Consider the following 288358-nt stretch of genomic DNA (forward strand, 5'->3'; position numbering starts at 1 on the left):
GTACCAGATGATCCTTGAGGTTCCTTCCAACCTATGATTTTATGGTTGAAAATGAAGATGGTGGCAGCCAGGATCTCTTGCAGTAATACTGAAGTACTTTGTCCACACCAGTGAAAAAATGGTGGCTTATGTGCCAGGGGCCTTCCCATGACCCCAGGGCCCACCTGGCTGCCCATGCTCTGGACCAGACCTTCAGGCTCACTCCTGACCAGACCTCAGTCCACCCCATCACTGCGGTCTTGCCAGCAAGTTGTGGGCTCTGGGCTGGCCCAAGTCACTGTCCCCAACCTGGTCCTGCTCCCTTACTGGATACTGTGGGATGGGTCCCTGCTTCGTGAGGGCATGGCGCTGCCAGCCTCATGGCCACCCTCAGCTTCCTCCCATGGGGCAACTGACCCTCGATGGTCGGCTCCAGTCTGTCTGTAAGAACTTGATGCATTTTTGTGAACTAAAGAGCAGGTTGCATCTTTGAAGACCTCATTGCCTTTCAAAGAATGTAGTCATTTTTCTGCTTTCTGGTGCTTTAGCAGAAAAGTGTGAGGAAAAATCAAACACAATTATTCTTGTATCCCTAACATGTACTTTTCTATTCTTTGCTTCTAACCTTGTTTGAAGACTATGGATTTTTGTCTTCACGCGTGTTCCACCTCACTATGAGATCATGAGATCTTTACCAGACTATAGGTGCAGCTGTTGTCTTCTTCAATGAATCACAATTTCAACAACTCAGTTAAAAGAAAAATGTTGAAAATCCGCTAGTTCTGTCTGTAACTTATCTCTTTTGTATTGAGTAAGACAGGCTTCTAGGAAAAACAGAAATTTGAAAAACTAAAAAATAGGTATAAAATCTAGTAATTCTCACATAAAAAAAGGAAAAACTTTGAATACTTGACTTCATGACTAGCAGCTATAACTTTTTTTTTAGCTTTGCTTTGTGTTCTTGCAAATATGTGAGCAAATTTATCTTAACATGGAATGGAAACTTATGAGCAAGTTGTTTACTTTTCCTTATTTCTTTCAGTCATTGGCTTGAATCTTCCCCAAGGGCTGACTTGATTGAAGTCTTCACATTATTTTCTGATGGCTTGAACTCTTTGTGTTACTGCTGCACAGTGAGATGAGTAGAGGTCAAGGGTAAATCAAAGGGGGTAGACATTTACTTCAGAAGCGCTCATATCACTGTTGAGTCTCTGAAAACATTCTGTTCGTGTTTGGAAAGTTTCCTCCACATTTATTATATCAGCTAGAAGCCCTTTAGTTTAGTTTAGTTCAGTTTAGTTCAGTTTTTAATTAAATCTTAGGTTCTTTAAAAGGAGTTCATTATCACATATATTGTATGAATCATGAATATTTTCATTCACCACCGCACTTTTTAATGCATCTGCTCTCTGGTCTCATAATATCTATTGTCTTAATGTATTTGTAAAGAACCCTTGGGCAGCTTTAATTTATGTTCATTTATTTTTTGCTTGTCTTCACATTTTTTTTTGAACTGACTGTGAGATACCAGATTAATCTCAGATGTTTGAACAGCTATTATTATGCTATTGGTTGATTCTGGGCACCATAGGTAAGATTTCATTAAGAAATAATTCATAAGGCTTTAGAGGTAGCTTTGTTCTTGTGTTCTCTAGGTGGGATTTACCAGAATAAATGTAAAACTCAAGTTCTATCACTTACTTAGCTAAGTGGTTCAAGTAGGAACTTCCAGGTCATGATTAAACTTACTAATTAGCTAAAATAGATCAGATGAATAGAAGTCTAAAAATGCCTCCTTTTCTTCATTGACGATAGAAGTAGCCAATGAGAGTCAGTTCAACTTTAGATATTCATATGATGGGCAGCTAAATGAGGGTTAGAAGAAGATGGGTTAAATAAAAATTGCTTGGAAGCAATGGAGTCTGTGTGGGTGTTTTGTCTTATTTTTGATTCTATTTGGATTTAGCGGGAAATTATTTAAATTAAGAATATTTTGTGAAGCGCCAGAAAAGAGTGTTTAAGACATGTTGTATAATCCCAGTTACTGAAGGATTAAATGACAGGGTAGTTAAATATTTTTTTCCAGAATAAATTGAGGGACAGAGAAAGCAAAAGCCTCTTATAATTCAGGTAAAATATACTTGGAAAAGATGAGAAAAATATGTGGGTACATGTGGACACTCTTGCATTGGTATCAGGGACCCACTGCATTGATTTCTGATATTCTTTCCTCGTAACATGAGACTAAAAGGTCTAGGAAAAGAGTGCTTATCTATTTGTACATTGGATAATATGAAAGAATTTTTCTTATACTGGATATGAAGAACACCACATCATTTTCTACATCCCTGAGTAGGTCTTTCTTTCTAATACGCTTCCAATTAGAGTTCCTCAGGGAGCCAATATGTTGAACAAGTAAAAACACCTTGCAAGTGGAGACAACGTGAATCTTATAACCTACTCACCATCCTACACTCTTCTGGGATGAGGAAAATGTTTAATTTTATCCCTCAGGAAACTAGGACATCCTGAAACCTGCACCTATTATGATCTCAAAGCTGTGGGGTGGGGGTGGGAAAGGAAGAAATTAATCAGGATTTAGACAAGAATCTGAAACAGGCAGGATGACCTGGGGTGTCAGGTTGCCGTGATGGGGGGTCCGATGACAAACTGGTCTATACTGCAGTTTCTGTCTAATCATTCTGCCAAAACGCTTATAAGGAAGATGAAAACCTAAGGAAAAGGAAGGAAGCAGAGGGAGGGATAATTCGTAAAGGAGTATAAATTGGTTTCTGTTTGCCAGTTTAAGGTCTCCACTTTGGGATTACAAATAGAGAATGATTTTTCTTAGCCCTGGCTTAACAATTTTTGAAGTGGTGACAGGGTGGCAGGAAAGGGATAAGGTAAAGTTTGTGAGATAATAAGTGCTACAAGGACTTTGGGAAGAAAGGACAGAAAAGAACTTTTAAATGTGAATGTTCCAGTGAGCACTAGAAAAAGAGATAAAAGATATTACCCCCCAGTCTTTCCAGATGAAGGTTTGAAGAGAGAGAAAAATATTTTCTTCACACTATTTCTTGGTTGTGTCTGTGAGTTTATAGGAACTTGTCACACATCCCGATATATAATGCCAAGATTCACAGATATTTCTTTGTGCTCGCATAAAGTAGTTGTCTTCTGTAGAGAATAATCCAATTTTTCACTTTCAGAGCTACTTTGCTAAAATTTGCTGCCTGCAGCTGCCAGGTATCTCCTGAGAAGTTATTTTAAGCAAACAATGGCAACGGACAAAATATCAACAAAAATAGAACCAGTAAAAGCAAACTCTGCATGCTCCTCAAAATAAGTGTCCTTTTAGGTAATAAAAGAACCCCAGTCTTCAATTCCTCTGGTTCCAATTCCTTTCTAAGTTGCCTTTTGCTTTTGTATGCTTCTTTTCCTTCCCCCGTGATTGTTCCCTACGTGCAGCTGTTAAAGATATTTTTAGGTACAGACAGAGATTGCCTGTAGCACCGACTAAATGAGACTGTCACATAGGAAGGCTGTAAATGCACACAAATAATAAAGCAAAATCTAGGACTTTGGCTACAGCCACCTGTTCCTAATATTCTCTCATGGCCCCTGGCAAAGAAAGAAACTGAAGATGAAACAATACTTTCAGTTGCATAAGGGGGTTGTTTGGCCTGGGTGGCACTATGCAAAAGGTGTGTCGCAGGAATCGTTGTGGGGCTGGGCATAGAAAAGACAAAATGGGAATGCTGGCCAGTGTGAATGCTCCCAGATAAAGCTTGTAGAAAGCTGTGCAGCACCCTCCAGCAAGAAGCGCTAGCATTTGGCCTGTTTAAAGTTGAACGATGCAGTTTCCTGGTACATCGCCAGAAGGAAGAACCGGGCACTTGTAGGAGCATGGATGGGGCCAGAATGACTTTACTCCTTCTGCTCCAGAGGATCAGTGTGTGATGCCATGGGCATGGCTCAGTAAGAAGGGCCATAAGAGGCCATGGCCTCTTGGTATAAGGGTATGTTGTTTGCTCATGAGGAAAGGAAAGGCCACTTACTTAAGAACAAAAAAAAAGACGACATGTAAATTGTTACTGTTGGTCAGTCCTTACAGGGCCGTCTTCTCCGAACAGCTAGTGGCTGCTCTGCCCCACTGGCCGCTATCAGGTCTCCAGGACATTTCCACAGCTCTGCCCTACTCACGCTGTACCAGGCGCAGATGTTTTTCCCCTGCCCACAGTCGTCTGGTCCAGAGTTTACATCTAACTCTATCTTAAGGGAACACATTCATTTAGTGCTCTGTCAGCTTGATATTGCTTTTGTCAGTCAGAGTTCTTTAACTGGGGGCATTTATGGTGGTTAACAAACCTATACATAGCATTGTGATGAAACAGCACAAAATTGGATCTCCTTGGTCAGCAGTCAAATATAAATAATTGGGACTACAATTCCTCTTCACACAAGTAAGCAGTCCTTTATGCAGTACGCTATTCATTTCACATTGGTTGTCATATTCTAACACACATTTTCTGATTAGTTAATTATACGGTTTGTATGCTGAGTATGTGCATAAGCTACAGACGTTAGTAGCACATTATTCAGTACACATTGTATGTCTCTTAATGACACATTTGAACATTTTCCTCCATAAAGCACCATAAGAATCTTGTGTAGAGCTTTGCCAGTCTTTTGATAAATTACAACAACCTGCTCATTAGATTGCTCTCCAGCTATTTGATAGTCACATTTTCAAAGTACTTAGCTATCATATTTTTCAGACCTTAGCACTTTGGTTTAGCACAGTTACTAAATGAAGGCAACAGGCATTTATTAGTCACAAACCACTCTTATCAGAAATGTCTGGCTGAGGACTGCAGCAGTATCTGAAAAAATGTTTATATGCTCTGTCTTGGCTCTTGAGTCTTGACTTGTCCTAAATCGAAATACCTGAAACTGATATCAGAAAACTGTGTTGCCTTGTTAAGCTTCCTACCCGTCAGGGCTTCCGCCAAAAGAAGCATAGTTACATCCAAAAATGCAAGGGTGGGCCTAACCACCCCAGCCAGCTGTGGGCTACCATAGATGAACATCTGTCCAGCTCCAGATGTGTGTCTCCTGAGGGGCAGCACATGTCTATGTTTGAACTCAAGTGGGCAACACCTTGAGTGAGGGAGTCTGAAACCTGCCCTCACTACAACAGAGGCATACCCTGCCAGAAGCTGTGCAGAGAACTGCTGGGCTCCTTCCACTCCTGTGGAAAAAAAGTAAATAAAGTACACTTCCCAAACCCATAAATTCATGTCACGAAAAGGAGCTGCCACTCACATTTGATTGAGCACCTCTTCAATGAACAAAACTCTCTCTTTTCTGACATGCTTTGATGAACAGTGAAATAGTTAACAGACTTGACATTTATAGATTCCCAAGAACAAGTACACTCGCTGGAGCACACTGCCTCATGGTGGACCAAATCAAGCCTTCATTCTCGTTCTACTTACAAGCCTATAATAAGTCTGCATGCGAAGATTTTTATGAAATTAAAGAGAAGAACAAATAATAATTTTAAATGCCTCTGGCAGAAAGATTTTATACATTTAAATGTATACGCAGTGGTTTTTTTTTATATCTTTCCCAGAGATGAACTCTCTTCGATCAGAACTATTCTGTAATCACATGAAAATATGAGACATTAAGATTCAGCGAGCTCATCTAAACAGAAGATCGAATTCCCATGTTTCATAATCTTAAACATCTGCTGGGGCAAGAGCAAAACAAATAGCTTTGTGAAATAGAAGTAATTAGTACCTAAACTGAAAACGTGTGTATGTGTGTGTGAGCAAAAGAGAGACAGAAATCTTTAACAAACCCACATCTGTTCATTCCTCGACCAACAGTTAATTCTGCCCCTAAATCTCAGGATCAATATTGTTCTTTCCAGTGTGAACCCAGTAATTCTGTTCCTCCCTTGACTGTGTTTCTCACGTAGCTTCTGGGATTCTTTAACATCATTCCTAAGGTAGGGATGCTGGTCTGTGCCTCAGTCCTCTTTCTGCTTTTGCAGAGTCTCTGTATATGAGCATTTATTCGGGATCTGGGTAGTTAAGGATCTCTCTTGTTGCTGTCAGACAGATTGATGATGGAGGAACGAGTTGCACAGTCCTGGTTTCTGCTTTATTTTTTCCCCTTTTCCTGTCAATGGAACAAGTGATGGGAGCTCATTTTACTCTTCATAATGTCCCAGATTAGTTGTCCTTCTCCAGAGATGTGGTTTAAAAAAATAAAAATAAAAAACTTGTCCAACTAGAGAGAAAGCATCTGGCTTCATCAGATGACACTACATGTATGCATAATCTCCAGAAAGGAGGATCACATTGTAAGGACTGGGTTCTTTTGTGTGTGGCTCATAAGCACTGAAAATAATCAGTACATTTGTGTGTATGTTCAGGCAGTTATCCACTAACTTGAATTTCTGTTTTCAGAGCGCTATTATCAGAGCTTTTGTAAAACATGTTAATTTTCAAGCTTGACCATTCAGCAAGATATAGTGGCTTGCTGATTCTTTAAAATAATCTGGGATGATAATTTAATCCTCTGTAGCTGCATGGCTTGTGGTGATACTGACCATTAACATCTGGAAAAATGGACACCTGATAATGCTGTTCTTCATAGCCTATTTGTGAAAGACGAATAAAGTGGGTCCACCATTGCAGTGAAAACAATTTTCACCTGACCAGATACTGACACTGATTAAAGCTGATGATTAAGTAGATGTCCATTCTCTAGGCTCCTCCTAGAACCTGCATGAGAGCTCGATAGCCTGTCAGGTCTTTTCCAAACATAATTTTAGAGTAAAACCAATGTAATTGAGAAACAGAGAAGAAATACATCAGAGTATTAGGTTTGTCCTGTGTCCACTGTAAGAGATAGACAGGAAAACATCTGGAATATGCCAACTGGGTATTACATATACAGATCAGGTCAATTAGACTAGGTCTAATTTATGTTAGACAGTTCATGAGGCCATGTGAAATATTCAAACAGAAAACAGCTTACAATTTTTAAGCATATTTTCAGGCAGGATGCTGGGAAGAAAACTGAAAGTCTGAAGTGAAAATGACTGAGGTAGGTTTATTCACACCATACAAGATACATGGAAAAAATGTCATCCACCCAGCTCCATATTTAGGAAACATTCACAAATTTCTAGCAAGGCAGAAACTTTCTTGATACTGCCACAGCCATCCTCTAAAATGGATGTTGTTTTCCACTAATTCCACTTGTAGATTTGACAAGGCCATCAATAGCACTTAGCAGCTGACAGGGGCTCCCCAACCCACTGCTCCCAGCCAGAAGTGCCAATAGTCCCAGTGAGTGACCCTCCTTTGCAGCTCTGCCTTAAAAACAGAGAAGGTTCTCTGAACCCAAGACCTTTTTTTTTTTTTTTCTTTTATTTTAACATTTTGAGCTCAATAAATGCATGCTTTTTTCTGCAACTTTGCTTTTGTGAGAGTTTTGGGGTTTACTCTGGTGACAATTTACAGCTCTCTTGCTGATTTGGCAGCTGTGAAGAGGAAGGAGGTAGGGATACGCCTGTTGTAGGGTAGGTACTCCAGCAGGAAACAAGAGAAGGCATCTGATAAAAAAAGTAAGTGGACACTAATAATTAAGGGAGTATGAGTAGAAAAGGGAAATGAAGCAAAGGTAACACAAGAATATGAGGTGTCTACTGCAAATAAAGGTTCTTAAAAACAATTAAACAATCAAAGTTGGGGACAGAATTTGATTATCACTCATAACTGTGAAAAACTTAATAACTTCACGTCTCTCAACTGCTAGAAAACTAGCTAATATTCTAGTTCGATGATTTAAGATGTGTTGCAATACAAAGTGGAAAGTTTTTATTTAAATGACCGTGTAACCACATTGCAATCAAATGTACAAATAAACCTTTAAGCATTGCATAAAATACCTTCTAACTGATCTTATTCATATGTTCCCACTGAAATCTGTGGAAGTTTAGACCACAATTAAAAAGCTCCTTTTCCTTGTTCATTAAATATTCCCAGTGACATAGCACTTCAGAGGGATAAACCATATCAAAATAGTTTTGGATGCTTCAAAACTATATTGCAAAATCTGTCTATTAGCTGTTTTGTCATCACAGACTAATGTGGATAGCCTTAGTCATAAACAAAAATGTCTAGTAGCTGTTCAGATTTATTTTGAAAAGTCATGAAGATTTTCATCTGAGCACTAAAAGTGAAACATGAACTGCATTTTGAGGCTTGTGTTTTGAAAGCACATTCTGTATTAATATTTAATTTCTAATATAACAGTTTTATCATCTGTATTTATACAAAGCAGTAAGATGTTATAGTATAATAAAGAACTATGACATATTTGTAATATAGGCTATTTTTATGCATTAAGTTGTGGGTATACTTAAGGGATCACAATGCATGTACATTTTCACGCCTTCAAAAGATGGACAGTGTTTTGTTTAAAAGGGGCAGAGAAGTATATGTGGATCATTGCCTGAATTTCTGAAAATATGTTCAAACATTTCTGAGCTTATATTTCATCACAACACTGCACAAAAAAGTACAAGAATACAAAAAAAGTATGGAAAGAAAAAGTATGGAAAAATACAGTTTTTATCATCAGTAAGAAAAGACAATAATCAGACTAAAAGATGGGTGAATGTGCAAATAAAATTGTTTCTGAGTTTAATTTAACTATTGCTCTGCAAAGTCTTTCAATTGCTTTACACAGAATTTTTCCCTTGCCTTCAATATTCCTTGTATTTACTAATATGAAATATAAAGTATACCAATTACAGGAACTAAATTATGTATCAAATGCCATTTATTACATAAATATTTGTTTTACTTTGTTATCAATAATGTTAATTTCCTTAACTGAGTTAACTCCATGATATCAAAGCACTAAAAGGATTAAAGGTGACTCTGAGTTACATAGAAAATAATTTTTTGGCTGAATATATTTTCCTAAGGCTCTTACAGACTTTTCCCTTCAAAAATGATTTTTAAATAAAAAGCTCCTACATTTTCTGCAATTGAAATCCTACAGTTTCCATAATATTGTGCAAGATATGTATTGCAAACATTCAAAAAATTACTACAACTTTTTAAAATTGAAAAATTCGTCTAAAATTTAATCATGAATCATGGAATACTCATAATTCTTGAGATGCCCTTTAGACACTCTCTCAACAGTAACAAACTCACCAAAGCTTTGAGGGAGAGTACAAAAGGACATATCTGTATATATTTTATTTCCTGAAGTAGCTGATCTGCAAGTTGGGATTCATCTTATCTATGACACCTACGTTTAAGTGTCTGCTTGTGGATATTTCCATTTTTTAAAAATCTGAAAAAAGTCTATATATAGAAATCAAGATGTTTGAGGGGAAAGGATAGGCTTAGATAATTCTTTTCAGTTTTAAAAAGTGTCAGAGGAAATCCTTTAGATATTTTACAAGTAGCAGAGAGAGCTGATGATCTTCTGAGCTCTTTTCCAGCTTTGTATTTATAGACTGAGAAAAGTTGTAATTTTTTTCCAACAATGGCAGCCTAAGAAAATGTCATGATAAACTCAAGTGACTGAACTATGACTGACATGTGAGAAGATTCCAGGTCTACCTAAAATCTGACCTGTCCCTTCTGTCCATAGCAAAAGAGGGTGGATGACAAAATTTTATTCTTTCTCCTCCAGCTGCACTGGAGGTGAGGAGACGAGATCTTGGCAGAGGAGGTCTGGATGTATTAATGTCCTTAGACACAGATTATGTGTTAAGAATATCTGGCTACTCTGCATCACCTTGGAGTATTTTCCTCCAAATTTCAGTGGGGGAAAGGTCAATACAGAAGGAAGAGTGATTAGCTCAGTAAGTCAGTAATAAAATGATTAGGCATATAGGGTGTAGTGGATGCTTCACTTCCCAGCATCAAGAAATGCTTGACCTCAGTAGCCTTAGAGTGATCGGATAAGGAAACCTGTCCAAGAGAGGAAGAGTAACTTCACTAGCCACCTATCTAGAGGCCAACCTGACACAGCACTGCAGTGAACCCCTGCTCTGGGTGACCACAAAGAAGAGGACACTGGCTGACCTTCTTTCTTGTCAGCTGTAGTTTGGGCACTGTGATCTTGCTCAAGTGGAAAGAGGGTCTTGCCCTTCTGCACCATCATCATGAATCTCAAAAATTATGTAGGCTGGGGTTGGAGCACATGCCAATGCCCAGTCTAATGCCCTGGAAACCAGGAAAGTAGACTGCTCACTGATACATTTTCTTAATAAATAAGGATCTTTTCACAAGCTGTAGTATTCTCTGTGTGTTTCTAAGATATCTTATTTTACATCTACAAAGGATTCCTTGAAAATCAATTCTTCTATAAAAGTGTTTGAAATTGCAATGTATCATTTTATGTTGGTAGAGTAGGGTTTGCTGGGTTTTTGTTGGCTTTTCTGGCAGGGATTTTAGAAATGATTCAGAGATTATAAAGCAACATAGCGATAAAGACCAGCTTTGAAAGATAGGATATACAGCTCACTATGATTTGTATGAACTAATCTCTAATGCCTCTCTGGGAAAAAACATCAACTGAAGCTTATAGTCCATTGCATACATTAGCGATGACTACTTATTAATCTTATAACCTTTTCTAATTAACAGAATAAATTCTAAAATGAATACAAATTGAATGTATCCAAGGGTAAAATATATTCAGCTGTGAAATGTGCCCTTACATTTGCTGAAATATCTATGAAGTAAGTGGTGTGTCACAGAAATAATCTGTTTTATTTCTTTTTCGTTTGCTTATAGTCAACAAGAAAAGAAGTGCCAGCAGCTGGCACTTTGCAAGTAACACATCTGTGTCAATCTTATAGATTATTATAGGCATGGCTAGTAAAATTGCATTGTTGTTGTTGCCACTGTTGCCATTGCAGCTGTTGCTGTTTACTATGTGCTACAGTTCATTCTTCTAAATGCATGACCAACGAAAAGTAGAAGAGAAATCTGTAAGGGTAAATATAGAACAAACATCTCAAAGTCATAACGTGCAATATACTACAAATTAATCCCTGGCATGAGTGATGTTTATGAAAAAGATATAAGTATAAATTGACACTTTATGGAAATTCAGCTGGTGCGTGTTTCGACCAACAGTTTGTTCCATAAAATCCAGCACAGACAAAAGCTAGTGCACACAGGAACCATTACTATAGAGATCAGGACATGGCAAGATGCAGAAAAAATGGCTATGGTTATTTCCTAGCAGGAATCTAACTGTTATAGTCACATGTACATGAGGCAAAAAAATATACAGAGATAGGATCTAGTGGTAAAGAAAATTTTATGGTTTTGGTATCTCAAAGAAGAGAAAGAATTTATGTGCAGTCTTTTAGAGGCACCTGACTCTCATTCCACTATTTACACAAGGAATACAGAAGCTGCATTAAACAATCTAGCTTGAATTGTTCTTTCTTATCCAGGAATCAAACAGAGGTCCTAAAGCAGAGGTGATGCATCTCTTCAGCTGGCACCTATTTAGGCAAACTGAACTCTACAATAGCAGTATATATCTTTTACATTTGGGGCGAAACAACTCAAATTCCAGGGCACACCTGCAGAACCAGAATCAATGTCATATTGGAAAAAATTACTTAGAGAAAATGGGAAACATGAAGCACATAAGAATAAAATCAGAACCGTTTTTTATTTACACTTGCCATAACAAAACCTCTAAAATATCCAGTTAAGACCACTGTATCAATTACAGTGATACGCCAAACGAAATACGTAGCAAGAGGCATAAGTCTGAGAATAATAATTCTGGATAGATGTGTGTCTTTAAAAGTACATTTGCGTGTGTAAGAATATATGTGTATAGGCAGATAGGAGCCAGGCCCATTTCAGTGGTGTCCAGTGACAGAACCAGAGGCAACAGGCGCAAACTGAAACACAGGCTCTGTCTGAGCAGCAGAAAACACTTTTTTCCTGTGAGGGTGACCGAGGACTGGCACAGGTTGCCCGGAAGGTTGTGGAGTCTCCCTCCTTGGAGATATTCAAAAGCCATCTGGACATGGTCCTGAGCAACCAGATCTACGTAGCCCTGCTTGAGCAAGGGTTTGGACCAGATGACCTCTAGAGGCCCCTTCCCACCTCAACCAGTCTGTGATTCTGTGATAGCATCATCAAATCATATATGATCAAAATAAAAATCTATGAAGTTTTCTCTTTACTTGGGATACATCACTTCCATAGTAATGCCATAAAGCAAAATTATGACTCCTTTGCAGTTGAGTAAATTTATCCCAGAGACATTTTATAGGTGTTAATCTGTGTGGATGAATGTAGATATTAAATATGTTGAGTCTCTTCGAGCCATATCCCCAAAGGCATTTAGATGCTAAAGTTCCATGGTCTGCAATTGATGAAATTATGATTAAATTGAAATTAACTGATTTTTCAGTGCCTAAACCTCTCTGAGATATTTGGTCCTCTGTCTTCAACAGGAAACATGTCAAACAGGAAAATTCCATCACTACATAGTTGCCTTGGTATAGCTCTTTTTTTTCTTGAACTGTATGACTGACTTTGCATTCTGTAAAACTACCAAAATTAAAACTGGTTTTTGAATTGATTTTTTCTTCTTACTACCCCTCCAAAATATATACAAATACTAACAAAAGGATAACTTAAAATCAAATCAATTCAGCCAATGTACACACAGTTTTATATTCATATTTTCTTTCAAATAAGGCAGCTTGCTTATAACTTTCTTTGAATGATGCAAAGACAAAACCAGAGCTGTGATACTAGAAAAAATATTACATAAGCACAAAAACAAGAAAGAGCAGTGAAAAGTGTCAGCTAAAAATGTAGTACAACACACTTTTTCTTCAATTTTTACTGTATCTGGGTCCAAAAGACCACAGGATTCTGGGACACTTTTTCTGTCTTGTAAGGATTGCATTGTATGTGTATGTAATCATGTATTACCATGATTAGATGAGCATGTCCATGCAGACCAACATTAATATCTATTTAACAATTCATAAGAAAGATTTAATCTGTTTTTAATTTGCAGTCAATATTCATTCATCAGAAGAATACTTTGAGTTTTTATTTTAAGTTAGTATCCTGTATCCTACCACCTAGTTTGAGAATATTGGATATAGCTGACATAATTAAAGGAAGATTCTCACATCAAGTTTATTTGAGTTACATACATCTAAGTAAAGGATTTGGTATTAATTTGCCATATGGGATAAGAAAGGAGACAGAGCTTTGGACGGTATGGAAAAGCTGTCAGACATCTCAAAATATCAGTTTTGTAATTTGAAATCCAAGCACACAGGCAAAAATCATATTATTGCAGATGGGTGCTCCCTCGACTGAAAAGCAGCAACAACAAACAAACAAACACACACCCAGAAAACCCACATTTTGCATACAGAATAGAATATCTGCTGGAGGGAAATCAAAATATGTTAAGTATTATTTTGAGCAATACTAAACCCAGGGTTTTGTCACTCTTTTTAAAATAGAGTGATAGACAAACATGAACTAGAACTATGATAGACAAACAGAGCTATGGCAGGGAACACCACATGGCACCAATTCTTTTGTTTTATCATTCAAACCAGTCTTCACTATTAGAAAGATCTGTGTTCTCATTTGGAGATTCTTACAAGGTTTTTTTTGGTAAAAAAGAAACTGATTTTGCACTGAGAAGGAAATGCGGCAATGCAGAAAAGTCAGGTCTCCCCTCAGACAGCTGGAAAATTATTCTTCTCTGCCTGGCATCTTTTATCAGAAAATCCAGATTCCCCCCATGTTAAGCTTACCACCAGTGCAATTACGACTGTCACAACACAGTTGTCCCAGTGTAACGCGCTGAGTGCATCCCACTGAAATAAGAAAGAATTACTAATTAAAGTTCTCATTCTCACAGATTCTATTCCACACTGTCCTTTTGAGGAAAGGGGAGTTAAACACAACACCTAGCTGCTGTATAGGGTTCCTGACCCACCACAGGCCTGGGGTCGATACCCTTACTGTCTGAATTCATTCTGCTCCTTTGGAAAGAAATTCCAGCCGGCATTTTATACTCTTATGTTTCTTGTCTTCCTCAGCAAGTACTCTTTCTTTATTCCCTCTTGGTTATATTTAAGTCATTTCCTACTTTTCCTTTACTCATTTTCATGTTTCTTTTGTACTTTGGTTAACTTGGTTGATCTCCCTTCAAATATAGGATCAAAGTTTTATAAAGCAACACAAATACCCTCTAGAATATATACCAGGTCTGCTTGGTATAACACGGCACTTCATAGTCACCAGTTCTTGGGGGGTGATTACAAGGAATAATTCAATTTGGCTATCTTCTGCTGGCCTGCTCCATGTGATGGGAAAAATTCAGCCTCCGGTACTTTAGGAACCTGAGAGTGAGAAATATTTTGGTCTCTCTGCAGTATGTAGGCAATACATACCCAATGAAAGACCTTCTCCTTCCCTACCCTACCTCTTAACCACATGAAAGAGATGGCAATTCCACTTGTCCCAGAGCCAGCTGTTTGTTTTTAGTTTGTTTTTTTTTTTTTTTAATTAAAAAAAGAAAAGGAAAAAAAAAGAGAGAGAAAAAAAAGACCTATAACTTTCTCTTATTTGTTTGTTTTTTAAGCCTTTAAGGCTGGGCTGGGAAAGGAGAGGTTTCTCTCCTTTTGGGGAAACCAGGTGCTGGGGTTGGCAGTTCTAGATTTACTGCTGCTGCATTTATAAGGGGTGCCTACCCTGTGCATCAGGTCTGAAGTAATGGAAAAATATAAGTAATATGTCATGATGATTTGATTGATGGCAAACAAGCTTGCAGTGAGGGGGCAGGAGAGTCAGAGCTCTTGCAAGACAATGCATAAGATTAATGCTAAGTTTATCAGTATTGATGTGGGCAGTAGATTACACATAATAAACTGTTTTAAACTATATCAACAACCAAAATATGAAAAGCAGAATGAAATGGATGCAAGGAACTCACACGGACTGATAAACAATTGAATTTCAGGTCTTTGCAAGATCACATGTATCATAGTAATGCAGAATAGTTACAGTTCAATTAGGAACTTCATCTTTATTGTTTCAGCATTGTAGCCAAAAGACTTGCATTCCAACATCAGAATGCATGGGAAAAAACATCAGAAACCTAAGAAAAAACTTCCCCCACAGTCCCTTCTTTCTCATCATTAGGAATCAGTACTATATCTGATGAACTTCTCCAGGATGAAGAATACAGTCGGTTGTTATCTTGTACCTTTTATGTGAGAGGCTGTTGCACACCCTATAAATTCAACGATATGGATGTGGTAAAAGTACTACATATGATAGAGACTAATTTCTTAGCCATATGGTTTTGCTCTGCTTCTGTAATCTTGTTCAAGAATCTGTTATCTAACACTGAGCTGAATGGGACCTATCTGTGCTCTGGCGGTAACAGAGTGCCCTACTGAAGTGTTGACTGAAATGATAACGTGTCTTGAGCACTGAAATAATGTACACTTCAAAGACCACAATATGCTTCTAGAAGTGATGGGCAGAGAGCAGGGAATACTCGCAGAGCAGTAAAAAAAATCACAAAAAAACCCTCACCCTTTAGTTGAGACAAAACTTTGTATTCCCTGGAGAAGAAAAATCTAAACTGGCTGAGAAACAACATTTGCAATCACAACAAAATGTTATATCTGGTAGCAAAACATATCATATCTAGCTCTCAGAGTTAAATCACAGATAGCTGGGACTACTTAGTATTTGAAAAATTATCTCCTTCTATTTATGAGTTGATATATGGATTTATATCCCTGATTGTAGACATCAGATGTGCATCCTTCCTTTTAACTTGCAATAATGCTTTCAGGGCATACACAAGAGCAGTGCCTTACAGAAAATAAGGGAATGACAACAGTGACTTACCAGCAAAATTGTTCTTATATTTTCCAGTAATGGATGATAACTTCTTTGTCAAAACATAGTCTTCATTAAAATATGTTCATGTTTGTCTCAAAAAAGGAAAGAGAAGAAAAAAAAAGCCTACATTTGCATAACCTTTAAAAAAAATCTCTCAACAAAAAAAAAAGGAGAAGGGAAAAGGAAGAAAAATGGGAAGGAATAGCTTGAGAAAGAAAAATAAGTTTGTCAAAATATTTAATTTAAGATTAAAAAAAGTGCGACCAGTTCTATTTAATCTTGTTTTCCTCTATAATTACACAACCAAATGTTTCATAATAAAAATAAAATTCACTAAGTCAGCCCCCTAGTACCATATTCATATCTTGCCCACCTTCAGATGAATATTCTGTTTCAGTACAGATAGTTCTTTGAAAATATTGTGATTGCTGGGAAATATTTGCCACCATGAATACATATCTCACAGTTTGAATCTCAACTAGTGTGATAAACATTTGAAAAATAATTTAAAATGAATATTCTATAACTAGCAATCATGACTTTACAAGTACCACACGACATTGCAAAGCTTTCAATCACCTCCTGCAGCTCCAGCCTTTCATAGAAAAATGTTTTTCTGCTACATTTTAAATTCCCTTTTTTTTCTGTGAAGAAAAACTGCTTACATTAAGAACCCATTTATGTTCCTAGATTCCTAACTCATAACATACATTTTCATTTTATGTTGTATTTTGTTTAAGATATTCCAAAGAGCACTTCATTCTTTGTGACACTGGTATGCACTTTACCATTCTTATCTTTTACAGGAAGATAGGTGCAATATTTTCTTAGAGGATCATAATTATTGGCGAAGACTTATTAGAATCATTTTTACCCATTGATACCATGGGTAAAATAAAGAACATATTGTCAATGTCACCTGTTCTGGCACTTTGCAGGAAGCAATTTAACGGCAACTGTGGAAAATGAGATCATAAAGGTTAACAGGGTAGAGATCATAACAATCATTTTAATGGAGTTTTAGAGATTCAAGTTATATCCTTTTTCTTTTTTTTTTTCTTTTTTTTTTTTCCCCAAAGAATATTCTGAAGGTTTATAAAGGAAACTTAATGATGTGCATGATTGTGCATGAAGAGAGTTTGTGCACCAGCACTGCAGAACTGAAAGCACAGCCAAGGAGACCTTTTTGCAGTATGTTAGTTGTTGGTGTGCCTTTAGGGTAAAATACTTACTTTGTTTTATCTGGGCGCCATGGCAACGTAGAGGTGCAAGATCAAGTACAGATTGAGTTCAAAGGATCAGGTTGTCAAGCAACATCTCTAAATGAACTCAAGTCTGGCATGGATTTCCAGATACATCTATGCAAGTTAAACCAAGGCTTTTTAACTGTCAGTATTATTTAATCTTACTGATTCAAGGACACTGAGGAAAAGATGAGAATAGACAATGTAGTTGAATAGGCAGCATCACACAATGGATTCAGTACCTGCTTTCAAAGGGCTCCAAATAGTAAATTAGTTTAACTAAATTAGACAATCCTTATTGTATGGAAAGCTCTAGAGCCTTTCCTCCAAATTTTTTCATGTTTAGTGTCTCTCATTGAATACAGTCATCATGAACCACTACATATTTTCATCATATGCCCTTGAATGATATACCCCTGAATGTAGCCAGGGAAACCATGTAGTCCAAGTCTATTAATAAAAAGTGTCATTCAAAGGACTGACAGAAATATTCACTTTACTTTTTAGGACTGAGATACTACTCTGCTTTCTCATTTGGTGAAAAGAGTATCTTTGTTGATACTATGGCTTTGTTTCTCTGGTGCATTTGCTATTTTGTTATGGTGCTTTGATCATACCTTCAAGTCTTTCTTCCCCTCACCTTCAACACTTTATCTGGTAGGTCTTCTCCTCACTCAGCTTGTATGCTGCCTCTCTAGTGATGGCTATCCAGCCCCCTCCTCTGCACTTACGCCCTTTGCCACTTCCACCTTAGCTTTCTTACTTTCCTTCTCTTAGGTCTGAGAGATATTTGTAGAGGAATGACAGTGTAGTGGAAGATTTAAAATCAATCAATATCACTGCACAGCTGTGAGCTTGGCAGTACTTCACCTGATTAAAGTTTACTTGGAAAAAAAAGAGAAAATGAGGAGAGGAGAGGAGAGGAGAGGAGAGGAGAGGAGAGGAGAGGAGAGGAGAGGAGAGGAGAGGAGAGGAGAGGAGAGGAGAGGAGAGGAGAGGAGAGGAGAGGAGAGGAGAGGAGAGGAGAGGAGAGGAGAGGAGAGGAGAGGAGAGGAGAGGAGAGGAGAGGAGAGGAGAGGAGAGGAGAGGAGAGGAGAGACCTGCAAATTCACTTAATTGCATGGGTGTATTTTTTAAAGCAGTAATTAAACCTTACTCCTGAACCTCATTCCCCCACTTCCCTGAATTTCCACTCTGAATACCCCCTGTTAATCACTTAAAGTTGGTAACTGTGTTCATATCTTCTTTAGAAAATGCTGCTTCTCATTGATGATAAAAATGAACAAAATCGCAATGGCATAAAGAGGACAAAAACTTGATGGATATTTTTTACATGGAAAACTTTTCTGTCACACCATTCTTACACTTTCCTACACTTCCCTTTGAGGACTGAGAGTCCTTTCATATACTGCACTTAAGAATCATTTCTGGCCAATCAAAGTGACAATGACAAAAAAGCTCTTCACTTCAAGATATATCAATCATCTGCATTGTTCGTGTCCGGGTAAGAATCTGAACATGGAAGATACGAACTTGAAAACTGCTTCTGGATTAGTGTTGGTCCTTAGAACTTTAGGATTCTGGGGAAAACAAAAAAAAAAAAAAAGGAGAGGAGAAAAAAAGAACAGAACGATCTCAACACCAAAATCAAATAATTACTAATTTAAACAATCAGGTTTGCAGAAGTGACCAAGTACATTGAAAGCAGCACTGCTGGGACTGAATGTTTCTGCCAGCTGCTTCACTAACTTTTAGAGTGCTGCTGACTGTACTACAGGAGGAGGGAAATTGCTAAACAGTACCATAATCCCTGTACAGTGCTGTCCTTTGCATCAGCCTGTGCATGTTTCACCACTGGTTATTATTCATTGCAGAAATAAGTGGTATTAGATATTGCATTATGTCCCCAAATAAAAATGAATTGTTGGAGTTTTGGGACACTTATCCGAAGTGCTTTCTTGTGTGTGAATTAGCAACCAGACAGAGATACTCAGAAATCCTATAGGTCATGTGGTGTGTGGTGAACTAGCAAAGTGCTTTCTGTAAATATCATGGCCACCTTTCAAATGACAGCATCTTCATAGAATCATAGAATCGCCTAGGTTGGAAGGGACCTTTCAGATCATCTAGTCCAACCATTAACCTAACTCTGACAAAAACCATCACTAAACCATATCTCTAAGCACCGTGTCTACCTGTCTTTTATATACCTGTAGGGATGGTGCCTCAACCATTTCCCTGGGCAGCCTGTTCCAATGCTTAATACATGCCATCTAATGTACGGGCAATGGTATGTGTCCATGAACTGGTCAGCTATGAATCATTTACATCTTAATAAGTATTATGTTAATCCCTTTTGTTATTTTAACACAAAATTTGAACAAATAGTCTATTTGATGTATTCTAGGCTTTCACAATGATGGTTTATGAGAAGATGATGGCTGTCATATGCTGTAAAATGAGATCACAGGACAAAAATAGAAGAAAAATACAGACAGACATTTCTGTGAAACTGAAATTAATCTTTCTCCTGAAATCAGGTTACTGACTTCTTAACTATTTGACACACATTTATTCCAATTTATTTCAATTACGCAAAAATAAATGCAAATGAATATTCAAACATGGATAAAGGAACCATACTCATTGTCTAGGCATGATTTTCATCTAAGGTGATTAGTGGAACTTGCAGACAGTCCACTAAAAATTGCAAATTATCTCCCCTAAACAATCAGTTACATTGGGTAGGCTTCATAATATGACAGTCCCTAAATAGATTAAAATGCTTTGAATTTTCTAATGAATGTTGACATGTACATGCTACTTTTGTTAAGACAATTAATAATGCATAAGGATGGAGAGTCTGCTGCTTCAACTCTGAACTCTCTATTTTTTACTACTTTATGTTCCAGAAAATTTCACACAGTAGAATCTTCAGATATATCTCTTTCTCTTATTGTTTTCTGGAGGATGCCGTGCTAATTTCTGTATTGTGTTCTTCTGTGAATTAGGAATTGTTAGAAACAGAAACGAACAATCTGGATTGTAGCCCATTGAGACAGTTATCTGTCCTTTCCATCAGAGGAAATCTGCATCATCCTTTGGATATATTATTTCTTGGATATATTTTATCTTACTACATTGTCTGTTCTCTGTAGTAGAGACAGTGCCAATAACTCATAAAAATATGAGGGAAAATGTATGCTTATAATATTCACGCAAAGAGAAAAGTGTGTGCTATAGGTCTGTGGTGGTGTGCTCTCCCCTTTTCCCCCGCCGGCTCCTGCTCAAGCCATGGCCATCAGCGGGAGCTGTTGTGACTTGCACTTGAACTGTGGGAGATGGCTGGCAACATAACCAAAACACTGTCTGGAGTGGGGACCTAGGTATCTTGCTCCCATGAGAATATGACTATAGGTCAATTATCGTACTCCATAAATGGTGGACAGCCCAAGAGCCCTTTGAGCTCTCCTGCACGGCAGCGGCCTGCACGACAGGATCTCCCCTTGAGTGGGGACGCTCGCTTAATGTTCTTCTCCTCGAGGTTGAGAGATTCCTTGCCACAACAGATTCTCGGTAAGTGACTAATAGCATGCTAAACTTTGAAATCTTAGCTACGTGATCTAAGGATTGATTGCGCATATATAATCCTTTAGGCATAAACCGTTGACCAAGTCTGGGGCTAGGACTGGATCCAGCCGCACCGAGACTCCTTTCTGAGAAGGAGTTTAGAAAGCAAGGGGGTCCTTTCTGAACATCGTGACTCAACGGGAGGGTCTCCCTGACAGCTTGTCTGACCCTGGCCTCTATGCAGTAAATAATCAAGTACCCTGGCATTGAATCTCGTAAAACACTGTCGCATTCACTACTAACTTTGTTAAATCACCGGTTTATGTTAATAAACATTTCACTACCCTCTTACAAGTGAAGTTATTCACTCCGTCCGCGACAAGGTCTGAATCAGATATTTTGCTAACATCAAATTACTTCAGTTTGGGATATGGCTGTACTTCAGATTTCACTGTAGCTAATGTAGACAGAAAGCATTTTTACTGAGCTTACCCAGCTGCTGGTTAGCAGTTTAACCTTGTCAGCAGAGAACTAAGCAAGGGTTAATTTGTGCTGCTAAGCAATGTTATTCACTGTTCCTTTTGGAAGGTACATTTTAAGAGGCTTTAGAATTTTATTTACTAGTAGTAGTACTGGTAATAGTTCTAGTAATAGTAATTATTTGTATTTGTATTTTCTTTGGCATTATACTGACATGTCATTTGGCCATACTTAGGATCATGATGTTACATTGTCATGGAAGCAGGTAAAAAGCACAGTTAAAGTGGGGGAGAGAAAGGAGAATGCAGAATTAATGACTTAGTGATTCATACCGAAACAAACTTACATGTCCCTAAACATAGATATGTTTTAAACAAAATTGAAAATACATGTATATATTAAATTTTCAGATCAGAGCATTTAGTCCAACAAATCTGAGTTGGTTCCCGTTTGTGGAATAATTACTAAAATGATCAAAAATACAGCATTGTTCACAAATTAAGGAAAGGTATAAAATCAAAAAGCTTCTAGGGTAGAATACAGCCGCAGCTGGTATGTGAAGAATCCACTACATCTGCGAATCCCTGTACAATATTGCTTGCAAAGCAACACGGGGAGGGGAGTGGGATGGAAAATCCACGGCCCAGCCCTGTGATAATACAGCAGATATAAGAATGAGATGGTACTATGGAAATGATAAGCTGCATACTTACTACCCTGAGCCAACAGTTTGTTAAATTTTGACAAAATGCTGTCCTTTGTGTGAACTTTGCTCATTATAATGTCTTTATAATACCAAAACACACCTCCATCCCAAAGGCTACCTGCCTCCAAGGTGCGACCACTCCTCTTGAGTCTGCATCCTGAATTTTTCGTAAACTATACCTTTAAATGTCAAGTGAGAGAATTTTACACCAATCATAATAATGGTGTTTATGACTAAAGTCACTCAAACTCCACCTTGAAGGTAAAAAATAGTATAAAAATATCCCAAGAAAGGGGGGATATCAGGGAAGACACCATCGTGAACAAGTCAAGGAGAACTCCATCACACACTGCCTTTGACTTCCGGGACCAGTAGAGGGGCTGAGCCTTTCTTCCCCTCCATAGGGATGCCTTTGTGTAAGACTTAGACTATACCGAGTGCTTCCTCGGGAAACTTAGAAATCTCTCTAGAGAGTCTCTTTCCTGCATTTATAGCCAGGCCGTATTGTTTATGACTTTGTTGCGCATTTTGTATATTTAACAGTACTTTTTTTGCACGTGCTTTGCAGACAGTGTATTTATCACTGGCAATCATAAGAACCTGTATATCTGTTGTTTAAATAAACTGCACTGTTTAAGTCGCTAGTTGTTCCGGTTTCTCACTGAACGTGACCAAAGACTCAAGAATGGCCGTGCTAGTTCAGGAGCACGACTAGACTGAAGGTGCAGTCCACTATTAGTGTATCCAAATCATAACAGTTAAGTACATATTAAACGTGACTGGACCGATGGTGGTGAATTGGGCATCACTCAGAATTTAAACCTAGCTGCACCTAGCCTCCCACCTCGGTGAGGAGTGTTAGAACGCAAGGGGGTTTATCTTCTGCCAAAACTACTTTGCCTATTAATACAACATCGTTAAGGTCTTTCATTCAGAAAAGATAGAAACAAATGAAAATAAGAGACTTGTCCAAACGAAAAATATTTTGAACACAGATGAAGTAAAGAATAATTTCTTCATCTCCCCAGACAGTCATCATGTTTCTTAAATTAACATGTTTTATCTGCCCCAATATTTATTTTGTCTGTCTAATTATTTGGCCTATTATAACCTTGACCAAAATACTCTGGTGAAATCACACCTAAATGTTTATTTCATTTTATTCAGGGAATAAAAAAAGACTAACCATTAATGCTATTGGTGGCACTGGAAGATATCCTCTGTTCCAGATCTCCAACAACTTCAAAACCACTACTTCTGGATTGCTTTTTACTCTAAAATTAGCCTTGAAAACTTCTATTTCTGTGCTTCTGGAGGGGGAACCTGTGTGTTTAATTTCGTTGCTTACAATTAACACAAATATGGCCTTCCTCTAGAAACATTCAAAGGTTCTAGCACATTTCTGCACTAAATATATGTCTGAAAAGTATGCATTTAGAGGGACTTCCTCCACTCTGCACCCAATAACTGCTTCATAGGTGTCTAAATTCAACAGATCTTTTCCCATCCAAGTATAAGATTACAGGATAAGCCAGGCATCTGTCTTTCCCTACTCATTTCAATGAGAAATGTTTCTCCCTAATGTAGCACCCACAGCAATAATTGTAAACATGCTTTCTTATTCTGGTCTAGATTTTTTAATTTCATGTTTTCCTCTCTGTTCTGCTTATGAAGGTCAGTGGAGCGGCGTACATTTTTTTTTTTTTTTTATATCTTTCTCTGGTTACTTGTCTAGTTCACATACTTCATGCTGAATCCAGTTTTTCTGTCTTTCAATTTATTTCCTGTCCTGCCAACAGCGTTTTATTTCTATACAGCCATAAGCCAATGTGATGGTAGTTAACGCTGGGCTTAGCTCGTTTCTAGCTCTGTGTGAAAAACGCTTCTTTCATCTCTCATTTAAATATTTTTTTGTCCTCTGTTTTTAACAGTGGAATCTAACAGATTCAGCGTTGCTTCTTGTGACCCATGTAAAAAGGCACATTTTATAGCTGGATAGTAGTTGACCCTCAGTGCCTTTGGATTTATCCCCTCTGAAAGCTTTTCATTGTTCTGTTAGTTTTTTATTATTTTTTTAGCCAGTACATTCTACATCATGATCTTTATGGTAAACAGTATCCTAGTAACAGAAGTAATTGGCTGTTGAACTAAAAAAAAATATTAGCTTGCATTGTATTTCTAACAAAAAGCAAGGCTGGAGGCAAGCTTAAAAATATCTGATGGACACAGCCTGAAATCATGGAATAGGAAAGGCTGGAAACACCCGGCATTTAAAACACATACAACATTTTTGGTTTAGAGTAAATTAAAAATATTGACAGTGAGAGTGAAATATTGCACATGACTCAGTCAGTGAGACCGATCTGGTGAAGAATCTCACTCAGCAAAGTTCCTGAACATAGTGGGATGATGAAGATAGCTAAATTGCAAGCCTGTATTCAAATGCCTTGCTGAACTAGGATCTTTCTGCTCGTATTCTTATTAGATATGTAGTTAGTCATGTGATAATACAGAATATTAAGAAATAAAATCCATTAAGGTGCTGCAACTAGTTTTGTACCAATGTAATGCATGGTAAACATTTTTAACTTAAGAAACAAACTAAACAATACTTAGCAGATGGAGCCCCGAAATAATTCTTCATGCATAATTCAGAGCAGTTTATTTGTTTGCTTGGCTAGGAAGTATTTCTGAAGATACAAGAAGATGGAAAATGTACAGTATGCATATAACAATGGAAACTTTTTAGCATGGCAAATAAACATTCACTAAAGTAGAGATTGACAGTTGTATATTAAATGTCATGACTTTTTTCCAGACGTTGAACAGTATTCTATGAGTTGAGTTCTTTCAACACAATCATAATTGATGTTAACAGAAAATGTAAATTGGAAAAGATCTTAATTTACTGTTGCAAAGCTCTATTTTAATTGAAATATCTTACCCTAGTAGAATAATTAAAATGTTGGCATACGAAATGATTAATATGACCTTAAAAACAAATTGCTTGACCTGTGTAACGATGATACTTCTTTTAAATATTTTCAATAGGATATTTCTTCACTGATTTGCAAAGCATGGTAGAGACAAGAAGACCTGAAAGTCAGAGCCAAAACCCAAGCAAATAAACAAGCAAACAAAGAAGGTTAGCCTTTAAAAAAGTGCTTTAAGGCATTTAGTTGCAAAATTCTGATTGTGAAAATCTCTGTTTGGGTACTGCTGAAAATTTCATACATGCCTCCCTTTTTAAAAAAGATTTTAAAGATTCCAGGAGACAGGAGTGGGATTCAACTCTCTAAACACAGATGTCTTGAGATTTATGCTGTTTATACTGGTTATCCTGACTTTTTTTTCATCTATGAAAAAGCAAAAAAAGAATATTCTTAGGCATGACTGCTATAATCTTCACCTAGCCATACAAGCTAGGCTAGACACATCTTGTTTTACTCTCCCCTAGGTAGAAATGGAGGCAAGCTCAGGTGTAGATATCTTCATTGTAAGTGTATGAACTTAAATTACATAAATCTCAGACCTACAACTACGCTTCTACCTACAGTGATTTCTAAATCCTTCTGGAGCCAGGGAATACATCTTCCCTTTGACATCTAAGGACTCTGATCCTACTTTCAGAGGACTCCAGGCAATGCAAGAATGAGGTTCTTCCTGCACAAGCACTGTTTTCTTTCAAACCCTGGGATCAAAGAAGACAGATAATTCTTTCAAGCCTTCCCTCCTCGATATTTTTCTAGATGGGAAATGCAGTTAAAACAAAGCATTCCTAAGCAGCTGGCTGGGTGTGAGAAGAGGGTGGGCAAGGAGAAACACGAAACGCTTTCTGCCCTTCCTGTACAAGCTTTGCCGCTCTTCAGGAAAGACTCCTGGACTCACTGGGTCAGGGAGCGAGTAACAGTGACAGAAAGTGACTTCATAGCCATAAGGTATGTCCCTCTCTGCTCCAGAGGCAATCTATGTACCTCATGTGACTAAAAATACTTAATCAGTCTTGAAGTTCCATAGCAAAGCTGTCATCACAACCCAGGTGAGTGCCCTTACCGCTAGGGAATATTACCCTCTTCCTGATTCCTTGGATTTAAAATTGTTTACTACTCAGTGCCACAGTTTCAACCAGAAGATGAAGAGTGATTTTTTTCATTCCCAGCCTGTACACTTTCCTAGATCTTGATTTCATCCCTCACCCTCCTGATAACATTCTTGCCTCCTCTAAACTGGCTTGTAGATGCATGCTGTGATGAACTTCACAGTCTTCTTTTAAAAAAAAAAAATAAAAAAAAAATAAATTAGGCACTATGTGGGTTTGCCTATGTCCATTTGGTCCACGGACTGTGTACCTTCTCTGCTAGCAGAGCAAGGCCAGTCAGTACGGAATGAGATCATGGCTGGGGCCTATAGCCAGCGTCAGAAGATGGAAAGCATGCCCAAAGTCCCATTCTGCAAACATACTCTGCGTCTCTTGAAAAGCTTCCTTACTCTACCTCTTTCCTGATTATGTATTCCTTTGGCTTTGTCAGGCTTCTTTCAGGAAAGCTGAAGCTTCAGTGCTCTGAGAATCAATTGGATAAAAGTTTAAGCCACAGCTTGTATTAGAGAGTTGGTGCCTTAAGAGTCTCTGATCAGAAGAGATTTACTGGTGGCAAGATTTCAATGAATAGCAAAAATTCTGCTCCAGTTTGCATTGCTTTCAAGACATAACAGGAGCCTTGGCTTAATGACATACAATTCCTCAAGAGGCTCCTACAACATTGCTGCCTTTGTATGGGTTTACCTAAGACAGTTTTATGGATGCAAACCGTTTCTTTGCATGAAAAGAGGTTGTTATACCATTAGATCAAGGTGATCGTTTATTAAGATGTGGACCTTGGCTTTAATCTGTGAAGGGCAGCGTCTGGATCTCAATGGATGATCACCTTGATTCATATTATGGTGTAAGAATCTTTCATGCTAAGAAAGGATTTACACTTTCATAAAGCAGTCAGGTAAATCTGCCAAGCCAACTTTTTAAAGAGAAACTGCATTCCCCAATATGAGTTTGGAGAGCAAAAAGGAGAAACACAGGAGATACCTGAAACTGAGCATGGGTTTAAAATGCGAAGATGACATCCCTCTACACAGTCTGGTACTGAGTGCTTAAAAACTGACATGCCTGCACATCTGTGTCTGCAGCATTCATTTATTGTACATTAATGCAGCTGCCTGAGCTCTGGCAAAAGACTTTTATCATTGTCATTAATTTCCAGAACAGGCAGAATACGATCTAGCTTCTAGGGATGGCCTCTTCTGACCTAATTTTGTTGAAAGGTAATCAAAGAGGGTTGTCATTCAGTAGCATAAATCTTAGTTTCAGAGAGGATTTCCCTTTATTTTTAGTAAGTATCATAGAGGAGAAGGATGGGGCATGAAGCAGCTCTTTTTGCAGAATAATATGCTTTTTAAAAGCTTGGTGAGTGATGACATCCCACTGGATGACTGTGCTTTTCATGTGTATCACACTGGAAGGTGTTAGGATCTAAAATTCCTATTCTAACAATCTCCCTGGAGCTTAAACAATTATCTGAACAGTGGTATTAATCAGTTACTTCCCAATGCATTACATATGACAGTGTAAGGATGACAATTACAAACCAATCAGTACATTTTCCTAAACCTGAATATTTTGCCTTTTAGCAGGAGGAGATATACCATAAGAGATAAAATAAGAAAAAAAATCAAAGAAGTTCTCACACATGGTACAAACTTCTAGTATTCTTTTTATCACTATCAGGACAGGCAAACCATTTTTAAAGTTGGGATTTTTTTCCTTCATAGCTTCGTTTTTCATTTGTAAGCAACGAAGAGCACATTAAACCAAAGTTATTCTCTTGCAGCCCAACTTGAGTCCAGAAGGCTTTTGAGATGCTTTGTTCTAATCTTTTGTAACAAATATTGCTACCCAAAGCAAATTCATATCAAATTCTCTTAAAATAAGTGTCACAATGAAGAGCTCTGCCTTATAATTTCAACTACTTCACAGTATTTTTACATACATCAGGTACAATAAAATACTATTCGGATAAAATGTTTTATTATTTGGTAACTGTAGAATAAATGATGTTGGAGGGTGGTTTTTTTTGTAACTGATCTGACCATACATGGTGAATCTGTTCTCTTCAAAAATAGTTTTCTTTCTCAAGGAGAATACCTGTGGCACCGTTCTTTTATAAAAAAGACTAACATTAATCTACTAGGGAATCTACATAGGGAATCTAGCATGATTTATATTAAAGGAATGCTTTTTAAGTATTCAGGAGCTGCTTTATAAGCATTGCAGGGCTTATAGTCCACATCTTGCAAGGTCTGCAATGTTTCCTAACTTTGACAGTACTATTAGAGACGTGAGGATAATCAAGCCAGTTTTTATCTTACTAGCCAGCATACTGCAAACTTCAGTGGGATTCTGGAGTTCAGCACCTTTTCATATGCACAAGAAACCTTCAGTCAACGAACCTTTTGTTGGCACGAGCTCACTGCTCTCAGTACTGAACCAGCAAGTTAAAACTATTGGGTGTAGTTTTGAGAACAATTTGCAGCATCCTTTGTTTACTCTACACATGAAGTTTTAGGCAGATTTTTATTGGTTTTGATGTAAATAAAAGCTATCAAGAACACCAAAGTGTTTTGGAAAAGGATATGATCTATCAGGACTCCATGAATTATTTGCAGTTTCAGCAGCCTGTAAAACTGAGAGTCCCTAGAGCCTGGCTCAGGTCTTCTGGTCCACAGCTCAGTCAAATGCATGACTGTTGCTGTCTTAGACCCAGAGCTCCGGATTAAGATCTGTCACCTCCTGAATAATGATTCAGGAGTAGCCTGCTTGGGGTGTTTACTGAGAGGCAAAGGGTCCTCCATCTTGTGGGCCCCCAGCAAATTTCCATCTGACAATCTGACACTGAAGGATGCTGCTGCAGAATACACTGCAGTTTGGTCGGCTGCAGAGGTGTCCTCATTCCTCCTGGTCACCTGCAGTCCCTGACAGACCCAGAGGAACCAGCAATTCGAAGGCCTCTGTCTTCAGGTTGGAGATAACCCCCAGAAACCGTTTGCTCCCTGGAGGTTCCCAGGGCAGAGGTTTCTATGCCAGCCTTTCCTCTTGCCCACACGGCCGGCCACTCTGCTCGTAGTGTACTCGGGCAGGGTGTATTCCGCTTGAAAGTGAGATCCTCAGAACATATTTCAGATGCTGCGCAGGCAATGCCAGATGAAAGGGAAATGACAGAAAAGATGAAAAGGTCTGTGTTATGCACAGAACTATCATGTCCTAATGTGTTGGGGGATACGGCGGGCCCGTAGACCCCTTGTCAGAAGAGATAGAGATTGCAGTGTACCCATAAGAAGGCCGCGAGTTGCATCATATAAGGACAATGTAACAAAAAGGAGAAAGAAGAAGATCGCTTCAGAGAACAAGGAGAGTTAGGCTGTGAGAAAGCCAGATTTTGAGCAATCTGAACAGGATTTCAATAACCAATCGTATTGTAGCTACGAGCGCGTGTGCTATGTAACCTATACAATTGAAAGTATAGAATGAACGCGTGAACGGAGCGTGAACAAAAGATTAGATATATAAGAAAGCCAAGTTTGTAATAAAGAGAGAGCTTAACTTAACCCTTCAAGGAGAGTCTTGTCGTTTGTCCGTCCCGACTGAAACGACACTAATGTAAGCCAAAACCCCCTATGTTTTAATATATGTACTCTATTAGAACATAGGATTTTTGTAGCTATGCTTGCCCTCTTTTTCTTTCTTTTTCCATTTCTTCCTATATCAGGTGAAATCTCATGTGAACTTTTCTACATTGTCCACACATCTGAACACCCAGATCTCACATTACTACAATGTGAAATAAACTATTGCTGGCAAGTGATGATTCTTACTGAGCTGTGAAGGAATATGGACCATATTCACTTAGTTCTTTGCAAACTTTCAGTTGGATTTCAGTGAGCTGACACCTATCTCCAAAGGCTCATATTTCCCTTTTTTTTTTTGTTCCCTTTTTTTTTTTTCCCTTTTCTGACACAGCAATTTGAGGCAAGTCAGGACATCTCCATTTTTAAGAGCCAGGTACCTGTGACACCCAGTCGACAAGGGGGAAATATTATTTAAATAATTCCATGTAGTCTCCTATGTCTGCTAAAAGAGAGAATAAATATAATTAGAAAAATCTGACTAGTGTCTTTCTCTGAATCCCCAGTGTGCATCTTTTTTAGCCATCTATTCTCTCTCCTCCAGGCCCTGATCCCACACGTGCTAAACAGTAAGCACAGGACCTATCTGCAAACCTGAAGCTAAGGGTATCTTATACCTCCTAGTATAGGGACATCTGGATCCTAGTTTTCCAGCACTTTTTAGTGCCTTAGGGACTAGAAAGTGCACCTTTGCCAGATTACCACTTTCAGTATTTTTTATTCTTTCAGCATTTGCAACGGTTAGAGAAATACTGTATCCTTCTCTGGGCACAGAGAAGGAACTGAGAAACAGAGCTGAATGACTTGCTCTGAGCCATACAGGGACTCTGCGACAAACTAAGATGTGATACTGTTGAATAATACTGTAGAGGAGGACACTTCCCTCTGAAGCTCAACTCCCAGTTTACACTGACATATTCTACAACCAGGCACCATGTTACAATACCAATGCTCGTTAAATGATAGATTGAAAGTCAGTCTCAAAGTACCAGTGCAGCACATCCTCCTTGAGCCTTCATTCTTAATAAATTGTGAATCACGTATATCCCATCAATAACCTGTTGTGAAAAAACAAAACTTTTCCTTGTTAGATCAGACAGTGCCATTACAAAAAAGGTATATTGTGCTTCTTGTTTTATTTTGCAAACAAACAAGACTACTTTAATTACCATGATCTGACACGCCGTCTCCAGAACAGAAGGTACAGTACTGAAAGGCATAATACATTTGCAATACAGCGATGGTTTATTTTAGACATTAAATGAAATGGCATTAACATAGAGTATGAAAAATACTGCCCTATTCTTAATAGAATCTTTCTTGAAGGAACAATTGTAAAAATGGATTTCAGATTTTACTGCTTAAGTCAAAATATTAAATGTTGTACTAAATTATATTTTGAAAAATACAAAGCTTGTGCCACAAACAAGAAATAACTTTTATTATTCAGGGTGTCTTAGGTGTGTTTTAATTTCTTAGATTTCATGACACAAAGTTAGTCCTTGTTAGACCTTAAATAAGTAGGAGGTTAGCAGAGGCAAGGAGACCTAAAAGTCAAATCTTTTCACAAAGATGACTTTTAATTTTCTGATTGATTAGAGCAAAATAGCCACCACAATCAATATGACAAGCAAATGGGAGGACTGAGTGGCAAACAAATAGGTGGAAAAGTATTTGAGGGGTGTGAATGCTTTAAGAAAGGAGGGTATAAAATGAAGGCCATATTCAGCCAAGAAGAAATCAGAGCAGTAGAAAAATTATAATTTTTAATACCTGTCAGGCAGCACAGCACATCTGCTATGCCTAACAGAACAAACAATTCTTGCACCTGCAGAAAGAAAAGAAATAATAGCCACATAGCATCTTCCCAATGAAAAGAAGTAGACCTGGATGTCCTTAAGAATATAAATTGAGATCCCTGTTAAGGTCACAGCCCAGCAATCGTGGGAACAAAACAGATCCAATGACATCAAACACCTTGTCTGCATTACTGCTGTATACCTCACATACAACATTTTCTCCCACACGCTTCAGTAGGCATATTTGCTTGAAAAGTTTTGTGTGAGCTGCAGCAGAGTGGCAAGAGCTGGAGAGAGCATCCCCCCACAGCCAGGCTGCCCACCCACTGCAGGGGGAGGCACGCAGGCACCAGCGCTGAGCCCCAAGGGGTTCTTGGGCCACATGGTGAGGACCAAAAATTTGGGATGTATGCATCCTGCCATGGTGTTGAGAGACAGCCACTGATCAGTGCAGAACAGTATTTGTATTCAAACTGCAGGCATCTTCCTTCCTAAATTCATGTAGTACATTCAGTGATTAAATAAAGCAAACTGGGAATTACGCCACACGAATGGCCATCTGGCGACTTTCCAGGTACAATATAAACAGTCCTGAGGGGAAATACCTGAACAGACTAACTGTATCAGCATACACAGGACTTTGCTACCTACAGAGAACTTGCAGAGCACATATTTAAGATACACAATCACGAACACAAAGTGAAATATCAAAAATAGGACTTCAAGGGAAATGTACAACATTTCCCGGGACAGGCATCTGGATATTGTGGAGAATGAAATTTTGAAGGAAACTGCATCAGAAAAATCAAATAAAGCCTAGGTTTTACAGACAGAGAAATATACCATATATCACAACACATTTTTATAGGACAGGCTTCAACAGCTCCCAAGAACCAGGTCACAACCTTAATGTTGGCTGACTGAAGCTATTGCATTACTATCATCACAGATCACTTTTGCATTAGTGATGTGCTAATACCACCAAACGGATTTTAATACATTATAATGTTGGAATTAACCGGTGTTTTCTGATAAGAAGCAAGTCACCTTCTATTATCAGACATCAAATCACTTTAGTATTTTGCTGATATGTTCTCCTCTGGTACAATCTGCCAAAGAAAATAGTTTGCCTGCCTGTAGAGTGGAAAGAAAATGTGCCTGAATAAGATGCAGATAAAAATGGATACAGAAATTAGCCCTGGAGCACCGTAGATTTCCCAAGGCCTTGCTAAAAACTCAGAGACAATAATATTTGGCTTTAAGTGCTCAAGCCCAAGTTTCTCCTCAGAAAATGATAGATCCTATTCAGAGAGCTTAAACGACAGCAAAGATATTTAAAGGAAGACCAAATTTTATTTATTTGCTGGTGCACACTACGTTCATCAAGAACAGGTGTAAGAATAGGTAATGGTAGATAGTGAAAGATATCTTTGTAGTATCATGTGAATTTGTAACTCAGTTATCAAGTATGGACCAAGTCTTTCATTTTAGCAATTGGGCTATGACCATAAGCGTGTGTCTATATCAGGGACTGAAGGATTTGGGAGGGTTTTGGGGGTTACGAATTTGGCTTGCATATATAGAGAGAGAATTATGGTACACACTCAAGCACACAACTGGTGCACTTGAAGTGTTTTCCTTTTGAAACTAAGGTTGCTGCCATGCAACAGAACACTAGCTAGGGAGCACAATTTTGATGTGGACACAAGGTCTTCCGCTACATCACTCTCTACATTTTTATGGCACGTGCAATGTTAGATTGCTGGCAATCTGTTTATTTCATATCTGTGATGCTTGTTGATGGTGACGCTGTTACAGGTCTACTCTTTACCTGTGTATCAGTTATCAAATTATAGTCACGGGTGGACCTCTCCACAATTATCTCTCTATTTTTAATTACTCGGTGCTATGTTCTAGTAATGGTTGATAATACTTAGTAAAAAGGACAGGGAAGTGTGCACTTAGTGGTTGTAATTCACAGAAACTATAGGTAAATTCCTTGCTGTGTAAGAAAAAAGCTGAAGCTGAAGATCTAGAAAATGATCTCATCTGGAAGATGCCTACAGCCTACCCATTTGTAGATGAGGATGGCAACATGTGCTTCATACTGATTCTTGTATCATAAAGACAGAAAAGGTTATGTCTTGCCCTCCTTCTCTTGGCACATTTTATTGACTGAAATTCCCTTCTACTGCAATGATGTATTTAAAGACAGGTCCTTTTGCACAACAAAACCTTCTGAAGGATACTACCCCAGTGGTGGAAGTCAGCTACCCACACTTCAGTTTCTGAAAGGGAATTGCAGCTTGTTTACCCTGAATGCACCTCCGGCAGGCTCCCTTCTGAGTCATAGTCACAGTAGCAAGACTGAAAGAGAGAGGAGCAGCACGGCTGGAGCCATGGCTTCCAGAAAAGGTTGTCCCATGACAGCTGGTCAGGGACAGCATGCAGGGATCTGGTGTGGTTGTCTGCTGCTACGTGTATGACTCTGAGAATTTCGTAGAAACGGCTCTCCGTTTCTGGAGTCAGTGGGACTTTCTCTTCAGGGTCTCTGGAAAGATCGAAGAGCAGTGGGGGATCATGCCGTGTGATGAATCCTCCATGGCAGAAGCAAACATGGGAATCGTAGCAACCATTGGAGTCTTCAGGACTAAAGTTTGGAGTGAAGAAGAAGACTTTCCAGACAGATTCACCTGCAATTTACAGACACAAAACAGCTGGTGGTAAAATGACAAACTAAAAGTTCCCTACTCTTACAAAACTCTAATTTTCACCACAGTAAATCAGTCTTTTGGTATAATCTCACTCTGTACAGGAACTGCAATATAATGAAAGAGTAAAACAAAATTGAGCAAAACAAAAATAAGCAAAACATGGCAATTTTCATGCTACACATATTTATGGAAAAATTATGATCATTTCATTCCCTTGGAAGAATTCTGATTAACTAAATCATAGAAGACTTAAAAGAACTTTACGTTTTTACATAAACAGTTCTAAGAAGATTTGCATAAATATTTACTAAGCCATTGTACTGTCTTCTTCAAGACTTATTAAAATGTACCTTTGCTCCTTGACCATAACCAGACACTGTTGGGCCATGCCTGCTTCTCATTTTGCTACTCAAAATAATTTCATTTTTACTTTTTTCTCTCTTCCTCTCTTTGTTGCATTAACCCATTACCCTCTGCCACATGCTTTCACTGCAAACACCTGGAGACAGCGTTTCTCATTTTATTAAATGGGATGACATGAAAAAGTATAATGGATGCTACATTCCTGTCTTAGGCCTCTAGATTTTTTTTTTTTCCAGAAATAAGTAACTGTTACGGCAGTGCAATTTTTACATGACATTCTGCTTTGTAAAATGGGAACCAAAGGTCTTAATTTATAGGTGGGTCATTCTCTCTCAACTTAATCTGCTGTGTACAGAAACTGAACTGTCTGCACTAGTGTAACTTCAGTCAGTATGTTCACTGTTTAGAAATACTAATTATTTCATCAATTAAGAATAAGCAGATATCAGTTGGTTCCTTCAAGAAGCACTCTTGATCAGAAGGTACACTGGAAAATCTGTAAATACTTACAGGAAAGGAGTAAACAAAAAATGGCTCCTGTTTTCCACAAGTATCACAGATGAGACAGGTAGGGTAGGAACAGACAGGCACTTCCAGGGAAGCACACTGTCTTCCCACAGCCAGGGAAGATTACAGTTCTCCAGAAATGGACAAGAGAATAATTAATTAGAGTAAAAAATCTGTACTCTGTTCTTAACAACAGTAGGATACTAAACAGCTGAGGTCTGTGATGTCAGACTACCTACCCGTTTGAGTGTATACAGACATCAGAAATACATATTCATCAGTAATTTACATTACTCAGCACCCTATTATGAAAAACATTTTTTGTATCAACTCATTTTTTTAAATACTTGGGGAAAAACTCTTTTTGGTATTTTGTTGAATTTTGTTAAGTTCACAGAAAGCTTGTTAATCTAGTAACAGATTGTCACAGATTTATGTGTGCTACGGTGGTTAATATTCATTAATCAATTCATCAATTCAATAAAATCGAAAACACTAAAAATTGTGGGAAGGGCAGAGATGGGCTGCTACATGCTATGCTGTAACTACATCACACTCAATTTTTAAAGATAAAAACAGGCTTAAAGAAAGAAATGTTTCAGTGGACTAAAGAGTCACAGGCTGCAGTTCTAGTCTATATCATGAATTTAAAGGACAGTAGGTGACCTTAAGATCCTTTACAGCTTCTTCTATCCCACAGTATTTTTCACCTTATAAGAGATTTTACCTTTAGGAACCAATTCAATGACAGAGCCTGGAGACTTCCAGTTCACTTAGTCTGCACTTAAATCAGGGTCGGAGGGGTGGTGGTTGTTACACACATTAGACTGGGAGAACCTTCTGAACGCTGCTTGGAAGTCAGCAAAGGGGAAGGAGCTCTAAAGGCCGAGAGTGACTTGCTGGCACAGACAATAGGACTTGGCAGGCTTTAAAAGGCTCTGGCTGTGACAGCAGCCGTGGCACAGTCTTGCTGGGGAAAAGGGAAGGGAAAGGGAAGGCAAGGCAGCATTCCTCCATCTATGTTTCCAATAACATTTTGAAAGGTTGGTTTGGTACTTGAACTTTTTGCTCTTTCCTCAGAATTAAAATAAACAAACAAAATCTAAGACACCCCCTTTAAAATTCTTTGAACTTATGCATGGAAAATTTCCCAGAGCAGAAACATGCCTCTCATTTACTGAGATTTAGAATTTACACTCTGGGGAGGTATGTAATTCTATACTAAGCATTCCTTCGGGATGTTTGAAAGTGTTTAATTGGCACGTTGGACAATGAAGAACAGAAAAAGCCAAAAGGTGTTATTAATCAGTGCACCATGTCCTCTGTAGACCATGCAACATTTGCCCCACCTGAGAATTTGATTCGGGGCATTCAACACCTTGATAGAAGAAGAGCAGAAAAAATTTATATAGCTATTAAAATGTGAACTAAAAGAAGCTCCAGTAAAGCCATGCATACGAGAACTTTGTGGCCAGGCTGTCTTACCATGCATCTATCTTTGTGCTGAATTATGTTGAAAAGAAATTTTAGCCAGCCTTTTTTGGTGTTGGGCACTGTAGCACCAGGCCAGTTCAAGGACTTGCAGATAGCAATATAAAGTTGGGGATTCTGAATTAATGCAAGTCAGTACAAGCAGCTCTGATAGGTAAGACATGGGGAAAAGAAAGGAAGTTATACCGGGATTTATTTTCCCCACAGAATAAGGAACCGTTCAGGTTTGCCTATTTACAGAGCATACGGCATGTTGCAAAATCACGTGTGGGGTCAGGGACAGCGCGTGTGTGACGCCACATCACGTCTGAATCACCTCGCTAGTATTTTGAAGAGCTGATGCTACTTTATGAGCTATGCAGCTATATAATGTCATGGCCATACTGCGCATAACACTCCGCTCTGGGAGCGCAAAGCCTGTTATTGTGCAATGTTTGTCTGTTGGACTGCAGGGATGTTTCAGCGAGGATCTGGAACTTCATGTGGTGCTGGAGGAGCAGCAGCACAGGCTTTAACCACCGATTTCCTAAGCATTATAAAAACAACAGCATATCTGTCAGTGTCTGTGACTGTGGAGCAGCCAGTGTAATATACTAGGAGACACAAAGAGCTGTCAGACCTGTAAAGCTGATGAACTGTATAAGGCTCGGTATTAGAAAGAGAGAGCTCTCTCCCAGTCTCTCCTGGCTGACATAAAACCTCATTTTGTCAGAGGGTTAACTACAAGGATCAAATTAATCTCTGAGTAATTAACGATACCTTTGTTCTGCGAAGCATCTGGATAGTAAACTCTCTTTATATAAAAAGATAACTATATATCTCTTCCTCAGTGAAGTGAGTAGCAAAATTGTCAGGGCTCCCCCACAGTCAAGTATATCAAGTCCTTTCTAAAACAGCAGGCAAGCCCCAAGCCTGCAGGACCCTTCAAGATCCTGTCCCAACACTTCACAGCTACTTCATTTGGCGTCCATTTTTTCTGCAATTCTCCAGCTCTCTGAATTGTCCAACAGTTTCACCTATTCAGCTCTCAGAATAACTCTTTCCTTTGAGAAAAACAAAAGCTAGTTGTACATATAAATAGTCTCAAATTAAAATAGGTTGCAATTAGTTCAAGGAAATCTGCTCTGAACATAATTGTTCAGAGTTCGGTCTCCCTAACAGACTCCTCTTCTGTTTTATTATCCTTCACCCGCATGTTTATCCTCTCATACAGTCAACCGTAGCTCCCACAGACAGGTAGCAACTGTGAGATTAAATAAAAGTGTCTCAGTAAGTTATATTAATATTTCCAAGATGAAGTGACACACTGGATATGGATGTCATTTCTCCTATAATAGCACTGTTCTTAATCACGGATGGCTAAATGGTGTTTTCTGATAAACGGTTCTTGAAGTGAATAGAAGCTATTGCTGTGTTATTGCCTGGACTTCATTTTTGCTGCATTTAATCTATGACATTATCTTTATAGGTTTGCTGCTACTGCCTTCTCTTTTGTTTATATTATTTTGCTTCTTCTTTCTGTAGAAGAACAAGTTAAACAAGTCTGTTCTTCACTGTAAACTGAGGAGCTGGTCTCTCCTTCACTTCAGATGCCTTTGAGCATAACCAGTGGGGTGTAGTGTACCAGTGCAAACTGCCCACAGGCTTTTCCTGAATCCTGAGTGTGCTCTGTAGCCATTGTCAGCTCCCACGCTCTAACTCTCGCCAGCTCTTCTTCATTTATACAGAGAAGCAGACTAAAGCTGCAAGTCACTTGAAAATGACATTTTTCAAGATAACTCTTGTTATTGTTTGACTGAATCCTTTCTTCCCGCTTCCCTATTCATTTAGAATTGTTAGGTTCTCTGGTAATGTTATATAAAGTTGGTATCACTTATATGTATATATTCAGCTCTTCAATAATGTAACAATTTAGAAAAGGTTTCAGTAGCTAAATTCTTGTAGAACTATATATAGCACATAGAGAACACTATTTGGTTACAATAAAGAAAACATACATATTATTTTCATGACTTCGTGCATTCCTCAAACAGCTAATAAAAATTTGCTATTTGAGTTTTAAAATTTGTAACTTTATTGCTCTTTCAGTGAAAATTTGTATTTTTTTAGATACTTCTTTTAAGTATCTGTGTCTCTTACGATGTTGTATTGTTACATCAGTCAGAAGACAGCACATTATGTCCCAGTGTAGGTGGAGAATAACTGAGTGATATTCAAAGACATAATGTTAGTTTATGAGAACCAGTTGTTGCTAGAAGAGGCTTGCATAAAGAACTGTGCAGAACATGCGGTATTTGAGGTAAAACCATGAAAAAAGACAGTAGTAGCAGGGATTTTAAAATCTTAAGGATAGAAACTGTGACAAGGAACTGTTCAGGTTTGCCTATATACAGAGCACATGGCACGTTGCATGTTAAGTGAAAACAGAAAGGATTGCATGTTGGTGGACAACTGGTAATAACTGAACAACTGCTGGAGGAAAAATATAAGATATAGTGAAATCACGCTCAGGCTGCTGGAGTCAAGACCGAAATCTCATGACTTATTATCTAAAGTGCTGTGGTACAAGAAATTCCACTGAATTCTGTTCAAAAGTCAAGATTATCTGCTGAACGGTAGCAGCTAACAAAGAATTATTTTCCTGAATTTTTCATCATCATCTTCAAAAAGAATTGATTGATCATTTACAGTGTTCTCCTTTCTTCTTGAAGAAAGTCCCATATGGGAAGAATCTGTGGGTATAGAAACTATGCTGCTAAAACAGGAAGTGCTATAATGCAATGTTATGCCTCATATTTGGAAGTCTTAATTAACAGCAACATGGAAGAATACAAGTTGCCCTGGAAAAAAATTCCATCCGCAGTAATGTGATGCACATAATCCAGACACTTGTTAAAGATCTATTTGAAGACTCTATTTACTTGCTGAATGGTCCATGTAATTTTCGGTTCGTCCAAGCAGCAGTCGATGCCATGCTGAAGACAGAAGATAATGTTGGCACACAAAAAAATTACCGGTCATTTCCAACCTATATTCAAAAGTCCTTGAAAACAGAAAAGCCTTACTTTATTGCTTGTGAGAGAAATAGTATTAATTTGCATGTACTGGTTTTCCGTTGGAGTCATTAAGAGATACAGTTAAGAACCAAGAGAGCAACACACTTAAAAAACAAAGATGGCAAAAAACAAAGAGAAACCTATTCGAAATTGTGTTTTGCCTTTTGTTCTTTCTGTCCTTCAAAAATGCATTTTATTAAGAGAAAATAAATTGAGGGCAATCATTACGCTCTTACATAGAGTGGATGCAATCATTCTGAGTGAAATGAACAGATCTGCAAGATTCAGACAGCAATTTTCCTGATACTGAGCAAACGTACGAGACAAAGATGCAAAGAAGTCCAAAGAAACTTCTGCAAATATTTTCAGACAAGTTTGAAACAACCAAAACCATCCCCAGGAATTTGTTTGTAAGTTATTTTCTCCAGACCTTTTTCAAAATTTGGATGTCAAAAAATCCTTTGATGCACAAAATGCTGATGAAGTATTTCAAATCATTAATCTGAAAACTGACAGTGGGTTTAACCTTTAAATAGCAAGAAGAATATCTAAAACCAAAGAAATAACCATGCAAAGTCACTTTAAAAGTTAAAAGTAGAAATAGTAGCCTAGAATTTTGTGCTCTGCCAAAGAATACTGAATACTTATTTGTCTTGTTTTAAAAAGTTGAGGACAAAGGTGAATTATGCTTCCTTACAGCTATTTCAGGTATTTGAGCTAAATACTTATTTATTTTTACTTTTAGAAAGCTACTAGGATACTTGGGAAATCTTCTAGGAAAATATTTTTTGTTTTATTTTGAAAATTGCATCAGTTAAGCATAAATTACATAAAAAGGGGTTCCCTTTGTCAGAGTAAAAAAAAATGAGTTAAAGAAAGCAACCATTTCTAAGTGATATGGTGCAAAAATCTCAGTATAAGTGAGCCCTAAGCATAAAAAATAAAAGACTGTGAATGACTGAATTTTCGTTTTATTGTAAAGACTATAGTATGTGTAGTTTAGTATCTGAAATATGTGACAATAGTTTCTGTCCCACTGTTAGAAAATGCACGTGTTTGCCAGAATCTAAAACCAGCAAAACATTACAAATGGTGTTAAACTTTGGGGAGAACAGCTGAAAGTAAATAGGAATTTGCGTCCTTAGAAAGAAAAGCTGGAAAAATTGTGCAGGTATTAAGACAAATAGAACTAAAAAAGGGTATTACCTGATAGCTTGGGGATGTTATAATACCAGTGTTTCAGCTGGAAATTGAGTCTTGAGGGATATTGAGAAGTTTAAACCTATTTCATTAAGGTTCTTATGAGCCTATAATTTGGAACTAACACATTTGAAGAAATGGAAAGTACAAGTTTTCTGAAGGTCTGTGATGCAGATTAATGTGACTAATGAGCATATGTTCAAACAATGTAAAAATCCCTCAAAATCCTGAATTAAACCTAAACACCAAAAGTACATATCACAGGATGTTCTCTCAAAGATGATCTGCAGGGATTCTTATATAAGTTTATTCCTAAGAAAATTTCTAGAAGTCTATTTTTATTTTCTGTTTTCCGACCTGCTCAAGGTTAAGGTATTTCAGAGAAATACAGTAATTTGTCAGTGTGGACCTCTATGCAAAAAACAAACTTCATTTCACAGTTCTCCAGTCAGCACGAATGCTTGAGTTTGAAGAGAAGAGTTTTAGGAAAGCAATGGGAATATTTTCTCATCTTGGTGGTATGGGAGATGGATGCAGAGATCTTCAGATGACCTCCAGATGACAGTAAGTGATGGAAAAGGGAAAGAACCTTGACTCTCCTCCCAATTTCCAGACTTAAGGAATGCATTTGTGCAGCATAGTGAAAAACAGGCTTTATCCTTCTGAAGTGCTATAACCTGCTAAAATCTCTTTCCTACTTAAAACGAGAACAGAGAAGGGTCTCCTGGGGCTCCAGATGAGATGAATACATTTTAACTGTTCCTTATATAGGACTTAAATGGAGAGGTCAGAATTGTTTTGATGAAAGGTTACTTCAGAACTGTCACTCAATACAAAATAACTTTGGCTTGTGAACTCTGTTCAGTCATGCACGAAGTAAACAAAATAATCAAAGGGTTTTTTGGGTTTTGTTTGATTGGAGTTTTTTGGTTTATTTGGTTTTTTAATGGTTCATTGCATTGGTGTATAGGAGGTTTGGCTTGTGCCTTCCATGCTGCAGCCGTTCCTGCCCTTTAGTTTGCGATCTAAACCAGGAACAAGGGAAGTGCAAATAAGGGGGAAAAAAAAACCAAACCAAACCAAACCACAAAAACAAAACAGAAAGAAGGTCTCTTATTTCATCTTATTTCATTTCAGTTTAACCAACTGGACTGGGAAGCTGGGTTTATGTTCTTACTATGATTAGGAATAGCGTAAATATTTAAAAAAACAGGTGGGGATTTAATTTTTTTTTTCCCCTTTGTCTGTGTCTGTCTCCCAGAGCAAGTAGGGGCGTGCTGGTGCGGAGTGGAGCACTGCAAATCCCAAGGTACAAATAGCTCTGCCTGAGCCTAACAATAAGTCTGCTGCCACTGTCACAGAGCAGAGCAGAGGCAAGAAAATGCTGTAACAGTATTTGTCATGATTGTCAGGAGAAGCACTTTCCTACCTAAAATATTGTTAGCAGAAATGTGTATCGGTTGATTGGGTCAATTTTCTTGAGCTTGATATAAACAGTTTTGTGATGTCTGTTCAAGCTAGAAATGCTCTTCTTCCCTTCGGCCGTTCCATTATTTCACACTTACCAAATGATATACCCATACTGTGTCACCCAAATTCAGCTGCAACTGCGCTGATATGAGGATCAAGATAGCAAATTAAAATACTTAATGAGATGGTTTAGGTAAATGACACTTGATGCTTGTTCTGCTTTTTCCAACTGTTGTGGTTGAAACACTGAACACAAACTAGGGATTTGGGAGACCATTTGGGATGCCTCCATGAAATGGGCAAGATCAGGTAGACAGAGGAAAAGAAAAACCAACCAAGGGTGCAAATGAAGAGTGAAGATGATGCTCACAAAGCAAGTTAGGAAGCAGGCAAAACAAAATATGTTCAATAATCAAGTAGATGAAAAGATCATAATGGACTTCATCGAAAAACAGTAATGAGCGATTCAGATGTTTGATACGGTGCAAAAAGGTATGCCTTCTTTACATTATCAAAGAAGAAAACCATGAGCAAAGAAAGAAGGCAAAAAGAACTTAACCCCCCCAAAAAAATAAACAAGCAAAAAACCAAAAAAAACACTTGTAAGATAACACACTTCTCTAGAGAACAGTGGAAGTGAGGGAACTTATGAGACTGAAAAACAGAAAAGGCAAATGACAGGAAAAGCCTCATGAGGGTCAGTGTTTATTACAGCTTCTGCAGTTGCAGAAGGGAAAGATTCACACAAGGGTGTGATCAATTACGAGGATCACAAGGAGTTTCACTACCAGTGAGAATGGAAGCTCAGAAATGGGGACAGAAAGGGGAATAAACAGATGGGGAAAGGATGAAAACAGGGTAAAAGGACATAGTTCAGAGGGGAGAAAAGGGCTGCTCTTTATCCAACAAAAATGTGATGTAAGTAACTTGAAGACTCATGGGTTATTACTGAAGGAAAAGTAAGTTTTCTACCATCAATTAGATAATTGATGTCATTTAACTCTTTCATGGGATTGTGCAGCTGAACCAGTGGAGAACAGACATAAATCCACATCACACTGACACTTCATGATGACCCTCAAAACTAGAAAAGTGGTCTGCACCACTTGCCTTCGACTGTTGAGGAAATCTCAAGGAAAAGTTTTGCTCATCGAGTCCAACCGTTAACCTAGCATTAACAAGTCCACCACTAAACCATGTCCCCAAGCACCACCACATCTATACTTCTTTTAAATACCTCCAGGGATGGCGATTCAACCTCTTCCCTGGGCAGCCTGTTCCAATGCTTGATAACCCTTTCAGTGAAGACATTTTTCCTAATATCCAATCTAAACCTCCCCTGTGCAACCTGAGGCTATTTCTGCTTGTGACCTGGGAGAAGAGACTGACCCCTACTTCTCTACAACCTCCTTTTGGGTAGCTGTAGAGATAATGTCCCTACATTAGAGCTCCTTTTCTCCAGGCTAAACAACCCCAGCTCCCTCAGCCCCTCCTCATAAGCTCTGTGCTCGAGACCCCTCACCAGCTTCATTTCCCTTCTTTGGACATGCTCCAGCACCTCAATGTCTTCCTTGTAGTGAGGGGCCCAAAACTGAACACAGTATTCCAGGTGTTACAAGTTTCTGTACGATTTCGCTGATAGAGTACATTACATTGCCACTGAATGTTGCTATTAAGACAAAGACTGGTGACAAGGAATGAGGTTTAATGAGACTTAATGGAGTTTATAAAGTCATTAGGGGGAAGGACATCTATGGCTCCACATTAAGAGCTGCCCCAATAACCAACAACATTTACCTGTAAGAAAGAATAAAAAGCTTCTCAGAGAGCTGATAGCTGACAGACAAGGTAAATGACTGGTTTAGTCTTGTGTTAAAAGGAAAGCAAGTGGCACTTTCTTAATTAGATTTTAAAGATCTTTATGTCACTGTAACTCAAATCAGGATCTGTATCTCATCCATATTTTTCTTTTCTGGCCATTCTTTTCACTTCTTTCACAACACTGATGCATGGATAAAATGCCATTCTCTACTATAATTCACTCTTTGTGTTTTACTACACAGTCTAACTTGGCTATCTTATGTATTGCGTATTTGTAGACAGGCCCTTATTTGAACCTCTGCTAATTTAAAAGAAAAATTACATTAATTAAATGAGACGATCTTAAAATTCCCAGTCAATCTCAAGAGACTCCCATAATGCCATTCCTGACACTTAGCAAAATATTAACGTCTTTCACATTGTGCAAAAGGTGGCAAGGCATTTCTAATTTTAAATTCAAGGTACTGAGTAGGATTTATTGCTCATCACCATGCTGTTTCTTAGTATGCAATCTGACAACCTGGTCACCTCACCTAATTTTGGATCACTGCAAAGTGGAGGTCTTTACGTAAGCTAGTTACCAGCCTATACTGATCTACTTCTTACCTTTGTTAGAGGCCTGCTTCAGGCTGAGAAGCAGCTTGTGAGAGAAGCTTGTTTTTCTTTTGATGAGACTGATCAGCTCAGGTTAGCTCAGCTGTAGGTGTTTACACTGTAGACATCTACATGTTGTCATTGCCAACCTCATTATTTGCCAAAACTCTGAGGTGTCAAGAGCCTTGAGGGCACTAAAGAGCCTCACTGGCCCTGACCAGCCCTAGGGTGGACCCCCATCCACGCACCCTGCCCATGGACCAGGATTCCCATTTCAGCTCAGCCTGAGGCCATCAGTCCCTGCCTGAGTGGTGCTGCAGGAGTGCCAGTTCCCAGCCCTGTCTCTGGATGGCCCTAGGTAGTAGCCTTTCTTCCAGCTCTGTGATGCTCCCATCTCCTCCTGTTCCTGACTGGACTCCCTGGATAGACCTTGAACCCGAATCACCACTTTGCCTAGGTTGGAGACTAGTGATGGACTCTGGTATCAGCACTCAGCTCTGCTCGCTCTGCTTGGGTGCTGGAAGTCGTTGCTTTTTCAGTAAAAGCACTACAAGTGCTGGGGTCACTTACAGTTTTGTTGGAGTCACTTTTAGAGTGAAGCATCACCCCAAGTTAGAAAGTTGAACTTCTTATCTCTCCAGCATTCTCCAGTCCATCTTTAATTTTGCTAAGATCAAATATCTATCTACAAGGTGCAGCTGCTTATGAAAGATCACACAGTGTCCATAGATAGTGGGTTAAACATCTCCTCTCAAGTATGTGGAAAACCTACATATTTAGCTGATGTGGCCAGAGGTTTTGCCTTCCTTGTTCATATATGTTACTTCTGTATACTTTTTTTTAATGTCTTACTGATCATTAACAATCAGTCAATGACCTTTGATATACGATCACTAGCTACAGTACATCTGCATTGACTCCGCTTACGCGATGTCTGTATCTTTATCATATCAATGTATGCAGTTTCATCTGTTCCAGTTGTAGCAAATAAGAACAAAAGCTTATTTCTGATATTTCAAATGAATTTTCTTTTTGTCATCTAATTCACCCCCCTGCCACTGCACAATTGTTCCCTACAATGTATTTTTTAAGAGCTCTCTTGATGGATGGTGTCTTCTATTGTAACTTTTGTGCTACTATCATTCATTTCCTTTATTGCGGAAGACAAAGACATTTTATTGGCACACTCTTTTCACTTAGTGTTCTATTTACTAACTTTTTCAAATACAAATCCTTCACAAACTTTTGCTGGAGTTTAAATAAAGGTTTTGGTGCAGGTGATTGTCTCAGACTTCATAGAATCACAGAATCATAGAATGGTTAGACTTGGAAAGGACCTTAAAGATCATCTAGTTCTAAGCCCCCTGCCATGGGCAGGGACACCTCCCACTAGACCAGGCTGCTCAAAGCCCCATCCAGCCTGGCCTGAAACAATGCCAGGGATGGGGCATCCACCAAGTTCTTTCAGGTTGCCCCATCCCTCAATTACCTGTTGCATTGTCTATTGTAGATTTCATTTCTACACCTTTTATAGAGTTGTGCTGCACTGAAATGAATGATAAAATCCCTGTGAATTTACTGAGAGGATGATTTCATCTTGTTTGCCTTCAGTTCAACAGAGTATTTCTATCTTAACTTAAAAATACAAATAATAACCTCATGCTTAAATTCAGCAAAGTACAATGTAATCTGTGACTGAAGCTGCTGTGTGCTCAACTAATTCTTTAAGCAAGGATCTACATATGCTCCTCAACTCCCATCAAATCTCCTACTTCAAACTATTTGAGAAAAAAATAATTGAGTAAATTATTTTTTCAGCTACCTGTGTTGTTGCTTAATAAAACAGTTAATAAAAACTGTTTTATTTCTTTGCTACCCTGATACTGATGGATACACCGTGAGTGATTTACTTAATATTGCCCCAAGGCCTACAGGAAGAAGAAACCTGAATCGAGTTTTACCAAGTGTCTTGTTCACTAGACAACTTAGCTTGTAGAAAAATCAGTGTTCAGCATTTAGATCCTAGCTCCCTGAAGATTAAATTCATGTCTGCTTAGCAACATCCTCTAACTCCAGACATAAATTCCTCAGTTACTCAAGTTCCCATTGGTAAAATCTGGTTGCCTTTTCTTCTTCTGGCACGTACATGAATATGCATATATGACATATTACCTGGTATGTCCAGGTAAGTCCAGGTGGTTCTGAGCTGTGTGGTGCATGGACCTGCGTGCAGTATTTGAACAACGTCCTTCCCACCTCAAGCCTGCTGGAGAGATTCAGCAGCATAGAACAGTCCTACACAATGTCCAACGTGCTCAACTGAGATGTCATCAGCCCTGGAGTGAGTTCATCTCAAGCTAGAAGAAAGCAGCAATGGAGCTGGGAAACTCCAGTTATTGTCTTTCACTCTCTGCATCATATCTCTTTACACTTTTATGTGTAAAAAAAAGACAAAATTGCTAGGATTTAAGGCAGTGTTTGATTTCTCTCCTAAAAATGACTATAAACCAGATTCTAACTTAAAAATTCTAGCCAGTCATTTTCATGGATCACAAAGGGTGGGCTTTTTTTGTTTACTTCCCATAATACACGAGTGGCAAAATTAATTCTCTTTTTTTTTTTCCCCCTCCAATCTCTGAAGCACAGTTGAAGGAGGGTATGTAGACCATTGCTGTGAATGAGGTGGCAGAGACAATGTTCGTTCCCTTTGGCTTGATCTCTTATTTTTAACTAACTGCATAATTCAATGTAGTAATTCTAGCATGCCTCAATATATCTTTGAAGAGGGCATTTATGTCACAAACTTAATCCAACATTTATTATATTTTATTGTGGCACCATTACAGATCTGTTATGCAAGACAGTTACAAAGATGAGTTAAACAAAGCCTCATCCTTGAGCATGAAATCCTACACCTTTAACCAGCCTAAGAGTATATTCCCATAGATTACTGTTTAGTTTAATGGCTTTGACCCAATATTTTAGGAAGTAATATAAATAAATATAAACCAGCTTGCAACCTAAAGTCACTCAGTGACACATTGTACTTCCTCAAAACTACTGAAAGTGCTTTTGGCATTACATGACAAGATATAAATTTTATATATGTCCTCCCTCCTCACTGCAGTTAAGAGTGATGACAGCACTCAAAGGATATTGTGAAATACAAACATCTGCATACTGGTAGTTGTTTTTTGGCTTTTGAATCTTACATTCAATTTTTAATTCACAGTTCTGCAAACTCAGCCTTCATCTGTAAATTTTAGCTGGTTTATTTGTCAAAATACTCTGTAAAGATCTGTGACAATAGTAGTGGTAGCAGGAAACACCAGGAAATGTTTTCCTATTGTATTCGCTACTGTGGCTCCTTCTATGCATTTTTATGCTATTCTCCACAAGGCATGTAACCATACACACATTCCTCATCTGTTGCAATGGAAAAGAAAATTAACTACATACATGATTTTCAGCAGTAAAACAGGTTTACTTCAGCTTTCAGCAGTAATCCATTCTGCTTCATACTTTAGTGCATTGCACACTGACAGACGTTTATCAAAACCTCAGTCTAGTCATTACTTGAAACACAAATTCAGGCAATGTTTACACAGGTGCTTAACTTTCTCTTACACTACCAAAGATGTCTCTAAGTGTCTGGCATTCATACTGAGCGTGTCCAAGCTTAAACTCTGTTTCTTTACTGATACTGAGTCAGTATTCCTAACCGAGGTCCTGGCACTTAGGCTGTGTAGACGTAAAAAGGAACCTGAAATTCAGTTAGGATTAGAGATTAGGAAATCTCCCAATAAAAGTGCATTCAAATGGAGATAAAGCCAGGTGAATGGACTCGGTAAACAATTTTCCTGTCACCCATATCCTCACCTTCACTTTGAAAGATTTTCCTGTCTTGATGAATCTCAAAGGTCTGCCTAGTTTTAACTTCATAAGTTTGGATCACTACTTTCTTCTTGTCTATCTAAATAAAAATACCAAAAACTTAAATGTAAAAAAGGCTGTCTGCCTCCACAACCATCTCCCCACAAACAGATCAAAATTTATCAGAGAAATAAGATGCCCCTACACAGCCATGTAGATCCTCGTATGACCAAACAACAAAGGTGATTCTAGCCTTCCTAAAGGTGCTCTTCCTGCCTGAGACACAATGTGTTCTCATACACTTTGCCAGAATATGTAGCAATTGAAATACAAAATCTAACAACGAATAGTGGTAAAGATATATCTGAGGTCAGTTTGGTCCACAAAGTGAAAAAATAGCTTGAAATTGGTTAGGAAAGACCAAGTATAATTGCCATGGGAACTTCTTCTTGTGTGTCAAGCCAGAGGCTTCTCTGCTGGGCTCAGCCAAGCACTGAGGTTCACATGTTGATGAGGTACAAACCTGTTGCTGGCTCTTTCATGCCACAGCAATAACCCTTCTGTATGAAATAATTAGTATTTATATATCAAGCTTGACAACACAAAGAAATACTTATCAGGGAATACTCAAGTCAGTTTTGCATGTAGACACTATCCTTGCTAGTTGTAATCATTCGCCAGCATCCTAAGTTTGAGGACTACCTACTAATGGAATAATCATTTGCAGCATTCAAATAATTTATACTTAAATTTTTCATTTGATTACAAGATAACAATTTATAAGGTTTTTCATGTTAAACTATGTTAAAGAGACACAGGAATATGTTGGCTTTTGCATATTTTTCGATCTTCAAAATATGAACACTTCTCATAGTTACTTAAAATTGGATTAAATGCTTTGAAAACATGTACTCAAAAATATTCTGTCAAATATGAGTGGTATATTTACTTTTCTTTAGTTCAACCTGCCAGTTGCTAAACATTCAGATATACTTCTCAGAACTTCTTCCTATTTATTTTTTTTTTGCCAAAACTCAGTATACCGTAAGTATTTAAAAGCACTGGCAGAAATTAAAACACTTCCTAACTATAGACCTGAAAAATTTTGACATATGAAAGGGGAAAAAAAAAAGGACTTTGATAATACTCAGGAGCTACAGGCATTGTATCTATTATCAAGTTCCAAAATCCAGTTAAAGCCTTTCTCAGCACTTTTTCTTGATTATTACAGCCTCATTGTGAACACCACCATTGTTTTCTAAGACGGCCTTTTCTTGTCACTACAAGTCCAAGATGTTTGCAGCTATTTGGCATTCTTGAGATCCACAGAACTTCTAAATGACCTAGAAGCTCTGCTAGGGCAGAGCTGAATGAACTGAAGCAGATGAACGAACAACCTGTATTCTTGTACAATTGTTTGCAATTCCCAGTTGCTTTTCTATCCACCGACTGATTATGTTACCGTTGCCCGTGAAACTAAACTCAGACATTTGTGTTCAGTACTTACTCTTGTGCTAAGATAAGGCCATTACTGGACTTTGCAAGATTTTCAGAAGGATAAACCTGCAAACTGTCAAAGTATGATATTCAATAGAATAATTTTAGTTGTAAAAAAACCTGTAAATGTTGCTGATTTAGATAAACTCAAATGTCATAATCCAAGTATTTCAAGCATCATAATCCATTTTTCATCATGTATTTCATTTTACTATAATCCATGTTTTAAGTATTGTAATGCATTTTCTACAACTAAAGATAAACTAAAGATTACTAACCTTTTTTCCAAACTAAAAAGATAAAACTTGAGAATGAAAATCAAAACAATGCATGAAGTCTCAAAGTTTTCCTTTGAAGTTTAAAAGTGACCATTGCAAACAGGACTCCAAACAGAATTCTATGTGCTTTCTATATTTGTTTAAAAAAAGAAAAAAGATCAGCTATTCAAACCCTCAATTTCAGCATGACACAACAGCTACATTTTCTTCTCTCCCTCATTCTCTTGATTCTAACCTTAGTCGTCTTACGTTGACCAGCTCTGTTAGGATGAATTCTTGCAGATAATTTTTTTTTAGGAAATTCCAAGCCTTTATGGTAAAACGTCCCTCTCTCAGCACAATCCAAACCATCTTCACTTCTGTGAAACATGTTTCTCCACATCCTCATGCATAAGCCCATGCCTTCATGGCAGACATACAAATAGTCCTTACTGATGAAACTGATTTTCTCTGGAAAAAAAAGTTTTGTTTATCTTTGGCCGCCTTCTAAGTTGCTTTTTGAAAACTGACCTGAACACACATGGGCTACAGTTGTTTCTGAATCATAAAGGTAGATGCTCTTAGAGCCTTTGGCTACAGCTGAAAATTGGCTTTAGTAGCAACTGCATTGTTTTCACTATCCAAAAATCATTGTCAACTATAAATATGACATGCAATTTACCACTCAGTATTATAAAACTGTCAGTATCATCCTCTACAGGTGTAACTCATAACTTTAAACTTTTATACAATACTTCTGGATCAAAATTAAGTTTGGGGATTAGGCTTTGAGTAATCAGACAATAAAAACATGTTATTGCATAGTACACCTAATGCAAATAAAAAAATGGGAGGAGCTTTCACGCAAAAAGCATTGTTTTAGCTTCTAAGTTGGGGATGCTGCATAACACAGACAGGGAAATGGTACAGCAAATTCCATTTTTATATAAATGCCTTAATATCCACAGTCTACATACTGTAGGCAGGAATTGCATTTTCCCTTAATACAACATAACCATGTCTGTGGCAAAAAAGTAACAGCTGCTAAGCTGAATGTTGGGATAATTTGAGAGATGGAGAAGTAAAGAAAGGGCATGAAAGCGCCTCCATGGACAGCTGTAGGAAAAACAATGGACCTAGACCCCAGTTGGACTAAAGCATGTTCAGTTCTAAGACACCGTGGCCATGAGGAACTAATGAGTCCTAATTTTGTTTTCCAGAGCCTTGTAGAATTGGAGAAAAAAAGTATTCAAAAAAACCTCCACGGAGTGTTGCGAGAAAAAGTAATTTTTAGAGAAAAGTAATTCTTCACACAGGTAGATTTATTTAATCACAATGTCTTGTTTAGCATTTCTACCTCATACTTTTGTAGAGCTAGGCTCAAAATCTTCATCAGACTATTTTAGTTAGAACAATTGTCTGATAATCTTTTTATCTATTTATAAAATTGGCAGTAGCAAAATCTTCATGAGACCATACTTTGCTGTTCCCTCTCTCTACTTAACTTTGTGTATATGTATCATGGTAGTGTTTTAGAATGTCCACCAAATGGTTAATTAACTGTGTGGCTTTTGGAAGATATAAAGTATTTAAAGTTTGGAATTAGGGGTGGCACTGTTTCTGTTCTGTGTTTCTGTTCAGAAAAAGAAGAAAAAGGTGTGAATCAACTCAAACCTTCTAAAATTACAATTCTATAAGGAAAGGCTAGAGTAGAGAATTACATTTGGTTTGGAATCATCAGCAGCACAGTAGATCAAGACATTGTTGAGCCCAAACTATAAAGCTTGGCTGGCTAAGTAGTTTTGCTATGAGGATATGCACTGTTGCTAAGGTAACTACAATGCTTTTAGGACTGAGATTCAGCCTCCACTTGCCACTGAACAGGACCATATGGATGAATCTGAGCTACAGAGTGATACTCTGGTACATCATACGATGTCACTGAAGAAAGCCTAGATAATATAATTAAGTTAATCTTGAAGACTCTATTGAGTATTAAAGACTTTACTCTTCTCACTAGCAAGTGAGATGATTGAGAAGTTTGCTTCCGTGATATCATACCATTTAAAAATTAAGGTATAACAGACAGGTAACAGGTTGTACATGAAAAATTAGCACACCCTTGGTAATGTTAAAATTATCTTATGGAGGACTAACATTTCCTAATGCTAAAAGGGTCAGCCTTTCTTTATTACCCTAGTGCTAATTCGAAGTATCATGATCTTTATGGGTTTTTTTATGGTCTTGTTGACTTTTAATGTTGTGACTGCACCATTATTTCTAACTTCCCCCTCCTACTATGAATGCTGGAAACCTATTTTGCTTTAAAATGCCAATGATGTTGAAAAGAAGTGAGTGAGTGAGTGAGTGAGTCTCATACACGTTTGCATTAGAGTTCCCCATCTAGGAGACAATGGAGTCAACGAGATTTTACACAAATCCATCCACAAAATTTCTCTACTAAGAACAACAAAACTAGAAACAAATTTAAAAAACTGTGGGTTTTTCTGCCTTTCAGTTTTAAGAAAGTCTGGATGTTTTAACAAAAGTTACTTGAATATTGTAATGCATTATGTGTCCTCTAATAGTTTGAGACCAAATAAAAATTGGTCTGAAATCAACAGGGAAGTCACTGTTTGTACTGAGACACGAGCTTTTCTCAGACAGAGGACATTTAGAATCCTAGAATCATAGAATTGTCTAGGTTGGAAGGGACTTTGAGTCCCTTCCCATTGAGTTCAACCATTAACCTAACACTGCCAAAACCACCACTAAACAATGTCCCCAAGCACCATGTCTACCTGTCTTTTAAATAGCTCCAGGGATGGTGACTCAACCACCTCCCTGGGCAGCCTACTCCAATGTCTGATAACCCCTTCTGTGAAGAAATTTTTCCCAAAACTGATCCCAAACCTCCCCGGTGCAACTTGAGGGCATTTCCTCCTGTCCCATTGCCCATCACTTACAATTCAATATTTCTGGTTGTGTTGGTTTTCCAAAGTACTGATGAGGACTTACATTCAGAAGGACCTACACAGTAGAGAGTGCACATCATCCACAGATGCACACTGGCCTCCAGCATAATACTGTCCAAGTGCACCCACCCTCCAAACCCCCACTGTTTTCTTCTATAATTATTTCTAGTGCCTTTCATGTCACGATCTTTTATAGCATACTGAGAAGTCATCTTGCTCTTGATAATCAGGTTTCCAGGGAATTTCTCTAACAAACAAACACTTTGCTTTATTTTCTAGGAGTAACAGGATGTCAGAGGCTGTGGCACTCAAAATACCCTATGTGGGTTTGTGCATGCATTAACTACTTCCCTTGAAGAACATTGCCTAAGACAACATATGCCATTTGAATCCGATTTTAAAATTAGGATGAATCAGCGCTATGTTCTGAATGTAACATGCAGAATGCTGCAGGCTCAAGTCCAACAGTGAACTGGAGATATTTTTGGAAGTGTAATGCTCCAGAAATTGTTAAAGATCCACTTTTTATGTTACTTGTCTGAGCTTAAATTCATCTTTGAAAGTTGCAGTGCATTTTTATCTATTCTTTTACATAGTTGCTATTTATATTTGCTTTGACTACTGATAACTATAAATAGATAAAAAATTATTAGACAATTGTTCTAACTCAGATTTTTTTTCTATTTAACTGTTAGCAGTGGAGTATATAGAAAAAAAAAAATCTATAAGATTTTTCTTTTGTACTCTCACAAGTGCATGACACAATACCTGACAGCAAGCCATTCAAGCTGAAGTTTAAATAATACTGAATTAGGTACTTCAAATGCCTTTGCCTTTATATGATCACTGAAACCTGTCAACTTTTCTCTGTTCACTAAGAACATTACCAATTTAGGTCAGGATGTCTTGGATTCAATAGACTAGTATGTTATGGTTGCTATTTTTATATGAAAAAAAAGCACTATGATATGATCGCTGAAAATCTGTGTGTATGTCAATGCCAAAGGACATTTACCACGGTCTTTCACTAGGGGAATGGCTCTCTGAGACAAAAGTATTAATGCATCAATTTTACTATGACTAAATAAGTCTGTTCTTTCTAGCTAGAAAGCAAAAATTTTTGTGACAATAGGAAAATCTTACTCCTTCAAATGTTTATTTTTTCTTTCTTATCCTTTCCCATCTGTTCTTTTCTGAAAAAAAGGGATGAGGTTGGTGCAAGAAGATTTGATTAAAAAAAGATATTTCTTTGTAAGAAAACAAAATGTTTCCTTGACAGCAGTTATAGTTACATGGTAGTATTATCTGTCTTTTGCAAAAGAAGATGATCTTGGATCCAACTTCTATTAAATTTGCCTTCCTTTGTATTACTAAGGAATGCAAGCAAGTAACTATAATTGCTGGCATTCTCAGGGTCAATGTGAATGCTTCCTAATCTGTAACAGCATCCTCTATGTACTTTGCTCACCTCAGAGAAAGCAAGTAAACCGTAAATGGAAAAAGCTCCTCAGGGACGCAAGCAAAAGAAAAGGAAAAAACTAGGTAAGAGCATGGGTTCTGCCAATGGGTCTACTGGGTATGACAAGCACATCCCACAGATTACATACGAAGTTACCATAGCATTCATTCACCGTATGGCAAAGAATACAATGAAGAAATTGCTCTCCTATTACTAAGAAAGTAACGAGAAGGAGGGTGGGAAACCCACTTACGAGGCTTCAGAGAACGTGTGAATTGAAATTTCTTTTTTATATTAGAGAAAGTAGAAGAAATATTAAGAGATATTTCTAACATACCAAATATTTAGCAATATCTCCAACACTTTCTACTTTAGAGAAAACAGAACTGTTAATTTACTTCATGGATGCCTGAATGATTATGTTTCTTAAATGCTCTAAGAAGACTGAACAAGAAAGTGTTGGCATTTTCAAACAGAAGTATATTGACACAACTTATACTCCAAAGTATCTCTCACATACAAATTAATGCATATCCATTTGCTACTGACAGACACTAGCCTCACACTGAGAACTTGACTGTAGAAAAAAAAAAAAAAATTTTAATCTGATTCTGTAGGGTTTCATAGAGGTTTCATAGTTTTTGCCACCTGCCTAGACTCTGTCTCCTTCGATCCCTCTTCCTCAGGACAATCTTGTGTTCACAAATTAACATTCCTTAAGCATATGCATTCAGTTTACATTTTTTAACTATTAAGACTCAATGTGATTTTACCAAAAATTAAGCTAAGAATGGCACTGTAAATAACGCAAGCCCTCTTAATAAGGTAACCCTTATTACCTCTTAAGGTATGCATATCATAGTCCTTTTGAGAGCTAAGGAAAAGTGCAAAGTATTCTTCTTTGTACTTCCATTTCTTCAGAAATACGTCACATTTTAATTCCATTTCATAAGAAAGGCTATACCTGTCCAAACCAGAAGCTGCTACAAAATGGCCCTTCTGAGCAGATTTTTTCTGCCTTGTTCTCTCTTCATCATGACTCCAATGTCTTTAGTAAAACAGAACCTGGAGGAACATCTCAAAGAAAACACCTATTCTATAAATTTAGCCTGCACACACAGTCTGAAAGCTACAAACCAGGAAATATTTCTTTCTCATTCTCTTGTTTTTTTTTAACCCGTAATAGCTGATAATGCAGAAAAGGTTAAATGCATGACTAACGAGATCCCCTCATCCCTAGTCAAAGAACAAAGTATCTCTCATGAAATACCGTATACCGTTGGATGCTGGAGGACATTGCAACAGTCAGGAATCACAATAGCTATGAATTCTACAATAATATAGAAAATAACCCCTTGATGGTGAATTTGATTGAACTATTTTCAGTAATTGCAGAAGATCACAACATACAGGAAACTCAGAATACATACTAATTGAAATGTATCCTATTTGTTAAGTGAGGCAAAGTGGAAAATTTCTATGTGAAGTTTTCCAGTGAACTTCTACTGTCTTTAAAAGTCATTATATTTGCATGATAAGCTAGTTTGATTCTATTGTCTACTGTGCTTCAATTTAACTTGCCATAGCAAGTCTCTTTCTTTTGTTTACTGAATGATATTTTCCACTGCATAATGAAATCCATTTTGATATAGAAAAGGTGAAGTGCTGCTAGTAAAGTCACTCTAGCATTTATCAAGAACATTAGTATTTTTTATTAGTAGTACCAAAATACTGTGAAGATTATTATTTCTTTCTGGTACAGACTGTATTGCATTACATTTGTCAATGTTTATTGCACAGGATTACAATATATTCCCTCCTTATCAAATGAAAATTTTGCGCGCAATGAGAAGAGCCTGAAAGATGCAGTAGTTCCATTCAACTGTAGATTTGCTCTGTATCTGATGAATTCTCTCCTTATAATTAAGTTGTCATAGCAATGCATTTTTAATAGTATTGATTCATATGCCAGTAATGTTCTGGAGACAGAGCTCTTTCTAGTTTTTTAGTATTCAGTTATGCTAAATTATAACTTTAGCAAATACAAAAGTACTGGTCTACTTGCACTATCAGAACATGTGATCAGAGTTAAATTAGGCCAAAGCATAACCTGGCACACACATCTAACAGAAAGCTGCATAAAACTTCGGGTGACTCATCTCAAGAAAGTAAAGGCAAATCCTACACCTGCTTTGTTTTAAATGTAAATTTTTAATGATTAAAAAACCCTAAATGATTGCACCTTACTAGTCAGAACGAAAAAGTTTGGGATTTTTTTTTTTTCCCAAAGGTGTTGCTTTCATATATTGGTACTTATATGGTACACCAGGCAGCTGTGGAGAATAAGGATTGATAACGGCAAATCACAGCACTTTGTTGACTCTGTTTTAGCATGTCTTCTTCTCGGTATTTTTAACAGATCAATTAAATTGCACGTATTTATAAAGTTTCAAAATAACAGGAAATCATCCTCCAAGGACTAGAACTGTATGTCATTGCTGTTTCCAAGGCACTGATAACAAGTGTCAGCATGCATGAGTCTGTGAGAGCGAGACATGAATCATGAGCAATGAAAATTGCCTAATATTTCATCCCTTTTTTAATTCAGGATGTGAAGATTAATGTGCATTATTTTTTAGTATCGGGCAAAATGTAAGTGAATCAAAGAGAAATGAAGAAGAAAATGGTGTTAGCTTATTTTCTATGTCTGAGAAAGAAAAGGTGTAGAGGAAAAAGAGATTCTTTTTCTCACATCTCTCTAGAAAGGATGAGGCTTAAATTTTGAAGTGTTGGTTGAGAAGAGCATTACATAGCACACATCTTCTAAACACTCCTTCAACAGGCTGATGAAGGGGAAAGTATATTGTGAATGCAGTAACTGACCTAACTAATATGTCTTAATGAATATGTGTATTGATTTGGTTATGAGGACTACTTAGCCTCTAAATATATAAATGTAAAATGGTAATTGTTTACTCTGAAGTTACTGACCTTCCCTGGATGATGTGAGAAACACATCTCTAAGTCAGTCTTTAGAAACTTGCAAGCAGGGGAAAGGTGTGCAAATACTATAAATTTTTCACACACTAAATGTGCCTGTTTCATATATATAGTCTAAGACTGAAAAATTAAACCTTTTTTTTTTTTTCTTCAGACTGAAGCACAGTGGAAATCTATCAATGGCAAAGATAGTTACTAAGGGAACTGATGGAGGCAACAAGATACCAAATGGCTAAGCAAAACTTTAGCTTCCCTCTCATTTCCAGATATATGCATTTTTCCCTAGGATCAAAGGTAATTCTAAACTTTTTGAGTACCTAGGAAAAAAAGTGGAATACACAAGCTGAGGCTAACATACAAACTAAGATTTCCCAGAAAATAAACAAAGTAAGAAATATGAGAATATATGCATTAATAAGTGCATATATGCAATATATGCACCTTTACCCTTTATTTAGAATGGAATGTACTTTAGTTAATAAATAAATAAAGAAGAAAAATTTTCCTTAGCTGTTATAAGCTTCTATGAATCTCTAGCTGTTGCTGCTTTGTTCTTCAAAAAGTGTATCTTTAAAATGAATAGAAATTGCAAGTTTAATGAAGGGGTCAGCAATCTATAATGTAGTCTCAGACAAGTTCCACAACTGGGTCCTTCTAATAAGGGCCCATCACCAGAGCAGTGCAGAAGATGCTGAACATGGCTGGGGTTATTAATTTCACACCACCACCGTTTCTTCTGCTAAGCCTCAGGTGTAGTGGGAGGCAGAGATGGTCAGCATTTGGCCTGCATGTACAGGCATAATCTTCAGGTGGTTATGGTTTTACACAATTCCAAAGCACCTGTAGTCAACCTAGTTAACTATCTGGGGGACACAGATCAAGAACAACACAAGTCTTTCCTGGTCTAAAAGATCATTTAAAGTACACAGAAAGAGACAACTGTTTCCTGATGGCATTTTTTTAAAGAATGTCCTGATTTTTCTTAGATAAGGAATATCGCCTCTTCAAGACTATCCTTAAGAATGTTAACTATACGCTTCTGAAGTTTTCTGTGAATTAAATGCTATTTCCTGACTACAGTCATTGGCAAGGTGCAACTAAAATATTAGAGATCCTACAGTCATTTCTGCATACTGGAAAATGTGTGTGCTCATGGAGGAACATGATACTTAGGCCACAAAGCATGTTGGACATGGAATACATGTAGAGTTAGGAATGGTGATCAGTCTACACTCAGACCCTGAAGACTTACAGGCTTGTAACTGATAACAGTAGCATGCTGAGGTTAAGTGAAACTTGCAAAATTTTCCAGCTCTCTAGTCTGTCTTTAAAGAACATGGACTCATTCACTTTCTCGGATGTTATCCTAAGTATAGGGAATGAACTGTTGCTATAGGATACTTCTAACTTTGCTGCTAGGCAAAATTCTGCAATGTTTTGAATTAAATATTTGAAATAATTGCTTCTCCAGGAAAAAAAAAAAAACAAAACAATGCGTTATATTTCTGCTTTACTTGTGTTCATTTTTGCATACTAAATGTCACTTACTAGTAGCTGAAACAGTGACTGTGGGTGGGCACTGAGATTAGCTGTAAAGAGCTAGCTGTGGTGGGAGGCTAGGAGGCAATAATACTCTAGAGCAGTAGTACAATGCACTTTGAACTTATCAGTTGCTTCATATAGAGCTCCTGAGATATCAGAAGAGAACCCAACCGTGCTCATTTTTCCACATGAGTACCCACAGCAATGCGGATAGCATCAGGTGTGTACAGCTGTAATGCAAGCATATTTGTCTCTATACAACAATAACACATGGGAGAGAGATAAACAGGGGCAAAGCTTTAGCTGACTGCAACAAATATCTTTACAAATATGATTGCATTGTCTACATGGAAAAGGCATTTTTGAAGATCTGAGACTGGACAAGTAAGAAAAAGAAGGTGTTGAGCACTGCCAGGGGACTGCTGTGGGTTTGGGGTGAAAAGGACCTTAAGGATCATCTAGTTCCAACCCCCCTGCGACGGGCAGGGACACCTTCCATTAGACCAGGTTACTCAAAGCCCCATCCAGCCTGGCCTTAGACACTTCCAGGGATGGGGCATCCACAACTTCTCTGGGCAACCTGTTCCAGTGTCTCACCACCCTCACAGTGAAAAATTTCTTCCTGATATCTAATCAAAATCTGCCCTCTTTCAGTTTAAAACTGTTACCCCTTGTCCTGTTGCTAGGCTCCCTGATAAAGAGTCCCTCTCCACCTTTTCTCTAGTCCCCCCTTTAAGTACTGGACGGCTGCTGTAAGGTCTCCCCAGAGCCTTCTCTTCTCCAGGCTGAACAACACAGCTCTCTCAGCCTGTCCTCATAGGACAGGTGCTCCAGCCCTCTTTGTGGCCCTCCTCTGGACTTGCTACAACAGGTCCATTTCCTCCTTATGTTTGGGGCCCCAGAGCTGGATGCAGACATCCAGGTGAGGTCTCATGAGAACGGAGTAGAGGGGGAGCATCACCTCCCTCGACCTGCTGGCCACACTTCTTTTGATGCAGCCCAGGATACAGTTAGCTTTCTGGGCTGTGAGCACACATTTCTGGCTCATGTTGAGCTTCTCATCCACCAGTAACCTCAAGTCCTCCTCGGGGCTGCTCTCAATCCAGTTTCTGCCCAGCCTGTATTTGTGCTTTACCTACTGTCACACTGCAATGTAGACTGACAAGGCAGTATAGCAAAAACCCTTCTATACAAATCACAATCTACAGTGTTGTCCCTCAAGTAAATACACTGGACTAGTCCCTCATCTTTGCTCCCATTCATTTCCCATTAAACTTCCCTTCAGTGTACAACAAAACTGACCCTTTCCTCGGACAAGGGGTACTTCATCTTGCAAAGGTGTATGTTTGAGAAAAACAGATTCTCTGCCTGCCTGGAGCTCTGCCTACTTCTCTCCTCATCATGATGTGGCATAATTTAATCCAAACTCAGATACAAAATGGTACTAGGTATCCACAACTTCCTATTGCCTGGTTCTTCCTTATGATTATTTATGAAATGCAAGATATATAGGCAAAGTAGTGGTAAATAAATGTTATATGTATTATTTTCCCTTTTCCTAGTTTAAAGTCCAAGACAGGTAGAGAGTCAACCTAAAGATGACCAAGAAGACAAAGTTTCCAACTCATTTTAAGTTTGCACATCAACTACTAAGCAAGTCCTTTTGCAAGGTACTTAAAATGGTACACCAAGCCTTGTCTTGGATCATCGTATTGAAGCTGTAATACAAGTCATCACTTTGAGTGTCAACTGAGAGTAGACAAATGTGTGTTTCACTTCATTCAGCACAGAGGTTTTTATAGAAAGGGAAACAGGCTTGGTTAATGTGGAAGTTGCTACCAGAAACAGCAAGCTGTTAGTTAAAAAGGAGCAAATCAGTGGGAAATGCTTTTTTCCTTGGCTTACAAAGTGGAATTCTATTGTTCATAGAAAGCATGAAAAGAGACCCTTTAATACTGTATTCATTTATGGGATAATTGTGACTTTGACTCAGTGATGCTCCTATTTGTTGCTATTCCAATAATAAAAATGGCCAGGCTGACATCATACTTGTGCTGTTACTCAGCAAGACATCCTATTACCTGTGCATTTTTAGGAAGATGTAACACTTAACCTTGACTACTTCATCCTGTAACACAGACTCTCTCTCAGGCAATTTTTTATAAAAAAGTTTCAGATACCATAGATCTCAGTATTGTACCAATACGTAATATTAATGCATAGCAACAAAGTAATGTCAAACAGTAAAATGGTGAATAGGTGCATTCTAGCAAAAAGAAAAGTGAAAAAGAAGGAAAAAGGGTAGATATTTTAAACAATTTCTTTGTTACTATAGCCCAAGGCTTCTTCCTGATTCTTTTTAAGCTGCAATAAAAATTATATGAAATATTTAAAATGGGAACAGGCAAGTTTACTTACTGTTTCTGGGATGCCAGCGCACTGCATTTAAATATGCATTACAGTAGTGGAAGAGAAATTCATGCTTGGATCGGGTAACTTTTCCTTGAAGTAAGGGCATCAGATCATGTCCATCAATAATTCTGAGTAAGATATCATTTCAAAGTCAGAACAATAACACAAACCTCACTTTACTGAGATGATATTATAACTCTGCATTTCTTCTACTTAAAAAAAAATATTCTGAATATATTCTGAATGGCCACCTCCAGTTGATCAATTCAGAGAAAAACCTTTAGGTGCTCTTCCCTTTGATTTTTACATAATTTAAGGAAACATTAATTTTACGTTTTGCCATTAGGAATGGTTGTATCCTAAATACGTTTTTACCTTTTCTCTCTTTTTTTTTTTTTTTTTCTGAGAAAGTGACCAGACATATGTGAATAAATTGTTACAACACAGTCCTCCAGGTATATCTGCTCAAGCTGTTTGGGATCACCATTCTGAGTAGGACTCTTCAGAAAGGATGGGCAGGAAACCATCCTAGAATTCCTAAAGCTATGTTGTCCAATAACTCTGCTTTCTGGGTGCATCCCTGGCTGTGGGGGTCTGTTGATTTAGAGTCTTTCCCACTTTCAGTTTGTTGTGTTTTCTGCCTGAGTAATGCACTGGTCTCACCCCTGTTGATGGGGAAGCGGGTGTCTCCAGTAATATATCTCCAGTACCCTCGCATTCGCACAACTACTGGTTTCAGGGGGATATCACAGAAATAACAGAATGATCGGGGTTAGAAGGGACCTCTGGAGATCATCTAGACCAACCCCCCTGCCAGAGCAGGGTCACCTAGAGCAGGCTGCACAGGAACATGTCCAGGTGGGTTTGGAATGTCTCCAGAGACGGAGACTCCACCACCTCTCTGGGCAGCCTGTGCCAGTGCTCTGCCACCCTCAAAGTAAAGAAGCTCCTCCTCATGTTGAGATGGAACTTCCTATGTTCAAATTTATGCCCATTACCTCTTGTCCTGTTGCTGGGCACCACTGAAAAGAGCCTGGCCCCATCCTCCTGACACCCACCCTCTAAGTATTTAGAAGTGTTGATAAGGTCACCCCTCAGCCGTCTTTTTTGCACACTGAAAAGACCCAAATCCCTCAGCCTTTCTTCATAAGAGAGGTGTTCACATGCCCTAATCATCTTGGTAGCCCTTTGCTGCACCCTCTCCAGCAGTTCCCTGTCCCTCTTGAACTGGGGAGCCCGGAACTGGACACAGTACTCCAGATGTGGCCTCACCAGGGCAGAGTAGAGGTGGAGGATGACCTCCCTCGAGCTGCTGGCCACACTCTTCTTGATGCACCCCAGGATGCCATTGGCCTTCTTGGCCACAAGGGCACTTCTTTCTGATAACTTATTTTTCTTCTTTAAGGAAGTACCACCTCCTTTCTATTTTAACCTGCTGCCTCACAGTGACTGAATCCTAATTGTAGTCCTTCCTCTTATTTCTCAGGAAGAATTCAGTGGAGTGATAGGAATTCAACAGCTGGATCAAAAATGCTTCAAGCTAGTCCGTGATGTACCATCAAGCAGTAATTATGGTATCTAGTCTACACAGAAGAATCAGAGTGGAACAACTTGCAAGTGGAAGTTTATTGGGATTTCTATCAGAGAGATCAAAATAAAACATTGGTGCTTAGTTTTCACTCAAGCAATATGAAAACAAAGTGCATAAGAACTGCTCACTTTAAGAACAATCTGAACAGCTCAGGTTCAACAGAGTTACTGCTTGTAGGGGATCTCTCGGGACCAGCCTGACTAATTTTTCATGTCTTACACATGCCCTGCCCTGCCATTTCCTTCAAGCACTCAATGAATCATCATTAGCAGAGTGTCTCTGCTCACCACTGGTTTTTCCCACGTGGATTCTGGATGCTTTGTGCTCAAAAGCTGTTTGTGTATGGTAGATGTGTTCAAAGCATATGCATATCAGCAGGTTTCTCCACTTATTGGATGGCAACAGAGTGTAGGTGGAGACACCTTGCTGCTGAGACTGCTTATCTGCTGAGCAAGACAAAGCACAGGTATGTAGGAGTGTCAGTAAAGCATCTTATGAATTTTCAAAGTCCAGTGGGTTTTCTTATCAGGCTGCAAAACTCTGTCAGAGATTATTTGTACCCACTTGGTAAAAAACCTGTGAGAAAAGCCTACCTGGCATTTTGAAGTGTTTTCTTATACTAAGCAGGCCGAGGTTGAGCTCGTAAAGTTTAAAATAATTTACCCTTGCAGTTCCTTTTTCTACCACACTCACTCATGCAGAACAGAGCCTTTTTCGATAAATTCATTTTTTCTTTTACTAAATAATTCTAGGCCAATAGTTCAATTTGACATGATGCTGTTCTTGGTGGTATTCTCTTATTTTCTTGTTCCTTGGTGCTTGTTCTGCAAGTTAAGCTGTATTTACATACAACATTTCTGTAAAATATATCAGTATGTCAATATGAAAAGAGACAAAATACTACTGTAAGTAATGACAAAAAGGTGCTTTTAAAATCTAGTTTTTTCTTTCCCTTCTCACTTGTAACTTGATAGACATCAGCAGAACGTATAAAACACTCATGAGACTTCCTCTAAAACAAAGATAACTACATAGCATACCTGTCAGAGGGTAACTGTGCCTCGGCAAGTTTGACTATGGTAGGAAATATATCCATGTTACTTGTTGGCTCATCCATATAGGCGCCAGCCTGTATCACTCCAGGCCAACGGAGAAGCCCTGGCACACGAATACCTCCTTCCCAGTTCATTGATTTTCCACCTGAAAAATGGAAGTTTTGTTTGCTAAGAAATCAATTCCTTCTTAGAAAAATACCCCCCACAAGATTCGATTTCCAAATATTAAACATTCTGTCTAGCTAGAATCTTTTAATTAAATTTATCTTATTTTTAACTTGCTAGGTTTAGATTGTCCACCTACAATCAGTACCTTTCTCACAGTAAACCTAGTAATATGTATTAGACAGAGCTTATAAAATGTATTTCATTTACAAACAAAATTAAATAACAGCTGTAGGAGATAAAAAGGCACCTTGCAGGAATCTTCATATAGAATTTGGTCTAGATAGCATGCCACATAGCTATGTGAAGATACAACCAAAAAAAAGCAGGAATCAAAAATAAATTGAAGTATGCTAGGCTGTCTGAGGTGTAAACCCAAAGAAGATGTGTGATATTTTATTAAAAATGGTGCTTAATAACTTTAGATAGAAGAAAGAACTAATATAAGTATGTTACCAAATTCTCCAATTCAATGCACTAGGAAGAAATTTGCTGCAGTGGTGGTAGATCTCAGGATGCTGTGAAGACCTTTTTGACTTCTAAACCAACACAGTTGCATCAAATGCACTATCAACTGATTGCTTTCAACACTACACTGCAGACACTTCTTTCGTTTCTAGAACATCCATCACTGCCCAGTCCTCCCGATATCTCTGCAGAAGGGCAATGTTTATTCTATGGCAATATTTCCACCTTTACTTAATAAGTGATTGACACAACTCTGTAAAAAGAGCTATCACAAGTACTGCTATTAATGTCTTACAGAGTCATGTGACTATGTACAGCACTTCAGGTTGATGTTTGAAATTAATATCTCATTTGGAAAAATATATTTCTGGTAAACAGGTGGGGTTGGGATCTGGTTAAGCATGGTCTGGGCCAGCCATCTACAACTAAATTGATATTCTTTTATATAATAGAAATGTCTGAAACAAAAGGAATACGTGTGTTGAATCCCTGCCATTAACTGAATCAAACAGCACTTCATGGTTTAAACAAAACTCCTATGAACATATATTTCCTGTATCTCCCTTTTTCAAGTAAAAAAGCAAACAAAAATATAACCTATTAGAAAAAAATATGTCAAGATTTCTGTCTCCTCAGCCCCTTAGACCTTCAAAACACCATATAGATGTTAGTCTCTTCGGTGTCAAGCCGAGGCCTTGCCATACGTACTGTCTATCTTACTCCTCAATGACCTTTTCTATTTCAGCACTGGGGGATTCAGAACCCACCGGTTTGTCTGCAGATTTTTCACTGCTCAATAAGGTTTTCTCCAGGTTTTTGACTGTTGATAAATGTGAGTGGCAACTTCAAGATAGAAAACTCACTTTTGCATAGATCTTTATCCATTTTTTATATATATATATATATATATATATATATAAAATACATATATATATACACAGCCTTGTAGCTGAAAAAAATTTAGCTCATGATTCTTTGTTATATCACATTTTTGCTTACTATTTTCATAAGCTTTATCAGAATGCATAATATTGAATAGTCCGGGACACATCATTATCTAGTCTGACATCAGAAAACTTACACTTTCTAATATCCAACGCTACATCAAGCAACAATCTTTGCTTAAGTTGCTTTTGGAAGGCAGTGCGAAGTTCAGATCTCAAGAAAACTGTCTTTTAGAGCAGTCTTAAAACTTTACTCTTGTCACTGCAGCAAATGCAATTCCATAAAGCACGTGGCTACCTATTCTAAAACTCAGGAATGAGATGCATGGATTATTTTTGTTTACATTCTTGTAAGAAATACGATTTTCAAAACAAAAATGTAGATTAAGTTTACAAAGGTGTTACTTGGTGAGGCTTAAAACACCTGTCACCTATCAGAAAGACGTGTTCACCCAACAGTATGCTGATCAGTTGTTAATACTGTTGGCTTGAGAGTGGTGTAGATGTCAATAGACTGTGTGCATCTTCTGTAGAAAAGATGACTCTATCCATGTACAACAGTCACCAGGATTTTAAAAGTTTGGTGGGAATTATGTGTTATGAAGCAGGAAAGTGTTAAGATAAATATCCTGACTGAACTATGGTTCACAGAAAAACCTGTAGAGAGGGAGTAGTTAAATCTGAATAAAAATACAATAATAAGAACATAACATTACAGATATCCTCAAATTAAGATATTTTTCAGTGAACATTTATGACAGGGACATGATTTAGTTCATGAGCCGGATCCTAGTTCTGTGTACACATCACAGCAGTTTGTTGGCTGGACTGTATGGACAGACAGAAAACTTTTAACAGCTGATCTATACCATAGGTAGCTTTAAGTGTGAGGTTCCTTTTCTTTCTGTATACCTGTTTGAACCAGTAACTGTGCTAGCTAGATTGGACTGTTTAAATAAATTCTCGTTTTACTGTTGCCTCCTGTGTAATGTGAAGACAGAGCAATTTCAAGGTAAGTGATGAATCCCATTCCCAGACATGTTGCAATTCTTACAGCCTAGATATTGGATCACTTTCACAGCTCCTAGGTTCACAGTACAATTTTCTTGAATGGCTACAGAACAGGACAGAAAACTTGCACATTACCTGAGCACAAAGGGAGCGCTCAGCAAACTCTGCCTCCCTGCTGGGAGGTACAAAAAGCAAAATGGACTTCACAGCAGGGCTAGCTCCTCACTTAGGTCTATGAAGAAGTGACTGCTGTTTTCCTTTCAAAAGACTAATTGGAGCATAATTTTTTGATATCTCTGGAGGTTAGGAATAGCAGGGAACCAGGGCAGGAATTACAGGTCATTGCGGAAGACTGTCTTCTATTATCTATGCCTACGTGGTGTTCATCTTTATTAGAACAGCGTTTAGTGACATCACTAAAGTTGCTTAATGCTGTTATATGATTACAAATCCCTTGATATACGTTGTCTTTAAAACTCTAGCAGTTAAGTGTTGTTCAAGCTACCTGCATTCTTTTTTCCTTAAAAAATAAATCAAGGTTTCACTACCAATGCTTGAAACATGAAGCAAACGTCGGAAATAAAGTTATAATTAGAAGGAAAACAAAAAATCCACAGAAGGCCATTATTTAAAAAATAAAATCTCTTGGTATTTCAGGATCTGACTCCTTACTTTTGTATTTCACTTGGACTTGACAACACTGAAACAGAGAAAAGGCAGCAACCTAGTAGTCTGCATGCCTGTAACTCCAGGCAGCCTAGCTCTATATTATCTTTGTTCTCTTATATTCTTCTAAAAATGTTTTTAAAACAGCATAAAACACCCCAGGCTGTATTTTCATGCTTAGCTATCTCTGCTTTCTGAGTAGTTGCACCCTTCAGTGTTATATTGAACAATAGCCTCCATTCACCTTTCCTGAAAAATCTGCAAGAGCAGGCAAAGTACAGACATAGCTCTCTGCTGTCATCCACAACATGACGTCAAATTTCCATTTTAACCTCATTTCAAGTCTTAGCTAAAAGAACATCTTTTTTTTTTATCCCTCTGATTTAAATTGACTGTTATTATCTAACTCTGGGAATAGAGATTTTACAAAGGATGATATATAAAGGGGAACTCTGTGGTATATCACTATTAATATTTTGAATGATGAAAACTATTTAAAATAACTTTCTTACATCACTTGGATTATAACTATACTACCCTTTCGTTCCTTCTTCAAAAAACAAAGCTTCGAAACCCAATTTATTCTCTTGAATGATAGACAACTATAGGAAATTAATTATTCTACCCATCTGCAGTGGACTTTATGTTACAAATATCAACAACCAAAACTGTTTACTATTGCTTACCTTATAAAATGATCAAACAACAATTTATTTTCAATAGCAAGCTCACTCTTTATTTTACTGATTTTTAATCTGTTCCATGTACTGCTTTTGTTAATTTTAAACCTGAGCCGTTCTTGTACAGGTGAACATAATAGACATAGCTCATTTGAACATCTTTTCATCTGATCTTTCTTCCAATCAAGTAAAATGGTCTCTTAGGATATTTTCTGTTTCAGTCAAAATTACAAGAAGGGTTGATTATTTAAAAAACCTGTATCACTTCAGAGAGAATATAAAAATATAGTACTTTTGAAAAAAAGGTCAGTTCCTGCTCTCATTAAAGTCAAAAGTGAAACTTCAACTAATATCACTAAATATGCAATGGCAGAGTTACTGAGGCCAAAGTAATGTTCAGCTTTATTTCTCTGTGGCATACAGATAGGAAATGATCTACTAATAGCTTCAAGAAACACTGCTGAACGAACACTGCACTATACGAAATTGTCTAAAAATAATAAACTTCAATAAAATATTGGGTAACTGATTCCTCCAGTCCTTGTTTAGCTCTTCCAGGTCTGTAATAGATTTAGAAAAAGCAGGGTCTAAATCCTTAAGAAACATTCATCATTATTTTTCACGGATATTAACAAAGTGAACATGCATATGCCTATTTCTAAGGCACAGAGCACTTAAAATGAATGTTGTTCAAATGGTTTCCCATTATCAGTGTTTGACTCCATTTCCATTAGCAGCAGAACTCATGACCCAATCTAGTAGGATGACAGTAGCCAAGTGCCTGTACCTATTGTCCTAAATGCTTCATAAATACAAAGAAAGACAATGTTTCCAATGTGCAGTTCCAAAGTACAGGCAAAATATATTTAGTTACATATCCAAAAGAAGCTGACAGTAAGAGTATTAAGAGATGCAAGGAGACTCCATAGAAAATCCCATATGTAACAGAGTGGGATAGGTATCAACAAGTGATAATGAGGGAGGAATTTCACTGTCTGCACGTGTACCCGTGAAATAGTATAATAAGAAAAAATGTGGAGAAACACTTTTAATGCCTTCACTGTTTACTGTTATAAAATATGTAACGGGAGAAACATATTTTATAACACACTGAAGCTAATTCAAGAAATGAATCACTAAGCAACTAAATAAAAATTACCAAAAAATAATTAGATTCAATATCTCATGATACCAAAGAAGAATATAATGGCATTGTTTAGACCAGTCATTTTAAGCTGCTTGATTATTCAATTGAGAGAATACCTAAAAACACCTAAGTAGATGTCAGCGCAGATATCCTGGATATCACATACAAAAACAGTATCTCAAAATTCCATACATTTTAACAGAGAAATGTCACAGAACAGAGAAAAAAATTGCTGGAGAAATTACATAGAAAGTTTTAAGAAAAGACTTCAGTTAAACACAATAGTTTCCATATTTCAATGTGAAAATGTTAACAGTAACAGGATAAAAAGGACCGTAATTCATATGTTATGTCATAATAACATATATGTTATAAATAACTTAGAGTTTATAAATGATGCATCATATATGACTTATATGCCAATAGATGAAAAAGCATGGATGATCCAGTACGAACAATAATGAGCTAAATAGGAAAATACATTGACAGAAAGATTTTTCATAAAAATATATCATGAACTGTCAGTTTCCAAAGGAACTAATAGGCCCAAAGGACACAAAGGACCCATTGGCCCAGTAAGTCCACAAGAATTACTAGGTTTCTGAGAGAAACTGACCATTTCTCTGAGCAGTTTCTGATCAAAACACTAAGTAGCCAGGAAAAATATATTATCCTGTATGCACCTAGAAATACTTCAGGAGTTCAGGTGGGAAGGTCTTGAGTTGTTGGGAAGAAATTCTTACTAAAATAGCCACTGATTTCTTGGTTTAGAGGCTGGAATTAGATTTAAACCTTTGAAAGATCTTTGACAAGGACCTTCAGGAAAAGTTTCTGGAACATTAATCACGGGTTAGGAGACAAAAGGTTGTCATGAATCAAAATCTGACTAACAGGCAGGAAACAAAGAGATAAAACAAACAGCCTATGACACTTTGCAAAAATGTCAATAGTAAGCTACTTTGATGCTACTCTGTATTAAAGTTCCTTGTTATTTTAATATATTTACTTCAATTTTGGAAGGGTAGTGAGCTCCAGAATGGAAAAATTAATGTATGACTCTAAGTATCACAGGTTGATCAAATTCAAAAGAACAGATAATAGACTTCACACCAAGTTGGATGAACAGGAAACAGGATTCAAGTTCAAATTCTGTAAAAATATTTGCAGTACAATAAAGATTAGAGAAAAAATAACTTAACTAGGGTCTGTGGTCTTAGCTATACAAACCATAACCTTCACTGATCGATAGATGAGGGGAGGGCGGTGGATGGTGTCTACCTTGACTTAAGCAAGGCGTTCGACACAGTCTCCCACAGCATCCTCATAGGGAAGCTTAGGAAGAGTGGGCTTGATGAATGGACAGTAAGGTGGATAGATAACTGACTGAAAGACAGAGCTCAGAGGGTCATGACTAGGGGCACAGAGTCTAGTTGGAGGTGAGTGATGACTGGTGTTCCACAGGGGTCAGTACTGGGTCCAGTCCTCTTCAATATATTCATCAATGACCTGGATGAGGGGATAGAGTGCGCCCTCAGCAAGTTTGTCGATGACACAAAGCTGGGAGGGGTGGCTGACACACCAGAAGGCTGTGCTGCCATATAGAGAGACAGGCTGGAGATTTGGGCAGAGAGGAACCTTATGAAATTCAATAAGGGCAAGTGTAGGGTGCTGCACCTGGGGAGGAATAACCCCATGCACCAGGACAGGTTGGGGGCTGACCTGCTGGAGAGCAGCTTGGTGGAAAGAGACCTGGGAGTCCTGGTGGACAACAGGATGACCATGAGCCAGCAATGTGCCCTTGTGGCCAAGAAGGCCAATGGCATCCTGGGATGCATCAAGAAGAGCGTGGCCAGCAGGTCGAGGGAGGTCATCCTCCCCCTCTACTCTGCCTTGGTGAGGCTGCACCTGGAGTACTGTGTCCAGTTCTGGGCTCCCCAGTTCAAGAAGGACAGGGAACTGCTGGAGAGGGTGCAGCAAAGGGCTACCAAGATGATTAGGGCATGTGAACACCTCTCTTATGAAGAAAAGCTGAGGGATTTGGGTCTTTTTAGTCTGGAAAAAAGACGGCTGAGGGGGGACCTTATCAACACTTCTAAATACTTAGAGGGTGGGTGTCAGGAGGATGGGGCCAGGCTTTTTTCAGTGGTGCCCAGCGACAGGACAAGAGGTAATGGGCACAAACTTGAGCATAGGAAGTTCCACCTAAACATGAGGAGGAACTTCTTTGCTTTGAGGGTGGCAGAGCACTGGAACAGGCTGCCCAGAGAGGTGGTGGAGTCTCCGTCTCTGGAGACATTCCAAACCCACCTGGACACGTTCCTGTGCAGCCTGCTCTAGGTGACCCTGCTCTGGCAGGGGGGTTGGACTAGATCATCTCCAGAGGTCCCTTCCAACTCCTACCACTCTGGGATTCTGGGATTCTGTGATTCATTGCATACTTAAGAAAAAGGACCTATGCAAAGACTAATGCTTAATGCACATTTGTAATCAGTAAGATACATAGGCAAAAGTTTTCTACAGGATGAAATGGATAATATTAAGAAGAAAGTATATAAACAAGTAGTGATACTTCATGGAAAAACCCAAAAGGCAACATTTGCAGAGCTATCTTAAAAGAACATATTGCACAATTAGAAATAGTTCACAGAAGAAAATAACAAGAAATTAGGGACAAGAAAAAACTCATCAGTTAAGATTGATGCGAGACACTGACAAGACAATTATTTCTGAACTAAGTATTAATGGGAAATAGGCACAATAAAAATATGCAAAACAAAGGTAAGATGGGGATGGTATAATAAGTTTTCCCTCCTTTATCCTATATCAGTGAGGAAACTATTAAACTTCCAGGACATGTTCCATGAAATTTGCAACTGCCCTATTTCAAAATAGTACATGAAAGCACTGTGTTCTCTATATTGTGGATTTCATTGCTGAAGGATTTAGGCTACACTAAGAATTTAGAAAGACTCAAAGTGGATTTTCATCTTTATATGATGAAGATTTACATAACTAATACTAAAACTCTTTGTAGAATCTAAATTGTCAGGATTCACATCTTAAACCAAGGTCATACTATCTCGGATTAGGAAGAGCTCTTAGGGATCTTCATCTTCTTTATTCACTACACAGCTCCTGCATCTTCCTCCTAGGCTTATGATCCTGCTAACTGCCAGAAAAAGGCCACTGGAAAAAGAGGCCACGATTTTGATCCACCGCTTCAATATTCACAGAATCACAGAATTGTTGCAAAAGACCTTTAAGATCATCAAGTCCATCCTTAAACCTAATGCTACCAAGTCCACCACTAAACCATGTCCCTAAGTGCCACACCTACAGGTCTTTTAAATATCTCCAGGGATGGGGACTCAATCACTTCCCTGAGCAGCCTGTTCCAATGCTTGATAATCCTCTCAGTGAAGAAATTGTTCCTAATATCTAATATAAATCTCCCCTGGTGCAACTTGAGGACATTTCCTCTTGTCCTATCACCTGTTACCTGGGAGAAGAGACCGACCCCCACTTCCCTACAACCTCCTTTCAGGTAACTGTAGAGTGTGACAATGTCTTCCCTCAGGCTCCTTTTCTCCAGGCTAAACAAATCCAGTTCTCTCAGCCCCTCCTCATAAGACTTGTGCTGTAGATCCTTTACCAGCTTCACTGCCATTCTCTGGACATGCTCCAGCACCTCAATGTCTTTCTTGTAGTGAGGGGCTCAAAACTGGACACAGTACTTGAGGTGGGGCCTCAGCAGTGCCAAGTACAGGGGGATGATCACTTCCCTAGTCCTGCTGGCCACACTATTTCTCATACAGGCCAGGATGCTGTTGGCCTTCTTGGCCACCTGGGCACACTGCTGGCTCATATTCAGCTAGCAGTCGACCAACACCCCCAGGTCTTTTTCTGCCAGGCAGCTTTCCAGCCACTCTTCCCCAATCCTGTAGCGCTGCATGGGGTTGTTGTGACCCAAGTGCAGGACCCGGCACTTGGCCCTATTGAACCTCATACCACTGGCCTCAGGCCATTGATCCGGCCTGTCCAGATCCCTCTATAGAGCTTTCCCTTCCTCAAGCAGATCAACTCCTGTAAAGGTCTGCAAGGTGTGGTCTGCAAACTTACTGAGGGTACGCTTGATCCCCTCATCCAGATTATTGTTAAAGTTATTAAAGAGAACTTGCCCCAGTACTGAGCCCTGAGAAACACCACTTGTGTCAACCACCAACTGGATTCACCACCACTCTTTGGCCTGGCCATCCAGCTAGTTTTTTACCCAGCAAAGAGTACCCACATCCAGGCCATGAGCAGACAGTTTCTCCAGGAGAATGCTGTGGGAAATGGTGTCAAAGGCTTTACTAAAGTCGAGGTAGAAAACATCCACATCCTTTCCCTCATCCACTAAGTGGATCACCTTGTGATAGAAGGAGATCAGGTTAGTCAAGCAGAAAGTGTAGCGTGTAATATTACTATGTAATGTCTTCTAAAAAAGGATACTGAAGAGATAAACCAGACTGCGTATGACAGCAACTAGTTAAACACTATGTTAGCTCTGGTTTCTAATTTCAAATTTATGGTGACTGTTCCACAGTCAAAATCAAGAGTAATAAAACCTTCAAACAGCAATTTCCCCTTTTTGTGTTCAGGCTTGCAGTGCTAGCCTAACTCTCCAAACTCCTTGTAAATTTATTATTGGTGCTCATTTGGCTGGATATCAAGACAAATTAGTGAGTTCAAATTGTGGAGATCTGTTGAGAGCTTTTGATTTTAGAGCAGAACCAATTATTGCTGAGCATACTGCTCCAGCTCTGACAAGAAGGTTAAGTGGCTTGATTCATATTCTCATTCGTGCAGTGCTCATATACAAAAAGGTAAGTAGCAGAGATTGTCTAGCAGAGACAGGGAGAAAGTACATGCATATCTCCTAGTTCTGTGAACTACCCATCTGATGAAGCAAATTCCTAGTGCAGGCACACATGAGCACAAGCAGCGTAAAGATCATTCTTTTGCTTTTTGACTTAGGGCTTCACGGGTCTGTTTTCATTAAATCTGCCAGAGATGTACATACCAATAACATATCTCATTATACATGACTGTTAATATGAATAATTTTTTATGTATGAAAATTGCTAATTATGCCATTAATTGATCACTTCCATTTCTGGTCTTTTTTAAAATGATGCAAAAATATATATGTTAAATTGAGGACTGATATGGAGATGGAGAGAAGGAAGACAAAACAGATTTCATAGTATTATTAAATGGTAAAACTGTACTCAATTGATTGCATAGGTCTTTTAATTTTTTTTAAACTTATTAAGGGTGTCTCTCATATAATAATTATTTTTTTCTTATATGGTGATTATTTTCTGTCCCATAGTATATTACAACATTTTGCCAGCATAGCATAGGTGGTAACTGCAAACCACACAATTCATTTTGAAAATAAGAAGCCCCATCATTCCCCAATTAACCCTATCAATCAGATTTTTTATTAATTCAGGTAAGATCTATTTCAAATTGTTCTCCATTCTGTAAGTATGAATACAAAATTCTGCAAGGCTTGATAAAAAAGACTTCATTCAGAGTTCTCCAGGAAGGCATATTCCCCAGTGTATTTGTCTTCTTTTTCCTCCTCTTCATTTATCCTGTATCTTTTGTCTGGCATTCTAGAAAGCAAATATTTTTTAGAGCTTCTAAAACACCTCAGGCTGTGCCTACAGCTACAGATATGTAACCGTATGGTTCCTTAATTACTTAAATCACTATGTAAGGCCTAAGTGCTAACATGCAAGACACATTTCACTCTGGTGTTAGTCCAAGGGGACGCATCTGATAGTTTGTAACCTCATGACTTCAGCATTGTTTGTTTTGCTTGTGAAGCATTTCCTTCATAGCTCTCTTAAAATATAAGGGTAATTTCTCAAACAGATACCTACTGACTAAAAACTGCAGAGCCTGCTCACTTGAAAACCTCACCGTATTGTTACTGTTTACTGTATATGTCTATCTTTATTCTTTTTTGCAGTTTTGCAGGTGATACAAAACTGAGAGGCGTAGCTAATCCACTGATGGTCATGCTACCATTCAGAGGGACCGCAACAGGCTGGAGAAATGGGCCAAAAGGAACCTCATGAAGTTCAGCAAAGGGAAATACCAAGTCCTTTATCTGCAGAGGAATAACCTCTAGCACCAGCACAGGCTAGGGGCTGACTGGCAGAAAGCAGCTCTGCAGAGAAGGACCTGGGGGTCCTGGTGGACAAATACCCAAACATGAACTAGCAATTTGTCCCAGTGGCAAGGAAGGCCAAGACCATCCTGGGCTACATTAGCAAGAATTTTTCCAGCAAGTCGAGGGAGGTTATCGTTATCCTCTGCTCAGCACTGGTGAGACACATCTGGAGTGCTGGGTCCAAGTTCAGAGCTCCCCAGTATGAGAGAGACATGGACATACTGGATTGAGTTCAAAGGAGGACTATGAAAATTGTTAAGTGGTTGTAGTATTTGACATATGAGAGAGGCTAAGAGAGAAGAAAAGGCTCACGTGTATCTGTCTATGGATACATGGACTTACATGAGTAAAGAGAACAGAACCAGGCTCTTTTCAGTGGTGCCCAGTGACAGGACAAGAGGCAAAGGGCACAAACTGAAACACCAGAAATCCCATTTTAACTTAAGAAAAGGCTTTTTTTATGGTGAGGGTGATTAAACACTGGAGTGAGTTGGACAGAGAGGCTGTGGAGTCTCCATCACTGGAGATTTTCATAACTTGATTGGACACAGCCCTGAGCAACCTGCTCTATCTGACCCTGCTCTGCAAGGGCTAGAACTGCAGACCTTGGGAGGTGCCTTCCAGATGTGACTTTGTAATTCTGCAACACTAGTGTTTTAAAAAATCATACCTAAAGGCAATTTACTTCTTCCTCTCTTCAATTAAAAGTTTCAGGTTTGGTAAATGACTTTCCAAAAACTGCTGGATTTCTTTGATTTTTGTCCCCTGAAATATGAGGGGAAAAAAATTACACAGCCACTTCTTAGTGAAAGAATGAAAAGAACTTTCTTTCTGGTAAAGGGACAAAAATATTCACTGCATTTCATGAAAAATAATAAAACCAAGCATTCTTACCCCATTTCAATACGATTGAACATTTTTAAAAACATTTTGACATTCGTTTTCCTGATGCTGTGTGTCTACCACTTGCATGCTGGAAAACACTGCTTTCTGTTCTTTGTCAGAGAGAATCCTTTATTTCATATTTGACAATGCTGTCTGTTATCCAGTGGTGTATTAAATTCCTGGTGATTGAAGGGATCGCCATGCCAGGGATATGGAATGGACAAAATGAGGAAGACTGATTCCTAAGCTGGAATTTTTTGCTTTTTATTGCAAAAAAAGGCAGTATCTTTCAGTATTGTTGTGTGATATCACCAGGAGAAAGTATATTACAATGAGGTAGACTTTAAACACTTTTTAAGTCTCCACAGAATAAACAGATTTTGGACTATTAATCTTCTCAAGACCTGCACTAAAAGAATACAACTCAACTCTGTCCTTTTAACTAAAGTCTCTCTGTTTCCAAATCAGAATTCAATTCAATAAGTCTATTATGCATTATTTTCAAAACTCTCTCCTCCAATTCAGACTTTTCTGCTTCAAATCTTGTCTTCTTCTGGCTGTTGCGGAACTTGCCCATCCCAAACTCAATCCAGTTTCTCATTTTTCGTTTTAAACCTAACTTCCCTTTTCTACTTTTTCTGTAATGAATACACTGGACTCTGTTGCTCATTCTCCCATCTTCTCCATATCTTCTCCTCATGTGATCCTGCTCACTCCATGGTATTTAGCTCTCATTCATGATTTCTGATGGCTCAAAAAACCACCTTTTTTCCCTTTCTATTCTACTATCCAGCCATGACAGTAAAGTACTGTGAGTACGATGACCCTTCCAAAGCTGTATCTCTCGCCAGTTCAAGAGTGTATTTGCTAGTCTTAAAACTCCACAGAGTTGAGAAAGTACTCTGGTTGACATGCAGTATTTGACAAGTAAAGCCCATATATTTACTGCCTATTTACTGCCTAATTTAAAATGAAAGTCATGAAAAGCTTACTATTATGGAATCAAGTTTTGACCTTCTTGGCCATAGAGTACATTACGGTTTTGGAGCAAAACCAAGGAGATATAGTTTCTGACAAAATTTTTAAAAATAATCAGAGAATGTTCACCTTTATATATGCCATTGTATCCTCCATGGACTTCTCCAGAACTGGAGATTTCTTCAACATGAGCCCCTTGGTCAGACGTAAAGTATACAAGAGTATTATCACTCAGATTATATTTCTCCAGCACATCCAGAACCTGCCCTGTAAAAAAAAAACAAAAACAAAACAAAAAAAGACAGTCTTAATGTCTTCAAGTAGCTTTTTCATTAGCACATACAAATATTTTTGTTCTTATGCCTTTTCAAGATCACTTTCCATAAAAACATTATTATACATAGCAATTGGCACCATGCAACATACAGTAGGGGACAATTACACAAGGCTTGTTGCAATCAGGACCATGGTTCAATTGCTGCAGGGTTTCTTGAAGTATAAAATGTGAAGATTTGTGCACATCAGAGAAAAAGGCTGATCCACAAGAGTCAGTGACCTTTGAAAGCAGTTGCTCTCAATCAAGGAGGCCCCTCAGCAGGAAGATTCAAACCACAGAGGATGTTTGAAAGAGTCTCAGCATGCAGAATAGAGCTAACAGTCTGGGGCTAAAGCTTTGCTGCCTAGCAACCTATAGAGGCAGCATGGCAAAAATCTCAGTGTGAGTGTTAGAATAAGACATTCTAAGAAAAAAAAAGTTAATGTATGGAGTACCTCTGGAGGCTGTCGGTGGATAAGAGAAGAGCAACTGATGCCATCTACCTGGACTTCTGCAAGGCATTTGACACTATCCTGCATGGCATCCTTGTCTCTAAATCGGAGAGACATGGATTTGATGGATGGATAAGTGGATAAGGAGCTGGCTGAATGGTTGCACTCAAAGATCTGCGGTCAATGTCCAAGTAGCAACCACTGACGAGTGGTGTTCATCAGGGGTCAGTATTGGGACAGGTACTGTTTAACATCTTTGTTGGTGACATGGACAGTGGGATTGAGTGCATCCTCAGCAAGTTTGACAATGACATCAAGCTGTGTGGCATGGCTGACAATGCTATCAAGCTGTGTGGCATGGTTGACAATGCTGGAGGGAAGGGATGTCATCCAGAGGGACCTGGACAGGCTTGAGAGGTGGTCCTGTGCGAACATCATGAAGTTCAACAAGGTCAAGTGCAAGATCCTGCACATGGGTCAGTGCAATTCCAAGCACAAATACAGACCGGGCAGAGAATGGATTAAGAGCAGCCCTGCAGAGAAGGACTTGGAGGTGTTGGTCAATGAGAAGCTCAACATGAGCTCACTGTATTCTGGGCTGCATCAAAAGAAGTGTGGCCAGCAGGTTGAGGGAGGTGATGCTCCCCCTCTACTCCGTTCTCATGAGACCTCATCTGGATGTCTGCATCCAGCCCTGGGGCCCCAAACATAAGGAGGAAATGGACCTGTTGTAGCAAGTCCAGAGGAGGGCCACAAAGAGGGCTGGAGCACCTGTCCTATGAGGACAGGCTGAGAGAGCTGTGTTGTTCAGCCTGGAGAATAGAAGGCTCTGGGGAGACCTTACAGCAGCCGTCCAGTACTTAAAGGGGGGACTAGAGAAAAGGTGGAGAGGGACTCTTTATCAGGGAGCCTAGCAACAGGACAAGGGGTAACAGTTTTAAACTGAAAGAGGGCAGATTTTGATTAGATATCAGGAAGAAATTTTTCACTGTGAGGGTGGTGAGACACTGGAACAGGTTGCCCAGAGAAGCTGTGGATGCCCCATCCCTGGAAGTGTCTAAGGCCAGGCTGGATGGGGCTTTGAGTAACCTGGTCTAATGGAAGGTGTCCCTGCCCGTCGCAGGGGGGTTGGAACTAGATGATCCTTAAGGTCCTTTTCACCCCAAACCCACAGCAGTCCCCTGGCAGTGCTCAACACCTTCTTTTTCTTACTTGTCCAGTCTCAGATCTTCAAAAATGCCTTTTCCATGTAGACAATGCAATCATATTTGTAAAGATATTTGTTGCAGTCAGCTAAAGCTTTGCCCCTGTTTATCTCTCTCCCATGTGTTATTGTTGTATAGAGACAAATATGCTTGCATTACAGCTGTACACACCTGATGCTATCCGCATTGCTGTGGGTACTCATGTGGAAAAATGAGCACGGTTGGGTTCTCTTCTGATATCTCAGGAGCTCTATATGAAGCAACTGATAAGTTCAAAGTGCATTGTACTACTGCTCTAGAGTATTATTGCCTCCTAGCCTCCCACCACAGCTAGCTCTTTACAGCTAATCTCAGTGCCCACCCACAGTCACTGTTTCAGCTACTAGTAAGTGACATTTAGTATGCAAAAATGAACACAAGTAAAGCAGAAATATAATGCATTGCTTTTTTCTTTTTTTTTTCCTGGAGAAGCAATTATTTCAAATATTTAATTCAAAACATTGCAGAATTTTGCCTAGCAGCAAAGAAGTTAGAAGTATCCTATAGCAACAGTTCATTCCCTATACTTAGGATAACATCCGAGAAAGTGAATGAGTCCATGTTCTTTAAAGACAGACTAGAGAGCTGGAAAATTTTGCAAGTTTCACTTAACCTCAGCATGCAACTATTATCAGTTACAAGCCTGTAAGTCTTCAGGGTCTGGGAGGTGTCTCTGCCCATGGCAGGGGGTTGGAAATAGATGATAATTTTAAGGTCCCTTTAGGGTCTAACCATTCTATGTTTCTATGATGCTATGACTCTCAAATTTGCTAATTAGTCCCTAACTTGTCATCATATAAGTACAGACATTGACTAAACTCAAAATGTGCAAGATAATACGAACACACACGTGCAAATATTTAAAAGAAGAATCCACATGGATATGCTCTGAAACTCCAAGGCACCATGGGCTCATGTTTCATTTTCACAAAGGGCTCCTCACATTACCTTGGCACTGTGAAAAGTCTTGCAGTGCATATAAATTGCATTCATACCTATTTAGACTGAGTTTTTAAAGAGGGTTTCTGTATGAATGGAAGTGAAGCCACTCTTTGTAACTTGCTCCAGTGAATTTTATACTGATTAGGAATCTAAAATAATTGGTCCTGGAAACTGACCAAAGATTAAAAATATACTTCTTCACATCAGCCTGGCAATGAGCTTTAACCTTGTCCTTTAGGGATCTCAGAGCATATAAAGATAATTCTGTCTTCCCAACCATTTTATCTTTATTCTTTTTACTTAAACATCCATGAATGCTCCAATTTGAATGTTAATTTTGATTTGCTTACCTGTCCAGTAAGAATTAATTCAACAGCTGATGCCCAATTATTGTGTCAGAGAGGATGAGATAAGAATTTTGAAATACAGAGCCCTCTTTAACAATTTTCAGAACATCATTTCTGTTGATACGCTCTTTTGCTGGATAAGGAGTAGTTGCCCTACCTTATTGCTACTATTTCTACTTGTCTTTTAAGGTTATAGCATTCTAAAACTGCCTTGTTAAAAAGGTTGACTGTCTTCATTTCTCATCAGCTCAAATGACTGTGTCATGAATAAAGGAACATCAGCAGTTAAATAAGAGATACCTGTTGGTCTTGTTTGTAAACTAGGAGCAAAGAAGAAATGTAAGAGTAGGAGAATTTGTTTATGCAAATTTTGAAACCTTGTGGGAGTTGAAATTTCCCAACAGAGCTGAGGAAAATCTGTTACAAAGGCTGACATTTTAAAGTTGGTGGGTTGAGGGAAAATCACGTAGATCCATCTGACATGCCATTCGCTTGCTGCAGGAGGTGGATTTAGTGCCAGGAAAGAAAGAGGCAACTTCCCATTGGCTTCTGAGACTGTTTTGAGAATGTGCTGGCCAAGTTAATTATAATATCCCTTGGAAAGGTGGCAATGATGACAAAGAAGTGGAGCATATAGATAAGTTAGGACATTATGTGTGGATATTCTGTCACATGACCTCCAGAATTCCCTTCCAACCTGTATCAATCCATGATTTTATGATTCTATGATAATAATAACAAATGAGATCGCACAAAGAAGTATATGCGCAATGACATGCACAAATGCGTTTTTTTACCTACACAGTTTTCCTTAATGAAATGTTCAAATTCACCCTGTATATAAAAGAAAATGAAAATAAAACAAGAATTCCACCCAGTCTACCCCATTAAATGATCTCTGGTGATCAGAGACATCTGCTGTCATTCAATAATGGCCATTTTGATTTCCTAATTAATCTGGGAAAAAATGAGATGCAATGAAAAATGCCTTGCTACCACAATTAATTAAATAAAGCAGTCATCATCATGATGACCTTTTTTTTTTTTTTCAAAATGAGGTTGAGAAGCTTGACTTAGCCTGAAAAAATATAATTCTGACACTCAGATGTTACCCATTTCAGGAAAAATATCCCAATAAAATGAAGTCTCATCCAAAGCTTGTTGACCTCAACAGTACAACTTCCATTTCCTTCATTTGGATTTTTAAACACAAAGAAGATTGGCTACATTAGGGTTAATTAACAAATGCCAAAATGACGATTTATTTTAGCAACACGATTTTTCAGTACGGATGGACTAAGAGCGGTAATTCAAATTACACTATTGTCAGAGAATGGCAATCACAATGCACTCGCAGAAATGAAGCAAAACTTCCATTTCTGTTTTCATCTTGAACACTGACACCTTCTAGAATGGAAACTATAAATAAGCAATAAAGTGTGTGCTACCAGGAGATAAGCCTCATTAAAGTGCATTTGAATGATGTGGCTACTGTTAACAGAAGCAATACATTCACTTATTAGCATTTCTAAATGGTAACCAATACAGAAGAAAAATGTAAAGAATGTATTGTGGATCTCTACGAACAGATATCTTTCACATGCAGTAACACCAATTTTGGAAGCACACACTACAAAGCAGGAAAAATACATCCTTTACTGTTTTCTTATAACAATTTAATTTCTTTTTTACTCTAACTCCTCCACTCTTATTATTTCTGTAGATTTCACAGAGACTTTAGAATGTAGATGTCACAGAGACTTCAGACTGATGTATAAACATTCCCAGGCGATGACAGTTAATGAACAAGGAGGAGTTTCATCTAGCCTACCTCCTCCAATAGGACTGGAAGGGTATCATATGTCATGTGCTCTTGAATTACAAGAATGGGGCTTCAGCTGGTTTAGTATTCCCTTTGAGTCACCTTGCTGGTTGCAGAAAGCAATACAAATGTTAAAAGACTTTTTGGATGTAAAGAGTTGATACAGAATGTGAAACTGTAGGATAAATAAGCCTGGGAAATCTGTAGCTCTGTTCAAGCAACAATAACTTTCTATCCCTAGTGTAGGAAATTATCAATAAAAATGGAAGGATTCTTGACTTAAAAGGCTCACTTGAAAGCCATGTTCTAAAAAATTAACAGCTGCACTGATCTCTGTGGATGCTACTGTTCTTATGTTTTTTCTGATTTGAACAGAACAGATTTGGAAAGACAACATTTCTGAACAACAAAATCAATCTAGCACTGAAGGAGCTGCATAATTTCTGAAGCTATTTAGCAACTAGAATTTCAGATCAATTTTTTCCTACTATTGCCATTCTAGGAATGTATACCCCACTATAGGTGGCTAACATGTAGCAAGCAAAGCCACTAGATCATTGGACATTCTTCTTTCATTTGTATTTTTTAAGATACAAAACAGATTAAGGACAGCATTAAAATGTTACTTGTTTTAATTAGTACGTCAGTGTTCCAAAATTTAAGCAAAGCTTTCTCCAAAATATACTGAGGACTGCTCTCTACATGCTGCTGTCCACTCTTGCTTCAAGCTCTGCTAAATTAAAAAGAGTTGTTTCATTCTAAAAGTCAAAATGCCAATTTCAATGCAGTGATAGCCATGTGAAAGTGATAGTGCAATTGACTGTATTCTTTAGAAGGAAACTGAGAGTGCCATGCCACTATTCAACCTCTCTCACACAGCATGAACGGTAGCTGAACCAGCCTCTCCAATGCCGAACGTAATTTCTGGAGTTTCGAACCATGTAAAACTCCTACTGTACTCACCTACATTAAGATAAAGGGTTTATAAAAAATGACTATTCATTTGAAAACAAGGTAAAAATATTGAAAAGCAATAATGTGTTTACAAATGTGTTAGTGATTTGGAAAATTGTTCAAATGTTTTTAGTCAAGCAAGCATATGAACAAATGCATTTGACTCATAAATTACTGTCGTTTAAAGTCAATAGGACAGAAATGTTATTTGTATTAATTCAAAATAATTTTGAGTCTTTCTTAAATTATGAATAAAAGGCTCTAGAATACAAAATATCTCTGTGTAATCTAGGCATTAGGACAAAATAGTCCCTCTACTCCTCAGGAAAGCTTTAAAGCAGTTTGACAGATTTGAAGAAACAACAGGATTCAGAAGGAGGGCTAAGCATCTGTCTCAGGCCAAGACAAGACAAGATAAAGAGAATTCCTGCAAATATAACATTCTTGACCCAGCAGACTTTCATGTGCCTCTGTTGTATCCAGAAGATTACAGTGAGCTTGAGACAAGTATTGGACAAAGTGATGTGGGAAGATCAGCCATCGCGTCTCTGCCTAGAAGATACAGTTTGGTTTTTCAGTTTTTTTCATATTTGCTGTTTCAGAATTCCCTACTGATACTAATAGAATACAACAGTCTATTTCAGTTGGAAGGGATATGCAATGATCATCTAGTCCAACTGCCTGACCACTTCAGGACTGACCAAAAGTTAAAGCATGTTGTTAACGGCACTGTCCAAATGTCTCCTAAACACTGACAGGCTTGGGGCATTGGCCACCTCTCTAGGAAGCCTGTTCCAGTGTTTGACCACCCTCTCGGAAAAGACATGTTTCCTAAAGCATATTCAGAATAGCATCATTAACCTGAATCACAACTAACTTGTAGCCAGCTGAAGGGGTTCGTCTCTGTGAGTGGCAAGCGAGGAGTGCAAGTGCTTTGAATACATGTATAAAATCCTATAAATTAACCCTACATGCATAAGTATCTGGAAGTTTATATTTCTCCCAGAAAAGATATTTATGCCACTCAACTCTATAGCCACTACATAGTAAACCTCTTGGGGCCCTCTTCCTGCTACAGGAGTTAAATTAAGGTAAATCCAGAGTTCATCACCTCTTCAGAGCTCAAAGGCTAAGATTTCATCTTGCAACTTCTGTACACCATCATTCACAAGATAACAATCATTTTAATCTCTATGTTGATTTTGTGTGATGAAAAAAGATGCTTCACTCTTTAATGCACTGATCTGATTACAAAATCCACTGACTAAAACCTTTGTATAAAGACAAGCTTAGTAACTAAGACCGAGACACCCCTATCTTAATTTTAGCTTTTGTACGTTTCAGGTTATAAATATGCAAATGTTTCTGTGGTATGCTCAGAGCCATCCAGTTTCCCCTTGATAAATATGTAAATCAGTTTGTCTCTGCAGTGGGGAAGTAATTATCACTTTCAGACCTAGTCATTGAGCACAACACTTGAGGTAAAGATGGAAAATAATAAAACCATTGACAGCAACAGAAGAAGTGGCTGCACATATGGTGAACAGTACATAAACTCTGCATGCAACTTGTTTAACATGCAGAGCTAGAACACAACCACTGGAAAGTGGAAATTCTGGGATGAAGCAATAGGTTGATGTTATGGCGTATTACCTAGCCAGTCAACAGAACACATCCAACTAAGAAGATGAGTGAGTCTGCATAAAGGAAGCACCAGCATATGAACATCAAAGGTGAGAGTGAATACTAGTTAATGTAATTGTTTGAATAGAACAGAAAATAAATTCATAACTAATGACAAAATATTTAATAATTCCTGCAGAAAGTGGAGTGTAGATTCAGAGGTATATTTTGAAGCAGTTCTACTGTGATACCATTATTTTTAAAGTTATGCTACGGAAACAGACACAATGAAGTCTTCTCCAAAGCACAAAGCCAGAGTCTCAAATGTGCTAAGTTCTTACTACGATAGCTTAGTGGGATCTTCTATGTCAACATCTCGTAGCATCTCGTTCTGAAAAAGCGCATCTATATTAGTGTTTTAATTCAGACCAGGAGTGCACATCTACAGCAAATCCAATCACAGTCAGTTAATATATTTCTAGTTGCATAGCAAAGCCTTCTTAGATTTTGTGACCTCAATTCCTTTCAAATTAAACTAAAACCAAGGATGGACTCCAGGAAGGCACCTAAGGCACTCGCACAACTGCTGGGCATTCAGTCTATGGGACCACAGTAGAGCTGGATTTCTTAGCTCTGCTGGACAGTTTTTCTCCATCTTGGAAGACAGTTCAGACCTGCTGCTACTGGCAGTTCAAAACGTGGTAGGACTGATGAATCCTACACTGAAGCTCTGGTGCTAGCACAATCAAGCTCCACCTGTGCATACTGTAGACACATAGAGGGCAGGATTTACATACAGCGTACACATCTACATCTGACACAGGTACTATAAACATTTTTTAAAGTCAGTGAAGCAAAAGAAGCAGTTTCTTACACAGCTCACCTATCTTGAATGAATTTGGCCCCCAAAATTCTGAATTCTTTTCACAATGAGGTAAAGTGAGGCAAATGCCCCAGATTTAACCACCTAAAATTACCTTTCAAATCAGTAGTTGTTAGGTCCAGATAGTCTGTAGAACATCAAACGTTTTTCTGTTGGATTCCCCTAGACTCAGGGTGAGACAAGTGAAATCAGTGTAAGGGCTCAGAGAGGGCAGTCTTTTTAAAAAAAAAAAACAAAGCAACTTTGGTGTGGGATCATTTAAGCTATCAGCATGAATTTGCTTTCTGTTTTGATTGCCATGTAATTGTAAACTTGTAATTGACTTGTGACTGTTTATACAATCTTATAAGTATAATGTGTCTTTCAGACCCTCAGGATAAATTTTCAGCATAGCGCACAGCAGATTAGGTATGCACTACTTAGCAGCTATGAATAAATCAACGAAATTTTGACTTAGAATTATGCATAAATTTTTCCTAGAAATGAGTACCAGATTTCTTATTTCTCTTACTCATATAGGGTTCAAATTATTTTGTAAATGTGAAAGTTGGAATGATATTTTAGATATATCCAAATACACATGGATAATAAAGCAGAGTTAAGATGTGGTTATGAAAGTTGTGAAGACCTGTCATCAATATAGACAATGCAGTATGGAAAAGTTTTCATATTTACATCAGTACGACACACTAATGATGGATCATTAAAGGTCAAAAGTATTAACTACTCCGTGGCTATCTCCTTACTAGTATTTAAATTAGCTAATAAATGCATTGCTTGAATTCCACTTTTAGACCTTACATCTGTTCAACATAAGGCTATGTATTTCTAATGTAAATCTTAATTTTTAGCCTGCTTAAAATGCTAAAATATGAGAGATGGTCATGCAATTTTAGGAGGGTCCATTGCATTTGCATTTTGCATGACAGCTGTGATGATAACTTTTTGTGTAAATTTGCATCTTCATTCTGCACACATCTGAGAATAAGATACTATTTCACACATACAACTAAGATGCATAATGCAAAAGACACTGTCTAGTTCCCCACTTCGAAGTCTCCCATGTTTTCTTTCAAATTTTGGAAGGGATTTCTCTAGGTAGGACCTACGCAACCTGTAATGACAACCAAAGGATGCTATTCATTTTGAATTAAACTGTCAGGTGCAGTTAAGGCTTCAGCTATTTGATCATTCCAGTATATGCTGATGGTGATTGATTCAATAATTGTGGAGCGATAAACGAAACTCCTCTCTACATCTTCAAAGGTTTAAACATTTATTAACTCAGTTAATATCAGACACAATTTTAAACTGAGTATGTATATGCTCTTAGATCCAAATGTATAATGCCAACCTTTTGCCAGATTAAAGTATGAAGAGTTAAGATTAATACAAAACAGGACAAGTAATTTAACCCTACATTTGAATCCTTTACACTTTTCTGAAAATTCTGAAGTATTTTTCAGTGTGTTTGTTTCATTTTTCTGACTTTTATTAAATAAAAATGGAACTGTGATAAAACTGGTTGATATTAGAGCCTAAACATTTATTGCCTTTTAACAGCCAAACTTTTTAATCTTTGGTGAATTTGTGAGCAGGTTTTAAACTTTTGCTATAAATCATATACCATAATGTTAAGAGGAGTTTTATCAAGATGGAATTAATGCTCCTCATGAAATCTTAATCCTTTTCATTTCCCAGTTTTCTGATTTTAATTGTGCAAGTCTAATCTTACATGAAAGATTAACTGTGCATTAACTCACCCCCAAAACAGAAGATGCTTTTTTTTCCCCTTGACCTGACCATCACCATGCACACTTGCTCATTCACCTACTTGTCTAATTGCTTTTGGGCAACTCAGTGGCTTTTATGGGTAAGTACCACTAGACACCTGAAGCCTACTGTGCAATCACCATCTCCAAACCATGCTAGCTGTGAATGAATCTCTGTACAGACACTGTTAATACCAGTAAGAAAGTAAGCCTGACTGTGAAAATTGTCCTCAAGGGAATTTTCCACTAATGAATGTAAACTCCGATCTGTCTTTTCTAGATGACATTCTGAACTTAGGAGAAAAAAAACAACAAACAAACCCAAACAAACTGAAGGCCACAAATCTTTCTTTATGATTCAGCTTTTTTTTTTTTTTCCCAACTTATTCTCCTTTTTTTTTTTCTTTCTTCTGGTATGTGTGTGTGTTCAATATCACAGTATCTATGCTGATTTAAACGCCAGAGGATCCTTTCAGAAGGGAAGGCAAATCATTTTTCAGGTCATCCTCATTGATCATAGATGACTAGCTCAGAAGATTGCTCACTATCTTATGAAATGGGACTTTGATTCCTTAATTCATCACCGTCATTTCATTGTCTTGAAAAAATGTTCCCAGACTATTTGGAAAGAGCTTTTGTTGAAGTTTCATAGTAGTATTCAATAGCACGGGAGATGTCTACTTTTTTTTGGTCTGAGCCCTAGAAAGAGAAATGTCACTCACATTTTAAATTGGTTTGGAAATATTTGAGGTCTCTGCTTAGGCCAAGGTGTATCTGATGCCCCCAAGACATGGTGGGGGCACAGGATCATGGAGGGCCCTGAGAGCATCAGACCCATTTCTTTGCCTTTTCTCTACCTAATTCTTACTCATGAATAAAGCAAATATGTGCCATGTGAAATTACTAATAGAGTTAGTAATCTGAGTTTACAACAATATGAATGCTATGTGTCATTTTGTTTGTAATGGGAAGTTACAAAAAAGGAGTTATGAGACTTCCTTGTTGAAGGCCAGACAGATTTCTGGAGGGCTCTGCTTTGCATACAAGGATCACAATGAGATGTGGTTTTTAGGATAAATCTGAAGGCTAAATTTGAGATGAGAAAGGAACATTGACACAGCAACATCACTGAAATATTAGCATAGATACAAGGAAAAAATTAAACTAACTGTAAATAGACAGTATTTGCAAAAGAGACGGGTTATTGCCAAGGTAAACTCCCCAAAGCACAGATGGCAAATAAGCACTGGAAGGTCCCAACCAGCACATTTCTTCATTATGGGAATACCACTATTCCTATGGATAAAGAGGCAGGTACAGGCTTAGTCCCTACCTATTAATGTATTATTTTTTTTTAAGAACTAGTTCTTTCTAAACTTATTAACATCAAATCTATTGATGTTGTATACAGACAGACATCCTTGAACAGGTTTGAAATCTCCACTTTTCACATGAATAGTTCCATACCAGACTGGTGTTTCACTATACATACAGAGAGAAGTACACAATAGCGAATAGATTTCTGCTCTCAAAGGCACTGGAAAAGCATGGCTAGCTATACCTAGCAACTGACTGTACCGTTATCCAGATTTAACAATTAAATATGACAACAGTAGGATAGAACGTCTGCATACGTTTCCTGACAGTGTATTTATTACACCAGTGCCTCCTATTTAAAATAATTATTTTCTACTCTCTTACTCTGTGTTCCTAAACTTAATATGGAACAAGGGAAGTAATTAAATGTCACATCAGAAAACCAGTTTACATTCTGAGAGAGAAATGTGATACAATTCTCTTGTATTTTTTGCCAAGAAAGTCCTCAAAGCTCTCTTCAACTTGGCCATCTACTTTTTATGAGCAACACCTGGGGGTTATTGCAACAACTGTTTGATGAACTACAGCAGAACCACACTAAAGTTCAAACGTGAATGGACTGATAAATTTGGGATATGGGGCTTGACTACCTCAGCTACAAGTTGGCAAGAACATTTAGGATTTGTCCCATAGAAATGTCTTAGGTATTTTTATAAGGACATCTGCCAATTTTGTGCCCTATTAAAATAATATTGGTAAAGCAGCCATCACAGCAGCACTTTGCCCTTAACATCATGCTAAAATGTTCAAAAGTTCATCCTGTAGGATGTATTATGATTGATACAGAGGAACCTACGTTATGTTTTACTCTGTCCTGAATCACATCATTTTATGTTATTGGAAACTTTGGCCCCGACTTTCATGAAGTCAGGACGTCATGAGACAGATGGGACATTTCAGCCCACTTTGAGCTGCACAGACATCATCCTTACCTTTGGCTTTGGTTTTCTCTCTACTTTCCTGTTAACGGACATTTGACACTTGTATGGTGCTGCTCCCTGCCTGCAAGTTTCTGGCAGCCACCTCTGCTTTCCTCCTGTGCTTTGCCACCTATTGCTAGCCACATACTTAGCACTGTCTTGCACATATTAGTAAGGTGGACCATTTGCTCATTACCTTTCTGACATTATGGTTGAAGTTTGAAACTAAGTATACACTTCCATTACAGGGGTTTCACCTCTTTTTTCTTATTCTTTCTTCTTTTTATTAAAAACAAATCAACAGAAAATACAGGTTTTTGGAAGGTTGTGATACCAAATTTTTTTTAAAGAACTACAAACTTTTCATAAAGCATCTATAGTTGTTGACTTCAAGTCAACCCATTTCCACTGACTTTGGTGCAGTTACATCAACCTATGCAAACAGAAGACCTACCCCGACATGGTTAAAAAGAACAGATATTTATCAGGGTATTTATCACCTTGCTTAGTGAAGTAACCACTTTCTTCTTTTCCAACCAAGTCCCTAAAAAATGCCTTTTTAAAAAACGAAAGTAGTTTGAGGGACCTGCGTATCTGCCAACTAGAAACACTTCTAAATTGCTACATAAAGACCCTGTCTCCTTTATTCAATCTCATTCTCTTTGGATTTAGGAAGATACCGTCTTCAACTCTTGGGGAAGAATCACTAACACATGATTTGCATGGAACTGAGAAATGTTTATATATAAAAGGAAAGGTTAAATCAAATAAAACAGTTCTGTTAGCTCATCTAAAAAGAGACACCTTCCAAAAAGGAGATGTAGTATTAAAGTATGTCAAATTGTTATCACCCTTTTTATCTCAGTTGTATGACATTTTTGTTCCTCCTTCTTAAAACCTAGTCTTCCCAGAACTGCTTGAATAATGATGTTCCGATAAGCTATTATCAATAGGGACTGATCACTGTAACAGATGCCAAGTAATGAAAAGCAGCCACATGGAGGGAAAAAAAATACAGTGTGATCTCCTGTGACAATCCATTGGGAAGAGCTAGCAAAGAGTAACTGCAAAGAGTAAAAAGGAATAAACTATCTGCCCGTAGTATATGAGGAGCTGACAAGAAAAGGCGGCCAGATTTGACTCTTAGATGAAAGTGCACCTCTCTCACTTCAGGAAATAAAAACATATTTAAAGGAAGATAAAACTAGTACTGCATATACATAAATATATTAAAGGTGCCCTGGCTACTTCATTTGATGGAACTGTTCATATCAACATGGGAGAGAAGAACCTGATGTTATGGCTCTGTTTTTAGACCACTACATCATAACCATATTTCTATATGTATACTACTGGATGGGCCAAGATCTCTTTTGATATCTAGAGAAAGAAAAGAATCTAACAAAAGGGAAGGAAGTCTCATCTTCAGAGATGCTAACAGACCTACCACAGGCATTTTGTTAAAATCCATTTCCTGAGGCTGCCACTGAAGTAGCTTGATTATGTATGGAAAGAGTTTTATAAACAGAACAGGTAAGTTTTCAAACATCATTTATCAAAGTTTCTGATATTCTCAAGGTATTTTATTTTATTTTTTACCCCTTGTTTCTTTTTTAAAGAAAATGCTATTTACTATTTAACACTTACAGCAAACTTCTAAATACATTCATTAAAGGTTTCTTATCGACAAAACTTGTCAGCAAGAATGCGAATCACAGACTTCCTTAGCTGACAAAAGAAATTCTAAATTCAGTTTTACAAACTTCAGAGCTAAGAAGTCCCAGAATTGTTAAAAAATTATCATCTGAAAAAATGTAATGACAATGGCTTTTTTTATACTTTTTGACATTACATGTTATTAAATTATTCTGAAAGTTTCAGTATGATCATAGACTCAGAGAAACATAGAATAGTTTGGGTTAAAGGGACCTTAAAGATCATAGACCTCCAACCCCCCTGCCATGGGCAGAGACACCTTCCACTAAACCAGGTTACTCAAAGCCGCTTTCAACCCTGGGATGGGGCATCCACAACTTCTCTGGGAAACCTGTTCCAGTGGCTCACCACCCTCACTGTAAAAAATTTCTTCCTAATATCTAATCTAAGGCCCTGGTAAAAAGTCTCTCTCCATCTTTCTTATAAGCCCCCTTTATATATTGGGAGGTTGCAATAAGCTCTCCCTGGAGCTTTCTCTTCTCCAAGGTGAACAGCCTCAACTCTTTCAGCCTTTCTTCAAAGAGATGTTCCAGCTCTCTGATCATTTTTGTGGCCCTCCTCTGGACCCACTCCAACAGGTCCATCTCTTTCTTGTGCTGGGGACCCCAGAGCTGGACGCAGCACTGCACGTGGGGTGTCACCAGAGCAGAGAGGAGAATCACCTCACTCGATCTGCTGGCCATGCTTCTTTTTGTGCAGCCCAGGATATGATTCGCTTCTGGACTGCAAGCACACATTGCCATCTCATGTCCAATTTTTCATCCACCAAATTGAACAGATAAATTATATCTGTCCAAATTGTAAATAAAGAAAAAAACCCTTATTATTCCTTGCTTAATGTTTGCTTTGCTCTTTTGTGGTGCCAGAAACACTTTGATACCTTTCACATAGCTATATACTATACACACAGCTATACTTTTCACGCTGGCAGAAATAGTATCTTCCATGAAAACTGAAGCTAAAAGTGCTGAGACATCCTGAGCTACTCATTTATTTCAAATATCTAGAACTAAGTTATCTTTGGGTTTGCAGGAAGACAAAATCCATCTTGCTTTTCTGGGCCAGGCCATTCTTTTCTTTAAGATTAAAGCACACTTATGTTTGTGTTGGACCTGTTGGAGTGGGTCCAGAAGAGGGCCACAAAGATGGCCACAAAGAGGGCTGGAGCACCTCTCCTGTGAAGACAGGCTGAGAGAGTTAGGGTTGTTCAGCCTGGAGAAAAGAAGGCTCCGGGGAGACCTTATAGCGGCTTTCCAGTACCGGAAGGGGGCCTACAGGAGAGATGGGGAGGGGCTGTTTGCAAGGGCATGTAGCGACAGGACGAGGGGCAATGGTTTTAAACTAGAGCAGGGTAGGTTTAGATTAGACATTAGGAAGAAGTTCTTTACAATGAGGGTGGTGAGATACTGGAACAGGTTGCCCAGGGAGGTGGTGGAGGCCCCATCCCTGGAGACATTCAAGGCCAGGCTTGATGAGGCTCTGAGCAACCTGATTTAGTTGAAGACGTCCCTGCTTACTGCAGGGGGGTTGGACTAGATGACCTTTAAAGGTCCGTTCCAGCCCAAGACATTCTATGATTCTATGATTGTGTTATTTCTTGTTTGCCTGCCTTGTTTTTAAATGCAAGTATGAATCAGAAATGGCGGTAAAATCATTTCTAACCTACAAATATCTCATGCACTAAAATGCAAGAGCCTACGGAGCCTATATCCTTTATCCTCATAACACAGAAGTGTTTGCAGTACTTTAAAACCAAGTAAACCGAAGCACCTAAGGGCCAAGTTAATCACACATAATTTTAGGCAAACTAAATTTGCCTAATTATAGATGAGTCCATCTAGTAGTTTGCTAAAAGGGTGCTTTCTGGAAAAAGGAATATGCTTCTCCTCTTTCTCCTCCTTTCTGCTTTCCCTGGAAGGTGGTTAGGAAAAAGGAGGGAAAGGAGGGAAGGGTGCTCTGCCTCCCCTCTTTGGTAGCAGCAAGCTGCAAGATCCACTGAAGCCATACTTCGTGCTGGTCTAAGGTAGGGATTTGATTATCCTGAAGTCTCATTTTCATCATCTCAAGCAAGCAACTCAGCCCTTAGGGGTCAGGTGTTCCTTTGGATATTAAGCTTACTACTGTAACATAAAATCTGTTGGGTGTTCTCAGGGTTACTACAACATGCTCTTTCATGAGGAAATGTTATAAGGAAAGTTCCACTGGTGGGTAGGAAGAGGGAATGATTTAAAAAGACAGAAGTGCATACAAAGTACAAGAACTAAGCCAAAAGAAAGAGAAAACAAAAAGAAAGCATTCAAAATAGTAAAAAATACCTTCAGTACACTAAATGAAATTAAAAAAAAAAACCAAAACCAAACAGTAACATTAAAAAATAACAGGTAAGAAAGCATAATAAAGATTCAGTGCCAGTTTTTCTTAAACAGGACCCTAAAATGAAACATAAATGCCTTATTTTAGAATCAAGTAGTGAGGGAAAAAGCTGGAGAACAGTAAAGTTAAAACTTCATCTGCCCGCCTTTCACTATTCACAGCATCATTACTCTAGTGCTTTCCCTAACCTTAAAAATTTCATTATTTATCTGCTGGTGCAATAAAAAGCTTTCTGTAATGTAAAATACAAAACTGATTTCTAGAAGAATAATGATCTTTGTAAGTATTACCAGCCTGCCTATTATATAGTGTCGTTGTTTTAGCAGTCAGATGTACCATTGGAAAAAAACCAGTCATAGTCAATAAAAAGGCAGTTCTACCAACCCCATCAATAAGAGCTTATTACCACCTGGAATTTCAGCCTTGTGATTCAGCAGTGTGAAATTTCTGCACGGCAATTCATTCACAAGAACCAGCCTGCCGATAAACAATAGTTTACAACACAGAATCAATAGTGTCATAAACTTTATCGTATGATTACTGTTTTCACTGAGAATTAGTTCTCTTTTTTAACAGTATGGTCTCAAAATAATTAACATACATTTCAAAAGAAGCATTATAAAGTTCCATGTCTTTCTCCAAGAAACAGCAGGGATGATTTTAAAAGAACCTCTAGGATTCTCAGTATCATCACTGAAACTGAAATGCACATGGTCAGTTTTAGGTTTTTTCTACAACTGAGATGCAGTCAGCTATAAAAAAAAAAGTAAAAGGCTGGAAGACATTTTATGAGTCATCACAGAAACTGTTCATATCATTCTAGTTCATATGTTGGTGAAGGTATTTAATTATCCTTAAAAAATACCACTTAATCCCCAAGAGCAGAAGAAAACCTCAGTTCCTGAGTCTCGGTGCACATTCTAACCATTTCCCACCTCCAACATGGATCAAGACCTGGAAGGATAAATGGCTTGCTTTCCCCCCTTCCCCATTCCCATGCTAGCTAAATTAAAGTCCTTGTGCTTTACTCTAGATCAAGAGCTGGATTAGTGAGTGACTGGCAGCAAAGCTATACCTCAGTAGGTAAATCTGAACACCATCTCTGTGCCTCAGTTTTTCTTCTGGGAAACAGATTAATGAGATCCCCCTATCCTACAAAGACTTTGTGGAAATGCTTGTTTGTGCATCTGTTATATACTCTAGCGAAGTAATGACACAGAAAAGATGAGAGATGTCAAAGAAATCTGTCTTCAAAACAGAACTTCAATAGTGCATGTTAAATAAAACATGAGAATTCATATTTAACAATGAGGAATACACCTACTGTTAAGTAGCTGCTCATTAAGAAGGCACTCTGTGATGAGTAGACACGGTTCCAAGGGGAAAATAAATGGCATGTAAACATATGTTTAAAAACTGTACCATAAGACACAATCATAGGAAGATTGATTTTTCCTATCCTTGAGTACTTGACTTCATAGCCTTACAACGTTCACTTGTGCCTTCTGCATGATCATATGAATGTGTAATTATTCACAGACTGTATCAGTTATATTAAGGCACTGGGTAATTCACTACAAAACTATGTGAAGGTATAAGGAAGGTGTGTGGGCAGGAAGGTTTAAGTGCCCAGATGAAAAATCCTGAACATTTTTAGTTTCTCTAATCCTTTGTTTCACGCTTAGGCTTCTTTCATAGAGATGTAACTTCTACCAGCAACATCCTTCACCTACTAGCTCAGTTGCATCCTTTATTAAAACCATGATAACAAGCTCTATAAATACCTAGACAGAAATTGCTTTCAGTGTCCAAGTGTTGAAGAAAAATGATGGCAAAATCATGTACATAAGTGAGTGCTGAAAGGGACGCTTTCACCAAAGCGAGCAAAGGGTGCTGTAAATCATGTCTCTCTCTGCCATCCTGATTTCTTGCTCTGGGTGACTGACTTACTAAATTCCTTTAGAGTTTCCCTGGGACAAGGCAAATGCAACTCCTCTTAATAGCTTCACAGTATCTGTGCTAAAAACGTTGCTATCCAGACGAACTCCACCAGCAAAATCTTAATATCTTCCTTTAAACTGCTTTCTTGCTCTTTATTTTGCAGATTATCTACAATTTGGATAAAGTTAGCCCCATTCAGTTTCCTCGTTGCAACCTTCATCCAAGTATACATAGAAATCACTGTATTCTTGCAGGTCAATTTTGGTGTAAATCTTTACTGTGTTCTTAATCTCACTGAAAATGACTTTCCCAACCCGCTTTAAGCAAGGAGCAAAATCCAACCAAAATCATTTATATATGAAATTAAGCTTTACAGGCAAAGGTTAGACAAATGGTTGGTATTACCAGTGGTTGGAACTTCTGAGAAATCCTAATTTTTTCACTGATTAGAGTATTTTGATCACAATGTTAACTGTCATTTCACTGTTTTTGTATTAGACCCAGTTTTCAGAGGTTCATAACTAATAGAAAGCCTTTCAAATTTTGAAAGTTATATGATTACATTTTTGTAAAGTAAAATGTGCAATGTACTAACACATCTTGTGCTGACAATTTAACTCCTGCAATGTCAGATGCAAACAAAATCTGCTGAGCAGCCGGCAGCAAATTTTGAACACGACAGCACTAGTCCCACAAGCTGCATTACACTGAAGTTTTCCATCATGGAGTGTGCGTTACTAAGACATTATTTAAACTTGACTGATTAAAAAATGCTATAGGAATGGCTGCTTAAGATGTGCTTTGTAATCTTGTAAATAATGTTCTAAGAAGGAGCTTTTCTGTGTACAAAGATGCAATAAAGAAAGAGGAAACTGTACTTAAAGAGGATTAGGTAGCTCAGGAGGCTTATCATAGTGGAAATGTGAGTCTTTCATCACTTAGTCACCTCTTAAATTCAGTCCCATTCAGTAGTGACTGAAAGTCATTGCTGCTTAGTGACATACAAAATGATTTTGGGTTTTAGCCCAGATCGTAACTGGAAAGTATCCACATCATAAAAAGCAGAACCACAAATGCCTTTAATCTGCACCCTTACTGACAATTTTCCCAGATCTGACCTAAGGAGTGAATGCGCTTCAAGAGCTTAACTACTGTCTTAGCTGACGAAACCGTCTCTTAATGTTAGGGCAAGAGCAGGATGGCAGAATGGGTGGGAACATTCTGTCTAGTCACAGAGCACCTGTATTGCCTGAATATCTTCTTCCTCAGAGAAGCCGGTGGAACACCTTTCATGATAACAAAAACAACTTAAAAATAAACCTTCTAGACTTAAGACTTACACCCGTATAAATTTAGGAAAGCAAGGTCAAGGAGTGTACCATTAGCATCAGGCATCACTCTCCAGAGTTTTAGTCCTACCTTGAAGTTTTCAGGCTCAGCTAAGTTTATGTGACATTCATAATATCTGAGCATAAAATTATCTGAGCATGCTTATCCACCACTTCTGATTATGTGGCATCATTCTGCTTTGCTTATCTTTTAAATCGACTTTGCACTGTTACAAAGGACTACATCAGGCGAAAAGCCATGATAAATCAGGCTTATCTCTGCATACAAGGCTTTTTAAGAAAAAAATCAAAATAGAAAAAAAAAATAAGGATAGCTCATTTATTTTTTCTCAAAGCAATAGGAATCTTTTTTTTTTCTTTCATATTATTAATGATTATTTTGATTTTTAGCATAATTCTGAATTCTCAGAAGATTTATGGTACATTTTTAGATTTATCCTAACAGAAGAGGATTCTAAATAGAGGTTGAAAGCATACAAACACTGTAATGTAAAATAAAGATGTAAGAATTCACAATAACAGCCACTAACAATTATATTTAAAAGAAGAGGCATAGATTTCAGATGAAACTTAACAATACTATACTGTTTCCCAGAAGGAGAATAGTTACTGCTCAATATAGGAAAGAATATTAAAAAAAAAAATAAATCTAGGAATACAGTTTCAGGGCAGAACAACTTGAAATAAATATTAAAATTCTATTTTAATTTCTTTGTAATAAAAATAATAAGTCAAGTTCAAGATCTCATAGGCTGGTAATTTAAAATAATTATTTTAAAATTAAAAAGTAAATGCTTTTACTAAGAAACTGAAGACAGATCAGATGCTATTATGAAGCCACATAAAAACAGAAAAAATGAGGGAATGTAACATCCTTTGCAACCTCAAAAATTCTTTGGCTGTCACATTTACACCCTTCTTTTTGTTTTGTGAATGCTTTAGACTATGATACCTTCATCACAGCAAGAATTTTACAAAAAGTCTTGTGGGCATAGTTCAGTTTTCTGTCTCCTAAATATTTTACAATTTTCCAAAAGTAGCTTTTGTTTTGTTTCTGAAAACATTCTTTCCATCTATTATTAACGCAGTGGTACATCTGTTACTAAAACAGAGAAAAATGCCACAGGGGTCAATAACAATGGTTTATATTAAATTAGAATGGGTTCCACTTAGACCCTTGATTCACATCACTCCAGAGTTGAATAGAAGTTAAAAGTAGAGGATGTGATCAATCCACATACATTGAGTATTACCTATTAAACATGCACACATTCATCAGATAGAAGGCATGTAAGCATTTAGTTTTTATTATCTCACATTTGGGCACTGTAGGAATTAAGAGCCACAGCATAATCCTACACATATGTATTGATATAATCTTTTTTACAACCCTGGGAAATCTAGTTATGGAACGAGTAAATTAGATGTTTCCACAACATCTAGAGTTGATTCAGCAGAGCTTTTGCCCTACCCTTCCTCTTTGAAAGCACTGTGTGATGATACACATTTATGGACAATTCTTAATCATGATAATAGCTGAATCAAAGAAAAACAGCATGAGAAGTGGTTTGATTTTCAGTTAGTCGTACTAGACTGAACCCTACCTGGCCTTTCTCACAGAATTATACTTTATTTCTGCCTTGTGGTATTTCATTAGAGGCCACATACCGCCCCAGAGAGTTGTGTAGCAGAGTATCACAAATGCTTTGACAAGTCATAAGTGTTCCTCAGGTAAGGTTCAATTTATTCAGATATCCAAGGTTTTAATTGTGTAAGTACTTTCAGTTAAAAAAAAAAATAGGCACTGTAAGGAAACCCAAGATTTCCTTGTAAGGAAAACCTACTTAAGATATCATTAGCATCTTCAAAATTTGTCATCACTGTAGTAACACAAAATCAGAGAATGGTTTGGGTTGGAAGAGACCTTTAAAGCTTGTGTAGTCCAACCCCCCTCCTATGGGAAAGCACATCTTTCATTAGATCAGGTTGCCCCATCCAACCTGACCTTGAATGATTCTAGGGATGGGGCATCCACAACTTCTCTGGGCAAACTGTTCCAGTGTTTCACCACCCTCATCGTAAACAATTTCTTCCTAATATCTAATCTAAACCTACCCTCTCTCATTTTAAAAATGTTGCCCCTTGTCCTGTCACTACACACCCTGGTAACAAGGCTCTCTCCATCTTTCTTATAAGCCCACTTTATATATTGAAAGGCGGCAATAAGGTCTCCCTGGAGCCTTCTCTTCTCTAGGTTGAACAACCTCAAGTCTTTCAGCCTATCTCCAGAGGAGACGTGTTCCAGTCCCGTGACCATTTTTGTGGCTCTCCTTTGGACCTGCTCTAACAGGTCCATCTCTTTCTTGTGCTGGGGACTCCAGAGCAGTACCCAGGTGGGGTCTCACAAGAGAGGAATACAGGAGGAGAGTATCATGAGAGTATCTTGTTTCTGTTTGCTTCAGTGAAGAGATCTCTGGTCCGTCTAGACTGACTTTTAAAAGTTATGTCTGAATTTGCTTCAAAATATGAATGGACTTCAGTGAATACCTTTTTTCTTCAGCATCTCACAGGATCATGGAATAGTTGAGGTCGGAAGGGACTAGGAGGCTGGATTTCACTTTGTCCAACTTCCCCTGTTCAAGCAGGGTTACTTGGAGCCCAGGACCACATCCAGATTGCTTCTGAATATCTCCAAGAAGGGAGACTCTACCACTACTGTCAGCAACCTGTGCCGGTGTTTAGTTACGTCAGAGTAAAAAAGTTTTTCCTGATGTTCAGAGGGAATCACGGAATCACGGAATCTTCAGAGTTGGAAGGGACCTCTAGAGATCATCTAGTCCAACTCCCCTGCTAGAGCAGGATTGCCTAAACCACATCCCTCAGGGCTGCATCCAGGCGGGTCTTGAAAATCTCCAGAGAAGGGGACTCCACAACCTCCCTGGGCAGCCTGTTCCAGTGCTCTGTCACCCTCACTGTAAAGAAGTTTTTCCGTGTATTTGAACGGAACTTCCTATGTTCTAGCTTGTGCCCATTGCCCCTTGTCCTGTCACTGGGAACCAATGAAAAGAGCCTGGCTCCGTCCTCCTTAAACCCACCCTTTAGATACTTGTAAACATTAATCAGGTCCCCCCTCAACCTTCTCTTCTCCAGGCTAAAGAGTCCCAGCTCTTTCAGCCTTTCCTCATAAGGGAGGTGCTCCAGTCCCATAATCATCTTGGTTGCCCTACGCTGGACTCGCTCCAGTAGTTCCCTGTCCCTCTTGAACTGGGGAGCCCAAAACTGGATGCAGTACTCCACTTGTGGCCTCACCAGTGCAGAGTAGAGGGGGAGAATGACCTCCCTCGACCTACTGGCCACAGTCTTCCCTATGCAGCCCAGGATGCCATTGGCCTTCTTGGCGACAAGGGCACACTGCTGGCTCATGGATAATTTGCTGTCTACCAGGACCCCCAGGTCCTTCTCCTCAGAGCTGCTTCCCAGCATGTCCGCCCCTAACATATACTGGTGTTTGGCATTCTTCCTCCCCAGGTGCAGGACCCTACACTTGCTTTTGTTGAACCTCATTAGGTTCTTCTCTGCCCAGCTCTCCAGCCTGTCCAGGTCACGCTGGATGGCAGCACGGCCCTCTGGAGTGTCGGCCACCCCTCCCAGCTTGGTATCATCAGCAAACTTGCTGAGGATACACTCTGTCCCCTCATCTAGGTCATTAATGAATATATTGAACAAAATTGGTCCAAGTATTGACCCCTGAGGGACACCACTCGTTACAGGCCTCCAACTGGACTCTGTGCCGCTGACCACAACCCTCTGAGTTCTGTCACTCAGCCAGCTCCCGATCCACCTCACCGTCACCTCGTCTAGCCCATACTTCCTCAGCTTCCTAATGAGGATGTTATGGGAGACAGTGTCAAAAGCCTTGCTAAGGTCAAGGTAGATGACATCTACGGCTCTCCCCTCATCCAGCCAACCCGTTATAACATCATAGAAAGCTATCAGATTGGTCAGGCATGATTTGCCCTTGGTAAATCCATGCTGACCACTTCCAATAACTTCCTGTTCCTCTATGTGTTTGGAGATTGTGGCCATTGCTTCTTGTCACTGGGCACCAATGAGAAGAGCCTGGCCCCATCCTCTTTGTGCTCTCCCTTTAGGTATTTGTATACATTAATAAGATACTCCCTCAGCCTTCTCTTCTCCAGGCTGAACAGAGCTCCCAGCTGTCTCAGCCCTTCCTCATAGGAGAGATGCTCGAGTTCCTTAATCATCTTTGTGACACTGTACTGTAGCTCCATAACCCACTTGTACTGGGGAGATACAGAGCTGCTCTCTTCATATATAACTCTGCCAAACCATCTAAGGTATTTCAAACACAAGCTACGTGTAAGATGCATTGGGATTTATTTCCACTCCTTTTCTTCTCATTAAATAACATTGGATGGTGGTAATATTTTCTTGGTATAACTTCACCCTAAGACAGGTGAAAAGATCACGGCAGAGAGGCAGTTAATTTTTTTCAGCTTGCAGGGCATTCACCTAATAAAGATATCCAGACAAGGCCCCCACTCTACAGTTACCTAGCTTGCACCAGACTAAAATTGCTGAGACTTTTTTACACTTAAGCCACTCAGTTGTGACTGTTCCACAAAGGATTAAGAACTGATATGTAGCTTTGCTACTGTTAACAGAAGAATAAACAGCCATTTACAAAAGTGGTGTTGAATTAGTATGTCTTCACAGAGCTTGCATGCAAGTCTACAGGGGGCTCCAAAACTCTTTGCAGTGATCTGCTTTGGATTAAATTAGTGTAATGCAATTTACATCAAAAACAATTTCTGAACATGTCCATTTCTCTTCCTATACTCAATCAGGAATGAAGGAATGAAGGAAGGGAAGAAGGGAGGAAGGAAGAAAAGGATAATATTGCATTAATTCATTCATCATTTCTTTTTCCATTTTTAGACTGTAAGATTATTTCATCTGCTCTCATATGAATTATAATTAATAGCATTAATAAGGTGCTTAGCCTACATTGAAAGAAAATTAATGTTATTAGCCAGAGAATGACTCTCTAAGGCATGTCACATGCAGTGACATTATAACTGTGAATGCTTTATACATTCAATTCTGTTACACACACATCAGTATGCAAAAGCAGTAGACATACATGGTCCCAAAGCTTATCCAGAGACTTTGTCTTTCGTATTTTTGACATGGACTGTAATCATACAGTATTGGTTTAACAAGTCACAAACATGAAATATTCAAAGGAGTATTTTATTCATGTGTATTATCAGTTTTTCTCCTCCTAGCATGGAGATTGCCTTATAATTGAATTATAGTCCAATTAGGTAATTGATTCTCAATAAGTAAACAAATGAAAATGGAGTAATTGTCTTCTATTCAGAATTCTCAGTCTGAGTGAAATTCTCTGTCTTACTAGAAAGGTTGTTGCTTTTTCTCTTGCAAATGGCAGCTAAAGACTTATTTCTGATTCCAGCTGATCTTTCAAATCAGGAACAATATTTCATTTGCATTTCATGGTCTATTCTTTTCATCACTGGTACCTGACAGTCTGAACTTCTACTTCTCTTCTACTCTTAGTTTTGCTTTTTTTCAGTCATCCCCAAGGGTTTTTCCACAATACTTCCCACTCAGCACATAATACGATGTAAGTTTCTTTTAGAATAGAGTTGAAGTTTGTGTTCATTTTTCCTATCAGATGCCAAACATTTCTAATGTTGTACTATAATGAAGTTTTCCATACACTCATTTTTTCTTCCTGTGAGGTTTTGCAGGATATTGTTATATCTGGGCTATTTTGTTCTTATTGCTTTTGCAAGTTACATTCATCTATGCATAAATATAATTTCTGTCTAGTGAATGATGAAACCTCCCTTTGTGGAAAGCTTACAGTTTTCACTTTTTCAGTTTTTCCAGACAATTTTGTTTGACTTTTCTACTGTAACATCTTCAGAGGCATTCCAAGAAAATACTGGTTACTGACATCAGCCGTACAGTGAATAAATCTACTCTGTCTGACCTAGTTGGTGCATTAAGACTGGAATTTTCAGTGGAGGTTAATGGAAATAAGTACTCCCTTCAGTTGAAGAAAAAAAAAAAAAAGAAAAAAGCTATATTATTCCTTCACACTCTTTTGGAAATGTCAGCCATAGCTTTTTTTCATCATCCTAATAACAGAGGAGAAAGTAACAGAGGAAATAAACATATTTTCTACCTCTTGGAGCAAATACACAATCTGTTAACAGGAGTCTCACAAGACATAAGCAAAACCAAGTAACCAGACCTCTAACTGAAACAAAATTTGATGCCTGTATACAAGTTTATGACAGATAAAGATCTGTTTCCTGATTAATTAAGCTAGCCCGCTGCTCCTGATGCACCCGCAATGGATCGTAAAGGACAATACATGAGGAAACTCATCCATCTCCTCTCTCAGTTTGTTCAAAGTTCCTATGTTATCACCACTGAATTTCTATTTCTGATTTATCCCAAGTTTTATTAACTAGATGTTTCTGTCCTAGAGTTCGGTTTCTTTGACATATCTCCTAAGAGCCTGTGGTCATTCTGGATGAGAATAGCGGTTTTCAATCAGTTACCACCTCTGCATCATTAAATAGCCTGAATGAGCAGCATGTCAGCTGCCTTGCTTTTCAAATGGCTGTTTAAACCCTGGTCCCGCTCTCCTGAAGGAGGGAGCAAAATGCAATGGCAGCAGCAAATGACCAACAAGGCTGGGATAAGCTAACTATCATGGAACAGAAAAAGAAATAGTAAAATCAAACACAGACGGTAAGACCAGCTAATGCCCAGTAGCTTACTGCAACGTGGATGCAAGTAGAAGCAACAACACATGCATACTTTTATCTAATGAAAGTACTTGATTGACCAAATGCTGGTGGCTATTGACAGAGATGATAAAGATACAGGGTGTAGTACAACTGGAATGAAAGCCACTTTTGTTACAAAACCCGATTTATAACAGAGGTTTTTTCTGTTTAATCCAGTTACCTTCCACATTGAAAACCCTTCCCAATAAGCGTATCATAGTTTCTCACAAGGGTTTTCTCCGTTATTGTAAATAAATACATTACAAATCACTAAATGTGCTGTGACGCCTTTTTTCCCCTAGCTGCTGCAACTAGACTTCTTGATACAAAATATGCAAGCGAATTTACATTATGTTTCACTGCACAGTTTAAAAATACGTATGCACCAAAGCTGAATATCTGTTCATAGCAACTTAATAAGGAAGAAAGATTTTCTTGAAGGAAGCCAATTTGCACGGAGTTGTACTGAGAACAGAATTGACTTGGGGTGTATTGGAAGGAGGAATGTAAGCTCATCTTTAGCACCTAATGCTGCTATTCTCCAATATGATTCTTTTCAAATATGACCCGTTAGTTGTTTTCACAGGTGATTATCTCTGGAATCAGAGAGTCATTCCAATATATCTAGAGATAAGGGAATCTTGTTGAAAGACAACTTCTCTCCAGCCTCAGAGAGAATGGAACGCTCTGAATGGCAAATTGTTTGGGTTTGACTATTCTTCATGAACAGAAGTGGACCTCACCTAAGTGATTTCACTCATTCAGACAACTCATTAAAATAATTAGCAAATTACTTTTGCTAATAGGTATATTGTAGTCACTTTATTTGAAAATATTTTTATATCAATATCATGTGGTCACTTTTCGAGTTAGCATATTGTTTTATGAGGACAACCTGCAGAAGCCATATCGTACCCAGAAGCTCATGGGGTTGGATTCAACTATTTCAAATGTCCACAGTTAAGGTGTCCATTGCTCTGCTAAGTCCATACTGTATGGACTACCTTCATAGTCAAAGAAGAGAGCAGGCATTTGTAGGACACAATAAATTTAATCATAAATTAGATATTACAAGAGATCAGATTACTGTGCCTTTTAAATTACTGTTTCTTTCCCCTAAGTATAAAGGACAAGTATGTCAGATAGACTGTAGATATGCAAACTGCTGAAGTCTGCATTTGGTGGGCATGAATTTTCTCCAGTGATATTAGAAGCACATGCAACATACCTACACTCCAGTCCATTTCCTCCACTGCGTCCCCATATAAACCATGCTTGCTCTTTCCGCTGAAATTTTTTGAAGCATATAGAGCAGTATGGACATGAAGATAAGACAGGACAAGAAGAAATGGTGCATTTGTGTTCCTGGAAAAACAAAATAAAACAAACCCCCAAATCCTTAGCATATTTTATAACAAAATTTATACAAAGAAATCTTTCTGCAGTGGAGCTCAAAAAAAAAAAAGCGGTGGGGAGGAAAATGAGTACTGTTACTGATTACAGGGTAATCATGAATACACATACACAGAGTAAAAATGTCATCCTTAACTGTATACTGAATTGAAAGCAAAAATGAACAACAAAATCTAATTACTGTTTGCTACATATATTGAAAAGGGACTTGTTTAAAGCCAAGAACCTAGCAGTTTCTGGCTACAAGCACCTCTCTTCATTTTACAAGTACATATTTAAAAGCCTGAATACAACCGCTGTTCAAAAACATACCTCCATAACCACATATATATGTGAAACACAATTATCTTCCTCACGAGGTCATATGGAAGCTGATCAACTAGACTGTTATGAGGACCAGGGTCAAACATACCATAATATCATTGACTATGTTAAATCAAGTATACTAGTACTCTTCCTCCTTCATTATCCTGGACTAAGGTATATGACCGAATCGTCTCTTGCCATTTAATGTTCTGTGTGTGCATGCATGTGATCAGTAAATAATACTACAAATGTGTTGCATCAAAAAATAAGTAATCTTAAAGTACATACTAATACAGAGAAATATTTTTCCTCTGAGAGTAATTAAGTGTCTCCATTGTCTTTTTCCTCAACTAGTCTATTTCCTGAACTGCAATAGACTCTCTGTAAATTTTGCTGTTCCTGTGATCTGTAAACACGATATTTATGATCAGTTCCAGTATGTTGTGAACGCACAACTCGAGTAAGAACTTTTCTATGCATTATTTATAGAACTTTACTTAAAATCCTGCAGTACTAGCCAAATTTACTGCTATACGCCATAACAGCATTTGTAGTATGATGCATATTGTAAATATCAGTTGAATCAGAAAAGCATTACCCAGAATACTTGTCTGGATCTCACCTTAAAGCACACAGGTGATTACAGAGTATTTTTGGCTTTATTTACCATATTTTCCCTGCCCAATCTGTTGTGGGTAATACCTGTGATTCACATCAACACCAAAGGGAGACTATATATTTCCTCACGCAGTTGATTCATCCACCTTTTAAAGAGGGAAGGAACTATACAGACATGCACATACAAACTGTTTCTTTAAAATGAAAAAAAATACCCCAAACCTCTAGAACCTGAAAACAAAGTCTTTTAATAAAAGGGATATATGCAATATCAATACTTTACTCTTAAGGAAAAATAAGCAGGCTTAATCTAGTATATTGAGGATGCATTTTTCCTCTCTTGTTGTTTGGATCTGATTTTGCACAAGTTGCATGGTTACAGCTTTCTTTTTTACTGGCATAGGCAGCAGTACATAAACTCAAAATGGGAAATTTTATCCAGATTACTCACTTGATAAGTGTGTTCCTGACTGGGACTTTATCTCATAAAAAGTTTATCCTTTTTAAAAAAAACAATGACAGAATAAAGAGAACATTTTTTCATGTGGAAAATGGAAACAAAATTATTTGAATTCCCTCCAAATATTTGTGCGTGTATCCTGTTTTACTTTAGTATTATAACAGGTTCAAAAAAAAATAAAGGAAATACAGTATTTTTGATAAAAGATACACTTTCCATGAAGTTGTGTTTGTTACTATCTGAGAGGTCATATATGTGAGAACCTTTCTACTATAGCAACAAATAACACATGAGACTTCTGATTCAATTAAAAAGACTGAAAACTTCAGCACTTCAAGTAAAAAAACATGTATACTTGTAAGTTTAATACTTCATATGTATATTAATGTAACACTGACCTTTTATTAAAGAACATTTCTGCAAGGCAGCTGATTTTTGGTTTACAACATGCATATTTTACTGCATGGTATTATCTTTGACTTTTTCCGTAAGCACAGTTCACTGAATTTAGACCAATATACAAATTCTAGGGGAAAACACCACAAAAAATCTACTTTATACTTATAATGGTGTAAGTACAATTTACTCTTCGTGCAAACTGCCTTGCTCTAATGTCACAGAGACAGTGCATACTTCTAAATGCTTATCCATGTTGCTAAAAGGGAGTATCAAAAGCCTCCACTTTAAATGTTATTTTCAAATGATAATAACCCAGGTTTGATGTGGTGTTTTGTTGTTTGTTTTTTTAAATGGAACTGACACAAAGATTTAAATTTCACAAAGAGTCATCGAATCAACGATTGATATGGAAGGGCACTACATCATTCTCTTCTTTGCAACTCAAATTGACAGGTTCTGATTGACAGCTCACTGTCAGGTGGAGAAGTGTCTCACCTATTAATATCCTATAAAAGATCACAGGCAGCTATTTATCTCCTGCCAGAACTCTTTGAGGAGAATCATAACTGACTACCCTTACTCTGACCTTGAAAATGGAATGACAATATCGGCTAGTAGGCAGGGGAGTAATTTGACAATAACAGCTTAACTCCTGAACCTCTTCAGTAAACAGCTCCTTCAAAAATGTATTGCCACTATCTTTTACACAGTTTAAACACCAGGAACTTCAGTTTCAAAAGATCTGAGATTCACTTACTCAAATACAGTAAAAATTTTTATCCAACGTGAATCACACAGTCTTTTCAATTTACTGAGCAGCCAGAAGGATTACACACATTTGACACAAGACACTCTTTAATGTGTGCTTAACCGATCTTGAAAACCTCTAAATGCAGCGCCTTGCTGGTGACTCCTCTTCATTGCACAGTACTGGGTTCTTATTTAGTGTGAGTAGTTTTTACATTGCTCAAGGATTTAGTTCAGGCTTGGGCTGTAAAACACAGCTTTAAAGTGGGTGAGAGAGCAAGTTATAACTAATCTGACTTTGTGCTTCACATGTGGGTCTTTTAACTTTTTTCCTGCAATTTTGCTCTAAATATTTTCCACATTGAAGACTCCTTGGGTACTTTTTGTTTGCTTTTCCGTGCATTGATGTCGATCTAAGACCACTGCAGCACAGCAACAGGTGGGGCTCTGAATTTGATGGCCTGCAGCTGTCAAATCAAACTAAGATTTCAAGTATGATTCTATACAGGAAATAAGAGAGGAACATGGGCTCAGTTTTATTTTTTTGCAATAAATTCTAAATTAACCTTTAATATGATGGACAGGTATGATCTTTCTGAACAACATTTTTTTTTGCCAGATGTGAAATTATCCTCTTAGTCTGTCCTAAAGTACATATTTTTAATCCGTTAGACTACTCCACCCTCTATACCATTGAAGGTGCTATGATACACAGCGGATGACTACAAGAGCAGATATATTTGGCTTTGCCGGAGCTGGGCTACACTATACTGTGTTAAAATTGGGTTAAAATTTGTTTCTGTAATCTCCAAAATCTTATACATTCCACCTAATCCACCCATAAGACCGAAATAGTGTGCAAAGAACTATTTGAAATAGATACAGGGGTAAAATATATTACTTCTTATAAGGATAAGTGCATACGATTTAATAAGACTTATTGAATGAGAATGTGTCATTTTCACATAGTCACGGTGCACCAGAGACACAGATAAAATGAAAGAAAACAAAAATGTTGAAGTATATAATCTGAGGATATATTTTCAGCACAAATATGTAACCACGTGTCGATACATGCAGATGCAAACCTAACGTTTGCTCTCCTGTAACTCCTCTTTAATATTCTTGTTATTCAATATCCCTCCCAGTGGATAAATTCATTCAGTGCTTATTCCCCATGGCTCCCTCCTCTACTCCCAAATTAGATCACCGATTAGACAGTGCTCTTTGTGACTGAACTGGCTGAATGCACTTCATTAATCCTTGTTCCTGCAGAAGGAAAAGGTAAACCTTGGCTTAGTTTTATCAAAGCAGGACTTTGTCCTACAAGCTGGATCTTCTTTTGTTCTGACCGCTAACAGTGCTAAAATCCTTGTTAGCACGACTGAATCCATGAATGAATATTCCTGTCTTACCCTTTTGCAAGACGCCCTTTAAACCACAAATCTCATCTTTTCAAAATTTTTCAAAATCAGAAAAGAGAACTCCAGGCCACTTGAGAGTAACTTATCAAAACCAGAAAGGGTATTAAAAATGGAGTGAGAAAGGGAAAAAACATAAAAATATGGAAAATATGACTCCTTCAGGAAGATATTAAAAGTGGGATGAGTTTCTACTGTATCTGCATTTGTGAAATGATTCTTCCATGCAAATAGCCAAGATACATCTCTAATTTCATGCCTATTTCATCCTTTAAACGCTTAAGGTAAACAATTCATATATGCTTTTATGTCCTTTATATATAACCTTTTTCCTCCCCTTCCAAAAGTACATTCTCATAAGCATGGGGAAAAAAAGAAATTTCTTACCTACTACAGATTATATTCATTACTAAATCCCTCTCGCCCGCAACATTTTGGAGCCCAGTTTACAGATCTACTGATTTTTAGAAATGTTGCATTTACAATGCAGTCTTAACACTCATCGCAGAACTAGTTAGGTCTTTAATCATTCTTAAATGACTAAAAACTGACATTTTCAGATGACCCTGAAGTATATAAATAAATATGTTAGCTCTGCTGCTCAAAAGGAACAAGCAGAGGGCTGAGAAAAAGGATGAAGATCCAGCAGAGTTGTTATGGCTTATAAGTTACTACCCTTTTTTAATATACGTGCACATATACATCATGTGTATACAAAGATACACAAATTCTCCTCTATAATTTGTATTTTACTGTAAAATATAAAGAATCTTCTTGTAGGATCCATAAAAAGAGTTGATTTCAGAACTAACTCTAGTACAACATGCCAACTGCCTGATCTTAAGACCTGGTGATATATGGAAAAACTCTAAACCACAATCTGCTAGATTAGATGAAAATAAATTTGAATATGTGTTGTAACAATGATTTAAGGACTGAAATAGACTAGATAAAAAGAAAATAAACAAATATTAACTATCATAACAAAATCTTGAATATTATGGCTATGCAATCTATGACAGAAAAAATAAATCTGCACAAAAGTTGTTCGACATCATCTTCACCATAGCTTTTGAATATAAACATGTTTGCATGCAAATGCAAATACTGTTTTCCAGAAGTTAATTTCATTAGGATTTTTATTTTAATAATTATTAATTGTGATCAGCTATCCAAAATTGTCAGAGAGGTATTCTGTATCGCAGAGTAGTACTTTTGTCGTGTTATTTTCTGATACGTTAAAAACAGGTCTCTAGCACTTTCCAAATCTGGATTGTCTGTGCAGCTGGTCATTAAAGGGCATGCTGAAGATACGTGAGTGACAACCACATTGAACTTAACATGAAATAATTAGAATCCATTTGATTTTCAAATATACTGTCATGTCTAGAGAGTGTTCTGATAGGTTTACAATATTACACACTTGCTCTTGGGAAAAAGTAATTAGAATTAGCATATACTGAGCTTACCTGCCCACTTACAATTAGGGTGAGCAACTGAATTAGTATTTGTTTTCACGCACTGGATCTGACACTTGTATATTGTATACACTCTTCTCCAGTGCCATTTCTGAGCATTGACTATTGTATTTGGTCTCTTTCAATCTCCCTAGGAACAAATGAAAAGTAATACACATATCCTAGACTAAGGAAGAACAAATACAATATCACCTCTCAAAATACCAGACCAAAGTAAGTATAACAGCACACAGGTATATGCGATGAAGATACCATAAGAAGATTTGAAAAACACAAAATCTAATGATTATATACATGGCAAGAAGTTATAAAGATGACAAGATGACTGAGAAACAGCTAGAAAAGAGAATAACGTGAGGAAATCCATTGTCTGAACTCTGAAGAACTTAAAGAGGTAATATAGGTAATAGGTATAATAAACTTATATAGATAAAAAAATTATGTTGAAATTTTTATATATATAACTATATATACATTCATATATATTATATATAAATATAGCATAAAAGGAAGTAACAGTGCTGTTGAAGATTGGAGCTTCATCATGTATTTATTGTAAAGATAACTAAACAACTAAAACACGCATGATAGCTGATGATTTTTAGTTTGATGTTAAAATGTATTAAGAATCAGTAGAGGTGAACGAATTCTCAAATTCAGGATTGTTTGTACTCTAGTATACTTGTGCACAGGGATTTCTGATGTAAAGGACTGAGCTTGTTACTTATTGTGTTATTTGAACAAAAGAAGCCTGTATGGCAACCCAAGTGCTGAGTCAAACGTGTGACTAAAGGAGGGGTGAGGAAGACTGATCGCTGAAAGAAGTGGAACAACAAGAATGCTGTGGAGCAACCGTGGCTTCCAGAAACCTGGTGGCCCTTCACTTATGAATGCCAGATGTCTGACTGCTGCTGCTACCTGGTTGCCCCTTGACAGCTGTTACCGTGCAAATGGCCAAAGTCAGTAGACTAGTCGTAAAAGCAATGGTCTACTGGCGCACTGGAGTTCACAGGTATGAACTATATAATGTCAGAACCGGTGTGTCAAAGCAAATATTGATTTTGTTGCTCCCACTAATACATGGGACGGATCAGTTCAGTGAATATTAATCTAATTACTCCTATCCCCAAGAGCAAGTTTTATGGTCATATACTTTGCATGTGAATTCACTACAGGGCAACAGTTAAGATTGCTCGAATGCCCTAACTGCTTCTCAATACATTCATGTGCTTGGATATTCTTTAATTTACCATTGACTCTGAACCATCTGGGTTATAATTCTCACTATAACTGCAGCATTCCTGTAACAAAGTTTATTGTAAATTATGACTATGTGCTCTTAACCTTGACTTCAATTTAACATCAATTTTGTCTGGAAACTACATTGAGAACTGGGGCCAAGTGCCCAGCTGATGTAAAGCAACTTACCTCCAGCTGAGTCAACAAAGCTATGCTGATTTAGATGATACATTGTTTTGCCAGCTCTAAACACTGACTAAGCTATACAATAACGTTGTGCACATTCTGAATATTAATAAAGTTAAAAGAGTTACTAGTTCTGTAGCATCTTGAACTCACCTGTTTTGGGGCTACCAATTTATTGTCATTGCATTGAAATCAATGAAACATTCAAAGACACTCAAAATATTATGAATCGCTAGAGGCATATTACATACTTGTAAATCGCGGAAAAATCTGCCAACATACAGTTAATGTACTCAAAAGCCTTTTAAAATCACCAAAAGCTTGGTCACTAAGCAAATAACTTCTGAACAATTTTCAAAGGGGGTTATATGTGCATGTTTGTAATAAACAAAGTACTTCAATGTTAAGTTAATTAGAATCTAGATGAGAAGGCATCTTTATATCTATCACCATTGCCAAGAGGAAATAAAGATGCTTTAGTTTGTTTATAAATACTCATGAGAATGTTGATGGGAAGACTTAAAGAAATTTGTTATAAAAACCATTTTATTTTGGTATGATGAGTTGACATGGCCACATCAAATATTTATAATGATAGAAAGGATATAAAAATTTCAGTATGAGATCAAGATTTTAGATAAACATCTTTTCTTGCTAACAGTCTTGATGACTACTGCATGCAGTCATTAAGTCTAGAAAACTTAGCTTCTGATTCTTTGGTATAAGTTTTCATTCAGCAATGACACCATGTCAATGTTTTCACAGTAACTACCCAATACATACTTTTCAGTAATTAAGGTACATATTGTGTCTTAGAACATGTTTTTACTTATGACTAACTATTTTTAGAAATGGTGTGATCTGTTTCAAAAGTGACAGAGAAAAATACTTCGGCATATTTTTCAAGAAGTTAACTGGATGAAATATTTTTTCTCCAAATATATTGATTTACATTTCAGAATATACAAACACTTTTGTGATTTGATCCCATTAAAAGCCCTGTGGTGGTAATTATTCCAAAATAAAGCTAACTTTGTAAAAAAGAAGAATGACTTAGGATGATTTTGTATATCCAATGTTTAGGTGACCCAATGTGATGTCTATTACAAAATCATTGCTTTCAAAAAAACATTTCTTTCCTAACTTCTGTAAATCAAATCTTTTCAAATTGAAAGAGGTATAGAAGTAGAGGTATCTAAAATGACAATATCTTAAAAAAATTGGCCTTATGAAAGCCAAATAATGGATGCTTCAAATCAATGACGAAGAAGAGTTTCCCACTCTAGAAAAGTCATAGATTATGACTCTGCATTGTACGTTCACATAATTAAGTCACATCACAAAAGATTTTTCATATTTCAAGTTACATGAAATTCTCAAGAATGAAAGTCCTAAAAAAGTTAGATGTTTCTTGAAATTTTTTTTCTGAAGCATGTAAATATAGTTATAAAAAAGCAGTCACTTTTACAAAACCAGTTTAACTTCAGTGATCTTTTAAAGGAAAAAAATGATAATAATATATGACATATTCCTCGTGCCCACTAGTTAACATTTTTTTTCTGCTTTTTCAGAAACATCATCATTGTGAAATGCCAGTATTAACTTATAACACAGTTAGAAACCTACCTTCCTATAAACTGCATGGCTTCCTTTGTCAGTCTCTGAGTAAGGTTCTCATACGATAGTGGTTGCTGGATAATCTGATGGTCCCTCATTAAGAAGCAGTTCAGATGTCGAAAATGATAAAAGAAAAAAATCAAAACTGCAAGTGAAATTGCAGTTATTAACATGAAATAACCCAATGCTTGGAAAGGAACTTTGAGGAGGCCAATGTACTGTACTATTGCCAAAGAGACCAGGGCGATTCCAGCGATTTGGATTGGAACGACAAGGGACTTCTGAACCCCTTTTAAAAATACGCTGCCTTGGCCAGGTTTGCAGTCTCTAAAATTGGTCACACTAAGCCCATAAAAGTAATCAAATCCATGACTGAGGGGGTGATGACAGAAGTCATTACTGCTTTCACAGTTCATCCCAAGATGCCACTTTCCTACAAAGAGAAAAGGACAGGGAGTGTTTTCATAGTTAAATCATCAGACTTATAATGTGTGCTATTTCAAACATGAAACTGTCACTATCTGACTGATATCCCCCCACCACCAGCATTTATTGTGTGGATCCCTATTTTCTATCTAATCTAATCTTTCTTTATGCCTTCATCAAAGAGTTTGATGTCTGCCTCATCGTTTTAGTTAGAACTAGTTTGGCACAGCTCCTGATGGAGACCATTAAATTCTGAGTGGGCTAGCAGGTCACTGAAGAGCAACAGAGACCTAACAGATAGTTAACTTTGAAAATGAAGCCTTTGTGCATGCGTAGTTAAGTAGTCATAAGAAAATACCATTTGGTAGCATCTACAGGTTTCTTAGGAAGAGCCAACATGAACTTACGACATATCCTTTCTGAAATTTTTCTGGCAAATCATTCACATTTGACAAGTTTAATTAAAAAAAAAAAAGTAACAAACTGGAAATAAGTCAAGAATAGTGAAATTACGAAGGCATTTATTATTTAAATGATTGCAAATCTCTGAAATTGCCGATCTCCCTCACTATGTACTTATGTACATAATGAGGGAGATCTTTTTTTTAATATATATTTCATATCTACAAACAAAAAAGAAACAACAGTAACCAGTGAATTACCGCCAAATACTACCTCTCACAGCATTTTGTCTCACTGGGAAATTATACCAACTCTGCAATAAAGTTGGACACTGACCGATACAAGAAAATAGAGTCTGATTTGCCTTATAGCAGCATAATCTATATCCATGCTGATTGCAATAACTATCTAGATAATTCATTCTATGACTCAGGTACAACTCAGGTCTGTTGCATCACTTAGTGCAACAGACCTAACTGTTTGGTAGCTGTTATTTAAATTCAAATGCATAATTAAAAAAAAAATCAAATTCAGTTAAGCCTATTGACATAAATTATGGCTAGTGCTACGCTCTTAGGTCTCAGAAAAGAAATGTGTTGAATATCTGACAAAAAATTTCACCCTTGACAAAACAGATGACAAAACAAATATATATTGCCAGGCCAAGTTTAATTTATTTTTTCTGAACCAAATACCTAAACACAACCAGCATAATTCAGTGGTTGTGATCTTAAAAGAAATAAACAAAAAATCCCACAAACCCAGTAAGTCCTCAACCCCATAACCTCGCCCAAAAAAATGTGAAATATTTTGTTCTAAAGACTTCAAGATATAAGTGTCAGTACATGAAAGAAATAAAGCTTATATAGAATCTTCCCCTTTCCTGAACCATCCCAGCTTTGCAGGCAGTCCTGAGCATCTGCTGGGTCTAGAGAACAGCATATCCATCCTGCACTTCTGGCTTTGGCAATGACAAATGCAGCTACTGCAGTACCAACGAGGGCGAACATGGGGGTTAGTTCTGATTTTTTTAAATAGTACCTAACAAATGGGCTCGATGTCATTATTTCTCTTTCACAAATGACAGAACTAAGGTATGGGATGGGAATGTCGTGTGCCTAAGTTCACCAGTCAGCAAAGGTGGAGAAAAACACCACAGAAATCTTGACCCTAACTGAATGCTTAGTTGAGAGTCCAGTTCTCCTCACACATCTCTTGATGGCCTTATGTTAGAAACATTTTCTGTATATCACAGAAGCAGGTATAAAAGCATTTTCAGGTCTGCTTATTTGCCAGTGAAATGGAAGGCTCTACAGCTCTCTCATCCCATCAGAAGTTTACCCCCTTACTATCAGATGGCCCCTCACTTGAGGCACTGTTCCGCTTTCCGCAAGCAGAATGGCCCTACTCACTACTTTTGACGTGGTCCAGTGAATATTATTGTGGCCAATTACAAAAACAGCAATGCAAACCACTATACTGAATTTTTAGATGATATAATGGTGCCAATAAAGGGCTATCTAAGACTGCAACTCTGAATTTCCTTCCCAGCAAGCATAAACACAGGTTTTGGAAAATAAATGCTTCAATGTTTTCTCTTAGGCTTATATGACTGTCTTTACGGAATAGTCATAAAGCCAGATGTGTAGCAAGGTGAGCATGAAAAAACTGTCATCAAGTTAGATAACTGAAATAAAGGTAAAGGCTTATAATCATGAATATAATTGATCTTAAAGCTTTAATTTTTAACATTTTTTTTTTATTTGTCAATCTCAAAGCACCTATAGTTCAGTAAAAAAATAGGAAAAAGAAAAAAAAATGAAAAAAAATATGAAAAAGATACTTTCAGGGTCATTTATTATGATATAAAGAAGTTTGTTTAAACTGGATCTCAATAAAACTAGACATTGCAAGCCAGAACAGAAGAATCTTGCACGAACAAATTAGGACAGGGGAAAATATAGGATCTATTTTTATCGAAAGGGTTTCAGCAAGCACAACAAATTGTTCAATGTCAAGATGAACTTGGGCCTCAAAAAAAGATTTGTTCAGAAGCAACTTAAGCCAAACAAATCAGAGTAGCTGGGAAAAGCAACAGAAACACTGGGTCAAATTATATTGGCAGCTGTGACTGAAAGCCACAATTGTCATTCTCACACAGCCGACGAGACTGAGGGATTTGATAGATCCTGCACTACTCTGAAAAAGCAAGGGATGACTGGGACCACAATACTTGTTTTGTTTCATTGCTTGTGACAATAACCCCTGCCTTGAACTAGCCTTTGAACAAATTATTGTAATGTGCTTTACACTCTGAGGCCCTTCTGAATCTGAGAGCATTGCAAAATGCTCTCACCTCTTTGCCAAGTGAAACTTTGTACTATGGACACTTCACAGAACCATCATACACGTTTCAGCAAATTCTACCAAGCTTTTGAGTGAAATTTATGCTGCTAATCGTAAATTATGAGCACCCAGATAGTTTGAGACCTAGACTTTTTTCCCCTCTCCTTTGGCCACAATTAAGATTTCTGCAGAGCAAAAGCAATGCAATGAAGGGCAAGCGGAAGTGAGAGGCAAGTCTTATTCAGCCAAGAAACTTCATCTGGAACTCAGCTTTACAGAACCCAGAATGATGGAAAGGCTGCAAAAATCCATGTTTTCCCTCTGCTTTTCCCTCAGACAGTTGAAAAAGGAGCAATCTGAAGACTGAGTAATACAGATGTATTTCATTTGGTACGGTTTTGTGCTCTTCAGGTAAATGGTAAGATGCAAGATGCAGAGCAAGATGCAAACAGAAATATTTATGTGCTCCAAGAAATATATTTATACAAGATACACATAGAAATAATAATATAAAGTATATACGCATCTATTATTAATATGGTCACATTTTAAGCAGTTCTATTAATAACTGTTCTATTAATCCTATCTCATAGACTCAGCCAATCTTGTATTTCTTGCTACTGTGAGAGCGTGTCCAAATACTACAACACTTCATTCTGGAGGAAAGATACCAATCCCAATTTATCCATAAGTATTTTAAACTTTGGAGATAAGATACACAGGTGTATTTTAAACTTCTCTGGATGCCACACAACACTCTGGACAACAGTAATGAGTAAAAGTTCACCTTTACTCAATTGTAGTTGAGTATCCCGGTAGTTAAAATAATACCTATCTACTTTCAGTGGAATTTTTGCATTATGAATAGCTATTTCCTAAAAACATCAGCATTTCTTGCTACACTCCAGGATCCTTATCTGGTGAAATATTACATATTCAATGCAGCTGCCTTTTCTGAGAAAACTTGGTTTTGTTGCAGATCTTCAGACTGTGTCTCTTCCTGCCAGATCTATTGGATGTCACCTTGTGCCACAAGGGAAAAACAATGAGGTAAAAAAGTCTATACATAAAATAGATTTATACCTAAAATATATTTAGGGATGTATCAAGCAAGAGGAAGTATATATTCACAGGAGGGAAAAAAATTAAAAAAGAAAGGAAAATGCATTTAAGAAAGAAAAAAATGTCCTTACAGAGTAAAGAGAAGAGAAACTTGGCAAAAACAGGAAGTGAAAGTACAGGCTTGAGAAACTGAAAGGCTTCAAATTACCCTTATGCCAATCCATCACTGGTGCAGGATTTGACAATTAATTGTTTGGGAACTGCTGAGTTAGACTGAACCAAGCAAAGACTCCCTGACCTCGACCAATATGATGTGATAAGAATACCAGCAGAGGCAGCAAATGGGCTGGCTGGGAATCAGAGTCTGTCTATCTAGTCTTCAAATCTACATAATTTTTCTTTTTGTCATTTACATATACTTTATCCGTAATTTTAATGCAATGCTTGATTTTTGGAAGCCTTCATTATACTCTAAGGATATGGTAATATAACATCTTATGGTTTCATAGCTATCATTCAGGCCACTTGGAAGAATTGTTCATTAAGCATCATGGAGATAACTTCTGGAGATCTAAGTGGCAAGCTGTCATGTTGCAGTGAAAGTAGTTAAAAAAAGAACATTAACTAGGTCAGCCCCAGAAAATGAGTATTTGTATTACAGTACTTATTACAAACAGAAAAATAATTTTTTTGCAGTCTTTAATTGAATATGGAACAATAGGAATTAACTCCATTATGAAAATGACAAATTATGAATGGGGTTTTTTTGCACTACAGTTCAAATACACCTGCACTAAATATAATTCTGTTAGATTTTCTTCTTTTCTGTTTTGAATCTGTCAGGACATTAAGGTATTTTATACTTTCTAAGACTGGGCTATAGCCATGTAGGACTTTTTAGTTAGGATCATCAACACTGGTTACTTACATAATACCGGGGTTGTTTTGAACAGTGGTGTGAATTGTTGGCCTTGATAAACAGCCTGATTTTTAAACAAAAATTACTCCCTAAATTGAAAGCTTTTGTTACATTTTAAAATCAAACTGAGTGCATCAAGCCTCTAAAAGAATGTAGTAACATTAGAGTATGATGTTCTCTAAACAACTACTTGCTGGAAATTCCAGTACAGACGTGTATATTATGTAATACAAGTTGTATTTCATAAAAATCTTCTAAAATGTTAGCAGTGTGGAATAAGCCAGTGGCCATATTAGGAAAAAAAAAGCCCCACGTTATTCAAATGCTATATCTTTATGATATTCATTCAAATTCTGTTTAATATTCATCTGATGGGATTTCTTTTACCCATCACTTGGTATTTATGATGCAGTTAGTTGTCTGTCTTTATAATGAGAGAGAAACACATTTTTGTATTAAACATCTACTGCAGGATGAGAAAAATTTCCTAGAGATGTCCATTTCTGTCTGATGACCAAGAAGAGAATCCAGATGGATAGCCCAGGTACTACATTATCTACTTTATGGATAATTGAAAACTGGTGAAATGAATCCCACCACTGTGCTGACTTGTACCCTGAGATCAATCCTTCATTGTCTCTCTGTTGTAATCAAACTCCTATTTATACTGAAAACTTTTTAAGAGCTTGACTGATTTTCAATTTGTTCATCATGTTTCTTCAGTACGTTGCACAATGAGACTATAACTACACAAGTGAATTAGACATACTTACCTGATTAGTGTTACACATATGCATGGGAATATGCTCAGCTTTGTGCCAGAAAAATAAACTCATTATGCTGTGGGGGGAAAAAGCTTAATGCAGACCCTTAACAGCTTATATGGGAAGCTAATGTTCTTTTGATTGAAATGAGTGAAAAATAATGCTGTGTATGTATGCAATTTTACCTATCAGAGCTGTTGTATAACCTCTCTGCTTCAGGAGTTCGGAAAAAGTTATTTCTTCAGAAGGAAGTCCCCCAGAAGAGGCAGAAAATAAGAAGACACCAACTCGTGAGAAGGCAGCCATTCCTAAATACAATGAAAATGAATGAGATTTGAATAATATAGTGAAAAAAATTCCATTCATTCTTTCTGCACGCAGTTTTTTGCTTTAGGTGTAATCACTTAAATGACCTATTACCATGAGACACTAAATGTTGGAAGTGGCAGATACAATCATCCATTTAGCTGAGCAAGGTCTTTTCTGTATAGACACTATAAATTGAGAAGTGGTGAAAAAATTTTCTGCTTATAACTGTGGGGTCAGCCATCAAATAAACTGTTGCAGCCCCTTCTGTAGTTGTTCTAAGGTATAGCATATTTGAAAGAATTTGAGCTTGCATAATTTATTTTTCTTGTACACGGGGAAGGAATGGAGCAGAGGAGTAAGCAAGATTACTCCCAAATTCTACTCTCAGAACTTCCACTTTCCTCATATGTGGTTTTCTACAAGCCTTTAAGGTTATTTGAGAGAAGGGAGTTGAAGCAGGGCAGTCTTACAGCTGGGCACGTAAACATCATGAGGTTAAAAAAGAGCAAGAGAGAGTCTGATTCTGGAAACAGAGTAACTAGGGCACTCGGCTTTGATGGGAGAGGACCAGTGCTCCAATGGCAGGAAGACAACATGACTCAAAGTACACACAGTGCATTAAAGCAGCATCAGGTATCAGCTAACGAGACAACATCCAAATAAGGCACAGTAAATTCTATGCACTCAGAGTCTGAGGAACACAAACTTGAGCTTATCAACTACTCTAAGGATGAGGAACTTGAGATTTCAGGTTCATGAAAATTAGATTACTAGGATTCCAGACGAGAGCTGGCTCCGACTATAGATAGACAGAACACAGAATATCTATGCAAATCTGTGCAGATGTATCTCCAGGAAGTCTGAATTATGCAACTGGATGATTGCAGTGCCAAAGTTACATGACTGATGAAGACAACCAGAATCTTCCCTCAGGTATCCCCTGTGGTTAGATGAGAAAAAGATTCGTTAGACTGGTTTATTAAAGAGAGCTCAACCTACCCTTCAAATGTTGACTTCAGTTTTTCACACCAGTTTTATTGATGAACAGTTTAGGTAGTTTTAGTCATCTCTCTCTATATATATTATTTATTATATATTTATTTATACTTATTTTTATGTACTTCGATGTCTTGTAACTGAAATCAGTGTAATTCCCTTAAATTGCCAGAATGAAAGTACAGAACCTTTTTTTTTTTTCATCATTACTTTTCTCTGAGCTTGTGTCTCATCAAACACTGCATTTTGGAATATATTTTTTCAGCTCTGTTAGCAGGAGTTTTAAATTTCTAACTTTTTTTTTCCACATCGTGATTCTAGCATCTTCCATAATGATTCTTTACTGGTTCTCCACTGATGTTTGGGAGTAGTTCATATTTAGAAATTTCATAATTTAATTAAGACAAAGTTCAGTTTTTGCACCTATAGGGAAATGATCAGGTATGACTGAGAGCAGACCAGTTAAGAAAAAAATCAGTTCAAATCCTAATTTTTCAGAAATAAGAACAAGGATCATAATGGAAAGTGACCTGTGGCTTTACCTACAGTAAATATTAATAGCAATATAACTGTAGCAGGTATACAAAATTTTCCTTTGCAGCTGAATGTAATGGAAAATTTAGCAAGCTATATTAGCTGGCACTTTTGCAGAAGCTTGTTACTTGATTTGAATGAGCACAAACGTATCAAGTAGGCTCCAGAGTCTTGCTTTGCTTTCATTCCCAGAAGCAAGGACAGGATGTTTTATCACTAATGAACAAGTGATCTGATTAATGTATAATGATCCTTCCTAAAAATGATGTTAAGGGAACGTTAAAGTTGCATGGCTAAGCACTGAGGGGCTCAGTCCCAGCACACTAAAATAAACAGACTGGATCTTTACTGACTCAAATGGGCTTTGGATCAGGTACTTTAAGAGAAGTTGTTAAATGCATGTATTCATAGTATACTTAACACTGTGTATGGGCAGATATGGAACAAAAATACTTAGAAAAGGGAGATTTTTTACTTCTTCCCAGCTTTAAGGGCTGCTGGAATACCTTAATGAACTGTCCTTCCCCCCCTCCCCTGAAAAAATAACAATTTGTCTAAACCAAATGGCTTCGTAGAAACAGAAATGTCTGAGCAGAAGAATTTACACTGCGTTCTTCCATTGTGTCTTTCTAGGTGCATCTCTGTGATGCTCAACACTCAGGCTGCCCACCAACAAACGCCCTGGGAGCAGCCTGAATGCAACTGGGGAGGCAGGCAAGAGGCCACTGTGTCATGTGGACAGTGAAGGAAGTCGATGGAATTTGGATGCACCTTCCATTAAATAACCACAATCAGATTTTTTATTTGGTATTTAAAAAAAAAAAACAAAATTTTTCTCAATAAAAAAAAATCTTTATTATTATGTTAACACTTCTGAAATGTGAGAAATTCCCATATATATGGAAGATTTCAAATGTTGACCAACTCTGCTGAGCTTGATTACTTACTGAAATGAGTACCTAACCTGGTAATGATACAAATATCAAGAAAGGCCAGAGAAAAAAATGCATGCAGTTTACTGCAAATAAAAGATGATATTTATATATAAAGTAATGAGATTTTACCTGATCTGATAGGATATCGCCCTGTCAGGAAAGCTGCCCTGCTTGGAGTACAAAGTGGAGATGCTGCTATATGCTGAGTAAGTGTCACTCCTTCCTCTGCAAGCCTGTCAATATTAGGGGTTCTAGAAAAATATATGTGGCGGAAAAAAAAGTACAAAAAGATGATTATTTGGAAACGGATATGGTGAGATCAAGGCATCCGAGGCAAAAACTATCAGGAAAATCAAATTGAGACTTACTGTATGCAAATTATCAAAACCATGGTGGTGGTGCAATTCCAAATACTATTGCGTCAAATATTTTTACACTAGCTGTCAACACTGAACTGAGACACTGCGGCACTGTGCCGAAAATCTTTTTCTCCACTTTCATCTACTCTTCATGGCCAGTACTAAAGTGTAACACCTGGACATGTTATATTGCAACCCTTTTAAACGCATTCCTTGACCCAGAACTGTAACTGCTACTTACACAGCCTTTCTGCTTCAGCCATGGGGAGAGGAGAGACTGGAGAAAGGCTGTGCTTCCCTACCCCCTACTTGGTGTCACTTCTCTCTTTCCCCAGCAAAAGTTTTTTTGGCTAGGGGTAATGTTGTGTAGTGGTTATCAGTTATTAGGAGAGATTCAAACGGTCATGATTGTGTCAGGCTCTATATTAACAATGTTTACATATCTGACATGACTATGTCTGCAATATTAGATCCAGGGGCATATTCAAGTTTCCATATCCCCATGGGAAACTTGTCTGTGACCTGGATCATCATGCACATGAAAATTGGTTCCTGCAGGAAGAAATTCTGTGCCTTCGGTACTGCAGAAGGGAAACTAGGAATGCAGACTGTCCAGGAGCTGCAGCATGCTCTAATACACCCCTGACCTGGGAGATTAATGACCATGACCTCAAGGCACAGTAGTACTCCAATCATCTAAGTTTGAATAGTAAGAAACATTAATTTTCCAACAGACTACTCTGCTATCTCTAATATCACCTACTGATAACAAGCAGTATGATGAAATTTCCTCATACTCCAAAGATCTAGTTCTGAATTGTCACATCAGAGAACATCGTTCCTGAAACAGTTCTGGTCCTTGGGAGGGCAGTGATCCAAGCATAGGACTTTTCCTGTTTAAAACTAGAAGCTGTAACTTGAGTGATTTCTGTTGAGTTTGAGTTATGAGGAGTTTCCACTTCTAACTAACTTAATTAGGAACAAGAGTATTTAACGTTTGATAGGACAGTGCTATTAATCTGAATTTTAACTTGATCAAAGACTTTGCACCATGGAAACACAATGACTAGGTACAACTGGTGCTGTTTACACAACCATCATACCCAAGCTTGTAGTAAGGATCATACTGGGGAACACTGCTGAATTACTCAGTTATATTAACATTTGTTTTAATGAATTTATTGACTACAGCATAAAGAACAACAAAGGAAAAAAATCAGTACTTTATTTCCAATTAGTTAGTGACAAGCTTGTCTCAAATCACAAGTGCTTCAAAACTCACTTAATTCATAGTATTTGCATCATGCATATTTTAAAAGAAAATTGTTGCTTATACTTTGCTTCTCTAGACCTACCCTTATGTGGTTGGTTGCTCAATTCTCTGTTTATGATGCAACTTTTCACCAGGATAAATACATCAGATAAGTCTTTTTTTCTAATTAAGAAAAGAAAACAAAGATCGAATATTCTATTCTCTGGAAAGGTTATGAACTTTGGTTACTTATAAAGAACCTAATCAAATGTCTCAATGTTTTTTGGGTTTTAACTTTACAAATCTAAAAACCTAAAATATAAAAAATTAAATATAAATAAATAAATAAAAATATAAAGCTATGACTCCCCCAAATATATCATCATACCTTAAGGTTCTGTTCCCATAACATCCCAGGTCTCCAATACCAAGATCATCAGCCATCAGTAAAACAACATTGGGCTTTGAAACATGGTGGGTATTGACACTGTTTATGGCACACTCGCACATTATTAAAAATAAAAGGAGTCTCATCTTCTTCCTGGAGTGTAAGAACAGGTGGAAAACATAATTTCACTGTTAATTTAATTTAGACCTACTATTGCCCTTGATTGTATAGTAGAAGAGAAAATCAGATTGTATATTTTTATTTGTTTTTTTTTCTTACGGGTTGTTTTTTTTTACATTATTTTCTCTGTCATATTTTTTTAAAAAATAAAAATGCATCTTTTAGTATATAGCTTTCCTTCCACACCCTTACACAGATGAAACCTTTAAATAATGATGAACAAAGAACTAGTGAAAATGTCAGTGACAATACTTTTGCATACATAGATGCACTACACAGCAGTAAATCATGAGTGCAAATAAGGCTTGTTTGTTTTTTTCTTTAGGTATAAATATGATTTGAGGAACACAGAAACTGAAATCACTTAGGACCAAAATTTCCAAGGTTCACTGCAGAAAAAAAGTCAATCAATTCTACTACTGAATTAAATGACTGAATTTCTCTTCAGAAAGGGGAAAAAAAAATTCTGTTTTAGTTTCTTGACAGTAATAAGTATTATGGCAAAGGGGGTGAAGAGATGCACTACCAAATTATTGAAAGGAATGTTTAAGAAAAAGCTTTTCAAAAATGTTTTAAATGTCAGGACCTATAGCAAAATTATGTAAAAATATTTGATATCATATCACAATGTTCTATAAACAATGTTCATGCTATATCCAACTTAAAATGGGAAGAAGAATGTATTGTACACAATACTACATACCATCACATGGTTTTATGATAAAAGCACAGTCTATTTGCAGATGTGTATGCTATAAATGCTATTCTACCTAAACAGGAACTTGCTATATCTCTGTTTTAAACTGCATTGACTATGCTCTGGCTGAAATTGAGCGCCTCTAAGCTGTGACGGACTGTGCCAGCTACACACATCAAAAAAGAAGAGAGACTGCTTCTTTTGCCCCAGGTAATATTCCCATTTTTTCTGGAGGCAGGCAGCACCCTGCAGACGAGGCATGAGTCACACTTGCATTCTGGATTATGCTGGGACAAGAAGGAAAGCAGAGAAAACTAAAACTGATGTAGAAATATGAAAGTGAAAGAGTAGGAAAAGGGAGTAGAATCAAGGATTTCCAGAGAGAATGGGGACAGCAGGGCAAGAAAGAAAAAAAACTGTAAATCAGTGAGTTATGGTAGATAAAAGTAAATTGAGAGAAGATAAAGAAGCCAGAACTGGAAGAGCTGGTACAAAGAGACTAGACATCAAGGGAGACGGATTCATAAATTAGTGAGGTGTGGTGGATAAAAGCGTAGACAAGAGGAAGCAGTCAGAACTGGAAGAACTTGCACTGACTTGAATAAAGAGCAAGAAGGGAAGCTTGAGACCCAGCTGGAATGAGAATTGCAGGTTGAAATGAGGAGAAACGGTAGAGGGTTTAAGAAACACTAAACACAGTTCTGCTTGGTGGGATGCATCTAACCAACCCTTTAGCAAATTACCATACCAATGAAGCTGTGTAGCACCTGCCACAGTGCAGACTTTTAATCTGCGCAATAGATCTACCTTTCTTCCCTGAAAGGATAAACACGCTCGAATTGCTTTGCACGCGTTGCAAGAGAACAGCTAACGCACTGACTCCAATGGATGGGAAAAACCTGCTACCGTATCTTATGTTCCTGCTCCACTCTTCAGACTGCGAGGGTCTCAAGGCCCGTGGTAATAGGGATGTTGAAAAGGGTGACATATATGTTGGTGACATTCTATATAGAGTTGCATGGATGCTCACAGGACCTGCACATTTATTTCACAGAATTACTTTATTTTTTGCTGTAGGCTTCACGTTGTCTGAATAAAACCTAGAAATATATACACTTGCCACTAACAAACCCATCATTTTAAAGGCACAAGGTTAGCTGTTTTGCAAATTTTACAAACAGTAATTCTAAGGTTTAATTCAACTGTCCCAACCAAAACACCCTGTGTTTTAATTAGAAGGTATGGAGCTATGAAGAGTAGTCTTTCCAAGTAAGTGTGAGATCTTTAGCCACTCATGAACAAAGCAAACTAATTTTCCTTTTACTGAGTAAAGTTACTGTTGGAAAGTTGCTGTTATTTTCCAGAATGAATGAAATCTAAAAAAAACAGTGAAATATCTTAGAAATGAACTGACTACAATTTATCTGAATTCTAAAGTAACTTCAAGTCTGTGTAGAGATCAGCAGGAAAATAACCTATTCAACAAAATACCTAAGAAAATTAATCACCTTGGTCAAAACTTAAAATCTTCTGCTGTTTTGTTATATACCGACTTCATATAATATATTTAAATAAATTTCCACAGCAAAGTTAAAAATAGTTATGCCCAGTATCAACTGGATCGTTGTCATTTGCAAAGTGGCTGAACATCTCTTATTGTCTGCATCTACTCCTGGAGAAGTTAGCCTCCTTTAGCACCTCCATTGCTCATTTTTCAAATCAACAACAAAAAAATGTTATTGAAGGATGTCTCTGACACAATATTGCTGGATACTCCTCTAGTCTGAAGGAGTATCTGTAGACACTCTCACGCATTGGGCAATTTGCCTCCACCTGATAACACGTCCCTGAAGTGAAATCAACATGGAAACAGGAAAAAAAAATTAATCTCAACAACTCTGATTTCTCTGGTGTACACTCTCTCTGTAGCAGACTTTCATGCATCTTGAAGGGATGTGCTTGGAAAGCAAGAAAAATTGGATGGATGAAATTGAGTGGAACAGACAACAGCAAAGAAATCTGGAGGAGTAAAAAGGGAAGAACGTGAGAAGAATGAAGCTCTGAGAATGCTGAGGCTCATGTGTGTCACTCCAGGGTTTTTAATGGCGAAAAGACAGACATGTGCAGACCTAACATGAAAATGATTGCACCAAATCAGATGAAGCTCTCACTTAACCTAGTATTTCGTCTCCAACAGCAGCCAATCCAAACGTTTAAGGCAAGAACGTAAGAAACCTGGCAAGTATATTCTTCTACTATAATTTTAATCCCTGCTTCACTTTCCCTGTGAATAATAGGCCTAATAGTACCTTCTTTCTTCACAAGGTTGCTCCTAAGTTGAATAGATTTAAGAAAGTGCTTAATTTGCTACAATGAGCCATATAGGAATTTGAATTTCATACATGCTATTTCAAACTACTATACTTTAATAATTGCATATGAACATATATATACATACATAGATGTGTCAATATACACATCTGCACATGCATATGGGTGAACATACACACACATACTACCTTTTCTACATACCATAAAATTACATTATTGTGATTCCAATACATTTTTTTTATTTGTATTAAAACAAATTAAGTGTAAATGATTCGATGATTCTATGATAAAAGTGTAAGAACAAACGGATGAAAACAAATAATTCTTATAATCCACTATTTGTTGATATTTCATATGGATTTACCAAACATTTCTTTTAAGTTTCAGTTTTCTACATTAAAAAATGTTGGCAGATCATATAGAAGCCAATGAGTTGGCCTCCTCCCCCCAGGGATAAATGGCTCAAGATATCGCTAGTTGTTGCATCCTTATCCTGATTACTACAGACAGATGCATCTCTTACAAGAATGACGATATGAAACTTTCAAACCCCCAACTCAATCATCCCAGCATTTTTATTCAGTTTGATTAAGCAATTTATCTCTAAACTACTCTTTTAACAGAATCCTTTGAGAAAATGCTTAATATACTTTATCCTTGAAGGTACAGTATCTTCTGATGAAATAAGCAACATTTAAAGATATTCACCTCATTAAAAAATGCTGTGCTATCCTTAAGCAGTATGCAAAAAAAAAAAAAATCTTTCCTTGCTTAACTAAATGGCAGAACTCCAAAAATTTCCCTAAGAGTCATAAAAATCATACTGTAAATAAACAAACTAGAAGAAAACCCTGCCCTCCATAAGATTCTGTAAAGAGAAAATTCCTCAGCTTCATGAGAAACAAAAAAGTAAGTTTTTAAATTTTAACAAATGTTAAAGTAATATACTAAAATTACTACTAATAATTTTCTAATATCGGCTTAAGATTTGTTCCAATCTCTCAATTAATTCTTCTCTTACAAGTCGGTCATATCTGTTGCATCTTTTATGTCATAGGACTATGTAAAGAGAAATAAAACCATATGCTTTTGGCCTGCTCCTACTGCTAATTCATTTAGACAAACAAACATTACTTTGCATTTGCAACAAGCTAAGACCATGCAAAAAGTCAGGTACGGCATCCTAATTGATCACCGGTAACTCAATCTCAGTAATACGATTGCTTCTAATATTTGATTTTTGTTAACAGTGTAAACTCACTATTTCTTAATGCTGATTTTTCAGTATTGTGCTATTTCTCCTCCTCCCTGGTCAGATACCTTCTCAGAGTCTTCTCCAGCCCTCAGACCCAGATGTGCTCCTCCTGTTTCCTCAGGTCCAAGCACATTTGATGTGCTTTTTAGTTGTTGGGTTTGGGTTTTTTTCTGGAAAAGCCTAAGTGACACAGGAATCTTCCATCCTACCTATTGGTTAGGCACTTCAGATTCAGTGCCAGATTAGGACGACTATTTGTTTTCCAGGTTGGAACTGATTTGCATTCAGCCCTCTCATGGTGTGGGCAAAAAGGGCTGGGTCTGTCTGTATCTGTAAACTGATATCTGGGCCTGTGAAAAAGCTGGAATGCTTTTCTGAAAAGTGCCAATAGATTTCAATATGCGCCTTCAGGTAACTATGGACACAAATGAAAATCTGTATTTAATTTATTAAAAGTTGTCTCATTCTAAGACAGAAATATCACTTAACACAAGCTGGGAAAAACACCAGAAGAAATGATCATGTTTCTTGTTCAAGTATGATTAATAACTGGCTCTGAATCAAATTGAGATGAAGCCACACAGCCTCCACCAGATATAAGTTCAATTTAACTGTCTTTTTAAAGTGGTCTCTCAAGAACTTACTAGTTTCATCTCAAATAAATTACAGAACTTAATGGCAGTATGAATAAATAATAAACATTATTTCTGGTAGTAAATTATAACCTGAATGGAAGATAAGATTATCTTCGGAGATATAATGCCATTGTTTTATTTGTAAGAAAACACCCTTATAATTACATACACATATTAGAGCATATACTCTTTTCCATGATTGCTGTTTCACAATATTCATTCTGTTAGCCAAATGCTCATTAAAACTAATTTTAAATATGGGCTCTGGTCAGCAACATAATAAAGGAGAATCACAAGATAACACAGGATGTCATCCTATTTGCCCATTATGCACCATACTGAAAGAGAAAAATCTTTTCATTTAAAAAAAAACTGATGAGAGGAAATGGCCTCAAATTGCACCAGGGGAGGTTTAGATTGGATATTAGGAAAAATGTCTTCACTGAAAGGGTTGTCAAGCACTGGCAAAGGCTGACCAAGGAAGTGGTTGACTCACCATCCCTGGAGGTATTTAAAAGACATGTAGATGTGGCATTCAGGGACATGGTTTAGTGGTGGACTTGTCAGTGTTAGATTTGCAATTGGACATGATGATCTTAAAGGTCTTTTCCAACCTAAATGATTCTATGATTCTATGAAAAAAAAAGCTAATAATGAGTAACCACTAGTGACTGTGTCATGTCACTTCCTTGGAATCAGAGGCAAGTGTTATAAACAATTAAAAGAAATCTTTCCAATTCAGTAATTACACATGCAATGAGCATGTATGAAGGAAGCTACTCTGCTCACCACTTTACAAGGATTTTAGGTCCGTATCTCTCTGCATACATTTTGTGTTCAGTGTAAATATATAATAAATTACCATTGAATGTTGATGAAAAAAAAAAAGATGAGAAAGCTTCACTTCTCAAATCTGTATCACCTTCAGTAAATATTACATGATGCTTACCGACATGTGTAAAGCTGTTGACATACGCTATTATTAAGTATCTGTTTTAATGTGTATGCCTATTTGAATAAGAACTTTGTAATACTATATTAACCAATGTAACATGACACTTGCTTACATACTTTGAGGGCTCAGCTAAACCCATCCATGATATCTAGCTTAATTAATAGTTTTGAAAGCTGTCAAGACAGGTTTTTTTTTAATATACCAGAGCTAGATAATGTGTGAAATGACTATTTTTGATACTGCCTTTTTCAAGAGTGTCAAACGGACATGAAGAACAACTTCTGAGACTAAAACTTTGTACTTCTATTTTTATGATACACAAGCAGATAAAGACTGTATACCTCTACGAGACTGCGAGTCTTACACATGGAATTAACAAAAGAGTTTCATTATGTCTATTTGAATTGGACCAACATGTAAACTGTAGCTTCATCTCATTGACTGGTTGCAGACTCTTCACCTAACTATAGCCAAGCTGGTCTCTTCAGAGTTTCCATTCATATACATGTAATAATTCACAAAATGTTTAAAAAGTAAAAAAAAAAAAGTCTAATTACATGTAATATTGGACTAAGACACTAAACTTCACTGCCTGCACAAGGATAGTCCACAGATGTGAAGGTCTGATATCTAAGTTCCGCTGTAAGTCTTTGGAGGGACAGTATGACAAATGGCCAACCACTTAACACTAGATTTCAATTTCATTCAATTTGAAAGCAGTTTCCAAGCTGTCTTCATTGAAATGGCAGTTTTAAAATGCCTATCAGCTATCAGAGGAAAACATGAAACCTAACAGAAGAAAAAAAACAAAACATCTCAAAACCCCCCCAAAACCATCTCTCTCCACTGGCATCCTCTGGAGTCTGTGAAGATCAAAGTTTTGGGTTTTATAACACAATATCACTGCATTTTCCTCTATCTACAACCACTTGTCTAGTCAAAGCGGTTTACCAGAGAAACTGCAGTGAAATGGCCAGTTAATTTTTCTTTGCTACATAAAGCTAGCAAGTAACACATCAACAAAATGATCCAGTATGTTACACTATTTCCAAAAGGTTGTTGCATTTAAAGAAAAGAGAAGTTGCATTTGCATTAATTTGTTCTCAAAGTGTGGGATTATTATGTTTAAAAGAACTCTATTGTTATTTATACTTGCATTATGATAACACTCAAGGGCTCTCAATACAGCTGATTGTATCAGACACAGAACTTGAGAAAAGGCTGCATTCAGACAATACTCATTTTACTCACGTAGAAGTTAAATGCCTAGATGGCCCATATGCAACGGGGCATATGCACTCGTGAAACCAATCCATCTGAATTTATTCATCTTAAAGTTACACATTTATTATCTGAGCTAATTATCTAGGCTTTCTCTCTAATTAATAGGAAGAGAGAGGCACCTTAAGAGGATGATTCATCTCTCCTTAAGATTGGTATAATGAAACGTTGGAAGTGATGGTCACGATCTTCTTCCACAGGCTACAAAGAGAGCCTGAACACCTAGTTTAGACTAGATGTATACAAAAGGAATAAACTTACATGAAACAAATCCCACCTTGATGGTGGGTTGCCTGTGTTATGCACTCAGCATAAAATATGAAAAAACAACTTTGTGTAATAAACAACCACTACGTTTTTCAATTAGTATAATGTGCTCTACCAACCTTACTGGTGTAACAGTTTCTTCGCCTGTGAGTAATTCCACTGAAATCTGAGAAACAGGGACAACTCTTCATGAGTTTTAGTTGCAAAATTTTGCTCCAAGGGATGCATGTAAGTGTTTTTCCTTTCCAGAGTGCATAGCAATCTGATGAATATTCCATCTTATATATTTTATTCTTTCATTACTCTCAAACAAAACAGTGATTACATACAACAGCAAGGATTATTTTATAGGAGTATCGGTAATTCTCTGATTGAAGTCAGCTATAGTCAACCCTGTATTTAAGGTTACAATCACGTCTGATCAGACAAATAAACCTCATCTCTGACAGAGTTCTGATAGTTACTTGAGCCAGATGACATTTCAAGGAAAGTGTTGTCAGAGGTGACTGACAACAGACTGTGAGCTCAGCCTGACAGTGTGCTGCCCTCTTGCCTAAGGGCTACACACACAGAAGACAACCAAAACAGCCTGTGACTGGCCAGTCATTGCTGGATCCTGTTATCTTCTTTCACGAGGTCCTTTTCACCTACTCACATACTCAAGTATCACACGTGTTCTCCTGACCTCCATCACAGCACAAGGGACAAATTCATTCTCATCACAGGACAGTGATACACACGCTTGTCCTGTCACATAAGGGGTAGGAGAATAGCGAGTAATGGTGTACTTATAATACATATATATATATATATGATATACTCAGACAATTTGATGGAGAAAGGGGTACCACAAGCAGCCCTCTTCACTTGTCCACAAGGAGCTGCTCAATCTGACCCATTGCAGAGACTGAGCACAGCTGTATTAGAAGGTACGTAAACTAATCGAGAGGAAACGGTTGTGTCTGGACTATTACTTATATCCCACCTCTGCATTCTTTCCCAGAACATGTGTTAGAAAAAAGCATTAGAGTATAATAAAAAAACACACTTCCCATGTTTATCAAAACAAAGTATCACTTGTATCTGCATTCGCACTATCTCAATTTACCTAGCTACTGAAACCAACACCACTTTTTCATGGCAATGTATTGGAATGCAGGTGTCAATGTGTTGGTAGCTGCAGAGGGAGCCTCTACAGGAAGAGAGCAGGGGCCACCCTGGGCTGAACAGAGTCATTCCAGGCAGCTCTGCAATGGACCCACGGCAGGACACAGCTGAGCCCATCAGCCAAGCTGGTGGCACCTTGGGGAAATGTATTTAAGAAGGAGAAAAAAAGCCCTGGGGGGAAGGAACACAGACAGAAGGGTGGTGAGGGGCGGAGACAGAGAAGGAGGGAACAAGACCAGAGCAGTAGGAGCTGCTCCACACTGGAGCAAGTATGTGCCCAAAGGGACTGCAGTCCGTGGAGGGCCCACACCAGAGCACAGGCAAAAAGTGAGCAACAACAAGTGGCAGAGGGAAATGGCTGAACACTGACTTTGTCCTCCTGTGCCACCCATTGCTTCACTGAAGGGATTAAGTGCAACCTGCACTAGTAACATGGCAGGAGGAGATGTCTGGAGGGAAGGTGTGAAGTGGAGACTAGGAAGGTGGAAGAGAGGAATCTGAAGCTAAGCCAGGGAAAGTGTTAGGAAAGGTGGTTTTCCTGCATGTTTAAATGTTTGCCATTTTTTGTTGTTTCCCAATACTCCAATCAGTAATTAAACATTTATGCTAGCTGGCAATAACTTAAATTTCCCAAGTTGTTTTGACCACAACAGTACCTGGTAAGTGATTTCCCTGTCTTTCTTTCAACCCATGAGTCTCGCACTCCTGTTCCTCCTATTTCCTCCCCCATCTCACTGGGGAGGGGAGGGAAGGAACGAAGTGAGTGAGCAGCTGTGTGGGTGCTTGGCTGTTAGCCAAGGTCAACCCACCACATTTAAAATGAAAAGGGATAATGGATCCAGTGGCAAATTACTTTCATTGATTATCATTAGCCAAAAGTTTCTTTGCTGTGATCCGATCCATCTAGATTCTAAAAGTGAACCTTTTACCAAGGAGAGAAATGGCAAAGCATTTTAAGTAAAAAACAATTAAATTTGAGATCAACTGACTTACGGCGTTGCTGGTGTAAGAACGAGGCTCCCAAGACATAAACGAATAGCTTCTTCTTCCTCTTAATTTGTACAAGTACCAGACACTTAAAATAAACAAGTGTAGCTGCTTATTGAAGACCAAGTTCCTTCTCTACCATTTCTGAAAGAAAGGGAAAACTGGTTTATATTACTTCTGTCATACAACTAATATTCAGGGAATGGTATGTCCTCATTCTGTAAATAGTCATGAACACATGACAAACTGTTTGGATTTTTTTGGATAAAAACCTTTCTAATGGGGAAAAAAGGAATTTTAAGGGAAAAAAAAGTTTTTTAAAATGTAGCAATTTAAAAATGAAATTGTTCTCCATTACTTTTACATCTAGAAAAGTAGCCTGTTTAGCATTCACAAGGTGAAACCAAACCACTTCTGTTGTTCTTTTGGGCCGGGAGATATTTTTACTATGTTATTTTGAACAGGGTTAGAAGATTCACACCAAAATCACCTATTTTTCATGACCTAATGCAAAATTAGAACAAAGAGAATAGAATTATTGATTAATAATTTTTATTTTCCCACAATTAACCTGGTGAAAAAAAAGCTTCGGGGGGGGGGGGGGGAAGTAAGATGGTAAGTCATTTTCTAACCAGCTCTAATGCAGAGACACTCCACTAGCATTAGTCATTGTAAACACTAAAAGTACAAAATAGCTTTAAAATCAAATATCATTGTTGGAAAACAGATTTGAAAACAAAAGACAAGGATCATGAAAATAGGAGGTCTTACTTCCCAGGAAAATATTTATCCTGGAAAGAAAACTTGTACAACTAGGAAAAGAAGGATTCATAGCTGCATAGTGGTTATATAGCTGCCTAACTGCAAACTACATAGATCAGAATCTTCTAAAAAATGTGTACGCCAAAGGGCAAAGACATTTGCAAAATAAAGCATATACGTTAGCCAACTTTTTATGCCAGTTCCAAAGATTTGATCATTTACTAATTTCAGTAAGCATACAAAGGAATAACTGACTTACTCCACAATCAAGGAAAAAAAGATAAAAATTGTGAATATACTTAGCTTGGCAAAATATTTGAGGGACAGAATTTAAATATCATAGGATTAGGCCACAATTAGAATGAAGGTCTTAAAATGAAGGATATCTGAAACAGCAAATAATCTAAGACTAAAAATATCTGCCTACAATACAAGAAGAGGAAGTGGGTCCTTACAGTCTGACAGAAAAAAAAAAAAATCTTTAACAAACAGTGTAGAAGGGCATATATCATATTACAGCAATACAGGAAAAACAACAATTTAAGCCACAAGTTGTCAAGGTTCCTTCTGCCCTGGGTAAGTAGAAAAATCTTGGTCCTTCTCTCCTCTCCTCCTTCCCTCTCCCTCCCCTTCTCTTTCTTTTCTCTAGTTCTTTCTTTCTCGCTCTCTTTCATAGGGACTCTAGGAAACTTCTAAATTCTTGCTATTCAAATAGAACAACATCACTTTGCACATAGGAGCTGAGAGGCAAAATCCCAACCAGACAAAATGAAAATTATCATTAGCTCAAGACTACAGCAATTCATTTCATTTTCACCTTATTTTGCGTGACATTTTAAGAGCATAAATAAATACAAAAAGTATTCCAAAAAGGCATTTTTCCAATCTCTTGTGGTACACATTTTCTTGTGCTATACCAGTATTAACTTCCTTTTAACATTTGAACAGTTTCTCAATTATAGCTCCAGGGGTCTCATTATCTTTTGGCCTGGACTGGAGCATGCTGCAACTTTGTTTGAAGTGAATAACATATTTTTTCAATCGTTATCATAATGTCTTTTAAAAAGTTTTTAAGAAAGGACATTTTCCTTTGTGCCTCTTGGTAACAATATCACCTTAAGTTTTTAAAGGACAGATTCTGTTCATCAGTGAAAAAGAACATATCACTCTCTCTGTCCAACTTGCATTTTTTCAGGACTGATACTTTACTGTTATTATTAGGCAACTGCTATAATAGACAATATATCCAGTTGTCTATTATAATAACTTATATGAACTGGAGACGTGACACTTCATACGTAGCTAAGAGTAACTTTTGTAAATGACTAATCCATGTCAACAGCTTTTAATTTTCTTCATTATAGTTGCCAGTTCTGTCAGCAGTGCAGAATATAAACACCACCAACAACAAAAAAAAAAAATAGAGGATAAAGTAGTCTTCTAACTTACTGACTTTGACTTCTAATGAAATAAATTTTATAACACTAGCGATCCCTGCAGAAAGCATGTTCTGTAATAATACTGTAATAATACTGTACAATGTACAATGTACAATGTACTGTACAATGTACTGTACAATGTTCTGTAATAATACTGTACAACCACCAACCTGGCCAGTTTAAGACAAATGTCAGAGGAAAACAGGTCTGTCTGATCTCTGTACCCTAAGATTTCCTTATAAGTATGGCTGATCAACTGATTCTTTAGCACGGCAGAAAAAAAAGAAGATGCCATTTTTACACAATTACCTTTTAATTTAAAACATTTGTCAAGGATGCGAAAAACCCAAGATCACTGTCATCGTGAACCTAAAGCAGTTCAAACTTGTATGTTCACAGCCCAGAGTGCCATAGCCGTAATTCTTGTTAAGCACTTAACAATCCATCTCAAATGTCCTGTTGTCCTATCCTTCTTCTCACTCTAAACGAACTTTATTTCATTCCTCCTCATCCCCAAACTTCCTCTGACACAATCAAGAAGACACCTTTCTAAACCACGCTGTACCCTATTCCAAATCCCTTCCAACTCAAGAATCCAGTATAAATGTGCCATTGATCTAAATTCAGTCTAAATACCTCTCGGATGCAGCTGCTCGACTCCTCCAATCCTGCTTGCCCAGGTACTGCTATTATCACTGCCACTCTACCATTACTACTCTTGATGCTGCTGTGTCTCCCTGCTTGCCTCCTCTATGTCTTCTCTCCCCACAACACAAGCTCTTCCACCAGCCTGCTGCAGACAGTGCTCCCTGTTGGCGACTGTGGCTCTCCTGGTATTAAAGCAGCCTCGGCGGCTGGTCTGACAGGGATTTAACACAGGTCTGCACTTACTAACTTCCACCTAGAGACAACCCTAAGGGCAGAAGCAAAAAACATGTTTGTGAGAAAAAAGAATGTATGGAATCCATACTATTAGCTACTATTAACATACATACTATTAACTACAAAACTGCATAGCAAGCATTATGTGTGGTCAGATTGTGTTCAACGATTGTTAAACAGGCTTCTCCTTTTTCATCTTCCTTCTTCTTGTTTCAGTGTGGTTGCCCGAATGTAGTCTTTCCATTTAAGCCTGGCAGACACAACGTACTCAAAAGTGATGATTTTTTCCTTACTTTTTCTCTTTCTCTATTATTCTTTGCCATCCTCTCCGTCTCAGTGATTCCTCTTACAGATACTGTCCCCTCAGTAGCTGTGTTTACCCCCAGTTAGCAGGTTGGATGTGTATGAGATTACAAAGGAAGAGATTAGTTTTATTTAATATCACTTAAAAAGTTACAGTTAAGTCTTGCATGCTTACACCCTTGAATCAAAGATTTAGTCAGATTACATACACTGCACACAAACCGGAGTCACTTCAAAACTACAAGCTTATTTCAGAACCTAACCCCCTCCAAAACTATTTAACAATTCATTTCCATTTGATGCTCGAAACAGAGTCTGTAATCAAAATTACATACACTTTTAACATTACTTTTTAAACAACCAGAGCTTAAGTGGTAAGAGAAAAACCACTGTTGCACAGATGGAAAACGTTCTAGTTCACCAACACCCTGCTTTCTTTTTTGTTCAAAATGCTTTCACAATTCAAGTAAAGCTTATACTCTTCTTAACCCATTGTAAGCAGGGAATGTTCTACTCTACTGCAATACCTAATAACAAAGTGCATTTTGTTACAAAATAATTTGCCACTGTAGTTGGTAGTATCTTACAGACAAGAATAGACAGCATTAACATCTCTTTTTTTTTTCTTATATAAAATACATTGCGTTAAGAAGAAAAGACAACACTGCATATATTATTACTTCTCATAATTGCTAATTTCCTGCCATAAAGAATTTCCTGCCAGCTATGAAAGAATATGAACTCCAACTATATGAGACCTCAATGTTTACAATGAAACTATATATAAATGATAGACTTTGGGGCAGGAGGGCTATTTTACCTTGCAGCATGGATTTGCTTCAGTTTCTGCCTCTAGTTTTCAAACAAGATGGCTGCGCGCTTATTATCAGTAAATGGATACAAAGTCCAGTCACGTGAACTGAAAGAGAAGGGTGGCGGGGAAGAGAGGACAACACTGAAAAAGACAGCTGCTTGTTATAAAACGCCAACGCAGTATTTCTTGATAAGACACAACTTCACCAGTAGGAAACGATCTCAACATGGTTTCATAATGCCTATATACACACGCCTAACCAAGACACTTGGTTTAGTTTGTTGCTGAAGATCTTCTGTTAGGCTTTTCAAGTGCTAGTAACTTTGCATCGTACTTTTGGAAAACGAGGGCAATGCCAGAATCTCAGGTACATTTCCTTTCAGTACACGTTGTAAGCGTTCCTGCAGAACATCTACATAGCAACTTCTGAGAAACTGCATTAAAACACCTTTTAAAGTATAATTTCAGATCAGTGGTTTTCAAACTTTTCCATTTGAGGCACAGAACTATTTAGAAATTCTCTCTACATAAATACTGTACACCATCGCCCATCCTGGCTTCCTCACTATGCAGTCTCTTAGAAACTGAATATGACCCCAGAAAATGACTACTCCAAGGACCCTAAAATGAAAAATCATTCATTAAACTAGCTAGTTTACATATTATTCTCCTTCCTCCACCCCAATTTATGTATTTTTCGTAAGGAAACTTGATCAGGAATAGAAAGATTTATGTCCAAAGATGCGTGCCACTGAAAATTAACAGAATACAAGCCTTACATTCCAAATATAAAATTTTACTTTAATCCCAGGAAAAACATTGAAGGTAACAATGACTGGGAGAAATCAAAGTGAACGAATGTTTCTGAACAGCTGCCTAAGTGCAAAGTTTAAATTATGTTTTTCTGTGGTTCACGAAATCAGTACAGCTTGTTCAGAGCTTTTCTTCTGTGTTTTTCCCTCCCTTTATGTTAAAATAACATTGTACTGTAACAATTTTGAAACAGTTTTAAATTATTAACCTTTTCTCTGTCTCAAATACAAATAGGAAATACTAGCTCTGCCTTAAATCCTTGAAAAACTCTGCACCTATTGTCTTACAGTTGTTGAAAGCATTAACAAGTGAAAACAAAGACAAGTTTTAAAAACCTTGTCAATCTCCATAAAATAAATAACCAACTAGTTTTTAATCCCTTTCATTAATTATACGTTTAGATAAATCATATTTTAGTAGGTACTGAGAAAAAATCCATCATAAGAAGCACTATAAGACGTACAAGAGATGAGATGCAACATTCCCTGGCAAAACACAAAAATATTTGTACTTCACCAAGTTTCTTATGTACATACACTGCAACTCTTCAGTAACGTATAATAATAACTATTTACTTACAATAAATTTTATTAAACCAAATTATTATTAAGCAACATTAATTCAAAAACTTGTGATCATGTAAATTAGAAGAAAGCAGTGATAAAATAAGGATATGTATGCCAAAATATAGATGGATTGAATGAAAAGCAGGCTTGTCTGTGGCAATTAATGTGACAATTCAAGGCATTTGATATGGAAAACCAAAATGCAGTGTAAAAAGATCTATTCACTCTAACTAAAAGAGCATGCAGAAAATTTCGATGAGTTAGTGAGTGGAAAAAATAAACATCCTCCCCCTCCCCTATCCAAATCTGAGCACTGAATGAAGACTGAATGGAGGGGTTTTCTTTGTTTGTGTTTCTTCTCCATGTTTGATTAGAAATCACTAAAGGGTGCTAAAGTGACAATTACTCAATGACTTCAAAGCTTAAGTAGGACTGAAAACTGAAATGCTAAAGGGAGGCTGCATTTAGGCTATGGTAAATAGGGTACTACATTAACTAGTAAAGTATTCTCCAATGATATGGAATGTTCTTTAATGGATTAGATTATCTGATTTTGTGGTTTGGCGTTGTTTGTTTTTTTTTTTCCACGTGGACATGAACAGAGTCCAACTTTGTTTTTTCTTTCATAATTTGTTAGAAACAAATGGTCACCAAGTAGCAGGCAGTACCTACTCATTTATATATGAACATATATATGAACATACATATATATACACACATATAATAGAGTTCAATTAGCTGAACTGGTAAAATAAATCATTTTTAAATAGTATTTGGGAAGAAAAGGAGATAGAAGGATGCATGACTGGATTTATTAGAATTTAGTGGAAGTGCAGAGCTGCAGTGAGGCAGACCTTTTGTCTCAATTCATCAAAACATCTCTGACAAAGCTTTAAAAGTTTAGGAACAAACTTAATCACACCACTAAGTGTTCATCTACCAGGTATAGTACATATATTTTTGTAAAAACAAAACATGATGCACTGCTGTCTTAGATTGTCTGAACGCTCATCCACATCTAAATGCTTATGCTTACACATAAATCAGTTAATACAAATTTGTATTTAACAGGGATTCAAATAAAATACACCAATAACAGAGCTAAAAATTGAACAAAGGATATTTGTTAACTTCTCTTATCATAGTAAAACCCAAGGAACTTAGCTAATTTCAGAAGATATTGTTGAAAGTCACACATATCCAGAAATAAAAGATACAGCACTATTTCTAGGGACTTTGTACAAATTGGATTATTGGATGTTTGAGGATATTTATTCTGCAACAAATCTTCAGTGAAAAAAAAGATTTTTAAACTTCATTCTTCAGTTTAATCCAAAAACACCAGTGACAAGTTTCAGTCTAAAAATTCTGTAGCCACATAGTCATCCTGAAGAATGTAGAGGAATCCTTATATGAACTTGTGAAATCTGTGGACTGCAGAGGGACTTTGTATAGTTCTGTGGAAGTCACAATGGCTTTTATATCTGGAACTCAGAGATCATCGAGTCCAACCATACACACACACAAAAAACCCCCTACAATCTCTGCCACTAGAGCATGCCCTGAAGTGCCACATCTAGATGTTTCTTAAATACCTCTAGGGATGGTGACTCAACCACCTCCCTGGGCAGGCTGTTCCAGTGCCTGACCACTCTTTCAGGAAAGTAATTCTTCCTAATATCTAATCTAAACCTCCCCTGATGCAATTTCAGACCATTTCCTCTGGTCCTGTCATTATTCACCTGGGAGAAGAGGCAAACACCCACCTCTCTACAACCTTCTTTCAGGCAGTTGTAGAGGGCAATGATAATAATACAACAATTCATTCTGCAACACAGCTTCTTGCAGATAGCTGCCTCATCAGGCTTGCAGGATAATCATTCTTCATACTTAAAAACTGCAGAAAAATCTTTCAAATTGTATGAAGAGGTATTAAGCTCTTCATGGGCTAGATATGTTGCCACCAATCTCTTTCAGTGAAGTATAATACTGACTGTCTTTAATTAATGAGGACACAGCTAGAAGTCATCCATAAAGACAATTTTAAATTGGACAAGTTGCAACAAAAGTTTTCAGCTTTTGGCTTGGTACAAAATGGGGAACAACCTGACAAAGCAGAAATAGTAAAAAATACTTGTAAGAATTACAAACCATTCATTAGTGAACAAAATAAAACTATGGCAAAAATGGTAATTCAGTTTTTATGTTAATTCAAAGGAATTCTGTATCTGAGATTAAGAAAGCAGTTTGTTAGTAGAAGATGGCCTTCATATTTGTCACTTATAAAACCCACAGCTACAAAAATTTACCTGAGTGCTGGACTTCTCTAAGGATACAGAAAAACTAGAAACCTGAAGAGCAATCAAAATGCTAAAAACTTCAGAAAGCTTAACTTATGAGGAAAGGTTAAAGGAATGAAGTTTGTTAAATAAAGAAAAAAAACAAACAAGTAGAGGAAGAACATGGGATATCCTAGTAGAGCAAAAGATTCACTGAAAGATTTAGGAAAATTTTCCGCATAATGTCTGGACAGACATTTTAAGCGTATACAGTTCTGTCTCAATGCAAAGAATTCATCTCAATCTTGAACATCTCTTGTGGTCTTACCTATAAGCGCGTGAAATGGAAATTTAGGAATCTTTGAATCCTGCAGTGTCACTGTGAGCAATCATTCACCTTACAGAACCCAAGGTGAAATGTTTGAAATGCACTTAGTAGATGGTGTTAGCTGTCTCAGGAAACAAAAATAATAATCAGTTTCTCGCTAGCTTGACAGCACTGGGACGACAATGCTTCCTTGTAGGTACCCCTAACATATAACTGTATCAGTATTTACAAGTGGTGTTTCTTGGTTTTACAAATGTTTTATGAAAACAAGTATCTGTTACTGATCTTCTGCTAGGAAAATTTTAGTTCAAAGTGTAAAATAAGAAATAAGGCTACATTATTTTCTCACACGTTTTGTTACAACACACTGAACCTAATTCCCCAAGGCATGTAAACATATGCTTAACTTAAAGTAGGCAGACAACCTAATGAAGGAACTATTTCCTCACACAAAAATTAGTCGGTGCCCTATATGCTAGTGCTCACAAAGCATATTTGACATTGGCTGTCCACAACAGCATGTTCTGAAGTATACTACCAGTGTTTGCCCTTCTGCGCCCTTCTGCACATGTAGCGAGGAAGAGAAGGCAGCAGCTTCAGGAGGGAAGAATTCCCCAAAGGGAGTTATGACTTGATGGGGGGTACACTAACTACTGCAGCCACAGAAAAGTCCTTACTCCCTTAGTCAGGGATTGAAAAAGCAGCTGGTTAACTCTGCTTGGTACTGCCCCCTCTCCTCTCCCTTCCCATCATTTCTGCTTCCTGATCAGAGTTGGTACTTCATATGTTCCAGCACGGTGCGACAACTTCTCTGGCTAGACAGATCTAGACACTCAGACTGCTAGAACCACTGCAAAAATGGAAAGGTTGTGGTACTGTACAATAGCTGACCTCCATCAGCCTCCCTGCACTACCTAGACTGATAGCATGCCTACCCTGATCACGTAGACATTCTGGGCTGAGTGTCAGTGAGCTCATTTATCTCTGCTCGACCCTTCTGGGTAGGTAAAAAATTGTAAGGGCATGCATCCACAAGGGAAGAACGTCTGAGCTCCAGAGAGTCAACTCCACAGCTTGCTGCATGCTGAGTGGAGAACATGCACATAAAACTTGAATCTGGAGCATTCTACATCAGTGGCTTAGAGACCTCGTGACCCAGAGAATCACAGTTCCTTCTCTCTCTTTTCCATCTGAAGATGTAATTACGGCAGCCTTTGAAGAGGTTGAGCTTAGGAACACAAGACTAAAAGGGACCACTGGAAGGGGAACTGCATTCAGTTCTATCAAGTGATAGATGTCTTGCTCAGGAAGGCTGACAGAACGTGTATTCCACATGGCGCTACAAATACAAAAGATTTCCTATAATTTGTAACAATTGAACTGTAGTAAGACGAAAAAATACAGCCATAAAATTCACATGAAGACACGGAAACTAAAAGCATAAATAATATTTTATGCTCTTGCCACAATGGAAAGCTAGATAAATAAAGTTGCAAATGATCCTGCAGAGGAAGCCCACATCACATAGGAAAAGCAAAAGAAGATACAACACTTCAGATCTTATCTGGGGATGCATTCCCTTCTGCCCTAATCCTTCTGATAGTTTAGGGCTAAAGAGGACCCACCTATTAAGCACTTCAGGATTTCGATTACAATAACACTGCTAATCACCTGAACACTTTGCCTCCATGTAGCAAATATTTTACTGGATGACCAAAAATGATGTTAAAAACTAATTCATAAACCATAGAAGAAAATGACTCTCACTGATTTCAATGGAAAGCAAAATGGGCTTGAAGTATGGCATTAAGCCTTCATTTCCCAGCTTCAGAAACTGTTCGTTCTGTTGTACAATCCCATCAATAAATACAACAATTGACATCTAAAAATATCGTAGACCCCTTTTTTCCTCGTGTGCTTGGTTGGCTTTGAGAAAATTTCACCCCTTACTGCTGCTTAAGCAGCTTTTGATAGTGCTTCGTCTACATTCACAGATGACCAACATTTATCTTCTTCACTTTGTTCTCCTGAAGCATAACACATCATCTTTCTTGCCTTTGTAACTAACTCACTTGTAATTGGTGGTAAATATCAAAATCCAGAAAATGGACAGCTCTCCTCCCCCTACTTGTTTGGCTGTAAGACGATTCATTAAAGAGGATATACTCCCTTTTGACTTATGTAATCAATAAAACATGACTTAGATCAGCAGGTGTAGGGTATTATTTCATAGCCTTAAGATACGTGCCCATTTTCCCTTCTGCAACCATAAAAACATGAACTGAAACAAGAAATCTCACTTAATTCATATTCTTTGGGGGAAAAGCTCTTGTTTAGTGACATCCAGCACTGGGAGGGGTTTCACTTTCTGAGGGCTTACAGGCTCAACTATAGCAACTGTTGTGAATCTCAGCTGATACCTGAATTAAATTACATTTAACTCTAAGTCATTCCAAGTAATTTGTTACTAATAGTGGGTTTAACAGCTGTTCATGTAAATCATTGTGAAAGCTTTTAAATTACTGGATTTATTCAAGTCTTTAGATCCTTTTTTAATATTCAAATTCAAATGGATTATAATCTGTTTATCCTCTTTGCCAAGGCGCCTGCAGAACAAGAAAAATAGTCAGTCATTTCCATGTGAAACATAATGCATGATGCTCCTATCAATGTTATAAAAAAATTGTAACTGAATTCATGTTTCAAGCACAATATGAAGTAGCGAAATAGGAAACTGCAATTTTTGAGTCAAGTGTATTACCCAAGAAAACACTTAAGCGTATTCTGAAGCTTTTACTTGCCTGGAAAAGAACTTAAGTCACAAGTATTCCAGTGACGTGGAAAACTTTTTAGTTTTAAGGTAAAGAAAACCCCAAAAAACAATACAAACATTAAAGAAAAGGTTAGGAGGATTGCGTACATAAACATTGTGCTGCGTACTTAATAACCCCATGTGAATACACACCTGAGTATTTTCACCTCATCTCATATGGAAGAACAACAAGACCAAAGTGATTTTAATATTATTACAAAGCCAAAGAAAATAGACTTGTTTGGGATAAGAAGGAACACCTATAGGCAGCTAATTTACAGTCGTTTAAAAACCTGTATATGTACCATGTAACACCATAAAATGTAAAACTTGGCAAAGATTTATTTGTCTGCTTTGGTATGTGCCCAAATAGCAAGCTAAATTCATTTAAAAATGTACATGAAGTTAACCGTGTTCCTCAGACTTTGCATGATTCAAGTCTACTTGCACAACTGCATCTCAGTAACCCAAGGTCAGCCTTCTCAATAAGGAGACATCAAGTTAGTAAGCATATAATTAACTATCAGTTTTCATAGTTACTGTACCTCCATCACAGTATGCTTCCCACAACTCAAAAGTTATTAAAGTCTTCTTCACTTGAAACAGACTTAAAATAAATAAGAAAAAAAGAAGCAGCAAACAAAAAAATCAACTGCACAATTCTTAATCTCAACTTCTTTTCACTCCTTCTTAAAAAAAACAACAACAAAAACCTACTACTGCTGAGAAGTATTTAAGACGCTCAAATAAAAATTAGGTCAGCATTTTCACTTCTTTTTGCATCTAGAAAACTATGGTCCATGACAAATTACAAGTTTGCTTGGACTTCCATCCCATTTTATTCTGTTAGACAAGACTTAGTCACGCTGAATAAACCTAAACAGTTTGTGTACATCGGGAAGATTTTCCTGTGTTTGAATGTAGCTTTGAAGAATCAAGTAAGCTAACATTATGTTGATTATCACTGATGAGCCAGAATAAAGCAAAGCCAATTGAGGTTGTCAGCATGTCAGGTAACCTGACTGTCTTGAAATGTGCACAGTAAGATTTGTATCACAGACCACTTAACCCTAAAAAGGTTCATCACTTGTGGGTTTTTTTCAAGTATGTTGTCTTTAGGATTTGCACTTTAAAGTTTGGCATAAACCTTATGTTTTATGACATGAACTGGTGGTTTACACACTAAAAATAGTATTTCCCCTTTTGGGGAGGGCAAAGGGGAAGGTGGAGTTGTAATCAAAATACTTATGCTTTTTCTCCAATTAGAACAGTGACTCAAGATACCCGACTGATGTAGATTTTTTGTGAACAAGTAGAGGTGTTACTATGCCAACAAATACAATTAATGTGGGTTTTTTAGAATACTTGATAATTAGAAAGTGAATGAATCCACCTCAGGTACAACTGCCATACACAACCTCATTACTCACCCTCCTGAAGTTTTTGCCACAACAGCATACAGTCTTACAGCAGAAACACATTCTTCCTTAGAACAGCAGAATATTACAAGTATTGAGATTACTATAATAATTTTTTTTTCCTTTTTAACAGATTAACATTTTTTTGGACGTACCATATTTAGGATTTGGCCTTTCTTTTCATGCTAGCTATGGTTCCACCTAAGTGGACAACTAAGGAAACTAACACATGTGTTGTCTGAAACGAAGTTGAAGCACTGAGTAATTGTACAGTGTTTATTGCAGGAACACAAGAGCTGTGTGCATTCTTAACACTCGTAAGGTTACAAAGAAAAATTTAATCTGGAAGCACAGGACCTATTTTCTTGAACCTATGCAAGAACTAACAGATGCACTTCACGACTATGCATGACATTCTTAAAACACATTTAAGGCACTGTGCAGTCTTTTCCTAGCCGACACAGACAAGGCCTAAGCAGTGTTATCAAACATAATCATTACAAAATGTGACAAGTTAAAAAAAAAGAAAAGAAACAGACAGCCAACCCAAAAGTCAAAAAACTTTGTTTGAAAGTAAATTTTTATTATTAAAAAGGTAAAACTAAAGGCCAAGGATATTTTATTTGTCTTCTTATTTCCAAGATAGGAGGAGTTATGAGGACTTTGTGTTAATGATATTTCTCACAAACGGTGGGTAACGGTTCTTTTAAGGGATAAATTTTGGGGGTAGGTAAAATGTGTAAGGGGGCTAAATTAAAATTCAAAGATGCTTGTATGACACCTACAGTTAGGGCTTTAAAAAACACGACCAATTTGCTAAAATGGTGAAGGCTCTGTCAGAGAAAACGTGAATTGCTGAGAGGCGTACCTACAGACAAAAGAGACAGGACTTCCCTTATTGCGAAGCCGCCACTAACCATCGCCTTCTCGCAGAACTGTGAAGGAGTACAAATCTTCAAGCCAAGTATGTCACCTGGGGAGCCTGGTACAGCTCTTCTCATATCTGCTTCTGCAACTGGTATTTCAACAGTCTCTATGCCCAACGGCGGGTTACCTACATGAAAAGAACAGAAAAGGGAAGACTGATGAGGAAAAGTCACCTCTTTCCCTCACAAGTGCCCAGTCAAAACCAGGTGATGTGTCCACTCAGGAAGATTTTGCTTCATCTCAAGAACGTGTTTCCTGTGCCTCAAAACTTCTTGAATGTTTCAGAAAAACGAACAAACAAACAAACAAACAAAAAACAAAACAAAAACACACAAACCAACCCACAGCTCGCATCAGCAGCCCTTAAGAAATGGGTTTACACACTGTTACCTCACTCTTTTCTTACAGTTTTACAGACTTGCGCTTTTTTGTTTATGGCTCCCGTTGCGACCCAGCGGTAACATCACCCTTTTTAAAATCCCTACACAGGCACGCAAAAGTTTGCGAGGAAACGAGCTCCACGAAGAGGCCCACGAAGAAAACTGGTCAGTGGTTTTCCAAGAAAAGAAGAAGGAAAAAAAAAAAAGGGGGGGGGGGGGGAGGAGGGGGAGTGCTCTTCCACCCCCCGCCCACCCAACGGCGCTCCCGGCACCAACCGACACACGGCTCCGACCCACCCTACCTGGCCCAGCCTCGCCCCGCGGCGGCGGCAGTGGCACCGCTCCCCCTTGGCTCCAGCCGCCGTGGCGGAGCGCGCTTGCGCCGCCGCCAGCAGGAGGGCCCCCCCCGCGGCTGCTCTGGCCTCGCCATGTCCGCTCCCTCTTCCTCCTCCGCCGCGCTGCGGCCGGTCACTCACCTGATCTTTGACATGGACGGCCTGCTGCTGGGTGTGTAGCCTTCGGCCCTATCCCCTGCCTGTCCCCCCCCAACTCCGTGCTGGCCGGTCCCACTGCGCCGCAAGGCCCGACCCGGCCTGGCTGTCCGGGCGGCGAGGGGCCGTGGCTGGCGGTGGGCAGCTCCCTTCACGCCGCGCCGCCCCTCCGCTCAGGCGCCTCCCGAGACCGGGCCGGCCCCCCGCGGCCGCTCGTTGGGGGGCTCCCAGCTGCGGGCGGGCAGCCGAGCTGCCCCGGCCGGCGTTGCTTAAACCCGGCTGCAGAGAGTAAAGTAACAGGAAACGGTTTATTTCCTCTTCCCCGCCACCCCCTGCCTTTCTGTGGGCAAGTTTCGCCTGAGGGCAGAGGGCCAAATGAGGTTAGGGTGGCTGTGGGGAGAGAGGTGAGGGGTCGGTTGGGGTTAAGGTGCTGGGAAAGCGGGTGCGGAGGACGGCTTTCCAGTTTGCAGAGCCGGAGGAGCCCAAGGGCCGGGGGTCCGCAGGAGGTGGCTGAGAATAGCCAGTCCCTTACCCTGGGGTTTGGCTTGTGCTGCGCAGGGTACAGGAGAGCATTTTTCAGCATTTAGAGCTGCAGAGTCCTCACCTGAAAAGCCTGGAAACCACTGTGGTAGTCATCTCCCAATTTTTGTGTCGATAGACTTTCATCTTTGCAGGGTTATTCTAAAATCTGTCACGCTACATTGAGATTGGATCTTGAGGTTTGAATGAATATTCAGTGTGATTGGAACACTGTTTAAGTTTGGTCTTAACTATTTGCTGAATCAGGGCCTTCTGCTGCACGTCTCCTGTAAAATAATGGAATATTTTTGTACCTGACTTGGTTTTTGAGGTAGTCTATGTGGATTATTGCACAGGAAGCAACTTGGGATGTAGGTGAATTCTTAGAAAGTGGGAACTTGGAGGCATGTGCCTTCCTTCTGCAGAACCCAAACTGTTGCAGTTTCTGGAAAGGCTGCAGTGAACTCTAATGAGCTATTCTGTTTCCAAGAAACGTGCACTTTCCCCTCCTTGGCGCCTGTAACAGTTGAAGGCAATTCTGTTATCGTGGTTTAAAACAAAACCGGCTGTACTTGCAGTAACACGAATAGTTTGCAGCATTTGGTTTGTTTCTGTTTGTTTCATCTGCACTCACCATAAGCTATCCAGAACAGTGATTAAGATGATTTGGTTTAGTTTCATTTTCAATTTCACCACTGGAGTCTCAAATAGCCTGGGGTTATGTGGGGTTTTGTTTGTTTGATGGTGTTTGGTTTTTTTTTTTTTTTAATCCAGAACCAATTATTTTAATTTCATTCTTATTTAGAACTTTCAGGAAAGCTTTTTTAGTTACTACTGCTTTTTAGCAGAAATTGAAAATGTGCTTCACACAGAATACTCACCTGACCAAGACAGTCTAGGTAAGCAATGAGTGTTTAATCATTGATATGGATAGATAGCTGTATTAGTTTTAAGTGAGTTTATTATGCACAGGTATTTACAGAGCAGATGCTTTAGCTTTGGACAATATTCTAGGAACTAAAGACGTTTTTCTCAGATGCTATCCTGTCTGTATTTAGAAATTGCCTTTCTGTAACATTCCAAATGGGTAAAACCAATATAAATTGAGGTTCTGAGTCATGTTTAGTTCTCCAAACTTCTGGGGTTCATACAGTGAAGAAGCATAAAAAATACTCTAGATTATGAATTGCACCTCATACTGGGAAAGTAATTATAAAGGATCCATAATTCTTGGGCCTAGGTTTGCCAAGATAGAGACACTTGAGGTATAAACCTACTCCTTATTGTTTTTAAATTTATCTGTTATACAGTACGGCTCCAGAGAAATACTTTGTCACTTTCTGGGTTCAAATAAAATAGCAGAAGTAAATTATGGCATTTTGTGTGCTTGTATATAAAATATGTGAAGAGTTTATGCATGCTGATATAATTTATTTTTATCCCTATATGCGAGGCATCCTTTGCATTGATAAATATTTTGTTGTGTTGTGCTTCCATTCCCCTAGTTACTGTTACGCTACAACATGGATGTGATTTCTTCTATTTAAAAAAGTTGTGTAGAAAGAATGTTTTGTAATTCGGGTATCTTTCAGGTGTGATGAAAGCCATAATTATGTACAAAATTAAACTGAAAATACTCTTAAGTGTCTTCCAGTATAGAGGCATAAAAGGTACACCACCTGGATGATTTTCATAATGTACATTTCCTTTCAGAGGACTTCTAGTATGTTTCAGCCTCTAAATACTTTGATTTCTGTCACAACTTTAATGTAATTTTTGTTTCACGATGACTTGTGACCCTTATGAGGCAAAAAGGCAGTCAGGAGACTGCTTGACTTCCCCAAGATTCCTAATTGTTTCAAGAAATCTGGAATAATTTGGGGAAGGAATGAAATAGAGGGCATACAGGCTACATGCTTTCTGTCCAACCGGTCTGCTGTAAATCTTCTGAATAAGACAAATTGTTATGTTGATGTAAACCTAGGTGAGAAATTTAAGATCCCTTTTCCCCCTTTAATTTTCCTATGAATTTTTTGATGTCACATGTGTCACGTTGAAAATGGTAAAATGAATTACATACATATTTCTAGAATCTATAGAAATCTGCATAAAATTACCTTCTTTGAAAGAGCACAGACAAAATTTTCGGTATTGGATATCTGTAACTACACTTTTGTAACTTTTTTAAGTACCTCGATAGCTGACTGCATTTTTCAGAATCTGAAGCTTAGGTTGTGCAATAATTTTCACAATGAAGTAGTGTCTGAAAATGTATGTTACTGTTTTTGGAAGTTTTCACCTAAACGATGGCAATTTTATAGACCAAATATTAATTGATCTATAAATGATGAAACATTGAACATTAAATTGATCTAATGTAATGCGGCATGAACTTGCTTTCTATAGCTGACATACCTACTTCTGGTTAAGGAAGGTAGAATATCTAATGATAGGAAGATTTCAAAAATATTCGTGAATACTTCATAACTGTGAGTGTAAAATCCTTAAATGAGGTCTGAGGCACTTACAAGGTTCTTGAATTTGGAAACAATACAAGTGTTACACCACAGAACCTGCATCCATATATTTTAGTGGCTAACGCTAGGTTATATGAGAGTGCTGCTGAGTCTGGTCTTCTGTGACTTTACCTCCCCCCACCTCTTTAACATAATTGACACTGATTAAGTTGTCCTTGAGTCCCACCTTGATATATCAGCTAACCTTCAACAGGGAAGTTCTTGCCCCTGAACTACCACTGGAAGTACTTCATCCCTTTTGTTTAGAGTCCTTCTGTATCATTATGTGAAGTGTCATTTAACACACTTTTTTCAGCATTTACGATCAATGCGGTTCACCCATCTTCTGGAGTTTTCTTCTGTTGGAGTAGCTTCTCTTTCCCTTTGAGCTGTTGAGTGACATCTTAGGTTTTTTGTCTGTCATTCCAGTTGCCAGGAAATTAGCACAATGGAAAATAGTGCTCTAATTTAGAAAGTAAAACATGTGAACAGCACCTCTAGACAGCTTTTTATTTAATAAGTAAAATTAATTGAAGGACTCTTATTTGTAAGAAACTCCAGCTGTAATAGAAAAAAACAGCCTTTGTGCTATTGTTCTACAGCTGCATCCTGCTTTATTATACATATACAGCAAGATTTAGTTAACATAGTTTATAAGTGGTGCTCACTTCACTGTATAGCATAAATGAGTGGAAAAGGAATAATTAAATTTTATTTTTTACTGTACTTTAAAAAAAACCAAAAACCCCTGAACTCTTGTAGTGTTAAATTTCTTCATGCTTGCCTACAGCAAATCCTAACAATAAATGCTCAGAACTTGTACAGTAGATTGCTCTTTCTTAAAATACTTTAGTCTTTTCCTACAGAAGACTGCTGTTCTAACAGCTAGAATGTAGTATAATTAGAACTATTAAACCTACTTACGTGTGCACTTATCTGACACACAGAGTACAGGGTTAGCTGGCTAAAATAAAAAGCTGAAAAAGAGAACAGAAGCTACAGATCTTTGATACCTAAAGAAATACTTTTGTTGCAGTTGTAGTGTTTAATATCCTATCCCGGCGTTTTAGCATACTATAAAAACATATAAAACCAAAGCTGAAGATACAGAAGAAAAAAATCTATTGAATTTGTACAAAATATACAGCTAGAGTCATGCCCCCTAGGATCTATCTTCTCAACTTACTGTATAGGTTGCATTTTCAGCTATGACAAGTTTTGTTACGTAATTGTGGCCAACAGCTACCCCACCACCAGAACACAGACAGGATTGAATGTTGCCTTTGATCTGTGCCTAAACTTGTAGGGGGCTGAAAATATTTTAAATTAGAAATTATATTCTCTACAAGCTGCATGTATAATATTAACCTTTCCTAACTGACAAATGAATGTAGGAAGACTGTGGCAAAGATACGATGTTTCTTAGCATTGTGCTTAAAGCTGAACTAAAGCTAAATTAACATGCAGAGAACATGACACTTTAGTATAGAAAGTTTAGTCATGTATTTATTTTTGTTTAAATTTTTGTTAAGAGTAGTGATCGTTTTATGTAAATTATTATCCTTGCCGGTATCCTTTAGTGTTGTGAAACGGCATCTTTACATAACATAATTCAGCATATTCAAGTAGATCTAAAAGAGAGATGGTTTCTAAAGCAGCTTAGTTTTGCGAGATACCTTTGCCATAACTCAAAGTCGTGTCGGACTGTACAGGCACAGATATAGCAGCTTGTTCTGACCATTCACAGGGGGGCAAGAAGTAGTTTAGGCAGGTGGAATCAGAAGTTGATGCTTTTGCAGCCGCTGTCTCCTTTGTGTGGAGAAGACTGCTGGATTCTTGTGTTTCACTTCTAAGCAACTCCTGCATGGCTGGTCATACAGGTAATCTCTTGTCTATAGTGTAGGAGAAATTAATTTGCAGTTAAATTAATTGCAGTGCTGTGAGATTCGCAAGAGTTTTGGCATGTTTTTTTTCTCCCCAGTGTTACCTACCGATTGTCACAAGGTCAGAAGTCAAAAATGTACTCTTCCTTTCATTTCATTGCACAAGTTGCCTAGGAGATTGCTGTTACAAGAAAACTGGTAAGAATTCCATGCTGGAGTTTGCTTATGCACATGCTGTCTTTTATTTTACAGTGTGAATGGGAGGTTAAAACAGCTTCCTATTTCTTCTGCATCAGAGCAAATAGCACCAATTCAACTAAACATCAGTCCTCTCTAGATTGTCCTCTGTTACGGCTTAAGTGCAGGAATTAATCTTCTTAGGCTATGAACTGGCAATCTTGTAAGCCTATTTTCTGCTTCTAGGTGGTGGAAACTTTCTTTCTTGCCATTCTCCATTTCCATCTGATTTCGGGGAACAAAGAAGGAAACAAAAATACTGTCTTGCCCTTGTGTTTCGTACTTGTATCTTGTTGCAAAAACAAAGAGATTAAGGATATTATTAGATTAAAATACTTCATAGATGCTTCACAAGCAAATTTTGGAGATAAGTAAAACAGCTCCTCATTAAGAGTTAACTAACCATAAATAGAGTAAATAAGATTTGTCATATGCTTGAAAGCTAACATTTTAATTTAGCAGCAAGGAAAATTTTGGCAAGGACACAACAAATGTACTAACCTAGAGTCTAACTTCTGTTATTCCCCTGATTGATTTGCAAATTGTCCATCCACATGGTTGCCTGTTGTTTGTGGTTAGAATAATCAAGAATCAGAGTTTAGTTTAGCATCTGTAGAACAGGTTTTTTTCATTTCTGTAATGGCTACTGCATTTCAAAATGCCATGGGCAGTGTTAGCAATGATCTTTTTACCTCCCTGGAGAATTAAGAGAGGAATGCTCCCAAGCTGAAAGATCCATGATTTTATCTTAATATTGCACATAAATTACACACAAATGCAGTGCATTTTTGGTGCTTATTTATTTATTTATTAGTTGCACCAGACTCAAAACACTTGGTTCTAAAAGAAAAAAAACACCAAACATAGTAAATAATCCCAAGAGATTTCAAATTTCCACTATTAATAATGTGGCTTTAGCTTTGACTGTTACATACATTCAATTGTGAAGAGGGCCTTTAGTAAGTGGGGAGGTATGTTTTGAAGTTGCTAGGAGTCTAAAGGCTCTGTTTAGTGATTTTAAGGATGCACACAGCAGTTTGATCATTTATAAAAATTACTCTCTTTCTGTGCCTAAATACAGATTTTCCAATCTGTTTGTTGATGATAAGGTTTTATATTTGTTGGCTACATACACTGTTTTGTGTATAAAGTTCCAATTACTTTGCTTTGAAAGTAAATAATAAGGTGTCATAAATGGAACAGAATTTCACACAAAGAAAAGGTTCATAGAGTTTTTGCTTATAATAATGCTATTTCCAGCTGCTGCATTCCAATTTTCTTTTTACTTAAAAAGAAAAATAACACTAACAACCCTGGATTTATTTTTCTGCATACTGGCAGTGGTTACACTGTATGCCATCTTGGGTCTAACTGTGCAGCTCTTGTTCTTAGTAGACGTAATTCATTCATGTAGCCTTGTTGTGAGTTGGATAATTGAACTCTTGAGAGGAGAATTTTTAAGGACACCTTAATTTGTCTGGGTATGACAGCTTACCAGTAAAATTCTGCTCTGTGAGTTCTGCTGATATATTTTTCTCTGAGAGACAATCTTATTCTTGAATACTTGCATTTATACTTCTAATATTGGGGTGGGTGGGTGTTAGTTGTTTAACTGTTTTCTTAATTTTCTTAAATTGTTTTTAATTGGCAACAGATCTTAATGGTGACGACAATTTTCAGAATATGATCATTGTTCTTTTAAAGACCAGAAACTGTGTTAACTAACAACACAAAAGCAATTAAGCTAAATATCTTCTCCCTTCAAACATCATGTCTGTTGCTTTGAGTATGGACAACTGATTTTCTTTTGCATGATGTGGAGACTTCTCATGATTGTTGCTGCTTCTGTTACGAGTTTCTGTACCTCTCTCTATTGATTCTCATTTCTTTCACAAGACTACTGAGAAGTATTTAACCAAAATCGTTTCCATATCTTATAATGATTCTAGCAGTGTCTCCTGACCTTGATTTATCCTTTTCCTTCCCCTTTACAATAATAATAAAATCAGTGTTCCGACCCAAAGTTCATTGAAGTACTGCCAGCCTTTATCAAGATTTTCCTTGGTACTTAGGAGAAAACCATCCTGTTTTATTTATCTCACTTTTACTTCCTCTCCTTCAATAACCAGTAAGGAATGCTTGTCTCTGTTTCTTGAGGCTCTTTTTTTGACGGCTGACAACTTTTTTCTTTTCCCTGTTCTTTTTTTTTGGCAAAATTTTGCACACCTATTGACAGTATCAATGTTCACTGTCTCTATGTATGCTTTCTGTTCTTGTGCAGCTTTTAATAATTTTAAATTCATCTTATACTAGGTACCATTTTCCATAGTAGTTTGGTAGTAAATCTAATGCTGTAATTTGGAAGGACTTGCATCTAAGTGAACACTGCTCTTTTCCAAGTAGGTTTTGCTGTTATTATATGTAATAGCTGATTTCTTTTCAAAAATGTATTCTTACTTTTCTTCCCCCTTCCCTTTTGAGATATATTTTTGTAAAATTCATCAAATAAGTCCTACTTCTAATAGACTGTGTGTCTCTGAAACCGGTTTATTTCTGGTACTTGAAAGCTTTCCTTTGGGCACCAGTTATGTATGAGCACTCCATATATTACTTTTTCCCTCTGCTGTTAGTTTTCGCCTCTGCTGTGCCCATGTGTGCTTCTTTTGGACAAGTTTCATGTTCGGTTTGTCTCAGGATAACACAACACAACTGAAAGCCCAGTTTATTATTTGTCAGCCCATTCTTTCTGTCTAACATCCATAGGAATTTGCTCATGACCTTTGTTATTGTATAATATGTACAGCGTTATACAGTGTCTCGTTCTCCCAGCTCATTAATACACGTTCTCTGACCTGGTGTAATAGTTCCAGCAGCCCCTCTGTAACCTTTGCTCTCTGAAGGATAGATGTGTGCTAGTCCTTTGCAGCAGTTCTGTGCTTGCGGGTGCTGAACTGATTGGGTTTGCTGCCAAGCAGCTCAGCCCTCTTGTTCCCTCCTGGGCATTGATTGTCTGCTGTGCATACATATTAGTTCGCTCAGGTTCTTTTTCACAGTGTCGCCATATACTGCAAATTGCCTGCTCACGTTGGGGCATCTTTCTGAACATTATGGCTTTAAAATTGTGTTCTGCTTTAATCTGCCCATTGGGGCGTAATGTAAACTGCCATAGAGTACATATTCAAACTAATAGACCGCTGTTTGATTACTGACCAGTCATAAGAGGAAGTGTCTTTGTTGGATTGGGATGTTTTATGAGTTTGACGCTGGTACTGTTCGTTTGGAAACACTTCTAATGAAGAGGAAAAAATTTGCGCTAATACTGGAAGAAGAATGGAATGAAAGATAATGTGTGTTTTAATGAAAAAATTGGGATTATAGTGTATCAGAAGGGCTGAAGAGGGAGAACTTAATGGGTTTAAGGTGGAGCATGGGTACACTGAGACATAATTTCATTTGAATAAATCGTTCTATGGTAAAGATTTTTTTTTGGTTTTGTAATTTGCATCCAGAAAGCTTCTTTAACCTGTATTTTCAGCGCAGAAGAGTAGACCCGTGCATGCCTGTAAAGTGACATAACCTTGGATAACATCATCATTCTGCTACAAAACCATTACTGCAAAAAATTACACCATGTGAAATGGTGGATCTTTTTATGATAGGACAGAATCCTCTCTATAGCATTATATTATTATTGGACTAGCAAAACCTTCTTTGCTTTGTGGCTCAGGGGAGATGGAGCCACAAAGAGCGTATCACAATGCAATACATTTCTAGCCTTTAAAAATTAAGAACAGTTTTTCATGGGGAACATATCTCAGGAAAATGAAAGTATTTGGGCCACTAAGGTATTGTAGTTAATTGCTACTCCTCTGCCTAATAACTTGCATTGTTATTATTGTTGTAGATCATATTTTTATGATATTTGTCCTTCTCTCATTTTTAATTTCAATGCCTTCATTTTCCATGAATGAAGACATCTAAGAGTAAAGAGCAAGAATTAGTGTTACTGTTCTGGTTTTGTATGTTCTAGAACTTTAAACTTTTTATGTGGCACTTTATATGGCAAATTGTATAGTATTGTAAAATTTAGTTTCTTAAAATGTTTGACTCACCCTTGACTTTGCATAGTTTACTGTTTATCATGGCTTTGCCTTTTTCAAAATGGAAGTAAACTATTCCTGTTCCGTCTTTTGGAACTTGTTACAGAGAGCAGGTAATTAGCTTGTGCACTTGGAACACTGTAGAATAACAAGATAAAATTGAAGTTCTAGGTTCTAAGGGTTAGTTTTAAAAAAAAAAAAAAAAAGTTTTTCATCTTTATATCACTTGTCGTACTAATGCCAGTTCTACCTTTTTTTTTCGTTAAAAAAGATAGTTTTCTTTTACAGATTTTAAAAAAACCAAACAAACAGGTTTTTTGATTTTACCTGCTAATAGTATTCAAAGTTTTAAAAAGCTTTTGGAGTGTTTTTTAGCTGTCTATTACCAAGTCTTCATACCTTTGGAAACAACTGTGTCTCCTAAAAAACCTCACGCTATACCACCACAAAATTTCTGTGTGGCTGTGATCCGTCACATGCAACCTCACCTGTCCAGGATGGTCCCTGAACTGCCCTGAGAGGAGAGCTTTCTGGAGTCTGCTGTGGCACTATTACTGCTTGCTGTCCAGACCATTCTTTTCCTACGAAAAGCAGGATGGTAGGGAGAGAAGGCAGTCTACACATAAGCTGGGACAAGATTTGAAATAACATATGGCCTGAGTGCTTCCAGGTCCCAGGGTTTAAAAATAGCCTATGAGTTCCAAAATGGACCTACAGAAGTAAGTGTACTTATTGATGGCAGTGTTAACAACATAAGAGTTTATACCAATACTTATGCATATATACACGTATTGTGAATATACTTTGTATAGCAGTCTTTATGTGACATCTTCGTCTCTGAGAAAACTTAGGAATTTTGATGGCATCATGGGAGGGAAGTGTCATAACATTATGAATTTTCTTCTTTTATGTTTATTTTTGTTGTTAAGGTTTTTCTTAGCCTATGCTCTAAATTCTGCAGTTATCGTTCCTTGGATATATTATGTCTGTATATTGCTTTTATCTCAAATATATTTCATAAATAGAAGAAAGCCTGTGAAGTGTTCATCACAGTATTAAGCTTTCTGTATATGGTAGTATTATTTTTTCTAGGTATCTGTTTGTTTTACAGACTTCAGAATCTTTCAAATAATATTCTTTCAGTTTGGAAATTTCTGGTGCTCTATAAATCCCTGCAATTCCTGGATAAAGCTTTAGAGATACAGGGCATGCCTTTTTGTGTGTGGGTATGTATGCAAAGGAGAGGATTTCTTCCATTTAAAATAACTATTAAGATAATGAGTGGCTTTTCAGTACCTCTGAAGTTGTCAAAGAAAAATGCCTTAAAAACGTGTCAAAATTTTCTTGAAGAAGTCTCTTTGCATAATGGCGAGTTAACAATATAGCTGGGTTATATGGTTTATGGATGAACTAGGCCTTGTTTTTCCCTAATCAAAGCTCTTGGCTTTAAGAGTTGGCGTTTTGGGATCTGTAGCTGGTGCCTGTCTGCATTACACTGGTTAAAGCTGCTATCTACATAAATCTTTCTGTGTTTCCCCCTGCCTCTCCCCCAGGCAATAGTGCAAGATGATTAAATTGTGTGTTAGCTTGATTTTTTCCTCTCCTCATTGCCTTGGTTAATTGAGAAATGGCTATATGTTCTTAGAAGTTACTGCTAACGGAAAAACGAAAAGCTACATTCTAAGATTTATAGCAAAACCATGGAAGTCATTCCCCTCTTCATCCATTCCCTTTTCTAATACTGTAGCTCAACATGGAATAGATCCCTGTTTTCTTTTTCTTCCTGCTGTTATAATTGCAGCTTTCAAGGGACTAAAACAAATATTCCTGTTTGACCCAAATGTTTCTGTATTTGTATAAAAAGAAAAGGAAGGCAGAGCACTTTTTTTCCTCTGTGTACTCTTCAATAGATATTTAGTTTACCTTTCTCTTCATAATGTCTTGCATACTGAAATCGGGAGCTTGAGTTCTGTGCTTTATATTCTAATTGTATGTACAAGAAATTATATTTCGTAATGTTCTAACATTATTCCTAAGTATATCTCAAAAGATTTACAATAAGGAAAATACTCCCAATACCCATTCATTCTTTCTGGGTTGGATCCTACATTTACATTTCTTCTCTCCTCCTGTTTCTTTAAAAGTAGTTGTCTTGTGCTGTGAATTAAAAACAGGCTTGCTGTCGAAAAACACACTCTGTAAGTTTAGGCCAGCTGAGATTTGATCTGATTTTCCTAGAAGTTGTTCTCACTAAAGTCTTGAAATCCTCATCTTATCTGAGTCTTCTTCAGCATATATGGTAGTGCTTATCAATAACTTTTCCCCAAAACCTTGTTTTTTCATGCCATTCTTTTTTTCTAGAGATGAGCACAGCATGGAAATACATAATTCGGAAAGATTAAATTTGTATTCATGAGTGATTACAAGGTGCCCAGTACGTAGGTGTTGTACCTTATCAGAGATGTAATATGGTGTACCTTATCAATATTGCTCTTCCCTTGGATAGAAAGGTAACAGATGTTACAAAGTCCTACAATTCTGTTTAAATAATAGTACCTACTCCTTTCCTCCAAGCTGTGAAGTTTTTATTGATAATACAGGCCCATAAATGTAAATCAAATATTCAACCAAATAGTTCACAAAGATCAATGATTACAGGTACTCTATAACTGTACTTAATGATAGTCTAAATTTGAAAAATGTATTACCCACTTGAATTGTCTATAATGGAGCCTTTGAGACAATAATAGACTACTGAGGAAATTATTTTTTCAGAATGATGATGATGTATTTCAATGGCTTCAGTACTGACAATGCAGATGATTCCCATTTCCAATTCAAGACCTACTGAAACTCCTCCCACAGTCTATGGGAGGGATTCCATGGAGAATTCCCTAAATTCTCAAGAGACATGCTAGATTTTCTATAATTAATAAGAAGTACGCCCCACACCTCTTGAGTGGATGGGACCACAAGGCAGGGACTGGGGGAGCATAGTCCTTCCAACTGTAAGAGAAGATCAGGTTCATGACTATGTTAGGAACATGAACATATAGAAGTCGATGGCACCTGACAAGATGCATCCCAGAGTCCTGAGGGAACTGGCTGGTGTCATTGCCAAGCTACTCTCCATGATATATGAAAAGTCATGGCAGTCAGGTGAAGTCCCCAGTGACTGGAAAAAGGGAAACATTGCACCTGTTTTTAAAAAGGATAGAAACAAGGATCCCGGGAACTACCGCTCTGTCAGCCTCGCCTCTCTGCCTGGGAAGATCATGGAGCAGATCCTCCTAGAAGTTACGCTAAGGCACGTGGAGGACGGGGAGGTGATTTGAGACAACCAGCATGACTTTCCCAAGGGCAAGTCCTGCCTGACCCAACCTAGTGGCCTTCTATGATGGAGTGATGACATCAGTGGACAAGGAAGAGCTATGGGTGTCATCCATCTGGAATTCTGTAAGGCCTTTGACACAGTCCCCCACAGCATCCTGCTCTCTAAATTGGAGAGATACAGATTTGATGGGTGGACTGTTTAGTGGATGAGGAATTGTTTGGATGGTCACATCCAGAATGTAGTGGTCAGTGGTTCAATGTTCAGATGGAGATCAGTGGCAAGTGGTGTCCCTTGTGGGTCTGTATTGGGACCAGTATAGTTTAATATCTTCATCATTGATGTAGACAGTGGCATCAAGTGCACCCTCAGGAAGTTTGCAGACGACACCAAGCTGAATGGTGTGGTTGAAAGGCCTGAGGGAGGTCATGCCATCCACAGGGACCTGGGCAGACTAGCGAACTAGACTTGGGTCGGTTGGGGCAACCCCTGGTATCAATAGAGGCTGGGGGATGAAGGGATTGAGAGTAGCTGTGCAGAGAAGGATTTGGGATTACTGGTGAATGAAGAGCTGGACAAGAGCCAATGATGTGTGCTGGCAGCCCCAAAAGCCAACCGTATCCTGGGCTGCATCAAAAGAAGCATGGACAGCAGGTCAAGGGTGGATTCTGCCCCTCTGCTCCAACCCCACATGGAGTACTATGTCCAGCTCTGGAGCCCTCTACGTAAAAAGGACATGAACTTGTTGTAGCATGTCCAGAGGAGGGCCATGAAGACGATCAGAGGGCTGGAGCACCTTTCCTATGAGGACAAGCTGAGAAAGTTGTGGTCGTTCAGCCTGGAGAAGAGAAGGCTCCAGGGAGACCTTATTGCAGCCTTTCAATGCTTAAAGGGGGCTTATAAGAAAGATGGGGACAAACTTTTTAGCAGTCTCTGTTGCGATAAGACAAGAGGTAATGGTTTTAAACTAAAAGAGGGTAAATTTCGAGTAAATATAAGGAAGAAATGTTTTACAGTGAGGTTGGTGAAGCACTGGAACAGGTTGCCCGGAGAGGTGGTAGATGCCCCATCCCTGGAAGTGTTCAAGGTCAGGTTGGATGAGGCCCTGAGAAACCTGATCAAGTTGAAGAAGTCCCTGTTCATTGCAGTGGAGGTTGGACTAGATGACTTTTAAAGGTCCCTTCCAACACAAACTTTGCTGTGATGCTATGAATAACAACAATAAGGTAGAGGTTACTGTCAGAAGAAATCCCTTTCCTAAAGAAAAAAGCTTTAATTCTTGTATAATTTCATTTTATTTGTTTTTAACCGGCAAAGTTTTAAAGCTCTAGAAAATACAAGTCCATAACAGAAGTGATGACAGGCCGACAGCCCTGTAGCAATACCACCGTGAACTGTGTCAACCTAACACAAGAAAAAAACCTCCAACCTCTTTGTTTATGACAAGCTCAGTGACTAAAACTGCCCTTTACATTGTAGAGAGTAGACTGGAGCAATGTTCAACAGTGTTCAGCTGTGTTTTCTTTGATTGCAACATTTCATACAATTGGATTCTTATATTGGTAGTTGGATTTGCTCTTCAGACAACAGAAAAAAACAAAAGGCTTTTCAGCTTGTTGATGGAATACCAGATTTGCATTTGTGCAGTTTTCTGTCTCTTTGAAAACTACTATCCACAGTCTATTAGAAAGATGTGGCCTATTATGCATTTGCCTGTTTCCAGAAGAGAAAGGTCTTTAGTGACCAGCTGGTTTTTTTATTATTGCAACTTGTATACCTTCTAGGGTTTTTTTTCCTTACGTTTAGGAGACACATAAGTTACCCTGTTTAACTGGATATGCTGCTTTAACTGTATGCCTAGAACATGGTAATCCTTGTAACAGCTTCAAAACATAATGGATCAAAAGGTGTAGCCTTAGGACTTAATCTTTTCGTCTGAAAGTCATTTAAGTTCAAGTGGCTCAGTTCAGTGTATTCAGCAAATGAAGCAGACACACTTCATTTTGCTGCTTGTAAGCTTGATTTTTTAGATCAAGCAAAAGGAAATTTCTGCAATGGGTCAGGGAACCTATTTATTGACAGTGCCTGTTAAAAATGACATTTTTCAGAGTTATTTCATGTTCAGGTGTTACTAACTTCTGCACTCCATTCTAGATTTTGTGCATCAGATCTGTTTGGATACTGCTGAATATGGCTGTCCATAATCATTTTCACAGTTACTATGTATAGTTGTGTAAGTGATGCTTATATTAATAGTTTCTAGCTGTTATTTTTGACACACCTTGTCAGGTGTTAATCAGAGACACTATTTTTTTCCTAATTTCCTTAAACTTCTCACCCCTTTCTAACCGTGAGGCTGCCTGCAATGCACCTTCAAAAACAATTTTCACATTTACAGGTAGAATTATAGCAAATTGTTGCGATGGAGCAAAGAATTCTTTTTTGTAAATCTAATTTCAGGTTAGTTACTGTGGAATTGGAAATGTGTACCTTATCTAGCGTATTTATATGCAGAAACTGTGAGCTTGATTGTCTCTTGCTTGTACCATTGTGACTTAATTGATTTCAGTAGATTTGGACCTAATTCTGGGTAGTGAGAGAAAGGCTACTGTTTTTCTGTTTTGTTTTTTTTTTTTTCTTTCTTCTTTAGTTTGTGGATGGAGGGAAGGAAGTTGGGGTTATTTTTGGAAAGAAAGTAAAAAATCTCCTCTTACCCGCTTATTGAGCGTATACTTTGCCAGTCTGTCTTTTGCAAGCCCTGTTGCAGTAGAACTGAGCACACCCCAGTGAAGTAACTCCTGTGTCAGGCTTATTAAATTTCAGCCACAGGAGAGTGAAGCTGCTTATGTCTCAAGATGTAAACTTTGACCTCGGCTTGCAGAACTGAGGTAGAAAGGAAGAAAGATTGAGTGAAAGTGGAATGACTCCTAGTTCGGATCACAATATCTGGTTTTTATTTTTAGCACATTAATCATATGGAAGAATGAAATGATGGACTAAAGTTTTTTGCACTCTTTGAGTCTCTGAACACATGGGGTTTTTTATTTCATTTAGTAGGGTACACAGCAGTGTTTCTTGCAACTCTAAGCTGTCACACTCAAAACAGAATCATAACATAACATTTCCATTATACTCAGAACCACACTCTAGCAAAATAATTTTCACCCTCTCCCCTTTGAGATAGCTGAAAGCATAACCTTCATAGCTATTGTCAGAGAGTCTTCTTCCAGCTTTCTATTTCTCCTGTAGTCCTCATATGAATTGGGTTCACTGATGTGTTAGTGAGATTCTCTGAACTTTTTTGTAATCACTTCATTCTTCCAGGATTGTAGTGTGTGTAAGTTTTACATCTTTTTATAAGACAACCATGGTCCTGTTTTGTTATTTTTCCCCTGTTTTAAAAAAGAGATAGTATAGTTTAGGTTAAATGAGTTTTGACCTTGTGCTAGTTTAGAATAGTCATAATGTGCTAAAATAATACTAGGTCAGTTTGATGCAAGCACAGGTTTTAAGATGTGGATCTGTTCTCAGTTGCCTCCTCTCTGCCAGGAAATGCCACTCTTAGAAAAGCTTTAAAAGCTATAATATTTTACTTGAAAGTTGGGAGTGGGTCCAGTACATCCACCTTTAGGTACCTGATGTGTGCACCTCTATAGCACTTCTACTAACATAAAATAATTTTTGTGTGCAATGGGAGATTGATGTTTTTTTTTCCTCCAGATGGAGGTCCTTGTGGTGGTTTCAAACTAAGGTGGTTTGAAACCCTTTCACAGGTATTTTTGCATTGAATGTTTAATTTTGAAATGTCTCCTACACATCTCACAGGAACTGTAGTTGATGCCTTGTATTTGCATTTGTTTTTCAGGCTTCTTAATCAGTCTGCATCTGACATATTAAGTAGAGACTTTGTATGATGAGAGGTAGAGTTCTTGAGCAGATCACATGACCTTGTATCATAATCATAGAATCACAGAATCATAGAATGTATTGGATTGGAAGGGACCTTTAAAGGTCATTTAGTCCAACCCCTCTGCAGTAAGCAGGGACATCTTCAACTAGATCAGGTTTCTCAGGGCCTCATCAAGCCTGGCCTTGAATGTCTCCAGGGATGGGGCCTCCACCACCTCCCTGGGCAACCTGTTCCAGTGCCTCACCACCCTCATTGTAAAGAACTTCTTCCAAATGTCTAACCTAAACCTACCCTCTACTCTAGTTTAAAACCATTGCCCCTCGTCCTATTGCTACATGCCCTTGCAAACAGCCCCTCCCCAGCTTTCCTGTAGGCCCCCTTCCGGTACTGGAAGGTTGCTATAAGGTCTCCCCAGAGCCTTCTCTTCTCCAGGCTGAACAGCCCCAACTCTCTCAGCCTGTCTTCATACGAGAGGTGCTCCAGCCCTTGGATCATCTTTGTGGCCCTCCTCTGGACCCGCTCCAACAGGTCCATGTCCTTCTTGTGCTGAGGGCACCAGAGCCGGATGCAGTACTCCAGATGGGGTCTCACGAGAGCAGAGTAGAGGGGGAGAATCACCTCTCTGGATCTGCTGGCCACAGTTCTTTTGATGCACCTCTGAATGCAATTGGCCTTCTGGGCTGCAAGCGGACATTGTTGGCTCATGTCCAGCTTTTCATTCACCAGTACCCCCAAGTCCTTTTCCGCAGGGCTGCTCTCTATCATGTCATCCTCCAGCCTGTATTGATAAGACGATTGTCAACTCAACACACAAACCAAAAAAAAAAATGGTTTGGAAGGAGACTGGGATGATAAGCAGCCAGAACTGCGTTGACACAGCAGAAAAGCTGACTATAAATCAACCACATTGTTATAAATATCTGCAGCCATCAGGGCCCGTTGAGCTCTCCATCCATAGCGGCTGGGTGCATGATGGTGATCCCTTGAACAGGGACACCGCTCAAGGTTCCCCTTGAGGCTGAGAGATCCCTTACCTGACACCAGACTTCGATGGGTTAGTAAGTCACATTTTTTGCATGCATGTGACATTTAAGACACATATAGTAAGCTTAAGTGATAATCTTTGTGTCCCATGCTAACTTTAAGTGTAGTAAATAGTATTGACCACCAGTCCATCTGTACTTATTAAATATTTTACATACATAAATTTACTGATTAGAACTCAATAAACTACTAGTTCAGATCTGTCTGAGTGATCTATGACTCTTCTACAACACTCACACGGGTAGAAGTTATAAAATCACAGAATCGTTTAGGTTGGAAAAGACCTTTAAGAACATGAAGAACATTAACCTGGCACTGCCAAGTCCACCGCTGAACCGTGTCCCTCAGCACCACATCTACATGTCTTTTGAATACCACCAGGAATGTCAACTCAGCCCCTTCCCTGGGCAGCCTGTTCCAATGCTTGATAACACTTTTGGTGAAGGGTTTTCCTCTTGCCATTTCCTCTTTTCCTGTCACCTGTTATTGGGAGAAGTGACCAACCCCCACCTCGCTATAACCGCCTTTCAGGTAGTTGTAGAGAGCGATGAGGTCTCCCCTCAGCCTCCTTTTCTCCAGGCTAAACAATTGCGGTTCCCTCAGCTGTTCCTCATAAGACTCGTGCACTTATCATGCGGTGGTGGAAGTCCCTTAAGTTGTTATCTGTACCATGGTTTTGAGGTTTCATCCACATTTTTCAAACAAACAGTGATTATAGCTCATAAAACATAATTTTCAGTTCTGTCTATCACAGTTGCCACATGAATATCAAAGGTCTGATTCTTTTTTGTATTTTAGATTCTTGTTAAGATTAGGAGTTCTTGGTATACGACTATTAAAGAGATACTGTGATCAGGTCTCACGGTATTTCTGACACTTTCCTCTTGACTGTAGGCAGTCAGCCATGATGAAACGTCCTTTCTCTTGGAAAATCAAACACATTGATGATGTTTGGTTTTCTCCTCTTAGTGTTACCACCACAGAGAAATTACTCCATCAGCAGGTTTACTTCAAAAATTGTAGGTACTCTGGAGTGGACGGAAGAGGTCAGCTTTATTAATCTGTAGTTCTTTACGCTTCCTTTGTGGTACTATGTTTGACACATTGCTGCAATTAAGTTTAGAACATTGTCCAAGGCCACACTGGAAAAATAATATTTTTCTTTTCTATTAAAGTCACTCTGTCTTTTGAAATATTTCCACTGTTTAGGAAACTGACTTTTTGGACGGTATTACAGAGAGTGATTTCTGATGATAGAGACATGTAACACTGAAAGCCGAAGAACTTGAATTTGCAACTCGCCTAAGTCTTTATGTAGTCTCCTGAGCAAGCAAAAGCTTTCTGAAAATAAGGAAATTGGTATTAGAAGAGAACTGTAGCTTGCTGAAGAGAATCCTCTTTGGTTTCATTTTGTTGGGGTTTTTTGAGGGAGGAATAAAGTTTTCTGACTGTTTTTTTTTTCTTCCGCTCTCTTGACTTCTTTCTTCTATTGTTGCTGTTTTAGGTTCTGGGTTAAACAGAACAGCTCTAGAATGTCTGTTCAGGGAAGGTTATGTTTCTTATAGCTTTTCCTGGAGAAAATGTATCTTAATTAAGATTATATATTTGATTATTCTTCTGCTGACTTTGATAACATAGTGACCCTTTTGATTTCATTTTTATGGTTTATCTTGTGTGGTAATTTTATCCAAGTGCCTTGGAACATCTAATTGCAAAACAACTTTTTAACCCCTGTTTTGCATTCCTCAGGTCAGTGAACTGCTGCCGTGTTGTCAGCACTGTACTGAGAAGAAGATACCGCCTTGGTGAAAGGCTAACTTCCTTGTGAATATGGATAGGTTGGTCTTCCCAGAGCTAATAATTGCTCCTCTGGATGACAATGGTCCTTGTATAATACTGTTGCCTTGTTATAGTGGCTCATATGCTAATGACAGTGTAGCTGTTACCTGACTTGGGCCTTGTCATACACATTTGAAGGAGCTATGTTTCTGTCAGCCAGGGGTTTCGGCTCAACAAGCAGGATTGTGTAGGCACTGGTTGCATAGTTCTAATTTTAATGGTTAAGGGCCTGTGTGAATGCGTAAGAAAGCATATCAGGCAGTTTCTATGAATCAATAGCTTTTCTATTTTTAAACTAATGAGATGCTGTCACATAGTTGATGTTTAATAAGTACAGTTTAGAATGTTTTGAATTAGGTCCTATATGTTGCCTGCTATTTCGAAGTCGGGTTGCCTCATGCTCCGGAATTGAAATGCAGACTTCTCTTTACTTTTTCATGTGCAATTTTGTATTGCTGGTGGAGTATTTGTTTACAGTGCCACATCAGAAGAGTGTTTGCATGGTTTATTCGTGAACTGTTTCTTTCACTTCCCTGTGGCATTAAAAAGAAGCATAAGGTGCATATGTGAATACAAGATAGCATTAAGATGTGTCTGCTGTATTATTGTAAACTAAAAGCCTTTTGAATTTGTTCAGAAGCTTCTTCCCCTCCCCATAAAAGTAAAATGTTTCTTTGCATATAAAATGAGAAATTGGCTTCCTCTGTAGCTGCTGTTGAATAGTTCTCCCAGTAATATAAGCCCAGAGGGGCAAATATGTGATACTCATTTGGGCACAGTTCTATGCAGCTAATATTTTTTGGGCACCAAACTTACTTTCTTTTTAAACCTGTTAGCAATAACTTGAATTCACAGTAGGATGTCTCAATCAGAGAAGGGCAAACAGACTGACAGCACTCTGAGTGAGTTAGCCAGTGGCAGTGTGTTTCTCTGGACGTAGTGAAGTAATCACCGTGTAGCATATCTTGGAGTGTACTTACATTAATATTCTAGTACAACAGAAAAAAAGAAATAGATATGCAAAAATTAAACCTCCAGAACAGAATTCTACCTGCTCCCTACTAAAATGAATAATGGATCATTTCAGTGAATTTTTCTAAGTGCTAATCAAAAATATAATGATTTGCAAATCATTACTCAATTAAATTGGAAGCAGTAATTTTAATTTTTGGCAATTATAGTCATTATTTTTTCTTTATCTTTGTAAGTTATGGTTTATCAATCACGTAAAACATCAGCAGCACATGCCTTGAAATTTAGGCATGGCTCAAACACTTTGGTTGAGCATGCATAAAAGCAGTGTGTATTTCCTCCTGTGACAGTGACTGAAGGGGTTGTCTCTATAAGGTGATAAATTTAGATTTTATTTTTCTTCATAAGCATTTGGAAGGAATGGGAGGAATACTACAGCAAAGAATAGAACATTTCTGTTCCTCATTTCCCCAGGAGGTCCCCTTTGCTAAGGGGTTTGAACCGACATCCCTTTAATGAGCCCTTAAGTCAACAGGTTCCAGGTTGATTTGTATTCAGTGGCTAGCGCTCATCTGAGTTTTATTCTTCAAAAAGCAGCTTTTGCCTTTAAAACACAATACTATATATACACACAATATATATGTGTATATGTAAAAATATATGTTTATATGCTTTATAAGTATATATACACAAACATATAAATGGTTTGTATGTATTGTGTGTGTGTGTATATATATATATAAAAATAGCATAATAGCATTAAAAAAATCTCATGGGACATTAGAGAAGTAGGCTCAGCCCCTCAGGGTATATTGAAAGGTTGAGTCTCATTTTCTGGACTAGTGCTATAACACTTAGGCTATTGTGTAAAAAATAATTACTGTTGCCTGTCTTCCTCATCCCTACTCTTGTTAAGCTGCTGTAAATGATTTTGAGGTCAGCTGTTAAACTGCTGGTTTTTTTCTCCTCTCAGCCATCATGGGTAACCATAGTCATGCATTTTTAAACTACCTTTCACAGTAGTGAAAGTGTGAATGGAAGGATGTTGGGAGGGAACTGCAAGACTGACCTTTTGACACAAATTCCAAGGTAGTTGTCTACTGAAGATCATTTATTTTATTAAAAAAATAATTTCAAATTCTTCTTTCCTTTTTTTCTGATTGTTTTGCTAACTCATGAGCCTTCAGCACTAATTCTTCAGTGCGTCTGGGTGGTTTAAACTGATTTTTGCAATTTGAGACCTGTTCCAGTGACAGTTGTATAGTTGCTATTTTTTTGCATTGCGTATACTGGTTTTGTCTGTCTTGTTTGACTGATGATATCTTACAAGGAAAGTCTCAGATTCCCACTGAAACAAATGGTAAGGATAGAAAAAGAATGGGAAATGAATTATGCACTATGTTTTATTCAGTGGCATAGTCTATTGCTCCCTCAGTGACCAGTTTTTATAATGCTGTTGTATATTTATGTTTCAGTACTTTGTCATAATCTATTATTTCTTCTTAATTTTTTTTGAGATGGAGCTGTAACTGATAAACTGTGGATAGTAATATCTTGAATTATTCTTTGGGTTGAGAGAATGTTCCTCGTTCCATTCTAAGTTTGCTGTTGAGAGGCCGTTGTTTTCCCACTGTTTTCTTTTTTCCTGCTCACCAAAACCACCAGCAGGAAAGTTAGTGGATGGTTATGTGGGTTTTATCTTGACAGTGGTGTTTCCTAAACTCTGTGATAGTCTGTATACCATTTGGAAATGTGGTGAATGTACCAGTGTTTGATACTGATATCCTCAGTTATATGGATATTTTAAGAATTGGTTCACTTGTGTAACTGAACAAGCTAAAAGCATGTACAGCCTGTGGGGTGAGGGGTTGTAGACCGGCAGACTTGATGACAGATCTCTTTAGAGCACAGAGCCTTACTAAGTGACATCCATTCCCTGGCTTTCATGAAGTGCTGCAGCATTTGTTATACTCCTGAGTCTCACAGGCTTGACACAACTGATCGGTGAGCTGATCAGCCATGCTTTGTATGTTGGAGAGGGAGGGAAGGGAATGTGAGTTTATCATTTTGCTGGTGTTGAAGTGGGTGGGAACAAGGACCATTGGCCAAGTTACGCATGTGATATTCAAGACTTGACAAAGTTAGTCTTTCTGATAGGAAATCTGTCGCTATTTTGGCTTTGCCTTTACTGTGTTTAAATCCTGGGTCCTTTAACACCATTCAGTTGATATAGTGGGAGAATAAACACACTAAGGCCTGTGTTACATTTAAATCCAAAAAGAAGAGAAAATGTAAGTGTCATTACTATTACTCTATGAGTAGAAGAAATAGCTAATACTGTCTGGAATGTTGATTTCCCCTCACCACTTCAGCAATTGCATGATTTATTTGCAAGTTAACACTTCATACTGTGCTAAATGCCACCAATTGAGTTGCAAAAAGCAAAGCAAAAATTTCCACTTCTATAATTATATTCTGGTTTATAATTATATTTATCTCTTGTACCCCAAATGAGCATTTCAGTAATTTGCATGGCTTCTTAGACGGTTGCATGCCCTAAAGAGACTAAAGGAATATTGTGAAAGACTGAGAGGAGAGCAAAATCATAATCACCTGTGTGTTCATTCAGTATTGATAGTGACAAAATCTAATGAGGTTTTCTCAATCTTGGGCAAAAATCTTGGTAAAAATGACTAATTATGTTTGAATTTGGCTAAATTGAATACTGAAGATGGTTCTCTTCTACATATGAACAGAAATCTGTCTCACAGGTATAGACACAAGAAACCTACCACTTGAATTAAAATTCTTCCCTTTAACCATTTGTCTGTCCCCTATCAGAATAAAAATCTTGCAGGGTTTAGGTGTCCAGGATCTGATTTCGACTTACTAGAATATACTGAATGTACACAACTAGAATTCTGGTCAGACTTCTAGTGGAAGAATAAATCGTAGGTGTATTTCATCTGGGAAGCTTGATGCAAAGATGGGATGGATTATTCAAACAAAGAACTCAGAACCAATAGTTAAGATTGACTACAGCTAAGAAGAGCTTACATGCCTACTAACCTCATATCCTTGATAAACTAGAGACTATTTTAGAGTTACAATAACATAATTTTAATAAATTCAGAAGGTATATAACCTTTTGAAAAAATGAAGTTTCATATTCATTCATGAAGTCATAGTCTTCTGTCTTCATGTGTAAGAAGCGGTTGATAAAGCTGAGGTTTAGATACTGCGTTGATGGTTGCTGTATCCCTACCCTGGGTGGATCTGCACTTCTAATTCTGACTCTGCAGTGATTTGAGCAGATCATACGCTCCAGTTATGCGCCGTGGTCGGATGCCAGGTGACCTGTAGGTTTCTCTGAGTATGCGTCGGCATATTTTTGTGCCAGATCACAAATTGAGTAATCCAGTGCTTCTGTCATTCTTGTCACTTGATTTGTATTTATTGTGACTGGCTTTTACACATTGTAAACAGCACCAGTGGAGTTGACTGTGCTTTTTATGTAGAAGAAGGGTTGCTATAAAAATGACTAGAAGAAGATATGTGGCTAGGGAATGAATATCACTCAATCACAGTGAAATTTCGCGAGTGGATGGACAGTATGTCATGCTGATAATGTCCGTGTAAAAGATATATCAAGGGACAAGAGCTAGAAAGATAAAGAGTATTTTGAAAGGCAGAAGAGAATGAAGCTGAGGTTGTACATTTACTGCAAATTGCAGGAATTAAGAAGTCTTGCATTTCCTTCCCCCTGTTAGAACAGGCCACTGCCATGTGTATCTTGCTGTGTTCTCAGCTTGTATTCCTGATGGGAGCTAGCAGGGAGGGCTGGATTCACTTGCTTAAATGTTCTACAGTTATACTTTTTAATTCCTTGTTTTGTTTTATTTCTGCTTAGTTTGCTCTGTATTACTTAATAGGATGGGGATTAATTTTCAGTTTCAATTTTAAATTTAGGATAAGAATTTTATGTTCTTCACCTGGTGAGTCTGAGATATAGAAGAAAAATGAGTGCCTCAAAAAAAAAAAAAAGGAAAGAGAGAACTGTGAAATTTTAAAAACTGTGTTCTTAATTAATCTTCTCACCTTGCAGAGAGTATCACCTGGCAGTATCAAGATTTTTTGTTTGTTTGTTTGTTTTTTCTTCCTTCCTGGTGCTAGCCAGCTTAACACAGTTGCTTGTGTTTCTGCTGATTCAAAATGGTATTGTGATACCTTTCCTGTGTGTTCTATGGGTTTCCAGCATTACTCTCAACTTTTTTCTCTAAGTGTCGTTGTTTAAGAAGCATTTGCAAAGATTAGTACAGGTGCTGTTTTTTTTCTTTAATTTTTAAGCTATGAGGTTTTTGTGAGCCATTTGCTGCCCTGCACAGACAAGTACGTTTGGTCTTTAGCTGATCTCATAGCTCGATGTCCCTTCTAGTTACTGAAGGGGAACATGGAGCAGAGCGCTCTGGCAGGCAGCAGAGCCTGTCTTCTGAACTGCTGTGTGTTCACATGATGATAGGTGCGATGATGGGAAATGGCCCCTATGTTTCTCATTTGATTTCAGATCGGAATCATCTGCTGATCTCAGGACAAGCAGATTACTGTGGTTAAGCGGCAGGCATTTGTCAGACTGCAGGGAAGATCTATGTATTGTAGTCATGGGCTCTGCTTTTCTTTCTTCAGTCTGTCTTCTTCATAGTATCTATGTTAAAGCTTAAACTCTGTTGCATACTTCCTATATATTCAGAAAGTGAGGCAATGTGTGCATGAATAAATTCACTATTTTATTACCCCTCTAAAAATATTTTTACATGGTAAAGGACACATTCCTAAGTCACGTCTCTAATTTCTCTAAATAAGAGCAACCACTTTCTTTCCTTGCTTTTGTCTTTCATTTCTAAAGTGATAATAATAAACAGACCTTTAGAGATACGGAAGGCAAAGACATGCATGAGAAGGAAATTAAAGCATAGTTAGCAGCAGTAGCTGGCCTTTCAGAGGAGACTACTTAAAAAGATAAACGGACTAGTAGAAAAGCCACTGTTCAGGATCTTTGCTGAAAAGAAGTCAAGAATTGAAAGGACTTTTCTTCCCTGTTTTGGTGTTAAATTAAATCTTATCGACCTTCTTTTTCAAAGATTTGTCTAGGGAGAAAGACAGGAAGGATTGTTTGTTTGTATTTAAAAAAACCCAACGCAACATCAGTTTGAAAACTAAAAACACCTTTGACATAAGAAGCTGATAATTTCACTGACAAAATTCAGCCTGGAGTTTAGTCTTGCCAGAAACCCCCGGGAAATACAAGTGGGTGTGTTCTGCTTGAGTAATCACATGTAAATGCAGAGGTGCCAGCAGCACTGTAATAATGACTGTAGTGTCTTTGAAGGCACTCTGAAGCTTCCGTTCAAAGATACTCTTAAATAATTAAATAATTTTTTATTTTTTCAATTTACATGGAATATGTAATGACATCCCCCAAGTACCAGATTTCCTTCCTTCCTTTTTTGTTCTCATGCAAAGAATAAATAAGAGTATTTTAATTAAGACACTGCTTGCTAACCTGTATAGTAAAACAATGTGATGAAGGAGCCGGTCCAGATAGTTCTTTGTTGTGACCCTCAGTAATGTTTTCTTAACACAGAAGTGAACTTGAAAAACCTAGGTACCTCTGAGGTGATCTTAGAAGTCTGGCTTCCCCTCTGTAAAGAAAGGGAGGTAATTTTGTCCACTTTGATACACCCTCTGGCTCCTGGCAGTTCACTATGACCATTTATGTGGTATTCCTTGTAAGATTGGCTGCTCAGCTATCCGTATAGGGTTTTAATCTTTCTTTTTTTTTTTTTAAACTATTTTTTTGGCAGATACTGAGCGCCTCTATACAATGGTGTTCGAAGAGATCTGTGGGCGTTTTGGAAAGACCTATACATGGGATTTGAAATCCTTGGTCATGGGTAAGAAAGCCCTAGAAGGAGCGCAGATTATTCGAGATGTTCTAGATCTTCCAATAACCAAAGAAGAGTTATTACATGAAAGTAAAATGAAGCAGGAGAAGATATTCCATACTGCTGAATTGATGCCAGGTATGTTTCTCTTCAATATTTATAAACTGTTTATGGAATTACTTAAATGCTAACCAAGGCAGTTTTTGATCTGCCTTCCACAAAACAGTTGGTCTTACAGATTCAGTTTCATCACTCTTGTTTTAACAAGTTTTACTCAAAACTACCTCTTATTTACCTGTTGAAGAGATATTTTTAATGTTAAAAAGTACTGAAAACTTATTCTTCTTGTTTACTTGGAGAACGGCTTTTTTCTGTATGTTTTAAAAGAAGAAAACATGTGCATGATTTCTATTTTGTAAGCCAGGTATTTTTTACAGTTGTTGCTGGCAGCTGTGTAACTCAAGTTAGTTTTCTCTGGCTGTAAGCATAGTCCTACTTTATTAAGCACAAATACACTTTTAAATGTGCAGGCAAGTGTATGAGTCTGTGGGTTCTTTCAGCTGGGATTCATCTCGCCTAACCTTAACATTGAAATTGAAGCATGGCATCGGAGCCAGCTGTGTGCCAAAGGAGAGGGAGGGTTTCTCAGGTTATCCTAAGACATGTCTTTTACCAGTGATTGTGCAGTAAGCCCCAATGGGTAGCTTAAACCAGGTACCTCAAGATAAGCAAGAGGATGAATCTTATCTGTGGTGTAAACTCAGACTTTTATGTTCCATTACATTTACACCTGGAATACTTAGAAAAAAATCCTCAGCCATGCAAGACGAGCAATACCTAAAGCTAGGATTGCTGTTAACTTTTTGTGCAATGTTAAACTTCCTGGAGCAAATATCAATAATTTATAAAGAAAGAAAAAAAAAAAGGATGAGGAATAAAAAAAACAGTATTAAAAGTGAAATAACTACATGTCACTATAACAAGTCTGTTACAATTTTTTCTCTTTAAATATATGCTTGTTTGTTCTGACAATCTCTACATCACATTAATGATGTTTTAATTTTTAGATACATTTTTATACCTAGTTCCATAATGCATTAAGAGGACATAAGTAAAAAACATGTGATATCTTAGGAATAAATAAGAAGCAGCAAAAATAAAAAGATGCAGTTTTTTTAGGCAGCTTAAAAACTTGAGTATTTTGTGCAGCTAACTTATTTAGTTATCTCACCAATGTCTTTTATATGCAACGTTTTTCAAATTGCATCTTTCTCACTTATAGATCTGCCTAAAACTGCAAGCCTGGTTAAACTCTCCAGGAAAACAGGAAAGAGAGAGAGATGTGTTTTAAATTTTTCATGTCAAACTTCTGGAACTAACTTTGCAGCTATATCTTTTGCAAGACAAATGAAAAAATCTGTAGTCTGGGTGAAATGTTAGGATGCACAGAGAAGAGTCGCTGTGATGTAACAGCACAGGTAATAGATGCCATTAAGGGGATGTTCTGTGCCTGCTGGGGATTGTGATAATGTGGCTGAACTGGCTTAAGCAGAGTTGCAGAGAGGTGATGGAACAGATTAGATGAAGGAAACATGAAGTTTTGTGCTGTTCCTGCCTTCAAAAAGTGAATTCTGGGCTTGCTGAAGCTGGGCTATTATAGTCGAAAGAAGCAAAATTCTTACTGGGACAAGCAAGTAAACATTTTTATCATCACTGGAATTGTTCAACTGATTACTTTTTCAGTTCAACTAAATACATACGATAACTTTCTTCAGGCTATTTTCTAAAGCAGAATTTATGTGAATGAACTTAAATACTTTATGGTTACTAGCCATTGTGGGGAGCAAAGGCAGCCTTGGTCACTGAATTAATGGAATCTGTACTTTAGTTGGTAGCAACGTATGAGATACATGCTGAATTGTCATATATTTGAGAAAACCAGGTTGATATCAGCTAATAATCTAGAAAGAAGGAGCTCCAGCTGCCTATTTAAGGATTGAAGTGGTCTTTAATCTGATAGCTGGATTGTTCTAATCTGATACTTTTCTTCTGTCCTTTTGTATCTTCTGAGGATATTTATTAATGTAATCCTTGTGGATTTATTCTACAGCCTGTTAATGTTCTTTAATTAAGGATGGACTTCATGCAGTTGTAAGATGTAAGACTGTGGTGACATTTTGAATTTACAATGTTCTCTGACTAAGAGATCTTTCAGATAGTTACAGGTAAATACAGGAAAGTGAAAGTTAATTGTCATATTTATTAGTGGTGTAAGATGAGTCTGACATGCTGAGTCTCTGATCATCTCTTGGCAGTTAATAGGCAGGTGAGGTTCTATTTTTTCAATCAATTTCTACAGGTTTTCCAAAAAATAAGATTCAAATTTGGTTTGGTGGAAAGCAGTGCTGAATGATGACCAACAGCGTTTGAAAAAGTGACTCAATCAAAGCAGCACTTGTTCCTGGACATACGATGAGCTATGCTCATGTTTGTGCCAACGATGATAATGCTATTAATTCCCAAATCAAGTAATTGACAGATATATCAGTGATGGTTAAGGATGGTGTGGAAGTTGTACAAATAAACGATTGGCAAAGCAGTTCTTTGCCTGACAGGCTATATCACAGCCATGCCGTTTAATGCTCAACAATTCTGAGGCATTAGTGGTTGAAGACAGAATTTTGACTATTTCAATATGGCTGAACTGATTGACAAGCTTCAATACATCAGGCTGTGGTCAAAATACAGATTCTAATGTGGAATTTTCTGATAACTATTTGAGAGTTTTTCAGAGTTACATTTATTTTTAGTTCTGTAAGAATCTTAGGGAAGGCTAGTTCAGTGGAGAAAGGAATTAATCCAAGACAATGCTGACAAAATGACAGGGCTGCCACTTGTGCTGCTTTTCTAAGTATTTCTGTCAGAGTACAGACATTTTTATCTGCAAGAGTAACATAGTAGGCCCTCTGTTTCTGCAAATGCAGTACTACGTTGCAGGGAAATGGATTGTCAGAAAAATGGGGAGTGACAAGTGGAGCAGAAGAAAACCATGCATATGTACATTTACCTATACATCTATAGGTGTGCTTTTGCTTAACATAAACCCAGAATATACATAGAGCCAGAAAAACCTAACTCTAAGTTACACAGCTGCCAACAGTTACTATAATCATGTCAGGGTTATGAAATTAATGCCATAGCAATCTCTTTTTCTGTGTCATCATCACAAAGCAGAGATCCTTAAGGATTGTGTGGTTGTGCATACCTTTTTCAGACATTTTCCACTCCTGGATCGTTTTCATGATAACTGGGATTTCTTTGTTGCAGCTCCTGTTCAGCCAGTGCAGAATGTGATGTGCAAACTATTTTCCAGTTCAAGTATAGTTGACTGTCTTTCGCAGACATGAGGAGGTAATTTCATAGCTCAGTTTTAGTACTAAATGAAGCCAGTCAGAAATCACAAAAAGAGAATAAAGAAAAACAGTTCAAGTTCCAATGGCAGCTCACTCTAAAGTCTTTTTTTTTTTTTCTTGAACAGTTCCATTCAACCAGCAGTCTAGTTTGCTTAGCTATTGTTTTCTTGATTCATGTTGTGCCCTTAACAGTTAAACAGACTTCCTACCATGTTATCTTTTCTTTTCCTTGCTATTATTGTTTTAATGGTAGGAAACTCTAGTGAGTCCGTGCTGGGCTCAGTGAGCCTGTAACCCCTAGAGATCAGTCAATTAGCTGCAAACTTTGAATGATGCTGACTGTTTGGCTGATTTCAAATATTTGGCCTTTGCATTACATCTTAAATGACTGCAACCCAAAAATGCTTTTACCAGTAAGTCAGCAACACACTTGGCAGAAGTTCTGAATTGTGTAAAATTTAGTACTTTTATTTTTTCCATGGGCATGCATGTGTTAGTATATACAGACTAAAATGAGATTATCGATTTAGTGAATAGGGAGTCTGCCACCAGAAGGATCTCTGGTACTTCTCAGAGAGCAATAAGATGAGACGATAGAATTCTTTAGTAATAGCCAATTACCTAGCAACAACTAAAACAATATGTATTGTTGACATTCCTTCCACAGCAATCACTAGAAAGAAAATTAACTCTTTCCCAGCTGAAACCAGGACACCTTCTAAATTGGGAAGTAGGTTATTAGTTTCCACCTCCACTTTTGTAGGTCAGTGAAAGCATAATATACCATTGCAGATAGCATTTTTAATATCTCAGAACCAAAAAAAGAAACAGGTGAATCTGAGAGTTAACATTCCCGTAGTCTCATCAGATTCATGGCAATTACACCAAGTGTCAGATAGCCCCACCTCTGTCACACTGTCACCTTCACAGCAGCAATGCTGATTTACTTCAGGATTGAGAGCAAGTGTAGATAATGAATAGCACTCTGCTGATAGGCTCGCAACTGTTCTAGCACACCAAACTACATTAAAAACATTTTTTTAATCAGTTTGTTACTTAAGTAAACAGACGGCTTCTTCCTGTGCTACGTGAGGTTATTGTGGTTTTTTTCTTTGTCCCTATACTCCACTCTCGTGAGACCCCACCTTTTAGTTCAGACACTGCTGATGTTTTTACTGTAGAAGCACTTTTATGAACTTAAAGAATTATCATCGAATTGGCTAGAAATGTAATCAACTTGACAAAGCTCTGAATGGTAATGTTAGCTTTTCTTTGATTAAAGAGAGTGATAAAATCTTGAAGAGCTTTAAGTTTGGTCTGATATCACATTCAATGTAGGAACTGTAAATGATTTTGAAAAAGAAGAGCTGTCTTTTCATACAGTGGCTATATTTATCCTTAAGATTTCCATTTGTGCACAACTGGATATAAATCATACAAGGCATGCATAATGCATGTACACAGTTAATTTAAACACGGCATGGAGCACTTTGGTTTCTTTTAGTCTTTTTCTCAGCAATAAATCTTTTCTCCCAAATACACACTGAACTGTTCTCAGACAACTTGTTTTGTGTGTAACGTTACAGCAAAATGAAGTGGACTTGAATAAGGGTCTTTAAAGAGCCTTGATTTTCGTGCCCCAGAGGTCAGGTTTTCTCTGTTCTCATGCTGTTAATATGAGTAGAAAGCTAACTGTATCTACGCAGCGATGAATGAGGAGCAATTCTGTGATAGATGTATGTGAAGATCTTCTTAGAGGGTATGCTGAAAGTCTGCAAAAAGAGTGTGAAATTGTATTTGGGCTCATAATTTGTGTGCGAGCTATGTGAAGATAGCACTTCTTGACCAGTATAGTTCTTCCAACAAAAATTTCAATGTACAGGGAAAAAGTCTGTTGATCAGGACAGTATTCTTTAAAAAAGCCTGTAGCCATATTGTTTCTTCTGCAGAATAGGCTGCATCTCAGCTACAAGATGTACCAAGTTTAATTATATTAGCACGGGCTACATAGTGTAGATGACCTCTAAAAGTATATCAGGGAAAGAGAAATGAAACATACACATACAGCACCGAAGGAAATGGGAAACGTGGTAAAAGAAGTAGTAGACTGATCAAACATGATACAAAAAGGGAAACAAAAGTGAATATTTTTTTGTAAGATTTAAAAAAAAAGTCCAGGAAAACTTAAGCATAGATCGATACAATAAAATATATAGGAAAATATTTGATTGACCATGAAATACATTTTTTTCTCACTTAAAAATAACTTTGTAGCATATTTCAATACCCCATGTAATTTTTCACAGAAGCACATTTTTTATCAAAAAGTTTAGGGAGAGGATCATTCCTTTGGCTTCTAATTACAGTTGACGATAAAATAAATGTAACTAGTAGTAACTAGTAACAAGATTAAATTGCCAAAGGAGAGTGGCCTCTATAGCTTATTGAAGCAAGAAGAATGACTATCTTTTCAACAATTAAAATTAATTGGAGACAAAATTACATATTGTGATTACAAAATACAGACAAAAAATAAGAATAGCCTGGGAATTTAACTAGATAAATAATCAAATAACCAGTAACTAACTGGGGAGGGGGATATGACAATTTAATATGTAAAATGACCTAAATAAACTGTGTAGTCCCCAAAACTATATCAAAGGATACACAGCAGTTATAGAAAGCAGTAGTATTGTTACTATAATCACAATGATTTGAGACTCGTGAGAGAAAGTTTTAAATGAGAAATAATATCTTTCATTAAAATAACTGAACTGTGGAGAAGCTTTTGGGCATAGAAAGTCATCTTCATATCAGTCTTAAAATGCCCATTTGCTATTTTGGATTTTTTTAAGAGTTCACATGTGCTTGCTTTCTAAAAAAGCAGCTATGAAGAGGAAGACACAAAATAATAATTTTAAGTCTATCCAAAGCTTTTATAATTTCTGCACATGTAGCCTTCATTTTTCTGTAGTACTTTAGCTTGAGCTTTCACTTGAATCTGAAAAAGAACAGGCAGAATCTACGTAAACTCCACAATATAACCTGATTTCATTGATTACCTGATGCTTTTGTTTAATTAGTATAAGGAATATGTTGTATTTATGGTGTTTTATTTGTTTTGTTGGTTTTTTTTCATTATTTGCTATCTTGAACTAAAGTAAACCTTTCTCTGATTTCTATTCTCTGATTATTAGATATCTGACACTGTAAATGTTTGAATAAAGACAACACTCACTTGGAAGATTATCAGTTATTAATTTATTTGATGGCTCTCTGTTCCAGCTTTCTCGAAATGTTCTTAAAGTGGTTAACAGCATAGCTAAACTATTTAGAATCTATAAAGAAATACTATCTGTGATGGTTGATGCAGAACTGAAACCCCTGTGAGCTCTTTGCATTTTGTTTGAGGGTGGGAAAAATGGGGATGTGTCTGCTAAATGTCCTTCCTAGTAGAAGATATTAGCTTTCTAATAACAAATTTTAAACAAAGACATAACACACACGCACTGTCTTCTTTATTGCCCACTGATTTCCCGTTTCATTTTCCTGGGATTGCATAATGATTAAAATACTATTAATTAGAAATTAAATGTAATTAGTACGTAGGTAGCACCCCAGGAAGGAGTACAGAAATGCAAGAGAGTTATGGTTCATGAAAGGATTTGCTACTGGAAATGCCACTGTTTGTTTATTTGAGGCCATCTCAGTCAGGTAGGAGCTCCTGTAATTTTGAAGTTAATTTTGAAGTAATTTTGAAGCTTAACTTTCATAAAAGCTACCTTGTAAATTTTAGGTTATTAACTTCTTGTGGTCCTATTTAAAATGTATGCTTTTGCTTAAGAGAAGGCCTTGGGGAGTTCTGTTCATTTTTCAAGGGCTTTTTCTTTCATAGCTTACATTCATCTTTTTAGAATTAGGACATTAGAAAAGACAGTGGGACTGCCTGTGTAGGCCTGGGCATTTTTGTGTCCTTGTTCCTGCACTCTGTTCATTTTACTTCTGTAAGTATGTCAGAGATAAAAGACGACTAGGGAAGATGTGGGCCCTCTCTGGAAGGAAACAGGAGACCTGATCACCCAGGGTATGGAGAAGGCTGAGGTACTAAATGACTTTTTCGCCTTGCTCTTCACTGGCAACTGCTCTAACCACAATGCCCAAGTTGCAGAAGGCAAAACCAGGGGCTACGAAAATGAAGAATCACCTGCTATGGGAGAAGATCAAGTACGAGACCATCTAAGGAACCTGAAGGTACGGAAGTCCATGGGACCTGATGAAATACATCCACGGGTCCTGAGGGAACTGGCAGATGAAGTTGCTAAGCCACTTTCCATTATATTTGAGAAGTCGTGGCAGTCTATTGAAGTTCCCACTGACTGGAAGAGGGGAAACATAAGCTCCATTTTCAAAAAGGGAAAAAAGGAGGAGTGGGGAACTACAGGCCGGTCAGCCTCACCTCTGTGCCTGGCAAGATCATGGAGCAGATCCTCCTGGAAACTCTACTAAGGCACATGGAAGATAAAGAGGTGATTGGTGACAGCCAACATGGCTTCACCAAGGGCAAGTCATGCCTGACAAATTTGCTGGCCTTCTACAATGGTGTTACAGTGATGGTGCATAAGGGGAGAGCAACAGATGCCATTTACCTGGACTTGCGCAAAGCGCTTGACACTGTCCTGCATCACGTGCCTTTAAATTGGAGGCATGGATTTGATGGGTGGAATACTTGGTGGGTAAGTAACTGGTTGGATGGCCACACTCAAAGGGTTGTGGTCAGCGGCTCAATGTCCCAAGTGGATACCAGTGATGAGTGGTGTTCCTCAGGAGTCGGTACTGGGATCAGTGCTGTTTAACATCTTTGTTGGTGACATGGACAGTGGGATTGAGTGCATCCTTAGCAAGTTTGCCAATGACACCAAGCTGTGTGGCATGGTTGACATGCTGGAGGGAAGGGATGCCATCCAGAGGGACTTAGACAGGCTTGAGAAGTGGGCCTGTGTAAACCTCATGAAGTTCAACAAGGCCAAGTGCAAGGTCCTGCATGTGGGTCAGGGCAATCCCAAGTATAAATAAAGGTTCGGCAGAGAATGGCTTGAGAGCAGCCCTGCCGAGAAGGACTTGGGGGTGCTAATTGATAAGGAGCTCAACAAGAGTCGGCAATGTGCACTTGCAGCCCAGAAAGCCAACCACATCTTGGGCTGCATCAAAAGAAGCATGACTAGCAAGTCAGCAGAGGTGATTCTACCCGTCTATTCCACTCTGCTGAGACGCCACCTAGAGTATTGTGTCCAGCTCTGGAGCCCCCAACATAAAAAGGATATGAACTTGTTGTAGTGAGTCCAGAGGAGGGCCACGGAGATTATCAGAGAGCTGGAGCACCTCTTCTATGAGGACAGGCTGAGAGAGTTCGGGTTGTTCAGCCTGGAGAAGGCTCCAAGGAGATCTTATTGCAGACTTCCAGTACTTAAAGGGGGGCTACAGGAAAGTTGGGGAGGGACTCTTTATCAGGGAATGTTGCGATAGGATGAGGGGTACCAGTTTTAAACTGAAAGAGGGCAGATTTTGATTAGATACTAGGAAATTTTTCACTATGAGAGTGGTGAGACACTGGAACAGGTTGCCCAGAGAACTTGTGGATGTCCCATCCCTGGAAGTGTTCAAGACCAGGTTGGATGGGGCTTTGAGTAACCTGGTCTAGTGGGAGGTGTCCCTGCCCACGGCAGGGGATTTGGAACTAGATGATCTTTAAGGTCCCTTCCAAACCAAACCCAAACCATTCTATGATGCTAAGATTATCTCCCTTTTTTGTCTGGAGAGGCATTTCACAAGAAATGGGTCTGAATCTGGAGTTCCAGAAGTGATGTAAGTTAAGAACAGTGTTCTGTTCAGTGGTAAACAAACACAAGAGAAGGGTTACTACGAAAATTTTAAAGTATATCGAATGAAATGTAGCAAAAATTTATGTGTTCACTGTTCTGAAGTATTCTATATGACACAGCTCGTGTATATAAAGCTAAAAGGAAAATAAAAATTCCCTTTGTTTTACATCAATTTGAATTAGCTCTCAGGAGTTACGTCTTGTTAATTTTCACTTCATAATGAATAAAGCCATTTGATTATAAAGTGTGATAACTGAAAAAATCTTGTAGAAAACAGTGTTGTAATAGCTTATAAATAATTAGATAGGAACTACCATTAGATCATTTTAGTGTAGCATTATTTGGTTTCTTGAACTCTTGCTGTACATGTTTGTATTAGTCAATGAAAAGGAAGAATGCAAGTTAGCCCAAGGGTTTTGTTGTTCAGTATAAGTCTTAATTTTAGTTTGTCAGTTGATCCAATATATTAGTCACTGTGGTTCCAGCTGAATCTAAAGAGTACAAACACCACATTTGGAGTCTAATGGAGGAATAATACTTCCTTTAAAAAAAAAAAAACATATATATATTTTGTATACATTTTTCTGCAGCTCTCAGAGCAAAAGTGCTGATCTCTTCCTTTAAAATGTGTCTGTGGTCTCAGAAAAAAATAACTCCTTTTTGTTGGTTTAGTTCGTTTTTTTTTTTCTTTTCACACAGTTGTTAACTTCATTGACATTTGTGATTAATCAGGTTTTAAAGATGCTGACATTTAAAGTTGATCCTTCTTCTTCTTCAACTAAATTCAGCTTACAGTTCTTTTCTGCTTTTTTTCTTTCCAATAGTCACTGGTGTTTAACTATTACATTTAGAATATAGTAAGCTTCTGTATCTGTTCTAAAATTTAGTATTTAAAGAGGAAAGAAACAGCATTTACCTTTTTGATTATTTGTAATGAAAGAGTACATTTGGAAATAAAGCATAGGAAGGTAGGATATTTATTCCTGATTTTTTTATGAAGAATTTATGTTGTACTGCCTAAGATTGTTACTGCATGTGTACCACATTAGGAGTGGTACCTTATGCTGGAAAATGGAAAGTGGTTTCCTTATGCTGGAGAAATGGAGATGTTTATTTCTTTTGATCTTTCTTTATTTTTTTGTTTTTAATCAAAGACACTAAAAGAAAAAAGAAAAAAAAAAAAAAGAACTTGCTGCATGTGGCTAAGCTTTCAGTAGGAGGGGTGGAAGATGGTCCCAGGAAGCCTAGCAGATAGGTCTGTCTGTGATGGATGAGCTTCCATTCCTTACATGGTAGCTACAAGTAAGTTAGAAGTTAGCGAGTTCACAGGAATTTTCACCATACTTCTCCATAGCCATTGAGTTTTAATTGGTTGGTTTTGACATAACTGAAGTCTTCATTTGATTGAAAAATCTGTTTATCTATAGGGGAATATAATGACAAAGTATATGCCAGAGGAGGTTTCTTACAGATCTTTAAAGCAGTTCCCCACTTCCCCTTCTGTTGATGTTTTCTGTAAAAAAAGCAGAAGATAGATACTATGAAAGGCATTATCTTCCTAATGAAGAATTATATGCTGAATTAGTATAATATTTGTGTCAGTGATTTGATGTGGTGGCAAAGTGTCTAGAGCTATACCATTTGTAATTGAGGCAAACAAAAGGATTTTGTTGATCTATAGCTTTTACAAAGAAATGACAAACCTGGAATAAAAATATTGTCTTCAGCTTCTTAAGTTATCCTAGCTATTCTTCCATATGCAATTTAATTTTTTTCCACACAGATGATTTTCCCCTTGTATTTTTTTCTAATCTATCTTGCTATGTTTACACATATGCAAATAATAATGTTTTAAACGGCATATTTTTTATTAAAGTGTATTTTCTGAACAATGTAAATCTTCGCTCTCTGGAGCTATTAGGGGCAGCTGCCTTTTAGCTCCCGTGTAGCAAGGGAAGCCAAAAATAAAAAGTAAACACACACACACACATTTACAGACCGAAATCGTGACGTGCTGGGAGAATACAATGAAGAAATAACCTTTCTGCAACAGTGCTTTTCTGTGGCTGGCTACCTCCAATAGAAATGTAGAATAAACATACCCTGTGACAGATGAACAGAAGTTGTGATGCAGTGGGACTGAAGAAAATTAGCTATTTGAAAAGAGCACAACTTCAGAGAGAACTAATTATATCATAGCAAGAGCGTAGGAGGTTGGAAAAATCTTCTACTTTGTAATCTTTAGACTTCTTTATATTATTACATACATGGTATGCTAGCCTTGCTAAATGTTGCACATTATTTTGAATAAATTCCTTTGAGTGAATGCATTTTATTTTAAAAAAGAGACATTTAGTCTACTGCTTTATATTAAGAGATCTTAGTACTTCCGTTAATTCAATATGGATTTACTTCACGTGTTGACATATGAAGACATGATCTGTATCTGGAATAAAAAGTTGACTTGTATTTAGCATCATATTTCAATGAGAGGACAAAGTAGCATCGTTTGGGGAAAAATGAACTTGCTTATTATTAGTATATCCATTTAAGGGGTCATAGAAAGGCTTTTAAATGGGTGATGCATTGTCATTGGAGGAGGAATAACACATTTCTGTACAACTGGGATCGAACGTTACAGAAGTGCATTTATTTAAAGGCTGTCTTTAAATACAAGCATGGAGCTGGAAATGACAGTTATTAATTGGTTAATTAGATTCTGGAGAATAGAGAAGAAATCTGTGGAGGGTCACATCTACAGGTCATATTTCCAGATAGATGGGTTAGTTAATGCACCTATTAAGTACATGCTTTATTATCAGTAGTAATTATAACTTCTCAAAGTTGAGCATATGATTATACTTGGGAAAAATGTATTGCAGATAAGACTGCTGTTTATAGAATGGTGAAAATGGAGCAATGGAGCAGAAAGGCTGGATCACACGGGAAATGCAAATCAGAGATGCTGGGGTGTCAAAGGAAAGAACTGAATGGACATGAGGAGTAGGAGTGTTTTGAGGGAGCAGAGACCAGGAATAAGTATGACAGTGAATCAAGAGGAAGGAAATAAGATTACGTTAGTATAGCCAGGCGTGAAAAGTAGGATAAGAATTCATGCAGTTGGAGGATGAAAACAAAGAATTGCTCTCAAGTTGGTTCAAAGAGCCAGAAGTCAACTGGAGGCTTATCTACCTGAAACTAGCATCCTTTGTCCAGCACAGTTTGGATTCATGCCAAGAAGCAGAGCTGAAATGATTTTACAGATATGGAGGGATTTTCTCTTGTGAATTGGTAAAGACCAGACTTTCACTCTCATTCTCCATTAGACACTGCTAATTGTTTTGTCTGGGAGAAGCATCCAGCATTTAGAATGCTGCAGCAAAGGAGCGTTGAAACCTCTGCAAAAGAAACTCAGAACTTGCACAGAATAAGGAAGTATGTTTCCCTCTTACACAGAGTGCTATGTTTTCACCGTTCCCTGCATTAACCTTCCCTAGAGGACTGGATCGGATTGAAGTTTCTACCCATTAGGCTTGAGGTGTTCATTACTCTGGGGTCACAGCATCAATAGATGAAGCTCTGGTATTAACAACTGTGACTGACAGCTCTTCTCCTCTGCCCAGTGTTACTTGCTTTAGTGATTGCAAAAGTGAGAAACAAAGCTCTCTTAGGGGCTGGTTTAAGCCAGTTGGGTACCTGCTTCAGAAATTAAAACTATACCATTCAGTGAGAAGAGTATATTTCTTTGACTTTTATTTTGATTTTTTGATTCAGTGTATAAAAGAAAATATTCCCCTGTGTGCTTTTCTCTCATAGAGAGTTTGAAATAATAAACATATAATGTTGGAGCTGTTACTTAATGAGCTTGTGGTGGGTGTACTTCATAATGATGTTGAACTTATTTTTGCCATATTCTGAGAAAAACATTATTTGGTGACAGAACGAGTATATACCTTGAGGAATGTTCCATGATTTTTGTGTGGAGAAGGAACGTTTCAGATATAGCAAGAATTTTCTTCTACGTTAACTGGTTGAAGTAGGTTGTTACATTCAGTAAGAGAACTTTGTTGAAATACTGCTAAATGTATTGCAAGTAGGCATAAATATTAATACATCTGCCTACATATATGCATATATGAAATATAAAATGTATATATTTGTCTTGCAGGGGCTGATAAGCTGATCCGTCATTTACACAAGCACAACATACCCATAGCTGTTGCCACCAGCTCAGCTGAAGTGACATTTCAGATGAAAACAGCCAGACACAAAGACTTCTTTAGTCTTTTTCATCATATTGTGTTGGGAGATGACCCGGAGGTGAAGCGTGGCAAACCAGAGCCTGATGCATTTCTAGTCTGTGCAAAGAGATTTCACCCTCCTGCACCTCCAGAAAAGGTAAGAAGGAGAGGGAACAAATTAACTGAAAAGTTAGGAATATTCGGTTTGGGCTATATTTGGATTTTGTATTTTTTTTTTTAGCATGATAAATACTTAGATTAATATTTAATATAAATGCTATAAAAATCGGCAACCTGTTTTCAAAGAAGTTTATGCTGTTGAAGCAAGAGATAGTTGTAAAGCATGATTTTACCCTACTACATATAATGTTAGTAATGCAGATTGCTCTGATTTACTACATGGTAGTGTGCAGTAATAGGAAAGTGTAATGATTTTACACTCTGTGCATAAATCTGCAATCTTAACTTCACTGCTCAAAGTTTTGGAACAGTTATTTAAACATAGATCAGTTTATTTTTCATACATTCATGGCTGATTTACCTCTTAAGTGTCTAAACGTTAAAGATACTTCTTTGTAAAGAGGGCATATATTTTCCTAAGCCATCTCTTTCCTCTTGCATTCTAAATCTCTGAGATCATATTTCTTGTTTTCTGATTTAAAACTGATCAGTTTGAGCAATCTTTTTCAAACAGTAGAGGTGTTTACTTTCTCTCTCTTATATATAACTATCCAAACTCAATTCTGAAATAGAAATCTGTAGGGAGAATATTTGAAAGATATATTGAGAATTAGTTAAAATAATGTCTTCTCTTTTATTTTAAATTAAATTGCCTTTCTCCTTAAAATATTTTCCTCACTTCTTGTCTGTCCTGAGTGGAACCTAAGTTCTGAAGTTTTGGAGTTTCATAACTGCAGAAAAATGCTTTATGTACTATTTTTTAGGGAACAACTTTAGGTGGATTTGACTGTGGTGACTTTTCTCAGTAGGATTATTGAGGAAAAAGTGCTTACACAAGTACATACAGAATGATTAGTTAAGATTCTTCAGTCTTTCATACTTCACGTTCCCACCCACAGTCTAAATGGTATTAGTGTTGCCTGGGAATACAAAGTGAAATAAGTTCGATGCAGCGTGGCATACTATGAACAGTGTTAACCAAACTGGTTTTTGGTTTGTTGTTTTGTTGTGTTTTTTTTTTTTTTTAATTCTGTTGCAAGTTCTGTTGACATTCTGTGTATGTGCATCAACTTCATTTGAAAACTTAGATGTTGAGGAAAGATACAGCAAATGTAAATGATCGTGTTCATGCAGATGGCAGTTGTATGGACATGTTAGGTACTTGTGTGAGTAGGCTTTGTATGTATAATACGTTCCAAATGTTAAAGAATCTGAGCAATAAGGCTGTAAATCTCACCTTAGAGTCAAGTAGCTATGAATTTTCAACATGTTAATACTCAATTGAAATTGAAAGTAAATATTGGGAAGCAGCCCAACATTTTGGAGGGAGTAAGAGAGTGAGGTTGAAAACAAGCTTAGATCACAGCTTAATGTTGCTTTCATATAAAATTATTCTTTCTTGCTTAACTATATGTTTAGGGAACAAAAAAATCAGGGTATGTCTCTGTAATGTTGTGTAGTGTGCTTTTTGTGAAACAATGAGATGTGTAATGCATGCTTTTCAATTGGATGGAGGTGTGGCTGTCAACTATTCTGTAATTCTGAAAGTAGAAGAGCAGAAAGTATTGAGAATTTATATAAAGCTGGGTTGTAACTGGTATTATATCTGAAGGGGAGGTAAGGAAATTGAATGTCAGCTGTGTTAATGACAAATTAAACTGTTATTTCACATGAGAAGCCTAACAGCAATATGCAGAGGAAGAGCTTTCCCAAAGCTCTTAGTTTATTTGGCTCTATTTCAGAAAAGTCAGAAGGTGATAATAATTAAAAAGGATAAAAACATACAAAAAAGACAAAAACAAAAAACAAATCAAAGCCAAACAACAGCCTTAGCTGTGGTAACAATGAAAAAAAATATTTGAAGATAATAGTAGCATTTGTATTACACTTAATTTTAAACTTTAAAGATATGTTAGACAAACAAAATTTCAGAGTGCTCATGGTAGTTTTATACAGTTATTTTCTTTAACCTTACTTTGAAGAGGAGAGCTGCCAGGCTGGTGAGGGGTCTGGAGACCAGGTCACATGAGGAGAGGCTGAGGGAGCTGGGCATGTTTAGCTTGGAGAAGAGGAGGCTGAGGGGAGACCTCATTGCCCTCTACAACTACCTGAAAGGAGGTTGGAGAGAGGTGGGGGTTGGCCTCTTCTCCCAAGTGAATAATGACAGGACCAGAGGAAATGGTCTGAAGCTGCGTCAGGGGAGGTTTAGATTAGATATTAGGAAGAATTACTTTCCTGAAAGAGTGGTCAGGCACTGGAACAGCCTGCCCAGGGAGATGGTTGAGTCACCATCCCTAGAGGTGTTTAAGAAACGTCTAGATGTGGCACTTCAGGGCATGCTGTAGTGGCAGAGATTGTAGGTTGTTTGGTTGGACTTGATGATCTCAAAGGTCCTTTCCAACCATGAAGATTCTATGATTCTATGATTTTATGATTCTATGAAGAAGAGCACAACTGTTTGAACGCATGCATTTCCTTTATATGAAGTTTAAGAGCATTCAGAGTTCCCTTAGTGTGCACCTAGTGCACACCAAAACTACTTAGTAGCAACTGAGGACTGTCAGATTTACTTCAAAACTTCACTGCCGCTCCAAGCGAAAAATACAATGTAGCCATAGAAGGCCAAATCCGGAATTTAGCTGTCGTGGCATACTTGCCCGTGACTGTTGCTGTGCAGGCGTACTTCTACAAGTAGGCAGTTCTAAAATGATCTTAAACTGGATATGATGTCTGCTTTACTGTCATTGAAGGATGTCATAACTGTCCATCTGGGAATCTCGTAAATGTTGACCTTTTTGTTTGCAGTCTTTGGTTAACTAGGAACTTAATAAGCATAATGATGAAACCGCAGCACAGGAATTTCAAACAAGATACACCCTGCAAATTCAGCCTAGGTCTTACCATCTTGTGATGCATGAAGTTTCATGTGAACTTCCAACACTAATAACAATGCACTATCATATGAGTAATTCATTAAATTAGTCAGGTGATAAAACTGATCTGCAGATTGAATACCAGAAATTTTGTCTTTTACTAAAATTTGGTTTGGTTTTTTTTTTTAAATATATGCCAAATTCTGCTCTCAAATACAGAGATGCAACTTGTATGAAAACCAGCTGGAGCTGTACATATGTAGAAACTGTGTGCTTGAATATTGTGGAAATTTCAGGCCACAGTGTTCAAAACGCTGTGTTCTTTTCCATACATTTTATTTAGACAATTAGAAAAAAAAGTTTCTAAGTATTGTTTTTGTTTGGGTTTTTTTTATTATTTTCCTATCTTTGTGTGATCCTAATTTGGGAAATGGGTTGTTTCATATTTTTCTAGAATTAGTTACATAGTATTTTACTGTTTCAAATTTTTACAAAATCCGTAAAGGGAATTCTTTTTAAGGGAACCTTTAAAATGTGCTGCAGAGGCAAAATCAGAGTTTCATTAATGACGGTACTGTGGAATTTGGTAAATTCAGCTATGTATGCCAAGGGATGTAAAAGACAACAAGAAGGTCTTCTATAAGTACATAGGACACAAAGGAAGACCAGGGAACATGTGGGCCCATTGCTGAATGAGATGGGGGACTTGGTTACTCACGACATAAAAAAGGCTGAAGTACTGAATGTAGCCAGTCAGGAACGCCAGGTCCCAGAGACCAGGAGGAAGTGTTGGAGCAAGGAAGACGTGCTTTTGGTGGAAGAGGATCAGGTCAGGGAATACATAAGCAAACTGGACATGAATAAGTTCATGGGCCGTGAGGGGATTTAGCTTCAAATGCTGATGCAGCTGGCAGTTGTCATTGTGAGGCCATTCTTGATAATCTTTGATTGATCATGGCCATTGGGAGAAGTGCCTGAAGACTGGAGGAAAGCACATGTCAAATTAAAGAAGAGCAAGAAGGAGGACACAGGGAACTATAGGCTGCTCAGCCTCACCTCAATCCCCCAAAAGGTGATGGAGCAACTAATCCTGAAAACCAGGCACAGTAAGGGCACACAAATCATCAGGAGTAGTAGTCAGCATGGCTTCACCAAGGGGACGTCTTGCTTGACCAACTTGATGAAATCACTGGCCTGGCAGATGAGGGGAGGGCAGTGGCTGTTGTCTACCTGGACTAGAGTAAGGCCTCTGATGCTCTCTCATAGAGAAGCTGTTGATGTATGTGACGGATCAGCAGTGAGGTGGGTTGAAAACTGTCTGAAGCGCTGAGCCCAGAGAGTGGTGATCACCAGCGCAAAGTCTAGTTGGATGCTAGTGACTAGTGGTGTGCCCCAGGGGTCAGTACTGGGTCCAGTTCTGTTTAACATCTTCATTAGTGATCTGGTTGATGGGGCAGTTTGCTGATGAAGAGAAGAGAATGCTCAGGGGGATCTTATTAATGTGTATAAATATCTGAAGGGAGAGTGTAAAGGAGACAGAGACAGGTTCTTTTCAGCGGTGCATAGTGACAGAACCAGAGGACATGGGCACGAACAATCATAGGAGATTCTGTCTAAGCACAAGAAAACAGTTTTTTACTTTGAGGGTGTTTCAGTGGCCAGTCTGGCCTAAACCATGACAGAGGGTGACCGAGCACTGGCAGAGATTGCCCAGAGAGGTGGTGGAGAGTCCCACGTTGGAGATGTTCAAAAGGTATCTGGACATGGTGCTGGGCAGCAGGTTGTAGGTGGCCCTGGTTGAGCAGGGAAATTGGACCAGATGAGCTCCAGAGGTCCCTTCCAACCTCAATTATTCAGTGATTCAGTGATACACTTCTCAGATTTGATCTGGGAAAAAAAAATGAAGAAACAGAAGTGCTTTTGCTAAACAATGTTTTTCAGTTCCATTTTGATTTAAAGGGCTCAAATGATTTAAAATCATGATTTTGGAATTTATAAATATTAGAATATTAACTTTTGCTTTAAAAAAGTTCATAGAAACCTTGCTGTTTGTGTGTTTCTCTGTGTATTTTTATATAAGACATATATATCAACTATAGCTTCCAGTGTTATCTTGAAGCAATTTTGTTTTGTAGTAACAAAAATGTTATGCTACTGAATTTATTTTAAATATAACTCAAACTTCCCATGCAAACATTTATACATACTTCCAATATACTTATGCCATTAAAAACACATGAATTAATTATTTACCTACTGTAGAATGTGTCGGGTCAAGGCATTTCTTTCCAGTATTTTGGTTGTTTTGCCTGTAGCTTTTCTATAAGATACAGGATCTTAGTAGTAATGTAATTTAAAAACAAACAATTACCGTTTATATCCATTGTTTAAAAAGAGGAAAAGGTTGTAGTAATACAAATTATCGTAACTCTCTTATGAAGATTCAATCTGTTCTATTTAAGAAGTTCCAAGTGATGTAAATCATCACCTTAATTTAAAACACTATTTCTTTGCAGTTTCTTCCATTTCTAATTAATTAATTGATCCCATAGTTACGAATAATCTCTGTACCAAATCTAGTGAGAGCTCATTAAAATTTTTTAGATTGATTAAATGGCATTACGATTTATGAGTCTCAGTGGACTTTTTATGTCATAGAAAAGAGAAGTTCAAAGGGAAATTTTCTGAGACTTTTTTGCTACAAAAGATGTAGTGAAAGAGTAACAGAGATTCAGAACATTATGAACATTTTGTAATTTTAGTCTATATTGTACGAGGAAAACAAAGGGTGAAGAAGGCTGATTTAGCACTTAATGTGACCATCATTATTATGAGGTTGTGTAAAAAGGATGCCAAAATCTATTTTTTATTTCTTATTGCCCCCTCATTTTATTCCTTTTCCTACTTTTTTTTTTTTCCCCCCTTCAATTGCACTACTTTTAGTGTATGCGTGTAGTGGATGTATTTCACTTACTATGGTTTTCAGGTAAGGAATTATTTTATTAGTGATGTTTCTGTTATTCCTTATATAGACCTAGAGGTTGGATTTTGAGTTTGAGGAGTACTTTAAATAAGGTACAGAAATTACGAAGGCATGAACAGCTGTTCTAGGTGGTGTACTGAGCTGTAAATTGGAATCCCTGCTGTTGAAATCATGTGTTTCAGTTATCATAAATCTGCCCTTTTTCCATTTTATAAATAAATTGACTTGCAGTCTTTACTGAACATTTACGATGCACAAATCTGACATTTTGTGTTAGAAATAACAAAATCATTAAATGTAAAAATACATAGACATTTTTCAACTTAGTTCAAACCTACATCAATGACTGTCTCTTCAACCTTGGCTCTAGCCTGTCCTTTGAATAGGCCAACATTTCCAATTTTTCCTCAGCTGAAACACTCTTCTAAGCAGCTGTTCATGGTATAAACTGGTCTGATTTACCCATGCTCTGCTGTCTTATCTGCTTGGACTCACAATTTTTACCAGTTATTTTAGCATATTGCTAAATATTTGCTTCTCCCAGTGGTATAGCCTGCAATCGTAGCACTCATAGTACACATGACTTTTAAAGTGTTAGCTGCAGTCAGAGGGAGAGATGAAGAAGAGTCCGTAGCAGATGGCCGTTGTTCACATACGCTGCCGTCTGTAGAGGCAGATACAGCATGTGCCGGCAGCCACTTACTGCCTGAAGAGGGGTCAGCGTTGCTCCACAACTCTTTCCAGCTGCCGGTGTGTTTCGAGGTACAAGACAGAATTTGGGCTTTCTTTCCGGAAGCCGCTTGACTTTCTTGTTTGTACAGACGTAATTACAATTCATTCATTAATTCAAGTTAAGCAGTTGATGGGTTAGAGTCAAGAAAGAACTTCATGTGTCATCTGATTTGTTGGTACCAACGCCTATGTAGCCAGGCTGTTAGTACACTGACTGAAGGTCTGGGGGTTTTGAGTGTTTCTGGTGTGTAGATTTTCTTGTTGGGCCTTTTGGGGGATAATTTCCTCACTGCTTGCACAGAGTGCTCCTTTGGTGTGTCCCTTATCTTCAAGGTTGTGTTCCCTCAGCGTTCCCGTTAGCCTCGCATCCTGTGCTGTGCAGTGGCCAGCTTCCAAACAGTGCAGAGAAGACCCTCCCTTGGCAGAAGCATGTTGTGTGGTGGAGATGGTGCTCCCTGGGAGGTGGTGGGGCTGCTGAGCAACTGGTTCAGTGCCACGAGAGCTTGAAACACCTGCTCCTGCGTACAGATGGCGTGCTTAAGTTTGCAACAAAAGCAGAGTTCACTCCCTTGATGAATTGAGGTTACATATTTTTACTGTTACTGCATGTGGGGTGATTGGGAGGTGAATGAAGTATGTCGCATCATTTGTGTGTACTCAGATTAGTTTAACTGTTCCATGCAGACATACCCTTAAGTGTTGAGAGCGGATAGCAAGTGAAATCTGAAAGGGTATATATCTATTGTCTTGAGAACAGGACATATCCAACAGTCTGCCTTCTAACCAAGATGAAATGCCAAGTTCAGTAGGAACCTCCCTTTCTGACTTTACAGTTTTTTGCGAAATGAGTTTTTTGCTTTCATGTGTGCATCCAAAATCACCCAATCTCAACAGCTTGTGTCTGTTTCTCAAGAACTAACCATATCTTGCAGTTAATCTTTTGTAAAGCATAATTGCAAAAGTAGTCCCAGCGCATTCCTAAAATATCAAGAAAAATTGGTTCCATGGAGAACATAACAATAATCTGGGACTTCTATTTTCTTTTTAAAGCAAATAAGAAGAGAGGGTTGCCCTTATCTTGTCTTGAGGAATACTTCCTCAAGAAATTGGGGAAAACAGCTTTTTGAGCACACTTCGGCCTGAGGCATTCAGTCTTCCATATTTGGGGTTTCCTTGGGGATTGTCCTAGTTACCACACGGTACACCAGCTGTTTGCTCAGGAAGGGTCTTGACTTTTCCTTAATTCATAAAGCCTTTACTTTTCTTGCTCTGCAGTGTGACTGAAGACTTATTCCTAGTAGTGATTTCAGTGTTTAGTATGTGTTGCTGGCCTAGCTCTTGAATTCCCGCTACTATGGGGCACTGCAAAATAATAAACAGAATAACTTTTTTGGGTTTTTTTGTGTTTTGTTTTTTTTTTTACCTTTCTTCCCCCGCTGCTGGAGAGCTATTGATTTCAGACAGACACAGGAGAAACATAAAAGAATAAATTATTAATAAATGATACCTTTAAATTGCCTAGTAGGCAATTGAGTAAGTAGGTATTGAACAATCTAGAGTTTTATGTGTGAAGACCTCCATCTGGAAATACTGCTAGAAGCTTACATCTTGGGATGCAAAGATCAGAGTACTGTAGTGGAATGTGCTTTTTATGTGATACGCTGCTGGACAGTCTGTTGGCTGAATCATGCACCTTCCTCAGTTTCTAAATCGTCTAAGCATGTAGCCCTTATTTGTGTCTCCTGGGATGGATGATGAAGTCTGTGATTATGAAGTTCAGCTTCCAGCTTCTTAAGTGTAACGGACATGGCTGTAGAGAGAAGATTGTGAGATATTTCACCATATCTAGCAATCCAGGATTTCTGAAGATCTGCTCTACGCACACACCTTTTCCCTAAATCCATAATAGGCCACTATTTTGTGTTTACAAGACAATTAAAGGAAGGAGACAGTTATAAAATTATTTTTATTGTTTTGTTTTCAATTATCATGCTCTCAGTTCACATGGCTGGTTTTCTTCCTCCTCCTTCTCCTGAGGCGTGTGTGCTTGCTTGTGCACACCCCCCCATCCCCCCACCATGCTGGCCGTCTTTATTATATATTTGTGGAAGAAAAATGAGATGTTGCATAGCTTGAAAGTAATTTAGCTCTTAAGTGTTCCAGACGTTGCCCTTGTTACTGCAGTGCATGTTTATTTATGGATGTATTTGTCTTATGGAGATGAAAAAAGTAGTTGAAATTCCATGCAAAAAATAACCTGGTCAAGGTTTGCTTTCACTTAATGTATCTGATTGGAAAAGGAAAGAAGGATTATAATTTGTTCTTAGTCTTTGGGGTACTCTGGGTTGGGGGTGGGGAGGCAGAAATAATTTTTTTTTTCCTTGCATTTGTCTTGATAATGTATCAAGTAGCTGCTAAGGGACTTGATGAAATGTGATGCAGAATAATAAATTATGTTCTGCAGCCTTCTTTGCTTCTACGTGAGGTGAGTGTGTAAGCACAAAGACTGGTACACCTCCAAATTCTAAAAGCATTATATTCAGATTAGCAGGTCACTGGAGATGCGTTGCTAATTGTTTTAGGGAACTCATTATGGGTATTATCACATATTAATTATGCATGATAAGTAGTAAAAAAGTGGGGGGGGGAATCCTCCTTTTATGATAAATTGCTCACTGACTTATCTTTTCTTTCTTTCAAGACCTTGAGCGTTTTTTGGAAATGCGAAACAGAGCAGTCATTGAATAATTAGATTTTAATTAACAAGAATTTTCACAAAAAATGCTTTTAATGTCTTTTGGGTTATAGCAAGCATGAATAAATCCTCTTTTAAAAAGATCTAGTGCTCTGATCCTCTCTGTATCTCAAGTTACCCTTGTAATCACCCCAGAGCTTGTTGTAACAATGTTTTTCAACAGTTTCAGGACAAAGAATGAAGACTGAAACAAGGAATTGCATTGTTAGCAGTATTTTTTGGTTGCTTCTTTGTAAATTACGGTCATGGGGAGACCTCCAGAAACCTTTGAAAGACTAAGGTCAACTATGTGTTGGTTTAGTTGTTTTAATGCACTAAGGCTGGGGGAAGGAGAGTTCATTTGCTTTTTTTATTTTTTTTTTATTTTTTTTTTTTTTAAATTACTTGCTCTTTGTTGAGATGCAGTGGTAGGTAATTTTCAGAGAGCTGGTATTCCTGGTAGGGTTCTGCTTATTCTGTTGTGTTGTAAGGAATTTGTCAGAGTCTCTTTTTGGCACGGTTGCAGAAAACCTACATACAGGACCATCAATTAACACTGACAAATGGTTTATAGTCTAAACAGGGCAAAGCATTTTGCTCAGGCTGATTGCTGTATCACAAAATAAGTGCACTTACAAGATGATTACAAAGTGTACTCCATAAAGCGATGTTTGAGAATTTTTTTTTATTATTATTGTGATAGACTGGTGGTATAAAGATAAAAGACCTTGTAGCACACACAAGAGCTGAAGAAGTGGCAGCTTTATCTGCTAGAAAAGGATGCTTAACATTTCCATTCCAGCATCTCTTTATCTTAGAATAATGGTGTGATTCAAAGCCAAGAAGGAAATGGTTCAAGTTAAGCTTCAGTAAGACTGAAGTGATTCTGATTTAAAGTAGAAAACAATTCCAAGCAGCGGTAGAAATGCTGTCCTGCTATTCCATCAAAGAAAGCTTTTCATTTTTCTCTAAATAGTACTGAATACAGGAATTGCTGTTCATGCTCAGATTCAGTGTTCATCTCATTCAGTAGCATCTCTGATGACAGCTAATACCAGAGGCTCAATATAATCTCCTTTTAGCTAGAAGGGGGTTAATTTATCCACTTAAATTCTGTTGCTCCCATATCAAGTAATTGAAGGCCCTTTTTTTAACAAAAGGAAATAAAATGGGGGAGAGTTTAGTAACTCTTTCACGGTATTTTTTTTTTCTTGCTGATGATTACTTCCTGGGACAGTGAATTCTGTAAATCTTTTGCATATGTTCTGAATTTCTCACCTTTTAACTTCATTGAATGTCAGCTTTTTTTACGTTATGAGTGAGAAAGATAAGAAGTAATTGATCTGCCACTCAGTATTTTAAGTACTACTCCTCATGTTCCTTTTTACTTCTTGCTCCCTAAGTAAATCACTTTACAGTCTGTTCAGACTCTTACCATCTGAACGTGTTTTGTTTAGGATTTTTTGGGGGGTGGTGAGGGGTGGTGGGTTTGTTTTGTTTTATTTTTTTCTTCATAAGCATTCCCATTGCATTTCTTCAGATCCTTCCTATCAAAAACATTTTAACATAGAATAATGTCTGTGGCATACAGTACATAGACTATTCCAGATGAGACAGCATTATATATGTCTATGAATATACACAGCGTCACCCAAGCTCTGAGTTTTCACTGAGCTGTCTACAGTGATGTCCAGTACTTAAACTGAATGTTACAAGATGTACATGTCATTTATTTTTTTCCAGCTGATGTGTATTGCGTACACTTCTTGACCATTTTATTTCATTTGACACTTGATTGCCCAGTAGACTACCTTGTCACTCCAAGTTTCTTACAGATGTTTCTTATCTCAGCTAACCTACCTTTATGTCATCAGCAGATTTTACCAAGTATGGAGGTAAGGCTTACTAGTCACCAGTAACACCAGAATTCTTTTAAAATTACTTTCTACAACTACTTTCTAAAATAGTAGCATGGTAATGAGAAACGGGTTTTAATGTTAGTAACTGCTTCACTTCATAGTAACTGCTTCAGAGCCCGAGGGTCTTGCTGACTAGCAGAGACTAGCTGATGACATTTCATCCATTACTGAAAATATCTTCTGTTACAGAACATGTTTTCCTCCATCAGGAAATTGTCCCTTTTTCTACGTGGTCACGGTGATCCATTCAGTTGCTGTGTCCAGAACACATTTTTGCATTCTGCAGCTTGAGACTAAAGAGTGGAAACATTAGAGGTTGCAGCCTATTGTCATTGTCTTCAAAGTTGGTACAGACTCAAAATATTACTGATTCAAAAAAAGTGCCATGGGCAGAAAGCATAATAGTATGTAACGTATCTTACTGCATTCCACTTTCAATAATGCAGTTATCCCAAGAGAATGCCAACAGAACCTATTATTCTACGACGAATGATCATGTATCTTAGGTAGAATGCATTTCCAGTTTTAAGATCAGCTATAATGTATGCTTTGAAGACTGCTTTCAGTTGTGAGTGTTCAACTTTTCAGGCAGAAAAATTTCATTGAGATTTTTTTTCTTAAACTTCAGCAAAAAGTGTTTGCAATTATTTTAATGTTTTCCTTAGAAGATAATAATATTTTCTAATTATAGGAATAACTGGTGCAATGGTCATATGATAACTTCCATGAAGAGTTATATTTTGTAAAGGAGGTGTTTGAATTTTGGGAAGCTGAGAGTCCTGCAGTCACGTGTTCTAGGAGTCAGGAATAATGCTATGTCTCTAACATACTATGATCATTACTAGACCTGGAAATGCTCCTGAGTTTCCTGAGTTTGTGTGTGTTACATTTAAGTACACGTTAAACCCTATGGGTTTATCTAAGACTATAAGAAGTAGCTTGTAGAAACTGATCAGCCCTACACACACACACAGGTTGGCATTTATTTAATGAATGTTGTGCTTTTTTAGTGAACAAATTTCCAAGTTCCTATTTTAGATGACAAGCAAGTATCGTCCCTCAATTTTCCTCAGAGTTGAAGAGTTACCAGAGGTGATTTCTGATAGAATTAAGAAGTGAATCAGAGAGCTCTGTAATAGCTTTCAGCTGTATTCTCTGCTGCCCTGGTCCATAAAGGAGCAAAAGTGGTTTAAGCGAGACAAATTTCAGTTAATAGCTCAGCAATAGAAGGGGAGGAGGAAGAGAATGTACCAGTGATTCCTGAAAGAGTATACTTTTAAAGATGCTGCTGAAGAAAGATGAAGAGTGTAGGCATGGAGATTGTACAAGGCACAGAGGTCAGCATGATATAAGACATACAGCTGAAAGTGGGAGAAAGAGATAAAGAATGCAATTAAGTGAAAGGATAGAAGATGTCTAGGGAGTAGAAGGAAATAAAAGCAAGACATGCAGTAATTGTGGGTAAGATAGTATAGGGCCTTGAAGGTGAAAATGAAAACTTGAATTTGTGACTGCATTAAATAATCTATATAGCTTCATTATAAATTATGAAGAGTTAATAGTGTGCAGTAGCCCATTTGTCCTTAACGCTTTCCCAACGTTTTTTAGGGAGTGTAGATGAAGAGTCAGGAAACAGTAGATAAGTTAATGATGTATATACTGAAATAGTAAAAGCATTTGCTTTTTTGTGGCTAAGCATTCTGTCTCAAGAGGATTGGTAGATGATGTGACAGGGCTAACATTACAGCAGAAACTCTTCAAACATTTAGGAAGCTACATGTCTAAATTTTAAATCTCATAAAGACGGTGGAAAGAAGAGTCAGCTGCAAATGTATGTTTTGGCATGTCTCTCAAAGCAAAGAGGTTTTCTTTAGAAACACTGATGTCAAAGTTTCATCTTCTATTCTGTCTTGCATTAACTAGTAGTTCTAAGGCATTAGGACAGTTTATTGCTGTCCCTTTCTCCTGTCGCTTGATTTTTTTCTTATCTTAGCATTTGGACAATTTATTATTGTCCCTTTCTCCTGTCACTTGATTTTTTCTTATCTTAGCAATCTGTTGAAGAGGAAGTATGCTTGAAAGATGATTGTTGACTTCGAGTAGGCTGGTGGAAGGCTGTTTTACTGATACCTTACTATTTACAGCTCTTTACAGCTGTGGTGTTAGTACATGACAGCCTTAAATTTCTTTAAGATGATTAATATTCAGTAAAATAACTTTTTTCTTGTTTCTCTGATGTTTTGGGGAACTAATTTTGTTTTAATAATACAATGGTAATGAGGGATGAATAAAACGTTCCGTAATTCAGATTATTCAGAAAAGGCCTTCAGTGTAGATTCTCTCAGAATTTTGAAATGTATCCATTCTTTGCAGGAACAATTCAGTATCACCAGCTTTCACACCATTTTTAAAAATCTGTGAATTGATTCCTTAGCTTCTCTGTCTGAGTTGGGTATGTGATCTGGCTTTGTGTAAAGTGATTACTAGTAAGAGCTTCAGGCTCAATGTCAGTCCAAGGATGAAAAAATCCATCACAGAATGCTGTATTTTAATAAAAGGATTTCAGTTACTCGGCAGTATGAAGACATAATAATGCTTGTGACATGCTGTGCTGTATTGCTTTAGGATCAGACTGAACATTGGAATAATAGTGGCATTGAGAAGAAAGGAAAAATAGGATGTCTGATTTGAGCATCTCTTTTTCTCCTGTTGATTTCTATATTTAGCATAGTGTATGGTGTGCCAGGGCCTAGTTATAAAGACCTGTGAAAGAAACTACTTGGATTCCTGGTCTTGCTTGTTAGGAATCAAGCAGCATGTGATGCATAAATTTTCACAGAATTGGATAGATCCTGAGGAAGATCCACCACAGGATGCAGCCATCAGGTTGTGTGATAAAAGATCAGAGAGGCAATGGCAGGTGGGGGATCCCAAATCACACCTTGCCTGGCTGCTCCCAGGCCCACCACAGGAGCCATCAGCCCATCAGAGGCCCATCTCCACAAGCCCAGGGGAGCACAGGGTCCTGAAGGCAGATGAGTTAGACCCTGGGCAGAGGCCCATGTGTCCATGGTGCCAGCAGCTGGAGCGAGCGAGGGTCTGGATACCGGCTGCTGGACGAAACCAAGTGCCAGCCCCTGGCATGGGACTGCGGGCCACAGGGGCCTGGCCCATGTATCTGCAGCGCCAGTGGCCGGACTGAGTGCAGGCAAGTGCGTGTGAGTGCTAGTGAAGAGCCAGCTGCACGAGCCCATGGGTTCATGTGAGTGCTGAGTGCAAGTGTGTGTGTGTGTATATATATATATATATTTATGTATGTGTTTGTGCGCATGTGCCTGCTGTGGATACATGCTCAGCCTTGCTACTGTTTGGACCAGGGGGCACGCAGCTGCAGCTGCCTCCCCTCTGTCAGGCTACTGAATTAGATCCTGTTCCCAAACAGCAGTAACCCTGTTCCCTAGGATCACATGTTTCTCTCCATAAAGGAAGACTAGATAACCACTTCAGGTGTACACGGTCCAGGTAGGTATCTTAGTCCTTCTCTTTCGCACACCTAATAAAACCCCTCCTTTCAAAACATCTCTGAGTTGTTTGAGCTATTCCACCCTAGTTTCCTAGTTTCTACTGTAGAATCTACAGTAGATCTGTAGTATCATATCTTCTCCTATACTTTCTGTTGCAGCTTTGCTGGGACAAGTCTTGCCCCATTCGTTCCCACTGGGCGCATCACCTTATTCTACCTACTTTCCCCACCCCGTGACTAGACATAGACGAAGAGAGCAAAAAATGACTAAAGTTAATATTGATTATATTATCATTGAATCATCTTGGTTTATGATAGGAAAAATCTTTCAGTTGTTCAGTTATCTGTTGGTTTTGCTTTGTATTGCAGAGATGCCAGGAAGTGGAATGTATGAGGTAGAAAATATTTCCCTTTGGCCTGGCAGGCAGGGCTTCTTTTAGGTAATAATTGCTCTAACATGCAGTAGGTACAAAAGGTCAGCGTCCAGTGTACTGGTAGTATTTTTAATGCTTTGAAGGATTGAAAACTGAAGCAGAGGAGTGCTTAATGATACTTAATACTTTGTTTTAATTATTCCGTAGAGTCATTCCAGTTGGAATGAACCTTGCAAAGTAACTAACCCAACCTTCTGAGAGCAGGTCAAGAGTGAATTCAGATCAGATCGCTCAGGGCTTGTCCAGTCAGCTCTTAAAAGCCTCCGAGGGTGAAGACCATGCAGCTTCTGTGGACAACATTTTCCAGTGCTTAATTCTTGCTGGGATTTTTTTTCTTTTTTTTTTTTTTTTTTTCCCCCTTCTCTCGTTACATCTAGTCAGACAGAAGCTCTCCTATTTCAGCTGAGGACCATCATCTCATGTTCATACTATGCACTTTTGTAAAGAGTCTGTCTCCCATCTTTATAGTAATGTCCTCAGAAATACCGGGCAGCTGCTGTTTGGCCTTCCTGAAGTCTTCTCTGGTCTGAACAAGCCAAGGTCTCCTTCAGCATTTCTTCATAAGGTGATTTGCTACAACCCCAACCATCTTGGTGGCTCCCTGCTGGGCTTCCTGAAGTTTTTTATCATCCTTCTGTTTTCTTCTTTCCTGATTTTAATGACTAACGAACTTTTCAAACATAATCCTTGCATATTTGAGAATTATGGTACTAAATAGTAACAGAATTTCATAGTCGGGCTTCTGCTTAACAGATACTATTGACTTAAATTATGAGCCGAATAGCCTTCCACGATTATTTAATTTCCTTGGAGAAGTTGTTTTGTTCTGTACTTAAAGATTTGAAGAGCATACAGAAACCTGACATTTCTTTTAGCTTTAACTCATGGCTGGGGAGTTGCATAGCACAACATACCAAAGTAAACATGGAGCTGTTCTGTTTTCCCTTCCCCTCATTCATATTGCCCAAATGTGGGGGGAGTTCTACATCATCTCCTGGGCAGAGGGCATCCTCCTACAGTATTGTGACCACCTTTAATTTAAATTCTTTCTCATTGCTGTGCCTCTATTTGATTTTGTTTCATCTAAGTTACTGGCACCAAAGATTTTTTTCAATAGAGGTAGTCACAGTAAAAGTCTGTTTTAATTGCTAACTTTATGCTTTTTATATGTTTCTGTGAATAAGCTCATGAATACTTCTGTTTCACTTAGAATTTCTTTCTCTGCCATGCCTTCTTTCTTTCTTCAAGGAGAAGAAAAGGGACAGATTGTTTAAGGAGAATCTGGATTTTCTGTTTACAGAGCAATAAATGTTCTGAAATGAACTGCAATTGTGTGTGTTGTAAAATTGCTTTTGTTTGACAGGTTAATAAATCTCAATCGAAGCTCTGAATGACTAGAGATATTAAAAGCTTGTGTTGCCTGACAAAACCAAAGAAACCAACCACTTTCTTGCATTTCTTTATGAATACAGCAAAGGGCTCAGTACTATTCCAGTTGACTGTGGCTCTTATTCTATATGTAAATTCCTTTCTTTATGGGTCTTCCACACAGTTTATTTTGGTGTTTTTTTTGTGGAGAGAATAAACAAAAATCACATTAATTGGCAAAAAGTTAAAAATGCTGTGTTTCTTCAATACGTATGCACGTTCATAGTGTAGACAATGCAGTGACAAACCTTCTTCCAGTGTGAAAAGATGAGCATTTGTATCACATAAACTAACGTGTGTGTATATGTATGCATATATATATGTATTTCTAGACATGAAAATATACAGATCTCTGTCTGTAGAAACATACTATGCAATTTTCACAGAATCACAGAAACTTCAGAGTTGGAAGGGACCTCTAGAGATCATCTAGTCCAACTCCCCTGCTAGAGCAGGATTGCCTAGAGCACATTACTCAGGACTGCATCCAGGCGAGTCTTGAAAATCTCCAGAGAAGGGGACTCCACAACCTCCCTGGGCAGCCTGTTCCAGTGCTCTGTCACCCTCACTGTAAAGAAGTTTTTCCGTGTATTTGAACGGAACTTCCTATGTTCTAACTTGTGCCCATTGCCCCTCATCCTGTCACTGGGATACAATGAAAAGAGTCAGGCACCATCCTCCTTCAGCCCACCCTTTAGATACTTGTATGCCATAATAAGGTCTCCCCTCAGCCTTCTCTTCTCCAGGCTAAAGAGTCCCAGCTCTCTCAGCCTTTCCTCATAAGGGAGATGCTCCAGTCCCTCAATCATCTTAGTTGCCCTATGCTGGACCCGCTCCAGCAGTTCCCTGTCCCTCTTGAACTGGGGAGCCCAAAACTGGATGCAGTATTCTAGTTGTGGCCTCACCAGTGCAGAGTAGAGGGGGAGAATGACCTCCCTCGACCTACTGGCCACAGTCTTCCCTATGCAGCCCAGGATTCCATTGGCCTTTTTGGGAACAAGGGCACATTGTTGGCTCATGGATAATTTACTGTCTACCAGGACCCACAGATCCTTCTCCTCAGAACTACTTCCCAGCAGGTCCACCCCTAACCTATACTGGTGCTTAGCATTCTTCCTCCCCAAGTGGAGGACCTTGCACTTGCTTTTGTTGAACCTCATTAGGTTCTTCTCTGCCCAGCTCTCCAGCCTGTCCAGGTCACGCTGGATGGCAGCACGGCCCTCTGGAGTGTCAGCCACCCCTCCCAGTTTGGTATCATCAATTTTAACTGCTAATGGTACATAAATGCTCTTTGGACTGACTAGTAATGTGATGTTTCATAACCACAGAAAATTTGGAAGGAAAGATTCTTACTAATTAAAAACTGTCTAAGCTGCCCTCCTTTTCTCCAGGGAGGGTAGTTAGGAAGGTACCCAAAGCATAGAGAAAAACTTTTTTAGTTGATAGGGAAGTAGGAGAACATGTAGGAGTGAAGAACTTTGGCTGGAAGCCTGCAGCACTGCCACTGCTGAGCACAAGAACATCTGATTGCGGAAAAGCATTTAAAGTGTCATGAGCAATGTCTTTGCTCTCTGTCTAGATGCAAGATGCTGATAATTTGAAGAAGCTCAAAATGACAATTGTCATTTGATTTTGTAAGATTTTCCTCCTGTTTTATTTAGTAACAAAGTTAAAACTTGACCTGGTTGAGATTATAACAACAGTAGTTCTAGATAGAGTAGTTGTTTCGTTCTGTTATTAACCCATTATCTCTTGATATTCCATAGAACTACTTGTTAAATTACTAATTTACTTGTCAATGAGGAGACTCTTCTCTATGACTTTGAAAATACTGAAGTGTTTTATCTGCAGATGCAGTGTCAATGGAGCAAAGAGAAGGTTCAGTGTCTTTTCTCACATTGTTTTCCTTGCGAAGACTAGAGTTTACAAACCTTTGAAGAATATGAAACAGATGTGTTTAGCTACACCTTCAAGACCTGCAAACACAGAACATATATCCTCAAGACAATCTTTATGTATGGATGAGAAATTTCAGTCCTCACTTTTTAGTCTTATTTGCCATCTGATTTATAAATTTTCTCTATTCAATAATGCATCTTACTTGTGTCTGACTAGAAGTAGTGGAAATCAATTAGCAAAGTTTTTTAATATAATAGAAAGAAAACACTGTGCCATCTAATCAGAAAAAAAATGAGGGAAAAATCACTTGAGATATTTCCTGTATACTGAATCATGGTGTTTGAGATTCTCTTTTACTTCTTCACTTGACAACCTGTCGTCCGTTTTTTGGGGCTTTTTTTGAGTCACAGCATATTTTACCTGGTAGCCAGAACATATCTTTCAGTGGATTGTGTGGCAGTGATACTTTGTCACCTTGACATACCTGCTGCAGTCTTGTTTCCCCAGGGAATCCTTATATACTGTCTGGGAGCTAAAGCTTCCAAGTCATCAGCAAAATGCTGCTTGTACCACTCAGCTGCTTGTCAATTTATCCAGATTCTTGGCAATACCTGTGGCAGTGTCTATTTCTGAACTGATCGTGTTGCTGTATTAGAGGTGGTTTCTTTCAGGTCGTGTGTTGTCATGATTAGAGCAATGTAAAATCACTGTTTGCGGTATGCCATGGTAGTCCTACTAATATATAAACTAATATATAAATATAAACAATTTGATTTTAAAAAGAAGAAAAAAGAGGTGGCCTGTGCTTAGGCAGAGTCAACTTAGTTTTTTACACAAAACAAGGATGTGTAATGTAATTCAGGTGCTTGTTTGTAAGTTGACTGCAAGCATTTGTAGAGAAGGCAGTTTGCCTTTGACTTAACTGTGAAGAATTGTGTTTATGTCAGTATTGGGGTGACTGAAACACTTCCTAATGGAATGTTTTATATTCTTATCATAGGTTCTGTAATGGTCACTTAGCAATATGTTTTGTCTGTATTTTTTGCACATTTGTCATTCAAACCTTTAAATTTAGAAGTTCCATTACAGTACCATCTGTCTCTGGACCAGTGAGTGGCTGCACACTTTTAACAGGAAAGACAAGCAAATTGATTTCATATTCTCAGAAAAAAAAGATAATTATGATGGCTGCTGGACACCAGGTTGACCATGACCCATCAATGTGCCATGGTGGCAAAGGCGCTGATGATGAGGAGTATTGCCAGCAGGTGGAGGGAGGTGATCCTGCCCCTCTACTCAACACTGGTGAGACCATACCTGGAATACTGTGTCCAGCTCTGGGCTCCCCAGTTCAAGAGAGACAGGGAACTACTGGAGAGAGTCCAGCAGAGGGCAACAAAGATGATTGAGGGATTGGAGCATCTCCCTTATGAGGAAAGACTGAGAGAGCTGGGACTGTTTAGCCTGGAGAAGAAAAGGCTCAGCGTGTATCTTAGCAATGTATCTAAATACCTGAAGGGAGGGTGCAAAGAGGGCGGGGCCAGGTTCTTCTCAGTGGTGTCCAGTGACAGGACCAGAGGCAATGGGCACAAACTGAAACACAGGACGTTCCCTCTGAACATCAGGAAACACTTCTTTATCATGAGGATGACTGAGCACTGGTGGAGAATGCCCAGAGAGATGGTGGAGTGTCCATCTTTGGAAATATTCAAACGCTGTCCGGACCTGGTCCTGGGCAACGGGATGTAGATGTGCCTGCTTGAGCAGGGGGGTGGACCAGGTGACCTGCAGAGATCCCTTCCAACCTCAGTCATCCTGGGATCCTGTGATTCTGTGAGTCCATATGAAATTTATGTAGCATTTGCTTATTTTCTGTGTGAATGTGTATGTATATTATGTGTGGGCATCTGTAATCCATAAGGCAGTGGCACAGTAACATGGCAGCAAGCTTTAGAGCTTTAGAGTATTCCAACAGTCACAGAGAAATGGACGTTTAGCTTAAATGGGAAATCAACCCTCATCCCTTTTCCAAAGCCTCACTCAAACAGTTGAAGGTGAGCAAATGCAGGATACTTCGTATCAGTGGATTCATTAGGTAAGTGGTGATTCTTACTCTTTATATAAAATGATTATTGTGTTGAATGAGCAAGTAGTTTACACTTAAGCATATGGCCTGTTGCAGTGTTTGGAGGACTTTGCGCATGAGAGGTCAATTTACAGGCAGATAGGTGGTAGTTTTCCTTTTAAATTAGTCTGCCATCTGTCAGCTTTATACCCTGTTGACAGCTGGACATTATTTCTGATTGAAATACACAAATTCAACAAGTATGGAGTTAATATTTTTTCCAGCTTACTTTTTCATTTTTTGTCCACCTTCCTCTTAGAAAATCTATATCGAGAACAGAAAATTGTCATTTTTAATATAAGTATTTGTTTCCTGTAGTTCAGATATGTAGAAAATTAAAATTTTTTTAGTGTCTTGTTTGGTTTACTTAAAGGTGTTAGTTTGTGGCTTTGTGCTTGGAGTTTTATGCCAATAATATTAAATATTCTCTAAAAGATAGCTTTCATCTGTTTGAAGTTTGAAAGAAAACCGCTTTCTTCCTGATCAGAAAGAGTTAAAGCTACATCTCACCAAGTCACTCCAGACCGGTGACACAGTGTCGTGTACAGTTCGATGAGAAGCTTATTCTGAATAGAAAAAAAAAAGACCTTTTACATGACTTGTTTTCACTCCCAATGAAAACCTGTTTAAAGGTGAATGCCTTTTCTCACCGTTTCTTTCTTTACTGAAGAAATTAGGAAATTACTTTATGTTTGAAGCATATGTGGGTTGTTATTAATACTTCTGTCAAAGATTGTACAATAATTAAGATGATGATGAAACAGATTAAGGTACATTTCAGTATGCAGGCTGGTCTTTCTGGATGGAAAAATAACACTGCTCAAGGAGACATTATAGAACAAAAAGAAACTATTGCCAAAAAAATTACACTGCTTGAAAAAATTGGATGGCTCCATGAGAATCGGCTGCCTGCTTCTCTGAGGTGCAGAGTGATAGTGCAGTAGACAACAGGCACAAGCTGGAACACAAGAAACTCCTACTAGATGCTCATCAAACCGTTTTCACCGTAGGGGTGATGAAATATGGGAACAGGTTGCCCAGGAAGCGTGTGGAATCTCCATCCTTGAAGATACTCAGAGCTCACCTGGTGAAGGCCCTGAGCAGCCTGCTCTGGCTGGATGTGCATTGAGCAGGTGTGTCTCTAAGTGGCCTTAGAGAGGGATCCAGGGATCCCTTCCAGTGTAAACTATCCTACAGTTCCGAGCTCTGCGTGCAAGGTGCAGTTACTTGAATATGTTGTGTATTACATGTCAAGAAAGTCAGTAGTTTTAGTAAAGGTACTTCTGCGTGGAAGGGAAGGCAGCACAAATTAACTATTTCATTGCACAGAATTCCTTTTTTAGGCCACTTTTAGAGATAAGGGGCATAAAAACCCAGCATGTTACGTAGTGTGAGTAGTCTCAGTAGAAAGCATCTTGAGTATTTGCACTATGTCCTCATTAAAAGAACAGTACTCTTCTATGGCTAATCCAAGCTGCAGTTGATTGAGTTAGATATCTGCTGCCAGGATAATTGGACACTGTTTCAGAAACGCCTGGGAATTTCTTGAGGCCTGTAACACAAGTTGCCATTCAAAGTTCCAGTGTGCGGTCCTCTAAACACACAGTCCTCTGTGAAAAGAGTGCTCCAGCCATCCGGAATGATCAGAGTAACCCCTCATGTAAATGTGACCTTCTCCCTGCTTCACAGAGCCACTGTGTCTGGGTCCGACTGTCACTCACAGAAGCACTTTCTTTCACTTGATCGAATCTTGAAAACAAGCAAGAAATTTGAAATTTCTTCTTCCCCATCCAAACCGTTTTACTCCTTCTGGCCGACCTTAAGATAACATCCTATGAACTGGCTTGTGAGAGAGTGGCTGCTGCTGTAGGCTGAAATGTAAAGTGGCATTTATGCAAGAGCTGGAAATGCAGAGTGATCTAATTACGTGCAGATGTAACATGCTTCCTTATTTTTTCCTTTTTTTTTAAATTATGCTAATGATTTTTGGTTTTATCTTATAAGTCTTCGGGTCTGCAACGTCCTCCTAGTAGCAAGTTAATAAAAATCTGAATTAAAAAGCATGTGTATGTATAATTTCCAAACAGTTCTCATATGAATCATCAAATCATAAAGAATGGTGGCTGGTAGTTAGTATTCTGGATACTCTGATGCTTAATTCATTTGATTATAAGTTTCCAGCTTGTTTGTTCGTTTGTTATAGCATTTAAAACCATCTTGGCTTACTTCTCATTTTCCTTAATGGAAGTAAGTCATGGAGCATGTAAGCTGCATGACTTTCTTAAACAGCATGTTTAATATGACTCTGTTATCCCCGGCTAGTCAAATTGGCATATATCCTTAAAATAAAATGAAGTGTAATTCACTATTGCTACTGAGACTTTTCACAACTGTTTCTGGAAAGAGTGTAAGTCCAAACATTAGGAGAGATACATTAATCAAGTTATTTAATTATTGGGTTTTGTTAATTCTTCAGAGAGTTAACACAGTGGGAGGTCAGAATTGCAAATACTGTAGCTGCTTAAAATGCATTTATTCAATAATGTTTAAGTAACTCTGGTGGTTAATGTATGACCCAGAAATATATTTTCCCCTTGTTCCTAGATACTTTGTATATCAAAGCATAGAAAAAAGAAAACACAAGGTACCTAAAAAAAAAACCAGCCCAGCATCTGTATTATGACATGTTAGTAAAGTTGATGGTGTTTCCTCTCTTTTTGTGACTTTCCACAACCTCCCATAAATGATAAACAGCATCTTTTCAGCATCCCAACATTTTGCAAGGTGTATATAGATGGGTCTGTGTTGTATTCTGAATTATATTGTGGTTCTTGAAAATTCCTGGGTAACTCACACTAATAACACAGTTTGTCAGTAGTGGAATTATTTTGAAAATCTGAAAATTTGAGTCGGCAAGGAAAAAGAGATAAAAGTTCTTGAACAAAACAAAAACCATGATTGCAGTAGTAGTATCTTTCAGACTGATAATTTATTTCTTAGATACTACTTAGTTTTGAATTACGACCACAGAGTATTAGCTAGTTTTTCACAATGAGGAAAGTAAAAATACTTTTGGAAGTGAGCAGTCAACAAGGTACCTGTAGAAATGAAAGGTCTGACCGCCTTCTGGTTTGCAGAGATGAACAATCTTGTTCTGAAATCAACATGAGCAGGCTGTACTCAGTGGATTTCCTCCTGCAGCGTGTTTTGAGGCTCACTCTGATGCCCTTTGAAATCAATGGAGATTTTTTTAGTGCTATGATGGAATTTGAATTAGGCCTTAAATGCTTATGGAAGACTGCATTGTGCATGTATACATACGTAATTTAATATATAAGGTTACCAAATGTTTCCAGAGTGCAAATTTTACAAATAACACGTCACACTTTTGACCAGTGGATTTGAACATGGCAAAAAATCAATGATAAATAAAGAAGTTACAGAAGTACAATATGCAATCCGTAAGAAATCCCAAACATAGTATGTCATGTTTCTCTGTCATTTGAGGACAGAAGATACAATAATATTCTACTATCCCTGCTAACCAAGCACAGAAGTTGGAGAATGAACATAGGGATAGTCTCTCAGAGTTCTTACCAGCCCTTTTTGAAACTGTGATTTGAAACCTCAAAATTACACTCTCTTCTCCTTTTGCAGGGGGGAGGAATAACATTAATTATTAGTCTTTAATTTTTGATGACTTTTTCCCCAGAATGCCTGTTGATTATTTTTTTAATTTGTTTTTTTAAAGTCAGAGTACATAAATGCAGTGGGTTTGAAATGGGGTTTTATGTATGGTGGGACAGTGATTCTGTCAGTAGTTCCTCAGAAGACAGGGTAGTTTTAACTTAGCTCTGTGTAAGACTTAAAAGGACTGAAGTTTTTTTTAAGTATATTTTGCCCAGTGGAGGACTTAACCATGTTGGTTTCAGTTTGAACAGACCACAGGGAAAATGTAACAGTGGTAACAGAAAAAAAATGAAAACTGGAGTTTAATATTTTCTCATTAATTACATAGTATGTGTTTCTCATGGAGCATATGGAGAATACAATGTAAAAATAATAATATATTAAAAGAAAGGGAAGAAAAGGAACAAACAAATACTCTGTTCCTTTTCTTCTCATTCTATTTATCAAAGGGAATTAAATACTCAGTACTGTCACCAGTAAGACTCTGGTTCGAAGACAAAGTGCTAAAATGTGGTGGTTTAGTCGCCATGTCTGCATGTTTCACAGAGATTAAGGGCCTAAGCAGACCAGACCAGAACCAGCAAACGAAAGATTTTTCTAAGAAAAATCTTTTTCCCAGGGAAGTTGTGGATGCCCCATCCCTGGAAGTGCTCAAGGCCGGGTGGGATGGCGCTTTGAATAACCTGGTGCAGTGGGAGGTGTCCCTGCCTCTGCAGGGGGGTTGGAACTAGATATCTTTACGGTCCCTTCCAACCCAAACCGTTCTGTGATTCTGCTATAATATGAAAGAATTTGAGGCTATATTTACCCATTTTAAAGACAGTGAAAATTTCTTTTCATTTTTAATTTATAGAACGATAGATGGTAGTGTTTAATTTGCAGATGAGTTCTATGTTATCAATTACGCCATCTTTAATCTCATCATTCTGCTTTGGAATTGATACAGGTAGTGTCATATGTGGTCAAGGATATTCGTTTGATAAGCACTGCCCATGTGTATATATCACCTACACAGGTTTTTCAAATTCTTAATTTCAAAACTGATTTTAATCTTTTGTCCTTCCAGACTTCTTGGTTATCACTAATAACAATAACACTTATGGATATCCCTGTTAGTTACATAAATATTCCGTCCAGACATTTACACTATATAGGTTGGCGAGGGTCTAAAGTACATACCAAGGATCTAGCAAGCACTCTTTTCTTATATTTTTAAATTTCATGTCGGAAGATGAGGTAATGAGGTGCCGCAGTGATTTTATTATTTCTTCCTTTGGTTAAGTGATTAATTTCTCTTTTCTAGATTCACAGAGTGAAATATAAATTAGTATGCTTTACTACTTTACTTTTTTAAGCATCTATTTCATTCCAAAGTGAACACTGTCCTATATTAGTATGACCTTTTGCGAGATCTCATAGCAGTAGTATTGATCAGTGACACAAGTTTTAGAAATAATGCAGAGAAGCAGCCAGAATCTCAGCTGAAGTCTGTATAAATCTCATCTGTCTCTCTCAGTTGGAGTGATGCTGATATTGCAATACTTAGGCAAAATGGGGGAGAACTTGGCTGCTTTCATATCTCTGAATTTAGTATGTGGGTGGGCCAGGACAGTGAACAGTTTATAACATCTCTGTGCAGCAAAGTTAATAAATCCATTTTGTATGTGAACCTCTGTAAACCTTCCATCATCCATTAAAAATGTTGCTGTGCTGTTGACAGTAAGTGTCAGTAGCAAGAAAGGCTGGAGGAAGACCTAGTACACTTACTTCCTGTAACATTAGAGCCACTGTAATTATGGGTCATTTGCCTGGCTTCTTTGGTAATTAAGAGTTTTAATTGCTTCTAGTTCCAGGGAATTAGTTAAGCTTTTCGTTATGCATATTGCCTTCCATAATCGTCGGCTCCTCTCATACGGTAAGCTTAGTGACATCATGGAAGTCAATTAGGTCTTTCAAGGCAGAGCAGTGAAGTACATTTCTTTGTATGGGCTGGATTAGAAAAGGTTTCTGAAAGGCCTTAATAATGCTGTTCTGTGCAACATTTAAGCTTACTCTTCAACAGGCAAAGCCTGTCAGGGTTTCATTTACTGTCCTTACAGTGCCTAGGGTCACAAACTAAGATACTGTTAAGAACAAAACCTAGAGGCAGATCCATGCTTTTGTTCTAAGAGCAATTGTTCCAAGCTATGCAGGATCAGCTGGTTACATATTTGTAATTAGTAATAGTGATATTGATCAACATTTGAAAATATCACATTGTTCAAACTGGAATTCGGTGACTGTATAAAGGAAGTGCGCACAAAAGAGATTGGTGCGATTCCATTGGCTTACTAAAAATCATTAATTAAGTTTTACTTTATTACGTGCAAGGTAGAAAGCACCTCTTACCTTCTCTTGGCAGACTCACAAGTGTTTGCTGGCACGTTGACAGGCAAGAATCAGTACTTTAGAAAGAAAAGAAAGCAGAGAGAAAAGGTTCATTCCCTCTTCCTCTTCCACAGTCTCTGATACAGATGGGTATATACAGAGCAAACATTTAATACATCTTGCACAAATGTTTTCTTTGAACATAGTAAAGTTTTTCCAGGTTGCAACTTGGTTCTTTTAGAGCACAGCCAGAACAGACAAATGTGCATCCCTAATCTTCCCTAGTGAAATAGTTGTGCGTTAGAGAGCCTAAAAGATGCAGTATGATATTGTATGTTCTCCCAGTGCGTCATATCTGGATTCAGTCAAAAGTTAAACTTTTAAGTTTAGCAAAACATTACTTTTACCCATTCAGTGTTAGTTGCCACAGCCTATTGTATTGTGAAGAAAATCCATCCTGTGTATGTAGGAATGGATTTGGTAAATCAGTAATGACAGTAGAGAGGGGCGTAATGCACGAGAGAGAAATTTGTGATAAGGCAGAGTTGCATTGTCTGAAGGGTGTGGAGAAAACTGCAGTAACCATCCCAACACCTATGTTGAATTACTGAAATTATTTGTGGCAGTAATTTTGGTATTTGTAGTCGTAGCAGTGCTAATAATGTTGATAATAAATGGTCTGAATTGCAGAAGTGTTAGAAACCACTCATGAGTGTAGGTCAGAATTTTTCGGATGGTTAGATGCCGAAGGTTGCTTTGGATTGTCCATGACCAGAAATTCAAACTCAAGACGGGGTAATGTCAGGAAGAGATGTTTTATTATGTATGTTCTAAAGCATTATCTAATATTATATAAAAGTTCAGACTAGGTGATTTGTTATATATTTATTATTTAATATTTTGATGTTAAGCTACAAAATTCACATAAAGAATTTGTTGATTATTTTTAACAACTTTGCTTCCAAACTGCACTCTTGAATGATTGTGACTGTTGTAAGCCATGGAACTTTTACCCGACTGAACTGTCTTTTCTTTAAAAGTAACCTTCCAATATAATTGCTCATTTTCTTTTCACCATTGCTTTGGAAGAATTAAGCAAATAGAGCAAGAATTCTGACAAGTATCTTCTGTCTTACTCTCCACTCATCCAAAGTCCTAATATTGACCTAGGCAATGTAATCTTCCCTCTCTTGTGTATGTAGAAAACGCCACATTTGTGAGAGCATTGTTTTTGTCATTTTGCAGATTGTAAAGTTGGTCTTGAAGAGTTAAATTGCCTGCCCATAAAGGTATTTAAGCACTTGCTTAACTTTAAGCTTGTGCTTAAACCCATCCCTATAAAACAAATCACCTAGAAACATCTGGATAACCAGTTGCTGGGATTTAAGTATGCGTGTTGATGGTTTTTTGAATTTAAGTGAATTTAAGGTTAATTACCATGCAGATGTTCAAATTGAGAAGTTTGTCCTTGTCCTAATTAGGGGTGTCAAACCAGGAATTGAATTTAGCTTTCCTAATAAGTTTTATTTGGGATCATTCTCTTTTAAATCAAAGCATTAAAAGTTCATAGTAACATTATTTTTTAATTTTTTCCCCTCACCTCCTTGTTTCTCAGTGTCTTGTGTTTGAAGATGCACCACTTGGAGTCAAAGGAGCCCTGGCTGCAGGAATGCAAGTAGTTATGATTCCAGATGAAAAATTAAATCCAGACCTTAAAAAGGAGGCAACACTACTGCTGAACTCCATGGAGGATTTCAAACCAGAACTGTTTGGTTTACCAGCATATGATTAATGCCTAATCTCCATGAACATGCACTTGACTGCGGATCAGGAAAGTGGAATGAAATTTTGTTATGATTTTATGATTGTTTTGCATCTTTTCCTTTCTTCTTCAAAACTAGAGCACAAGAATCCTGTTAACACCAAGTCTTCCACACCTTACCTTTGAAAGTTGACTGGAATGTTTACAATTTGTCCTCGTGATAAATGCTAAATTAAAGCAGCATTTTGTCTTGTGAAGTGAATCCAGCCTTGTTCTCTGCTGTGGTGGGCTGACTCTGGCTGGATGCCAGGTGCCCCCGACAGCCACTCTCCTCAACTGGACAGGGGAGAAAAAATGTAACAAAAGGCTCGTGGGCTCAGATAAAGAGAGTGAGAGATCATTCACCAGTTACCGTGACAGGCAAAAGAGATTCTACTTAGGGAAGTTAATTTATTACCAATCAAATCAGAGTAGGATCATGAGAAATAAAAACTAAATCTTAAAACACCTGCCCCCCACCCCTCCCTTCTTCCCGGGCGTAACTTTGCTCACAAATTCTATACCTCCTCCCCCACAGCAGTACAGGGAGATGGGTAATGGGAGTTGCAGTCAGTTCATCACACATTGTCTCTGCCGCTCCTTCCTCCTCAGAAGGAGGACTCCTCATATGGTTCCCCTGCTCCAGCATGGGGTCCCTCCCATGGGAGATGGTTCTCCATGAACTTCTCCAGCACGGGTCCTTCCCGTAGGCTATAGTTCTCTACGAACTGCTTGTGCTTGGGTCCTTTCCACAGGGTGCAGTCCTTCAGGAACAGACTGCTCCAACATGAGTCCCCCACGGAGTCACGAGTCCTGCCAGCAAACCTGCTGCAGTGTGGACTTCTCTCTCCATGGGATCCCAGGTCCTGCCAGGAGCCTGCTCCAGCACAGGCTCTCCACAGAGTCACAATCTCCTTCAGGCACCTCCACCTGCTCTGGCATGGGATCCTTCACAAGCTGCAGGTGAATATCTGTTCCACTGTTAACCTCCATGGGCTGTGGGGGGACAGCCTGTCTCATCATGGTCCTCATCACAGGCTACAGGGGAATCTCTGCTCTGGCACCTGGAGCACCTTCTCCCCCTCCTTCTTCACTGACGTTGGTGTCTGCAGAGTTGTTTCTCTCACATATTCTCACTCCTCTCTCCGGCTGCCATTGCTATGGCCCTTTTTTTTTTTCCTCTTCTTAAATGCGTTATCCTAGAGGCGCTACCACCATCACTGATGGGCTTGGCCTTGGCCAGCAGCAGGTCTGTCTTGGAGCCAGCTGGCATTGGCTCTATAGGACATATGGAGAAGCTTCTAGCAGCTTCTCACAGAAGCCACCCTCGTAGCCTTCCCCATTACCAAAACCTTGCCATGCAAACCCAATATATCTGCACATCATAGAAGCTCCTTGTTCTGTTTCCACTTGAATGGCTTACTGTTTAGATCTTAACCAGAAATCTGTTCTGGATTGGCTTTTATCCCATTACTTTTTTTTTTTATACAGTTACCGCTATTAACATGTTTATCCATTTCCTCATCCTGTACTTGCCCCTCTATTCCCCTTTGTATCCTGTGGTCTGTTTTTTGGGGTTTTTTTTGACGTTATTTGCAGGGTTTCTGTTGTGCTTTTTATGTTTTCTTAATTTATTTTCTTCTTGGAGGTTGAATGTGACAAGTTCCAGGGGTCCCTTACAACCTCCATTATTCTGTAATTTTGTCATTGTCTTTTTTGGCATGGTGAATGCCATAGTGAATGGCATGGAGCAATACAAGGTTATCTCATCCTGCTGTTTAACCAAAATGCTTTGCACCTTCCTTCTTTCATTTCCTTTTATTCTTCTCATTTTCCATGTTGCCATGCAGCCTTCCATTTCTTTCTTGTAAAATGAATCCATCCGGTCTCCCTGCTTCAATTCTGATAAAGTTATGGCCTTAATTCCTTCGTATCCCAATGGCTTTCTCTGTCCATCCTTACTTACCCATTCTTGCCTCTTGAGCCCTTTTTTTACCAAGTTCCCTACAGAAAGTTTTGCTATCTGTTTTTAAAATACAGAAGTTGTATTTTTGGTTTATTTAAGTACTTAAAATTTATTTTCCTGGCTACCGTAATTTCCACAAAATGTTTATGTTGTCATCTGTCCCTCTTACTTCTGTCTGTCTCTGACATCTCATCAAGACCAGGGTAAGGGTCTCTTTAGAAAATGATAGACACGTAGACACGGTTTGGTGGAACCCATGAGTACATGTATGACATGGTGGAAGCAATGTCTTTTACTTCGTCTAAAGAAGAAAAATTATGTATTATGTAGGTTTTATGACTGCTTTATAAAGTGAATTATTGTGTTCAGCATTTAAAAAACAAAGTTTTTAGTTGACTGTCCATAAAATACTCCAAAATCTTGGTAAAATATTAAACTCTGTAAAGACAAGAAGCGTGAACTATGTCAAATAAGGGAATTTCCATGTATTATGAGAATACTTCTCTGACCTCATTTTTTTATTCTAATATCATCTGTTTATCTTCGATCTTCCTCACAAAATTTTTCTGGGCATTTCTGGTGTTTAACTGTTTTAGATAGAAGGGTTTTTTTGGTCAGGAAAAAAAATTAATAAATCATAGATACATCAGTATTCAAGGTGAGTGTCGTTACATGTCTTTGCTCCTGGATTAAAAGAAAATCAAACTTTTACATCTTCTGTGTAGACTGTTATTATTTTCTGTTACTGTAGTCTGTTCATACCTGTAATAATTAAGAAAATTTTATTCAATATGGTCAGTCAAATATGACCTAGGTGGTACCAGAAGATTTTTAGTATGTATAATATAATGGTTTACAGTTAAATGTTTTTCATCTAAGGATCTGGAAGCATTTTTTTGAAAAAAGGGTAAATACTGTTTCAGTGTAGGTATTTTGCATATTATGTTAATTCTTTAGGCCAATGGATAGTGCAGTCAGTACTGTTTCTCCAGTGACAACAACTCATCCCATCCAATATGAATTCCATTTCTGGTCTTTACAGACAAGATAACAGAAATTTTGTTGTATAATTTCTCCTTTGACTTACGTTACATAGAATCATAGAATCTTCATGGTTGGAAAGGACCTTTGAGATCATCGAGTCCAACCATACACACACACAAAAAACCCCTACAATCTCTGCCACTAGAGCATGCCCTGAAGTGCCACATCTAGATGTTTCTTAAATACCTCTAGGGATGGTGACTCAACCACCTCCCTGGGCAGGCTGTTCCAGTGCCTCACCACTCTTTCAGGAAAGTAATTCTTCCTAATATCTAATCTAAACCTCCCCTGCCGCAGCTTCAGACCATTTCCTCTGGTCCTGTCATTATTCACCTGGGAGAAGAGGCCAACACTCACCACTCTCCAACCTCCTTTCAGGTAGTTGTAGAGGGCAATGAGGTCTCCCCTCAGCCTCCTCTTCTCCAAGCTAAACATGCCCAGCTCCCTCAGCCTCTCCTCATGTGACCTGGTCTCCAGACCCCTCACCAGCCTGGTAGCTCTCCTCTGGACACGCTCCAGCACTTCACTGTCCCTCTTGTACAGAGGGGCCCAGAACTGAACACAGGACTCGAGGTGAGGCCTCACCAGTGCCGAGTACAGAGGCATGATCACTTCCCTGCTCCTGCTGGCCACGCTATTCCTGATACAAGCCAGAATGCTGTTGGCCTTCTTGGCCACCTGGGCACACTGCTGGCTCATGTTAAGCTGGCTCCACCAGCACCCCCAGGTCCTTTTCTGCCGGGCAGCTTTCCAGCCACTCTTCCCCAAGCCTGTAGCGTTGCTTGGGGTTGTTGTGACCGAAATGCAGGACCCGGCACTTGGCCTTATTAAACCTCATACAGTTGGCCTTGGCCCATTGATCCAGCCTGTCCAGGTCCCTCTGTAGAGCCTTCCTACCCTCAAGCAGATCAACGCTCCCACCTAGTTTGGTGTCATCTGCAAACTTACTGAGGGTGCACTCAATCCCCTCATCCAGATCATTGATAAAGATATTAAACAAAACCGTCCCCAAAACTGAGCCCTGAGGGACACCACTGGTGACTGGCCACCAAGAGGATTTCACCCCATTAATCACAACTCTCTGGGCACGGCCATCCAGCCAGTTTTTAACCCAGCGAAGAGTACACTTGTCTATGCCATGATTCGCCAGCTTCTCCAGGAGAATGCTGTGGGGGATGGTGTCAAAGGCCTTACCAAAGTCCAGACAGACAACGTCCACAGCCTTCCCTGTGTCCAGAAGGCGGGTCACATGGTCATAGAAAGAGATCAGGTTGGTTAAGCGGGACCTCCCTTTCCTAAACCCATGCTGGCTGGCCCTGATCCCTTGGCTGCCCTGCACTTGCCGTGAGAGCTCACTCAAGATGATCCTCTCCATGATCTTTCCTGGTACCGAGGTCAGGCTGACAGGCCTGTGGTTCCCCGGATCCTCCTTCCGACCCTTCTTGTAGATGGGCGTCACATTAGCCACCCTCCAGTCATCTGGTACCTCCCCTGTTAACCAAGATTGTTGATAAATGATGGAGAGAGGCTTGGTGAGCTCTGCTGCCAGCTCCCTGAGTACTCTTGGGTGAATCCCATCCGGCCCCATAGACTTATGTACGTCTAGGTGCAGAAGCAGATCACTGACTACTTCCTCGTGGATTATGGGTGGGTTGTTCTGCTCTCCATCCTTATCTTCCAGCTCAGGAAGCTCAACGCCCTGGGGGTGGTCTGACTATCAGCTGGTCTGCCTACTGAAGATGGAGGCAAAGTAGGCATTAAGTATCTCAGCCTTCTCCTCGTCATTGGTTGCAACTTTCCGCCCTGCATCCAGTAAGGGATGGAGATTCTCCCTGGTTCTCTTTTTGTTGATGTATTTATAAAAACTTTTTTTGTTGTCCTTAATGTTAGTGGCCAAGTTGAGCTCCGGCTGGGTTTTTGCCTTCCTAATTTTCTCTCTATATAACCTAACAAGATCTCTGTACTCCTGTTACTGTACATAACATAAAGTGTTACTGTAGAGCAATAATTCTGAGCTTTCAAGTGTAAAACAGGTGCCTGTTGGGATCCCCTTCGTTCATAATTGCTGAATTCCAACAGGGAAGTTACAAGGTAGAACAAGCTTTAATAAGCTGTAATTAGTAACTTTTTCAAAGTGTTGCATATATTTAATTTAACTGAGGAGTTTTACAAAAAATAAAAATGAAAAAATGAAGCACATCATTTACAGTTTGCTTCGAAGGAACTGTCATCGAAGTCTTGAATTTTCTTTATAAAGATGTAGAGACATTAATAAATATATCACTGACAAAATCAGGATTACTCATCATGACCACCATGATGAGATCAGCATACCCTGCAATTCTAATTTAATAGCCTTACCTTGTGCTGAGAATTAATAGTCAGAAAAGTATCACTTCACAGTAAATGCTATCTCATACATTTATTTTTTCATACGTTTAGTAATTCAATTGACAGTTGTCAGTGAGATTGTTGCCCCAGATTGGAATCTGTGAACGTGGGCCATACAGTATAACTTTCCTCGCCTTTTAGTAAAATTCCCTTCCATGTACTTTACTGCTTGCTGTTGACCGACTTCCTGGTCCTGTGCTGAACCCTTTGACTGTTGTTGAAGTAAGTCAGTGTTGTGGTTAGCTTTTCTGATGACTGAATGAGAAATAAAAGAGTACACAAAATTAAATTCTTCATCTATAGTAATCTTAATAATCCTGTCATCTCCATCATATGAGGTGGATATTCATGTCAGCAGTAGGTGACTGTAGCCTGCCTGATTAACCATATATCAAATATCAACATATGTTTGCATATATTTCTTTACCCACTTTTTGGTTGGATTTGTGGCTCTGTAGCTCAATCATCTCAACAACATCTGTTCAAAAAGAAAAAAAAAAAAAGGATTAAAAACCTGGATCCCTTCCTTCCATCTGCTGCTTTGCAGATGAAGTCCTGTTCTAACTGAACTAAAAAAATCCATACCAGATCCTGGCTACCGATCATGAGGACATGTGAGCAATCAGGACATTTGAATGCTCCATCTGTGTTTGTATGAAGAGGACTGTTAAAAACTAATCCAAAAACTCTGTCCCCTAACTCAGCAAGCAGACTTCAATCCCAACAAATACTGAAGCGCGTGCTTAATTCATTTTTATTAAGCATAGAAAGTAAGCACCAGCTTAATTTTAAGGATATGTTTAGTTTTATTTGGCTTAATATGGAACATGTGCTTCAGGCATATCCTGAGAAGAATTCCAGCCTCCACAAAATAAAGGCAAAACTTTATGACCAAGTTTTTACCGTTGGAAAATAGGATCAGTGCAGTAAGATGGAGCTAAATTCAGCCATGAAAATACAGATATTGGGGGGGGGGGGGGGTGGGGTGGGGAGGGAAAGAAAGAAAAGGCAAGTTAGTTGTGTATGAAGTGTTGTACTGGAACTTAAACTCCTTTCTGCCTCACAAGTAAATTAGGTTTTACATTTTACTGGACCGCCACTGGGATTAGAATTTCCAGGTTGCAAAGATATACATAAACAGGAGTTTCATCGAATATATTCAGGTGAAACTTCGTTGCGATGGTACAGGATTAGTTTCAAAATGCAGTCTGGCTGCTGTGAAGCGTGGCATTTGCCCTCTACAATAAAGATCAGAAAAAGCTGAGATGTTCATTTGGGTTAGATGTCTTTCTAAGGAATGCTATAGTTAAACCATAGAAACCTCTGCCCAGAATCAAGCTCATGTGGCGTATATTTCAAAAAATGTCTTCAGCAGAAGCTAAACTAGATAAATCAGACAAAGGTGCAAGAAATTTCATAGTAAGAAGAAATGAAGTAATGTTCCACTGTATTAGATTCATCCGTATCTTTACCAGTTAGAGAATGCAGTTTGAAATTTTCTGCTTTATTACTAGCTCTAGATATTGGTTATCCATACAGAAATCCACTTTTTTTTTTTTTTAATCTTGATAAATTTAGACACCAAAAACGCTAGCTAGGCACTAAATTCCATAATTCCATAGACTATATGAAAAATTTGTTTCTAATATTTTCATATTAGAATTCTAATGTTTTAATATTAGAAATATATTAAACAGTAATAAAATAAAAAAATATGAAACCTTTTTTCCAATTTATTTGTTTCCATTTATTTTTTTCTACTTTACCACTTTGTAACTTCACCAAACTTCCTGTATTTTGACATTGAGATGGTGGAACTGGTTTTTTGCCAAGCCAGTGGAAATAAATGGAAAGACTGGAGTGAAGGAAAAGGAGCTCTCTCAGAGCACATCTCTGTCCCAAGAGAAACATGACTGTCATCCACGCTTTATGTTAACCTTCCCTTTGTCTGACGCTTCACAAATTGTGGGTGTAATTGCCTTATTAAAGTGGAGAACAAATGGAAGATGAGAACTCAAACTAAAGCCCTTACCAGAACTTCCAAGAGCTGAGGCTCCTGCCCTGGCAGCAGGGCTCACTGAGTGCTGGTGGCTGCCTCTGCACCGGGTAGCTCAGTTACAACAAAAATAATGTATTTTAGATGGCGAGGGATAGCATAAGGAAGGCTGTTGGTCTCTTCTGTTCTTTGGCCCTGTGACCTATGGGCTCTAAGCCATCATATTCAAAATTTTGTGAGTTGGCTCACTCTCGTGATTAAAAGAAGTGTCAGCAGGGAGAAGCGTTTCAGCTCTCACCCCTCTCTTTGCAGCACTTTCCCCAGAATATCTGCAATGTGAAACTGGTGCGTGAAGTAGGATATTAACAGGATTGTTGTCAATATCAAAGGTTTCTTTGATTCAGAAGATAGCAGAGAGGGCATTATTTAATGTAGAAAAACAAAATGGTAGAAGAAAGGAGCTGGAGACAAGGAAGCAACCTGTGGTATAAAGTAGAACCAAACGTTCCAATGAAATGAAGGAAAAGGAAACAGAAGAGTCTTCCACTTGTCCTTAGCAATAAAGTAAAACCAGTGGTTCTGGAGGGAAAACCTTTGCATTAAGAGAAGCAAAACCCAGGTCAAAAACATATTCAAAGACATTGTGTTATGAGGCACTGGGATTTATAGAGATAAGAGTCAACCTTCTGAAGCATGTTTCTTAAGGTCTAAAGCAAATGAAGCAGTTGGGATCCAGAATCAAAGAAGATGTGTAAATCACCTTTGATGAGCCTCAGAGCACAAATAAAAGTAGAAAGTATATCAGTGGATGCCTCACTTCAGATGATGGTAAGATTGTGAAATTGTTTTAGTTTTGACTTCAAAATTCTGAATTTGTTGAACAACTACAAAGCTACAACTACAAAACTGGAAGAGTATGTCATCATCTTGAAGGCAATTGGAAAAAACTGCTGCATACCAGTTTTCTCCATCATCTTTAGTTCAAACTGCATATTGATGGAGTGAACTCTTCATTTCTTTGAAGTCAACACCACCCCTATGGCAACTAGAGCAATTTGCTCATAGAAAGGGATATTGGAAATGTGCTTTTAGCTGTCTTTTGTCTGATATCATGGTTACTTTACAGAAGTGTACCGTCGTGGTGTCATTTACTCCTAATTTCTCAGAGCAATAACACTATACAGCCAGCAACTCCCTCTCATTTAGAGAAATTTGGAAGTTGGAGAACAAAGATTTAATTAAGTTCCAGTAGATTTGACAAAGCAGTTTCCACTGCCTCATCTGGATGTCTTGCTATTTATTTAATTGATTACTACTACCTACATACCTAGGATGTGGGCAATGTGTCTAATAGTAGCAGTATCCAATCCAAATCTTTGTATTCCTGCAGGTAAAACTGCTAACTTACACTCAAAAGTGATAAAATCAAAGAATTAGGAACTCCAAACTAGAGTTTCATTGTGCAGATCATGTTCCTGCTTTCTGAGAGAAGGAAGTGTTTGGTAGGGGATCATGTAGATCTACAACTGATAGAAAAACAGACTCACCACGGGTTTCTCACACAAAGATGCAACTTCTTTGGGGAAGAATGTAAATGTGATAGTTCCATAAAATAGTTTTATTCCTAATGTCTTTTTCCAAAGGCAGGGTAGAAAAGCACAGGGGCAAGAGGAGGGCACACGCAGATCAAACATTCTGAGCCTCCTTTGATTCTCCTAGAGGGTGCCCAAGACCAAGAAAAGGAGAGAAGTTCTAGCTAGTAACCAAAGTAGAGCTTCGGCATAACAAATTCAGACACACAAATTTTGTCTCTGTTCTCACAGTTTTCTCTATTGCATATGAACTTTAGAGGTAAACAAAAAATATGTGAAATGCAGTTAGGCTTCAGTTGCAGAAAATTATCGGTATACATGGCCAAAAATGCAAACAAGCATCTCTGTGACATACCAGTACCGCGGCAGTTCTTAGTGGTTGCCCCAGCTGCAGCTTCTCATGCTCTTTAGTCAGCTGAGACACCAGGCACCTCAAGCACTGGGCTGTGGTTGTTAAGCTCAAGAAAGAGAGGTAAGTGCTACACTGGGCTGGGGGTGGGGAGAAAAAAAAAAAAAAAAAAGGAATGTTCTCCCTTTTCAGAAAATGCTGAAAATCGGTCATTAGCGTTGTGCCTTGTGAAATGTCTTTCTGCTGTAGCAGAATGTAATTTCAGCAAACAGATTCATCACACAGGAATATTTCACATGTTTAACCTGCTGCAGAATAACCACAGAGACATGGGTGTCATAAGCCACAGTTTGAAGCGGGGAGAGCACAGCTTTCATTACAATACCAAAAAAGGGGGAGGAATGAGGTACACAAGATGGGGGAAACCAAGTGTTAATCTTTGCTAAAATACCATCTTGATTTAAAAATTTTGAAGACTGTGCAAACTGTATTGAATCATTTTATTACCGTGTCTTCGTTGCTTGGATATGATCCAAAAGTGCTATATTTTAACTGAAAAATTGGAAAGCTGATTAAGTCAAAATGGATTTCCTGGTGGCCTATGACTGCAACCTTGTAAACTTATTGATTTTGGCCCTCAACATTGTTCTTATTGATGGCTTCATCTGAAACATTGTAAAATCCGTGGCATTCACTTTCTTCAGACCAAACACATTAGGAAACTGACTTTATGTTTTTCAGTGCAATATGAGGCAGGAAAATATGGTGGATTTTTTCCCTCTGTAAAGCAAGTCTTACTCTAAGTAAATTTATTAATCATATACTTTCATCCCGTGCCTACGTTTCCTTAGCCTATGTTAGGTAGCTCTGGTTAGTAATGATTTTATCAAAGTTACATAGCACATACGTACCTGAAATTTGTGTCATTGTGAAATTTGACCTGGACAGGCTGGAGAGCTGGGCAGAGAAGAACCTAATGAGGTTCAACAAAAGCAAGTGCAAGGTCCTCCACCTGGGGAGGAAGAATGCTAAGCACCAGTATAGGTTAGGGGTGGACCTGCTGGGAAGTAGTTCTGAGGAGAAGGATCTGAGGGTCCTGGTAGACAGTAAATTATCCATGAGCCAACAATGTGCCCTTGTTGCCAAAAAGGCCAATGGAATCCTGGGCTGCACAGGGAAGAGTGTAGCCAGTAGGTCGAGGGAGGTCATTCTCCACCTCTACTCTGCACTGGTGAGGCCACAACTGGAATACTGCATCCAGTTTTGGGCTCCCCAGTTCAAGAGGGACAGGGAACTGCTGGAGCGAGTCCAGCGTAGGGCAACTAAGATGATTGAGGGACTGGAGCATCTCCCTTATGAGGAAAGGCTGAGAGAGCTGGGACTCTTTAGCCTGGAGAAGAGAAGGCTGAGGGGAGACCTTATTATGGCATACAAGTATCTAAAGGGTGCATTGAAGGAGGATGGTGCCAGACTCTTTTCATTGGTTCCCAGTGACAGGATGAGGGGCAACGGGCACAAGTTAGAACATAGGAAGTTCTGTTCAAATACACGGAAAAACTTCTTTACGGTGAGGGTGACAGAGCACTGGAACAGGCTGCCCAGGGAGGTTGTGGAGTCCCCTTCTCTGGAGATTTTCAAGACCCGCCTGGATGCAGCCCTGAGTGATGTGCTCTAGGCAATCCTGCTTTAGCAGGGGAGTTGGACTAGATGATCTCCAGAGGTCCCTTCCAACTCTGAAGTTTCTGTGATTCTGTGATTCTGTGTCTGGAAATGGATTTATTTGTCTGGAGTGTACTAAACACAGTCCATGGCGATTGTATGAAATTATTGTTAATTTTTTGTGGGTATGGTTGAAGGAAGGTGGTTTGTGAAATTGTATATAGGGCATAGGTCCTTTCAGCCCTGATTTTCTAGTAAAGACTCAACGGTATTAGGAATAGCTTGTAAACCTCTTCCCACATGAAAGACTTCTTGACATCTGGGTGAAAGGAGCTGTCATCTGTGCACTTCTTAAAATCATTGCTGTATCTGATATGAAATTAATACTCCTTATAAACTCAGCAGAGAGTGCTTTATCTTCAGTGCCTTTCACACCTTTGTGAAATTTTGCTGAAGGGAAGTGAAATGCCAAATGTAGCTCAAGGAAGGAAGGCGGAAAGGAAGGAAAGGAGGAAGGAAGGGAGGGAGGAGCAGAATGGCACACTGCCCACTTAGTTGACTCAAGCCTTCTCAGTCAAATGAATCATCAGTTCGGACGTGGAAGACATTTATGATTATGAGATCTGTTTGGCTCTTCTCCTTTCAAGCTGAGACTCCATGGGCTTTAAAAATACAGGATATTTCTCCGTGACATTTACTTAGATTACTGACCTTCCCCAGGAAATGGAAGTAAAGCCGTATCGCTGTAAATTCTTCTTTAAAGAGAGAGAATGCTTAAAGGACTGAACACTTAGGATAAGCACCCCACAGGGAGGCTTAACATTCCCTTCTCCAGTGACACTGAACCAGGTGTAGATTACCGAGCCTGATGTTGAGCAAAGCACTGCGCCTAACACGAAGCAGGCTTCTCTTCAGAGCAAGCCGATTGGTCTAAGATTTACAGCTGCCTTTGTGCTTCTATGCATCAGTACCCAATCTAGCTATTCTGTAGATAATCTGGACTTGATTTATATCAATTCATAATTGCTGTGATTACTATACAAAAGACTGCAGTTTGGGGAGAGTATATCTGTGAACGATTACATAGCAAGTACCTGAGATACCCTCTCACAAACATGACCAAGACCATCGGGAGCTATTGTAGTTCTAGTCTGACTATGATTTTTATATTTTTATAACTCCCTGCATTTTTAGTTCAATAATTTACAAACCTTTCTGCTTACACCCTTCCATTAAGCCATGTAAAGTTTCTACCACAGTATTGGCCTTGTTGGTTGTTATTAAGATGTCTTAGTTTTTTGGTTTAGTTTGGTTTTAACTCGGGGTATTCTTGTTTGGCTGGGTTTTGGTTTTCTGTTTGGTTTTGGGTTTTTTTGCATTTTTTTTTTATAAGAGTTAAGTAACTGCAGAACAAAGTAGTCACTTCAGCGCAGTGCCAGTAAAAGTATTTTCTCAGCCATGCTGTTTCTAAGCTCGGGTTAGGGGCAAATGAATAGAGACTAGACAAACCTCTGACTCCAGGAGGGCTGGGTTTTACTGGAAGACTTCCAACACTGTTTTGCACTGAATTTGTTCTATAGCTAAATGTCTAATCCGCTTTGTGCCATGATGCTAGACAAAATTCATCAACATTTAATTGATGTAAATTAACAAGTACTGTAGAATTGTTCATACAATTCTGTAGAAAAAATTAAAAACAATACAGCAGACTATGATGATTTATGACAAATCATGATACCAGCTTCCTACCTGGTTCAGTGGTAGTGATAAGACTGAAAGAGTGCAACACGCATTTCTTGTTTGACTGTGATGGCTGGAATGGAAGAAAAATATCTCTCATGAGAGGTACACATAACTGCATCTCATAAAATCCTCTGTTAAATGGGCTGTACATTACACAAGTATATGCAGGCAATTTCCTTTTAGCCCGTCTCCCTTTCTCCCCTTTTACATTCTTCTTCCCCTCCCCCTCCCCCATAAAAACACTTGGGTTTTGCATGTGCTAAAACTTAAATGCAAGGATTAAAATACATTTTAAATTCCTAACAGTAGGTCAATACTTTTGACATCATTGAACACTATGGCTCATATGAATTCATCTTTGAAGGTAAGAAGTCATCAACATATATGTGACTGTAATACTAGTGATTAAATACCGTCTTCCCTTTGGGTTCTACAGCTGAGGTATCATTCTTGGTACAGTATTTTTCAGTTCTGTTAGGTTTACATCAAAAGTGTTACGATAAATGTTCTCTTCAAATATATGGATGTTCATTCGTCTGGATAAATATCCTACCTGCCTTGATAATTAAAAAACGTTTCAACTAGTCTTGCCAAATTATTCATTTTTATTATTTTTTTTTAAATTTGAGGTTTGTACCTGTATGAAAAGTAAAAATTTATTATTCTTATCTGTTTTATTCAGTAACTTATCTCTTTGGAAGTAAAATGTCCAAAGAAATGTCTGATACAATTTTAGACAATCCATTCAAAACTAAAGATTCCAAGTAACCAGTTATTTGCACTTATGCATTAGACAGAGACCTTGTCTTTGATATCGGATTCTGACCTAAAAGGTACCTAGGGAAAACACAAGCCATTTCGAATATGAAAAGGGAAAAAGAGCATTCTACTAATTAAATGAAAAACATCCTGAATTTATTTGTCAAAAGGTAAAATTTTTCACCCCATCAAAGGGTCTTTTGGGGAAACACTGCCTAGATCTTTGTTTTACAGTGAATCTCATCCTCAGATTTCTCGGTTTACAGCCCAGCATGCTGGCACAGTTATCTCTAGTGATCTGAACACAAATCCCTTTTGGTGTTGAAGATTAAAACTAATTCACTGGGACTCCTGGAAATACAAACCCAACCCATTGCGTGGGCCATGTTTGCCATGTGCAGTCAGGGTGAATAACTAGACTATTGTATGCTAGAAGTGCTTCTACATGATAAAATAGCTGCTATTAGTCATGTTCTCTGAGGGGAAAGACAGGAAAAAGGTATCAACAATGATGAGCAAAATGCACCTATGATCAGTGATTGACTGATCGCTGCAGAGTGGCCAGATGGCAATTCAGACCTCGCTGAATCCCCTTTGGTATCAGTAGCCGTCTTCAGTGCTCAGAGATCCTTGCGCCAGAAAAGCAGAACTGTCTGTGCATCCAAAATGCTTGAAGTAAGAATCATCACCGTTACGCAGTTATACCCCTTTCTGAAATCCAAAGCATAGCCATGAACTCTGATTATAGTTCAGTAACGATAGCACGATACTTTTCCCTTCTTGTACTTGCAGGGTTTTTTTGGAAGTGCATGTAAACTAGTTGAGTTATTCAACTCCTTTAGTTGTCTGATTTCACAGCTGATTACAGATGTAAACAATCAGCAGACATGAGCTTTGCAGATGCAATTAATCATAAAACACACCCCAAAAAAATATAAATCTGCGTCATAAAAGCTTGTAAGCCAGAATGCAAACAGGGATTTGAAATATTGAGGAAATATTAGGATTTTTTTGACAGGAAATTTTCTTTAATATTATTATGTAATATTTTAAGTGAGCAGTTTGTAATTAGTTTTTTAAAAGACCATTGCTGTCAGGAATATTGTAACTATAACTGCACAACTTAGTGACCATTGAAAGGAAAATGTCAAATTTACCCAAACGCTGTATTTTACCCATATTCCAAATAATTTCATTTTGTAATTATTGCTGTAAATTTTACAAAGACAAACTTCTGATTAAGATTAAAAGCTAATATAAAATAAAGTAAAACCTGTAATAGCAAAGAAAGAATGGCTCCTAAATCTAGAATACACGTAAATCCCTAGCTGTCCATTCTCTTTAAAGAGAAGAGACAGCTCTTTTATCCCTTTTTTCTTTATCCCTCTTTCTCTTTTATCCCTTCAAATATGGAGCTTAATCACCCGGGATTACTATGTGTACTTCCTCTGATCAACACAATACGAAGTTAGCATCTCAGAATAATAAAAAGTATTAAAGACTGAGGGAAAAAAAAAATATCTCTTTCCCTACGTAAATCCAGGGTAACTGGAAGCAATGTGGTCGAGCTGTGTTTCCACACTGTGGATAGGAGTAATGCATACTTCAGGTCTAGGGTGGATGGAGAAGGGTAAAGACACCCGTTAGTGGATTTTGTCTAGATTGTTGATTCAGCTTCTTTTTCAGTTTTGTTCCAGTGCAAATGTGACCAACCGTAATGTAAAAAGAAACAGTGAAATGAGCTGAATGTAATTGCAACTCTTCAGCTGCTTAATGAAATTAATGTTTCTGTGTCTTTCCCTGCTATGTGTTGGCTGTGGGCTAATGTGACTGTGGAGCTTCAGGAGGCCTCCTGGGAATGCTCCCATCCATGCCCATCATGGCAAAGATGTTTCAACATACTGTCCTAAGTCATGGACCCAAAGCCTCGAGGGTAGCAAATGGGCAAAGAAAATATGTGACTAATTTTCTGCTTGCGGCATGGCTTCTTTGTGTTTGAACATGGAATAAAATAAAAAATAATGAATCCACAATGATTACCATTGGGCAAAGTAAAAGGTTTCCTTTACTATTTCTCTTCTCTTTTGGGAAGCATTCAGATAATACAGTCCCATCATAGTAGATGATAAAAAAATTTCCATTACAAAAGTTACTCTGAAGGATGTTAAGCACTTTCTTCCTCTCACTTGGATGTACCATCAGCGTATCTATGTAATTTGCATCAAAGAATTATAACATAAGTGTCAGAGGAGTTCTCTACACTGTCAAGGTTGATTTTCAAAAGTATTGGAAACATGGAGGACATTCAGGAAACCTCTGGAAGAAAAACAAATGTTGTGCCAATATTTCAAAAGGAATAAATAGAATAACCTATTTAGTTATAAGCTTGTCATCATAAAATCAGTCTGAGAAAAAAAAAAGAAACATCTAATATGGGACTCAGTTTATAAAGAATTAAAAGAGAGTAATTTAATTAATGCAAATCAACACAGGTTTCTGGAAAACAGATCTGTCAAAGTAACTGGAGGGATTTTTTGACATCTACAAATTAGATTTATAAAGGTACCATTGCTGTAATATTCTTGGATTGCTATTCTGACGATATGGTACAGTATCTTGATAAATAATGTGAAACAATAAAAAACCCCTACATACTGTACATGAAGTGTGTTAAAAGTTATCTAAATAATAGTTCAGTGTAATTATAAGCAGGACTCATTAAGTGGCTACAGAGGTTGATTCACAGGGATCAGGTTTTGGCTCTGAGCTATTTAAAGAGGTTATGAATGTCTTGGGGGAAATAATTACTGATACAGTCTTCAAATGATGCACAAATTACAGAAGGAGGGAACAAACAGATGGAGGCAGAAGAATGACTGGATATTGGTCAAGAAAAATCTTCACAGGTTACTAACTGTGCCTCTCAGCAAAGAGTTCATGAACGCAGCCTGTTCCCGCAGAATGGAGAACTCTGTCCTGGTAAGCCGCGGCTCCAAACACACTCGGGATCACACTGGGTGGGGCTGTGGGAAATGAGTCTCCGGTGCAGCAGAGGATACACTGGTTAGGAGTTGCCAAATCTTGTGGTGGGGAGGCAGCTGCAGCTCCATGCCCCCAGGACCAACCAGCAGGGAGGCTGAGCACGTGCTCCCAGCTGTCACGTGCCCGCAGAGCACGCCTATACACCACATACGTTGGTCAGTACAGTAGAGTTCAGTAAGTTGCCAGCTGCGCAGGTAACACAGACAGACACACAGAGCACTCGCACAAACACCGGCAGCACCGAGGGACTTTCCCTGTCCCCATCTCTGCCCGAGCAGGGTGGAGGTTGGCTCCTGAGAATATACGTGCGCACATGTGCAATGTGGATCCCTCCAGCATCTGGGGTCAGGCAGCCAGTCTTCCCAGAAGAGTTTTTATCACCCAATTGAGCAATACCTGCACTCTGGGACCCAGTGACAATTTTCAAGCCAGAACTGGGAACCATCTGCCTCTCCATGTGCCCCATTTCCAGTAGAGACATCCTTGGCTCCCAGGCTGGAAGGCACTAGCCATGCTGTCTCCCACCCCCATCCGGAAGGGCACCTGTGCTCAAAGGGCTCCCTTGTGCACCCCTGCCTTGCACGAGAGGCAGAGCCACCGTAAGCAGAAAGGCTGAAGCCAGCCTTGTGCATGTGCCTGGAGAAATGTCAAGTTGGAGTGGAGTAGCCCCTGGATTCGATACTGATGCCACCACTATGAGAAGGGAAACTTTGAGAAGCTCTTCAGTTTAGCAGGGTTTTTGTGAGCTAGAAGCCTTAAATTTGAAGCTAGATAAATTAAGATTAGAAAGTAGGCATGTTTGGAACAGGATGTTGTTGCTAGGACAACTTGTCAATTGATGTACTGACTTCACTATTTCTTAAAATGTTGAAATCAGAACTAGGAACTTTTTGGGGTTTGGGTTTTGTTTTTTGTGGGTTGTTTTTTTTTTTTTTAAATTTATGCTTAATTCATGTAAGACCTAATTCAGGGAAATAGTTTATTGTCTGTCAAGGAGCAGGTCACATCTGAAGATCATAATAATTTTATTTTGCCTTATGATCTATGAAAATGGTCTTTAAGAGATGCTTGGTCCTTGCTGAAAAATTTTCCCAGTCTTTCATCCCATTAAAATGTTGAGTTGAAGAATCCTTTTACATCATGTCCAGGTCTCCTAAGTGAAGGGTTTTTTTACTAACCAAAACCAGCCAGACATAATATTTTTATGCATTTTTATTGCCAGATATATGAATCAATCTCCAAAGCAATACAGCAATTTTTAAAAAGAATAGTATAGCTATCTGGACAACCATCATTCTTCATTGGCATTAGGGACACGTGGCTGTAGTGTGAAATTCTCACTATAAAATGCAATCTCACTTTTCCAAGGTAGAAATGTATAATATGCAAAACATAACATCTCAGGAAATGCCTTGACAATGAATTTTCATGGGTTTGGGTTTTGTCCAGGGAAGCAGGGCTTCATCACACGTAACAGTTACTTGGGAAGACAAATGCCGTAACTCCAAACATCACCCCTTCCTTCTTCTTCCTCCAGCTTTATATACTGGGCATGACGTCATATAGTACGGAATATCCCTTTGGTCAGTTGGGGTCAGCTGTCACGCCTCTGTCTCCTCCCAACTTCTTGTGCGCTTCCAGCCTAATTGCTGGCGGGGTGGTGTGAGGTGCAGAAAAGGCCCTGACTGCTTAGCAACAACCAAAAACATCAGTGTGCGATCAACAGCACTCCCATCCCAAATCCAAAGCGCAGCACCATGCCAGCTGCCAGCAGGGAAGTCAATGCCATCCCAGCTGAAACCATGACAATAGGATACTATCAAAAACGGGTGACAAGGGAGAGTGTAGGCAAGGATTCAAGGGATAATTTTCTTATTTTGCTTAAAAGCATCTCCCAATTCCTTTTCTTTATTTCTATTAAAGTCCATATAATTAAAAAAAAAATGCTTTAGATGGCCATACCAGCGTTGATGAGAAGGGGAAAATATTTTGTCTACCACATCTGTAATGATATTTAAAAGTTTGATGAGTGGGAACTATTGTTTCTAAATTTTATCAGTTTCACCATGTTGCTTTCAAATTAATCAAGCTAATATAGCATTATTACATTATGTTTGTTTTCGTAATATATCTGGATTTGTTTTTTTTTTTTTTTTTGTAAGCAAGAGAATGAAAAAACAATCACTTAACATTCCATAGTAAACGTTTCCTTCCATGTAGTTTTGAGTGCTAAAGGCATTGACTTGAAAGAATGGAAAAAACGTAGAGGGCAAAACAGTTTGTCTAGCAGAATAGCTCTAGACTGCTAGACCAAAACTACCTTTACATATAAAAGAAGCCTCCCTCCCCACTTCCTTGGATCTGAAAGTTTTCAGGAGAATCACCTCTACTAACTTCTTTGTGCTACAGTGACATTTCTCGTTTATTCCATCATGCATATATTATGGTCTTGAGTATGTACCTGCCTCATGTATTTTAATTTGTGTATTGTGCTAATAGTGTAGCACAATCGTTCCATAGAAAACGTCGTTCTCCTCCAAAGGGCTATGGACTCCAAAATACTCTAGCAAAACATCTCCTCATTTTGATAAAATAGAAAGTATTGCTTCCGCCCTCACCAATAGAAACAGAAAATGTAAACTTCTCCAGTGGATCTTCTAAGATCTACAGTGTTTCAGATACTTGAATTTGCAGTTTTAATTTTCATAGATCCAAAACAGTTACAGGGTCTCCACTGCTGGAAGCTCCCTAAGCTGAGAGACCTGAGATCTGAAGCTGTGTGTTGGGAATCATGCAAGTTACTCTTCACAGGCATGAGGATCCAGCCTGTACCTGTGCTCGGTAGGAGCTTTATCAACTCACATCTCTGGGTTTATTTCATTCTCTGTGCTGTACAAAAAATGGCCACTCACTACTGTCAAATATTGCTCTTTATAGGCTTTTAATACTTATAATCACAGTGTTAATTTGGCAGCAAATGTCCTTACATTTGCCTCTTGTTTGTTATTCCCTTTCCCTACAAACATTATTTTGCTTATGCTTTTAGAGCATCTTAGTGACACTACCACTAGATTCACCCTTGCTGGTGAAGGATGTAGATCCTGATACCACTGATTCAACTAAATCTTCAGTTATATATCCACTAGTTAGACAGTGCTTCAGTGATTCAAATCATTTTATCAGATCCTCATATTTCCTAAGTTAACACGCACCATATATTGGAATACTATTCATTTTTTAAAAGTGAAGAAAGAGGATAAAAAAGATCAGTGTTATCATTAAAAGACATAGCAGCCAGCATGGCTATCATAATTTTGTACTCTTTAAATGATTCATGAAAGTTAGCAGCCTAAATTTTGATTGTTTTATTGTCTGAACAATTATACAGGTACTTTATGAAAGAAAGAATGCAGATTTACAATCAAATATACTTTATTGTAATTATATGAGCTTTAGTTTATAGTATCCTGACCTTTAAGTGTTTAATTCTTCAATGTTTCCTTAGAAAATAGAATATATGCCCAAATTTGGTTGAAGACCTAGACTTTGTAAGAGGGAAAAAAAAATCATGCTGTGAAACTTTTTTAATAATGTAAAAAAGATAACCCCCCATTTGAGGTTTTCTTAAGATAAAAAATTCCTTTTAGAATTTACAGCAAAAACTTAACTAATGCGTAAAAACTTTAAAAAGTAATTTGACTGGAAAGCTAAATGAAATTATTTTTCCAATATGCCCAAGATTAGAGAAGTAAAAAAATGTAAATCTAAAATAAATTACAAGAGTATATTTGATTTGGAAAATATCTGGGAAAATACATTCTTCGTTGCATAAAAAAGATGACTTTTGTTGGTAGTTCTCACCGGTAGAATGTCCTGTTAGTGAGACAGAGCAGGATACATGCTTTTATATACACACTACTTACCTTTAATGATAGTCTCTTAGTTTTCATGGACTTTTTCCCTTCACCACATGTTGGGAGCCTAAGCCAGGCATTGGACAAATGTGCAGCTCCATAGGCTTGCCCATAATATTTTGTATCCTTAACTTTGTACATTTTATGCACTTGAGAAGTCAGTAGTTACAAATCAGCTAACCATTGCTTGAGAAGACAAGAATCCTTCTCAATATATTGGTAATTCTGTTTGACCTGAAAATTAATGCAACTGATCCACTTAAGAACCTCACATCTGCTGAAGGTTTTGTATCTGTAAGTTTCCAGGCACTACTTATGCTTTTTTTGTTTGGGTAATCTGTAGATGAGGAGGTACGGCTTCCTCTGTGGTTAGAAGATGCCATTCCTAAGGGAATTTTTAAGTTATGCTTTTGGAAGTATCACTCTTCCATGAAGACCAATGTTCTCCCTGTCACTTCTTAGAGAAAGCAACTCATCTCCATCCTTCTTTTTACAGTGCAGGAACAACAATTCAAGAAGGTAGCAGAAGTGTAAGCTATAATTCATCCACTGATGTAATTCTTGTAACCAAGCCGCTCTGTCTTGGCCTACGTTAGTTGTGCATGAAATCTGCAACTTTTTCATCAAGCGATTAACAGTAACATTGTAGCTAAGCTGACAAAAAATCTTTTATGTATTTGATTTTTAAGCAATGAGAAGAGTTTAAGGAAATGAGCCAAAAGACTTTGGAAGTTCACAGCAATATCCTCTTTGTGTATCTTAGCATCAGGGCTCATTTTGCTCTGCAAAATATGTACAAGAAGCACATTCCGTTGCTGGGAATGAGACAAAACACTCTGAAGTGTTGATACAATCTGAGGATGCCATAAAGGATGTACAAACTTTGAATTTAAACAATGCACACTGAGGGAGTCAGGGCACACTTATAAATTAGGCTTATAAAGTATTCATCGGATCACTTCTGTGCATTGAACTGATGCATATGCATTATACATTTGCTTTCCCTTCTACATCTCTCTCTCGATCCTTCCATATGCAATTCATGCAAGCTTAGTCTCTCAAGTTCAGTTAATATCAGTGGACAAATCTGGAGATTATAAGAAGGCTTAACGCTACATTTCTGTGTTTGCCTGTGATTTCAGTATATGCTTGTGAGTCCGAAGGTTCAAAAATATAATTTTTTACAAACTTCATACATCCACTATGGGGCTGTTGTGATTTACACTAGCTGAGGATAATGTCCTCGTGAATCTACCTCACAAAAAGCAGAGCAGACAAACTGAAAGGACTAGCAGATTGCAAATTACCCAAATTTAAAACAATTATTGTTTGTGCCTTATGACCATGAAGTTAAAAAAGTAAACTACAAACAGAAATATACGTGTTTTTTCTGACGTGTTTTTTTTTGTTTCCCTCCTCATCCTCTCCTCCTATTTTCACATCCCATCTCTGAAAAATCGTTGGCAGACTTCACAACAAAGGACAGATAAACCCGAAGATAGTTCCTTCCACTCTGTTTTAGAGACCTTCTTCCTTTGACAGATAATTTAAGGAATCAAGATAATTGCTTCCACTCAAGAGATTCTAATCCAATTTAAGAAGAAAAATTGAGTGAAGTGTGGGAGTTGAAAGTGGAACAAAAAGGTTATCTTACATATTGTGACCAGGACTGAAACAAAAAAAAAACTAGTAAGTTATGCTTACCATGGTTATGCTGATTTAATTGTTCAAAGAAACCTACGATCTAATTCTAGTCAATAGTTAAAGTCTTAATGTGAGGTTTTATCCAGAAATATACCTCTAAAAAGAAAAGCAAAAATTCTGATTAAGCTATCTACACATACTTATGAAACAATATGTATTTCCAATATATTGTCTTTAGGAATTGCTGCTTTCCTGCCCGTTGGATGTATGCATCGCGTGCATGTGCATGTGTCAAGGAAGTAAAAGTACCACTGTCCTAAGTCCAAAAGGTATTACTGTTATGATAACTGATAGCAATCACACATACATTTCAGTTCAAGGGAAATTGAGAGAGACGCAGCTGAATGAAATACTCCTTGCATACAGAGTACAGTAGTACTAAAACCTTCAGTATTATTGCAAAAATCATGAAAGACAAAATTCTCAATGGAGACACATAACACACTGTCTATAAAGCAATGTATGGTCACGCACTGAATATTAGAGTCTCAATTTGAGAAGCAGGGAAAAATTATGTACAAATAAATAAGTACGTATTTTACTAAACAGTAAGGAACCCAACAGCTTTTGCATTAGCCCACAGGTCATAAAAGAAGTGTGAATCTAGTAATGATTATCTCCACTGGGATTGATAAGAAAACAAACCAAAGCCAAACCCACCTGTAAAGGAGTCAAAAGTAGCTGTTGTTCACTGTACACCTATGATAAGAGCTCTATTAGATGAAATAAATTACATGCTACCAAGAGAATGTCTTCCTGCTCTGAAGACTTAAGGGACAATTCAGTTCTGCTTATGTGCTTATATGGATGAGAGAAAGAGTGTGGGCATGACTCATCCTGACAAACAAAACCTATTCCCAGAATCAATGTGCAGACCCTAAAAATATCAAGGCAAACAAACAAAAACGTGTAAAAGAGAAAAAGAAGAAAACATCTTCTCGTTCTGGGTGTCATCTCAAGGCACGTGGAGGAAAGGAAAGCTATCAGAAGTACTCAGCATGGATTCACCAAGGGGAAATCATGTCTGACTAATCTGATAGCCTTCTACGATGGCATGACTAGACGGATAGATGAGGGGAGGGCGGTAGATGTGGTCTACCTTGACTTAAGCAAGGCGTTTGACACGGTCTCCCACAGCATCCTCATAGGGAAGCTTAGGAAGTGTGGGTTAGATGAATGGACAGTGGGGTGGATAGAAAACTGGTTGAAAGATAGAGCTCAGAGGGTTGTGATTAGGGGCACAGAGTCTAGTTGGAGACCAGTGACGAGTGGTGTTCCCCAGGGGTCAGTACTGGGTCCAGTCCTCTTCAACATATTCATCAATGACCTGGATGAGGGGATAGAGTGCACCCTCAGCAAGTTTGCTGATGACACCAAGCTGGGAGGGGTGGCTGACACACCGGAAGGCTGTGCTGCCATACAGAGAGACCTGGACAGGTTGGAGATCTGGGCAGAGAGAAACCTTATGAAGTTCAACAAGGGCAAGTGTAGGGTGCTGCACCTGGGGAGGAACAACCCCATGCACCAGGACAGGTTGGGGGCTGACCTGCTGGAGAGCAGCTCTGTGGAAAGAGACCTGGGAGTCCTGGTGGACAACAGGATGACCATGAGGCAGCAATGTGCCCTTGTGGCCAAGAAGGCCAATGGCATCCTGGGGTCCATCAAGAAGAGTGTGGCCAGCAGGTCAAGGGAGGTCATCCTCCCCCTCTACTCTGCCCTGGTGAGGCCGCACCTGGAGTACTGTGTCCAGTTCTGGGCTCCCCAGTTCAAGAGGGACAGGGAACTGCTGGAGAGGGTGCAGCAGAGGGCTACAAAGATGATTAGGGGACTGGAACACCTCTCTTATGAGGAAAGGCTGAGGGATTTGGGTCTCTTCAGTCTGGAAAAAAGACGTCTGAGGGGTGACCTTATCAACACTTATAAATACTTAGAGGGTGGGTGTCAGGAGGATGGGGCCAGGCTCTTCTCAGTGGTGCCCGGGGACAGGACAAGAGGCAATGGGCACAAACTTGAGCATAGGAAGTTCCACCTAAACATGAGGAGGAACTTCTTTACTCTGAGGGTGGCAGAGCACTGGAACAGGCTGCCCAGAGAGGTGGTGGAGTCTCCGTCTCTGGAGACATTCAAAACCCACCTGGACATGTTCCTGTGTAACCTGCTCTAGGTTACCCTGCTCTGGCAGGGGGGTTGGACTAGATGATCTCCAGAGGTCCCTTCCAACCCTATGATTCTATGATTCTATGATTCTATGATCTTACATAAATACAGGAGGTGAAAGAACAGATACCCATCTGAGATATCAGTTAAATATAAAATAATGCATTGGTATGGAAACAGGGAAAAGCAATCATTCAGAGCTTAATGTCTTATTCCATTAATATCATGTATGCATAAGTTGTCTCTTACAATATTGCTTCTAAAAATATCACATTTTTGTCTCCCACAATTTAGACAAAGAAGTGCACTTCACAACCATTAGCCACATCTCATTTTTGTGATAGCTTCTCAGTTGATATAATCCACTGCAGCTTCATCTGTGCCAATGGAGCTTTTTTATATTAATTTAAGCTCTTCCTCTTTTCCTTAGATGTTCTGCACAACATGGAATTTTGTGCAATTAACAAAGTTATTGAACATAAAATGGTTTTGGTGTTCATTAAAATCCAAATAATATTCAAAACAAATAAGCTTCCACAATCAAAATGTCTAAACACACGTCTATTTTACAGTTGTATGACCACCTGTGTAAAAGGTCCTCCCTCATTTCTCTCTCTGTTATAACTCCCTTCAGGCAATGTATTACAATATCTATTTTTCTTCCAACAACATTCTGCAGTTCTTAGACTGGCCAAAGGATCATTAGTGGGGAGAAAAATTCGTCTATCACAGACATAATATAGTATTTATGTCTCATAAATCCTTGATTAGTTTAGAAGACCCAAAATCCTCCAGGGACTGTAGCAAATTCAAAAGCTGTTCCTAAATGATAGAGTAGATGCTTGAGTTTCTGACCTGCCTAGCTACTAGCTAATACAAAAAACCATACAGGCAGACAACAGTTTGTTATATGGAACATATATTTACCTACTCAACATCAGGACTAGCATGCACCCAAACTTTGCACCTGCAGTTTGCCAAATCTAATGCACTGGATGTCAGTTGGTGCAAATTCGCATAATACTGCCAAATCAGCACCTAGACAATCTAGTTGGTTGCTGTTATAGGGTTTTATGTGAGAACTACGGTCTTGAAATCACTGAAAAATTGTGATTTTTTTTTAGACTAAGATTTGGGGGTTGGACTGGATGATCTCCAGAGGTCCCTTCCAACCCTATGATTCTATGATTCATCTGTCTCTTGTTCTTCGGCAGTGCTTCAGAACATTTGAAAATGGCTCTGATAGTAGGAAAATGGAAAATGTATATAGGTAGAGACAACACACTCACAGATCATGGCTTATGCTTTGTATATGTTTTTTCTGCGTTGATAGTGATGCTGATTTCTACTTTTTGGAGGCAACTAGCATTTAGCAGCTTATTGGTAGATGGCCAAGAAATATTTCGTTTTGATTTATTGTTTTAGAAACAATGCCTTGGAATACAAATCTGATTTGGCTCTCAGATCAGGAAAGTAGTACTAAGTGAAAATGTTAATTAGGCTCCTAGTGGCCACTTAACACACCAGTCCTCAGTTTCAAAGAGCAGTCCTTGATGTGCCACAAGGAGCTGCACCATCTCACAGTGGTACCATTCCTCTGAGACTTCCAGCAGCAAAATTGTATTAGAGGATGGCTACAAATATGTTAATCTCTTCATATTAATTTTCCATGTAAGGAATTGCTGTAGTTGCCATAGGAATGTTATATAATTGCATACTGATGGTGGGGTGGCTTATGTGGTTATTGAGTAAGTTAACATTATGAAGTATTCAGAGGGCCTTTGGCAGATTTAAAGGAATTTTTCAAGCATGATAGGGAACTGCTTGGAACAGAATAAAAATGGTTAGTAATGGTTTAAAGATGTAGTTATTGCACAGGTATATGTAATGCACAATCTCTTTATCGTACTGTATTATCTTCTTTTCTCTTGAAAAAGATATAAGCATCTCCCTATGCTTGCATCCATTTGTCACAGGTAACCTTGGGAGTGCTATTAAGTTCACATTATGGTGACTACATTGTGCCTTTTTGGCATGTCATTCATGCAGCCGAGCTGCCCTGGGTTGTTTGTGAAATGCTGTGAATGTCGAAACATGACTGATTTGACAGATGTCAGAGTACGCTAAAGTATTTGGGATATGAATGCAAGATCACCATTTTTTAACAAAATGCCATGAAGACAGGGTCAAGCAGTAAATGCTTGCTGGGTAGCATAGAGGAGAATGCCAAGATTCATAATTGGGATAGAATTCCAAAAATATGGACCCAGCCTCAGGTCCTGCCGTGAACCTTGTTTTCATCCGGTCTGAGTACTGAAAATCCATGAGTGCTGAATTCTGTGATGCTGGAAATACGTGTTCACAGAGGGATGAATCTAAAAAAATTACTTCTCCTGCCTAGGACAGCTTAAATTGATCCTGAGCAATGCCTTAGTTCTATGTATAGTTGCATGCAGTGTAACAGGACATGGAAACACGATAGCAACATGAAGAGTCTTGCTGCCAGGCCCTTAGCCTCCTTGTTCTTTTGAGCATCCCCTCTCCCCACCACAGGCAGGTTTCCATTGCTGCTGCATCTTAGTTACCTCAGCACACTGGACCTCCCAGACCCCCAGGTTAAAAGGAGATGATAAGACTTAGCTGAATGAAAGCTTGGTCTTCAGGCTTGACAGTTCATTCACGGGGTTGTCCTGGTTTGAGGTAAAACAGAACCAACTTTCTGTTCAGTAATTTTACTTCTTAGCTAGGCCTCTTCTAACTCTCTGAAATTAACAGCATGTTGTGCCGAAAATGGTTTGTTTGGAGTGGTAAGACCAATGTTTACAGTTTGTGCCAAGGAATGGTATGCAGCGAGGCTCTTGCTTATACTTATTGTGATAACAACCAAGGTCAGCTAATTTCGTTATTTACCCCATTGGAGGGTTGGAAGTGGAAAAGCGTAGGCGGGTCCCACCTGCAGGGAGGAGCAGACAGGACAGGTCACCCAAAATTGACCGACAGGGTATTCCATCCCATCTGCCCCACGCTCGGTATAAAAGCTGAGGGATCAAAGGGTCAACTCTCTTCCTTCAACAGCTGACGTCTGAGGAGGACCCTGTCTGTTCATCTCCCTTTGATCCCAATCCGTGGGTCCCTGACTCCATCTGTGGAATCCAGTTCCCACCCATCGCTGAGTCCAGCCTGGGACTTCCCCAGTGCCTGCCGGTGACATCATCCTGGGAGCTTAATACGTTTTTTTATATACTATATCTATTCCATTATTTTATTTTTTATTTTATTCTTAATATTTTATTAAAGTAGTTCAGTTTCTTCTAAACTCCTAAATCTCTTTATCTCTCCTCCTCCTCTTTGTGTACAAGAAGCTGGGGGGGAGAATCTGTCACGGGCCATTGTCCAATTTGGCCAAAACCACGACATGGGTATATGCTGAAAGGTCCACTTCCTCCCACACATTCCCCAAGGAAGTTTGGGTGGGAAGCTATTGAGAGATGATCGGTATACTGCCACTTTCTCAGCCTGGCTTTTCTGACTGGAACAACCAATTTTGATTGCAAACAGAATTTCAATGCCAGAGTTAACATTGCCTGTGTCGCCAGCTTAATAAATAGAGCAAAGAAACCCTGGCACAATGTGCAGCACAGAACTGGAGCAAAGTCACTGCTAGCTAATGTCTCCAGCAGTGGAAAATACACCAATGGTTTCTGGGTCTGTGGGTTTTTCCACTGGCTTTATTCCAAATGCTGGAATCCCAAGGATGATGCATGCAAGATCTCAATGCCTTTGTGATAAAAATGGTGTGGATTTTTATGATATTAGTTTCCAGACAATTTCCCTGTCTAACAATTTCTTATGGGTGATGCTTGTAGTTTAGCCTTGCATGGAGTTTAAACTGTAGTATTTTGCAGAATCATCCATATAGAATAAATGCTGTTGTCCGAGAAATTCAATGTAGTAACAATGAAAATAAAATCACCTTCAAAAGGTATAAATGTCCAGTTTTTAATACTTTGGGCTGTAAGACTGATGGTTACATAAAGTCCTAAATGTGTCTCTTGAGTCTTCTTAAAACAGTATCCATATACTCATAGTTTAAATCTATTTTTAATGAACCTCTCTGAAGGTGCCAGAGAATAAAATATATCTATCTATTTTATTAGTTTGTTGCTTTGAAACAATGTTCTCAAAGTACCAAAAAAGAAAAAAAAAAAAAAAACCAAACCAACAACACCTCCACCACAGAAATACATTGTACAGTTCTCTTATTTAAACATATGAACAAGGAAGAGATCTTCAGTGTTTCACCTGATTTATGACTGACACATTTCAATGTCTGCTCTCAGGTAAGCAAATGGCTTTGAGCTTTGTCATGCTAGCAGTTTTGATAAGATAGAAGTCAGTATGGGATATATGATGAAAACAAAGAAGTATATCCTCTAAATATTTCCATTTATTTGTTGGTTTTGCTGTCTTCCAAGCTTTAAAGTTCACTGTTGACAAAGTGACTAAAATGTTGTAAATAAATAATTTCACTTGCATGCAAAATATGACTGCTACAGTAGTAGAGAGCTCAGTGTAGTATACCAGTACATTTGGCAGGCAGAAAACTAACAATTGCAAACCTGAGATTTTGGAAGGTTATTATTAGTTTTTACTCTCTCACAGTAACATATATTCACAAATAATTCACAATTTCAATTACTTATATGGAAAAAAATTACTTGCAATGTTAATTTTTTTATTTTTTCTTGTTGTTGAGATTTTCCTTCTGCATTCAAATAGAATTCAATATATGGTACCTGCAAGTAACAGGTAACAAGTCTAAAAGTACCCCTACTGGGAGGGGTTTTTTTTGTTTTGTTTTTATTTATGGTAAGGTAAAATGTGTAAGATTTGTGTGTTTAATTAAATTTAAAAACTGAATATTCATTTCTAAATACATTGTACTGTTCTGCTATGCCATTTGATATTTTTCTAAAACGGAGATAAATTTTTGATTCTCTTAGGAAAGACAGATAATTAGCAGGGGAAAAAAAGTCCTAGAAATTGCAGAACACAGAGACCTTCATCATAAATTCAGTTATTTAAAATTCATAGAGATATTGATCAACACCATTTATCAGTGATATCTGCCTTTTAACAATTGTTTATGTAACATCATAGATATGTAATGGGGCTTCACAGACAACCGACAGTGCTTGTTAACTCTTAGGTTGTCCAAAAATACACCGTATATTTGTGATGTTTGGACACCCCATGAAAGACAGATTATGAGGTCCTTATGGAAAAAAACATATAAGAGCAATTGACAGAAATTAACCCTTTTGCTAACAAAGACACGAAGGAGGCTGAAATGGACTCTGTTAAAAAAAAAAAAATCAAAAAAAAAGAGAGAGTTTCTTTGTCAGGGAAGAAGCCTTCTGACAAGTCAGTGAGAAGGAGGGTGCATAACTAACAGCTACAGTATATTAGTCCATTGAATCAGTTTGCAATGTTCAGGCATACCCTTGCATCTGTGGGCAAATAAACATCAAATTATTACTCCATTTTGTTAAGTCCTCAGCCATGTTTTTAAATCACGTGTGGTAATAAGATTTTCTGCATGGCTGCATTCTTCTCTTAATTAATCCTGACTTTTGCTAGGATCTTCTGTCTTCCCTCATGTGCCTAAAAACTTCAGAAGCCAGATGCAAATTACATTTTTAAGTAGTATCCCATACCATAAAGATTTCAAACCTCAAAGAAGGTGGTGGGAGAAAAGCCACCTCCTACTGGACTAAGCATTCATGTCATTGAAAAATTTAACTGCATCTTCTATGTCTTGAAGGATGTAAGACTTCATCCTTCATCTTGAAGGATATAAGACTGCTATACAGGAATTGATATTTTTATTTAATGAAAATGCTTGTTTTGAAGCAAAATATTTGGTAGTATCTAGACTATTGTCTTAGAAGAGTCGTCATTTCTTGGTTTTGTTTCTTTGTTTTAAAGTATTTAAATACAACTTCTCTGATAGAATTTAAAAAAACTATATAACTTTAGCTTTATCTACATAGAAGGAAAAGGTAATTCTTATTTCCCTCCCTTCTGCCAGAAGATAGTTCCATTTTACTCAGCTATTAGTTGTTAATGGAATGAGAAAATAACAGATAAAATAAGATTTTCTCCATGGAAATGAACAGATGTTATTCTTAAAAGTATTATGAAGTTTTGCATTTCTCATTGAAAAAGAAAATTAGTTGGAAAATTGCTTAAAACAAAAAAGAAATGTTGCCACAGACTTCTAAAACAAAACAAACCAGTGGAAAATCACATTAAAATTCCAGTTAGAGACTGCCTAGGGGAAGAGAGAAATTCCAAGAAATGTTTGAGAGATCACAGTCTTCACCCTGCACAGCATCTGAGAAAGACACAGTGCTCAAATTGTGTGATTTCCAAGCTCACTATGGGAAACAAGCAGGGTTATAAGGGAAGATGACTTACTAATAATATTTAATTGAGGTTCAGTTACTCTTTTCTGTGAATACAGGCAACACGTTGAACAAGAATGAATGGAAATTCATCATTAAAAAAATACTTCCCCTTTCACTATGATAATTAAAAAAAAAAAAATCAAAAAAAAAAACAAAAAAAGAAACCCACAAACAAAACAAACTAAATAACACCAAAACATTGCAGAAAGCTATTTTCTTCAGATTTGCTTATTTTATTTGGCTTTTACATCTTGTTACCTTCAAGTACTTTGGAAGAGTATTTTCCCTTCCTGCTGCTTTTGCATTCCTGGAACATTTCCAATAAAAGTTTTCTCTCGTACTCTCATGCTAATTAATATATGGTAGAGTACTATATTGTGCAGTGTATATGCATATTACTGCTACTAACATTTTGCTACTTCTCTCAGTAATTAGCATGAGATGATGAAAGGACACATTTTTTGCTAATGAATGCTCATACAACACTTTGAACATGTGAAGCCCTATAGAAAGATGAAGTGCAATGTTTCCAGATCTTTCCCTCAAGCTTTATGTCCATGTTTGGCTGGCTTCATTTTTTCTCCTGTGGCTAAAACCTTTCATTTACATATTGAATTTCAGTGATGTTAAATGGTAAAATTAAAAGATTGAGAATATGGAAAGGTTACAGTTCATATTCACAGGATACACCTGTATGAAAAAGCAACAATGGGACTGATTTGCTGTTACACATTTCTAGTTTATAGTAAAAAAGATTGTGAGGGGAGCAATAGTGGTGATCTAATCCTAGACCTAGGTAGAATAAATAAAAAACACAAGTCTTTTAATTATAATAAATTAAGTCACATGTATTTTAAGTAGAAAAAATTTAAAAAGGCAAGATTTTTTTTTTTTTTGTTTAAATAGATTTAAATTATTGCCTAGGGCAGAGTTGGTATAATTAGCTGATACTCTTTTGATATCAAGCTAAATTGATGAACTCAGCTTGTATAGATGTGGTCCTTCGCAGAAGCCCATGTGCATTTTTATGACTTGTTTAAATGTGCAAGGGTTTTTGCAGAAAATATTTTTTTTCAAAATTCAAGAGCAATTAGGATTTTTTGCTGCTCAGCTGAGTATACTGCATGTTCCAGAGAGTGCTGAGCACTTTTCTGGTGTTAAAGCAAACTCAGTTTTTTCTCAATTTGGACACCCAAAAGTAGCTGTACAATTTTTTATTTTAGTTCCCTGCTCTCCTGCAGTTTACAGTAGTTGTCTCAGAGGAACTTTGTTCTTTATTAAGTTTGTCCTAACTGGTTTTTTTGAGTTTTTTTTCTGCAGAACTGAAATTTTAGGCTCTGAATATAGTTTCTTTTCTGAAACAATAAAAGAATGATGGATGTTAAAACATAGGCACAGTTCCTTAAAATGTAATAGTTGTGGCACAATAAAAGGAAAGTTGTACCTGTGATAGGACAGAAACTTAAACAAGCAGTTTTCTGAGAAGAAAATGTCACAGACACTGTTTTTCAAGAAAATGTAGTTAAGTGAATCAGTTCAGTTTGTTTTCATATATTTTTATTCCAAAATATGAAATCTGAGCATTTCAACAGTATGAACCTCTGAAAAAAAATTCAAAACAGATTGAAAAAATTCTTATTCCATGTTCTAATACTGTGATTTAAAAGAAATTATTTATTCAGAAGAGGATTATGGTACAGGACTATCTACTTCCTTATAGTTATACTTACCAATGTGATAGGGCAATACATTTCAAGTGCTCATAAACTATCATAGCAATAATAATAATACCTGTCAGCCTACATTGTCCAGGTTCAGAGTTCTCTTGAACTCCAAATACTTGTGTGTGCATGTTTATTTTCAATATTGTTTCACTAACTTCTCTGAATGCTTGTGTTAGCAGTGTTCCCTGTGACATAAGCGTTCTGCCAAATTTATTGACATCCTGACTTTCCAAACACAGAGTTTTCTGTTCCTGAAATAATGAAAAAACATTATTTTTTACCCTATAACACATTTAGGTAATGTCTCTGTCTCACAGAATTCCACTCTACAGCTCCTCTGAACACTCGTCATGAGTAAGTTCTTATAATATCCAGATCAATCAGGATGCTTTAACTGCACAATATCTCCATCATTTTTAATGCAAGAAAATGAAAACTGAATACAATATTCCACATGAGGTTTTGTAGTTTTTTGTCAGAGAAGAAAAAGGAATTGACACTGACTTCAGTTTATGCAATGTATAGCTGAAAATTTCAGTTATTTTCTCTGGTTTGGAAAATCTGGGGGAAATATCATAGTTCATATGCCCGTGGAAGACATTTTACTGTTCTGTGGTATTCTACTGATCTGCTTACATTTTAGATAATATGTATTTTCTTTTCATTTTTTTACCTTTCGTTATGGAAGATGCAGTTTCTTGTCTATCTGCATTTCCTTCCTGTGTCTCTGACAGCTTCAGCGTGACCCGTAGTTTAAGTAAGAATTGCATGCAGTTCTAAAGCTTCTTTATTTCCTTCTTGGATATGTCCTTCAGGTTTTGTTGATACCCTTCTGGCTACATGATGTCCTGTCTACATAATTCCTCCTCAGGTAATGTTTCAAAGGCTGACATCTTTTGTTCTGTAGTTTTCATAGAGTTTTTAAAAAGTTTTCTAAAGCTTTTTCGCTCAATCCTACATTATCTTTACATCAAGGTTCACTTCAATGCTTCCAATATACGAGTAACTAGTAATTTTTGCCTCCGTTTTTACAATTTATCATCTCTATGCTTTGTTTTAATATTTTTATTTAGAAACTTTGTAGGTATTAGTGATTACCAGTAGCTGATCTTGCAGAAACCTAGTTTAACATTGTCTTCATTATTAGCTAAGCAAGATAGGGGGAATTTTCTGCAAGCCTAATAGCTCCCAGATTGCTTGATAAACTGGATGTGATGTTTTGAACCTGAAAAAACATCATGGGATGTGGGAAAAAAAATATTAAACAGAAAAGTAAATTTGATTTGTTAAGTACAAACCTGCCTAAAAAGAAAAAGCATAGAAATGGATAAAAAACCCCCAAACCAACCCTCACCTCAAGAGATCATTTATCTCCTTTTTTTGAAACAATTCAAGTACATCCAGGCGATCCCTGACAGAAGCTTGTATGACTTATTTTAAAGCTTGAAATTATACTTTCTGCAGCCTATTAAACAGCCTGTTCTGACTTTTAACTATCTTTATAGATAGAAGCGTGTTTTCCTGATCTATCCAAAATTTTCATTGCTGTAAATTGAGCTAGATACTTAATGTACTGCACTCAGGGGACATAAAGAACAATTGATCATGCTCGTTAATAGCAACCTTTTATATTGGAAAATTCAGTCACAGTCTTTTCTAATCAGCAGCAAAGTCCTTTAATCTGTCTTCACATTCAAATTTTCTAATTTTTCTTGGTGATTTTAATGGTGTCATTTTGATTCTAAATTTTTCCAAAGTGCCATTGTGAAATCAGTGTATAATAGCCAGCAGAGGCCTTTCCATTGCCACTAGTGCTCATTAGCTACCTCTTACTGCAATCTTGCTCTCCTTCACTTGTCTACCTAGTAAGTACTGTCCATTTGGTATTATCATTAGTACCGGGACTTTACAACTGATGATCATGGCAAACTGCAGAGATCATTTTGAACTCTGAGGCTGTCTTCTAAAGGGCCTGAGTCCCTTTCCTGATCAGTGTCATTTTAACATTTTCTCATCACTTTATTCCACTAGCCTGGTTATTAATGAAAATGCTGAGCACTACTAAAGTAGTGAAGTACTGAAGTAATTTCTGACATAGACCTCTTTCCTATGCTGTGAATACCTGTCTAGGTTCCCACTCCAGTGGGAACTGCTATTCTAAGCAGTTAGAATAAGTCCGGACCACCAAGGTACCTTAGGGCACCCTCCTGATGAAAATTTTGAAATTTTGGGCTTGTTTTTAAAGTTTGTCTCATCATCATGCTCTTCTTGAGTAAGATGCTGATTTTTTTTGCGCAGATAGCTTCGACCTAGGCTATGTCTTTTATCGCAGTTTCTGACATACCAAACAATCCTATGAAAGTAAAAAGAAGCTGGCTTTCAAGTGATAGTACATAAAATGTATTTTAATATCAGAACATGGCTAGAGATAACACTTAAAGATGTGCTTTTTGTCAGGTCAGCTCCAGGCAATTTTCAAATACTTTCTAAGAGGCACCTTGTTCTAGACAAACGTTTATTACGCCTGCATTTAGATTAGTCACCTGGGTCAAACCCTTGTACAATAATAAATATAGATATAGTTGCTGACTGTACAGGTAATAAGTGATTTGCATGTCTTGGGGATACACTGATTTAGATGTTACTTAGCAAATGTAAAGAAAGGTAGAAAGTATAACAATGTAGACCATAAAAACATATAAACAGAATGGCTAGAGATCCATTCACTGCTGCTGAAAAAAGGGATGCAAAATATGATTGGATTAGAGAAGGTACTTTTTTGCAGATACTGTGTACAAGCATAAATAACCATGCAAAAATGCAGACTAATGCTGAATCAGCATACCCATGTTTAGCAACCAAACATGGAAGAAAGGCTAGGATATGATGCACTCTGGTACATTATTCAGATTATATTCAAATCTGTTTATTTGTCACAATTTATGAAGGCTGCTGACTGGTCTGGTGCCTGGCTGAGCTCAGCACATAGCTGACGAGGAGTTAATTGAAACTAAATCCAAGTAAGAAAGAGGTTATGCCTGCAGGCAGAAGAAAAACCCTAGGGAGTTTTCCATCATATTTGCTTCTTCATTTGAAGACCTGTCGCACAAATCATCAAAACAGCCTTTGGTTTCTAGACTCCCCTCTGAACCTGGACTTATAAATAGCTACCTATACACGAACACAAGGACTAAGAGACGTCTTCTCACTTTTTGTTTCATGATGAAGTGACCTTAATCACGTATATCTTCCTTATCTCATGAATCAATTATCATGCTGAAGCTTACTGAAGCCTGAACACAATAAGTACCTACACCCACTGTTCTGCTCCTGGCACTAGCTCCTTATAGAAAGAACACCGAGTCATATTTAATGTTTCATCTAGTGTTTTCCAGTCTCTGACTGAACAGGGCCAGGGTTACTCTGACCTTTAGAATTTAACTACCTAACTCTATGAGAAAGGAGGTGAGTCATCATATTTTGGAGATTAGAATAAAATAATGGAATTCACTGCTTGGAGAAACTGAGAAAGAACGTAAGATTCACCACTTTCTATCCAAATGCAAAGCCCAGTACTTTGAGGTTTCCTATGATAAAACAAATTGAAGCTCTATCAATATTTAAGTAAAATTGACCTAAAATGTCAGATTTTATATATGTTAATCTTATACAGGAAAATAATAGACTTTGGTTTTTTTCTCTGCAAAATGGGAATGATGACTGTTGGTAATATAAGTTAGGTTTGTGGTAATAATTTTCAGCAAGACATAAGGAGGATGAAAGAGAAAAAAAGGCCAGTTCAGGTTTACTCCAAACTTTGTTTCTCGATCATCAACTCATTTAAAACCTAATGAGTTATGGCAAATTTTTTTCCCCAGACATTTCTAGGAAAAGCAAATTTCAGGTCCACATGGTTAAGTTTTAATGCTATAGAGCCTGTGCCACACCAGAAATACGGAGTTGATCTCTCTTTCCACTTCCAACCAAGTAATTATCCTATTAGAATAGGATATTGGAGACCTAGTGCAAAGCCTACATTTCTGTCTTGTCTCTGAAGCCTTCTTCTTCCTTACAGCAACTACCATTTGGGTTATAAGAGATGCTGAGGTGTTCACATAGCTTATGTTGAAACTGATTTACTTCATATAAAATTGTTTGTAGACTACTATTGCAAGAAATCATTGAGACAGTGAGAAAAATTGGTCAAAGGACCTCTTTTAAATTAGGTAAGTGGAGAAGATGAGACTAGATTGCTTAATTAGGTTTCCTAGGGATACTGCTGTTCATCAAACTAATTTCACTTCTACATGAATGAAGAGCAGTGTTTTGGAACTACCAGAAAGAACTATTTAAATATTTCATTTTTTACCCTTTTATATTTTAGTCATCCAAAACTATTGCTTGAATTCCTCATAACCGTCAGGGTGGTTTCATTTGGCTTGGGTTGGGTTGGGTTTTTTAACCAGTTTTCCAGTATAAACTCTGTCAGCAAATAAATTGCTGATGACTACACTCAAGGGGATTCTGAGTCTCAGTTCTAGTGGTTCTTCAGAGAGATCTTCAATGGTTCGATCTTCTAGTGGTTCTTCGGTGAGGACTTCCAAAATGGTACCACAACCACTGTTTTCTACTGTGGAAGAGGTAAGTTAGCACCCCTGGTATTACGATGTCAAGATCAGAAAAAGACAGCAAGGTTTTGCTTCACTTGTTTTCCAGTCATTTTTCTCTTCTGAAAAAATGAAGGTCATAATGAGTAAATAGCCAGTTTTAAATGAAAAGCATTGTCCAGACCATTATGTATACTGATTTAGAGGCTGCAGGAACCTAAAATAGCTATAGGTAGATTTCAGTTTTATTTATTGCCTGTCTGCCCCCAAAGCAGAGTTATTAAGGAAGGAATATCTCACAAGACATCCACGTACTTTCTCACATATCACGTCAGGCCATAAGGGAATGAGAGGAGAACTTGTAGTCATATTTTCACCAGCATCTTTTCAGGAACTTGAGGAAGTTAATAGACAAGGGAAGAAATGTCAATTTCCCAAGTGAAAAGGCAGCTTAACTTAAAAGGGGCAAAAAGAAATGCTTTTAGCTTTATCCTCACCGGAATCTGTAGAAGTCATGGAAAGACTTGTGAGTAAAACCCTTCTCTTACTCTCAGAAACAGAAGCAAGCTGTGGGAAGCATGCCCAGGACATGAAGGCCCCAGCGCTCACTTCAACCATAAATAGTCAATTAATATTCTTGGCAGCAATGTGGCGGTTGCTCCCTCTTGTTAGCCTTTTAAACTGGCCTTTGGGCAGGAAAAAAAAAAAAAAAGAAAAAAAAAGAGAGAAAAAAAAAGAAGAAATAGGTCTGAGCCATTGCTAGAGACCAAAATTCCAGCTTTTCAGGGAAGAAGAATGCCCTGGTAAGGGAAAGGCATTGAATGCCATCAGCTTCGGGAAACAGAGTTTTGTTAAAGCAATTTGTATATAGTAGTTGTAAAGGTTAACCATCTCTCCCTTAGCCTCTCTCTCTAGCTATTGCAAGAGTCAGTGTTCAGGTCACCTGTTTCTATCTCAGTCTTGCTGAATCAGTGACCCACAAACCTAACACCTCCTTCAGGGTAAAAAATGCATGAGCTTATTCTTTAATGCATATCCTTAGGGTACATGCTTATTTTAAGTCTCTCTGCTGCCTATTAACATTAGCAAAGATTGCTCTATCTTTCACCATGAAAAAAAAAAAAAAGAAAAATTGGACTAGAGTTGAGTGTAATGAAGACTTTATTATCCTGACACAGCAAAGTGTCCTTTTTGCTATTTTGCTTTAAAGAGTGCACTCATGTGCAAGTGAAAGCATACAGATAATTAGTGCAGCTTTAATAGTGTTTTAATTTATTGAGAAGGTAAAATCCCACTGAATGCTCTGGGAATATCCACAACATACCCTGTGTTTGAAAGGTTTGGGGCAGTTCTTGTGTTGGAGTATCTTACATTGATTTCATAACATCAAGAATCCGAACTATTCTGTGTGTTTTTTTAAACTCACAATCTATTTTATGAATTACCCTGTTTTAATTTCTTCAATATCCTGTATGAGTGTATGGTACTAGGAAGCATGCCAAATAACTTCCAAGTCAATTTTAGATGGTCTGCCTTGGAACTTATGATTTTCTGATGTTATCCGTCTATTTAGTGAGTCTACTCTTCTATTCACCAAATCATTCTTTTGAGTCATCATGATATGATAACAGCATATAACTGCAGTGAACAATCATTAAAGAATTCTGTGCTGTGCTTGAAGACGACTGTGTGTCTTCAGAGACTTATATGTCCCCAGGTCCTGTCATTTTCAGGAGAGACTGCTGCTGTTTCAAAGTCACTGATTTATACTTTCTGCCTGACTTAGTTCGAATGGAGACACTCACACACATAATAAAACTTTTTCTGAGGACAAAACAAAAACAGAAACAAAGCTTATGTCCAAATACCTTAAAATCCAAGTAGCTCACAAAGCTCATTTCATTTTGACACAAAGAAAGGCATCAAGCTAACTCAACTGAAGTATAAGATTTATTGATGCCATTTTCTGCCAGCTCCAGGTAAATAGTACTGATCCACTTTTGAACTTAGACTTTGTCTTGTTTATATTTGCTCATGTTAAAGATCACAATTGATTTAAAAGTAGACTCTTTGGTTGGCAGAATTTAATACCCAAGAGTGCTATGAAACACAGCATTAACAACTGAACTGTGCCTGGTCAACTCTGGCACTCCTCTACTCCCTCTTCTAATATTTTCTGTCTCTTTAAACTAATATATTTTCATCTGGTTTTGAGGCAATATGTTTTTCAATTTGTTGTCAATGTTGCAAATAATTTTAAAAGAGGAATTCATTGATCATATGATACGCTGAAAATGGGATACAAAAACATGAATCAAAGGTGCTTAACCAGACGAGATACAATTATCAGGTATTTAGTAAACTGAGAGCTCTCTACCCTGTAATTTAACCAGTTAACAGTTGAAAAAACCTAGATTCTTAAAAGAGTTTTAAATATCCAGGATTCATGGAGGACATCTGTTGAGTCAAGACTATTTTAAGACTTGCTTGGAGAACAGCATTTTTTTCTGATCCAAATCTCTTCTGGAAATTTATACATCCCATGACCTTATTAGAATATAGCATTTCCTAAAATGTTTCCTGCTTGATATGACGTATTTATTGATTGAACAGTAGTTCCTGAGTTTCATCAAGGAGTGATATATTAAAATGCAAGGTTTAAATGAAAAGAAAAATTTTAGTAATTTGCAAGTTTCTGCCACATCTGGATTCTTTGTGTATGTTGGAACGAAGAGCCAGAATAGAGCAGAAAAGATGTATGATTATAATTTCTTTTACAAAGGAAGAACCTTTCTTTTAAACAAACAAAGCCCCTAAAACTGCAGATCTGTCAGAAAATAAGGTTCATTACTTTTTCTATTGCCTGTAAAATGACAGTAGAGTTTCAAACAAATAGCAATAAATGTGAAAAAGGGCCACTCTGTTCACTTCACCTAATTGGAGTGCCACGATAGCCTGCAGTATGTTTTAGCATCAGATACACAAGTTTTATATTTGACTAGAGGGGGAGTACCTTTGAATCAAAAGTTCTATAGACCTACCTTAATTGCAAAAACAAGTAGAATGATAGAAACTTTTAAAAAATTTCAAATAAGTAGCTATTCCATTTTTCAGGCAGAGTGCAATTCATGACTAATGGAGGTTGCAGAGCTTATTTCTGAACGACATTTTGGGGCATTTTGTAACAAAGGTCTTGGGCATCAGAAACCTCAATGGACATAGTAATTTCCTGTGCTCCCAGATGAAGCTCAGAAATCCACTGAAACACATATCTGATGAAAACAAGGAATCTAGGGGAAATAATGTTGTAGGTCCAGGCATTGAAGGCATTTTGGCTTTACAATGTCCAGTTCCTAGGTGTCTTGTTGCCACAAGGTACATGCCTTAGCGAAGATTATTCAGAAGACAACTGCCTTAGACAAGCCAGGGTTGAACTGCAGGGAAAGAACAGGTCTGTCAGTCTTCTAGCTCTGCTATGGCAGGAATCTTCCCTTGTTTTCACAATTACAGTGTAAAATTATTATGTTTTAGATATACAACTTTTCTGGGGTAACACAATCAGATGTTTGGCAGTGCTTTAGGAAGATTCTATTGTTAGGTGTATTTGATTCCTGCTATTGATTCAGGCCACTGGCAACAGTGTTTTGGAGGATTGTCTAAGCTTCAGGTTGAGCTGAGCTCTGAGCAGCTTACTGACTTAAAGGCAGTACTGTCTCTGCATATGTCTGTCAGCAGAAACACGACTTTAGGCAGAAGTAGGTGGCACTGATTTTAGGGATTGTAGTAGAAACTTGATATGTAGCTAAGCATATACCTGAATATGTCTGAGATTTTAGCCCTCAGGGAATATTTTTTCTAACTTGGTGTTTTTTGACACTTTGAGTGTCTCGAGTGAGGTTGCTGCAGAGTTTATGAGATTGTTGTGAAATTCTTCAGTGAATATATTGGCTTAATTAATTTACTCAGGGGACAATCAAATATTTCATAGACGAATTCACAGCTTGTTTAACAGCCAGTTCTTCTGCCTTTATTGTAAAGGATGGACCTTTCATGAGATACATACTTAACAGACCAAAATGGTCAAACCAATTTAGTATGCCAAAAGAATCCTTCTAATGCCACACATAAAAGAGAAAAAAGGGAAGGGAAGGGAAGGGAAGGGAAGGGAAGGGAAGGGAAGGGAAGGGAAGGGAAGGGAAGGGAAGGGAAGGGAAGGGAAGGGAAGGGAAGGGAAGGGAAGGGAAGGGAAGGGAAGGGAAGGGAGGAGAGGAGAGGAGAGGAGAGGAGAGGAGAGGAGAGGAGAGGAGAGGAGAGGAGAGGAGAGGAGAGGAGAGGAGAGGAGAGGAGAGGAGAGGAGAGGAGAGGAGAGGAGAGGAGAGGAGAGGAGAGGAGAGGAAAGAATTCCCATTGGATAACAGGCTTTTTTCTCTCCCCAGGCCTGAGTTTACTTTGGTTTCTTTTGGTCCCCCTGAGGAACTTTGGTGGACTTATTTTTCAGCAAGCAGATGGTTCTATAATTTCAAAGTGAATTTAGTCTAAGATTACTAAGTGTCACAATATCATGCTAATGTACTTAGTGAAGTACACAATTCTTGATTAAGCTCATAGGACATACATGTAAGAGTGCAGTGAGGACCAGCAGCTCCATGAGGGACAGGGAGCTGGGGCCAAGGGTGACTCCATCACAGGCTGTGCCCTTTCCAAGGCGGGGCAGACCCACAGGGCCTACACAGGGCAGGCAGTACCGTGTTCTGGCAACGGGGTCCTCGACAGCCCTAGACACGGTAAGTGATGAGACAGGGCCAGAGGCCAGCCAGGGGCACCAAGGAAGGGCAAAAGGAGATAGGTACCTGAGGGTCCACCCAGGACATAAGCTACTGGTAGAGAAGAGCCAAGGTCCTTCTGAGAGGCATGGCCAGAGAGAGGGCTGGAGGCTGGTACTCCAGCCATGTGGCTGGGGCAGGACTTATGACCTCGAGGTGGAATGAAACGGGGCTTGTGTGAGATGACACAGGCAGGACACAGGAACAACCAAAAAACCACGGATGAAATACAAAGAATAAATTTAATCTCGATACCTCACAAACAGGTGTATCTTCAAAGCAAGTGGGAATGCAGGCAGTGCAGAGCTCAGTCCTTGCTAGAGTCCTTGGTAGCAAGAGAGTCCTTGCTAGTTAGACAGAGAGTTCGAATGTGCTGTTCTCGCCTGTATATCAGGGATTCAAGCAGGCATAGTTTTCCACTGTGCTCTGATCTTCTCAAAAAGCAGGGCAGGAATCTCAGGTATGTTTGATAAGGTGCCGCTGAGTCCATCACAGGCCTATATTATCTAAATGCGGATGTTATACTTGTTGAGCACCTAAGACTAAACAATGATTCGTGTGATATATGTGTTTTCCAACACTCCAGGTGCAAGTCACTTGAGCATGTTTACAAACCTCCTCGCCAGTATTCTGTTACTTTCCCATGTGCTGGAGTGGGGTACAGTGGGGCTCAGCGGGAACAATACAGCCTGGTAGTGCCCTCAGTGACCTGATGATATATATACATACATACACACACACACACACACACATATATATAAAAGGATATATGTACATGGTCCATAAATGTGTGGGGATGCTTACTTTATAATCACAGGAGGAGGCAGACACCTAGATATATATAGACACCTAGATATATATGGTGGGACACTGGAACAGGTTGCCCAGAGAGGTGGTGGAGGCCCCATCCCTGGAGGCACTCAAGGCCAGGCTTAATGAGGCTCTGAGCAAACTGATCTAGTTAAAGATGTCCCTGCTAACTGCAGGAGGATTGGCCTAGATGACCTTTAAAGGTCCCTTCCAACCCAACACATTCTATGATTCTATATAAGGCTCAGGTAAATCCATATGCTCACTAGGGAGTCTTCTATGCCAACTACTAGGAATTACCATGGACAGCATCTAACTGACCACTCCAGTAACTAGGCATCTAACTTTTTGGGAGAAGCCTTTCTGGCTGCATAACAGTATTCCCGCTTTGGACACAGGATAGTCTTGCCCAATATTTGTCCTAATTAAAAATTTGTTTTCCCATATTCTATTAATTTTAATCTTCATTTCATTTCATGTGAAACCTGCTTTTATGCATGATTTGACTATATGTCTCTTTGAGGTATATCATGGTGTGGCAAAGTCTCTCTTGTTAAACTTCTCTGCGGTGAGGTGGATGTTAATGAGGATCTGGAGGCCTGGTGATCGTACTAATCATCTGTCCGCAGAGTCATTGTTATTTTCTGGCAAAACAAGTGTTTTAGCATGCATAAAGCAAACCAGAATAAGATTAAATAAGTTGCTGCCTTTCTGGCTTACCTACAAAGAGAGAGGATGTGAGAACGTGAAGTACAAATTCATACTTCAGATCAAAGATTACAGAAAGGAATTTCATCTGATCTTCCATATTCACATACAAACCCCAATTACTTATTGAGAAGTAGTTTCTTGGCATTATTTATGCAGAGTCAGAAGCCCTGAGCATGCCTACTGAATCCGAGTATGTAGGTAAGTGAAATAAAAAGAACGGTTGTTTTGCAAATCTGTCTCAAACTTAGCTGCAAACTAAGCATAAAAAATGTTCAGTCATTTACTGTGTGTACTGAAATATAGGATTGTAGGTGGCAAATAAGTTGGATTTCGTAACTGACAGTGGCACCTAACAAGACAAATACACATGCAAGACCACTTTGCAAATCTTGCCCTTTGCGTCTTTCTAGTTCTTCAGCATTGCCAGTGAAACAGTAGCTACTGTCAGCAATCCAATTTATAATCAATCTAGTGGTGTAGATTTGCTTGAATGAACAAGGAGGTTAGTTTTAATCTAAAGCAAGACTAAAAATAGCAGCGTAAGGTTGCTGCTAAATTGCCTCTACAACTCCAATCAAATAAATGCAGTTTAAAAACCCCCAACTTTTTTAAAAAGGCATTTGGAACCAGTTGGAGTGCACAGATGTTGAAGTCATACAATGCTGATCAGGTAGAACTTAGGCATTGAGGTTTAAAAGTGTAAGCCCCTTTTGCTCTGAGTGATTATCGAACAGTGCATCTGGCTCCTGAAAGAAAAGTTAAGTTTTATATAGTATAAATGACATAATGGATTGCTATTAATTAGCTGCATTATTACTGAAGAGGCTGTAGTTATAGACTATAGTTCCTCTGTGCACTCTTCCAGACACACTAAAAATACAGAACAAATGCTACTGTCTCTTCCCAAATAACGAACTCTTTGCATGTATTGTAGCCAAAACAACTTCTTCACCTTATCTGGAATTAGGAACTGATCCTATTTGACACATGGTTGAAAGAAAAACTGATACGACTTTTCTTTATGTTTTCAAGGTCAACTACTGCAGCTCTTCACCTCTAAAATCAGTCTGAAATGCACCATCAGGCACAGGAGGAGAAAGAAAGGTGAATTCTTTTACATTTGTAATTTTTAAACTCTTCCTCCATTGGTCTTTGTTTTTCTGTTCCTTATGTGTAGCTTTTCCTCCTTCCTATTCTTGAGAACAGCATTATTATTTGGGTCATTCTCAACTGAAATAAATTTTATTAATTGCATAAATGGCAAAACAGTGTGTTCCCGAGTTAAGATTTGCAAAGATGGGGCATTTTTGGAGCTATTGCTGTCTCAGAAATAAACAGACCAGCAGGTACTCTTCAGTTTCTGTTCAGTCCTAACCTATTAATTATTCTTGTACTTAGAAAGAAGGAGTTATATGCTATTAGAATGATGTTATCTGCTGACAAAGCCAGAGTGCAAACCTTGTTTCTAACAGTCTCTAATGGCTCTTGCTTCTAAAAATGTATCTTTTAAAAATTATATATATTTTTGACATCCACATATTCCAGTAGCTATGAACTGTATGCGTCTTGTGCCTTATAAGTATATCCTACATCTATTTATGTTTCTTACTGTTCCAAAGATTTTTGATGTCTAATTAGGAAAACAAAACACCAAACCCCCCTGTCTTTTGTTAATGAATCTTACCACTTCAGCCAGTGAACTAATTAGAAACACTTGCAGCATACAGAATAGAATGCACAGAGGGTTTTAAACCATAATTTTACAGTTCTTTTAATCACAGAAAAGGAAAAAAAAAAGCATCTGCTTTTTCTTTTGGCAAACAGAAAAAGAAAAAAGCCATTTTGTGAGCATTAAAATGCAAGGAAGGAAGAAAGTTTCAGTGTGATGTCAAAACAGCTCACTCCTTTCTTGGAAGTTTTTACTGAAGAATAAGTGAAAACATGATTTGAAAATTATTCTCTATTTTTCAGGAAGGAGGTGTCAGGTTATTTTGTAACTGTATTGGGTGTAGGTGTCCAAGCATTGGTGGCAGAGGGAGGACTTTCCTCTGCGAGGAAAGGCCAGGGAATGGCCCATGCTGGACACTCTAGAGAGTTCCATCAGCGACGCTAGATGGAAAAGCGCAAAATGTTGCATGGCAGTCTGTGGGAGAAAAGTGAGGGGAAAAAAAGAGTGTGAGAAACAATTCTGCAGACACTAATGTCATTGAAGAATGAGGGGGAGGAGGTGCTCCACATGCCAGAGCCAAGATTTTTTTGCAGCCCATGGAGAGGCTGAGGTGGAGCAGATTATCCTCCTCTAGCCCATGAAGGACCATGGTGAAGCAGATATCTACACTGCAGCCCATGGAGGACCTCACGCTGCAGCAGATGGATATTCCCTGAAGGAAGCTGCACACAGTAGAGAGCCCACACTAGAGCAAGCTCCTGGCAGGAGCTACAGCCCATGGAAAGGAGCTCATGCAGGAGCAGGGAGAGAGAGTGATGAAGAAGGAGTGGCAAAGTGGAACTGTGATTCTGTGACTGTAACCCCATTCCCTATTCCCCTTGCACTGCTCACGGTGGAGTGAGGCCGAAGAGTGGAGAATGAAGGAGTGAAGTTAAGCCCAGGAAGAAGGGGTGAAGGGAATTTTTCTTTGTATCTTACCATCCATATCTATTTTAATTGTTGAGAAATTAAATTCTTTTTCCCCAAGTCTGTGACGGTAATTGGTACAAGATCTTCCTGGTTTTGTCTCAATCTATGAGCTTTTCCATCTTATTTTCTCCCCCTGTCCTGTTGAAGAAGGGGAATGAGAAAGTGGCTGGGTGGGTGTCTGGCAGTTGGCCAAGGTCAACCTACCATGGTAGCAAAACTTAGTTTTTCAAAACTATGCTATGAAATTCTCAAAACAAAACGCCCTTAATTTACTTGAAAGCATAATTTTCTGTGAAGATGAGTTCTATTATTATTATGGGACACAATATTTTATATAAATTTTTATATCTAAATTTCTCAACCTGTTCAAATTTCTAATTGGAAGAATGCTATTTCCATCACAGTGACCAAATCACAGGCAAAGAATTTTGCAGCATTCATTTCTTGATGTATATTTAAGCTTATATTCTGTATCCAGCTGTATTCATACAACCTTGTTCCCCTCTCTATGTCGTCTGTGGTATGGTGATCTGCATGAAATGAATGCTAACCCTGCCTAATCAAACTAATGAATTTCGTTAGTATGTGTTATCCTTTTGAGGACTTTCTAAGACTGCTAGTGATGTTTAAGAGCTGCTTAATATCTCAAAATATCTTAATATCTCTTAAATATCTCAAGAATATGCAATTTATTCAAGTTACATATTTAAAAAAAAAATGTTGTAGTCCTGCTCTGTTTTCTTTATATTACTTATACTGCTTTTGCTGTGTAAAGTGTGAAAAAGTTAAGTAACACATGGCAAATTTTATAGTTACAGAAATGCCTGTCCTGACCAAAAAGTCAGTCTTGTCATCTTTGCAAGGATAGCCCACAGTTTGGTGGTCCTTTGGGACTACATGGTCCTCAGGCTGAACAAAACTTTGTATTCAGATTTTCCACATCCTGTGTGGGAAATACCTAGCCGCACCTCGGTACAACCTCTCAGCCATCTCTTACAGGTTTCCACAAAACTGACTTATCTGTGCACAGCAATATGGAGGTGAACGCCTTTCTTCTTAGAGTGGGGGCACTCCTCTGTGTCTGCCTGGGTCACTGGTCCCAGGGGACTTTAGGTTAATTTGTGGTGCCTAAAGAAATTAAGGTACACAAGATGTGAACAGTCCGGTAAAATGTGAATAAATGGGGCCTAGGCGCTCATACAGCATAAGAAAATGCTAAGTTTGGACGTGTTGCATCACACGTCAGATACTTATCTGTGTCACTTGGAATCCAATAGACAATCTCAGCTTTATTTATTTTAAAGTGTTCCTAGAAAGTTCCCTTACAATTTTAATACTATATTTAATTTTCTCTCAAATGATTTCTACTTTAAAAATCTTAAGTGCTTTCAGAAATGTCTTCCAATAATATTAGACACTCACATGCTTGTCAATATAGCCTCTCTTCTTTTACAAGAAGATCTATACAAAAGATTTGTATCCTAAGTGTGAAACATAAGCAAAATAGTTTTAATCAATGTTTCCACCAGGGTAGAGTGGAGGCTGTTTGTCATTATAATTCATGAGAAGGTAGATTGTTTCCCAGTATTGAATGTCTGTCAATATTTTCCATTAGAAGTCAGTGAGTCTTTAACACTGTAAAAATGGTTATAATTATGGCTGAGACTTAAGAACTGCATAGAAGGAAGGGCAAAATTCATTTGCATGCAATTTAGTTTCCACTCACCTGTGATGTGTCAGGTGCCGTGTGTAAAAAATGCAGGTTTGGCCACCTGGAATCTATTTGTTAAATTACCTTGTGAACCAGAAGACAAGGCTGTAATTCCCTCAACAGACCTGTGCAGCACAGAGGCTGAAGGAACTCCCTCTCTCTCTGCCAGACTGGCCTTACTGCAGTTACAGCACAAGCTGTGCGGAGAGCTGCTCCCCGGGTGCTTATTGAGGTGGCGAGATTGTAGTTCCCTGCAGGTACAGTGGGAAGTAAGTGGTATCAGATTTACTCCTGCTGAAGCAGGAATCACTGGAAACTTAACTGTGATTTTTTTGTCACAAACTCTCTGCAGTTTGTTACAAACTGAAAATTGAGCCCTAAGCATTTAAAGAGTCAAATACTGACTTCGAAGTTAAAATTCTATTCAGATGAAAGACATCCACACCTCTGCAGGTGTTATATTGTTCAGTCTGTGTTGACTGCAGAGTGAACAAGATAGAAATCTATTGATTTAGGGAATGAAGGCTATTTCCACAGCCAAAGGGAGTGAGAATTTATTTTTACATGAAAGCTGGCATTCTGAGGAAAACAGCAAAATCTGTAAAAAGATGTTTATGGAGTACATTACTGCTGCCTTCAGTGAATATTGACTTGGTATTCAGTGCTTTAAAATATAGGGTTTGTATAGACTGTTTCAAAGGATTCTGTGAAAGGTGATTGAGAAAACTAAATGTATAAATGTGATGCAATTTATGGACACAACTTCTGAAATGGTCTACAACTCCACTGAGGGGGGAAAAAAAAAGGAGGACGAACCAGAAATCGATAAGGTTGAAAAACAGTTAATGGATCTTGAAACTGTGTTTAATTACCAGAATGAACAGCAATACAGGAGTTCCTTGTACTGCATTTTTATCTGCTTCTTACTTGAAGTCTAAGAGGTAATTTTTTTTACCTCTTAACTAAGAGATAAACTTTACTTAACTTTAGGTCTGTCTTTATCACTTAACTAAGAGATAAAATATTTTGGTTGTGTCAGTTGTGGGGAGCCTGGAGAAGTTTACAACACGTTAAAGAGAAATCCTGGTGTACATGGCCCATCACTTCCTGAGGGACTGTCCCTTCCAAAGCCAAATCAAACACTCAGAAACATTAGTCATTTTAAAGAGTTGTGGTCCTACTACTGGTTTCTTATAGTCTTAATTTTTTCTTCTCTAGGCATAGCTCATGTTCCGCAGAGCATGGAACAATACTTTCTTAAACTCCAACACTTCTAATACTTGACAGTTGCATTTTCTGAACCAAAAGGGGTTTGTCGTTGTTTAATCCCAGATGGTAACTGGGACCACACAGCCGTTCACTCACTCCCCTCCCCTTCTTCTTTCCCTCAAGTAGAGTAGGAAGCAGAGGGAGAAAAAGGAGGAAAAAAGACCCTCGTGGGTTGAGATAAAGACAATTTAATAGGTAAAGCAAAAAGCTGCATTATGTAATCAACACAAAACAAAGAGTTCATTCACCACTTCCCATCAGCAGGCGGGTGTTCAGCCACCTTGAGGAAAGCAGGGCTCCATCACGCGTAATGATTACCTGGGAAGACAAACTCCATAGCTCTGAATGTTCCCCCTTCCTTCTTCTTCCCCCAGCTTTATATACGGAGCATGACGTAATATGGTATGGAATATCCCTTTAGCCAGTTTGGGTCAGCTGTCCTGACTGTGGCCTCTCCCGGCTTCTTGGGTGCCCCCCACCTTCTTGTTGGCAGTCCAGTATGGGAAGCTGAAAAGTCCTTGACTGTTTAGCAACAACTAAAATATTAATGTGTTATCAACATCATTCTTATCCCAAATCCGAAATACAGCACTCTACCAGCTACTAGTAAGAGAATTAACTCTATCCCAGCTGAGATCAGGACAGAATTAGAAATATGGAATTCAAAAGTACCATTCTGGAAAGCTGATAACATTTCATTTGGTGTTATAAAAAGGTTCCACTTAGGTATTTAAAATAGGTTTGTTTTGGTAAGGCTGAAATGTTTTGTTTTGATTTTATTGACAAAATTATTGCATTATATTAATATATAACAGTCAAAATGATCTATTTATTTGACCTTTTTAAATGAATCATTTGTACAGTTCAACAATAGAATTGGCTTTGAAATGGATATTCTTGTGGAATGAGTTGATTTTGCTGATTTGTCATTTTCCGATGGAAAATATTACAGAAGAAAAAAAATCAGCCATTTCTTACTTTTTACACACATTATTTGTAAAACTTTATCATGACAGTTCAGTGCATTGGTACTGTAGTAGCAGTTTTATTTGTTCTTAGTGACTGCCTGTACCTCCCAAATGACTAAACCCCACAATGCAATATAGATGTGAACTACCATATTAAAAACTCTCCCTGCTTAAAAAAACCCAAACTATCCTCATTACATCCGGCCTTTTGTCAAAACCTTGCATTGGCTGATGAGCTAAACATCTTAATTCCAGATGTTGTGCTTAGTATATTATGACTCCTTGTATTAGTGGAACCTTAGTTGGGTGTAAAAGTGTACTCCAGTAGTTTTCAGGTAGTGTCCACAGTGACTCTTTACTTTAGATATTATTAGACTTTCAACATTATTAAATATTTCCTTCTTTACTGTAGCTGGACTTAGGTAAATGTGGCTCTTATATTGTTACTTTGAATAATGGTGTGTCTTTTGTCAACTGTTTAAAAATGTAATTTTAAATTAGATTACTGCTACTAAAGCGTTACTTAGAGGGTAATTAAGAAAGGTTACGGTTAGTAATTTTTGGACTGCAAAATCAACCACAATTAAAAAATAGCAATAAAATGTAATTTTAATACATTCTATAAACTAAACACTAAATAATGCAAATGCTCTCGAAGTTGTGTTATGAAATCATGGAATTATAGTGTCACAGAATATCTCGAGTTGGAAGGGACCCATAAGGATCATCAAGTCCAACTTCCAATGTTCTTTGTTTCTTGGGAAACAAAAACAGATTTTGGATGTCAACTTTGTGTTTTAACTTGAGACTCGGTAGCTGTTAAACTCTTTGTATCCATCTTCATTTCTTCTATTCTTTTTGGTTTTCAAATGAAAATTATTTTTTTCTGAATAAAAAAATCCCTATTAGCCAAAAATAAAGATCTAGTTTGCTGAAAAATCTCTAGAACTTTATCTAGAAAGAATTTATTCAAATAATTAATTACTTTTTATTTAAGAAACAAATTATCATGCTATATTATGTATTTATTCCAAGCTCATCTACAGCACTGTAGAGTGAAAACCAATTTTACCTATAAAGTAACCAGATATGATGATAGGATGTACTGATCAATGTCATTCATCCAGCCTTTTGCTCTATACAAGCTTTCTTCTGTATGAGGAAGCTCTCAGGGTGTTTTCAGTCCACTGAAGGCTCTACAGACTCCTAGCTCAATGTCAGCAGCAGCAAAGCAAAAGACCACTGGGAGATGAATACTTTTGAAGCCACAGATCACCCAGAAAGCCTCAAACCCTCTGAATCCAGGCACACAGGATTCACCTTAGTGAATTATCACTTTAGGATTATCACCTTAGTGACAAAAATTAGAAGCCTGAATAACCCTAATTCAGATCTGGGCTCTCACTGCTTCTATATTCCTTGCTGTACATCCAGGAACTGATACCTTGAAAATTCCAGAAATAGCTAGGACTGGCTTCATCCTAACCTCGTATTAAGATGGGATGTTACCTCACAGTGTGCTCTTTTATTTCTGTGCTCTGATTTCCTCAGAAAATCTGCTCTGGACGTGAACTGCCGTATTTAGGCTAGGTCTGTACTCCAGAGGAATGGAGGCATGCTCTGGAGAGACACTTCCCCTGTGTGAGTATGCGAGGCACAGGCTCACCATTTCTAGCTATCTGTTGTTGACATTGAAGTGGAGGCTGCAGCCAGCACGGCGAGGAGTTTCCAGCTGCAGGCTCCCAGCTGTGCAACCCTAGAAGGGTCGCACTGTGAGCAAGGCAGAATCACAGGCCAGGCAGGTTTGCTACAGAAAAAGTGGACAGGCAACAAGCTTGAGCACACACGCACTGATTACCCACACAGCTCAGTTGTTTGTTTCCTGTTTCTGTTTAGGCTTGCTCTGACTGAGTCTCACTAATGCAATCCCTAGATGTGGTCCTGTGGGGCTGCGCTCTGGGTACCTGCTGCCAGGTACCAGCGAGAGCTGGCGGCTCTGCAGGGGAAAGGGGATGGGGAGTCGAGGGTGACAGCAAGGCAGATGGGGCAGTGGCCTCAGCAACAAGACTCTGCTTCCACAGTAGCCATGCAAGAAAAGTAGGGCAATGGTAAACAGGGACAGCCACCATCTGATGGTTGCTGGACAACTCTGTAGCTACAAGGCAGGTCTGAGGCTAAAGGATGTCAAGTTGGTGAGTAAGAGCAGGATTGGCAAGGTACAAGCATAACGTACAACATAGCTAAGGCAAGGACCATTGGTACGAGCCTGAGTTCAAATGCATCTCCTGAGCAGGTTCAGGAACAGGCCCTGATGAGGTATCTCCAAGCCCTATCTCCATCCCAGCAGTTGCTGCAGCATAGCTGGTCTGGGCGCAGGCAGGCAGAGCCCGAGGAGAGAGAAGCGTGGCAGAGCCAGGTGCTGCACTCTTGAGACACAGATCTCAAAAGGCAATACTGACAAAACACCACCAGTCTTGGCTTTTTCTCTCTTAGAAAGTCCTCCATCTCTCTCTCAACAGCTTTGTATGCTCACGCAACGTATAGAGCCTCATGCCCAGCATTTCCAGAAAAAAATACTAGTTTTGTCAAATAGAGCACAAAGGACCCAGGGGAGGTTCAAGGCAGTGTGCTTTTCAGTACACACATGGGCAATTTGCTTTACACAAGACTAGCTTTAACGAACATGGATGGGAATCAGTTCTTGCCACTTGATTTCAGGGTCATGGATCAGTCCTCTTCTATTTAGCAGAATTGACTAGGTCTAGTTTTTTGGTGGTGTGGCACGTGAGCTGGCATGAAACTAAGAAAACCTTGGAATGAATTCTGCCTGTACTCCTTCAGCAGGTTTTCATAATTGATATCATTTTGTTAAAATGTTTAAAATTTAAAAAATCTGATTCATCAGAAAAATCACACCTTCTGAAATTTTTACTCTTTTAACAATTGCAGAACTTCAGTGAAATGTGAAATTAGTTGTTTATCTATTGTTACATCAGCACTGTATGACTTCTATAGCATGCATTTTCTTTAATTCATCTGCCTCCGTGAGTTCACCGTGCTTCTTTTACATCCATCTCCTAACAAGAGCACATCTAAGCTGTTCTATCTGTTTCAAGCCCAAAGACTTTATTGATAATGGTATTGACGGTGTAATTCTGTTCTTTCTACCAGCTTATGTGAGATAAAAATGTAGATCAGAAAGTGAAAACCTGTGAATTACTTGATGTGTACTGCAAGGGCACTAGTCATTTTAATTACATTATTGCTGCATGTCTGGAACAGAACTACTTTCTAAGTGATGGGTATCCTTAAAACATAAATAGAAAGCTCAGTTTTCCAGGACAGAGAAACCTATTGCATTCCAGAATAGATTATCTTGAAGTGAATGGAATAAATTCATGTTTCTTTTTCCTTTTTCCTAATTCTTCAAGGAGCTTGTAATATTATGGGCACATAAAGTAACAGTTCCTTCATATTCCTACCTGTGTGAACTCAAATTGTCTTTGATTCTCAGTTTGCAGCCTGTAAGAATATGGTTGGAAGTAATTTGAGTTACAATGATTGAGTGTTTTGAGTTGCCCAAGCACACTAAACCAACAAAATAAATTTCGAAGATACATTCCTTCCTAAATGTCTGATTAATTCTACTGAAACATTTTGTCATCCGAGAAAGGCATCAGCTTCAGGTACACATAGTTATTTATTTTCAGAAACATATGACAGTTGCATAAATCAGGCTGAAATTCCTGTCTCCAGCAATGGCCATACTAAATACTGGGAGAATAGTGTAGTGAGTCATATGAGATCAAGGCAATCAGGTGATAATATTTTACTGCGATATTCTCCCAGACTTCAGGAATTTGTAACAGAGGTAAGAGCGAGTGCTTGAAGTGAGAGCTGTTGGTTTTGTGTTTAATAGTCCTGATGGATTTCCAGCTGTGAGTTTGTCCAGTCATGAAGATTTTGCTTCTGCAACATCCTGTAGAAAAACATAACTTAACTATTCATTGTGTGAAGAAATTATATTTTTTCTGGTTTTAAACATGAAATAAAATTCTTTAATTTGATATTTATGGATCTTTGACTAGAAAAGACAGAGAACAATTGTTCCCGCTTGACTGTTTTCCCTATGGCACTCACCATACTATACTCTAAGTGCTCAGTATCGGTTTACTTCTGTTCCCATTAAGACTACCAATGAAGGATTTGATGGAAATAGAGTTAGATCAAAATCGGGAACTTCTGAAATCTCAATTTTATTCTTAGTTCTTTTCTCTTCCCACTTTTGAAGGCTGTATACCTTCAATTTTTTTTTCATGCTGTCATCTTGCACACTAGCTCCGCTTCCCTTCTATTTTTTCCTCTTTAATGTTATGAATTATGTTATGTTGCATGCCATAAACATATATCGAAGTCTAGCAGATACAACCAGGGACCTTTTCCATTTCCCAGGAGGAAGTTGCACAGAGAATGTAATAATCATGACAATAAAAACTTCTTATAAAGAACTCCACGTTTGCCAGGTAACTTGGGACATATATAAATGAAACACAGAGTTTGTCTTTGTATCTGCAGTGGCCAATGATTTTCAAGATGACAGAGATTGTTCATTTCTGCCTAGTAGCAAAAGGAACAGTGGAATAAACTTTAAATTCCTGCTTCCTTTTCATAATATTTTACAGATGGCAGGATGATCTCTTATTTAGTATATTAGACTTTGTCAGAAAAAAATCAAGGTATGCATTCAAAACAAAAGCAAACCAAAACTTATTAATAAAATTCCTTTCGTAATGACCATTAAAGCAATTTATTTTCCCCTGAGATCATTCAATTTAACTTTCTAGTCATTTGGCTTGCCTCTGGTTAAAAGTTTTTCCAATCATCCCAAATTTAATCTAACACTTCAGTGTTAGTTTAATCATTCATCAGTTAAAGATTATGAGCTACCTCCTCATTTAATGAGTATCAAACACCACTTAGTCATCGAGTGATACTACTTAAAGATTAGCTTGTTTTTTCCTCTTGCAACTCCTCTAGAATTACGCTTTTCATGTTATCACCATTAACTGTAAAATCTTCAGTAATTAGTTGTCCTTTTAACTAAGCTTAATTCAACTTTGACTCCACTGTTAACTTTTTCAGCTAGCTTTAAAAAAGTTGAAGGAGACTTTTCCTTCTTGGGAAACAATAATTTGTAAAATAAAGAATTTTAATTTGTCTTTTAACATGACTCAACGATATATGTGAGAGACATAAAAATCGGGACATAGAAAGAAAGGAAATAGAAATATGAACCAGTCCAATTATATGGTTAATGATGCTGTAGGTATAGACTATTCCTAGGTGCCTGTAGGAGCATTTGGTTTTGTATTTCTCTTACATGTTGATGAATTAGTTAAGTATGCAGGCATCTATGATAAACATATGGACCACTGTTTTAACTAGCTATGCAGGCAAAGCAAACAAGACTACATGCATTTAACAGGTAATATGGGAAAAGGCAGAGAGATTTGCATCAGATAGGCTTTAGTATATTAAAAGAGAGATCTTTGGAGTACAGATAGCAGACAGCTGTCAGAGTGAACCATTTACAAATGCTGACTTGTGCTTCAGCAGTGATGAGAAGCTTCTGCTCTCACTGTTGCACTGTAATTAGCACTCCCTGAAATAGTTCACCAGAGATTTGAAGACTGCCAAGCTCTATAGTTCTTGCCCTGGCCTAGTTTAGATTGCTTTTCAAGCCAATGATGGGGAAAGGTTAATGCAGAAGATTCTGCTCATTAGGAACACTAGAAATATTAAGGGAGTTGTATTTTGTAGTACACACTGTGTCTATGAAGCAACCCATTCAGACTCCTCTGTTTCAAAGAATGAACAATTTATGATGCTAAAAGCATAAAAGACTGAATTGAAAAAAACATTCTCCTATCAGCTTGTTTGTTTGCTCTTGAATTTTGGTTGTTTCAGGGTGGGAGGTTTGGTTTATATATGAAGTCCTGGTCAAATGTGATGAATTTGGCGTGTTCTTTCTCCAATACAGAGTCCCACTGGATTCTTAAAAAAAAAAAAAAAAAAAATTATCCAAAAGATCTGTGTACTTAAATAAAAACAAAGGACTGGTTGCAGCAAACAATGTCAGCTAAAATCAAATAATAAACTGCTGGGATCTGCTAGGGACAAAATTAGAAAATAAGGAGATCCATGTTTGTTCTTTTCTTCTGCATGTGGTTCTTTGGAGGAACGGAAGATTTTCTGGAGGTACCAGTTCTCTCTAAAAATATTGAGAAAATTTCTCAATCTATTCAGGTAGGACGGTTATTTATAAATGTAAGAAAGTTATCTATTTTCCTCTTTGGATCATACAGAAAGGCAACCTGAAATGTCCTGTTAGTTTCTGTTGATTTACCCTGCATATTGGACACACACAGAATAAACATACCTCACTGCCATGGCCCTACCAGGGCTTGTGGCTCCCTGGGGGCCAGTAGCAGTGGGGGCTCCCCATGGTGGGTGATAGCAGGGCCTGGCAGCCAGGGCACGTCCCACCCCCAGCCTAGCGCAGGGCAGCTGGGGGCATTGGGGCAGCCCCAGCGCTGGGCATCAGGAATCTCCCTGGGAATGAGCCGAGGCCAGGACATGGGCCTGTGGGTGGGCCTGGCTCAGGGGGCCCACGGCAGGGCAGGGCTTTGGAGAGCTGGAGACTGGCCCTGCTGTGGCATCACTGGGGCAGGGGCTGACAGACCTGGGGGGCTGACATGGGGTCCTGGGCCCTGCGCAGGTTGAGGGAGCCCTGGGGCGTTGAGCAGGGACCATCAGGGCTGGTGGTGCCATCAGGGACATGACGCTCTCCTTGTAACATAAATACAGGCTGAAACCAGTTGAAAGATGCAAAAACTCATAACTAACTTTTTAGTACGTTTATCATTGTTATCCTCCAAATGAAGATCTGTGTGCTCCCAGATGTATAATCTTTCCCTTCCCCCTGCACTGCCATCTTAAGCAGTGATCAGTGCTACTTGACAAGACTTTCTTATCAGTTCTCAGGGAACCATATTAACGTTTGTCCTACTTAGGAAACAGATTATACCAGTAAGAAGGGGAAGTGGGTGGGGACCTTCCCCATCAGCCCTGAAGGTCAGACAACTCTAGCTCAGGCACAGCTATGGGGTAAGGCTGCTACTTGGCTGGAAGGGTCCAGGTGATTAGTCTCTGGGTAGATGAGCTGAGTTGGTAAGCATCTGGGAAGATTATGGAACAGATCCTCCTAGAAGCTATGCTAAGGCACATGGAAGACAGGGAGGTGATTTGAGACAGCCAGCATGGTTTCACCAGGGGCAAGCCCTGTCTGACCAACCTGGTGGCTTTCTACAATGGAGTGACTGCATCAGTGGACAAGGGAAGAGCAACGGATATCATCTACCTGGATTTCTGCAAGGCCTTTGACACAGTCCCCCACGACATTCTTCTCTCTGAGTTGGAGAGAGACAGATTTGATGGGTGGACTGTTCAGTGGATAAGGAACAGGCTGGATGGTCACATGCAGAAGGTAGTGGTCAATGGCTCGATGTCCAGATGGAGAGGGGTGACAAGTGGTGTCCCTCAGGGATCCATACTTGGACAGGTGCTGTTCAACATCTTCATCAATGACACAGGCAGTGGGATCAAGTGCACCCTCAGCAAGTTTGCAGATGACACCAAGCTGAGTGGTGTGGTTGAGAGGCCAGAGGGATGGGATGTCATCCAGAGGGACCTGAACGAGCTAGAGAGGTGGTCCCGAGCAAACCTTATGGAGTTCAACAAGGCCAAGTGCAAGGTCCTCCACTTGGGTCAGGACAATCCTCATTATCAATACAGGCTGGGGGATGACATGATAGAGAGCAGCCCTGCGGAAAAGGACTTGGGGGTACTGGTGGATGAAAAGCTGGACATGAACCAACAATGTGGACTTGCAGTCCAGAAGGCCAATCGCTTCCTGGGCTTCATCAAAAGAACCATGGCCAGCAGATCCAGGGAGGTGGTACTCCCCCTCTACTCTGGTCTGGTGAGAACCCACCTGGAGTACTGCGTCCAGCTCTGGAGCCCTCAGCACAAGAAGGACATGGACCCGTTGGAGCGGGTCCAGAGGAGGGCCACAAAGATGGCCACAAAGAGGGCTGGAGCACCTCTCGTATGAAGACAGGCTGAGAGAGTTAGGGTTGTTCCCCCTGGAGAAGAGAAGGCTCTGGGGAGACCTTATAGCAACCTTCCAGTACCTGAAGGGGGCCTACAAGAAAGCCGGGGAGGGGCTGTTTGCAAGGGCATGTAGCAATAGGACGAGGGGCAATGGTTTTAAACTAGAGTAGAGGGTAGGTTTAGGTTAGACATTTGGAAGAAGTTCTTTACGATGAGGGTGGTGAGATACTGGAACAGGTTGCCCAGGGAGGTGGTGGAGGCCCCATCCCTGGAGACATTAAAGGCAAGGCTTGATGAAGCTCTGAGCAATCTGATCTAATTAAGGATGTCCCTGCTTACTGCAGGCGGGTTGGACTAGATGACCTTTAAAGATCCCTTCCAATCTAACAGATTCTATGATTGCATGAAGTCTATTTCCCACAGTATGAAGGCTAAGTACTATATGCCTCTATATTATTCTGAAAAGTTAGTTTCTATAAATGTTTGTAGAAAAAGGCATTCGGGTTTAAGGTTGAACACCACTGTTTGGCTGGAAAGGGAGTTCAGATTATCTGAGGTTAATAAACCTTTGTTTTCAGACTCAGATTGTGAATTAGTATTAGTCTAGACCAACCTGATTTACAAACATGGAAGAAAAAACAGAATTGATGCCATATAAAAAGTGAAAGGGTGTAGGAGTCTTTCATAACATTATATAGGGTCACTTCTGAGACTTCCCAAAAGTATCAGAACATAATATGAATTGCAAACAGGACGATACTTTAACATAGAAGAAAAACACATGTACAGATTAATGCCAATTAATGCTAATCAATGCTCAAAGAAACAGTGCCACTTCAGTCACAATTTGAAAGGCAGCTCCCTTTGTTTATATTTTTGCATGTTTTTCTTTCCCCCTCCTTTTTTACTGTGTCCCACAGGGGGACAAACAAGCAAACCTTTAAAATTTAAGTCACTTTTAAAACTCAGATTTCTTTTCGTGAGTTTAGATAAAAGAAGTGGGGTCAGAAATTATTTATCTCCTTCTCTATTTGTCTTCTGTGAGGTTTGTGGAATTGACTTATCAACCATTAGCAACCAAGATAACAGTTTTACTCAATGGCCACTATTCAGACAGTGATTGACAAAGGTGATCCATCTCTGCACCATACCTCTTTACTACTTTTATTTACAGCGGCATTAAATGCTGCGAAGAGGTCAGAAGCTACTTTTTTCATGTTTTTTTTCCCCCTCCTTTCCTTCATACTAATTGAATATTGTATATATAAGGTAGTATTACCTGAAAACCTTCTGAAACAAAGATACCAGAAGCGAAAAGCAAACCTAAAAAAAGGGGAAAAAATTAATTCACCTACGTTTTCACCACATCTCTTCCTGTGCTAGCTTCTTGTTTAATAGAGCCCTGATGGCTCTCCCAGGGAGTCCTTTTGACTCAACAGAGCCCCTGTGGCTTCACAGAGCCACTCTTCATGCGTGTCTCGATTGACCCAGGTGTAGGTCTCAAAACCTTGGTGTTACGTGGTAGGTAAGTGTGATTCACAGAGGGAGCATTTTAGTGAAATCTCTAACCAAGTCAAATGGCAGTGGTTATTTCTGACTTCTCCCAACGTCACTGCAATCTAATACATAAGTCTCCCTAGTTAGTGGAATCTAGCGCAGGCAGAACAGCTGCCGTACATTCGATATTTACCTGATTTTGAGCTTTTTAACCAAAGGACCTGTCCTACTTATATTTCTAGAAAGTAGGATACAAGGCTATATAAGTGACAGAGCTGGTAGAAGACATTTAATGAAAAAATTAAATGATGTAAGTGTTCTTAATTCTGAAATCTTATCTCACTAAGAAAAAGAAAAACACGAGAGTCATGTATTCGTTTCTGGTCTATTGATTTTAATTTCTACTTCATCTTTCTTACTACTTGCATACTTTCAGTAATAAACTGGAGAGAAAATGAGAAGAATAAGAAATACTGCGTATCTATCCGTATTGAAAAACAGTTTTCAGATAAAGTAACAGACTTTGCAATGTTAAAAAATAGTTGCATACATTTTTTGTTGTTTTCTCTAAACTATTTAAATACAAAATAACAGTTGTGGCTAATCTGAGTAATGACTAAGAAGGTAAAAAAAGTAGTTATAGTATAATTGCTGAAATACCTGCCACAGTTGTACAGCATTCAAAATATTATAGCCATAAAGCAAATGGGTTTCTTTGCACTGAGTTTTCTCAGTATATAGGTTGAATGCTACAGTGATATCATGCAGCTTCTCTGATTTGGACTTGACCTAGTTAATATCCTCTTGTGGATAATTAGAAAGTTCCCACTAGAATGTTAACGAGCCAGTGTTCTTCATCACCACTTAGTCACAAATTAATCCCACTTCGGCAAGACATAGTGAGAGGGATTTTTTGTTTGGTTTGTTGTTTTTTTTTTTGTTTTTTTTTAAGAGTTCGGATTTGCTAGCAAATATTCATCTGAACTTTTGACTGGTGCAAACTCCAGTTGTTTCAGGTCTCACTATATCTAGAATCACTGAAATGTACTGCTTTTACTTTTCTTGATGGAAATGTATTGATATTTGTGGGTTATAACTCCATTCCTGAATGGAAAGTCCATGACAAAATGATCAAATTATCTGCTCAATAAAGTAATTCTTATTCTAATTATATTGGGGGGGGGGGGCGTTAGGGGTGGTTTTTGCCCTTTTGTTTTTTCATACAGCTCCCATATGGCAGCCATTGCTCATGACCGAAAAGAAAACAGACGTCACAGAAAAAAAAATATTGCTTTTGAATTTTGTTTTCATCTGAAACTTCTTTGCTCTTGGTGAATCCTCACATAATAGATCTGGTGGTTTCATGAATACATTAAACAAGTTGTAATGACTGCTTCAGTATAAGTGCTGATGCAGCAGGCAGAATGTATCATAGGAATGAGATCTTGAGAAACTAGTATCTGTCTACAATTGCAAGGTATTTGATAAAAGACCCTGAGAGGCTTAATATGAAGCCTGCCCTCTTTTCTGAAATCTTTTTTTACTATTATGCCCTTAGGAAGTGTTACAGGTAGTGATAAAGTACAGACACGAAAGGATTTTCTTGCTAATGCTGCATAAGGTATCTGAAAACACTTGTTCCCATTATCTGTTAGGTTCCATGAGATGACAACTTCACGAAATACACAGTACATATATCCACCTCCAGTTAATTGACTAGGAATGTGTTTTCTTGCTTTTTAATAGGAATCAGGGGAAATATCTATGCCTTAACTTTTAATTCTAAATATTTAAAATTAAATATATTAGAAGAAAAAGAAATTCTTCAGAATCTTGTAAGATGCTCTTGTAAGTACTGTGGACAGGCTTATTTGCAAAGATACATGCAGTTGTGTTTTGTATGGTCAGCTTTTTTAAACTTTATTGTAGCACAGCCTTTTGACCTCAGCATTGGATTTTTGTTCACAGTGATAACCTGATACGGTTCTATGTTTTGTGCTAAAATAGGTCAAGGTGTATGTTTTTTTCCAGCAAGTTTTGAGAGCTACTATTCATCCTTTCAACCAAAAACTTTTCTTCATCCGTCTCTTTCTCATTTCACAGAAACATCACAATTTTGCTAGGTAGTTTTGATATGTTATGTTGCTGATATAATCTTTGGATGAAAAAGCAAACAGTTTATTGCCTATACCTTTAATGAGAAACTTCATGTATAACATCACGCCTAATTTGGACGAACACTGCAGGTATCCACAGAGCACAAGCAATATCTTTTGCAAAGAACTACCATAAAAAACTCTTCGGGGAAGATACAATCTGCCTTGTACAGAAATAAAGCCAAATCTATTTCCCACTCTGCCTTAAATGTAAGCTGCTTAGTGGGGTATCTCAAAAAAAGGATAAAATCTAGAGATTAAAAAGTCATATGACACATAAATCAAAAGAACAGAAGGGGTTGAGAATGAGTTTGTAAAGAAGTAATTTTTAGCATTCACTATAATTGGTCTGCTACAGTACTTATCCATTATCTGCTTTTTTTAGTTATCACCATTTTTCGGGAACATGATGGATAATTGTACTTAGGAATTTGAAAGTAAAATGTGGCATTTGCATAAAGAATTCATTTTTAACTCAATTTCACCTTTATGCTTTTTAGCCTCATCTTATTAGAAAAAGGCACCTGAAAAGCAAAGTTAGTTTCCATAAGGGCATATCTTATATTGCTATAAATCACAGGACCTTTTGACTTTTGACAGATAGCTTCCTACTCTTTACAAGATTTCTGTCCTCTGTGTCACTGTGACAGCAACCTCAATTTGATACTATAATGTAACTGACTAGAGAAGCTGGCACAGTATCTTTGAGGATTCAAAATGAAGGTGAAAAATATCATTTCAAGAATATGTTCATTATTTCTAAAGGGAGTGAGGGAAGAAAGCAGAAAACATGTACAAAACTTCAGCCTTTAAGTACTACAAACTGCCAAAATATGCACATCACACATTTAATCAACAACAGAGGCCCTTTTGGTGAGAGCAATTTATCATCAGATAGACATGGATTATGATAGATGATGGGACACAGGAGAGCCTGTTTCTCTCCATGAGTCTGAAGAGGTATCTGCTCACGTGAAACATTAAGGATGCTGTACCTGGGAGAGTTAATAAGGGATTTAGCAGAGCATATGCACTCTTGGATTATATTTCCCTTTTGCAAATTTACATAAATAAGCATGCACAAATGTGTGCTTGCTAAATGCTCTTGCCTCTAGTCTTCCTTTTCTAGGCTAGTCCATTTTTTCCCCCAGGCACCGTTCTGCTTTCCATTGTGCACGTTCCTGTGCATCACTGTAGCATGTGCAGTTTCTTCAGAGTTGGTAAGAATTACTCAATTTTGATTTAACCTATGAAAAGTAGTCCTTCCATGAAAATATCATAGCAACTGAGTATCAAATAAAAATACAATTTGAATTTCCATGAAAACAGTTGCCTTTCCATATCTCTCAGTTGATTCCCTTTTGTGTTGCTAGAGTATTTTCTTTAAAATACATCACTAACATCCCTTTCTCGTGGTGCTTTGATTATGATATTTTTTTTTATGCTTAATCTTGCATTTAAGTGTTGCCTTTTTTTTTCTCTACACTTATTTGTTTTTTCCACCTGTGACCATTTCTCCTATTTTAAAGCTGTAGAGACATCCTCAGCAGAATTATGCTGGAATAGCTCTGCTGATCTTAGAAAAGTAGGGCAGTTTACACACATAGAAAAAAGTAAAATTTCATCTCATTTTGCACCTGAACACAAGAATTGGGTTAACACATAACAAATCACGTCTCAAATGTAAAAAAAAAAAAAAAGCCCAAAACAAAACGATAGAGACGAGTCACTAAAAGCCTTACTCAACAGTGAGAAATTAACCAAGAACAGGCTAAATTTATCATGTTTCAAATAACTTCCTCTAAATTCACTGATTTCTTGTTTGTGTGCTCCTCCTACTATCGATCTTGTTTCAGGTTTATGCCTTCAGCTTTGCATCTCATTCATGTTTTCACAGCTTTCAGCTTTTTCTGTTGATCACTGCTGCAGTTTTTGAGGTCTTGTTCTTCACATGAATTTAAAGATGCACAGTGGGATTCATCTTGCCTATTCTGGCTGTCCCAAGATGAGATGAGTAACTCTTAGTTGGTCCCTCAGGCTCTCTTTATCAACAGTTCAAAAAATAACTAGCTACACAGGATTACATTCACTTTATTTTAAGAAAGGACAAGTCATTCCCATTATCTAATTCTCACCGCAAATTATCAAGGAAATCAAGATGTACTAACTCAGAGATCCAGCTTTTAGATGCTTCGTTGTCATGGATTTTACCTCTAATTTCCTTTTTTCCCCCCATTGTTCTATTTTTTATACATCAGTCTAAAATTTGTGTTGTGGGTAACTCTAGGATGAGAGGTGAGGCATCACTGTAACACATGCTGTTCTGCCTATGGCTAGAAGTTCCTTAGAAAGGTGTATGTAAAGTGGATCAGACTGCAGTCTAGCCTCCATTTTTTTGGTAGGTTTTGTTTGCAAGTGTTTCCTCTTTTTGTCCCTAACTTCATGTTCATTTCTCTTGACTCCAGAATTGGTATTGTTCCAGAAGAGCATGTCTGTCAGTTTTCAAATCAAAACTCAGTATTTAACATAGCTGTATCTCAATCCATTAATATGCATAACACTAAGAAAAATGTGTTTCTCAATGAGAAGAACAATGAGCAACAATGCTCAAGATGAGGAGTGAATATGTATATATGCACATATATCAATGTCTCCAGCAGTAACAGGTTTGTGGGGGATTTTCAGCTGACTACTCTGACTTTCAAAGGGACTTGTTATGTAGATCCTCAGTCATCTGGAATACTTTTGAAAACACTTCATTCTTTTCCCCCAAAGCTTGCTCCCAAACTTTCATTCATCAGTGCCTTTTGGCATACGCCTGTGTGGGAGCTGTGGTCCACTCAACCTACATGGCCAGAAAGCTTAACACACATCAGGAGCAGAACATTTTTGAAATTGCCTATTCTCCTTTCCCAGTAGAGTCAGTCTTTTACCCATTTAGCTGCCACATTCAGAAGTCAAATGCCTTTATTATGATCTTTCATTGCCAACAATGTGCTCCGCACTGTGCAATATATAAAACTGCAGGAAGGGTCTTCTCTAGGGACAAAGTATGTTGTTCTCTTGCTAATGTCAGGCTGTGAGACTGCAGGGATTTTGAAGGCAAAATGTCTTCTTGGGTTTTACAGATACAACAAGAAAAAGATCAGAGTCTTTTGAACCAGACAGTGCAATCCTTACTGCTCCCTGTTAGAGCAGGGGGTTTATTTGTTTTGGATGTGCTTATATTGTTGACACAATTCTAGACACTTTCCCAAAATAAGTCAATACTTACATTACATTTTGCCATTGTTTGTTTGTTTACAGAGGAAGTCATTGTCTTTCTCTGTATATTTTAAGATGGGAAGTGGAGTTGCAGAGAAGGAGTAACATGATCTTTATCATGCCATATGCCAGTGACAGAAACAGAACCTATGCTTTTAAAGAGTACACTGCCTGTGTTCAGAAGCTACATTCTTTCAAATGATGGTGCTCTGGAAGCAATGTAAATGGAAGCAAGTTGTATAGTGGTGGAGTGTCATACTAAAGGTGTACTGTACATATATTAATGCAACTGCATCATGCCAGTGAACTCAAAAAGTTTGCTGAACTCTGTGCCAAAAGGCGACAGTTGTATTATTGGTCATCATAAACCTCTGCAGATGACATTTGGAAACATTTGCAGGAATCTGAAATTCCCAGTGCTGTTTCTCCTTTTGGTTCTTCAGTTGATATAAATTGGCACACCAACCACCTGTAAAGTATTTTCTCCTTTTGTTCTTTATAGGTAATGTACTTTTGCACACTTGCTTCACATTAATTCTCAGTGTCATGGATTAGATCTTCATTTCACTGTAAGATATATGACAACATTCTAGAATGGTCACTGAAGAAGAGATCAAGGTTGGGTTTGGCAAATGTGAGATAGCTACTGTAATATCAGCTGGCAGTAAACAAACTTGTCCTAGCAGACAAAAATAAGAATGTCTAAAGGTGTTATTTTCCAACGCTGTGAATGAAAAGGAAACTTCTTTTTCAACAGGGTTAAATTATTTTATAAGGGGCCATGGCTTTATAACAGTGAATTGCTATTTACCTGAGCAGCCCTAGTCACTCTGCAGGGACAAAACACACAAAAATTGCCATATTTGGTAAAAATGAAATACAGTGTATCATTTACAAATGCAGCCAGCACCAGATACTTCTTATAAAGATTAGGGAAATCCTATGATCTTGGAACAGAAAGAACCTCCCTAGGTATTTTAAAAGAGGTTACTGTTAGCTTTGATGCAGGTTTAACAGTCTAGTAGGCAAACTATAAGAGGACAAAATTAGAAGTGTATTACAGTGATGTCAACAGCAGTAAACATCATATGCAGTTCATTTTCATTAAAAATACTGCTGTCTTTTGTGTATGAAAACATGAGGACAATAATAACCCAGGGTAGTTGCCCTAAGTTGCTAAACTAGTAGCTCACTATTTGTTTATATATATTACTAAGATATTTTTTCCTATTACAATGAAATCACTATATCATTCTCAGCAAAGAACTAAGGTAAAAAGTACTGCAGAAAAAAAAAAAAGGAAACCAGTTTTTAAAAGCATTTTGATCACCCAGGGAAGGATTAAGACCAGAAACCAACATCCTAGGTCCTATGTCAGGGCCTAGACCATGGAACACACTCTCCTCTGCAACAGCTGGTAATGATGTCGTAGTCAATTATGCACTTACCCTCTTCTGCTGCAATACAATCGTATTCCTTTGAGTTTTTCTTCTCTGGATCCAATTTTGGAGATGAGCCACTGTCACTGGCATTAATACTAGGCTTAGTCAGAGCTTGTTCTTTGTTTGTAGAGGGATCATTTTATTAGAGATGGAGGATTAGGTGTTAGTACTGGCAAAAAAAAAAACAAACCCAAAACAATCAAAAACCCACAGAGGAGGAAGTTTAGGCTGCAAACAGTCTATTTTACCACTGACAAATTTAGAGTTAGGTGTTAGATCTACTAGTATTGGATGGTGTTAAATCATCTGATTTGGCTTGCAGATCACAAGATTTACAGAATTACCTTGCTAGAGCATCCCATTACAATCCTTTTCTATTTCTTTATTTCCCATCTGAACTGACATCTCTCTAGAGTATGCCACCTTCATTAGGGAAACTCTTTAATGAGTAACAATTCCAAGTGAGTTGTCAACGCTATTGATTTATATTAAAGGAGTATGTGTGTTTTCCCCCTGCATTTCTTTTTATGAATTAATTCTTCACATTTGCAAAATTTCAGCTGTGGAGAATAGTCATTCAGTACTACTGCAATATCTTCATGTCATACCCCTGCCAAGATATGATTGGTCTCAATAATGCAGTTTTCATGACATCATCCACTCATTTTTTTAAACAAATAATATCTTAATCCGTAAATGAGGTTTCCTGTATAACACATTGACTCGTTTCATACCTTTAATGCTGATGAAACTTGTGAATGTAAGATGTAAGTTCTGAGGGAGCTGGTACTCCTGGGGATGAAAGTTGCAATGTGGGGAGAGAGAGGACAGGAAAATCTTTTTTTGATGAGTCCCTATGAATATCTTTTGTTTTCTGATAGGTTAATTCCCTGTCAAATTCACAAAAATCCTGTTGAACCTTAGAGCACAAGGGAGCTTTTCTGTGCTGTTTTCACTCAGTGTCTGCAATTTATCAATGTTTATGCACGGGTTCGAAATGCATACGTGCAGCTTGAGGAATGATTGTTTTTTAACTATGTTTTAGGCTAAGTAGCCAAAGAAAGGAGTCTGGTTTTATGCACTGTCACTACATTTGTGCCTAGTTTCTAAAGCAAAATGACATAATTTCTAATCTAGTCAATTAGACAGAGCCCGCTTCACACCGTAGAAACATAAGACATTTTTATCTCATTGATTACAGTTAAATTTTTATTTCAACAGTATTTTGAACAACACTGTTGCTTCAGGAACTTAATCTCATTAATTTTATTTCAATATTGTTCTTTTAGCTTTTTTCTCTTCAAAGAAAATCTCTGCAATTTGTCTTGAAAGCTCTAGTCATAGCCAAATTATTTGCATTTTCTACCCAGTGAGGCTTATCTTTCAGTTTACGCAATTGCTTTGGGAGTTTGCATTTTGGGGTAATCTTCAGATCTTTTCTGCTTTCAGTATGGAAAGAAGGGGGAAGAAATTCACAGTCATAACTACTCAACTGCAGAAACTTTCACAATTGCAAATTTTATGGTGAATTTAACCTATGCTACAGCTGATTGCACAGCTGCTACATGTTTATACTAATGTGGGTTCCAGTTTTCCTTTAAACCCAAGCCCCAGTCACCCATATTCTGATGTCAGCTGACATTCAGATTCTCCTCTTGAGCAAGCCAGCTGGCTTCCCTGGCAGTAAAATGAGGGATTGCATTCAAGTCTTTTCCCTGCAGACTGTATGATGACCAGACCCATACTGATTAAAGCCAGTTCACAGTGCTCCTTTCATGTCTTCCTATGCCCTCAAACCCGAACCACGTTGTCAGTGCTGCCTTGACCTTGGCTTTTTACTGCTGAAGTTCGTACAAGGTAGGCTGCAAGACAGCTCTCTCATTTCTGGGCAAGTTTTCTGTGTACCTCATGTAAGGAGGGTGATTTGTATCACGGAGAAAAATAGTCCTCATCCATACTTTGAATGTGCCCACAGCTGAGTGCACAGCATCTCGTGTGAATTCTGTGGCAGGAGAAGGAGACAATTTCCTAGGATCTCCTGTGCCTTAGCCAGCAGGGGAGCCACACAGATTTTTTTGTTTGGTTGTTGGTTTTGTTTTTAAAATAAACTCAGGAGTGTTGATTCTCTGCCATGTTCCACTGTATCTGTGATGAATTACACAAAATACATAGCAGGGAAGCTACAACTGGACATCTCATAGCTCAGGCAGCTTTAACTATGTTTCAAGAAATGTCCCAGCTGAAGTCTCAGTGAATGGGAATCCCAGAATCCAAAGAATGAAAGGAAGACCTTTTCACCCAGCTGGGCCTGAAGTCCCAGTAGAGAAAATTTTCAGGATCCTAAGGCTCCAGAATTAATTCCTTCAGAAATCCTTCAGGGCCATGCTCATTTCTCCCACAGTCTACATAAATACATCACTATGTATAATCATTCTGACATTTGTAGAAGAATAGATAGATGTATGGGTTCTGGCTAGCAGAAATATTTTATGAGGTACTGACTGGTTTGTAGGAGCTGGCCTCTAGGACATAAGAACCATTAAGGTACATTAAGATATTCATAAGTCCTCAGCATAACTGTATCATTCATAAGATATCACAGGAAGCTAGTTCTAGGTTAAGTATAAGTGAGGGAAACTACTCTGATTAATAAGGCTGTGCATATCCTAAATAAATGACTTATGACTTTTTTTTTCTTTTTTTTTTTTTTTTTTTTTTTAGCTCTGTCAGTAATTTTTTGTTGTGTGATTTGGGGTAAATCTCTTAACCTTTTCTTGCCTCAAGTTTACCGAGCTGTAAATCCAGTACTGTGATACTGTGGAACTTTTTACTTTTTTTCCCTTCCTATGACACTGGCTACTGAATTAAATATTATTGAGTATTGAACTGTTTATTATTGCATTAAAGATTATTATTTGTTTTAAATAATCTTTGTAACTCCTGTCAAGATCCTCAAGATTCCTTTCTATTGAAATAATATCAAAGATTTATTATTTTGTTGTTCCTGAATCTTCTTACATTTGCTGAATATACAGCATCTGTGATATATCAAGACTGACAAATAGGTTTCTAATGCCCACAGAAAGCTCAGAAAATGTGTAAATGATGTTTTGTGTTAAATTGCTTGTACTTCCAGTCTGTACAAGAACCTTTGCTTTTGGCTAAGGCCAGTGGAAAATTTAAGGAACATCTTTACATGAATTTTTGTTTCAAGGGTCTGAAAAAGCTTTTCCTAAATTTTAGTGTCAAGTGTTTACTCCAAAGTGCATTTTATCCTTGTTTTTTGCTTCTACACATCTTTTTTGAGTGTCTTGCATCCAGAGAGCTCATCATAGAGTGCAGGTGATTCTAAGCATGGGGCTGAAAATCCCAGTGTCCTGGTTTGACGCTATAGCTCCATTAGATCTGCCTCAATCTATGCAGAACAGGAATAAGCTTTTTATAGAAAGTTTTTACACATCAGCATGATTTCTCTAAAATGGGACACCATTTATTATCTATCAATAGATTAAATAAAAGGCTTTGCCTCAGAAACTCATGTTATTCTTTGTCACCTATAGAGCAGAACAGATTAAAAAAATCATTAAATATTTGTTTTGAAATGTTCTTTTTCTCCAATAGATTTCAATTTAATCCATTCATATCTGTAGTTCTGTAAAAGGATTGGATGCAAGCACTATGCTGATGAGTGTGGATGCCTCACTGTTATATGATCTGAGACAAAACTCTCATGCAGTGAATCTTACTCTTTGGGAAATCTTTTTCGGCTTGAAATAAACTCACTTTAAAAGAAATTCCAATTTTTGTTTATAGTAATTAATTTATATAATAATATCACTTATGGCAAGAAAATGTCTACTGTACATGAAGATACGAAGGTAGTATCTGCTATAAAATTACTATTTGTATAATTCATTACTATCTTGTGGTCTTTGCAAATAGAAATGTAAGAGTCCAAAAAGCATATATAAACCATACTTTATGCTTCATAGAACTAAAAGAATAATATAACCAGATAATATCAACAAAGCTAGAGCTTATTATGTACAAACAAAAGATCCTCTATGACTCTCAGTTTCTTGATGTGTTTGTGTTTTTTTTTTTTTGTGTTTTCTTGATGTGTTTGTCTTGGGTTTGTGTTTTTTTTGCATTACAAGTACAAATACATATTTGCAAATAATACAGCATCTCCAGTTGTCCTTGACAGCAAGACACATTACATTTAAAGGATGGAACCACATGTTTCCCAGAGGATTCTGGCAGCATTTCATGTAGTTGAGGAGATATTCAGAATTAGCCTTGC

The 288358-nt window shown here is 38.1% G+C and overlaps 2 protein-coding genes across 4 annotated transcripts; one reads left to right on the forward strand and one right to left on the reverse strand.

Moving 5' to 3' along the window:
- Positions 1 to 30814: 30814 nt before the first annotated feature.
- On the reverse strand, positions 30815 to 149123 carry STS (steroid sulfatase). 3 transcript variants are annotated; one of them, XM_074606961.1, is made up of 13 exons: positions 148949 to 149123; positions 148034 to 148219; positions 138956 to 139054; positions 134756 to 134893; positions 124995 to 125147; positions 123125 to 123246; positions 120407 to 120529; positions 114312 to 114735; positions 105647 to 105783; positions 77669 to 77806; positions 64355 to 64514; positions 61730 to 61851; positions 30815 to 34185 (listed from the first exon to the last, which is right to left on the reverse strand). In XM_074606961.1, the coding sequence occupies exons 5-13, from the start codon at positions 125138 to 125140 to the stop codon at positions 33803 to 33805; spliced, it is 1755 nt and encodes a 584-aa protein (XP_074463062.1). In that variant the 5' UTR covers positions 125141 to 125147; positions 134756 to 134893; positions 138956 to 139054; positions 148034 to 148219; positions 148949 to 149123; the 3' UTR covers positions 30815 to 33802. The 3 variants fall into 3 exon arrangements, with proteins under 3 accessions (XP_074463062.1, XP_074463080.1, XP_074463070.1); XM_074606979.1 differs by lacking the exon at positions 138956 to 139054 and having other exon boundaries at positions 148083 to 148219; positions 148949 to 149087; XM_074606969.1 differs by lacking the exons at positions 134756 to 134893; positions 138956 to 139054; positions 148949 to 149123 and having other exon boundaries at positions 148034 to 148157.
- Positions 148321 to 220153, forward strand: PUDP (pseudouridine 5'-phosphatase). Its single transcript, XM_074606992.1, has 4 exons — positions 148321 to 148979; positions 175176 to 175394; positions 188717 to 188946; positions 217292 to 220153. Exons 1-4 carry the CDS (start codon positions 148463 to 148465, stop codon positions 217466 to 217468), a joined length of 1143 nt encoding a protein of 380 aa, XP_074463093.1. The 5' UTR covers positions 148321 to 148462; the 3' UTR covers positions 217469 to 220153.
- Positions 220154 to 288358: the final 68205 nt, after the last annotated feature.

This window comes from Larus michahellis, chromosome 1 (assembly GCF_964199755.1).
Source record: "Larus michahellis chromosome 1, bLarMic1.1, whole genome shotgun sequence".
Classification (NCBI taxonomy): domain Eukaryota; kingdom Metazoa; phylum Chordata; class Aves; order Charadriiformes; family Laridae; genus Larus; species Larus michahellis.

Excerpts from the sequence above, each read along its gene's own strand:
- STS (XM_074606961.1), bottom strand. The coding sequence starts at position 125,140 with ATGAGACTCCTTTTATTTTTAATAATGTGCGAGTGTGCCATAAACAGT. Across the intron at positions 123,247-124,994 it reads TATGGGAACAGAACCTTAAG|AACCCCTAATATTGACAGGC; the intron begins GTATGATGATAT and ends ATATTTTTCTAG. Across the intron at positions 77,807-105,646 it reads GGAAATGGACTGGAGTGTAG|GGCAGGTTCTGGATGTGCTG; the intron begins GTATGTTGCATG and ends TTTTTTTTACAG.
- PUDP (XM_074606992.1), top strand. The coding sequence starts at position 148,463 with ATGGGTTTACACACTGTTACCTCACTCTTTTCTTACAGTTTTACAGAC. Across the intron at positions 175,395-188,716 it reads TACTGCTGAATTGATGCCAG|GGGCTGATAAGCTGATCCGT; the intron begins GTATGTTTCTCT and ends TTTGTCTTGCAG. Across the intron at positions 188,947-217,291 it reads CTCCTGCACCTCCAGAAAAG|TGTCTTGTGTTTGAAGATGC; the intron begins GTAAGAAGGAGA and ends CTTGTTTCTCAG.